The sequence below is a fragment of the Syngnathus leptorhynchus genome, chromosome 1 (genome assembly GCF_054491065.1).
Source record: "Syngnathus leptorhynchus isolate UIUO chromosome 1, UIUO_Slep, whole genome shotgun sequence".
NCBI lineage: Eukaryota > Metazoa > Chordata > Actinopteri > Syngnathiformes > Syngnathidae > Syngnathus > Syngnathus leptorhynchus.
In genome coordinates, this window is record NC_141195.1 from 7816691 (window position 1) to 8084233 (window position 267543).

The following is a 267543-nucleotide window of genomic DNA, read 5'->3' on the forward strand; positions in this document are numbered from 1 at the left end:
CTCAGTTTCTGCTTATGTTCGAGGCTACACACGAGGATTGGAGCCTGTGCTGCATTTGCTTCAGTATCAAATGAAAGTCCAATACTGTACTATAAGCACGGTGCGCCTCAGCTGCCTGAGAGTCGAATAGCTCAGGCAGTCGGCATGTGAGAGGGAAATATTGAAGCTGAGACCGCCCACTTGAACCAGCCCAACAATTTTTCTGCCAACGCAACCCTGACGACCTCTGCTAAAGTTTCTTGTTGGACCGGAATCAACTTTTTGAGATCATGACTGACTTTTTAAACTTCAAGCGTGGTAAGGGTTCCAAGGTTTGAAGAAAAGGTTGTTTTTTTTCCCCCCCAAAATTAAAAAGGCTCTTAAAACTTTTTTCTGATTTTTTTTGGGCATTTATTTAGATGTGTAAATGGCTGATTATCTTTAAGGTTAGACTGACAACAAAAATATGACTTTTCACGGTGGGTTAATTTCACGAAGACTTGACATGGTGTGAGACAGTAGTGAGTAAATTGGTCTAAGATATTTAACACAACTAGTAATCTCGAGTACCCACATGACACCATTTCAACATTCATAACTGTGACGTCATGCAAGCTTTATCATTGCTGAGCCCCAACTCTACAACATTTGGAGCAGAATGTCGTTTGATGGCGGTTGATCACATTTTTGATGGCGCATGTGGTTGTAAATTGTGTCATCTGAATATTCGTGTGGGATCTGGTCATAAACATTCTAAAGTCACTTGTTTGAAACAATAGATAACTTTTTTAATAATAGATCTAAATGACATTCAAATAGCGTTCACTCAACATTCATTTCAAATACGGCTCATTCTAAAAATTACAAGGCTGCTTGTTGTATTCAAGAAAAACGCTGATCTAATCATACATGTTATTTTTCCTTAACAATGAGAAAGAAAGAAAGAAAGAAAGAAAGAAAGAAAGAAAGAAAGAAAGAAAGAAAGAAAGAAAGAAAGAAAGAAAGAAAGAAAGAAAGAAAGAAAGAAAGGCAGAATGGGCATTATCTTTTGCTGTTGATTTTGATTTCAGTAAGGATTGGAATGGGCGAATCAAAACAAGTGAACAAAATTGCTGGTGCCTGACTTTCATTACTACATTGTCATTTATTATCATTTTTGTCTCAAGTTTTTTCAGTAACCAGTGTGGGTTTTAGAAACTTAGATCATGTGTAGCCGCTTTTGTAATTAACATTTAAAAAAAACAAAAACAAACAAACATCAGGCTTCCGGATCAATATTACATATCAAAAATGTTTGCTCAGTTACTGTGGTACAAATACCGCTTGAGCTTTTTGAAGAAAAGTTGCTCCTCGATTGCAATTGCTTCAGTCATGTTCAGAGCAACAACAGTTTTTTTTTAAGCTTGACCATCAGTAGGTGCCTTGGCGTTAGCCATCTCTAACCTTGGCAGCAAGTGCAGAATTCTCTTGTCGAATAGCCTTGTAGTCTTCTAGGATCTTCTCCAGATTAGCCACCAATTTGTTAGTATTTTCTGTGTCAATCTGTGGACAAATGATAAAACGAATTGTCAATCACTGTTATAAAAAAAAAAAAAAAAAGATTTATACTGCTGGATGCACATTATAAAGACTTTGAAATATGAAAATGTTCGATTGGACATAATATTAAAACGCTACATGATGTCTTAGATTGAGTCCAACATCTAAAATCCTACCTGCTCTTCTAGATCGCGTATCTCTCTCAGGATCGTACCAGTGTCCTCAATGGTTTGGATTAGTTGATTGCAGTTCTACACAAAACAGTGAAACAGTAAATTATATATTGCAAAGGGTAGGGAGGGAAATAAATGCAGTAGAGGATGTTTGTACTTCATGTAGAGCAGCCAGATACTTGTAGGACTTGCGTACCGACTCGTCTTTTTTGGCATCCTAGCAGTGATAACAAAAATATGAAACACTGCATTTTACAATTGCAAGTGACACTGGAGTTTGGTCATTTGTTTTGAATCATAAATAGAATGATGAGACAGTTACTAAAGAAAGCACTTGTGTTTTAAAGACCTTAAAGACAAGCTCATCTGTCACAGCAAAAGTCCTGTCCAGTTTTCCTGTGAGGCTGTTGATCTCTTTTTGCAGTTCTTTTGTGTCAGACAAAATCTGTTGTAAGAAGCAAAAAAAAAAGAAATAAAAAGGTGGGTAAATGAATTCACAGAGAAAGCAAGAATCATTGTGTTGATTAAATTGAAGACAGGAGACGTTTGATCAACAAAATATTATTGAATCAATAAATAAAATCTTTTTTTTTTTTTTTTAAATCTGGTTTGTCAAAACTGGACCAAGAATGTTTTCAGAGTGCGGACATCCATTAAAAGCATCTAGGACATGGGAAGCTAGCAAGTAATTGATGGATCTGAATTTTGCTTAGCGTTCCATCTTACCTTGGTGATTTCCTCCTTCTGTTTCTTGATATTGCTCACAATCTCAAGTATCCTCTGTGTGTACGCTGCTCGAGACACATCCTTGGGAAGACTTTCTAACTCCGTTACCTAGAACGAGAAATGGCAGAATCCTAAGGAAAAAAAGCATATATACTCTGTAATGCAAATGGGCTTGAGAGTTGTTTTACTGTAGATTATAATTTCTCTTATACCAGCTGTTTGTATATTTCCTCCTTCTTCTTGGCCTCCTCTGTTGATAAACGGATTTTGTCATGTAGAATCTTGATTTGAGACAGCTTTTTGGATGATTCCATCTGAATAAAAATGCATGGAATTAACGACTGTACATCAAATCATTTTAAATGGAATGATGATTAGTTTTCTGTGCATGCTTACATCCTGATTACTGCAGATCGCTTTAAGCCGGCGGTGTTCCTCAATGAGAGGTGCACGGTGTTTCTCCCACTGAGAGGCCAGGTTCACCACCCGCTGGGCACTGGCCTCCACCTGAGCCTGCAGGAGAAGGCTGAGATGAACTTGAAGACCCCGCCGCATTTGAACAGATCGATTTGGACTCATCTCGCTTACCTGAAGCTTCACTATGTTGTTATCAGCGTCCGGTAAAAGATCAATAGTTTTCTTTTTCAGCTGGATCTTTTCCTCCAGCTCATTGTTCTGCCTCTCCCGTTGTTTGATCTCATCAAGTGCCTACAAAGATGGACGTAGGATATAAGGTAAAAGAGTTTATATAGTGATAGGAAAATGAAGCTTCAAATTTGCTTCATGAACCAATTGTTATATTTCATCACTCCTCTAGATGCCACTGTGGGTTTCAAGAAAGGTCTGTGTGCTTTCAGTCAAATGTTGCTATCTAGAGGTATAAAAATATATCACTGGTTCATAAAGCAAATTTGAAGCTTTATTTTCTCATCACCACTCGTATAACAAATTAGATGATGCTCTGACAGACAAAGAAAAAAAACCAATCGTATTGTTTACGAGGCACGGATTTTCTGTCATTACAGGTAGGATGATGTCGTTACAAGATGAATAAAAAAAATGATTGCGTGTCAGATACTGAACCGGTCGCCGCTACCTGAGCATGAGTGACACTCAGGTGCTTCAGTTCCGTAGTTAGTTGGTCTACGTCACTGCACAGCTGCTGAAATTGTTGCTGCAAAGACGCTAGCTCCTCCTGCTGACTGCAATGGTTATCATTTGTCTGCCGCACAGGGGATGGCGCTGCTTCTATCTCCTGATCAAATGCACGCAAACAAAGGCAGACAGGACTGAAGAATTATACACTATTTGTTGTTTTGATTTTGCAATCTGCAACACCATGCACCTGCGTAAAAGTGAACTTCTGGGAATGGGTGAAGTGAGAGCCCTTGGTCAGGTTGTGGTCAGAAGAAGAGGACCCCCTGAAGGATTGAAGTATTTCAGACAAATCCGAGGTAGCGCCAAGAGCGCCAAAGGCACTTTCTGCAGGGGGAAGGGCAGCAGAGCGCAACTGCTCCTCAATACGTTTACGCAGACGCGTCAGTTTTCGGGCCCTGTAGTCCTGTGTGAAAGAAAACAATTGTTAAGCATTTACGACCACTCTTGAGAGTGTACAGAAATGTTTAAATAAACAACCTTTTCACCGTGATGTCATACATACTTGTCTATTGTTTAGATTAGTGGCGCAGGCATAGTTTATTGACAGTGGAATGAACATACAGTGTTAGCCGCCTATTTATTATGTTTATCATGGACATTTTTTTTCATGTTCATACCTGAGAGAAAATGCTTTCCATAAACCCAATGAAGGATGTTTAGTTTCCAATCTGCCCATTTAGAAGTGCCAACATCTTAACTGTGCAACTACTTGATTTATCCTACTCCTAACACACTAGTATTCTTGAATAATAAAATTTCCACAAAACAACAATGACAGATCATTTTGAAGAGAAGTCTAGATATCCCGACATAAAATTTTCCTTGAAATTAATTTCTCATCGTAAAACGGCCACCAAAGGGTGGACGATACTAAACCACTGTAACGAGTATCAATACCTTGAAATAAGGCTGATATCGGCACCAGTATTTTTGCTACAACTTGCCCATCCATATTTAAAAACATTCTGTTTTAGTCTGTATAAAGGACGCAGCAGCCCTGAGGTAAGGCATTTACAGTCATGTTTATTGCAGGAGCAAGTAAAAAAGATATTTACTTGTGGAGTAAGGCGAGACAGGAGACCCTGGCTGTTCCACTCATTGTCCCATTCCTGAGATGCACTAAGCTCAACTGTGTGCTGCTCCAGTAAGGACGCTGCCACAGTGGCATTACCAGTGAGCTGAGCAGTCACAGGAGGAAGAAAATCTCGCTGGTAGTCTTTCATCTCTGAAATTATGGCACACACTTCAGTTCAATTGCAATAAATGGTGAACTCAAAATATCAAATAGAGCACAGGTCAGCATCATAGAAATATAGACAGACTTGTTAGGTAAGGCATTATTTTAACTAAATTAGTGATGGCAGAAGTGTGTTATTTAATCAAACAAAATCTGTAAATTTGCTGGTCGCATGTGCGAATAGATCACAAAATTACTTGCAGTCTTAAATTTTAGGGGCAAAATGCCACCCTTTAGAAGCAGTCTGGATACATACAAGCAAAAAAAAACAACATTGTTATTCTCACTTTAATATGAAAAGCATTTTGTGTCAACTAGTGAATTTTCATTTTTCTATAGGAGATGGTCCAAATGTCTCCTGAGTATTTAAAGATTCTCAACCCCTGATGTAGACTTTATAGAAATAGATGACTAATCATCAATCACTAGTAACATTTTGTTCCTACCTTTCAGTGATGCCTTCCCTGGATCTTTGATACAGTAAGGTAAACTGAGAGGCTGCACATGGAAGCTGTGCATTGCACCTAAACTCTATGGACAGAAAAGCACACATTAGGGGACAATAGAATATGCCTATGAGTTCTTAAAGGTATGCCTAAAAAAAAAAGGGTTGACCCGACCATATTTCAACGACAAACCTGACATTAAAGTACAATTTTTAAGAGTTACTTGTGTTTCACCATGCAGTGGTAGCCTGCAGTTTGGAGGGAGCCAAGGTGCTACCAGCTGGGCTTTAATAGCAGCAGCAATAGCTCTCTGACGAATGGTTGATTTGCCTGTAAGAGGGGAGAAGGGGGGGAAAACAAAACTCATTGTTGGACTCCTCAAAATGTCAACACACTTGACTGTAGTTGCTTGGAAACACAACCACGTTGTCTCTTTAAAATAAGCCTCTGTTACTGTCTGGACTAGACTAAAACAACACATTGACTCAATAAGGAAGAAATTAGTATGCTTCTGTGAAGAAACTCACATCCAGCATGAATAATAGTTTCTCTCTGCCTACGTTGGTCAACACAAAATCTAGTTAAGGTCAAAGTAGACTATTCTATTCTATTGAAGAGGCTTATATAGATTAGGTTATTTTTATACTTGTAAGCTAGTATTGCAAAGGTTTAACGATGGCAGTGATCCTGTACCTGATGGTTGATCGGAGGCCTCAGCACTTTCCCTGGGCAGTTTCTCCACAAGGAACATGAGCAGGGAGCGAATCTCTGTCTCACTGCTGTATAAGAAGGTTTGATAACCTATTTCGCCTTTATAACCAATGTCCTGCAAACAAGTTTGCCACTTCATTATTCGGTTAAGTATTCTAACAACTTGTCAACTAGTACTCTTGTCTAACTTTAGCGGCCATAGTTACGTTATTCAGCAATATCAGTTATTTGGGGGTTTTCGCTCCAAATAATCTAGCTCAATTATAACAGAAGTGCTTCACAAGACAATCTTTTTTTTTTTTTTTTTTTTTTTTACCTGACATGCCTGTGCCAGGCTCATCCCCACCCTGAAGCGAGCAGACATTCCAGGCGGGAGGGAGGTTGGCAGTGCCTTGCCCAAGCCGGGATCGATCACCCGGATGCATCTCACCACCGCCTCCACTATCAGCTCACTGGTGAAGTCTTTGACATTACAAACCTCCTCACTCAGCTCGCTACAAGAAGCAAAACAAATGTATTGGAATGTTTTTTCTTCCAACACCAAGCTGACAGTCATACGCCCACGTGTTTGATCATATGATGGCCATTACGTACTGACAAGAGTCTGTCTGGATGATGAACAATTATCAAAGTAAATGTCTTATCAGATTTATTTACTATCAGATTCTCATGTCACCAAGCGCCTGCTTATTGTAGACCTTATTATACATTAGATTCTTGTGTTATTTTCTTTTTTGAAAATCTGTATAGATGCCATGATGTTTTACATTTGTCTTGTTTTTTAAAACTACATGTCTGCTTTGCCTCGTATTGTTTTCATTGTAGGGATTACTGGGACATTAAATTTACCTTATGGATAAATAAGATAGTATATATCTATCCATCCATCGATCAGTCTGTCATTGGCACCATAATGACAGCAAATACTTACGTGCCGACTTGTTTTAGGGCGAGGATCAAGATTTTGTCAACTTCCTCCATGTTTGAATCAACGCGCAGGATTCAAGAAGTGCATCTAAAACGTGCAGCTTGTAGACCAACCAGTCAATGGGTGAAGTGTGGAATGTGGCTTTTCCATAGTAGCCAAACAGTAGAACAAGCCACAGTCGGCTAGCATATAGCTACTTGTTTGCAGGCGGAAGCTCGTCTCTCACTGAGTCCATTCTGCTCAATCGAGGCGTATTATTCATCCTTAACAAATATGCTCCTGACGGACTGAAATTAACGTCATGCGACTGCAAATCAAGATAATTTTGACAAGTGAACGCCTCCTTTAGTTGAAAAGTAAAGATAATAGAGAGCTAATAAAGGGGGGGGGGGAGGGGGGACAAGATGGGTTTCTTGGAGATGAAGTCTTTTTGCACGAATGAGTATGAAAGCAAATAGCAAAAGGACTTTATTTCCCAGCGTGCATCAAAATTTCGGTCTCGTGACAAAAGTTGCGGAATGGTTTTTGCATAGAATTATTGGAACACGTTTAGGGGATTAGAATGCTGATTGATGTTTGAAGAAAATTGTCTCTCGTCAAAGTAATGTTGAAAATAGATTAAATCTAACCCTTCTTCATTTTCGAAAAAGTTCGATAAGCGTTTGGAAAAATTACAACTGTATAGAAAATCACCAACAGATGGCAGTATTGCAATGTGCAGATCTTTTATGGAAAAAAACCCCGAGGAAGACCACCAGCGGTGCCACTCGGCTAACCTGATCATGTTATTGATCATTATATAGCTGTAGATGGGAGAAGGAGCATTTTGATTTTGATTTTGAGCCACTTTGATCCAAAACGGAACTGTAAAAATGGCAAGCGACGAGGAGAGAGGGGTGGTTCGAGTCAAAGTCAAGGTATGTCGGGCATTTAGGACCAATCTTTCTACTCTCTGTGTAAAAATGTTTTCTTTTTTTGCGGGGGGGGGGGGGGGGGGGGTAAATGTTGTATTTTCCACATATCGTGGGACTACATGTAAACTGTACTTAATCATTTCAATTACATGTCAGAGTCAAGTCGTGTCTTGCATCCGGCAAAACTGTTCGTGATTTTTAACGATCACCATTGTTGTTGAAATCGCCAAAGTGATTTGAGATCATGTTATTTTGACCATATTACCACCTTAACGTGCCCGACAGGACCTGTCCAATGTACCTAAACGTGCAGCAAGAATGATTTAAACTACTTCAGCTCAAACGTCAAAGCAGACCAGGATGACGTCATCTAGTAATGCACAACAACAAGCGTGTGCACGCGAGCTGTGCATGCGTCTCTTGTCAAAATAATGAAGAAACTGCTGCAGTAATAATATTGTGGTCAGTGAATAAAGGCGTATGAGTCAGTTTTCGATTCGTCTGTAAATGTGTTTCGTTCTGAAATGTGACAACCTGTTTTTTGTGCCATTATCACCGCAGCATATTCTAAACTTGTTTTTCCAGTCATTACCTACTTATAATGTATCTCTTTAATAAAAACACTATTTGAGATAACAAATAGATATTGTGGGTCAAGACAAATATTATTCTAGACCAGTTAGTTGTACAATGTAAAAGAAGTCTTTACGAAACACATTGCCTGCTTTTTATTTATCCAAATGACGTACTTTTTTCAGCTCTTCAGTACTAAATTTAAAGCCCCACAAACCTTAATGTTGTTGTTAAAAAAAAAAAAAAAAAAGACTGTACTTTTGTGCTAATGTATTGCAGGATATGTACATGCCTGTGATCGTTTGGTTACGCATTTGTGATGTACTTTAATTTCAGAAATGTGATGGAGCACTTCCTGTGGAGTTTCGCTCCTTTGCTGTTGATCCTCAAATTACATCATTGGAAGTGTTGCAACATATTCTAATCAAAGCTTTTGATTTGAATGGGTAAGTCTGGTCCCCATGACTAAAGTTATTTTGACTTGAACAGTATCAAGTGAATCTGTTTGCAAAATGTTGTATGTGTTCTTAAACTAGGAGGCGAAATTTTGAGATCAGTTACATGTCTCGAGGTGTAAGCGTTGCAGAGATGTACCTGTCTCTGACGTCTGACGGGGATTTGGATGTTGCATTTGCCAGTGCAGCCAAACCATATCTACAACTCAAGATGGATGTGAAACCTTCCGAAGACAGTAAGAACACAAATAACATCCTTCCGCACACACCAATTAATAATAAATTCATTTTTAGGTCCTGTGATGGAGGACTGGGACATCATTAGCCCCAAAGATGTGATTGGCTCTGAGCAGCTTCTTGCAGAGAGGACCAAGTCTTTGGCATCTGCAGCACTTCCTTTTACCCAGTCTTTAATGTCCCAGGTACATTTGAACCTAGCTCAAACTCTCCTCTAACTTACATTTGCCTCTGTTCTCATGTGGTTCTCACATATATTTCTCTTTAGGTTGGTCGGACACTGACACGAGTCCAGCAGGCATTTAGCTGGTCTTATGGGGAGGAGATCAAACCTTTCAAACCGCCTCTGAGTGACACCGAGTTTCACAGTTACCTCAATAGTCAAGGACAATTGACACGACCAGAGGAGCTAAGGCTGCGGATTTACCATGGCGGTGTTGAACCTTCACTGCGCAAGGTGCAGGTCCATTCATCTGTTGAAACACATTAGCAAAGATTTCCCAGTGGAAAGAATTTTGGAGAATTCTTACTGGGCTCTTTACTTTTTAGAGCCTCCTCAGCCTTAATGACACGGCACTCTGATTTTTCGAAAATGATCGTTATGTTTTCTTGCCTCTTTCAGGTTGTTTGGCGATATCTCCTTAATGTCTACCCAGACGGACTAAGTGGCCAGGAACGAATGGACTACATGAAGCGAAAGACGAGAGAGTACGACCAGTTGAAGAAAGAATGGACGGCGCACGTCAGTCACGAGGATCTCGAATTCATCCGGGGAAATGTACTGAAAGACGTTTTAAGGACGGACCGTGCTCATCCCTACTACGCAGGCTCAGAAGACAGTCCACATTTGACCGCTCTCACAGATTTGCTTACTACCTTCGCCATCACACACCCACAGGTGATTATTTATAGCAATGTTGCTTTCTATTGATTGTCTATTTTCAATTCTATAAATAAGAAAATCTCATGTAATATTTGAAATGGATGCATGAACTTTGTGTGTTTCTTGCCTTTCAGATCTCGTACTGTCAAGGAATGAGTGATATTGCGTCCCCTATACTCGCTGTGATGGATAATGAAGCACATGCCTTCATTTGCTTTTGCGGCATTATGAAACGCTTGGATGGGAATTTCCGGCCCGATGGACAACTTATGTCTATCAAGTTCCATCACCTAAAACTGCTCTTGCAGTACTCCGATTATGAATTCTACTCTTATCTGGTTTCCCGTGGAGCTGATGACCTTTTCTTTTGTTACCGCTGGTTACTTCTGGAGCTGAAGCGAGAGTTTGCCTTTGATGACGCGCTAAGGATGCTTGAGGTGACTTGGAGTTCCCTACCCCCGGATCCTCCTGAAACTGAAGTGGAGCTACTCGGACCACCGTTGCAAACGGATAAAACACGTTTCGCTGACAGTCGCCCCGGACGTGACTGGGAAACAAAAGAGAAGCAACGTAGACAACATATGCTTCGACCATCAAGAGAACAACCCGATGTCGCTTGGAATGCTGTCACGGAAGAATGTCCGAAAGTTGGACCCGGGAGTACGTCTCAAGCGGTTGTGGGCAAGGCAGATTTTGTGACTCCTATTGAGGAGACCTTTGGGGAGTTTAAGTATTATACTGCCCAGAATGAAGATGGCGTTGTTATGAAGGCTTCTAAGCAGCAACAAGTTCTGACTGATTCGCAGTCACGCATTCCGAGACGTCAGTCCACCATCGATAGCGAGGAGGATCTTGGTGAAAGAACGGCGCTTATAAAATGCTACAGCAATGGCTTTTCACCAGGATCATCCCCACCGCCAATCTGCAACAGTGACGCTGCGTCTCAATCATCTTCAAGCATACCTTCCAGTTGGTCAGTTGCTACTCCCGACTCCACCCCACAAACGACATTTGGTTTTGCAACCAGCGGAAGAGAGGCCTTATCTAGAACAGTCCCAAAAGTCATCACATCTTCTGCACAACTGCTCAGGAGTACAGGGTTGAACTTGACGAACCCTTCGGTAAAAACGTGCGCCACATCTCATGGCCCTGCTCCAAATCGCTCTTTTCTCTCATCACCGATTTTGCCTTTTGGAAGAGGTTCTTCGCAGCCCGGCCCCAGATCATCCTCCAACAACCCTTCTTCTCCTAGCATCAAGCCCTCAAGCACGGACAGTTCCCCCAAACTGGAGAGCAGCATCAAGCCATGTTCTCTGCCACCTCCCCAAGAGTTTGGAAAAGGTAATCCCTTCATGCTTTTTTTGTGCTTGTCCATCTTGCTGGAACATCGGGACCACATCATCAAAAACAGCCTGGATTACAACGAGCTCGCCATGCACTTTGATCGCCTCGTGCGCCGCCACAACCTGAGCAGGATCCTGCAGCGAGCCAAGGCCTTATTTGCAGACTACTTGCAAAGTGAAGTTTGGGACTCGGAAGAGGGGGATGAGGTGAGCTCGGACTCTCCGATGTCAGCCACCGCTGCTCAGTACTCCCCACCTTTATCCATCTCTGCTCGTCCCTTTTATAGTCCCTTATCGTCTCCTCAGTCTTCATCTCGGAACTCCACCTACAACCTGGCGAGCACCATTCCCTCACCAACAGCTCAAGTGTCATGATTTGCACAAGTATTCCAGACTTGACATTTTCACAAACTTCTCACCAGTGGTGTGGACCATTTTAAACAGGCCTCAACTATATGAATGATTCCAGTTACTGATCATAAACATGTTACATGTTGCCGCTGATTAGAGGTATGAAGGAAGTGAAAAGAGCTTTTCCTGCATCCTTCAAATTTGATAATGCATGCACAGTCTCTTTTATTTTTTATTTTGTTTACTGTGGCTGAATAATCCATTTGAGCTATGAAAAGCAAATCACCCATTTAAGCCTCTTTATTCGATTGTATTTTAATTCAAGTGATGCCTAGACCAAGAACAAAGGAAGAAAAACACCAAAGTCATTTAAACTAATTCAACTAACCATTAGACTAAAAAAAACATAAGTGACACTGCTCAGAGGCAACAGCTGCCCCTACAATCGCTGTTTTAAAAATGACTGTCAGGCTAATTTTTCAGGAATGGTAAACTCCACTTTGTCTTCTGGCTGTCCTATTGCCTGAGTCTAGCCTGTTTTAAACTCATTCCCCCTTTGATTTATTATTTCTATTTTTAGTCAGTGGGCTTTGACGTTGATGTTTGAAGTGCTCATGCATATGAATGTGCATACAAAATGGTGTCCATGAGTTCTTGTTTTCTTCCCCTGAGCTACAGAGATGGCAAAGCCTGAGTGGGCCTATGTCAACAATTTTTAAGTGGCTATTTTATATCACAAGTATGTTGCCTTTATAAATTTACAAAGACAGAGAAAATCGTGCTTTTTAATATAAAATCCTTCAACAAATGGTCTGAAACGGGCTGTAAACCTGATGAGATTTTTTTTTTAACATTCAAAACAAACTGTAATGATATTTCCAGTCAACCTCCAGGGAATTATGACATTATCACAATATTTATGAATAATTGACAACTATGTAATAATATGGTCTGGTAAATATTTCAAGAGATGAAACAATTTTGCACTTTTGCTGTTTAGTTGGCTTGAACAAAAGAACCTCTTTTATGTGTCTCTATGTGTTGATGTACTGTATAATTTCTGATGTCACATTTTGACAGCTGCTTGACAGAGTCGCTGTTGTTTGCTTCTGCGAGATTATGGTTTGAACTGTAAAAAGCATTTGATGCTGCATTATTAGAGAAGTGCCTCATTCTTGAGCGTCGGAAACCTTCAAATATGTTTTCATCTGTGCTAAAAATATCTCTTGCTATGATGTAGAAACTGCTTCCCTTCTGATTGATGTAATAAATAACACATGCTGTGTTTCAGCAGCATTCCGGTGAACTGGTTAGGTTACACGAACAAATTAAGCCCGCCAAAAACTTTGTGAACTGCTGATCAAAAAGAAACAACACAATTTATTTTATTTCTGGATTATTATATTCCATTGCGATCAACTTGACTTGTATATGTCAATGTATACACAGCTTCAACAAAGAAGGACGTATTATGCGCTGTTTTATCCCGGGGCTATAATATGACTTGCTTTTTCTCATCAAGATATACAGTACAATACAACTTTATTGATATATGTATGAATATGTTGAGCTAACCCTGTTGGATACATTTATACACATAAAATGGAAAAGTCTCTTAGTGACATGTTACGCGTCACCTCGAATCCTGTTGATCGTCTTGCCAGTTATTTCCACTTTTGTTTGGTTTTGGAACGTAGAGCACATGACACTGTAATGCCAAAAAGTTTGGGCTGTATGAATACACTTTTAAACTGTATTGAATTTGAAAATATGTACACGATGTTGAGGTCTAAAGGGCCTTTTTACAACCAGTAAGCTACTTGAATTAATGCATATTTCAGAAGTGTGATTTTTTTTTTCAATATTTTTGTTTTGAGAGGCCTTTGTTTTGTCTAATTTGATATATATATTTTTTTTGTTATTGTTACTACGCCAACATTTGCGCTTGCCTTCCAACCCTTCATGTATGATTATCATGTTTAATATTTCAAAGAGTTCCTGACTTGGCTGTGAGTCAGAGATTTGTGCATTTGTTAAAGCAATTAGAGTACAGAATTACAAAACAGGTATCCATTTTAATTATACATACAAATTATGGCAAAATTGGTGCAAATAAATACTGCAACTCATGTGAAAATGTTTTACATTAATGCATAGTTCAATAAAAGCATATGTTTTACGAGACTAAAGACTGCATATATTTTGACGATCCAATTTGGGGGAAAACTGCTCAATTAAATAACAAATCTACCAGGAAAAAGTAAGACGCAATGGGCGTGTAAATCCAGAGGGTGGCAGTAATGCAACATCAATGAATGTGAGCAGCTGGCTATTCACTGTTCCGTCAACAAAGAAGTGAGCTGAGGGACACGACCGTTGTTTCCCGTTCCGGGGCAACCAGGTCTCTCACAAACAAGGCAAAAATGTTAGGCCCACTGTCACGGCTTGGGACAGCTTTCCCCCGGTTAAGTTCTCGTGTACCCGTTCGATGCGTGTCCCAGTCGAAACCGAGTGGTGCAGCCGGTGCGACTGCCGTGACCGAGCTGCAGCAGGCTGCACCGATTGGCAGCCATGGTGAGGTCAGCCCCTTTGTCAAGGTGAGTTGTAATTTTGCACGCTTCTAATACACTTGACATTACATTGCGCTTAGTGGAACTAACCACACGATTCCTCTAAGTTATTACTTGTTGGCTGTGTTTTTATTATTATTATTATTATTATTACGAATGACACAAATGAGGCCGCAGTAAATATAAACAGTATTCCACATTCAGCTTGATGTCACTTTTCTGTCTGATTAACCACCGAAATACAGTTGTCTAATAGTGTGTAAAATATGGTGCATGACCTCGGCTCCATCCCCACATAGACTTAAATCAGACATTCATTTTGATTACTGTACATGGTGAATGACTAGTAAAAGCATACCATTGCAGTTCTCAATACTTATCCTATTGATCAGTGAATTACACAACCATTTTCCCTCTGGGTCTGACTAAAAAAAAGAAAAGAAAAGGTAATACTTATAGAGCTATGGAACTTGTATTACATATTAGAGTTTGAGGATTAGAATATTTATTGTCATTACACAGTGTTGTAATATTGTAGTATTGGATTCAATTTGGGCAATACTTAGTCTGACAGTCATGAAAAATGGGACATGACATTTGGATTCTCTGCATCATGTCACCCCCACCCCCTCCACAGAATCCAGATTACCATGGTTTCTCCACTGACCCGGTGGTTGATCAATGGAATATGAGAGTGGGCTTCTTCTTTGGCATCTCCGTGTGTCTTGTCATTGGTGGAACATTCCTTCACTATTTACCAGACCATGGGTAGGTTTGTTTGTATTTTAACTCCTTCTGCATTATCATGTTCACCACAACATAAAATCATTGATTGCAGTTTTATTCCGACCCTGATCAAAATATTGCGTTGTAGTACAAGCACTTGGTATCTCAGCATGGACCTGTCCTCCTTAACATCCAGCTGGTTTCTTCTGCATTTGCATTCCAGGATGCGTCAGTGGGCCAGAAGGGAAGCTGAACGTGTGATCCTGCAGAAAGAGATGGAGGGTTTGCCTCTGATAGATGAAAACTACTACGACCCCAGCAAAATTATTCTGCCCAGTGCTGAGGAAGAGTAGAGTGCATAACAACCCACTTAATGTATTTCATGAATATTGTATTCCACTAAAATAGAATAAAAAATAATTGTTGGATTCTTTAAAAATGTGTGGTGTGACTTTTTTTTAATGATTCTGATGAACTGAATTGATTCAAACAAATATATATTTTTTATAATTTCAGCCAATTTTCAGGATTTGTCACTTCCATTCCAGGCCTACACTGATGTCATCTCGTTGAAGAAAACAGGTCACTACGTCACACAATTAAGTATACCACACCGAAAAACACGACTCTGTAATGATTTTATAATGTACATTAATGTGGTTGAAAAGACAACAATTTTCAAATAGATTAAATACTGTGCAATCGATAACGTTAATTGGATTTTGTTGGAAATTACGATGCGTAAGAGCAGTCTGCGTAAGACCCAGTAGATGGCGGTATGTACCAAAGAGTCGTAATCTGCCATTCAACTAAGAGAAGAACAAGAAAGCTTGAGGCGGAAGTAGTCGTTGGCGGCAAATAAGTACACTGACAGTCACTCTCTGGCAATAATGCATGTTATTTCATCTCTCTCTGTACTCCAATGTCCAGGGAGTTGATTACCTTATTTTGCGACCCCTTTTAACAGTAGACATTTCTTGTAACATTTCGAGACCAAACATGCCTTCATTAACTTTGGACGGAGTGAGAGTGGAGTTTCCTTTCACCCCGTATGAATGTCAGAAGGACTACATGATGAAAGTTATTGAATGTCTAAAGAACGTGAGTGTTAACATTCGAGAAGCAGGCGAGACTAAAGCTCGTTTGCCAATATTACTTGGTCTGTCCTGTTGTCTTTCCTTGAATCCCTTGATAACTGCTTTAGTCCATGTAATCACAATTCCCTTTCTCTTCACAACACGGCACTATACATTTAAGTTCATTTCCATTTGTTTTTCTTGCTATTCTTAAGTGTTTGTAATACAGGAAAACTGTGCACGCATGAACAGTGCACTGTACACATATTTATTTATTTATTTTTTGCAGGGGATTAATGGAGTCCTGGAGAGTCCCACAGGCACAGGGAAAACCTTATGTCTACTATGTGCCACCTTGGCATGGAGGGAGCACTTCAAAGATGGCATCTTGGAACGTATAATAGCAGAAAGGTTGAAGGAGAAAAATACCTCAGTTGATAATTTTCCAGAATCTTGGGGGCCATCTTCAGAAGATGGTTCAACGCCAAGTATGTACATCCCACAATATTGCCAAAATCAGTTCCTTGTTGTTTTAGTTACAAACTAACAATGTTATAACGTTTTTTTTGGGTGTGGTGTGTGTGAGATGTAATATTTTTGTGTTTCTACATATATGAGAGAGTTTTTCAGGGAGTAAATTCATTTATTGTTGTTTTTTTTTAGCCTCCTGCACTGATGTCCCCAAGATCATCTATGCATCACGGACACACTCGCAGCTAACCCAAGTTGTCAATGAGTTAAAGAACACATCATACAAGTAAGATATCTTATTTCAATAGCAGTTGATTTCAGTAATCAAATAGTTAGCCTAAAGTTGATTCCATTGAATCATTAACAAAAATACAGTCGCACATTCATTGAGGAGAAGCAAGTTTATCGTCAGTTTCACATCTAAACTGTCTGTATCTCCTCAAATGACTTCCTTGAAACTTTACTGAGTTTATGAAAAATTAATTAAACATTTGTGAAAGTATTGTGTTTTGTCTTTGATTCAGACCTAAGGTGTCTGTGTTGGGATCAAGAGAGCAGCTGTGTATCAATCCAGAAGTGATGCGACAGGAAAGCAACCATCTCAAGGTATGTTTTTTGTGTGCTGTAATAATAATAAAAAAAAAAGCATGACTGGCTTGAAAGGTTATAATAAATGTTTATTTCTATGCAACTACCTGTTTTTATTTCTTAAGGTCCATTTGTGTCGAGCAAAAGTCTCCACGAGGTCGTGTGTCTTCTACAACAACGTTGAAGGTAATAGTTTCATGACAATATATTTAGGTGGTTTGAATCTGTTTTCGTAATTCACTCAACACTTAATTAACTTCTGGCAACGTCTTTTCTTCAGAGAAAAGCACTGACAAAGGATTGGTGGAGCAAATTGTGGATGTGGAAGACCTGGTCAAATTTGGCAACAAACATAGGTATGACATTCATGTTGTCATGCTTACTCAAACTAGGACTGATCTATTTGTCTATGTTAAAGATGATTAAAATTTTATTTACAAGGGATCCCCCCCCCCAATTCGTTATTTCAAAGCGTGTCCCTGCTTATTAGCGACTTAGTGTTACAAAGTTAGGGATTTTGGTCATGATTTAGCAGAGCCATTCTCACATTGTTTTCTGTATGACAAGAAAGGAGCGTGAAAACATTCACCAAACATTGGCAATTGGTGCATTATATATTACAAATGTTTGATTCATCCAATTTAGACACTTTTGATGCTATTAGCATTGCAGCAAACATCTTTGGGATCACTACTGGAACATCACAATCCAACAGATCCACTTTTAGAAAGTATTTTGGGGTCAAAAATGTCAATTGCAGTTTTTGTCTGGTTTTTTTTTCTACAGGGCTTGTCCATATTATCTCTCACGTTCTTTAAAACAGCAGGCTGATATCATTTTCATGCCTTATAACTACCTGCTGGATCCCAAGGTAAGCAGTAACTTTGATAGATAGTAGCCTGTACTGAAATGTAGAAAAATCTGTGATGCTATACAACATAACACATTGAACGTTTGTCTGATTAGGAAAATAAGGTCCTTAGACAGAAGTGGGCAATAGTGTTTTTATTTTCTTTGGTAACCAAATACAATACAATATTGTTGTTTTTCTGCTTCTTATTGTCCCACAGAGCCGCAGAGCTCAGAGCATCGACTTGGCTGGATCTGTTGTCATCTTTGATGAGGCTCATAATGTAGTAAGACTGGCCTCAGCAATATTACTGTGAATTCATAGGATAGATGAGGTTGCTTCCTACGCAATTTGCTAATCCGTGTGAGGGATTAGACATTTTTCTGTCTGGAGGGGCAAATGTTAGCAATGAAGCTTTTTATCTGATGCAAGTCGCTCACCAGTTATATTTCCTCAATTGCAGGAAAGAACGTGTGAAGAGTCAACATCATTTGACATGACGCCATATGATCTAGCCTCAGCCATTAATGCGCTTACCAGATTGTTAAATGACCATGTTCAAGAAGCAAGTTTTGCGGACACTTCGTCTCAAGGTTTGGGATGTAGAATGCCTCAATTCTTGACAAAATAGCTGTCTCTTGTGTTGTTGATTTCCTTGGATTATTGTTCCATTCCACAATAGCTGTGACGTTTTCACACATAATGAATAATACAACAAAAAATATATATAAAGCTAATCTATTTGTACTATAGTTGCCCTTCAATTACAGAAGCTTTAAATTTTTTTTTGCCATTTCAGGTTTAAAAACAGACATACAAGTTGTTGCCAAACTCAAAGGTTAGTGTTCCAATGTATTAATCCCTATTTACTTGTCATAATGGTGTTTAATGTATTATTCTAGTACTAAAACTATTGTTGTCATTATTTCCAGAGGCTGTGTTGAAACTGGAGGCAGCTATTGATTCCTTTGAGGTTTCGGACGACAAAGGCATAACAAGACCTGGAATGTAAGTGACACCTCAATTTTCATTCAAGATTTTTAGAAGTGTTGTGCACAATAGATGGTCCCTTAATAACACTTCAAAATAGATTCTTTTTTGTAATACTTGTGATGTACTTCACAGTTTCATATATGAACTGCTAGAGAAAGCCCACTTGACATACGACACCAAAGAGGCTATGTCTGAAGCTCTGGAGCAGATCATTGGATATCTAGCAGGACGTAAGTATTGCTCGAGTCCTTTTCCCGCTGTCTATTTTGAACACGTTGTATTTTATAACCTATAACATCAGTTCCCTAAATATTGTTGATGAATAACATTTCAGTCGGCATCACATCTAAATCACTTTCTTAGCCAGATAGACCTAAACCTGAATTGCTGAAAATATTCTTGCCATTATTGTAAATGTGTGACATGTATTTCACAGAGCCAGGGATATTCCTCAATACGAGTGGCTTGCAGAAGCTCTTGGATATCATACAGGTAGTATGTCAAAGTAGTTGAAAGTTTGGTAAATTGGTACATTTAGAGAAGCCACGCATACACTATGCATCGGATTGTAATTTCACAGTTAATATTAGAAGCAACAAATGTTGTACTTAAAGAGCGTACATACATCTACACACACACACCTTCTAATCTTCTGTTACAACTATTGTCATGGATTTAATAAGATTACTCATTGATTATGTAAGACAGTGGAGAAAGTTGGTATCTTCCTGGAACACAGTCACTCTATTGACGTACTGTATACACACAGAAAATTAATAGAGGCACCAGTTAAATATACAAGAGAAGCCCTTTGCTAAGAAAATGATTCCTGGCAGTGTATAGAGCCCTTGTGTTACAGGTGGTTTTTTTCCTCTTATAGTTGGTGTTCTGTGGTAAAGAATTAGCACAGAAAGACCGGCAAATGGTCATGGAAACCAATACTGCTCATTTTAAGGTGAGTTGTTTTTCCACATAAATACAATTTATTTTCGTCAAGATTTTGCTATATATTTACATACCGTGCATAATTTTAAGTTCTAAACCAGTGCCCCTGGAATTTGTGTGCTACACCCACACGTTGTTTTTCTTCATTCATTCTTCCTTTGTTCATGTTTTGTTCTGGATTTTCCGCCATTTTCATGTTGCAGCTTTTCATCTCCCTCCCATGGCCCCCAGAGTAGTAATCATTTTAGCTATCTTATTTTCTCTGTTGGCCGCAGGTTCACATCCACAAAGACACTCAGAAGAAACAAAAAAATGGCGACCCATGGGCTTCATCAACAAAGAAACCAGGTATCGTACATCGATTGAATATTCAGTGCTTAAGAGGATAAAAAGCAAATTCAGTGCTATGAAGCATAATTTATTAGCCTTGAGTATGTGTTTATTCCTTTGTTATGTGTCATCTAGGAAACATTCTGAGTTATTGGTGTTTCTCTCCGGGCTTCAGCATGCAGGACTTGAAGAGTCAAGGTGTTCGCTGTATCATTCTGACCAGCGGTACCCTTTCTCCCCTGAGCTCCTTTGCGTCAGAGATGAGGATGTACGTATATTCGAGTCTAGCCCATCAGCGCTTCACAGAACGCATCATTGACAAAAATAGTTCACTACACGACACGTATGTTAAAAATAGATGGTGGCCTTTCGAATGTCAACTGTATAAAAAGTGTTTCTGTTGACCCATGTGCTTTTTCTCTTTCTTCATGCGCAGACCCTTTTCTGTGTTTTTGGAAAACAGCCATGTGATTGAGCGGGATCAGATCTTTGTTAGTGTCATTGGCCAGGGCCCAGATAAAGTACCATTGAGTTCAGCATTTGATAGAAGGTCAGTATATACAGTATATTCATTGTAACACGTGTGTCTAGCTTCAGCCAACTCTCTGTAAAATGTGTTGTTTCAATTGAAGTGACGTGACTCTGCTGTCACATACAAAATGTTACTTTCTTACCTATGGGTAACAGTAACTTAATGCTGCTAATGTTGAATATTTCTTTTTTTAAAGATTTAATCCTGAAAACTTGTCATCTTTAGGTAACACTGTGGGTAAGTACAAACTGCATAATTTATTTTGACTCATTTACCCTCACAGTGTTATTCTATAAAAACATGAGCTTAAAGTATGTTTTAAGTTTTGCTGTCTCCTCAGTAAACCTGACCCGGATTGTACCCAATGGTCTCCTTTTGTTTTTTCCCTCCTTCTACTTGATGGATAAAACTTTGGAGTTCTGGAGAGTGAGTGAAGATCAAATCAATTCAATACTACTTTTTAAATTGTAAATATTTCTGTGGAAACATTTACGATCATCTTCATCAGGACAAAGGACACGCAAATCAGATTGAAAGTGTAAAGCCAATATTTGTGGAACCAAAAGGGAAGGGAGCTTTTGCTGAGGTAAATGTGTTTTCCATTTGTATGAAGCCTAGATACAAAGACTTAATGAATTATCTGCCACAAAATGTTTTGCAAAAATATTGACTATTAACGGAGCTATTTTGTGAAAGGTTTTGCTCTTGTCTATGTTTTTAGGCCATCGAGGGTTATTACACCAAAGTGAATGACTTTCAATCAAGAGGCGCCATCTTTGCTGCAGTGTGTCGAGGGAAGGTGAATGTTCATAGATAAGAGGATTTGCATGGTGCTTGTACTAAAAATGTTAATTTCATTATTTTTCTGTCTTTGCTGTTTTCCATAAATGTAGAATGTTTACATATATCCAGTACATTCCATATCAAGTGTCTCGTAGCCCCATAGGACAAAACGATTTTTTTCCTCCACAGAGCATATGTAGACTAACCAGTTAATTAACCCAATTAGGTGTCCAATGTTCTGCCACTTATTTTGGTCATGATTACATGAATATTTTTTTAAAAATTGATCACAACATTGTTTTGATCTTTTTTTGTATGTCCCAGAAGCTCTTAACATTTGTTTTTTCTTTAGGCTAGCGAAGGTCTGGATTTTACAAATACCTTTGGTCGTGGTGTTGTAATCACCGGACTCCCATTTCCACCGAAGATGGACCCGAGAATCATTTTGAAGATGCAGTTCTTAGACGAGATGAACCGAAAGCAATTAGCGGTACCCGGCCAGAAGGTGATTTTTATTATATTCATGTTTTGCTTCTATTGTGACGATACCATATCAAGTCAGATTTCTGTATATTGTATATGGTATGATTGAACAATTGACTAATTGAAATTACTTGCCGTATGCAATTACTCTAACTTGGAGTTTGACATTCCGAGAGCATTCTGGAACAACTCCTGTTTGGTAAAATGACAACTGGATTTGGATGTTAGTCTTGATTTGACAGGTTTTGTGTCTGGGGTGTGGGTGTGCTTTTGTAGCTCCTTACAGGGCAGGAGTGGTACAGAGAGCAGGCTTTCAGAGCTGTCAATCAGGCTATCGGCAGAGTCATTCGTCACAAAGATGACTATGGAGCCATCTTCCTCTGCGATCAGAGGTCAGATACAGTGCTTACCATACACACTAATCCAGTCTGATGATAATAAAGTAATAGACATGTATAAAATGTCATATACCCCTTTTTTTAGGAGCACTAGTTTGTCACATTGAAAGCTAGGAAAAAAAAAAAGTGCTATTTCAAGAGAGGTAATAAAAACCTGTCGTGTTTTTGTTTTTCTTTAAACAGATTTAAAAGCAGAGATGCCCAATCTCAGCTTCCATCATGGGTGAGGCCCTATGTGCGGTCTTATGACAACTTTGGGAACATTGTTCGTGATGTCTGCCAGTTCTTCAGGGTTGCGCAGAAAATGGTACGCCAGTTCTTGACTCTTGCTACTGCTACCGTTGTACAGTATGTGAAATATTGTTAACATAAAAAGAGACAAATGTTATCATTTGTGATAGACTGATAATGATATTATTATTTATCATTGAATGCGATAAAGATCACAACTGTATCGGGGTTCTCTTGTGATGACTGTTTCCTAATTGCCTCCCAATTTCTTTATTTTATGTTATTGCTAAATAATAAGCTACGTATATACACACACATCAGACTTTATTCTACATACTACATATATGTAGAATGTAGAATATGTATGTAGAATATAGTATACTTAAGTAGTCTTTGTACTTATAATGAAATGAATGGTTGAATATTTCAAATATTCGTTTTACTACTTCATATAATGGCTACAACAGTACATGAACCTGTTTTGTTGAAATGTCTAACCAGAGGCCTGTTTTGGAGAAGAATCCTGCGCCCGGTCCCCCTGTGTTTCCTTCAGGCAGTTGTCAGTCATCAGTTCCTCAGTGCTCCACTGCGACTTCTTACGCACCCTGCCAGATGCCGTCCATTCAAAAGGCCAAAATGCTAGACATACACACTTCCACTCTAAAAAGGAGGAGAATTGGTGAGTGTTTCTTTTGCGCTTGAGCTGGACCATTTCAATACATTTTCATTTTGTCTTCTATTCCTCTCCCCTGTTAGATGAAGATACCGGATATGCTAGTATTTTCAAACAGTATGGGGTTCAGACTCAAAAGAGTCAAATCAAACCAACCAACCTGTTTGAGGCCCTTGAGCGAGTAGAGCTCCAAAGAGAATGTAGAGGTGCTTTTGGACAAGAGATGGTAGGTTGATTTATTTCTATTTAATATTTGATTTGTCTAGAGAGAAAATGATGAAAAGGTGTTTCCCATATATTGTGCATGGGAATATGCCAAAAGCAACAGTTTCTTTATATGATTGTAAAGTGTCCGTTTTGTTAAAGAGGAGGCTGATTTTTGACATTGTGGGCCAAACCAAGCATCTCATGCCATACTAGAAAACAGACAAAACAGGTCCTGGGTAAACCGACCAGTCCAGGGTTTAAAGTCTAAAGTCAGCTGGGTTAGGTGGGCTGCAGCTCACATGCGAACCCAATGCGAATAAGCAGTATAGAAAATTGATAAACACGTTTTAAATTTTCATTACGTACATTTCTTTTCTAGCAAAGCAATTTGTCCACACTTTCGCTTCAAAACGACAAGAGAATGGAAGAGATGATGCGTGGAGGCAAACGCAAAATCAATTTGGTCCAAGAACAGGTAGCGTGCAGTATTTGACATTTCCAGTGAAACAACTACTTGATTATTTCAGTCAGGATTTATTGTCGTTTTTTTTTTTGTTTTTTTTATCTTTAGCAAGAGTCAAACATACATTGTTTTGGGGCAAATTAAAACGGTTTTAAATAAAAACAATTGAAACTTGGTCCACAGCTGTGACTAAATTTGTGAAGCTTCATTGACCACCCCATCACTTTTCTAAATTCATTAACAGCAGAAAATGTCTAACAAAGCTGAAAAAGCCATGAGGCTTCAGTACGTGCAACACACTGAGGAAAAAAACGTGTTTAGTCATCCCAATTATTGCATTAACGCATCAGTATTAGCGGAGTTGATCGATAAAACTACTGCATGGAGATCTGCGTCAAAGTTGTGTACAGTCCCATATTGAGAATAATTAATGTCGTTCACCACATCCCAAAAGGGCGTTGTTCTTTTCCACCATAGCCATGGGTGTGTGGAAATTCCGTATGATTTGAATGACGCCCCGTCCATATTTCTGCATTCAACTAATTACAATTCAACCCCATCAAGAACCTTCGTTACTGACACTAAACAAGCAAGCTTTGTCCACTCTAGCTCATGTATCTGTCTCTATGTGTTATTATCACATTTTAATTAAGATTTTTTTTTTAATGATCTTTATTCTCTTTAACAAAGCCAAGTGTTTCTGGCTTGGCTCCTGGAAATACAAAGAACAGCATCGCGAGGTGCTTTCTGGTAGACATGAAATCATCGTTGAGCGAGGTCAGCTTTGAGCAAATTCGCCAGGCTCTGCACTCCTACAAGCAGAATGACAATCTGGACAATCTACTGTCCGGCACATCGCTGCTAATCCACGACCCTCATACTTACAGACTTTTCCGGGGTAAGTCGTTCGAACCAAAAATGTAACTCCCGAATTCGTAATTGATATAAACATCATCAAATTTGTCACAGGTTTATACCCCTTTGTGCGACCACATCACAGAAAGGCATTTGACGAGAAATGCCGGGAGCTGACTGGTACTAGTTGTGGCTACGAAGAGAAACACTCGATACGCAAAGACGAAAAGAGCTCAGGGGCGTCACATAGTGGTAGGTCAACATTACCATGTAAGATTGAGTCTTTAATTTCTTCAGTCCTTCTGTTAGTTAGATGACTGATAGACTACGGCACGTTAGACGTCTCACCAGAAAGTAGCTGTACATTCAAAGTCGCAATCGTCTGCTTTATTCTGCCGTCCGGCAGGTGACGAACCCAGTGATGCGCAGCTGGATGAAGAGCAACCCAAACTGGAAGGAGATAAAGAAACTGAGACCAGTAGGTCATACCAAATGCTCATTTTAAATCAAGTTCCAACTCTAAATTGTAAAACCCCTGCTTTAGCTCTTTTTTTTTTTTCTTAAGGCGGAAGAGTTTATGGATGGTTTAAAAAAACAGACAGAAAGATGGCTTCTCCAGAAGACAGTGATTTCAGAATTACAATACCAAATTGATATTGAATTTTTATGTATTTTTAGCAGAAGATGAACTACAAAGGAGAAACCGGACTGTATTTCTGGCAGATATGAGAAGAGCACTCGGTCCAGATGGATCAGTTAAACTCTATCGAGCTATTCACGCCTACAAGACGACGGACAACTATGAAGATTTGGTGACTACAGCCGTAGCCTTATTCACAGAGAAAGATAAAGACTTCAACCTTCTAATCAGTAAGTGCACTCTCATCACATTGAAATTTGTCTGTTTTTTTTTTTAAATCTTTATTTCATTTTTTAAATTCACTTATCAAATTTCTTTCTCTCATCTGAAGAATTTACCAATGTCATTCGCCCTCACCATAAGAAGCAGTACAAAGCGATGTTGAAGGAGTTGATGGGTCTGTCTGCTAACACTGATCCTGATTCAAGAGAGCAGACAGAAACCGAAAACAGCCAATCAACTGGATGATTTTACTTACAATAAGTTACTGTTGCTCCCTTTCCAAAAGATCTCAGTTTCCTTGGAAAGCCTTTTTATTATATACTGTACAGTGTGTTCAGTAATGTGTTATGGTTGCAAAACTATTGTGGGGGGGTTTTTTTTCAATAAAGGGAACGTTTATAAATATTAGACAGTTGTTTCTTGGTGGATTATCTGAACAGTTCTCACACCCTAAAAACAAAACCTGTTTATAGCCAACAAAAACAAAAAATGAGCCATGTTCATACACAGTAAATTAGTAGAGGGGGTCACATCGGGACATTCTCCCAAAATCTTTATATTAAATTCAATTAATATTACCCTTTATATAAAAAGTCGCAATAACTTGGTGGTCCCCTCCACTTCCATTCTTACCGACATTGAAAATTCCTACATCCTGTCACACCGCGAACGCAGCATTAGGAATCCCCTTTCCGCCGATGTGATCTCGCGATACTTTGTGGAATAATTTTCCATCATGGCAGGCAGTAAGTTGGTACTTGAGGGTACAGTAAGTATCAAGAGCTTTCTTCTAGGTCTCAGCGTTGTCATAATACCATTGATTAGAACCTGCTTTGGTCACCTTGACTGGGTCTTTGATTATCTGACGGAAACTCCGGGGAAAATAGCCATTTGTCTTCATATTGCTGTTATCAATGGCCTCCTGTTGGTAATATGCAGGGGACCTCTTTACAAGGTAAGCGTCAACGCAACAATCTAGCGAACTTTTAACTTTCCTTCTAGTGATGTCTTGTGTGATGACTGATGAATTAAATCAAGTATTGTCCAATAGGAGTTTGTGTTACGTGCCACACTTTCCACTGGTTGGTAATCCTATTAGCTAAAGTAGGACGAGACAACAGCATCGTCTGCATTGACCTACAAACATGACTTTTTTATTTGAATTTGAAGCCCTTGGTAAATGTCTCACACTCTTTCAAATGTTGAATTTAGTCGCGTACGTGCTCTTCTCATCTAGATATTGAAATAGGAAATTGCATCTTGAGGAAGTAAGAGCATGTGATTGTTTCCGTTTACGGGATGTTAATCATCTCTCAAACGATTTGTACTCTAAGACTCCTTGGGTATGTGTTTGTTTTAGGTTGCTGTAAGAGCCTGCTTTTTGGGAGTCATTTTTGGGTGTGGTCTAATCATAAGCTGCACCGAAACCACTTGGACACATTTTGGCTGGTATGTAAATGAATAGAACGTCATCTGTATTGATGTCTTTATTCTGAAAACTTTGTTGGAAAATGTCACATATGTAATACTGTCTGTCACCTCTCTGCAGGTATATGTGCTCTCTGGCGTTCTTCCATTACTCTGAGTACTTGGTGACGGCCATCATTAACCCTCAAAGCTTGTCACTGGACTCATTCCTGCTTAACCACAGTCTGGAATACACGCTGGCGGCTGTCTCTTCATGGGTCGAGTTCACCCTGGAAAAGTTAACATTTCCAGGTCAGTGGGCGAGTTTTTTTTTTTTTTTTTATATTATGAAACATTATAATTCTTCAAATACTGTTTGATGTTTTAAATTCTAGTTTGACATGCCTCGTCTTATCTTTCAGAGCTGAAGCAGCTGAGGTGGTTGAGCTTGATGGGTCTGCTCATGGTGCTTTGCGGCGAGGCCCTCCGCAAGGCGGCCATGTTGACAGCCGGCTCCAACTTCAACCACATTGTCCAGAATGAGAAAGCGTACAGTCACGTGCTGGTCACCAGTGGTGTTTATGCTTTCTTTCGACACCCCTCTTATGTGGGCTGGTTCTACTGGAGCATAGGAACACAGGTCTGAAATTTGTTATTAATACTGCAAATTATACCTTGTCGGGTTAAATGTAAACTAATGTTTCCACTCTAGGTGGTGCTGTGCAACCCAGTATGCATACTGGGCTACACCATCGCCAGCTGGAGGTTTTTTCGAGAGCGGATCGAGGAAGAGGAAATTTCCCTCATCAATTTCTTTGCTGAGGAGTACGTGGAGTACAAGAAGCGGGTTCACACCGGGCTGCCCTTCATCTCAGGCATCCGGGTCAACTAGTAGCGCACAACGCTTGAGGGATCCTACTTGACTCAAAGCAGATCGGACGGTGGCGACGGCGCGATCGCAGAGAATTCTGCGAGCTGACCCACTAGCTAGCACAGACCAGCAAGCAAGTGGACTGCTTTTACTTGACCAAACTCTACAAGCCAATTAGAGAGACCAAAACTTTTCACCGTCGTCGCGTGTACTCTAGTAGCACTTGTTTGCAGTTTTGTTTGCATGCGAGCTGTTGAACAGCAACCACGTGTCGGTAGAGAGCGGATGGTGGCTCTATAGAGACGCAGCAGCTCCGGATGAATTTTTAGGGACATCCAAATATAACCCTAGTTGGCTGGTAAAAAAAAACAAAAAAAAAAAGGGATTTCATACACACGTCACCCCCCAGCATGTCAAGTCAGATTGCTATTACATGTTCCTGACTTGCTGTTGTCATTTTATTTCCACTGTAACAGTCGTCTGGTTTCCACAGAACTGTATCGGATGCTGTTACAACCTCTGTAGCTGGCGTCTATCACCCACTCTGTTTTACTTGTTTTCTGCACAGTTGACGCCATTTATAAAGTTGTGACATTTCCAGCCTGAAATGGCTGTAGGGCTACATCGGAAGATGACACTTCAGTCTAACGTGCACAGCCTTCATGTTGAGACAACTAAAAGGCATCAAAGCATCAGGTCCAAACCTCCAACCTCATCATGCTCTGTGGAGCTGATGCTAAGCACTGCCCTCTTTCTTTGGATGTTTTTTTTTTTTTAAATGGACCTCACATATGTAGCAACATTGAAAAACAAATCATCGTAGAGGACAACTTTAATTTTTTTACTGAATGCCTGTGCCCATTCTGTGAAATCATACCATCCAGAGAAATGTTGGGCTGTTGAAATAAATGGTGGTGGTGGTGCTGCATTCAGAATAGTCACATGTTCAGAGACTAAATTGACTGTAATGTTGAGTCAAACACTGTTCTGTACGTGTAATCCATCGTATGACCTTCACTCAGGCTAAAAACCAGCCCGAAGTTATCTTAGGTTTTTGACGAGTAGGCCTCGTACCTACTAAGGTTCTTTTGTATAGTTTAATTGCTGTATAATATACTGTATCATTAAATTATTTGAGATTTCAGTAATTTCCGCCATTTTTTTTTTAGAGCTTCCAATACTGAAATTATACTATATAAGCATAGTTATATTTCATGCTTGGTGTGCAAGTATTCATATATCCACGTTGGTTTATTAGTATTCTAGTTTGTGAATTGTTTCAAAATTTGTTCTCGGTTTTTTGAAGATGTATTGATCGATATTTGAGATTAGAAGTTACCACTTTTTAAATGATTTAAATACAATTTTATTATCTGATGACTATATCCACTCTGGTGTGATTGCTCTCCCTGCACGTTTACACATTTCTGGTAGTTTCAAAACAGTAAATCCTAGATACATTAAGAATAGGGTTAAGTGGTACACAAAAATAATGTCGCCGGATGCGATGGTCGAATCGATGATTCGACGATTGACTTGTCAGTGATTGTTACGCATGCGCACTCCACGCTCGCTCTCTTTGCGAGCTTCTTCGCCATGGCGCCCATTGTAAGTAGAATCGCGTGTCAACAAGATGTTTAAACTGTTGCTTGTCCTGCCTAAAAGTGAATAACGACGACTAGGCCTCTGCCTTTGTTATCTAGTAATGTTCACTGTCCAAACAGAGGCTTGGAGGCGGCCTGTTAAATGATTTTATAAAATAGTGCAGGTTTTTTTTGCGGCCTATAGCTAACGTTAGCTTCCGTTTGCTAAACTCACCACGTTTTTCCACTCTCGTGGCTTGTATTTGTTTCCAAACACAAGCAACCGGATTAACAAAACGCCTCTTTTCAATCGCTCCAATGATTGGCAGTGATTTTATCTAACTGTTAAAAATTCTTTACTTTATTACACCAAATCGAATGGGGTGCTGGACTACAACGTGAAGCTTACGTCGGCTACCATTAATCGAGTAATTAGATTTTTCAGGAATACACCGCCGTCGCTTTTCCCAAATTGAGTGGTATCGCTATGAGTGTTAAATCTTCAACCAAAAAGACCAAATTATACTTATTTGAAGCATTGTAAAGGCTGTTAGAATGAAAATGATAGTTTCAGTTATGAACATATGAGGAACGACATGTCCTCGATCAGTGGTTGTCAGCAGTGACGGGCAAAATGAATCCTCCTGAATCACTATTGCTTCAGCTAAAGGTTCATTAGTCGATGGTTTATTCCTACTAGCTCTCTCCCGACATCTGCTGCTCAGAAATAAATCATCTTTAAATGCTTATTGGCTTCTTCAAGACGTAAGCTATACATCAAATGAAAAGATTGTAGGCATGGACTAAGTATCAGTGTCTCAGTTTTAGCAGTTGGTGTATGGTGGAGATTTAGTAATATGGTGTGCTCAAAAATTGATATGCCAATAAAAAGTTGTGGGCCTTATTTTAATATGCAAATGTAATTGTCTAGCTACTCCATCATTAATTTCAAATATAAATTCACAGAGAATTGTTTGAATCAATTGCTGTTGTTGGATTAAACAATATAAATTTAGCCTAGAAGAAAACTGGTGTCGACCGATTAGGTGCATACAGTTGGTGAGGTCAGACACTTTTTTTTTTTATTATTAAATTCATTTTCTTGTAGGCTTTGTGTTGATGTACAAATGTGACAAAAAGGTGTGCAACTTGAAGGTCCCCAAAGAACACGTCTGTGATAAAGTTGTGTTGTCATTAAAGCAGAAGAAGCACAACACTGGGAAAGGTGGGAAGAAAAAGAAGCAGGTCCTCAAGTTCACACTGGACTGCACCCATCCTGTTGAAGATGGTATCATGGACGCCGCCAACTTTGTAAGTCACTCGCCTACCAATATTTTGAGCATACCCTTACAAACCAGATTTATTTTTGGAGAGTAAATTCAGCTTGACTATGTACTAATTTAGTAACTTCCGAAAAAGATTGCTAGATTGTTGTTGAATAATTGTTTTGTGACTAATAAAATAAAGTAAAATATTTTAATCTTATTAAATATTTGCTTTATTAATTTTTGTAACCAACACAAATATAGTGACAAACAATTCTACATGTGCATACAAATACTTTTTTCTTCAATTAAAAGCCAATTTCAAACGTTTGTGTGTGTTTGCAGGAGCAGTTCCTGCAAGAACGCATCAAAGTTAACGGCAAAGCGGGCAACCTCGGCGGTGGTGTGGTGTCCATCGAGAGGAGCAAGAGTAAGATTTCCATCTCCTCAGAGGTGCCCTTCTCCAAAAGGTAAACTTTCACCACAGCATTAGCTTCTGTTACGAGAACACATTTAAAAAAAAAAAAAAATAATAAATCCAAGTGTGGTTTTGTTAGTGGCTGGCGACATTCAGTCACATGTGGCAAAGGTGGAGGTCAGAAAGAGCTTAGTGAAATGGGTGGTGAGGTCAAATCAAGGAATGAAAAGGGTTTTTCCTCCCAGGGTAAAAACAAAGAAAAGCAATCAGTTACTCATTAAGTAAAATGTATGAAGCAAAAGTAAACTTAATACAAATACACGACTGTTTGGAAAATTTCCATCAGGTTTCAAAACACTGTTATTAATGGAAACAATTGAAGCATTCTTTTAAGATGCTGTGGCATTGTATTGTAACTAATTCAATCAATTAAACATGATCCTTTGATGTTTTCTCGTGGTAACATACAGCTACTAAAATGGGACATATGTCAATTGCTACTCCTGACATTGACATTCTCAATTTGGCTGTCGTATAGGTTTAAATGAAACCACAGCTTAAAAACCAGATTCGGCACTCACACAAACGTGTATTCATCGTGACAACATGGGGAGCAAATTACATGATCAAATGATCATTATTTTGTTTACTCAAATGGTTAATATCAGTTGTGGTTTTGCAGTGTAGGTGGATTTCCGGGCTACTTGCTTAGATGGGAATAAACAAATTTGTTTGTGATGTCTTTTAGATATCTAAAGTATCTGACCAAGAAGTATCTGAAAAAGAACAATCTTCGTGACTGGTTGCGTGTGGTGGCCAACTCCAAGGAGAGCTATGAACTGCGCTACTTCCAGATCAACCAGGATGAAGAGGAGGAAGAAGACGAAGATTAAATTCCAGCTGATTTTGTACAATAAATAACTGTTTTCAGTGACAGGTGCTCTTTTTTTCTTTTGCACGCTCGGTGCGAGCATGTCGGAGTCGTGCTTGCCTACAACTACACATAAAACTTGCATCCATTTACACCATTTTTATTTATTGGAATGAAAATGTAATCAGAACAATGCACACTATTAAGATCAGTGAAAGGTGGTAGTAAAAACACCTTATCCTGATTAAAACAACAAACTTCAAAAATAATAAGTCCCACCTTCCCCAGCTCAAATACTTTTGAACGTACAGCATTGGCCCCAATTGCGATCGTTAAAGACGATAGTCTCAACATTGATCTAATGTGAAAAATAACTGAAGGAATGTTACCAAGTTGAGACCACGCAAGACAACTTCCATACAGGGCCGTGGAAAATGTAGGCACTCGTATGGAGCATCTGTCCCTGCAGAGGTGAGGGGTCATGCTGTAGCACCCGTAAATTGGACATATTTCTCAAACATACGACAATGAAACAAATGAGTGAGCGTGTAACAAAAGGGGAAAGGAAGCACGTCTTGGGGAAAGAAGAGGCAGAAGTGCTTGACGTAAACTAGGTTTCACTCAACAAGTGACATGGTCTCAACAGTTCCTTGTGATCAGAACTTCCAGATTGTAGGAACGTACGCCCCGTGAAGAGAAATGTGCAAAGCTGACACATCTCCTTTGGCCAACCTCTTGCTCAAAAACTCGTCAGATTGTTCGAGGGTTGTACTCGGGGAGCTTTTGCAGTCTCTCCTCCTCAGCCGGCGTGTCCTGCCTGGCGATGATCATGGAGTGAGCGTAACCCATCACCACCTGGGAACGCAGATGAACGCAATCTCACTCCTTGGCGGTGCTTTTCCGAGGCGCAAACATGCAATATCTGAGCGTACGGCTCGAGGAAAGCTGGCGCTCCGACGCTTTGCTCGCCGAGGTCCCGCCAATCGTGTGCATTGTCTGCGTGCGTTGGACCTTTAACTCAAAATCTGGCGACAACAATACCCGTACGAAGCCAGCCGTTCAGTGCACCTGTTCAACGTAAATGCCATCCAGAGTCTTGACTTCCTGGGCGGTGGTGGAGGATTTCGGTTTATTGTCCCCATAGCCCTACGCAAATCAAACATGATGGCCACATTTTGCAACAATTGTGCCTCACAAGTCATGATGATGAAGATGATGTGAAGCACTTTCTCTTACCAGCTCCCCAAAAGTGGGTGAAGGACCCCAGCTGATGGTGCTCTCATTTGCAGCGATGATGATGCTGCTCTTCCTGTTTCACACACACACACATTCAAGTCACTCCTCAAGCATATCGCAGAACTTCCCAATGAGGCGTCGTCAACCAAGGACCTACCCGCAGGCCAGACTGCGGATTTCCCAGCCGCACAGATCCTGCACAGCTTTGGGGTACATGGTGGACTCTCTGGAAGTGTTGGTCACCCCCCAGAAGAACAGACTCCCTGCATTACCATTTGGATGATTCAGTTTGCTTCTTACCCGAGTTTAGTATTACTGGGTTTGAAAAGTGAGGCGCGTTTTACCGCTCTCGCTGATGGCAAAGGAGCACTGGTAGCCAGTATGGATGTGACTGGCTCCTCGACCGGGGAAGTCAAAGAGTTTCACCAGGCGGGGAACAAGCTCGTCTTTCTGCTCGGTGTGTCCCAAACGCCCGTAACCTCCGAACCCCCAGCTGAAGACTCGCTTCTGGGAGTCCAACACCAGCTGAACACACAACGTGGACTTCAAAACTCAAATGGAAACCACAAATAAATCGATAAGAGATTCATCCATCCTGACTTCTCACCGTATGGTTGGCTCCGCAGGCCACGTCTCGAACTACCACGTTGGGCACGGGCGTGACCTGGCCATCTTTGGACTTCTCGATGAAGATAGCAACGCGGCGAGGGATGAGTTCGCAGTCAAACTCGATGCGCTGCGCACGAGCTATGAACTTGCCGTCGCTGTTGTGGCCTGCGGTGGGACCGGAGAAGAGGCTAAATGGCACAAAAATCGACTTGGCAGTGGAAACCGGCACCACCCAAAAGTGGCACCGTGCGGATTTCAACTTAACACGATTGGCGGTTTGCTTCCGTCTTACCGAGCTGTCCGTACTCAGGGCAGCCAAAAGAATAGAGGTTCCCTTTGCAGTCTACCACCATGCTGAACTCGGCCCCGCACGACACCTTCACTAAGGGCTGGCCGTTGTAGGAAATCTGGGCAGCCCAAAGAACACAACGTCGGTCTTTCCTGCACCGTCCTGTGATTAGTAGTTGCCACTTACGGGTGCCGGGCTGAGAATGGCGTCTGTCTGGCTGCCTTGGCCGAGTTGACCAAGCTTGTTTTCACCAAAGGCGTGCACAACGCCATCCTCTAAAGCAAAGAAGCGTCAACAAGAGCCTTTGGTACAGTTCGTATGCTATGATTAATAGTGCTTGACAAGATACTTTTGGATCAAGTCGTCCAAATTAAGGCTCCTCGCGTACCCGTGAGCGCCAAGGTGTGATTACGGCCACAGGCCGCCGCCACGACCGTGACGTCTGCCAGGCCCTCGATCAATTTTGGAGCGTCCAGACGTTTGGTGTCTCCGTGGCCCAGTTGACCTTTGTCATTGCGACCTGCCCAAATATTGATTGAGTCACAGATTTGCAGCATGTTCAGCTTGATTTAAAAAAAAAAAAAAAAAAGAGAAAAAAACAGAAAAGTACTTTGGATTGGATTTTGGGACTTACCCCAGCTCCACAGTTTGCCCTCAGTGGTGATGAGAAGGCTGTGAGCCGCACATGGGCCGGAAATCACACAGCTAACCACCACGTTGTTCAGGCAGCCATAACGGTGCGGACTCCACAAATTCTGGCCCAGGTTGCGGAACGCCGCTGGAAGAAGGGGGGAGGGGGGGGGGGGGGGGGGGGCAACTTCATTGACCTTAATTGTATACATTTTCAGATCTGGAATGAGTACACTAAAGTTGAATGAAGGCAACAACTAGACCTTTTTAGGACTTTATAAAACCAGATATGACGTACCACTTTTTACTCAGATGAACTGTGAAAATGATGGTTTGTAAACAACAAAATTGACTGCACAAAAAGCCATAATTTGACACATTTGTGCAGCAGGTGCAGCATATGAATCCTCTCGACATGCTCTTTGTTCAAACAGACATCTGCTGCAAATAAAGCTTTTGACCCCCGCCCCCCCCAGCAATCAGAAATCCCTTTGCAACAAAGCACATTTATCAGCGTGTGCCTGCAATTGCATCAATAAGACCTCTGCAGGGGAGAGGGGAGGGAGGGGTGCACCCTATGCATACATATGAATAGACATTAGTGTCGCAAGCATTTCATGGCCACTCAATGGCTCGGCACTCGCTCTATGTTCCATTCCTTAACGACTGTCGTCTCAATCAAAATTCGGACAAACGCCAGTCCACACACTTTTGCGTTGTGCTGAGAAATGCGCCATCTCTGATATTTTGTATGAATGCAGGGCTCAAGATTTTTGTGGAGTCTTGCCTTGCCAGAATAAATATTGTTGTCTGCTGTTATTTTTTATTTGTATTGGGACCAATACATTTTCCAAACAAAATAGAACCAGGTAAGTAACGTACGACATTAACATTTCACAAAAAAATGGTACCTTGTTGTTTGGGGACCTCTTTCCTTCCAATCAAATCCCAGTTAGTTGCTCCAAATATGACTAGTTGACCTTTAACCTTTGGACATTCAAGTTTCTGACGGGAGGAAATGCCAATAGGGAGTCAGTCGGTCGGATCATCAAGTTGCTTACATTTTTGTTTTGTTTTTCAATAAAATGACTGCAGACTCACAATTTTCTCTTTCACATCATCCGCCACAGTGACGGGCTGCAGGCTGGACTTGAGGGAGGGCTTCCCCGGCTTTTTGTTGTTCTCCTGTTCGTAGTCAAACTCGTCATCACTGCTGAAGTCTCTCTCTTTCCTTTTGCCGCTGGCTTTCTTCTTTTTTGTGGATCCATTTCCAGAGACATCTGTCACCTTCTTGCGTGGCATTTTTAGTCAAAAGAGCTGTGAGGGGAAAGAAGTCAGGAGTGACATTTCTGTCATTCACAAACTGGAGACACCGTTTGTTGTCTTTGTGTCTTCGACAGTAACGCTTTGTGCTAAAAGAACGCCACGTTCCTACGTGGGTTACGTCACCACATGTAACGGTACTTCAATCGTAAAACAAAAACAGCTGTTTGGTACGTTCCTGTTACTTCCTCCCCAGGTTGGAGGCCAGGCTAGATGAGAATGACCCAACATAATCTGAAGTGGGAACCGTTTGTTTTTGTTTTTCTGGAGATGTTAATATTAGTCAGCTGTGGGCTTGTGAAGCTCTTTAAGACTTTTAATGATTAAGTGCTATGCAAATAAATTCCTTTAAGCGACTCATGAGAGGATAAAGCGGTTCGGATAATGGACGGACGGAAGCTTATGCCACAGTAGTAATGTAAGAGCCTGAACACAAACCTAAGTCAAGGCTGAAAATTCATTATCAATTGTAGCTGAGCTTCAAACTTTGGTTTTGACACTTCTCAAGTGTGATAGTCACTGACGTGGGCAAAAAGTCAAGAACATTTCATGGAGTTTTAGAAGACAAACAATTGGAAACTCGGCTAGAACGTTTCACCATTTTGGCAGATATAAGTAGAGGAGTGACATAAGTAAGAGAAGTGTCCGACAGAGTTGACACTTTCACCGACTTTACTTTGTGGTAGTCTCGTCCATAGATTACATAACCAGCAACATTTTTTAAACGCTCACGTGATTAACAAGGCCAATAAAGTCGGTTTTGTAATACGTACCACATAAAAGCACACCGCCACAAAACGAAACAAAGCAAAAGCGCGTGTGTCCGTGTAGCCGCTAGCTGCACGAAGCTAAGCACCGACGGACGCTCTTTGTTTGCTTGGAGATTGGCTAGCAAGCTAACCGAGCCGCCAATTCGTCAACTTTTATCCCGAGCATCCACATAAGGCTAAAGTTTGTGCCTCCTAAAAACTAAACAACTTCTGTCTGTCATCTCGCAGGAATATGCATGCACATTTCGGAATAATTAAGCTAACGTAACCGCCGCGTTAAGCTAACGCATACTTAATAAAGACATGTACGTAAAACAATACCGCGACAAGCGGAGGAAGTGAAAAAAAAAACTTTACAAACATTTTCAAAACGACATCGTTTGTTGGGGTGCAGAACAATTATATATGCGGTTTCTCAAAAAAGGTGACTTGTAATTTTCAGAGTGAATTATAAATCATGTACCAACGATTTCCTGATTCAGCAGCTCTCCGTCCGTGTCCGCTTTGATTGATGTGAACAAAAGAAGCTGGAGCCTGCTTCCGCATCACGTGATCGTTTGCCAGTATACACACTGTACACTTCTGTCTATCGGCATCAGCTGTTTAGTCCGCACGCGTTCACATCTATCTATCTATCTATCTATCTATCTATCTATCTATCTATCTATCTATCTATCTATCTATCTGGAGCCTATCCATCCATCCATCCATCCATCTTTTTAGTGTCATCATCTGCAGCCTATTTTGATGTAGTTACCAGAAAATTAGCCATTACAATACAGATACCTGGAAAAAAAGACTAGTTACCTCTTATCGATTTTTTTTTGTGGTTCTTCAAAAGTTAATGACACCAAAAGATTCAATAGACTGCAAACAAAGTGTTAAATCAGGGGTCATTTATTTGCATTTGTCCATGTGAAAGCATTTTACAAAACATCCACATGTCACAATATGCCCCCCAAATGCTCAAACTCATCGCAGCAAGTGACACTAAACCAAAGGTCAAGACACTTCATTGACTTTTCAAAAATCCAGCTTGGAAGTTAGATGCTAGTTTATGAGGAAGTCAGTCGCATCGAAGAGTAACAAACAGTGATGCTTCCGAAATGTCAAAACAGTCGGTTTGTAGTTGTACCCGGCAAAGAGATGGGGAAGGCAGCTTCAAGTGATATGAGTTTGGGGCATTTCACATACTCAAATGTATCAGTGCAATTTTTTTTTTATATTTCATCCCTCACACAAAATAATATCCTTATTTACATTTTTACCTTATTAACAATCATTGTGGAAGACCTGCAGAATATGTACACTTGGTGCTATAAACACAGTTTGAGTAACAAATATACACAGATGAAATTAAAACTCTGTAATACACGCAGCAATATTAGGTCATGTGACTGAAACGAGCATGTGACTATCTGAGTATCCCCCTTTTCTCCGTCGTCATGATTAATCCATCCAATAATGTTCTAGGCAGCTTTGAGCTGCAGCCTTTATCAGCTGACTCTCAAAATGATAGTTACGTACACCCTAGAGTGGCCGCCGGTCAATCGCAGAGTGGGTTAACCATCTTCACTTAAGGGGGCTTCCGAAACCCTCCTCATCTCTATTTGATCACGACTCGAGCAATAAGCAGTCCTCATTGTTACTGGCAGGTAGCATGAGCTGCTGCTCATAGTATAGACTCTTAGCGTAGTTGATTTCTTGGGAGATTTTGAGAGCCAGAGTTTCACTCTTTACATGGACCTGTGGAGTGAGTACAGAGAGAATTAGAGCATAAGAACAGAAACCTTATATCTGGAACTCGTGAATTTTGCACGGCTAAATGAGGTGACCAGAACAGAATCACTTCTAAGATGTTGGCGGGGAGATTTTTTAATAAAGCATGCGCCTTTCATGACATAAGCTGCAGTCAAGTCAGGTGGTTCACGTAGCTAGTTCACTAGTTTGTTTGCTCCGTGCGGTGAGATTTTGCAGATGCATTTTTGACTGTCCCATTCCAAAAAACATCTGAAAGTGTCATTCTCTGTAGTGTCACGGCACAAAGTCTTACCATGGGCTTTTGGTGGGAGGGGCCAGGAATGGCCACACCACTGCTGGTGCTTTCAGCCTTTTTGGTGAGCTGCACATAGACTTTGCCATGATCCTTAGACACCAGACTGTGATAGAGGTCATCATACTTGATCTCTAAGAAAATAGCTTCACGGTCCACATGGTCTCCAGGCTTCAGGAAGTAGACCACTTTGGAGGAAATGAGCACGCTGTAGCTGTCGATGGGCTCTACTGCGATGAAGCTGCCAAAAGAAAAGTGGATGACACGATGGGACAATGTGCTAAAGCTGTGCGTACGAAACCAGTCAACTCACGTACAATTCAGATTGGATGTTATCTGTGAGGTGGAAGAGTTGCTCTTGGCCGTCAGCTTGCAAGCCCGAGTAGCGAGGCAGAAGACCCTGAGGACCTTTGCAGCAGCGAGGTTTCCTGACACGGGACACGCTTAGCCTGCACAATACGAATCGCGGTTGGATAGAATGACGACAAAACACATTTGATTCTATCGTCCCCAAATTGTTATAACTCCTTCCATAAGCAAGCTGCGGCACGATAAAAGTCAAATGAATTGGAATGAACGTAAGGTAACGCAGGGTTAGCGATTCTACCCACCTGTGGTTACTGAGACTCGCCATGTCTCGGACCGTCTGTGCCGTCTCTGAAGCAAAGTCCAGCGCTCCGGCCACCGGTTTGGTCACAGTGCCGACAAGACCTTTGCCCAGGCCGGAGAAAAAGCCACTGACACCACCTTCCGTCTTGACCCCTTCCACAGTTGACGTTATGATACTCGTCATGCCACCGATGATACCTGAGAGAACAGAGAAAATCACTGCAACGCCTTTCTTTTGCATCACTGTTAAGCTTTTTAAATTCCTCAACATGAACAAAATCCATTTAGAGGTGAAAGAGTTCATATGGATTGCTAGTAAGCAACATGCTAACTTGATAACAAGCTAGCATGTTGCTTAACACTTCAGAATTCAGACGACAGCATGACTCAAATGTAACAGAGGTATACCATGAGCGAGTCCATGGATGCCCGCGACCAGGTGCTCGCCACTGGTGGCTCCGTGATATCTAATGTACTCTCGCTCCGTCTGGTGCCGGTTGTCCATAGTTTTTCCCAGCCCATCAGATAAAGTTCCTGCAAACTGCAATTTCATCCATTGTTTAATTTCTTTGGGTTTTTTTCAGCTTTGCGATTCCGGTATGAGCTCAACATCTAAAAGTGAAAAAAGCCAAGAGTTGCCCAAACTAAACAGCTGAGTGAATTTGTACTGTACCTTAGCAGCGGAGTTGGATACGCCGTGTGTCACGTTTCGTATAAGGCCGCCCACGTTGCCATACTTGATGAGCTCCGATACGCCTTCAGAAACATCATTGAGAAGTCCGATTGGATTTCCGAGGAAGTCCACGGAGCCCAGGATCTGGGCCGCCTGGCTGATCAGCTCCTTTATATAAAAAAAATATTCATTACACCGACAGGTCAAAAAGTTAGCATACTTTGCACATCTCTTACCTCTCTGAAATGCTTGAGAACATCATTGATGATGATCTCCTGGGTCTCATAAGGGTGCACTCGAGTGAACGGGTACATGTTGACAACAGCATCTTCGAAGCGAACCAATGGGAAGCCCAAGGTACCTTTTAAAGCCTGCCGCAAAAAAGTGCAGAACAGACTCAATTTTTGCAAAAGCAAATGAGTTACAGTAGTATATAAATGTGTCCATCATCAAATGCAGTTGGAATAAAGACAACTCTCACAGTTTTGCTCAAGTCAGCAAAGAAGTCAGACAAACAACAGACAAAAACAATATTTTGCATCATTTAGTAGCAGCTGAGAAGATTTTAAAAAATGGAAAATTACCTTCAGATCAGCAGGCAGCTTGTGAGAGGTGAGGACACTGAGCTTGACCTGAGGCAGGCTGATCTTCAGGTTCTCAAAGTAGTAGCGTTTGGGTGGTCCAGCATCCTGATTGGGCCTCTCATGAAGGTTTTCATCCAATTTCTCCAGTTCTACATCAATTACATGGATCATTTTACCAGTCGATATACACACACAAACATTTTACTGTAGTCACTTTTCCAAGTGATGGCACCAAATGCAAGTAGTGCTTTGCCCGTATTAATGCACAATCCGTTCGTGATTATTGGAGGTGGGCAGTTCATCTTAGAGTCTCATTTTCAATCATTAATGTATCAAGATCAATTTGTGAAAGAGACAGTTGACCAACCTGCTTCTGTCTGCCCGTAACCAAAAAAGCTGAGCAGTTTGAGCAACAACTTTTCTTCAATGATGACTGTGAATCGTCCAGCTGTAACCATGAGATGCTGCAGACACAAAGTTACATCATCATAAAAGAAAGGCTGCAGAGAGAATTACGATATTTTTGCCCATCTATGAAATGCGACACATTTTTTTTTTATGCAGAGAGTCAAGATAGTGTTTTTGCTACTGACCTTGAAGATATCAGTCAGCAGCAGACTGCTCGTAACTTTGACCGAGTTCACCTGCAAGGACGGACCGCTCTCGCTCACAATACCATCTGCGGAGCTCGGGGTCACACACAGCACCACTGGCTGTGTGGTTCCTAGAAGCTGGTTGTCCACCTGATAACCAAAAGAATACCAACACTCAAACAATCTGTCGCGGCCTGCCTGATTTCACACACTTCCTGACACAAATCTCTTTCGACTGTGAGCGAACTGGATCTTACCTGAATGTTGTGAATGCTCAATTCCAACACCTCATTGGCAGCGGTACGTGTGAAGTGGACATCGATACCGGACAGTGTGGCGAACACGAGCTCTTCTGGAACTTTGTTGACCAGAGATACGCCGATACCTTCCTCCAAATTGACTATCACCTAGTATGAATGATGTCACGGGACGTCAGGTTCATATTTATAAGTACATACGAGTGAGACACGATAGTATGCGATAATGACAGCCCTTCGATCTTGATGATCTGAGGTTGCATGCGTGTCTGTCAATGTTCTTACCTCAAGCTCCTGTTCTATTTCTTTCTTTTTTAAATCCTCTTTGTTCTTGTCCGGCTCAGCACTTGGTGACTTGTGGATCAGTCTCCTTTGGTTGAAGTCACTTATCTATTGATGAAAAGAGAAAGAAGGTGAAACAGCGTGGTGTGAACAGAAAGCTAGAATATAGTTACAATCAAAACACACAAGCAGGTCTGGTTCTCACCTGTAGAACACGTGTGGGTCCGTCTGGCAAAACCTGAACAGACAATACGCCGGAACCAGGCCTCATCTTTTGGTTGATAAACTGCTGTTCAGGACCAGGCTCTAGAAGTCCAGAATCTGGTCCCAACACCACCTCTGCTCCATCGTACAGGCCTCCAATACCACCCCTTACCTGAAAGGGGGAAAACAAATCGTCAATAACTGGCTATCATTTTGCAATTACACTTAAAAAGATTGCTGATGGCCTATTTAGCAAATTGATCTTTTTCTGGGGTTGTTGGCTCCCCTACATTTTTCCTGCGGAGTTCCTCAAGGTTCAGTCTTGGAGCCCATCATTTTCATGCTTGACATGCTCTCACTCAGAGAATAGTTTGTTTTTCATGATAAAATTGATAAATATATATATTCAATACATACAAGATAATATATGTAATGAAATTTGAACATAAATGCTTGGTTAAAAAAAGAGAGGGAAAGAAGGTTGATGTTTTTACCTGTACTACTAGCCGGGGAAGGCCACAGGTCAGCATGCATGAGCTGAAATACCATGTTTGGGTTGTGCTGCGACGAGGGTCAGGTCTCCTTAACATCAATGGCTCAAAACTGTTTTAAGACAGAAACAATTAAGAATGACATCTCTTCATACACATCTTCAACTAGCGCTAACCTGTTGTCAGTAACAGCCGCAAGTCCAGCAATGTCCAAAACCAAAGAGGAGTCCATTGGACGTGGTTGGGCGGGTTTGCTCTGAGGTGGTGAGGAGCCTTCATGACACAGCATACCAGTACCTGTCATCCTCCACAACTGGGAGCGCTTCCCAGGTTCCTGCCAAGGAAAAATTCACGTGTCCTTTTTGACTTTTATATATCATACAGGAGCTCAGTTAAGGAAGCATCGCTGCAATCCACATAAATACGTTTTGTGGAATTATGTTAATATACGATAATTACTTTTTACTCGACTCAAAATTAATACCTTCTTTTTCAAGATGACCCTCTGTGTCTTTGTGTCCACATCAAGCACCAGCTCAGCACGGGTTACCAGATGCTTCTTACCAACAGGCCTCCTAACCCCGCTCCTTCATCAAAGAATAACAATTACTTCTTATGTCTTTAACTTTTGATAGATAAAAGAAAAATACTTTATGTAAGGAGTCAGTACTGTGAGAAGGTGTGCGTGGCAGCGATGTAGATGAAATTCTCATAGTAGAGCTTGTTGTATTCTCGGAAGAAGTTCATGTCAGCTGTGACCTCTGAGGATCCGGCTCCCTTCACAGTCAGAGTCAGGTATGGCGGCAGTGTTTGCTCGTCACAGGCGTAGTCCAGTTCGGAGTCGGCCTTGACCTCAGTGTGCAGCTTGATGTCAACCACCCCATGCTGCCAGAATTGGATGGGAACCTGAAGAAACCCAAATTTGAGAGGATGAAGATCCATGTCAAACCATATTTGAAAATCCGATTTGGTATATATCTGAAACACCATCATGTTGACACTGATCAACATTTTAAGGCTGTCAAATGTTCTCCTTGAAGTTGATGTTATTTATGTGACGTAACACTCAATTGTTCACCTTGCTTCTATCGTACTTGCTCATACAAAAAGCTATGGAACAAAGCAAGAGCTTACCTCAGAGATGTTGTGGATACGGAAAGGAGGTGGCAGCTGATCAGTGTCAGTAAAGGAGATCTGGTAGGTTGCTCCCTTGATGGTGATCTCGGTCCGCAAGAAGAAGCAATTCCCCATGGTGTCCCTTTAAAAAACAAAATTCAAATAAAACACTTTATATCTGCATACACAAATTGAATACACTGTTTCCAGAGAAATTTCAGGATGAACCTAAAGTGTATTATAATGTTTGAGCTGTAAACCAAAATATTTCTCACCTCATGTTGACGTGGAAGGACTTGGGTTTGTTGACCTCAAAGCCTCCTGACCAGGTACATGTCGGGCTGTCCATTAGGCGCACACACAACAGTTGGTCATAGTCATTTCGGGGCCAATGAAAGACAACGCTGGAGCCTGGTAGAGTGGAGATGTAACCCTCTGGGTTGGCTGTACCCTGGGAATAAGGACAATAAAAAAAGGACTATTTATAATACAGTAGTACATTGGCCAACAAGCTGAATTCCTAACATAACAAACCTATGTTTATTTACTGAAACTAACTGAAACGCCATTAATCCATTCCTACACTTCAAAAAAAATTTCCTTGAAAGCTTGTTTTTCATAAAGTAAAACACCCAAAAGTCTGTAAGTGCTCCAAAGGTTTAAATGAAATCTCCAAGGACTGGAGATGTCTGTTTTATATAGGAATAACAGAAAGGCAAAAACGTCAGGAAATTCTTTACCTTTCCTCGAGCAAACTCTCTCTGGGCAAAGGCAAGTTTGTGTGAGGAGCTGTTATCCAACAAGTAGCGTGGGGCAAAAGTCACAATGTGAGTGTCTCTGTAGCGTCCTTTTCCATTGCGCACACTGATACCTATGTTGCAAAGAGAAACAATAAATTCATGATAAATTAGTATTCATAGTTTTTTTTAATGCATGTTTCCTAGGGACATCAGATTCAAAACCGGAGTATTGAAACATATGTATTTACCATCAATGTGTTTAATTATATTTAAGACAGAGTTACAACTGTAATTGATAAAGTGGGTCTACAACAACTTGCCAATATTGTAGATGAGTCCAGGTCTGTTACCCTGTTGGATAACTTTCACTGCCCTTACTCCACTCCCTCCATCCAAGGAGAAACCCTGGCACCAGCCTGGAACTCCATCTGGATGGATCCCCTTCCCAACACGCATAGTGCACCTGGGTTTAGGCGAAAGAAGGAAAATAATAATCAATGTGATAACTATGGTAGTAAAATATTTTGATGATTGATTGTTGTTCAAATGCGTCTTGAAATAACTGAAGCTTTTTGTCTCTTGTGACAAAGCAGTTAATGATGTTGAAATTATTTTTTCCCACAATTATTTATTATGAAGACATATGTGCACAATCCATACTTTAAAAGTATTTTGGGTGCATTTGATGTTTTAAAAAAAAAAAAAGACTCAATGAGCGGCAATTAAATAATGACGCTTGCTACTAAAACTGCATTTGTGTTTGTGTTATATTCATACATAAGCTGGTGTTTTGAAACAAACTTACATGGCGGGCTGTTCTTTGTCAGTGTAGCAGAAAAGTAAAGGACTGAGGCTTCGCGCCAATTCATGCTCATCAAACTGGCCTGCTGCATCCACTTTGCCATTGTCTTGTCTGAAAATTAATGGCAAACCTGAAAAAGGAAAAGAACTTGAGGAAATAAGCAAGTTTGCACATGACTGACTTTCTGGATGAATTAAAATCTTAACCTGTCTTGTTAACGAGCCAGTAGGGAGCAGAAATCAGGATTTTCAGAGCCCCGTGCGCCCGGAGGATGATTCGGATTGTCAGACAAAGAAGGCGCTTATTTGTGTCGTATAGTCTCATCCTAACAACGTAATTCTGAGTTCCGGGAGGAATGAGCAGCTCTTTGCACACAGGGAAGTTCTCTAACAGAACACCTAGAATACAGACAGCACGGGTATGAGAAAATAGACGACAGTAAATTGTTTTTCATCTCCTCTCTGACCTAGCTCCATGTTCTGTGAGGTGTCCACAGCATGAAGCACAGCTTCTTTTCCTGGTTTCAGTGTGCCTTTGATGGCTGTCCCCTTCACGTAGTAGTTGAGGTCACTGGGGAGCAGGTTGGCCAGCACCATGGTGGGCAACAGATAGATGATGTGACCTGGCTGTCGATAGATCTGATTTGTATTGGAGACCTTTTTGGCAGGTTGCTGGTCTGGGTAGTTTTCCTTTTTTATAACCACACAAAACCTTAAGAGGTGGAAAGAAATTAGTTGACATGAGTAAACCAAGAATAAGATAAAAAAACACAAAAGAAAAAGGTATGAGTCAATCAATCTACCTGAAGTTACGTTTGACAGTGTCATCAAAGTCTGCAGACTGGCAATCCCTCTTGCTGCTGCTGATCTCTCCAGGACGCTCCACAGTGGTCCAATGGATTGGAACTTTACAAAAAAATAAGCCCAATCCCTTAGGCCGTGCCTGGAGCCGCCATGACGTCAGGTGCAGGGGAACTGCCAAGGCCTGACCGGGCAAAATTGGAGGCAATACCACTGGTTCTGTTGACGAAGAAATAAGAGAATGAAGGACAATAAACAGAATACTTTAGAAAATGTAGTATGGTAAATGAAAAACGGAGCAGCGGTTGCATACTGTCAGGAGCAGAGGGGCTGTCAAGTCTGATCTCCATGGGAACATCAAGACGATTCTTCAAAATGAGAGCTGAGCGCACAGTTATAACCTTCCTGGCACTTCCCTCCATCGTGATGGAGAAGACCACTCGGACTGGAGGAAGTGCTGAGAACTGAGCAGAAGTAGAGATTTTCACAACATGTGAGAGCACACATAGGTATGGCCATAAAATTTGAACAAATACAATACAATGACCACTCGTCAATATAAAAATAGACATTCAAAGCAATGTCAATCACAAACAATAACTAAAGCAGCAGTCAGTTAGTGATACACAAAGTTACTCAGTGACCAAACATTGCACTTACGTAGACATGTGGATGAATAATGTTAGTCCTGCTGATAGGACTGCCAACCTGTGGAAGTGCATGGGGGTGGGGCAGGAGTTAGGGTTTTCAATTTAAGAAGAAAATGTTCCAGCTAGACTTGATTCCGAGGCAATAATGTTTGCTTACAATGTTGGAGGCGTTGTTCCTGTCCGGACCTGCGTACCGGAAGAAGATTCCCACTTTGTCCACAGACACAGGCTTGACTTGTTCCCATCCACACACTCGGACAAGCAGTTGGTGCAGCTTCAGCTCATGAGTGTGCCTGCATAAAGAAATAATGACAACCTGTAAATGAAATGGACACCCACGTGGCAGGGGCTGAAAACTGCTAACGATTGCAGCCAAACGTTTTCATGACTATATTAATAGCGTGTCAATATTAACTACCGACTATATTCAAGGTGTCAATCTACTACGACTGGCTTTCAATTTTAAGGATATCTGACTTTGTGTTTCCTTTGTATTTAGTATTTACACTGCCTGCCTATCCTCCCCCTCCACCTAAAATCAGCAGGTTAATTGATTTTGGGGTATTTTATGATTTTTTTTCTGTAATTATTTTCTACATTCGCCCCCACCCATTACAGCAGTGTATTAAAAAAAAAATCATTCATGTTCAGATATTTTATGTGGAAATTACATTTTTTTTGTTTGTACTTTAATTTACATTTTAAGATAAATGTATCAGTAATAAAAAAAATTGCAGTAAATAGAAGGTTCAAATATTGCCTGAAATGTACCTATGGCGAAGTTTCTCTCGTGCTTCAAACTCAAACGGAATCTCTTCACCGGGGAACACCTCTCGCCACTGACTGACATTGTGGCTATCATCATTGCCAGGACCGTGGATGTCTCCAATAGAGTCAGCACTACTGCTGTGAGACAGTGCCACTCTGAAAGAAACGCATCAAGAACTTCAGCTGGGGATTAGTCTTCTCTCCGTGGCAGTTCTGGGACATACTGGAGCTCAAATTACAGCCTCCAAAAACAAATTGAGTCACATTTCATTGTTTCATTCACTTGGAGTAGTTCCACCAACCTTGTAGGGGTTGTAGTCAGCGTGGCAAACCAGATAGTGCATCCTGTATGGTTGCGCAGAGCATATGGCACAAATGGCTGCCTCTTCTTGGAAAGTTTTACGACTGTTGTAAACAAAAATGGCATTTGCATTACATGAAGGGAAAATGTGTACATTCAAGTATTGTTTGTAGTGATCTGGGTCACTAAACTGTCAAGTGTACCATTGGAGTCAGTTTGCTGATCAAAGCTGGTCAACCTGGCGGTGCTACGAGTTCTAAGGTGGGAAAGGGGAGCACCTAGGAAAAGACAGACAGGTGAGATGATCAAAGATAAACATCATCCATCCATTTTCTTCATTGCTTATCTTCATTGGGGTTAGGTTATATCCTAGGGACAATTTGGAGCATTCCGTGAAGAATTCTTGGGAGAATGCGGGAGGAAATACACTAATAAAACCTACACAAGCAAGATTTAAAAAAAAAAAGAAAAAAAAATGTTTTGTCCTTTTAATTTAATTGCATTTGAACTCACTTGGTCCAAAGCTGGGCGGGTCAACTGAGGAGCCTATCCAGGACAAGGTGGGTGAAGACTGACTACTTTGTTCTTCCTTGTTACAGTAGTCTGCTATCCAGGAGGTCTTGGTTGTGTTGTACTGTTCTGTATCAACCAAATAAATAAAACAAATTACAACATGGTTGTGCAAGTCAAATAATCCGTTTTAATTATCAGTAAGCTATTGCTTTGACTCACCCAAGAGAACAGAGGTGATGTTGACATCGAGTCGCTGCTTGGCTTTAACAGCCATCTTGAGACGGAGAGGATGCAATCGGCTTGCTTCTTGCTTTTGCCAGGACAGGAAGCAGGGCCAGGGCTCAATGAAGGGCTCCCAGCCTGTCACACACAACAGATGAGCCATTTGATGTTAGCCCACAATTCATATTTAAATAGTCCATAGAACATACAGCTGCACTGTAACTCTAAAATGTTGACTAAAATAACTTTCATTCAGACTTGTTAGAATATTTTTCAAAGATTTGGTCAAAAATTTATTCAATCTGAAATTCTTCTTGTGTGTTTGCTTTGAAAAAAAACAAAAAACGATCCAATGTAATTACCTGACAGTTCTCTGTTGTAATAGTCTCCTGAAAGACTAAAGCTGGCAGTGCCTTCCTGGGAGGAACCAATGCGCTGCAAAACGTTAAGCCCTGTAATATCAAACGGCATTCAGGTGACAATTTGCACTTGAAGCCTTTTCATTATTCCATTGCTTTTCAAAATTGTATGTGATGTGCAACATACACTTAATGATTTTTTTATTATCCTAAAATATCAATCTGTCCATTTTATGTAGCAGATGTGATTTATGGCCTATCCCACCTGAATTTGGATTACGGGCAGTCACCAGTCAATCTGGATTTAGATCTAATTAAATTGAATGTTCTTATAATGGACGCTTAAGCACCTGGAGAAAAATTGCAAACTCCACATGACTGCAAGACAGACACGCTACTACTCAACAATCTCGTATCTTAAGACTTACTGGAGAAGGTGAGCTCAGCAAGTGGTATGTCACAATCCAAACAGTCATCAATGAAACAAATGCAGATGCTCTCTGCCTTTACTTCTACACCAGACAGAGCAGCAGCCTGGCTGGAAGAACCAGAGTCAGTTCTGGAACGATCTTTGGACCGGCCTGCAATATTGTCAGCATTCTCTAGCAGCCAAGTTGCAGCAAGATCCAGGTGACCTAGAAGACACAAAATCTATTTTTTAGCCTAAACACTGCTGGAGCAAGTTTAGCGAATGTCTCAGAGGTTAAATTCACCTTTACAAAGGAGAAGGGCCTTTTTACAATCTTCTTTCCTGAACCCAAGATCTTGTAAATGAATCAGCTGTCCTTCTGTGGAAACAAAACACATTTTCAAAATGACATACAGAAATTTGTTCGCAGTTTAAACATTCCACCAACCGATTAATTACAAATTGAGCGAACCATATTCACACCAATAATTATATTATTATAATTATTGTAGCAGTTTAAAAAAAGGTGAACTGAAACGCTATTTTGCATACCTATGTGGGCAACATTTTTCTTCTTGTGAGAGTCTTTAGGTGTATCAAGAGGCACTGTGTCACAAGCTGGTGGAGGATTTACAGTAGGGATGGATTTGGCTATGGCCAAGAACAGCTGAATGTCATTGTAAGATAGTCGGATGTCCAGAACAGGAAACTGGATCTGCGAGATCACAAACCAATTGTTATGCCAACAGAACTAAATCGTTAGATTCTGCAAAGTTGAAACTTAATTCCTGACCTCCAGCAAGGGAGGGATGTCCTCCACGCTGAAGGCATCAAGTAGACCTGAGCTACTTTGGTACGTGGGGCTGCCACACAGCTCTACCTGAACGTTGACTGGATCAACTATGGACAATGCAGTCTCCTGTTCATTGCCAAGACGGCATGAGAACACCTGAAAGTAGAGCTCAGAATAAACAAACTCTCTAAACATGGAAAAAAAAAAAATCATGTTGTACACTTTCAACTATTCAAAGGAGGGATTACCTCTATGCCGGCAAGGCTTCCAGAGAAGGGCCTGTCCAACAGACGAGGTTTGTAGGTGAGAACAGTGGTACCCTTAAGAATGATGGCGTTGGTATCCAGGCAGCTTGAGTCCTCTACGATGACAAATTCAGTGCCTGGAGAGAGAGAGAGAGAGAGAGAGAGAGGGAGAGAGAGAGAGAGAGAGAGAGCGAGAGAGAGAGAGAGACAGAAAGAGAGGGATTTTTGTTTTCCCCAAATCAATGACTATACAATATGAGGATGAATATAATTTTGGTGCCCAGGATCATGCAATTGTATTTTGCTGAAATGCAGATTTGGGCTCCATCTTTCATCAAGTAGTAAATATTACCACGTCAATGACTGACCTGTAACATTGACCTTAACCTCCAGGCAGCGATTGTTGGTAACGGGCACTGTGGACCTTTTGGTAACCACGCCACTCTTGACCCTCTTTGGTATGACAGCTCCAGTTGCGAGGGAATTAATATTTGTTTCCAGGTCAACGTTGACGTTATTTGGACACTGAGGATTCTCAGCACCGACTGTCGACTTTTTTACTGGCAACTGCAGGAATTCCTGCACAAGTCGCAGCCAGGCAAAGATGAGGAAGACTCTTAGGTTGTTCAAGACAACTGTGAAACAGGACGACTCTCGTGTTGATCTGTAACAACATGACATGTTAGAACACCAAAAAAACATGTCTTCAGTTCAGATTTATTTAGATTAGCGTAATGTACCTGTAATGAAGTTCGAGTTGCAGAGAAGCTTGGTTTGTGCCAGTTTTAGAAGGCTGGAGAATGCAGTCGAATACATTGTGTCTGGTCCCGTCGGGACCACCAGTGCTCTCGTATTGCCCAGTGCTCCGAGTGTCATATGCAAGTAGTGAGTGAGAGACCAGATTGACTGATTTGGAGTCATTGGAGAACTTTTCAAAAAGCAGCTTGGATTTCATGAAGTTAAATCTGAAATAATTAACAAAGGCAACCAAATATGGCTTTAAAAAAAGGGAGGGGGTTGCTTCAACGACTTCCAAAGCCTAAAAGGTGGTCATTAATAAGAAATTAGCATTATTTACATAGCTAAATTGAAGATTTGCATGCATTCATAACAGTTGTACAGCACCAAAGCTCTGAAAAATTAAGTAGGTCAATAATTCAAAACGAGCAATAAATAGAACTGTAAAGAATAACCTTGCTAGTGAGCGTTGGTGCGATTTGTCTATGAGCTCCAGACTGACATCCATCATATCCACCAGGATTGACAAGTTGGTGAAGACATCTCCACTTAACACCGTCTGAGGAGAAACACCATCTATGATTAGTTCCGTCATGTTCATTCTGCATTAAGATAACCTTTATTATGTGACAAAATAGTAAATAAATAGTCATCTGACAAAAAGTTCCCTTGGACACTGACAGTTTGTTGACACTTCAGGTATGTCATCATGAAAAAATACTTTTGTGCATATGAACCTTGTTGATTGGTGTGGATGTGTGTCTGCTGTCTTACATATGTACTGGGGTCCTGCAGGTTGAAAGGTCGCAGAAATTCTTCAACGGGCTCGCCGAGATTGTTTTCCAGCAGCCCTCGAATCAGCTGGTAGTGTTCTGGATCTAGTGAGCACTGTACTGATGACAGGCTACCGTAGATAGTCATATCGGGAACTGCGTGGCTCAGCTCACTTCAAATAACAAGTAACCCAAGCACGGGTTCAAAATATTAGTTATCGTTCAGGATTTGGTCAAACCTTTACAACGGTTTGCTAAGTGGCAATCACCTGTCCAGGTTGCGTTCAACTTTAAGCTGGAGGCGACAGCAGTCTTTCAGCAGATTTCCTCCCATCCGACGTACACAGTAGGATGGGAAAATAACATCTGAGATTTCAGAGGCATTACAACCTCGGTCACATGTTTGGCAGAGCAGATGCTCGGCAGCAAAAATATCCATCTGCTGCAGGTCCAGAGCAATGCAATCCAAAAGACACACATGGGCTTCTGAAGACAAAAAAAAAAAACATTTCAAGTTTTGTCTGATTTGTCCTGAGAAAGGCAATAACGCCAAAACTAACTAAATTAAAGTGCTTTCTTCCAAACTAACCAGGGATGCTTACCTGAAGCGATGGGGCTACTACCCTTCTCCTCAGCTCCTTCAGGCTGTGCGGTGCCATGAGTCCAGGTGGTGGCACTGCTGGGGGAGCTTTGTTGTCCTTTTTGCTCATAAGACCATGCAGCCGCATTTTGTGTAGGCTCCTTTTTCAAAATGAAACAACAGTCATGGTGAAAACTGAGTTATAAAGTTGTGCGTCAATAACTTAAAGTAGGTCAAATCCAAAACCCAAATGGAAAATTGATATTGAAATTTAGTTCAAATAAAACTATAGTAGTCCCCAAAGAGTGGACATTTTTGCTTTCATGACACACTTGTTAATTTGAAAGACACACGCGCGCTCAAACGGGATGCAGATAAAGATGTCAGATTTATTATTGAAACAACCATATGTAGGGGTCAGTCAAGAGTTAGAATTGCTTGGATAAACGATTGAGGACTAACTCACCAGAGACGGGAAAAAGGCATGTGCCATGGTCAGTTTCTCTACCTTGTCTCGGGCGGAGAAAGTGCCATGGGCCCCAGCGGGTAAGAAGCAGTTCTGCAGCCTCAGCTGGCCAAGATTTGCTACAATGACCCTTTTTGAAGTCGAGCTTTCTGGGATGATTATAACTGGGGCGCCAGCTTCGATATCTAGCAGAACTCTGGATGCCCGTTGTGGACGGTCCCGTATCTGCAAGAGATGTAAGATATGAAAGACAAGAGTCAGAAAGTTTTCAGTGTTTTTACTTCATCCACAGTAATCCGATTGATTGATCACAAAGAATTGGTGGGATGGATGACGGGTGATATACTTACAGCTTGGCCTTCCATCGCTGCCCTCTGTCTGCCGAGCACATCCTGTAACTGTGTGAAATGTTGTATGAAGGCCACCACCTCAGCCTGGAAGCGCTGCGTGTGGACATATTGCACTGAAGCCATCAGCAAAGAGACCTTGATGTCATATTCACGTTCCAGGTAAGGATCTGGCATACCATATCTGAAATAGAATTCAATGGTGATCAAACCCATCCAAGACAAATGAATTTAAGAACTGTATAAAGAAATGGTGCTACTGTGATATGTACTTTACCTGTGGATATTGAATATTAGAGCCTCCCCTCCATATGTGGTGAAACGTTCTCGGTAAAGTTCGCCATGTGGGGTCAGATCACTCAGGGACAAACTTCCCAAACTGCCTGTTAAAACCAGGTTACTCTCTAAAATGTAGAGGATATAAATACAATTCAATTATAATAATCAACCCACTAAAACAGGATTGGGAGTCTTTCAGTGAGTGAATCGTTAAAGGTTTTTCATACCCAACATTTCCAGATGTGCCGATAATTTGATCACACTGGCTCGCGCAAGCTCGTTGCCTTCTTTGTTCAATACAACAGACAAGGAATAAACCTGCAAATTCAAATGCATACTGTTAAGACATTTGAGTTGTGGGGGGGGTCTGCCCAGTCCAGTAGTATTAACAAACAGTGCTTTGGGGTAAGTAAAACGAAAAACAAAAAAACTAAAACTACATGTATAAATTCTTGCAGTGACTGATTCAAAAATGTTGATCCAATAAGTCTCAAAGGATGAAAATGTACACAAAAAAAAGAGGACAATTTAAAACAATTACTGTAGTTCAGTTTTTTCTCCCCCCCAAACGTGGCTGTGAACAGAAAGTGCCACCTCCTTTAACTAATAATTTGTTTCGCCTCATTTTGATTATATTTATTATATCACTCTTTTGTCTCACGTAATTTGTATATGAAGGTCAATTACGTGTACATAATTTCTATCGGCATACCTTAAGGTCCAATTTGGTGTTGACAACTTCGTTTGGGTCCTGCTCAATGATGTCTGACTCATCGAGAGGATGTCCTGGCACACACTGAGGGGAACTCGGAGGCACCTTCATTGCATGATTATTGGCCGTGGAACCGATTCCAAAAAAATCCAGGATGACCACCCAGGTCTGCAATGTGATTAACACGTCCAAGCAGTTAAAGTCGATATCGATGCTTCGCCCTACGCTGCCGTAGCGGCTTTTGAACTCTGGGTGATTTTGGTCAACCAGCAACACGTTGATGTGAACTAATGACTCATCAAATTCAGAGGTCGGCTGTGGGGAGGATGCGCGATGACTCGGGGAGGGTGGTGGAGTGCTGGGACAGTCTGGATCTTTCTTTGATTTGCGATGACCTGCTGAAGGAGTACCGGCATGCCTTTGGTAAAGTTGGAAGACATTCTGGGCCTCTTCCATGTGGGATGGAAGAGAGCGAGGCATAACTGGGTATAAGGCATTAGACGCAGATGGACAACTTTGAGAGAGGTACTCTTTTGTACTGAATGTCAAAGGCTTTGGCGCTCCACGGGACACCATGAGATGTTTATGCTCAGGGTTCTGCTCCAGGAGGTCCTCCATGAGCACTGAACGCAGGATTAGTTGGACTTCTAACAAATGTGGATGCTCTTTTGTGAAGTCGCCCACCAGGTCACGGAACTGGAGACTGATTAAGCCTTGGGAGCCCTGGGTAAGATCAGCGCTAAGCTGGACCTGCAATTCTGCGACGTGAACAGTTATTTTCAGCTGAGTAAATGCAGGAGAGTCAGAACTTGGCTTTTGAGACTGTAGGGGCAGTGGAGAGGAGAGGATTGAGTGTGATAAGCTGATGTAGGGAGGATCCTTTGCAAAGAGTCCTCCATGGGGGTCGGGAAAGCGGTGAGGTCTGGTGGAGGAAGGAGTTGGTGGCGGGGGTGTTGGTGGCTGACTGGGGTTGACATGTTGCTCCTCGATGAGAAATAAATTATCCAGTGTCTGGAGGACCTGTTCGTACACTGCCTTGCAAAGGAATACCTACAAGCAAAGAATCAAATAGAGATAATAAATGGAAGATATTTCATCAAAAGCAAAATTCTGTATTATTATCATTCTATATTTTCAAGGTGACCCATTCGCAACGGAATTCATCTAATAATATCAATAAAGCATTTGGATGATAATTAGTTCATACAATATATATTACCCATTTTATATTACACAAATAATTGATTTATAGACACTAAAATAAGATGATTCGTGAGATCCCTAACAGGTACAATATTTGATATAATAAATCATTGAGTATTTGAAGAGTGATTTATTGTTTCTAATGGATTAATATTCGACTGGTTAGACTGCTCACTCAAAACATGTAGTTCTCGATTTACAACTTGCAACCAAGCAATGGCGGAGCTAGAAGGGGGGCTGCGGGGGTATTGCCCCTCCGTGAAATACAAAAATTGACTTTTGGGGAAATTTGCAATTTTTTTCAGGATTTTTTTTTTCTTCCCACATTTACCCCAGTCCGCCATAGGGAACATATTTTGATTGATTGTCAGAATTTATTTATCAGGTGAAAACTCAATGCGTCTCAACTTACAATCAATCTGACTTCCAAACATTCTCTCAGAACCGATTGTGTTCGGAAGTTGACAACTCCCTTACGCATAAGATTGTCTGTCCAGTTAAGAAGTTTAATGACAATTCATTCCGAATGAACTACAATGGGACTGAGCACTATGTGAAACAAATCAAAGCTAGACCAGGCTTGCAGAACGGAATGTTGTCGAACTTCGACATACCACTGTTCTTTCTTTTCAAGAAGTATGTACCTGAACAGGTTTGACAAATTTTCCTTCAACTCTCAGCAATGCGGTGCTCTTGCATGGTTCTTTGGAGTTGAGCAAAGTATATATATCATCATTGATGGAGGCCTTCTCCAGCGTGAACTGTATGGTGGTGTCTTTCAATATATGGAAGGCTAGTAGGGGGAAAAAAATGATTAGTAAGATTACATTGAAGTTTTTCGTTTTAAAACTGTTACCTTTTCCTTGGCTGAGGTATTCAAAAAAGTCATGACGTGTGAACTGCGGTTCATCATGACTTCTAGTATGGGATGGTGAAATGCTGCCATTTTTCCCCGCTCTTTGCATCTTCTTCAAAACCAAAGGACTTGTGTTTAGTGAGTATAGCCGAATGTCCTTGACAAGAACTTGGAGTCTCTCCCCGTCAGAATGTTGGCCAGTGTTGAAATTCTGGATAGTTATGCTACCCAAGTGCCCTACCAGAAGTTCAGGGTGTCCAGGTTTGCGAGGAATGGACACGACTGGCGATTCAATGTTTACATTTAGGGTCAACTTGACAAAGAAAGTGTCTATGGTGGGTTCAGTTTCCTCCATGGAAATATCCTCTTCATCCTCCAATGGAAAAGACCAACTCTGTGTTCGACTTCTTCTCGAGGGAGTCTCAAAGAGTGAAAACATGCCACTGTACTCTGCTGTCTTGGTGGCAAGAACTGTTGACACTTTGGTTGCGGCACTTTTCAACATCGAGCGGAAATTGTCTTCCACCTCGTTAGCAGAAAGACTCAGCTCCGTCAAGAACTTGGCTGAGTGGTTGTAATGCAAAGATGCCATATGCAGATTTAAAGTGCAGTCCCCTTGGAAATTCTCTAGAAGGTGAAAATTCAGAGCTTCTGAAGGAGAAAGTTCTTTGTCAGCAAGCAAAGTTAGAACTTCATCAGTCGAGACGTCTTCTGCATTGCCGATGCTTACGACAAACTGGCTTCGACCTCCTTCCTGGGTCAAGTCTACTAACTGAATAGCTCCAAGTGACCCGTTAATGTCCATTCGACTGCCTAAGGAAACATTAACTTTGGTGCCGGTGATGCTGGCAGTGGCAATCTTCAAACCTTTCTTCTCAGCACCCAAGACGGCGCCCGTGGAGACAGTTCGAAGAAGAAGGAGGTTAAGTCGATGAATTTCAACAGTAAGCTCCTTGTTCTGGTCATATGTTGATTGAAAAGTTCCATCTTCTTCCTCAAGGTAGGGTTGTGTTGCAGGTTGCTGTGATGATGTCCAAGCGTTTTCTTCCTTTGGGAAAGATTTCTGAAGGAACTTAAGGAGTTCCACCATGGTCTCAGGGTTCAGAATGATGTCCAAGTTATTGACCTGCATACTTATCACCTGAAGGGAGCTATCCAAGTTCATGGAAGGGCAGTCTGAGCTCACAAACTGGTACTCGAGTTTAATTAGGGCCTCTTGATCCTTGAGAAAGGAACTGAGGGCTGCGATTTTATCTGTGCGCATACATGACTCAGTGAGGTGACTCGGTTGCTCTGAAGATCTGCTCTCATAGGACATCGGGGAAGATGGTTGGCTCTCTTGAAGACTGCCAGTGGGGATATCAAAACTGAGATTTTTATGAGATGACACTAGCAGGTCAAAGTCTGAGCCGTAGGTTTGTAGAGTGTCCACAAGAAGAAGACCATGGACAGTAAGCGAGACCTCTGCATCATAAGGACGCTTAACAAAATGGGCATTGGTGCCAAAGACCTTGAGAACAGATATGTAGCGACCATCGCTCTCCACCCCAAGCTGCATATAGTTTATTTTGAATTCAGCCAACAGTAGACGGGATTCTACCAAGACTTCCCTTGTGTGCTGCTCTAAAGTCATGACGCTTTGCGTCAAGTTCTTGGCTGAACCTTGGATCTTCCAAGAGCTGTCCTCTCTCTGAAAGATTTTCTCATGGCGAAGAGTAAGCGGGTCGGGAGACTTTGACGCCTTTTCTTGGCCTTCGTCGGAATTCCCATCTGGAGTGCTTAGTCTCGCCAGACAACTCCTCAAAGCTGTCATCTTCTCTAGGTTAATATGAACTTTCAGATCTGGGAGGGTTCCTGACAGCACAGCCCCTGGGAGCTGGGGATCTGACGTGTAGCGCAATCTCTGCTCTAGTTGTAACAACACATTAAATTTCTCCACCACGTGAGTCGGCCCTACTTCGCTCTCTTGAAGATTTTTCCAATTGTCCTTGTAGCGACCGACCATGATCTGCAGATCCTTGAAGGACAATGAATATCTTTCGTAAAGCTTTCTGCTATAGGCGTTTGTACTCTCAGGAGATCTGAGGCTGGGAAGTTCAGGACATTTTAGCCAGTCTTTCAAGGGCATGTCCATCTCAGGGGGAGACTCTGGTGGAGTGGCCAAGGGTGTTTGGTACTCCTCATCACTCAGATCTTCCCTTTCAGGTTGGGTAATTTTGCAGTCTTTGGAGTCATCTTCAAAGAACAGATATGCAAAAATGAAACTATTTAGAAATGAAATCAGAAGCAAGTTTAACAATGATATAGCGTAAAATAATTGATGGATTTACCTTGAGAGTTAGTAAGCAAAATCCTGCCTAAATCAACAATAACTAACATTGGATCTCCTGATTGGAAATCATCTGGGAAAATGACCTGCGGTGCGCAAATGTCCAGTTTCATAGTCCAACGTTTACTGTTTTCCTAGACAACATAAGGACAACAACTTTGAAATAATCTGTTTGTCTTTTGAGTCACAACCCTCGGCAGTGTTGCCAGACTTACAATAAATTCTCCAACAAGAAGCTGATCAATAGTTTGTCGGATTTCTGCCTTGGTCTGTCTTTTTAACTTGTCATATTGCCTCCTGGCAGCCTCTGCCACTTTCAGCTCTAACTCTGACTGATAGCCAAAACCTCGGGGGGTAAAACAAAATTGATTATTACATTATTCAATCACCATCATAAAAAAAAAAAAAAAAGAAGAAAGTATACATGTTGACATGTAGGTATCGCTGACTTACCAGAGGAATGAACTCGTCCTTTGTAGAAGAATTCAGTCACTTTTTTGATTGCTTGTGGGTTGTAGATTATGTTTAGTGGGCTCGTGTTCACTTCCAATCTTCTCTCAAACTTAGACCTTACAGGGTTACGCTCATAAAGCATTTCAAACACTGGAGAGGAAAAGCTCTCTGCATTTGAACTCCCTGGAAAGAAACACCCCCAAAAAAAACATTGAACTCACAATATAGAGTAAATAAATACTAAATGAGATGAAACCTAGGCTTTACCTGAATTGCTGCTGGGCTGCCCAGATGTCTGGTTAACAGAAATGACAACCTTGTCCTGCAAGACACAAAATCATGTCATGCACAAACATTGTACATTTTGAAACCCACCCAAATTGTTTTTCGGCCAAGTTTTCTCCATTAGCTTTTTTTTTTTTCACCGTTTTTGGAGACACCAGTACAGGGAAGACTGTGTCATGGGTGGTCAAGTCTCTGAGGAATAAACCACCCAGCTTTACAGACAGTAGAGAAGACTCCGAGCGAGGCAAAGACTCCACAACCACCTTCACCTCTGTGAAACAGTCATGACAGCACAGAGGTGATTATTTAATTGCTGTAGTTGCTCTAAGTTAGCACAAACCCGGCACAGAATAATTGGGGTCGCCACTTTACGTTTACATTTTTCTCTTACCTGAAACCTCCAGCTGGATGACTCCGCTTTCATGTGGTATTTTGTCTTTAGTGTCCTGATGGAAGAGTGTAATTCCACCTTTTTCCAGTAAAAACTCCAGCCGAGCAAACAGGTAATCTCTCCTGGTAAATGTGTTCAAAGTGTGGGAGTCCTCGAGTGGATCAAACAAGTCATCTGTTTCTGCTGGAGAACATAGAAGATCGGAATCAGCAGTCATGTTCAGTTTGCGATCACTTCTACGAGTGACGGATGCCGATGATCGTCATTCCCTTTATCAGTGGACATGGCCACAATGGCAGGTATAAAAAGCTCATGTCTCACCCAGAATATCCCAGGAGGATGGGCTTGGGAGAAGCGCCTCAGGGCATCTGTCAGGGTCCAGAGAATCTCCATACCAGCCCCCCCAGCCCGGAAACCACGACTGCAGGTACTGGATCATACCAGAGCTCCCACTCTTGGGGATGGATGGAGTGGGCGAACAGGGCAGGGGTTCACTAGTCGTCTCTCGTACATTCTGTGTGTAAAGAAAAAAAAATATAGAAAAAAAAAACGTCACGTATATTGTTATATTTGTGAATTCTTGTGTCAGTCGTATCATCTTAGTTTTACCTCAACAATCTCTTCCTGTTTTCGAAACCAGTCGTGGACGATTTCTCTGAGACTCTGGAGCTCTTCTAAGGTCTGCTCTTCTTCTACTCGCTCAATCTCACTCTAATTGATGACGACAGGTACATACAGAAAATATAAAGCACAGCTGAGTCACATCTTTCTAAAGTACAACACTCTCTTACAGTAGAATGCTAAATATTTACACTAATCAGACATTTTAGAGGACTGTCGGTTAAGGTGTAGTACCTCTTCTTGGGGGCTTAGTGGGACTCCTTTGAGTTTTCTGAAGTACAGGCTGGTGTAAGTCTGGGCATCTCGTGCCCGCTGGAGGGCAAAGGTCCAACTTCCCCGACGGCGCTGTTCCCTGATCTCACTTAGGTTTGCCTCAATGGCAAACAACCACCATTGTCTGCAGCTAGAAGAAAAAGTTAAATGTGTAAAGAAATCAGAATCTACTGTATATATTTGCACAGCTCCTTTTGTGCCAACGCTTTCTCGCACAGAGCCTCTGAGTCTTACTTTCCAGAAACGGAGCAGTTAGGCCTCCATTTTCTGTAAAGCATTTCCCTTTCCCGGCGGTATAGCTCTTTGAGGAATGCCATGACCTGTTGGTATTGAACCTGAGAAGACACACATTCAGATCATCACGTTTATGCTGACATTGCATTTTATATTTGTAGCACTATAACATTGAGAATATTTCAAAAACTAGTGTGCTGCAAATTGGGATTTTTGTAGATGTTCGCGTAAAGAGAGTACACCACATACAGCAGGGTAACGTAATGATGCCGACCTGAGATAAGTGTAGAGACATAGTCTCCAGCTGAACGTGGCCTTGAATCCGTGGAGTGTGTCGGAACCTCAGAGGCTCCTTGGAGGCATTTCTTCTGAGCAATACGGAGGCACACACTGGTTCGAAGATATACTGGTGCTCCCACGTCTTCATACATTGGGTCATAGCTTCCTGCACATTCCCAAAACATAAATTGTCACGTGGGGGGGAAGCGTATTCCATATGTGACTACGTATTATATCATTGCGAAAACTTCAAAACGATTTTCTTTCCTGCGTGGTTAAAGAGAACGCACAGATCTAAACACTCCAAACAGATACGTACGAGACAGTGTAAAGCTGCTTAGTAAATAAACGTTAATCCCTGGCATGGTGCCAAGCTAAATCAACGTCTGACAATTTCTAACCCTTTGCAATACCAAAACGTTTGTTGTGGATTCAAATAAAATCAGCGCAGTATATACACAAAATGTGTGTTTTGGTTTGAATCTGACCTGGATCTGATTCACCGGAAGATTTGCCAGCATTTCACATTCTGTATCCCAGTAGACTCTAAAATCTTCAATCTCCAGCTGCTTTTGTCGAAACGGAGTCCATGCCTATGAAAAAAAAGGGGGAGAGCCATTTACAAAACGTTGGAAAAGCAGTATAACGGCCGGATTGATAGCAAGCTTTGAAGTCAAACACTACTTGCCTTATCTTTGGAGGGATTCTGAGCAGAAATATTGTTGACACATACTCCAAAGGAGAAGGGCTTCTCTGGATTGCACGTGTCATCCTCAAATCTCAGGTGCACATCTTGGATGTTCAGCTAAACAAATAATCAGAAAAACAGAGTGGCCCAATTTAAAAAAAAAAAGAAACTCTCATTGTATATAATTTCTGCTGAAGTGCCAACAGCAGCTTGTGCCAGAAGTTTTTTTCTTTTTGTACAGATAACACTCAACACTGACATTTTTCACCACTGATCTCTATGCCAAAACCCATGAGGTTTTTTTTTTAATAAGTACATTTAAACTATAATGTATTACAAGTATCAAGTTTGATTTTGTATTGGTTTACTGTACCTCAATGTTTTCCACAATCCTTGTCACCACTGATGCAGTCACAGAGTACCAGTAAGACTCTCCTTTTTGTTCACACTCGCTCTAAAGGAAGAACAGAAAAAAATATACAGTAGATATATTCAACTAAATTAAGATACATTTCCGAATTTCTGAATATTCTCTACATTAAAAAAAAGGTTTGGAGAGAAAAAAAAATTAAACGAAAATCATCAAAATCTTTAATACTTTGAATTTGTCTTCAAGAGTCTTGAGGAGATATTTCTTGCGTTCCCTCTGCTCCTCTTTCTCCTTCTCATCGTCATACTCCCGCAAATGGGCAGGACCAATAATGAGGTTTAGCTGGGACATCGAGATGACCCAAGGGTCACTGTGAGGCCGATAGAAAGGGATCTGAAGCGTGATCTTTCCAATGAAGCCTAAAAGACAAGAAAGGTCACAGACAAGGAAAATATAAACTACACGTTTTTTCTTTAACATAAATGTCTATTGTATATTAATTACAGGTGATCGTGGAGCCCTCAAAAGCAACCCAAAAGAAAACACTATAATCCTCACCTGTTTTAACCTCAAAGGGCAGGTCAAACTCTTTGAGGGCATCTTTCCTCAGAGGTAAATTCTCCAATTCAACTGCACCTAAGAAGCGGGAATAAGCATCGTTCACATTTGCCATTTGGTTGAATACAAACTGCGATAGGCCTACACAGTACAGAGTAATTACCTTTGAGCAAGGCTATAGATAGTTGATCTGTGTTTAAGTTGCTGACATATTTCCCCAAATATGTGTTTAGCACCCAGGCGACAAGGCCTTCCAACATCCTGTTGATTCAGGGATGCCGCTCCTCCCAAAAACGTCGATGTAGACAAAATGACAGCTCTCAGGGGGAAGGGGCAAGATGTCTGACAAACGGAAAGATAAAGACATCAATATCAAATATGATCATGACTATTTGATTGAAAATACATTTATGACTGTTCAAACTACTGTAGCAGAACATAAGACAACATGTCCATAATGTTCGAGTTTCTTTGTTCAGCCAATAACACAAAGGACACACCAGAAGAACATACTTGTAGCGATGTATTGTTTGATTGCGATGAACTACTTTTCTGCTGCTTCATGAGGACCTTACGTTAAAACCCTGCAATCACAGCCTTTTTATTACAATCTTTTTTTAATATATATATATAGAATGTGGTCTTTACACCCTGAAGATGTCACCAGCCATTTACAAGAAATGGAACGTCCTAGTGTGACCTTGCACGGGGAACAACCCGAGGAAACATGTTGAAAAAGCCGCCAAAAAAACGAGTTCTTCGAGTTAGTTCTTATTTGCTCCGAGTCTTTAGTTAGCTCACTGTGACGCCGCATCGTAGCCTGTTCTGCTTACACCTTTCATTGGTAACAGGTAATGATGAATTAAATTAAAACGGTATTACGAACTCACCCCTGAGTGAATTTGTTACTTTCCATCAATTGCTCCTTCGCTGGTCCATATTGATGAATGCCAGTGTCAAGGAGCTGACAGAATTGTCGCTCACACAAGGGAGCACTAAAGTGACAAATAACACAACATGAAGACAAACAGATAACGACAAAGGAGGACAGGTTAAAAAATCAAAAAGCCGAGACAAACCAAACGCACAGAGATAAAAGGTAACTCCAAAGCCAAGGTGGCTGAGGGAAGGGCAAGGTTGCAGTCTGCACGTCAAAGCTAACTACCAAGCTAAAAGTAGCTTAAGAAGATAGTGTCCACCCTCAAATCATCTAACCATTGAGGCGGAAAAGTAAAACACTAAATATTACAAAACCAATACGTTTTCATAGAAAACACAGTTATTCTACACCAAATAAACACAGATCACATTATTTGAGGTTTGCGTCGCACCATTTATAACCATTGGACTTCCAACTTGTACTTCCTGTCACGTGATCAAAACAAACCTTCGTCGTTGTCTTCTTCTATGATGGAGTATGACTGACTTCTCACGCGTTTCAGTGAGCCTCAAATAAAATATATCAATTATACATATAAAAGTATACATACATTTAATGAATACCTTAACAGTGTATATAATATACTGTGGTAGAAGGGAGGAACTCCACAAAACAGTACACACATATATTTTTCTCTTGCACACATTAGTAACTTTTTGTCACATTTGAATTTAAGAACTGTTCGTTGTCATCAATATTTCGGAGCCATTTTCCTACATTCCAGCATAGTGTTAGTTAAAACTATGATTAAGGTTACAGTGGCTTCCAATAATATACTTTTTATGTAAATAATATAAAACCCACAAACATGACATGGTGATAATTATTTGACCTTTTCTGACAACTAGACAACAAGAGCATGACTCATTTTATGATTCACTCCAAAAGGCTGGCACCGGTTAGCACGTCCACCTCACAGTTAGTTGGGTGCCGGCTCGATTCCACCAAAGGCCTTCCGTATGGGGGTCGCCTTTTCCCCCCGTACCCACGTGGGTTTTCCCCGGACACTCCGGTTTCCTCCCACATCCCAAAAACATACTTGGTTGCCCCTACGTGCGAGTGCGAGAGCGGATGGTTGTTCATCTCTGTGTGCCCTGCGATTGGCTGGCAACCGGTTCAGGGTGTCCCCTGCCCGATGACGGCTGGGATAGGCTCCAGCACGCCCGTGACCCCCGTGGGGACAAGCACTATAGATAATGGATGGATGGATGGATGGATGGATGGATGGATGGATGGATGGATGGATGGATGGATGGATGGATGGATGGATGGATGGATGGATGGATGGATGGATGGATGGATGGATGGATCAATCGATCCCAAAAGGCTTGAGCCAGCTAGAGTCATAGGTATTCATTCCGGAGTCAACTGATGATCACTTCTACATAGTTTTTTATTTCTATCGTTATGTCAGATACTTATTAAATATATTACCTGACTTCATATCCGATCAGTGACCACTGACCTGTCCTCCTTCCCAGTAGACCACCTCAGAGAAACGAGAGGATTTGACTGTGTGGCAGCCTCCTTACAGATTATGATGTCACTGTAGGGTTTTAATGACCATTAAGGGATCACAGTCAAGATTAGTTCCATGGAAGTGGAGGTTGTGTAAAAAAGGTACAACTAAAGCACAGCCTCATTATTCAATTCAACACTCCTGCAGGACTCACCCTTACTGTACAGGAGTTATAATGGATTTTTCTTCTATAAAAATGATCAAGCAAGAATATTAAGATGATTACAAATGAAGCCTGCTTTTCCGACCTATGGTAAGCTTTATCTTTTCTAATTGAGGTCAAATATCCGACTTAATGTAATTAAGTGTTATTGTGGTTTTTTTTCCAACAGCATTGAATCTCTGCCCACATATTGTCCTATATTTTGCCACATAAAGCTTAAATCAGCAAGATGAAGGTAAGATGGACCATGTTGGGCATGGTTGTCTTCTTCCTACTCTCTGTGGTTATGACCTTCTGCTTCATATGGCAATACAGGATACCAAAGTTGAAGACAGGTAACATAGCTATACGGTAGAGTTTTGGATCACTTTAGTCTAGTTACTCAATTAATAATAATAATAATAATAATTAATTATTATTATTATTATTATTATAATGAGAGGACAAGCGGTAAAGATAATGGATGGATAATAATAATAATACATTTTATTTGTAACACACTTTACTTTCCATAACTCTCAAAGAGCTAGATCTTTACAAAAGGCTGGTACAGGATTATAAACTTCTGAGGGAGGGGGGGAATAGGGGGAAGGTTTTGTGATGCAGACAATGAATTTATATTATAAGCAGACTTGGGGCTGCTTTGGCTTCATACATCAACACAGTACATTTTATGAGACATCTGTCCATCCATAAATGGATGTATTCCTTGTTCAAATCGGGGGTCACAAACGAAAAGGGGTCTATAACAGCTGACATTCTGGGAGACAGGTCATACCCTGAAATGGTCACCACAGGGCACATACTGATAAACAGCCATTCACACACATCTATGGACAATTTAGAATCTCCAGTCTTCCTAACATGCATGTTTTGGAGGAACATGGGAGGATGGTGTTGAATCTGATTCTGGACTAACCACATGCAAAAATATCTGAGAATGTTCCTTTGCACAATGCAAACAAGACTGACTCAAAGATGAATTTCTCTTCACCCAGAAGTGGTTATAAAAGAATCGGCAGCAGAGGAGATGTGCCCACGGTATCCCGAGCCTGTGCCCCTCAAACATCCGATCACATCTCTAAGAGTGGCTTTAGAAAAGGTAACATTTCTTTCTTTATCATTCTGCATATCATTAGCATTATTCTGCTTCTCCCACCAGGTTGACCTACTCCTGAGGAGCAGTGTTGACAGAATCAAGCTTCCAGCAATATCTGCCATTATGGTTTTAAATGACTCTGTTCTTTGGATTGGTAATTTTGGCAAAAAGAACATTAGTGACCCAACATCTCCTCCACCTGACGAGTACACAGTCTACAGGTAACCTCACGTACATTGAGAGGATCTATCCATTTGTCTGTTTGGATAGTCCCAACACTTTGTGGAGCAGCAAAAAGTCTGGCCAAGGCCAGACAGCTTTCACACGGCTGCATTAGTCAGAGTACAAAAATAGAATGGTAGGAGATAAAAGCAGTTCCTTGCTGGCTTAGGCTATTTCTATCAACGCTAGTCTTATAATATTCAAACCAGCAGGAATATGAGAGTGGCAGCGAATTTTTTGCATTGTCTTACTAATTGTGAAAAAGCATTAGTAATATGTACAGTACTGGAAACGGTATGTTCAGGTTTCAGCATGCCCTGTTAAAAAAAAATCTTGTCTTTGCCGATACATAATACCGATAGGTTTACTGTATCACATTGATTTGAATGATTGCATTTGCAGAATTGCAAGCCTTTCCAAGATATTTCCCTCCCTGATGTTGTACAAGCTGTGGGAAGATGGCCTTGTGGACTCAATAGATGACTCAGTGGAGAAGTACATCGACAATTTTACCATCAAGAACCCACTGGGAACCGAAAGGGAAGCGGCATCCACCACACGCAGGACCTTCAACAGATCTGCCATTACCTTACGTAGAATGGCCAGCCACCTTTCTGGTAAGACTAAACCATCATTCACTTACTTAGTGAACATGTTCTGGAAAGATAGCACCATATTATAGCTACATAGTTAACTGTAGTATTTAAAAACAGATTAGAAAATCAACCTGGTGCCAAAATATAAATGGAGCCCATACAATGGGGTTTTACAGGATTACCCCGCAGATTAAGGTCAACTAATCTTCTTTGGGATGGGGACACAGAATCAGCCCTTCATGAGTTGCAGGATGATGTCCTTGTTGCTGATCCAGGAACAAAGTAAGGTTTTCCCTGCTTTGTTCAAATTTAATGACAGTTAGTAAATGAGCACATCGCTATGGGTGCAAGCTAAGATAATGTTATCAAGGTGCCTTTGCTGTCTTTATCTACAGATGCCACTACAGCAATGTTGCCTTTGCTCTAATGGCCAACGTCTTGGCTGAGAAAGTGACTGGAATGGGCTACGAAAAGTGGGTATCCCGCAATATTTTGGATCGGCTCAGCATGAAGAACACCGGCTTCAACATGACTCCTATGATCCAGAGACAGATGGCAATGGGTGTCTACGGCAACGGTCAGCCGGCTCCCCTCTACAACTTGGGCTGGTATCGACCAGCGGGTCAGATGTATTCCACGACAGCCGACATGGCAAAACTTGTGATGACTCTCCTGGGATCATACAGAAGGACACTCCTCCGAAAAGACACCCTTAACACAATGCTGGCCCCACTTTTCCAATGCCAGAACGGCTACTTTGCTAGCTACACTGGCACACCATGGGAGATCAACCAGCAACTGGGCTACGACGTCGTGAGAAAGGAGGGTGACTTGGACGGCTTTGCGGCCTCTCTGTCACTGGTGCCACGTCTCAAATTAGGAATGGTGGTCCTGATGGCTGGGGTACGACCCACAGGGCAGGATTTAGTGAGGCAGATATACAGCCACCTCATTCTTGCGGTGCAAAGTGCTTACAGGGATGCTGAACTGACACCCAGACCGCCGCCTGACCCAGCTCCATACGTAGGCTTTTTTACTTATAGGAATATAACTTTCTATGAGATTAAAGTAGGGTCACATGGGGCCTTGCTCATGCAACAGTTTGGACCACAGGTGGATAGCAAAATCCCAGACAATTACCAAACCATCCATCTTCAGTATCTTCAGGATAGGGTGTTCAGAGTGGTGTTCAAGAGCCCATACCCTTGTAAGTTGAAGGTCAACAGTGCCTCCGTCTCTTTGGAGACTCAAGACAGACAGCTCTTTAACTTTTACCTCTTCAACAAAAAAGGTGTGTCACCAGGTTTTGATTCGCCAGGACTCAATACTTACAAAGTCATGAGGATAGCCGGCAAACCGTATTTTACAACATGAAAAGTGAATGCAAACATATTTTGTACTGGTTTGCTCCCTCCTAAAAAAATACACGATTCATTTATGTATTTGATTTAGGGCAAAAGGAAGATTACATCCTATACAAGGGATGTCCAATTTTTTCCCTTCCTTTTTCTAAACATTTGCTCTTAAGTCACTCTTAACGCACCCTCCCCTTATACCATAATGTAAAAACTTCATCTTATTTATGTTAATTATGTACACTTTGTAACACTATGATTAAATATACAATGCAACAATTTAACTAAAAATAAAATGAAAGCTGAGAAAAAATATATATCTATTTCACTTCACCGTAGTCACAGCATGAATCCACCTTGTAGTGACAAAAGTGAACCTGAATCAAGTATTTTTCATAGGTTTGACAGAATACTGAAAGAACACCATAATTGGTTACGGCAGTGAAAGAAAAAGCTGAGTGAACACAACTCATTTACAATAAACCGGACAAAAAAAACACATCAAATCTGAGACACTTGACTTGCTCTCATTCAGTGGCGCTTCACATTAAAATTGGGATAGCATGCATTTACTACATTAATTTGTAATTTGTGCTTGAACATGCTAAAACCACTTTAGAAATATACATTTATTCTAAAAAAGTGTTTTGTTTTAAACCAAATTCTAATGATATATAAAACAAAGAACGCATGTCCAAATTTATGTTTGAATGCCAGCAATGTTTGAAAACTTTTCAAGAAAGAAACAAATATGTAAAATGTTCCAAATATTGTACAGCGAGCTGCATTGTTTTTTCAGTCATACCAGCTCCTCATCAGAACAAGTATTTTCTGCACGAGTCTGCTCCACACCGACACTCCACTCGCATCCTCTTCTTTGGCGAACTGGGGACACCAGCTAAGGTGAAACTGCAATCCATCTTAGAGCTTTCTGTGTCGACTGGATCGACTGGAAGCATACGGAGAGTAAATAAAACGCCTTTTTTGTTGTGACGTCACCCATATTAAAACTCGTGACTTTAAGTGACTTTAAACTCTTTAAGTGACAGACTTAATCTTGATTTCCAGACAACGAGATCAACATGATTAAAGGGTCGGCACTCACTTTGCATTTTGTAGTCAAAGGTGAGCTCCTCTCCTGACCGGATGGCCCGTGTTGAGAATAAAGCAATTCTCGGGAGCCTCTCATCAATGTTGTCAACAAACACATTGAATACTTGCATGTTTGGGTCACACTAGAAAAACAACAAAAGATGTAAATGTGACACAAATGATTGTATGTCCACTCCACCACCATCAAAACGCAGTGCATCGCTTCAGAGCAAAAAGAGAAAGCCATCTCTTATGTTACCCACACTGTGGTTGACGAAGTGAGAGATGTTGCCTTGGTTAGCGGCATCCACTGTGTATACATCCTCCACATAGTCCAGGTCAAAAAGGTACGTGGAGCCTTCGCCGTCATATATGTGACCTCGTTTCTCGGCTTCATCGGAGGTGATGATCTGACCGAAACGACACAAAAGTCAAAGAAACATGACTTCACTTTTTCAATCTCCATTTGTTAGGCAGTCGTGGTCATTGCAGAGGAAACTTCCGCTACAAAGGACTCTTAAAGGGGGGGGGACATATTTATAATTGCTTGTATACAATACAAATACTGGTTGGTCTCTGGATAATCTTAGTACTGGGTGGAGTTGACCCAGTGAGGGTGGGAGCTATTAGATGACGCGCCAAATTCTTGGATTTGCTAGATCAAAAGATGTAGCAATGTAGCGCTGAGTAGATGAGAGAACATGATGCAATCCATGCGGTTTCTGTGGAGCGTCGCATATGCTTTGCATTCCAGACCTGGTGCTGAACATTCTGACGGTACCAAAATTGGTCCATCGAAATGGTACACGATTGCATTACAAAACCGCTTGCTCAAAAAGGGGTGATTTGTCAAGCGCCTCCTTCGACTTCAACGAGGATGACACCGAAGACGAACCCTTACCTCTCCCACGTACTCCATGACAAACGAGTTCTTCTTTATATGTTGCAGCGTGCGGACTCCCCATCCTCGACCGTTGTCCGTCTTAAAGATAGCCAGGTCAAACTGAATGCCTTTTTGCACTACCCTGTTGGCGCAGTCTGGGCTGCAGAGGCACTGACAATTACACTCGTATATGGGTTGTCCTGGCCTTACACGGACCTGGCCGTGTTCATTGTAAGCAACCCGATGCAATGACGCGCCAGGACAGCAGCCGTTCACCGGCTCCTCGAAACAATTCTTGCACTCACAGCCCACAGCCATTTCAGTAAAAACGATGCCCGGGCCTGCCTTGTAGCTGTTGATATAAGTGAAGTTCTTTGGTGGACCCTCAAAGTCGACATCGTTCATGACAAGGATGCGACCGGGGTGGTTGCAGGTTAGGTTCAACTGAGTCTCCCAGCTCTGCAGTTTCTGACGGAGTTTGGCTTTTCGAACTATAAATGTTGAGATTTCCTTATCCAGCCTTTTGGGGATGGAAAGTATTTTCAGGCGACTCAGTTCTTGATCTAGGTCCTGGTGGAATTGCTTCATTAGTTTGGAGCATTTGAGGTGCCTCTTGGGCTCCCAGCTGTTGACTGACTCTGGAAAGCCTCTCCATTTCACCAAGTAAAATTCTCCCACCTAGAACAAAAATCCAAATTTATTTTAGAACTCAAAAACCCAAGTCATTCTAACTTCCACCAATCAGAAAAAAGGCTGGAGCTTATTTGTGCATCTACTCTTCGACATCATGTAATAATAACATATGAACATTTTCAGTACATTTTAGAGACATCTATTGTCTGGAAACTCTGGATGAAGCCAGCAGGAAATTTAAAAAGGTACCTTACCTTAGTCTTTTTGTAGTCACAGAGGAACTCCACCTCATACTCATTGACGTTGGCTTTGGTTATCCCTAAATCTTTACAGTGAAGCCCCTCTAGGCGACACAATGCTTCAAGCGCATCCCATGCCATCTTACTGGGCACACTGCATTCTGAAAAAGCAGAAAATTGGCTTCTTGGTCATACATTATGTGCAAGTTTATAGAAAAATCTCATAGTGGGGAACCGTACAGCTAACATTTTTTGATCTGTCAAAATAATAAGCGAAAAGTTTTTGTCGAAACCAATGTTTCCCTAAATCTATCTACTCAAATCGTATATTAGTATTATTCATTAATTTTCAATAATACTATATTAAAGATAATTTAAGTGTCAACGGGCAGGTCATCACTCTACATATTTCAATGTACAATTCTGCACCAGTGGACTAAGTTTACATTTTATACTATCTTCTTTATCCATTAATTTATGCTATCCAATTTATGATTTACACCCTTATTAAATGATGAATAGCCACCCCGTAAAGTTCTCGGACTAAGTTTGAACGATTTGCAACAACAGTTCCAATTTCTAAGCAACCGTTTGAGCTACAATACAAATACTTCATTTAGCAAGAACATCGAAATATGTACGTGAAACTATTATGTATCTTGCAAAATCAATGAACTCTAACAAATTTGGTAAACAAAAATAGTGTCCGGTTGTATCACTCTGAAGTACACCTCACGAGACATGAGTTTCGTTTACCTGCACAACTTTAACAACCAAAATACGACATAAACCGATCAACTGCGCCAGTCATTGTTAACTAACGTGGACATTAGATCGCACTGAGTATTTTGACAAACATGTCTGATTTTGCGCTGTTATTTTACACCAGGTCGCAGGTAAATGTCGTGGAGACAAAATTCGGGTGTGCATAAAATACGTTTTTAAAAGCAGCAAATACGAATGTAAACAGTTGGAAATTCAAAAACTGCCTTTCCCCGTTTACCTTTCGAAAATTCCGCCATGATACACTCACAGCCGCCAAAACTACATGGCCGGAAGACCCCAGAGCAGAAGCAACTGTCACGGCTGCTAATTGGTTGAACAACTTTGTATCAGCCGTCTCATTGGTCCATTTGTTATTTTCTCCGCCTCCTCCACCACTTCTTCTTCGTTGTCTTTCTTTTCGATTGTATTGTTTTGGAGGGGGTGGGGCGCAACCTAACCGACGGAGGAAAAACATGTGAAGTGCAGTAAACTCCGCAACGAAACTATTCTTATTAGGAAGACCAAACCAACAAAAACAACCATAGCATAGAGATTTTTTAAATAGCTACACAAATCGTAAATGTGTTTGGAGAGGACAATCTTGAATGTTGGAGTAGAGCTCCGATCCAGTAGTTAGCGCTGTGTAGTTCTAAGGAAACTTCTACAAAATTAAAATGCATCTTGGCGCTTGCTCCAAATGTTGCAGTTGTTTTCGTAATCCATCGTAGTCGTAGTAACGAAAAAAAACGGGGTTTTAAGGATTCCTCCATCATAATATTTTTTGGTCTGCTCCTTGTGAATAAATTTGACGCAAGGTAAAGGTGTGCATGTGCAAACAAGTTCGGAATGTTATTGACTCTTTTTTTTTTTACGCTACTGCAAATGAAATAACACAAAATGATTCCAGGGTCTAAAGAGTGCAGTCCTGACATGAGTTAAAGATCAACTTTTTGTACTGTAGAAGAACCTGCAGTTTTTGACAATGTAAGTATAACAACGAGAGTAACACAAGATGCCAAAAGACAACTTTTATTATTACAGAATAAATCAAGAAAAGACTCCAGCATAGGCAAGATAAAACGTGTGACAAAAAAAACTCATAAATTACAATTTTGGTAAAAAAAAAAAAGCACCTTTTTTTTTTACATGGACTTCAAAGAACATTAACAGTATGTTATTTTGTCTTGCCTGCCATTGAGCAGTTTTTGTGTTGCCTCTTTTGTTTCTAATTGTGCATTACGTAAACCGTAATCCAGCAAAGCAATCACGTAACAACATCAGATGTATTTCACGGCAATCTGTTTGTGCAGTTTCAACATGGACATGTTCGACAGGCTCTTGGTGTTGATAGAGCTGGCTGAAAGTTGTGGAGTCAGCACACTCCAGCAGGGCTTTGAACAAATCTGGAGGCTTCTGCTCATTTGTCTTCTCAGTAGGCTGCTGTTCAAGTTGGGTATGCATCACCCCACTTCCCCGATTAATTACAATTGCCAATTAAGAAGTTAGCCTTAGAAACAACAAACCAATGTCCACATGAATTGTAATCCTAAATGCTTTCCTTTGTATCTTTCTCAGGAGGTGTGTCCTCTGTGAATCATGTTGTGTCGATGTTTGCGGGGATCTTCAGTCTTTTCCTCTTTTTTAACCTGCAAATGCTGTGGGTGCTGCTACTCAGTCTACTTTGCTACCTCATTCTTCTTCTTGTTCGACACTCCAGCAACAAAGGCCTCTTCCTCTCCGCTGCCATTCTCATTTACCTCCTCGTTGGGTAAGAAAACAATTTGGACATGCGAAAACTAATATGTACTAAACTGCGGTTGCTGTTTCTGATAGTATGATTTCCTTATTTAGGTTAGACCAAAGAGTGGATGTGATGCAGTACGCTTCCGTCACAATTAACACTGTTAAATTAGGATATCTCAGAAAGCATCCAGATATTGCTGCTTGAATTGAATATAGGTTGAAAAGTATTTGCAAATCATTGTTGTTTGTTTTTATCTGTGTTATGCAACATCCCAAGATCATTGGAATTTCGGCTATTTCTTTCTTGGTTCTGAAGCTTTGTTTGGTTTTGTTATGCAGTAGATTTAAAAGTAGCATTGTTTTTCTTTTTTCAGAGAGTTGCATTTAATTGACACGGTAACCTGGCATAAGATCAGAGGTAAATGTTTGACTCTCCATACCGCCGCCAAATGCTGATGTTTTGGATTATGTGTTTGTTATTCAACTATGCAAAAATGTCTTAAAAGAGTTCAATTTTTGTGGAGGTTGTGGCATGTCTCAAAATAGAGACCCCTAAATATGTTTAAATAATCCTTATGGGAAGATTCACGGGGAATAGTAGTAGTTACTTAGTAACTTAGAATTTAGTTGTTTTATACAAAAAGTTTTTTTTTTTAAGCTTTAAATGTCTTCCATCTTGATTAATTTGTGATTTTGTGTTTGTTTGAGAGGGAGTCAGATGGTGGTGGCCATGAAAGCCATTTCTCTGGCCTTTGACCTGGACAGAGGAGCAGTCAGCACTTTGCCCACACCAACTGAGTTTCTTGGCTATGTTCTCTTTGTGGGCAACGTAGTCTTCGGGCCTTGGATCAGTTTTTCAACATACAATACTGCTATTGTTGGCAGGCAACTGGTGAGAAGTTTTTAGTGGTTCTTATTTAAGCCTGTGATTATTTGTTGTCCCTACAAGTTTTTAAAACATTCCTTTCCTCAGAGCTGGTTATGGCTGCGCTGTTCCTTCCTCAGCCTCTTAAAGAGTCAAATATGTCTGCTGGTGTCCTCTTGCATTGCACCATACCTGTTCCTTTTCTTCATCCCCATCAGTGGAAATGCAGTCATTCACAAGTGAGGACATTTGTTGTTCATATTTTTTTTAAATATTTACCCACGACAGAAAACATGCACTATCTGTATTAGTATTGAATGATACTATACAAGTCAATTTAGGTCTCTATAGTCCATATATAGTACAAAAAGGACATCAGCCATAGTTTGTTGCTTGGAAAAGTAGAAATGATCCGATAAAGTGTTTTCGAGTCTTGGGAAGCTTCTAAGAACATTTGTGAGTTTCTTTTTCAGTAAACTATTTTGTGTTATGTAGGTGGCAAAGTGCCTATGAGAATGCATTGTCATTCCACTTCAGTAACTACTTTGTGGGCCACCTCAGCGAAAGCACCAGCACGCTGGCAGGAGCTGGCCACGTTGAGGAAAAAGACAACATCAGGTGGTGAGTAAGGCTGTTGAAATGAAAGCAGTTTTAGAGAAAGGATTCATTTTGTGGAGAAAGTGCATAACATGGTGTGGATGAGATGTAGAAATGTTAAAAACCTGTTCAAATTTGTCTTTGTAATTGTGCGCTACTTACACAGGGAAATGGAAGTGGTCAAACCCCTGAATGTGGAAATGCCTCGCTCCATGGTTATGGTAGTGACTTCCTGGAATATTCCCATGTCACAGTGGCTTAAAATTTGTAAGTCTGCTCCTTTAACGCGGGTGTGTCATTCAAATTGTCAAAAACCTATCGCTTGTAACTTGTGTCAACGTTCAACAGGGCATGAGCACCCAACATCACAATAATCGATATTCAAAGCCTTCATATAAATATACAGTAAGATGGTTTAGTCCACATATAGCATCATTTTGTGTTCAGATGTCTTCAAAAATGCCATGAAACTTGGTACTTTTCCCGCCATCTTGGTCACATACACAGCCAGCGCTCTACTACATGTGAGTACAATTCACTTGAAATAATGATTGGGTGGTTTAACATTTTATGGAAAAAGTCATGCTTCTATTGACTGTTATTATTTTTTCAAAAATTACAATAAGGTAGAATGCAACTTCTCTTATTTCAAAATTAGGGGTGTCAATCTAATATCAATATTAAGAAAATATTTTGAAGTGTTTTGAAACAAATTGGACTTGAAAGCCATCGCTGTATCTTTTCTTTCGATCTTCTTCAATTTTTTGTCTGTCTTGTCATCGTGAAAAGCAACTGAACTCATTTCCAGAGCTAAACATGCAGTTTGTGTGTCCTCAGGGTTTGAGTTTCCACCTAGGAGCCGTGCTGCTCTCTTTAGGCTTCATCACATATGTTGAACACGGTATGAGTATTGTCTTATCTGTTGCAATGTTCTAATACAAACTTTATTTTCATGTATTGCCTTCGAACAAATACTGCAAATATCAGTCTCGGAGACTTAGAGCGCCCACTTGTGGCCGTTCTACTATTAGCAAGTAAATAGCATGCATGGCTAACAGAACATTTATATCTGTGAATTACACACTTGATATAAACAAACACTTGCATGTCCAAGCACAGATGACATACACGGTGACACGGTTTATGTTCTGCCAAAATCTGCATGTATATTTCTTTCTTCATCTCACTCAGTCCTGAGAAACAGGCTCGCTGCCATCTTCAGTGCCTGTGTCCTGTCCAGACCTTGCCCCTCTGAGTGCAGCCATCAACATAAGAAGGTATAGTGCCTTTGTAACTTTCACATATAGTGTATACACAGTATTGAAGGGGATTCACACAAAATACATTTTTGTTCATTTGGTTGTCGATGTGCAGCGCTTACCAAAATTCATGACAAGAATAATGATGTTTGTTTTGTCTAATTCGGTGCTCATTCCTCATTTTATTTTGCAGGGGTATTGGGTGATGCTGCTCAACCTAGTTTTCAGTTTCTTGGCTATCTTCCACCTCACCTACTTGGGCTCCATGTTTGATCCGGGCGTTGAAGAGGAAGTGGAAGAGGTAAAAAATAACTCAGCGATAAAGCATGATATATATTTTACAAGCCTCGTATTAAGGTGACAAATTGGTGTCCCACAATTTCAAATTGTTTTTGGGTGTCTTTGACATCATCCAAATACTCAAAGAATCCAAAATTGTAGACATTAGGTTTCGTCATGTGACGTTTGCAAGCCCTATGCACTGTGATGTCATTTTCAGTCGACAGCAAGTCATTTTTTGGATGCGAGTTGGCTCTAAAGACAGTGAAAAGCATTTTTTACTCGTACTGACTGACTTATTTATTTAGTTTTGTTTTTGGACCAAATGTACCATTTGGAATTATTGTGTTTTTACAATCTCAATACTGTTTGTTGCATCTCTGCAGGGTTACGCAGCCATCCACACCATTCAGAGGTGGTCGGAACTTAACTGGGCAAGCCACTGGGTTGTATTTGTCTCCTGGATTTTTTACCGTTTAATCCTGTGATTTTTGTCAGTTGCTGGCAGATATATGTATTCTCTGTCTAGGATCACGGATTAGCCGTGATGTAGATGATGTAGACTGTGTTGAGTCTATACCTTTTGCCAAGATGAGATGGAAATCCGAGAAGATGCAGTCAAGGAACTAATGTTTCCATACATATTTGGAATTATGGTTGTTAGCACACACTACATGTCCTGATTATTTTGAATCAAATATTCATTTCAAAATACAATGAAAATAACTATTATTAATACTGTGTTGAATGTGGATCTGCTCTCTTGTAAGGAAATGTTTGTCTTTATTTATTCATATGTGATATATTCAAATGTTATATTGTGTCCATGTTGAAGTTACTTGGATTTCAGTTCCATGTGAAAAAGGTAACCTTAACATTATTTGTTTTTATCACTGCTTTTCCTATTTCTACTACTTTTCAATTTATGCATATTGATAAACGTCTGTTTTAAAAAAAAAAAAAAAAAAAAAAAGATCACTGGCTTTTCTATTTCTACTATTAAAGCTATGCATATTAATGAACGTCTGTTTTTTTTCTCTCTCAACCAAACTATTCTGAGACAATCATTCTAATGTGGAGCAGTTATCACCCTCCTTGTTCTTAAAATTTGTCAGCCAAAATTCACATTTTCCTATTGTCGTTAATTTGTGATGCATTTACGGATGAACATGAAAATGATTACATGTCAGTCGCGCAAAACAAAAACAATTTTTGTGATTTTTATCAAATGACAAATCGTTTTTGCTACAAATACATCCAGTCATCTTTAATTTTCAAAACCACTTATTTTGTAAACGTAGTAGTAGCTGTCAACGGGATTTAAATGGATTCCATGTGTTTGGGCCGCAGTTCCCTTTCGCTCGCAGGGGGGCGTTGCAGACAAATATCTGTCCATGGTGCTGAAGGTTGAACTCGAACTGTCCACCCAAGTGTTTTCTGTCCAAGGTACTGAGTTGGTCCGAGCGATCGGGTCTTTACTTGCCGGACTGGCTGAAAGATGGAGGCCAAGTTGTAAAGATACGCTCGAGGGCTTTATTAAACATCGCTACACGAAGCTGGCGATGTCGACGAGGAGGGGGAGGGGAGGGCATTAGTCTCAACCTAAGGTAAGGCTTTATTTCTCTCTCTGACAAAGACCAAGCACGGAGCGCACTATTTGGCTGCGTTTCCGAAGGCCCGGTTCGGCTTCCCAGCGGTTCTTTTACATTAAGCGTGGACGACAAACGTGGTGTCGGTCGACCCACTTTTCAACGCGACTGGCGAATCATGAGCGTTAGGGTCGCGCAATGATGCTTTTCAAACGACATTTCTTGCCGCTGATGGTTATGCAGCGGCAACAATGGCGACTACGTGCCAAAAGCCAGTCGAGTTAATAGTTTTTCACGGAAAAAAACGTAGGTCCGCAATGATTTGGGGCTTTTTTTTTTTTTTTTTCCCTGACGTAAATAACAACAGGAAATAGCTCGTTTAGGAGACGGGCCTGTTTGTAGCTGAGCAACCAATTTTTGTCGGCCAAAGTCAAATTTGGATTGTGACTTTTGAGTGGAAAATCGGAGGAATGCTCGAAAAGGATGCAGCCCCCCTTCACTGCTATTCACTTTCAAGCTGGAAGGCACTTTTTAAGCCCTTGACCCTGTTTAAAAAATGTCTGATTCTCATGAGTGCTGTGCGCACATTCAGATGATCAAAAAGCACTCCGCATGTAATTCAATCTTATCGCATAACGGTGTGAATGTAGAGTGAGTCAAGCACGATTGCAATTTGACATAATACTTGATGGATGATCCGAGATGAACAGTCTGTAAAAACTACAAATGTGTATTTGACACCTTTTAAGTGCTTTAAGAGGTGAAGCTATCCGCGGAAAAGTGTGGGGGACGTTTGTCCGGTTCGAGTTGAGCAAATGTGTGGGTGTTGAATCCTTTCACTAGGAAAAGTGTGTATTGAACCACCCACAACCCCCGTGGGTGCAACGCCTCTGTGTGCGCAGTAAAGCTGTGCAAAAGTTCGTAGATCGTCGAGCTTGTGAGCAATCACTTGTGTCGACCTTAACACTTAGCGGTTCTGAAATCCATCCATCCATTTTCTGTAGCGCTTCTTGATCAGGGTCAGGGAAAGCTGGAACATATCCCAGCGGACTTAAGGCAAAATGCACACTGTAGCGCTTTCACATTTGCAACATCACTGAGTTGGAATTGAACGAGCAGTGAATGCATAAAAGTCGGGCAATTCACCATCGGTGACTTCATTGCTTCTGAAATATGTATGTCATTTCCACAAATAATGACTATTACAAAATGTGTAAAAATTAATCCACGCTGGTTTTGGCCTTCAATGAAGAAAAACAACGTAATGTCACTAAAAACATCATTTTTATTTTTTATTTTTTTAAAGGGACAGTTACCCAATAATGACAGGGTGGACTGGAATTTGAATGACCCACATTAAATGTTCAATATGATGATGCAAATAGAATATACATGTTTTAAGTTACTTGTTTTGGCAATTAACTAGTTATGGACAGTTAAAAATTTCAATATCGGGAGCAACCAGGGTTGTCAGTATCTTGTTTAGGAAACTTTGACATGATCACAATGGCTCAGGATCGAAATCTGTCGTGTGTGTGTGTGTGTGTGTGTGTGTGTGTGTGTGTGTGTGTGTGTACAGCAATTTGTTTGGAACAATTGATAAGCATTTGTTGGAGTTGTTACATTGTAATTACATTAGCGTTCATTGAATTTGAAGTTTATGTAGAATGTGGTAAAGGATGCAACACTTGTGTACCACTAATGTCCTTCTCTTGTCCAGATGAGCCAAGACACTACAGAGACACGAACACGAACCCGCTCCAAAGGCATTCGAGGTCAGTACATAACCTTTATTACTTTTGGCAGTGTCGACCAAATTAACGTTTTTTCCCCCTCAGTTTTGTCAGAACTCTCAGGACATGACATGAAGCATGAGCTGACGTGAGTGATTTGTTTTTTTTCCCCCCTCTACATTTTCATTGACGTGAATACTTGTTGACATGCTACGGTTTCGTTGTTTGTCAGTAGCAGTTGCCCCACCCCTGGGTGTGATGGCAAAGGTCATGTCAGTGGACGATACTCAAGACATAGAAGGTAAGAGTGGATAGCCACTATGAAGTCATACAGAGCCCAAGGCAGATAAGAGTCATTTTGAGACATTATGTAATGTCGTAGTGCACTGGGATGTCCGACGGTGAAGAAGAGAAAGCTGGAGGAGGCAGAGGCTGAGGAGAACCAGTCTTCTCCCAAGAAGAAGGGTCAATCCACATTAATGGAGGCAGAAGACGACTTATCCATAAACAACGACGAGGACGAGGAAGAGAAGGACCAGAAAAATGAGAAAGAAGAGGATGACCTCAAAGAGGAGAAAGATTCAAGCAGCAGACAAGAGTCAAAAAGTGAGTCAAAGTGTCGGCTCAATTTCTTTGATTTTGTTCCCATGAAGTCCCAAAGTTCAGCTTTTATTTCATGCAACTCACCTTTTTTTTCTGTTGTGAGTTGTTTAAAACATTAAATATAAATGCCTTGAAACAGAAGCTGGACGTCAGAAGGTTTGTCTCTTTGGATCTGAAACCCAATTCTCTACAACACAAGAACCTTGCCGTTCTTATACTTTTGAAGACTGTATGAGCTGCTATACGTATATATATTACATGACAGAACGACATTTTTTTGATTCACAGAAAACGACTGCCCTTTAATAAAAGACACTGTGGTCGCAGAAACAGTTGTTTGTGCTACAACCAAGGATGAGGAGAACATCACCTGGGAGGTTGACAATGAAGTCGTGGCTGAGGAAACCGACAGGGATGAGAAATCGCCAACTGAACAACAATCGTCTGATGACGAAGCGGCGAAACCGGATACTACGACGGAAAATGAAGACAAGCGAGAGACAGCAGGGGACCCTCATAGAGACTTTGAGAGAACTGCGGTTGAGCATACAAAAGAGGAGGAAGAGGAGGAGGAAGCAGAAGAGCAGATTGAAAAACCAACTGGATTTGTAGCGGATAGGGAAGTGGAAAGACAGACCATAAGCCAGGAAAATTCGGATCACCAGTACTCCACTGGACATTACATCAATCAGGCCAACGAGTCAACACAGGACCAGGGAAAGAGCGAGGAGAAAGAGGAGGAGGAGGAGGAAGAAGAAGAAGAGGAGAGGATCCAAGAGGGTGATACGCCTTACTCAGCAAGTCCACGCAGTCAAGGATCTCAGGAGTCTCTTGAGGAAGAAAAAGTCTGCACACCCACGAGTGAGGAAGAGCCTGACGAGACGCAGCAGGAGAACCAAGCGGCCAAGCCTCAAGATGAAGGAGCCAAAGTGGAAGAGGTGGAGGAAGAAGAAGAGGAAGAGGAGGAGGAAGAAGAGGACGACGGGGTTGAAGAACAATGCTCGAGCAAAGCCTCTCCGACCACAGTGGTGATCGAGGTGCGCTCTGAAGAGGACGAGGACGAAGAAGACGAGGACGAGGACGACCGCGACTGCGTCTCAGATGGCTCGGGGATCACCGACGATTCTGAAAACTGGGATATGACTCGAGGGAACCTGGGGCTGCTGGAGCAGGCCATCGCCTTGAAAGCTGGGGAGGGCAAGGAGGGTCAGGAGGCCCAAAGCTCCCAAGACTACCAGTCATACAACAGCCCCGGCAAAAGCGGAGAAGCAGCGATACGACGCAACGCCCACTACAGCAAAGGTAGCCCGTGTTTCTCTTTCACGGGATTTGTATGAATATTAATTCAAATGTGCAAATGAATCCCTCCTTCCTGTATTCAGAGAAAAAGGAAGTGAAGTGTCCAACCCCGGGGTGTGATGGGACAGGTCACGTGACTGGACTGTATCCTCACCATCGGAGTCTCTCCGGATGTCCTCACAAGGATCGAATTCCTCCAGAGGGTAAGAACACACGCTCGTTTTTAATCTGTTGCTACAACACTGACGTTCCGGTTAGCAAACTGTTGTTTGTCATCGAAGAGTATTCACTACTACTGAAACTAATACACTACTAACTTTGTTAAGTATGCCACTAGCTGTCTGTTGTGTGTGTTTCTACTCAATTTGAATGAACAGTTTTGGATCCATTGTGTGTCTGTAGTCCTGGCCATGTATGAGAACGTCTTGAAGTGTCCCACTCCGGGCTGCACGGGTCAAGGCCATGTCAACAGTAACCGCAACACACACCGCAGGTTATTCATATTTTGATGGTTATATCCAGGATTAATGAGTATTTTATTGACATCGTGGTACTTCAATTTAATATTAAATTACTAACACATACTCACAGTCTTTAGACTCTTAGGCTCTTTTACAATGCATGCTACAGCTTCAAGAAGATAATCAATTTTTTTGTGGTTGTGTTTGTGGTTTTAAGCATAAACTGCTGAACTGATGACCATCCAGGATTTCGCTAAGGAAAATAAATCTCGGCAATATTTTCTATGTGGCCAGTCGAGTTTAATTATGTATTCTGATTCACGTTATGTTTGTAAAATATGATTTTAGCAGAGAAATGCAGCCATTTGAATCAAGTTAAAGAATTTGTATTGTCAGATTTGCAGAATGTTATTGTCATCTCGGGATTTGACAATTTCCATTTTAATTAGAAGTTTTAGGAATTGCATGCGAGTTCTCTCGTGAAAACCTGCCATTTATTCTGTATTAGTTCATTCTTTTTTATATTTATTTCAATGGTCTAAACGTGGGGATGTGTCAATTTTGTCAGTCTGTCCGGCTGCCCTCTTGCTGCAGCAGCTAAGCTGAACAAGAACCAGGACAAGCAGGTCCATCTACAAACTTCAGTCAGTGAACCCACATCTAACTCGGACAGGGTGCTCAGGTCAGGCATCTTTATTATTATTATATTATTATTACCCAATAATATTTGCTAAAGTGCGATGATTAGTCACTCCTATTTTTTCTTTCTAGGCCCATGTGTTTTGTGAAACAGCTGGAGATCCCTCAGTATGGCAATTACGGGCCCAATGCGGTTACCACCACACCACGAGCAAACCTGGCCAAAGAGTTGGAGAAATATTCCAAGGTGTCTTTTGACTATGCAAGCTTTGATGTCCAAGTGTTTGGAAAGCGTATGCTTGTTCCAAAGACAACCACTACTGAAACATCACCCAAAGCCTTCAAATGTAAGTGAAACATCCTAAAGCACGCAATAGCACTGCTACTCAATTCCAAGTGAATGAGGTCCATTTTAGGAAAACAGTTTCTTGATTGTGATTCATATAAGATCTGACCACGTGGCGATGACATCATACAAAGCTTTTACAAAGCAGCTAATCAGATTGCTCTGATCTCTCAGTCACTCTCACATAGTGTCTCTGTCTGAAGATCATTGTGATGTGCTGTGATGTGTGTTACAGTACATTATTTACTGATACGTAGTTGGAAGAAATGTTGAAGCTAACCTCGGCTCTGCCTCTTCCCCACACAGCAAAATCCTTCCCTAAGGCCTCTTCCCCAAGCGGGACAGGCTCAGGAGGCATTTCTAACAGCACTTTGTCCTCCAATGAGTATGACTGCAGTCAAGACGCCGAGGCGGCTCACATGGCAGCGACGGCCATCCTCAACCTGTCCACTCGCTGTTGGGAACGACCGGAGAGCCTTAGCGCCAATCCCAGGGAGCCCTGCGCCGAGGTTCGACAGATTCCACACCCATTACAGCCGACGGGGCCGTTGATGTTCTTTGACAAACTTCTCTTTTGTTCGTGTAGGAGCCTGACATCGAAGTGGATGAGAACGGCACCTTGGACCTCAGCATAAAAAAAAACAAGCGAGAGAGCATGCAGTCTCCGGAGCCTTCGTCGTCCTCGTCCTCCTCTTCTCAACACACAATAGGTGTGTTATCTCAGGGCCACGCTCAGCCTGAGTGGGAGGGGCCACTCGACTTTACGAAATCAAGTGGAGTAAAGGAGGAAGGCCACGATGAGGTACAGCCACTCAAAGTACTCACTGAGCACGCTGGCTAGAAGAAATCATGTACGGAAACTGTACGCTGGAGAATTTTGTCTTATCAACTTGTCATCAGGTAGATTATACAGCCACCTCATACACATCTTCTGATGCTGAGGACGAGGACCAGGAGAACCCGGAGAACCTTGAGGAGAGGAAGTATCCTGGGGAAGTTACTACCAGCAGCTTCAAAGTCAAGTTTCAGCCTAAAGACAGCAAAAAGGAGATCCTTGTGTAAGTTGCTTGCAAATGACTGTCCGCTCCACTTTTTTGCCATCACTGGAGCTTCCCCCAATTTATCACCCAAATTTGCCCAAACAATGTTTTTGCAACTGGAACTACCAGAAGGGGAACTACTTCCTGCTTTCGTATCTTAAAATCATGGAAAATGTAGTCAGAATGAACATCATTTTTCACGTTTTACAATTTTACAATGTGTCATGCCAATGAAAAACATAAGACTGGGACTGAGCAAAAAATATAACTGGAAAATGACTTGTTTAGCGCTGTTGAACCGTCAAGGTAATAATAACACTACCAAGGGTCAACAAATACACTACAGCAATTAAATTCGAATCACAATATTGAATTTTTTAAAATTGCTCACTCTTATTTAGGTCAAGAAAAATAATGAAGTTGTTAGTTCAAAATAAATACATTTTATAAGACTAAATTTGAACTTCAAATCAAAATGACTACTCCCTATACCTTTTTGAGTTGATTATAACTTTCAGGGATATTTCCTCAAAGATTTTTTTTTTCATTGCATAGTCAAGCGAATACAACACATTCTTTATGACATGGGCTCATCACGCACGCACACACACACACACACACACACACACACACACATTGAGGTCAGGTGTAGCAAACTTACTATCAAAGCTAACACTTCTCATTTGGGGAATGTTTTATCTGTAGTTGTGACACTGACCTGTTTCCTCCCTCCTTGACATTGCAGATGTCCAACTCCAGGCTGTGATGGCAGCGGACACATCACTGGCAACTACGCATCCCATCGAAGGTAAGCCAGAACGATAGCGGCCTGAGAATGCAAATCGGTACGGTATTCTCAGTATTCTCAGATATCCTGGTGTCATGCTACGTAAAACTCAGTCCGCAGTCTTGCTAAAACTTATGACATCATTATTGACTCGGTTTTGCATGCTTGTAACTGTGACGACAACAAGTGCTGCTGGAAAAGGGATGAGATAGAAAAGAGACAAGTGTGTTTCTCTCTGTCTTGTCTGGCTGTCTAGTTTAATTCAGGCTGTGCTTCATTCAGTCTTCCGTTCCAAAAAGCCTACTCTTGGCCTGTTTTCTGATAGATTCTCTCTAATCTTCCAGTCTGTCAGGCTGTCCTCTTGCAGATAAATCACTACGGACACTCATGGCTGCCCACACAGCTGAACTTAAGTATGTGTGCTGTCTTTTGCCTCTCAACTTCATCATGTTCTCCTAGGGGCATATTCTCCTATGTGCTTAAGTCAAGAAAAAGAAAAAAAAGGTGCGCTGCTGCGTACTTTGTGAGTGTGAATGCCACTTAACTTACCTTCATGAAATGTCCGCACTGGTGATTCCTTGGTGAATCTATTTCCAATCTATTCTAATCTCCCATAGAAGTCAACCCCAAAATTTTCTTTGTAATATGTTCTGTGCAACCCAACTAGTCAAAACACAGTGTTTTGAGTCATGTTTTGTTTGTGGAATAGGAATTAAACAGGATAAAAATCCACTTGTTTTGATTTATCTCAAGGGGCGGCCATTTTGCCACTTGCTGTCGATGGAAAATGACATCACAGTTGGCAGGTGTCATGTCACAACCAATCACGGCTCAACGGTTTTCTGAAGCTGACCTATCATTAGTTGTGTGACCTGGCAACTGTGATGTCATTTTCAGTCGACACCAAGTAACAAAATGGATGTCCCGCCCCCTGAGAGGGGAAAAGGGGTACAATTTGCTGCTTAACTCATATTCCACAAACAAAATATGAATCAGAATGCCGTGTTTAAACTAGTGGGGGTACATTTGACATAATATTGCAAAGAACATTTTTGGGGTTGACTTAATCTTTTCTCTTGCGCGCTCTGGAGGCTGTAGTAAGCGTCATAGTGCATGTTTTGGTTGATTTTGTAGTCGCTGACGATGGGTTGATGACTGTCACAAGGTGATTTGTGCTGACACGTGGATGTGGCTTCATGGGGTGGTGGGGCACAGCCTTACTGACTATCCAATATGTGTGAGGATATATGATGATCACAAAATGATAGTCATTGTAATCATGTAGGGAAAGGCAAGTACTGATACCAGATAACGAAGCGAATGAGGCAGATACCAGTTTCTTATGGCTGCTCAGAATCTTGAAAGCAGAAATTAGAATAATAGACGCTATATTGCTGGAATTCACATGGTGGGTGTGTCCGAAGCCAAGACGGGGAGAATCGCTGCAGCTTGAATGTGTGCAAGAAAAGCGTGTGAAAAAAAAAAAAGACTCAAGCGTGAATGGGAGAATATGCCTCTTATCGCTTAGTTAACGTTATGATTATTTTCCCATTTTCTATATCCCATCCAATTTGATGGCTTCTTCAGTTTAATGATAATTTGGAGGACAAATAGGTTGTGTCAAAAGATCATGAAAGCGTATAACTTAAGTCAGACGGTCGCTGAACATCCTAGGTGTCCCACTCCCGGCTGTGATGGATCAGGCCATATCACAGGAAACTATGCCTCACATAGAAGGTATGAAATGGTCTTCATCTGTGTTCTTCTGGATCTTTCATCTGCTAATGCCTTGTGGTCCTCTCTATTAGTCTGTCTGGATGCCCCCGAGCCAAGAAAGGTGGAGTCAAATCAAACCCAACAAAGGATGACAAAGAAGACTCAGAGTTGTTAAGGTGAGGGAACCAACGCAAACCCAGCCACGATTGAAGCTGATTGGCATTGAGTAGTTATTGATTATTGATCATGTGTGGAAGCCTGGATGATTTTGTTGTCCTTTACATTACTGTGGTATTGTTTTAAAGGTGTCCCGTCCCTGGCTGCGACAGTCTTGGGCACATCAGCGGCAAGTATGCCACCCACCGCAGCGCTTACGGCTGTCCCCTGGCAGCGCGCCGGCAGAAGGAGGGTCTTCTCAACGGTGCTCCCTTCTCCTGGAAGACTTTCAAGAGCGAGGGCCCCACTTGTCCGACACCTGGCTGTGATGGCTCTGGTCATGCGAATGGGAGTTTCCTGACACACCGCAGGTATCGCAAAGTTTTCGAAAGCGGGCATATTTTTGTATGCATGTTACGTAAGATTAGTTCAAATGAACTATTGATGCCATAAAATTGAAAGAAAATGAAATTTATTTGCTTTTTCCTAGTTTGTCTGGTTGTCCCAGGGCAATTGCCAGTAAGAAGAAAGCCAAGTTTCCTGGAGATGAGTATATCACTGCCAAATTCAGAGCTAGTGATGGTAAGACTTTAAAAAATCATTTTTAAAAAACAAAGTTATTATGTACTGACGTGTCATTTTATGGATTAAGTTCTGGATAATGATGAAGATATCAAGCAACTCAATGAGGAGATCAACGATCTGAACGAGTCGAATTCGGAGATGGAGGCCGACATGGTGAACCTGCACACTCAGGTGAGTGCTTTTGGTGGTCTTGGGAAAAATGAGAAAAGATTTCCATCAAACTCATTTAGAAAAAATGTTTCGTATTGATGACTTTTGATAGTGTGTTATGAAATATGGTTTGTGGATTGATGGAATAGAAGATCAACATTTACCAAAATGATGTGAAGGATCAAGTTTTGAGAAAATCTGATTTGGTCCTGATTCCAAGCTCTGTAAAAAATTTACTTGACTTGTTCTGATCTGGACCAGATCTTTCGCTGGCTTACAGATGTCTTCTCTGTTGTAGATTTCTTCCATGGAGAAGAACCTGAAGAGCATGGAGGAAGAGAACAAGCAAATTGAAGAGAAAAACGAGGCCTTGTTTCTGGAGTTGTCAGGCCTGAGCCAGGCTCTGATCCATAGCCTGGCCAGCATCCGACTGCCAACCATGGTGAGCGTCACAAAGATGAACTGAATGGATGGATGGGAGTTAAGAACTTGAAAAGAACCAACTGTTATACTGTCTGTATTCAGCAGGAGCCGTTGTCGGAGCAAAACTTTGACAGCTACGTGGAGACCCTCACACATATGTTCACCAATAAGGACTGCTACCAGAACCCTGAGAACAGGGCTTTGCTCGAGTCCATCAACCAGGCAGTCAAGGGAATCGAGGTGTGAGAGATCCCAGAAAGTCCTCCAGAGATAGCGTTAGTGAAGGAATCTTCTCATTGCCATCTGTTCTTTGTATATTTCTTTGTTCTTGTGTATACTTCTCCTGTTTGCATGTTGCTTTAGGACAATGAGAGTGGGAACACACGAGAGGATGATGACACACTGCAGTCAAACTGCGAGGTGAGGACACTGAAGTGTGTAGCAGAACATATCCGACGTCCGCTCGATAATGTTAGTAGTATTCTGTAAGATCATAGTGACCTTCCACCTGCTGGACTAGTCTTTTCTATATTGATTGGTACTATTGCTGTGTAAGTATTTGTCATTTGCAATTGTTGGGTTCATTATGGAATATTTATTCATGTTGCGCGTATTATCATGTTTGTCTATTATTTATTAAAGTCCCCGTAAAGTGAAACTAATGTCAGAAATTTGACAGCTTAAAAACCTGTTGAATTTTAATGGAAAAAAAAAAAAAAAAAAAGTCAAATCATGAACAACCCAGCCCTTTTCAGGTCTCAGATGTGGTTGTATCCATGTTAGTTGTCGCTGAAATATATTTTTACATCCTCCATGGTTTCAATGCCTACACGTTTGACGCCTAAAAATACATTTTCGCTTAGAGGCTGGAAATTTATCCCACCTGGTCATCACGAAGCTTTTCCATGCTACACCGTGGGCCTTGGTATAGAAACACTTAAGAAACTTCAGGGAAAGTTAGTAGTTTATCAAATACAGCTAGCTAATTGCAGGCTGTAGTGGTAGAAATAAATCAAGCAACTAGTAATTGGGAAAAGTAGCAAAGGCATGACGTTTTTATGTATATAAGTGTCGGAGGGTCAACTCCAGCTGGACGTCCAAGTGTCCCCCCCCCCCCCCAAAAAAAAGCTCTGTACAACTTTTTGCAAAGTACTACAGTTGAGTTTTGCACATTATTATTATTTACTTCAAGCAAGTATCATGTATTTAGAAACAAATGGCTAATTTCACTTTACAGGGTCTTTAACTATTTATTCACTATTTTTAACGTGTTACTTGAGAAGATTTGAAACCAGGAGACTAAACTCAAGTAAACATGATAGGAAACACTTTTCTCTGCACTGATGAACAAAGGAAATATTTTAAGATATCCTATGAATTGTTTTATAAAGTTATTTATTTAAAACTGCAATCTTTTTACAGGAAATGCGAACATTTTGTATATGAAAGTTTGGAAATAATTTACTGATGACTTTTATTTATTAATTTATTTATTGGTGCTTGTTTTTATGATTTTGACAACTATACATGTGTTGAGTATTTTGCAATTCACTGAGAATATTGAAGTGCACAGATATGTCGATGAACAAAGTGATGTGTGAAACAAAGTGACGGTGAATATTTATTTAGTTTTGTCAATGTGTGACGATGACTGTGTGGATTCTCTTTGCTAGTTCTTCAAATAAACGTTGAGCAACATTTTGGACGGTGTCTCTCAAACGTAATATTTTTAGCTGGTTACATATTACGGGGGAATTTCATTTTTAATTGATGGTACAAATTGTTGAGTGTCTGGGGAGCCTGCCCAACTATCAAACACAACATGGATAGTTTTTTTCATGTTGGGTTAGGGTTCTGTATCAGTTCCTCGCCGCACCCCACCACTGGTATGATCGTTGTAATGCGCATCACTGCCCCCTACCGGACAAGAGTAGAACACTGAGGCAAGAGTCAGATGGATTTAGCGTTCAGCATTGTAGAGGTTCGTCAGGCATTATATAGTATAGACAACTTGAAATGATGATAACATAATACTGTTGTTTACTCCTTTAATGGTTAAAAAAATATTTCTTTGCGCAGACAACATGAAACAAAAAACAATGGCCACCTAATAATGACTGGTGGAACGAGATGAGGTAAATGTTTTTGAGGCGTGATAACCGAAACGTTAGCAAATAACCATGCCTCAAAATAATAGGAGTCAATAAAAAGAATATCAATAATATATAATTACAGCTAAAGAGGGAAATCTGAAAATGTGCAACAAAAACAAACAGCCCAGTTATAATTTACAAGGCAAGTCTTTGCCTGTCTGTCCACTCCTGTGTGGATTTTGACCTGGTAACGGCAGCTCTTCAACATATTATCTCACCACCAAACAAGACACACAGAGCTTGGAGGGCCCAATGCAATCATCGTGGCAGAAGGCCCCACAGCCTTGGCACATGATCATGGCTTTGAGGCGACAGGAGCACTTAAGCGACACCTCCTCGGCCGTACTGTCAGTAAAGGTCTGGATGCTGAGCGTGGCTTGGCTGGTGGCCAAACGAGGCCGCAGCTGCAGCACGCCGTCAGTCATGTTACGGGAAAAGCTGCTATTGTCCATCACGGATACGTTGGCGGTGTAGCTGACGCCACCGAGACCCCCGCCTTGCTTGGAGATTTTCCCGTAGAGCTGGAAGGGGAGGGAGGAGGACGACGAGTGATAACTGGAGTACGGAGCTTTGCTGAGCTCGTTTTTGGCCATCCGAGACAAATTCATTTCCATATTAATGAGTCCCTCCATCGCTCCTCCACTGGGGTATCCATCCATTGAACTCACCGGCTCTTTCTTGGTGACAACAACGGATGCTTTGGCAATTGCCTGGCAAGAGGGCTTTGAACCAACTTCAGTCTTTACATTGGGAGCAGGGGCTGGCTCTTGTTGGTTGGCAAGGGGAATCTGGGACTGAGGAGATCGCCAATTGATTTTGAGACTAGGCACAACTTCCGTGGGACAAGGGTCTGCGTGAGTTGGCGACGGGCCATTCAGTACGGTCCTGTGAGCAGACCGACTCCTGTCTGGTATAGCTCCTTGCGAGGGCTGGTGGACAGTAGACTCTTTAATAACTACCGTCCCAACACTATGATTAGAGCTGGACGTGGTGAATGGCGGCGAGGTGATGACCGGGATAGCCCCGGATGCCGGATGAGGTTGATACTGTGGTGTAGTTGGGGTCTCCATTAAACACGATACAGGGTAGCTCTTCTGGGACTTGACTTGAGGAGCTACGCTTCCTTCCGAGTTAGGTAATTGGACTGCCGCCTCGGCCCTGTTGTAGGGTCTTCGCTGGGGTCCTGCGGGTCGGCTGATTTCCAGCCTGTCGGCACAGTGTGGGGGTAAGACTTTATCAAGGGGAAGGCTACCCTGTAGAAGCTGTGTCACGAGAGGGTTGTTGGCTTCCACACTGGACAGTGGTCTAGTGGAAGTGGACACTTTCTTGGAGATTCCAGAAAGACTCGAAGGATAGGTAGAGGGCTTACTACGTCCATTATACTCTTCTTCTGTAGAGCACTGTCTGGTGTTCCGGCAATCATCCACAGGTTCGACTTTGACGACGACGTTGTTGTTGTTGTGAGACCGTCGATCTTGAGAAAAGGTCCGGCTCTGTGGAGCACGAGTCACACCGTTGGGAAAGCAAGGCTGAATGACCGTTTGACCGTGGCAAGCGGACTCGTGCGCTTGGATGACCGGCTGGTGGTTCAGAGAAGGGCTACAAACGACCTCCTGCATCTTTCTGTAGCCTCTCAACTGGGAGCACCAATCTTGGTCGGTCTGCTGCTCATCCAGGTGGCTCTCATTCTCACAGTCTGAAGCGGTTTCTGTGGAATCACTATGCATCCCAGCGTCATCATCCCTGCCAGACGAGTCCACACGAGGAGATGACGCTTCTGCTTGGTGTGTTATGGCCGAGTCAGTGTCAGTGTCCTGGGAATCTTCGTGAAGGGAACCGTGTTGAATTACACCGCCAAGGCCTCTCTCTTTCTCGTGCTCAACCTCCACGGGAGTCACGGATTTGACCAACTTCTGAACAACCACACCCTGTGCCCCAAACCTGGGAAGGGAATCAGGGATGGAGGTTGGCGCGAGTGGCCTAATTTCCCTCACTGGTTCAAGCCTCTCCGAAGGGGAAGTAGCAGACACTGTAATCTTGTTTTGCCTTTCGCGAGATGATGTTACGTAATTTGCCGCCGTGTCAGTCTCGTCAGTTGCTTGGCCCGCAGGTCTGTCGGAAGGGGTTTGAATACTGGACGATTTTGGAATAAATCCTTCCTCGGCCACAGGGAGCCTTCCCACCCCTTTTTGAGAGGGGCTCGTTGTCTGCGGGTGCTCCGAGAACACAGTGGTTGAGGTAGCAGGCGGGGATGGCGAAGGCTGGGCTTTGCCTTCTACATTGGGATGCTGTAGCTGTGCTCCAGATGGATTCGTTTCACAAGTCTTTCCTTGTTCCTGTGTCCCGCCACCTCCCCTTCCACTTCCTCCTCCTGGCTCAATTGGTCCTGGATGTTCCTGTGCTCTCTGTCCACTGTTGCTATCCGGTAACCCAGCAGCAGGCCGCAGCCGGACCCTGTTCGGCCCTGGCCCGTCGGCAGAGGCTGCAACAGCAGCAGCGGCTTCCCGCTGGGCGCGGGCTTGCTGGGCGCGGGCTTTGATGTCTGCGAGCGTCCGCGCGCCCCCCGTCCCCGACCTCCGCGAGGCCTCTCCAGGGGGCACGATGCGGGGGCAGATCTGGTAGGTGGGGTGCCCTTTGATCCAGGGCGGTTTGATTCTGGACAGTTGAATCTGTGGCAAAGAAAAAAAATCCAAGTAAGTATGACGTTGCACATATGGTTACGGGTTTTATCGACTATAGAGCAGGCCCTTACCCTGATTGGAGGCACCTTGGGTTCCTCTGTTGTCGGCTGCGGTTTCTCTGAATGGACCCGGTCAATTGTGGTACGAAAGGACTGCTGGTCATTCAACCGTGGCCTCTTTTCGGGGAAGCTGGAGAAGGCTCGCGTCTCATCGGGCCTTCGTTTCTGTTCCTTGTGCTGAGCGCTGGGTGCAGGTGTGGCTGCCGGGCTATCAGAGGGGCTGCTTTCACGGCTGCTGGTGGCGGTTCCCCCCGTGACTGAGGTGACCGCGGACGCCGTGTCATCCAGGTGATCCGTAGTGACTGCGGCACCAGATGACACTGAGGAGGATGACGAAGAGTCCAAGCCAGTGGTAAATGCTCCCTGTTGATCAGAAGCTGAGGAAGGTGAGGACGAAGGTGACGAATCAGAGGAGGAAGAGGATGAAGACGGGGATGAGGTGGAAGCTAATACCGGTGCAACCTCTTCGGGCAGCAGACAGTCTGAAATGCTTGGTTCTTTGTCATCACTGGTGGACTCTGGGCTGGGAATTGGAGTTGGAGTGTGAGCCGGCAGTAGGACTGGTTCAGGTGTGGGGCTCTTTGGCTCAATGGAGACGTGGTCCGGTGGAAGCTCCTCGTCGCATTCAGCCTGCAGCACCACCTCACCTTGAATAACCGTGCTTTCTGTCATGGGAGAACCAATGGAGACAGTGGAGGTTTCCAGAGAAGCAACGTCTTCAGCAGCTTCAGCAGACTGCAGCACTGGAGAGCTGGTTTTGCAGAGGGTCCGACGGGCCCGACGACGCAGATCGGCCCGAGTGCGTCTCCTCATCCGACCGTCTCTCCTTCGCCGACCCACACTGCGTCTCTTAGGGGCACCGGTTGACACCACAGAGACGCTGTCACTGTCCAGGACACTTGTTGCCACTTCGCTCGCATCACCCATCGTGAGCTTCAGGGATTCCTCTCTTGTCAAGCCAGACCTGCAGGTACACATCCAGCATTATAGTATGAAAACAGATTTATTTGATGTCAAAATTAGGCCCAGTGTGGACCCAAAAGGGGAACATCTCCACATCAGCTGACTTGGTTTGCCTTTGTGTAAATTCATCGTGATAGTGAACGAGACGGCATTGAAGATTTTGCCTACTTTACCCCTATTTACAAGATGAGTGACCCCACAAACAGGTACTTATGCGCGGTGCCCTAGTTCATTATCATAAAGTCGCGATTTTCACTGTCAGTCGTCGATTATTTATTCCTACAAACAATAAATTGCTAAATCAATTTTATCCCACCACCCCTAATCAGGAAGGATCTGGTTCTTACTTCTGTCCATGGTATTCCTCAAAAAACTTTTCCTTCCACGCCTCCACCTTCTTCTCCTTCTCCATTTCCTGCCTGAATCGCACCTGCATCTCATGAGTGAACTCTCCTAAAACGACGAAGCACAAACACGTTCAAATTGTACAACAAATGACACTGCACCAACGTCAATCGGCAGCACTTTATACGAGGACCATTTTCATAACCGGTGCTGTTAACCATTCAAATTCATTATTTTGACAACTCTATTCTTTGTAGAAAATCAAATGTTCGCCGAGTCATTGCAAGACATAAAGCAATTGCTTTCCCTTGAGGAGGCAACACTTACCTTCAGCTAACCTCTCTTTCCAGCTTTGGGAGGCATGTGTAAAGAACTCGTTGTTGAGGGCTGAACTACTGAGTCTGGCCATTCCATCTGGTCCAACCTGAATTGAAGGCAGACAAAATGAAGCACTAGTGTAAAAAAATCAAATCAAATAAGGGACATATCAGCACGGGTAACCCAGCCATGAAATAAGAATAACACTAGGGTGTTAATTTAAATTGTTGTCCATACAAACTTCTCATTATCAATAGCCTTTGACTTCACAGGAAACAAGATACCCGACTGAGATCAGGCATAATGGGAACTAATGTGCTGGTTTTGTTCTCGACTAATATAAACAGGCCAATGTGTGGTCAGTGTTCTTTAAGAATTTCAAATTTGTTTGACGGCGCATTCCTACATTTGGAAATATTGTAGTCTTAAGGAAGAAATTGCTTACTTGGCGGTCCACTTCTGGAAGAAGCTGCAGTAGCTGCTGCTGGGACTGGGCCGGGAATGCCGAGAAGGTTCTCACATTAATGAGAGCCCTGATGTTGGTGTTGACAAGGATAGAACCTGGTGTTTCAAAGTCCACATCCACCCCTCCCCGGCTCCTCTTCATTGGTCCTAAACAATGGCAAAACCAAAACACAGTCTCAATGTACACTATAAAACGTGATGGTTGAAAGAAAGAGCACCTGTGCCAGATTGTTGGCATCAAAGTGCACACAGTCATTTACATCTAATAATCTGCCTGATGAGTAATCTGACAGTTCTCACAAGTGCTGCTAGCCTCCAGCTAAATGCTGCTTTTAAGTTGTTCTTCAGCGCCCTTAATCAGCGATTGGATGTTATTTCAGGACGTTCTTATGTTGTTAAGCCTGGTAGCAAGCAGCAACATTTTGTGGCTTACCTGAAGGCACGTGCTCTCCATTGACTTTAAGTGGAGTGAGGACAACACGTGGCATCATGACTGCTTTCTTCCGCTGACGCCCCGACTGTGGCAGCGATGATGATGATGATGATGATAACGACGATGGATTGGAAATAAGAAGTGAAAAATTCCACATTGAAAATGCTTTGCATCTTTCTGACCATCTGACATTCCAAGTCCACACAAGTGGACAGACGAAATTGATATCATAGCCACTTTAAAATGGGCAAATTCTCTCTGACCTGTCGGGACCGGCTCAGTCTGGTCTGGGTGTGTGGAACATGTTGGACCGGCTGACTGTCAGTCCGTCCTTGCAACCCTGCCGCTCTGCTGAGACGGGTCTGGGGCTGGCTGGTAGATTGCAGCTCTGTGGGTCCGGTAACACTGGAGGATGTTTCGTCCGCTAAGGCTGTCAAGTCAGGTAAAGAGAAGACTGAGTGCCAGCACATACCGTATTTCTTGCTGCTATCTGTAGACTCACTTAATCCAATTGTCTAAACTTGTGATTCCTAAACTTATTATGTGTAATGTTACCCAAATTGGAGGCAGTGGTCTCAGTTGAGTTGCAGCTCTCCTGCTCAGTTGTCTCAGTGGGGCCGACGGCTGCGCCCTCTGTGGGAGTGTTGGTGCTGGAGGTTGGGGTAGCGGCGCTGCTTCCCAGCTCAGATTGTCTTTCTGACTCTGAAGTCTTTGTCCACTGAAGTGCATTCTTCTACAGATCAGATAGGGGGGTGGGGGGAGAAAAGGAATAGTGAATCACCTGCTCTCTGAAGCTAAAAGACATCACAAGTATAGACACGACATTGATCATTTTAGTGTTTAAAATGTGAGTAAATCTCAAATCCATGGAATACATGTATTTTCATAACATTGGTAATTCGGCACATTCTATTCCAAATCAAAACAACATTTTAAAATCAAACTTGATAATCATTCATACGTCATAGCTATATCAGATCGAGATTAAGATCTTAAAATTGGGTTGTCGCTCTAGATTGTTCATCATGTGGGAACCTCCAAGACATGGCCATTTTATTTTCAGCATCGAAGCAATAATACACAATGATTTATTTATGTTTTGAATTTTGGAATAGAATGAGCCAGGTCTGTAAACAAACAACATTAGAGAGATTTAGAGAGTTACTCACTTTTAAAACTCAATTCGATTGTACAGAAGACAACATTGGGCAGTATCACAGTAACACAAGTATGAAATCAGTCTTTTACATGGCAGCAGCTTAATGCACTTAGGGATGTAGGTCAATCTGAAAGTGGATAAGTTAAAAAAGGTGATTTGTGTGGCTGAATGTGGCATGAACTTGTTAGTGCCAGACGGGCGTCTGGGCGTCTTAGAAACTGTTGATTTACTGGGATTTTCGCACTCAACCACTTTTAGGGTTACGGAATATCGAATAGTCCGCAAGATAGAAAATAACCAGTAAATAGCAGTCTTCAAGTGGCTGAGGTCTGAGGGAATGGCCAGACGGGTTCAAGCTGATAGAAAATCTCACAAATGACCACCTGTTACAACCGAGGCAGTACGCCCGAACGCATAACACATCAGCAGACGACCACATCGAGTGCCACTCCTGTCAACGAAGAACATCAACATTGAGGCCACAATTTGCACTGGCTTGATAAAACTAGATTTCTGGTCCGAAAGCTTTTATCTTGGGGTGCGAAACCTGGAGGGTACACATCCTGCTGGATGCCATAAAAAAAAAAAAAAAAATCATCATCATCTGTGTAAATAAGAAAAAGGAGAGCGATAATACGCTCGTCTTCAGATTTTGGAAAATTAATCATAGATGATAGACTCTCCGAGCTCTAATTGAATATTTACAAGTTGCAGCACCACCCAAACTATGAACTTAATTGTAAGTTATCGTCTGAAAAATACTATACAAACCTTTAGAGTGAATAGGCTCATCCGTCCGGGCAACTTAAAGAAGATGCTGTTTTTGACCCGATCTCCCCTCACCTGGGAGTGAAGCATTGTCACCAGGCAGGCCAAAGGTGCTGTACCACTGTGTGGAAACATTCAAACCATATACATTGAGTATTGGCGCATACAAAGAGCAAAATTACACCTACTTAACCTTAATGTGCTATACACTTTATGAGCCCCGTGCTTTGGTCAGAACTGCGATCACATTTGGTGAGCTTTTTGGGTCCAACGCAAAGAGAAGAAATAAACGTGAAGACCAAACAATTTGTAATTTCAAAACATTTCCGGGAGAAGTGGCGCATTATCTGACAAAAGCACGATTTTTGGCCATGACTGTGTGCCCTGCCATCTACTTTCTGAGGTGACAGCAATGACGATAAATAAATTGCTGCAGGCCTAGGAAAAGAAATGAAACATTGTCTCTTCATAGAATCTCTTATTATTTGAGAATAGAAGGCGGATGCCTTTTATTGATGACATAAACAGCTTTAAAACAGGGATGCAAATTTTGTTTTGTTTCTCAGCAGAGAACTTTCTAAGGTTTAGTGTGATGTCTTTGCGTCACCAATTGGTATTGAAATGATGACTGAATGTCTTTTACAGCACGAACAATTATGGAATGTAAACTTTGCTGAAACATACCTTCTGTACAGTGCATCAGCAGGTGAAAGAGTCCATAGACATGAAAAAGAAAAAAAATGACTTAAAAAAACAACAACACAGGACATGTATAATAATTAATTCATTTTTGTAAAATATTATTTTAAGTAAAAATATTCCTGGGTAAAATTTTACTTGTCAGGTGACGTGACAAAATTGTAGTGTGTGTGTGTGTATGTATGTGCGTTTGTGTGTATGTGCGTTTGTCTGACCGCATTTCCTTCAGCCCCTTGGTCTGGATGACATGAAGAATTTGTTTTGGAGTCATTGGAGCATCGGAGAAGTTCTCCAGCACCTGCCAAAAAAGGCCATACATAATCACACTCTGAAAACTATGGTACACACACACACAAGAATGGTGGATGACCAGGCACTAGCGCCAAATAGTGGAAAAACACATTACTGCAAACACCCAAAACGCTTCTAATGGTTTTAACGATACCACAAATTATAATTTCCCAATTTCTCACGACTTCAAATTTGCCTCACATTAACCTTAAAGGAAACATTTTAGATTAAGTGATTAAAATAATAATAATGCAGACAAAGTACGCTTGGGATTTGCAACCACCACAAATAATAAATGGGATCACTGTCATTTCTTAACTTGAGCTTTCAATAGCCACTCAGCACAACAATTCAAAACATACAAAGATCTTCAAGTCTTCAATACTTCAACCTACTTCCTTGTGGCCAATTATCAGACAGCATCTGACTTTGAGTGTTATAGAAAGAGCAAAACAGTGATAATGGGTGAGATTTATGGCAAATAGGATTGTGAATAGTGACCAGGTAGTAGGCAAGTGGAAAACGCATAGTGAATGTCTATCAACTTTTTTAAAAGAAATTTGGCAGTTTCTAAATATTTTCCCTCTTTAATGCATTTCAATGGGCATCAACGGTCTATACGTACGTGTAGTGTTGCATGTTGTTAGTTACGAGTAAACGTTTGTCTTTAAAACTTTCACACTGTTTTTTTTTTATATTATTAAAGAACATTCATTGAATTGAACAAAACTACATGTCAAATATCTGCAATCAGTAAAAGGATTGATTTGAGTATTATTATTTTTTGTTCCTTGCTTTAACACCAGCAAACACGATTTATCAGGCTGTACAGCACATAATGTTCAACATAAATGATTGCACCACACAAAGGATTTGTTAGAAAACCTTCCTTTCAGAATAATTCTCTGGCATCCCATGCGACAAAAATAGTGCCACAAATGTGGGTCATTGGTTCTCTCACACACGCGCCTGCAACACAATGTGTAAATGAAACGAATTTGACTACAGGTAAAGCTAATCAGATACAAAATTCTTAAAATTTTACTCGTGATCGCTGAGAAATTGATTAAACCTTTTCACATGGGGGTGTAATCGTTTATGTTCTGCAGTATACATTTGAGAGCTCGCTCCATTATGTGTTGCTACACAACGCATCCCGTTATTCGTTGGCTTTGAACACGACGCTCTGCAATATAGTAAAACAAAGGGAGGGGTGTTTTTAATAATACAGACACCGTTCCTTAATTTCCTTAGTCTTTAATGCTCTCGTGCGTACGTCTTCATACCAACTCAGGTTGTTAAGAAGATGCTAAGTGGCTAATATGCAGCCTAGCAAACAAAGAGCTCGAAAACATAACAGGCAACATTTGGCATCTTGGCTATCGTTAGCACGGTGGGTAGAATTCCATTTTGTTTTCGTGGCCTTCGATCTATACAATCAATGTAAAGAAGAGTCCAATAATGTATATTTAACCAGATAGCGATACGCGTTAGCAATGCTAAACCAACGCCTAGCTTCAATGTATGTCCTGCTTGTGTAGTCGGGTAAATCCAAAGACAACCGCGACGCAATCACCTCAAACAAATCCTGACACAACTCCCACCAAGCCATCAAAGTTCTTAAAATAAACAACGTACCATGCGAGCCGCCTCAGCCCAGGTCCGCTCCTTCTTTCTCTTTTGTTTGTCCTTCATTTCCTCCGCACTGGCCTGCCGTGCCTACAAAGCGCCCTGAAGAAGACGGTGGCGGTTTAGCTAGCAGCTAACACGGCTACGAAGATCTCTGTTGGCCGTGTGTGTGGAGCCTCAAAACGCGTGCTTTTTGTGCTGTCGGCCCTTTACGACGCCTACCACGTCCGGATGTATGTCGCTAATGAGGAAAATACGTCGGCGGCTGTTCCTATAGAAGCGCAACACACATTGTAGCTATGCAGCATGAAGGCAGCGCGATTGTGAGGAAAGAAGGCTGTCCGTGGAGTGCTGCGGCACAACAAGCCTTGCAGGAACGCTACAACCAGGTCAAAGGTCAGGAGCGCCCAAGGCAGGCAACAACAACAACAAAACAAAAACACTTCATATACTGGACTAGTTTTTGATGTATTCCTGGTATGGCTATTCATACTGAATTTGTTGGGTTACTAGGTTACCCCCCACCCCTCTTAATTTGAGGTACAAGCAACTGATGTGTGTGTGTCAGGGAATTAAGGTATTTGAATGCATGTTGTCAAGGAGAGGCACCGGTTATAATTTGACTGAGCAGGACAAACAGCCAAAGACAAATATAAAAATAGAACAGTCTTGAGGACCTACTGTAGGTCACAGGTCATGGTCAGACGCTCACTCCAAACTACTTGGCCAATCAGACTTCCGCTCATGCTATTACTCACACGACCACACCCCTTAAAGGCACACATTCTACAGTACATTCATTCATTTTTGCGATAAATAAACAATTTATCATTAAAATATACAATATCCCGTCACATTGAGATTTGTGCAACTCTGACTTTCGCCAATGTATCATACAGATATGAAGTGTAAATGCACACCCACTATGGTAAGTGGCAGTAGTGCTCTCATTTTTTTAATTTTAGGCAAATTGATGGACTTAAAATATTTTCTGACAGAATGAGAAAAATTGTTAATGTTTTCCTTTTTTTGTAAATTGAGCTTTCCATCTATTTTCTTTTTGTTTTCTTTAATATTAATAATAATAAAATAGTTTACAAAAAGGTAGTCATAACATTATTTTATTAACTACTATTATATTTATGGCAGGGCAGTCGGAGGGTTGCTTTCTTCCCTTTTGGATGGGTAAAATAGGAAAATAAGTGCTTCATCATCATATGTGATTTTTATTAACTACTGTTAGAGATTTCTCACAATAATTAGGCACATAGATTTGAATGTAACACTTTTTTTTCAGTTTGCACATTTTCAAATTATCACGTATTCAACATTTCTATAAAATGACATTGCTCCATCACTGGTGAGATTATTTTTGGGACAGGCCTTCGGACCACATAAGGCTCTTCCTACAAGAATTTAACCACATTTCAGTAAACAAACAAAAGTGAAATCACAGAGCTCCATTGTCAGCACTGACACAAGAAAGAAAAAGTTAGTCGTGAGTCGTGCTTCGAAGTTCCAGAAGTAGTACTTCCTGCTGGCGCTGCAGTGGGCCCGGGGTGTGACGTCACGCTCCCAGAATGCACGGCTTCCAGCGCGGCGCCAGCGGCCAGGCCCAGACTCGAATAAACATCTTTTAAAGCCTTCATCTGTCCAAAATGTCCACGTGGAGGCCAAATGGAGCGCGGGGGAAGATCGCGGCGTTGTGCCAGGCGGTAAGAAACGTCCACTGTGTAAATGTTGACTTGAGTAGGACTTTTTAGCGCTTTTGCTAAAGTAATATAGAGAGTTAGCTCCCGCAACACAAACTCCGACACAACTTGGTGAAGCGCACGTCTATTGTTTTTAATTCGTCATTCTCTCACGGTTAAACTTTAAACATTTAGCCACAGCCTTGTTTGCACAAAGGTAACTCGATGTGGTGTTTTTCACGTCAACCAGAAGTGCGAACCTAACTCACATCCGCCACCGAGATTCACGAAGACAAGTTCGGTTAGCAGACAAATTTAGCCCAGGTCCGGTAAGTTGTGGTCACACATTCGCTGAAACTTTGGACTTTGCCCCTTCCGGTCAAGGACTAGTCAGCTATAATGACACATACATTTATTAAAAAAATCATACCCGATATACTCTATAATATTTGCTGATCGTTTTAACACAAGTTGCATACTTTTGACGGAGGCGAGTAAAGTGAACACGAACGTTGCTGCTTGTCTCCACAGGATGGCGCTGTAGATTGATTTCTTGCTCAGAGATCGTTCACTTTTCTGCTTGTAATTCTTGTAAAAAGTTAAAAGTATTGCGGCCAGGCTGCCATTATTAGAGATGCATAAATCATGCATTTGAGATCAAGGCTAAGATAAATTCCTGTCGAGTAAACATTGTCAACCTGTTGGTTGAGACTTATGGAATGCAATCCATCATGTTTGTGTTTTAGTTAAAGACCAAATTCAATGTTTGCTTTACAGTACACTTGGGACAAAGGTGGAGCGTGAACTGTGACGAAACCTGTGTTGTGAGCAACTTTTGTCCAAACATTTACAGACATTTAAAGTGGCGGGATGGGATGCATCTGGGATTTTCTAGACACTATCGTGTTGTGAACTCAGGCAGAACGGCAAGTTCATAGAATGACCTTAACAAAAGATTTCATTACAAGGTTCCAAGGACATGGTATAAAATTATGTATAATAATGAATGAGATCAGTGTCAACTGCTGCAAATGGTGCAGTACATTAATGCCAAAATTGGATAATGATTTTGGTCAATGTTTGAAGAGCCAATTAGTTATCACAATTATTGGCATATTATCATAATATGTCTGCAACATATTACCGGTGTGTGCAAAATTATAAAATCTGTTTTCCATGAACGTAAAGAACATCCGATACATGACATTTTATGCAATTTCCCGTTTAATTGACTTCCTTTGAGGACAGTGATGTATTTTGACTGTCTCAAAAATAGTTAATTGAAGCATTATAATTAGTCTGTATTAAATGTAATTGCAAGTTATTGCCAAAGTATTATTTTTTTAAATGAAATCGATTTTGGTGTATGAACTTACGTAAAGTGGCATGCGAAGCACTGTTCCTGCACCATGTTCCTGATGACTGTTAATCTGCATTCTTCTTACTGTGTCACCACACCCTACTTCAGACATGTGATTTCCTCGATATGGGGATGTATATTTTTTTTATATTTCAGGTCTTTTAAGATGTTGAGCTTCTTCTGCTGAACACCAACCGACTCTTGAGTCACCGGCAGAAATTATCCAAATTGCAGCCCACTAGGGTTGCTATGGCAGGTGCTGTCACCGAAACCAAGCGCTGGACACAGGCCTGTCCCATCAAGACAGGACAGACCACACGTCATTGTCACAAGAGATCATTAAGTAGTCAACAAAGTGCACTTAGTATTATTGCAAGCACACGGAGATAACCCAACAGCCTGAGATCAGAGAGTTGATGGCCAGCGACCTGTAGAATCCTCATGAGTGTTGCTTGCATCTGGTCCTACACGCTCAGTTTTTCAACGCAACCGGCATCGTCCCCTTGGGACAATGTTCCACCAGCAAGAACAACTAAAGGGTCAGCTGCAGGATAGCCACATAGCCAATAGGCAGCTTGGATTTCACTGCCAGGAGTGTGGGAAGCAATACAACACTCAGCTGGGTTACAGGCGCCACCTGGTGGAGGCTCACAGTGCCGTCGCGGGCCTGCCCTGCTCGGAAGGGGCACCGTCGCTGCTGGAGCACCTGGGTGCCGGCCATATTGATCGGCCACCTCCAGCAGAAGGCAACAGTAATGCGGTCGTGGCGGTGAGAGAGAGGAAATATTCCTGTGAGCGATGCGACCGACGTTTTTACACCCGCAAGGACGTACGTCGCCATGCCGTGGTGCACACGGGACGGCGCGATTTCTTGTGTCCTCGCTGTGCTCAGCGCTTCGGCCGCAGAGACCACTTGACCCGTCACTTGAAGAAGAGCCACGCGCACGACGCGGGATTGATACCGCTGGTTACAGCCAGTACTCCCGTGGCGACATCCACCACAACCACCCAGTGTCCCATAAAGGAAGCCAGCCCTTTAGCCTCGGATAGAAGCTCGTCCGCCTCCAAGGAACCCGTGGAGAACTTCACCAGGGACATGTTCAACTCCTACCCCATTAGCAACCCTGTCCCCGGGATGAGTCATCCGCACGGCCTCATGCAGGTGTCTTTGTCCTCAAGCATGAGCGTCGGTCGCCATATGCCTCCGCCGTCTCCTCACAACCACCATCATCACTTGCAGCCTCTGTCGGCGCCGCAGCAGCAGTCGTACGGCAGCATGCCCAGGTACCAGCAAGGATCTACCTCATATCCTCGCACTGACGTGGACAGTTTCCTGCTGGATCTGCAGGGTGCCCCTCACCTCAGCTCAGTCAACTCTTCTACCTCGACGTCCACCTCTCCTCAAAGGGAGATGCTCGCTGAAGGGATGCCTGTCGGCAGTGATCCCCACCTAGTGCCCAGGAATGCTCCTATCTCCTCAGCTGAGCTTTCCTGCACCACTAACATGGAACTCGGGCCACTGTTGGGCTTCTTGCCTTTCAGCCTGCCACCTTACAGCTCTCATGTAGGAATGGGTGGGCTGATGATGGGTTATCCCCCTGCTACCACCGCCACCTCCTCACCAACCTCTTCCACCGGGTTGTCCTCCCAGGCTTCAGGGCCTTTTACATTCTTCCAGCCTCCTCAGGCTCATGTGCCCCAGGGCCCCGTGGCCCACAACCATAGCCAACTACCTCAGGCATACAGCACTTCTGCTGTTAGCACTTCTAGCTCCTTACCTCATTACTACCAGGCATTTCAGCAATAAGCAGTTTTGTGTCCACAAACTACTCTTCACCTGCGTGTCTTTTTCCTGTCAAAGGTCAAATTATATCATTACCTCATTCACTGCCGTTGACGGCTATAGACGTCAAAGTTCCATTTTAACTGGGCTGGCAGTGAATGAGTTAACTCTTCAACATTTATGTGTCTTCTCCTTTTGTTGCTCTGATAGATTATTGGTGAACACAACAAATCACCTCATCAGTATTACCTCATTATTTAAAAAAGAAAAAGTAGCTTGAATGCACAAATGTTGTCTTTCTCACTACAATCAACAGAGTAGTTCATTCAAATCTACAAACAACAGTTAATGCACTTGATCCAGTTCTCACATATGCTATGTGGTGGCAACCTGCTTGAACATAACATATATCCAGTATAGCGCACACTCAGACATGTCACACATGTAAAGTCAGCTTGAAGCACTGCGTTCAAAGAGCCCACATCAGCATGGTGACACAAATTCCACTGAAATGCTTTTACCTTTTGTACCGGTTTGTTTCTGTAATCACAAATATAGAATGCACTTAAGTTTAGTCTTCACCATGACATACCTTTTCTTTTTAAATGGCTAATTCGCGTTAGTGATGGCATAGCGTTGTTTTTTTTTTTTTGTTCGATTCTCTGCAGACTAAAACGTTTGACCATGTTGTTTTGTGACAAATTTTCATTTAGTTACAATGGTTACTCCTTGACACCAAATATCTTTGAATATAAACTGACCAGCCGAAACATAATTGTTTGCACAGCAATGAATATCCGATACTAGAGCTGTATGCTCCTCTTCCAAGGGCGATGCTAATGAACAGTTGCACTGCGTCATAATGAGAGTTGTGACTGAATTGAACTTTATATTGGTTATGGCAGAATATTTGGTACAGTACTTGTTTTGGATAACATATTGTGCAAACAGTCATAATGTTATGATTACCTTAAAGTGGCGGTCCGTGTATTTAATTTCTTTAAAGAGGAGGTCAACTCCAACATTTTCGTTAAAATAATGTGTATGCCCTCATGGCATTGTGATTAATATTGCATTTATGGAATATGAATTAAATAGGCAAAATCCAACTGCTCTTATTCATCCCAGGGAGCGGCCATTTTGTCACTTGCTGTCGATAAAAAATGACTTCACAGTTGTTCTCGGGTCACAACCAATCACGGCTCATCTTAAAAAAAAATGGTGAGCCGTGATTGGTTGTGACCTGAGCACAACTGTGATGTCATTTTCAGTCGACAGCAAGTGGCAAAAAGGCTGCCCCCTGAAATGGATAAAAACTGGTAGTTTTCTTGTTTAAGTCATATTCCACCGTCAAAACATTCATCAGAACACCTTGTTTTGACTATTTGGGTTGGACAGAACAATTTATTACATAGACAACTTTGAGTTGACTTTCACTTTAAAGCTTCTGTTCTATGCCTTTCCATCTCTGACCATGCAGGCCTTCAGAGAGCTTGCAATCAGCAACTGTGGCCGTAGCGTGGCTATACACTTCTGTCTATAATGCCTAAATGTCTTATAGGGAACGTAGTTGGTCACTGTGCAAATAAGGAAGGTCCCCTCATGAGCTTGAGTGATACTTAAAATAAAATGCGTGGTTTCTTTCTTGGGGTGACGCTAATCCTATCATTCATCCAACTACAATTGCCATGGGGTCATTTACAGAAATCCAAAGTTTAAAGAACAAATTTTGATTTCATAGGAATTGTACTTTAAGAAACGTAGATATTTGGAAGTGTCCAAACAATATCTGCCTCACAAACCCACTGGGATGTTTTTCTTCTAAAGTGCCAAGATTTGAAGCAAAAACTTATAGTACATTCTGATCTGTTTGCCATTTGTATATGTTTTGAGGCAAAAATTGGGCGCTTAAACTGATTTGAGGTGAGCTGGAAGATTTTTTTTTAAAAAGTGTAATTTAGGTCCTCTTGGTGTGAGCAAGTATGATCATTGCTGTTTGGGCATAGCACAGCAAAACTATTCTAGACTTATGTGTAGCATTCATGACATTGTCGGCCATTTTTCCTTCAGCATATTGCTGGCTCTCCGGAGCTTTGAATGAAATTGGGACTTAAACCCACCTCCATATTGAAGACAATAGCCAATCCATTCTTTTTATAAGCTAGTCACACGGTCGAGATGAACGGATCCCAAGCGGGATTCCAGTAGTGGGAACTCCCTTCACGAACATTGCCGCAAGTCAAAACGACTGTTGTCATACCAGAATGAAGGCATGCAAAGAGAGAATTCTTATTTATCTCTTAAATCCGTTAACTCTGCTGATTTGACTGTTCCACTAGCATTGTCACTAGCCTCGGTGTTGCACCAATGTCAAATTGCTACTGCTGTGTGTCTCTCTCAGAGAGTGTCTAATCTCATGACAGGGTTAAAGCACTTATGACATTTCTTATATATAAAATTTTGTTTTATACCTCAAACACAGAAATAAGGGTTTCAGATTTTTCTTGATTTAGTTCTAGTCGTTTGGGCGCTTTTTCCATTTAGTTTTAAACTTTTGATGGTAGCGTTTATGAGTTAACTTTAATATAGTGGCAGACATTATTATTATATAATAAACATTCTACCTCTATCTTGTCATATCGTTCTGCAATATCATAAAGTGTTTAAAGCTGTAACAGACATTTTTACCACCGAAATTGATTTTGTTGAAATTGAACTTTGAAGGACAGGATACACACTCTGATCAGAGGTGTAGTCCACTGAATCAAGCATTGTTCTGTGTACTTGCCTTTAATGATATATCTACTTATTTACTACCTCAGAAGTGACAGGCAACTGCTTATCTGACTGCGGAGAAAATGTCTAGGGTTTAAAGTTTTGTTTGCTGTACAGTAGCTCCATAGATTAATGAGAAGTACCTCTTAGCGTAATATCACGTACAGGCTGTTTTCTTCTCATCTGACGTTTGTACCGCATCAACCTGTAATTGTTACACGTAGTAAAGCGGGGAGAATTCGGATACTTTGGATTCGCGGTGGGCGACGCCGGAGATGAACATGACTGCCACTTGTGTTACACATCTTTTAACTGAATCATGTTTTAGTATTTTTGTGTCAGCTAAAGGAACAGAATATTTTCAGATGTGAAAACAATGACAAATGCAGTACCCTTTTAATAGGGTTTTGTTGTATTTAGCATTTTAACAAGGCATACAACTAAATCGTTTTGCTGTCCTGAATGTACACACTGAAAGCTAAAAACAAACTGTTGAAAAAAAAAAAAAAACTTATCATGCAGTCCTTGCAGAAAGTCATTTCAATATGAACATTGTACACTTACTGTACACCAATATGCTACAAACGTAGGAAATGAATGTCAACCAGGCTTTGGTTTGAGGTACTGTACTTGGTAAGTTGCAAGGATTTCAAGTATTATGTAATGCCAACATGTAACACTGAGCTGTCTGCATTGTGTATAAGAAAACATACTGTGGTGCATGGTCAAATGTGTGTAAACAACTGATCTCATGTTTACTTTCTCCTGACTATGTAAAAACACGAGCCAGATTTCATTTTCCATCTGTGATTGTGAAATACAGTTATTAGTTTTTGGAATACTAAAAGGTTGGCTGTGAACAAAGCATTCTCATTTTTCTTAGTTGTTTGCATTATCACTTCATAGCAATTTAGACCAAGGAAGGAAGGTTAATTGTTTTTTTCTTGTCTAAGCAAAACAAAATAAATATGTAGAATTACACCAAGTTGCTGTGTTTTTAAATTGGAGCAGTGTGGGCCAACGAGTTTGCAAAAGACGATTGGGGTGAAAGGGGACAACATACTTGAAAAATAACTCTTGAGTGTACGCACTGCAATTGTGTGGGCACTCCCTGCTGACGTGTGGGCAACTTTCGTGGCATAATTCCCCAAATTATACATTTTATTTTGAATATTTTGGGGGGGACGGGGGGGGGGGGACGATGCGATGTAGTGAAACCGCAAGAAACGGACCACGATGTAGCGAGGGATTACTGTATACCGCAGAAACTACTCCGGAACAGCAGGTGGCAGCATTTGTAATGGGTGCATAATAGAGAACGAACCCATCCCGGAAAAGGCCGAGGGGGCGTCCGTGTAAGTGCGGCACAAGTGACACAAGTGGCGTTATCATTCACTTTCAGGGCATCGTATTAGAACACCGGCTCCTACCAACTTATTTTTGAGTGGATCCGATAGCACTGTGCATTGAGCGACAAGAATAGCTTTGTGTCCGTTTCGCTTATACCCGGACGTGCGTGCTAACGCTACTTCTAAATTGGCAGGCGTTTATCCATCGTAGTCACCGCTAAGTAAAGAGACTAGGATGCAAGTGGATTATTCGTAAAGAGCGAGCCCTATCTACGGTAAGTCGGCCGGGATGGCAATAGTATTCATTTCCGTTTGACGCAAATCAAGTTGCTGCTAGTTGCGGTTTGCCCTCTAAATATTCACCCCATTGACATGCTGGTTGGGCCTCAGAAAGTAATCGCAAATTACGCCACGATAATATTTATCTCTTGATTGATTTCAACTAAAACGTCAGATCTTGTTATACATTTTCATTTTTACTGTGGCTGCACGACCAGCTTCTCTCTCATTGTCTAAATGTATGGCGTTTGGTTTATTCAAATTAATCTACGTCACGGTAAATTTATTTGTGACGCTGCATAACTTTATTCAAAGTAGCAATTGTTCCTGATTCACGTGGGCAAATATTTTTCAAAATCTGTGTGTCTGTATGTTCAGTGTTATTTCACAGGCATTCTATTTGACAGGTCCAGAATGTTCTGATTGTAACTTGGCCAATAAAAACTCTTGGAATGTCAAGTGCTCAGACTTAACACTTCCTCAGGTTTTGCCCGTTTTTCAATGACAGCTTACAAATGATTCCTACAAGTTTGTTTCACTTGCTTTTCCTCCATCCAGTGCCATGTCTCTGGTTTTCCCACGACCCAACACCAACGCAGTCCACGGCAAGAAGGATAAGAGACTAATGGCGGAGGTGAACGCGTCGCCACTCAAGCATTTTGTCACCGCAAAGAAGAAGATAAATGGGATCTTTGAACAGTTAGGGGCCTATATTAAGGAGAGTTCATCATTTCTCGATGGTAACTTTGATTCTTTTGTAATTTGGGCATTATGATTGCTTCGTTGAGTATCACGAAATGTCAGACAACCTGTATAGTTTTGCAAATGTTTTAGTTGTGCATAACATGATTTATTGTCCACTCTACTAGATGTTCACAAAAATGAAGAGCTGGATCCAGTCACTACGGAAGAACAGGTGCAGGAGGTTCGAAGTTACCTTACCAAGGTGGCAGGGATTGGAGAAGTGCTCGCTCGGAGACATATGAAGGTGGTGTTCTTTGGAAGGTATGTATCTCTTTTCACAAACTCACATCACAACTTGTTTCATGTGTTCTAAGAACAATGGATTTTCAAGTGTTATGACATTTTACTAGGCATCTCATTGTATTTGACAATTTCCTGGCATGCAAGACCTTTTCTTTACTTACAGTTTAATTTTTGTTTTCTAGGACCAGTAATGGAAAAAGTTCGGTCATCAATGCCATGCTGTGTGACAAGGTTTTGCCTTCTGGTATTGGACACACCACAAACTGTTTCTTGAGGGTGGAGGGAACGGATGGGAACGAAGCTTTTATTCTGACCGAAGGCTCTGAGGAGAAGAAGAGCATTAAGGTTGGGAGAACTGAGTTATTTATTTATCTAGCTATCTTTTAATGGAAGTGGGTATCACAACCCAACTTTGCTTGTGTTAACATTTCCAGACAGTGAACCAACTGGCACACGCTCTCCACCAGGATGAGGACCTGGATGCAGGCAGCTTGGTCTGTGTCATGTGGCCTAAAGCCAAGTGTGCGTTGCTCAGGGATGATCTGGTCTTGTTGGACAGGTCAGGCATATCTTATATTGTAGACATGCATCACTTGGTATGCCATTTTAATGTTTCTTTTAATTCATATACATTCAGTCCAGGTATTGACGTGACCACAGAACTTGACAGCTGGATCGACAAGTTCTGCTTGGATGCAGATGTGTTTGTACTTGTGGCAAACTCCGAGTCAACACTGATGCAGACGGTGAGATAAGACAAGATCTATTCGGTCATCAATCCTTGCCTCCTGCCGTCCCTTCTTTCCTTTCCTTTCTGCCTTGGTCATACCTTTCAGCATCAACTATGTCTCTGCAGGAGAAGTCATTTTTCCACAAAGTCAACGAACGACTTTCCAGTCCGAACGTCTTTATCCTTAATAACCGTTGGGATGCCTCAGCCTCTGAACCTGAATACATGGATGAGGTTAGTCAGATGTACTTGTGTTACTATCACATCACTGTATAAACAATATGGCTTCTCAAGTGTGCGCAGCTCCTAAATCTTTTTTTTTTTTTTTTTTATTGCCAGGTGCGGAGACAACATATGGACCGCTGTACCAATTTCCTTGTGCACGAGCTTGGTGTTGTGGATCAAGCTCAGGCCAGTGACCGCATCTTCTTCGTGTCTGCCAAGGAGGTTCTCCAGGCACGTGTGCAGAAAGCTCAAGGAATGCCTGAAACTGGTGAGATTGGACAATCACGCGCTAATCTCCAGGTTCTAATTATTTCAATTAACCGTTTAAAGGTCAGTGGGGATTTCCCTACTTTAACTGTGACTTGAGGACACGTCATTTAAAGGCAAACACAATGCTACAAGACTTTCAGTTTGTCCTTATTACACTCAATACAGCCAGTTTATTTCTCTCTATTCTTCTTTATGTATTTGCACAATATGGTGTCATTTTTCTTGATTATTTTCTTTACGGTGATTATGTCACAAATAGTGGTTTTTGGGGTGCTGGATTGGATGATTTGCAATTCAATGGGGAAAATTTATTTGATATACAAGTAAAGAGCTTGCTCAAGGAACACGTTAAACTCATAAATCACTACTGCTGTAGTTTATTGTCAAGTCTTTGTAACCTTGAAACATCAGAAGAACTGAGAATTGTATGTATAACCTAAAAGTGTATTGTGCCTTTTTTTTTTCTTCAATTATTTTACTGTACAGCATAGTGATCAATTTGAAATAATTTTCCTCAAAAGCCTTTCCCAGACCCAAATTGTCTATTAAATGGAATTTTGTTGTCCTGTTTCAGGTGGCGCTCTTGCTGATGGATTTCAAGCTCGAATGTTTGAGTTTCAGAACTTTGAGAGACGATTTGAGGTAAGGCTAAAATTTGTAACCACGTAAAAGCATTTCTTAAGGGGAAACCTTCATGAGCCTTGTTATAAAATGTTTGCGTCAAATATTTCAAACAATGTAGGTGTCTAATCCAAGCAATTTTAATCACATTTGTTTATTTCTTTTTGACTCCTCAGCCAATTTAGATCAAATTATTTTGAACACCATAGTGACACAATTCATATCGTAGTCTCTTTTAAACCACATTTATGTGACGTAAACTTCAACTGCATCTTTAATAGTATGCTGTCGTGACTATTGTGTGTAGGAGTGCATCTCTCAGTCAGCGGTGAAGACAAAGTTTGAGCAGCATACAGTGCGGGCCAAGCAGATCTCGGAAGCTTTGCGGCACATCATGGACGCCGTGCACATTGCTGCACAAGAGCAGAGGTCCGTGTGGCATTTTAGTCTCTCACCTGTAAACGTAGATTTGACATCAGTTAATTCTTTGACCTTTGTTCCATTGTAAAAACGTAGTATTGGTTGCATAACAATCGGTTGTATTTTCAGGACGTCTTTGGTGTCCTTCCTTTATGGAAATGAATATTTATATGCACGCAAATCTCTTTGGAACACAATAAATAACGCTTTTGCTCCAAATTGTGTATGATTATAGGGTCTACTGTCTTGAGACCAAAGATGACCGTCAGGACCGACTGGAGTTTATAGACAAGCAGTTGGATCTTCTGACTATGGACTGTAAGTCCAGGATCAAGAAAATCACGGAAGAGGTGGAGAGACAGGTGAGCACCTACATACTTCTAACACTTAAATGGAAACTTTAAGTAAACCGTGTTTGTATATGTTTACATTGAAGTAATGTAATACATATAAGCCAAATTCCCTGTTTATCTCCAGGTTTCCAATTGCATGGCAGAAGAAATCAGGAAGCTTCACGTGCTGGTGGATGATTTTCACATGGACTTCCACCCGTCACAAGTTGTTCTCAAAGTCTACAAGAAAGTGCGTTTCAGCATGGTTCTTTCCTAAGATTTATGAAACGTGAACAAGTTTGGATACTCCGATCCACACCGTCAAATGTATTATATTCTGAATCTTATATTTTGCTAGGAGCTCCACCGGCACATAGAAGAGTGTCTGGGCAAGAAAATGTCAGACAGATGCTCCACCACAATTAGCACAGCTCTTCAGACCACACAGGCAGAAATGATAGGTAAAGTGTCATACCATAGTATCAAATGCGAGAATGACAGACTATAGCAGTGGAATGATTTGCAAGTGTAACGCAGCCTAAATTTGATATTGTTTGTGCATTCATCACATCAGTGAAATATTTATATCCTCCATGTGTCATGCAGAGGGTCTGAAGCCTCTTCTACCTAACCCAGCCAGAGAGCAGGTGGACAAGCTGGTTCCTCGCCAGTGTTTCAGTCTAAGTTATGACCTGGCTTGTGATAAGCTTTGCAGCGACTTCCAGGAGGACATCAGCTTTCACTTCTCTTTGGGCTGGACCATGTTGGTCAACCGCTTTTTAGGGCCCAAAAACACTCGACGGGCCCTCATGGGCTACAGTGATCAGGTAACTCCCGACAGTAACACACATTTGATAATGTACACAAAACAATTGCTGCCTTTATGTGTAAGGTATAATTAAGGAAAAATGTACAAACTTTTAATAGTTTGCAATGAATCGGGGGAAAAAAAAACAGGTTTAATTGCACAACTTGGCCGGCAGGGGGAACACTTTACAAAGTATCATCTGACACTATTTGAAGTCGGGTCTCCTTTTTTTAATTCCCACTTGATGGCAGTAAAGACTTATCTTTTTCTTTTTGACATTTTCTGGCGTTCTCCCAGGTGTAAAAAGTCATGGCAGAATGAAAGATGGATGTCATTTACTTTCTATTCTAATAATGAGTTTGGACACATTCTACATTCTCCTCATTTGAGGAATGAAGACAAGGCTTTCCAGTGGTGGTGACACCATACACTCGTTACTGTATGACAATTCTGGCCTCTTGAATAGTCCGTTATGGTCTAAATCAGACTGCTGGAAGAACTAATTGGGAAAGAACTACAGGTCGGAATTTGGAAAATCCTGTGCTTTTATTTTTGTACACAGGTGGGGCATAAATTTCAGTTTCAAGCACTCAGCTGACCGCATTTGCAAATGCTGTGGTTTATTTAGTTTTATTCCCAATGAAGGCTGCTTAAATATTGCCAAGTTAAGACTCATGGCAGTAGTGATGTTAAAGCGTAGTATTTGTTAATTAAAGTGGATACTTTTTAATATTGTATATTTGTTTCCACAGCTTTTTTTTTCTGTAATTTTTTTGTTTTGTTTTTTTGCGTGGATTTAAACATTTTGAACATTACATTTATATTCAAACTATTAAGCACATTCCAATTTGTAACCTTGTCTGGACAAAATGAAAGTGGAAATAACAAAAGACACAATGGTCTTTAGTTTGGTCACAAACTAAGAAAGTCAGCTTGTTTTTGAAAGTAAAATTGTCCTTCTGTTTGGAAATATATGGAAAGCAGAACAAAAGTCCAGAAAAATGGAGCTAGCCCCATTCATCCCTCGTTTTTGCCATTAATTAACTATTTGCAACCATGTCATTAAATGCTCCTCTTCCAGATCCCTCGAACTTTGGCACTCACTCCTGTCAGCGCCAGCATGCCTCCATTCCCACAAAACTCCATGACTCAGGAGGAGCTGATGGTTTCCATGGTGACCGGACTTGCCTCCCTCACTTCCCGGACCTCCATGGGTGTCCTTGTCGTTGGTGGTGTGGTGAGGAAACAAACTCTCAAAACTAATTTGAATGATTAATGGCAAACATTGAACAACTGCCCCGCCCATGAAAAAAAAGCGATTATAATAACCTCTGTTAATGCTTATACAATATTATTAAAGTCTTATCAAGTTTGTTTGTGTGGGGTCAAATCCGGGCTCTGTCCTTCCTCTAAGTTTTTATGATCTCTCTGTTCCTGCTTGAGGCCTCCCACAGTCCAAAAATAGAATGTTTATTGATTACTCCATTGCTTGTTTATATTTGCCCCTGCGATTGGCTAGCAAGCGGTCACGGTTCAGCTCAACCGTGACCCCAACCAACAGGATAGAAAATGGATGGCTGGATTGACATTTGGCTGAGTCTTCTTGCGTCAAAATCGTTTTGTTGGTGTGTGCAGATCTGGAAGGCCGTGGGCTGGCGTCTGATCGCTCTGTCTGTGGGTCTCTACGGGCTCCTCTTCGTCTACGAGCGCCTCACCTGGACGACAAAGGCCAAAGAGCGTGCGTTCAAGAGACAGTTTGTTGACTACGCCAGTGAGAAGTTGCAGCTCATTGTCAGCTACACCGGATCCAACTGCAGTCACCAAGTCCAGCAGTGAGCGTTCAAACACTTTTTAGTCATGTGGTTTGAGTCGTGATTGTTTTTTAACCATTCTTTGTGGATGTGTTTGTTTGCGCGCTGCGTGCGGACATCAAGAGAGTTGGCCGGGGTGTTTGCACAGCTCTGCCAGCAGGTAGACGTGACTCGGCAGAATCTTGAAGATGAGATCACTGACATGAATGGCAAGATTGAGCTGTTGGATACCATGCAGAGCAAAGCTAAGCTGCTACGGTAAGAAGCACGAATGAAACACGCGTGGAGGTCAGCTGGGCAAATGATCAAGTCATTAAGAGATTTGGGAACTGTTTGAATTCCTCCATGTAATAGCAATGCTGCTTATGCATTTTTTTGATTTTTTTTTTTTTTCTTCTACCCTTTACTTCCCTTTGACTAGCCAAAACTGTGTCCACAGTTTGCAAATTCAATCCATGTTAAGTATTCAAATCAGTATTTAGATCTGCTACGCTTGCGTGAGCATACTCATCATTGCTTTCAGTGCAAACTTCAAGTCGAAGGCCATCGAATCCTAATGTTCTGGACTTTTTTTTTTTTTTTTTTTGCAGTGGCACTCACACGAATTCGGTCTCTTTGATACCGTGTGTGCTGTTTATTCTTACAGCAATTTTGGCGGTTTCAATTTTCCTTTCTTCTGCCTTCCTGAACTTGAAGTGGTCAGTTCATCGAGTAGCTAACAGTTCTCCAATTTAGAAGCAAACTGTTGTTGCTTCAAGCTGTTTGTCACTTCCGGCAGAGGTTCTGTACAACTGACATACATTAACCAAAAGCCATCACATATTTTGATCACCATTTGTCAGGGTGGGTGCTGCTTGTACTGTAAACTGCTTCAGTCAAGCAAATTTCACAGCATGTTTTGGATGACTCAGTTCAAACTAAGTCACTGCATCATTCCCACTGTGTGTGTGTGTATTTGTTTTTTTGTTAGGAACAAGGCGGGCTGGCTGGACAGCGAGCTCAATATGTTCACCCAGCAGTACCTTCACCAAAGCAAGTAAAGCTGACACAGGAGCCACCTGAAAACAATCGAACAATACACTCCTGAATCTTTGGGCGTATCTACTAAAATGTTTGCCTCTTATTTGTTCCAAGAAAGGGTGCCCATTTGATTATTTATTGATGACACTTTAGTGACTATGATATATGAGTTTCAATGTAGTTGGCAAATGTGATGCTGCTAAAAGTTATTTAAGCAATTGGGACTAGCTTGGAATGCAACTTGTTAAAAATGTAAATGATGAGACACAGAAAGGGAAAGAGGACATGTCAAATTCTGTGGGAATAGAAAGGGAATCCGGTGTCATTGTACATTAACCACATGAGGTACAAGAAGAAAAAGCAGCAGGTATATATCAATAACTCGAGAAAAAGGTGCATCCATTTAATAATCGTCACTATTAAAGGACAACGTAGAACAATTTTGAATGATCATGTACTCTGCTGTGCTTACTTTGTGGTCTGTATGTTTTATGTTCAAATCAGTGCAGTGCTTAACAATTTTTTTTAGACCATTATTGTTATTTGTCTCAGAGAGCACATAAAAGTGCTTTAATCTAGACTTTTTTTTTTTTTTTTTTTTAACATTCAATGAACTTTTTATGTTCTAACCGGAGTTTGGAATTAATCACAATCTAGGCTTCACCGAGAAATTTGAATTGAGTAAGCATAACATTCGACCGCAACTGAAGAATTCAAACAAATAGACCGACTTTGGTTAATGAGCTTTTCCTGTGCATTAACATTACCGAAGCATAAAAATGATTTAGGTGATTACCATTACTGTCCATTTATGACAGCTATGGGGGGAAAGAAATTCGCAATGGGTGGTCAAATAAATTTGTTAAGCACTGTAGATATTTCCCCTGAGTGTCTCCTTAACCTGTTGAGCCTCTTTCACACCCTTTCCCACCTTTCACCTGCCTGTTGTCTGTATTTATGCAAAGTTTCTTGGACAGTGGACAGACATGTTTATCTTCTCCTTGCGTATTGTCTTCCCCACTGGATTCTTAGATGAGATTTCAACCATTGTTTTGGTTTTGTATATAGATGTAGAAATATTTAAAAATACAGGACTTGTATGTCAACATGAAATGATATGGCACATATCTAAAGGATTTTGATCACAATTAAAATGCCACTCTGAAACAATTGTAATAGTGCCGTTTTTTTGGAGGTAGCCAATAATTGTGTCTAAAGCAAAGTGAAATCACGTTATCCTATTTTATGACTTGCGTTGGTGTTTTGTCTAAACATGAGACGAAACTCTTTTCAGGTATTTCTGTCACGATGCACGTTCTGTTGCTTTCCTTTGGCGATAACATTGGTCAAGCTCTCAGCGCAGCTTCAATGAGTTTTTACAAGTCTTTGCCATTTCTTTCTATTCATATCCCAACAAAGAACCCCATTCACATACGCACGCACACATACAAAGGCACAAGTGACCCTATCATCTCCAATAGAAGCCTTGACGACAAGTACTTTTTGTCTGCTTTTAATCTCACCTCACAGTTGGCCGAGTGAAAGTAAATTGTGGAGTACTTGATAATACTGGTCACTGGAAATAATTATTTTTTCTCTGGCACTTTTACATGCTTGTGGATTTTTTTTATATATACTAGGATCAATACCTTTTCTTTATTTTAGCTTTATTTGAACGCATGCGTTCAAATCTGATGGTCATTATCTTGTCGCATCACTCTCCTACCACTGCCAAGAAAGTAAACTACATTATTCTATGATCACATATCATTTGCTTGCATTCCTGAAGAGAAATTATGTTTTAGTGGTTGAAGGTTATGCTTGAGTTAAGAAAGCTCCAGTCAATCAGCTCAAATTTGGGTATATCAATTCAGTTTGATTTTTTATTTCCTCCTGTGTAAAACATTGGGAATTAATTGAAAATTATGGAGGGTATCAAATTAATGATGCCAGATTATTTAATGACGGGTAGTCTAATACATCTGTATATTTACATCAGTATGTTCACACTCTGTAAGTTTGTAAAATATTGGGAATTTATTGAAAATTAAAGTGGGCATCTAATAATTTAATGATGCCAGATTATCATTTCATGATAGGTGGTCTAATACATCTATATATTTACATCAGTATGTTTGTACTTGCACTTGAAAGCTGTTAAAAGTAAAAGGAAGGAGGGGTTGTCAGGATTTACTTATTCATTTTATTTTTTGACTTCAAACAAGTTTGGGATTAATTGCGGAAAACGTTAACGGCTAATTTCCATCAGCGGAAATGTAAGCATTTAATATGTGCCTGGTCTCCAAGATGTAATATGTGGCCTAAATATCCCGTGGCACAAACTTCTATTTATTAGCTTTGCTTTTTTTGTATTTTTATCTTTTGGAAGCAGTTGTATCAGTTCATTTTTCTGTTGTGGCGTCCACATTAGCCTTGTAATGATATGCTTTGTAGCTTCATAAAAGGCAAAGTCAAAGTATCTTTGATGTTTAAAATTATATTTGACATTACAAAAAAAGAAAAAAAAACTGTCCAAAAGAAGTCATATAATACAAACATTGTACCAAATGCACCAAATGTATCTCGTGCAGACTTGCCATTCAACAAATCAGCAGCCTGATCGTCATCATGCTATCCACTAATACTCCTGTGAAAAATTGCTGGATGAATAGATGCTTCACACATCTATTTAGCAAACAAAATGCATCTTGCATGGTGGACATGGGTTACCCGATCAACAAAATGGCAACATTGATCGTGGAGGTGGCCCTCAGCCTCATGAAGGTCCCATGGTCTGCTGGCCTTGTGAGACTTTCTTGTTCCCGCTGTAATCGCCTGTGAAAAACAAGTTAGCGATGCTCTACACAGCCTCCCAACACAGTAGGAAAAGAAAAAAAAAAGGAATTAAACCATGGGAAATTAGACATGTTTCCACAGGATTGCCTACAAATCTTGGCTATCTTTATTTTTGTGATTCGCTTTGGCTTCAGAATGATTTGTTGAGCAATGCTAAATCGAGGCGCATCACAAAGGGATAAGACTTATCTTCTTTTGACCAATGTAGCACATGTTCTGCCTAATTAATTTCCCCCTTTAACCTCTATGGCTCACACGCAATTTGGGGCCAGGATGCAAAACAATTTGACTCCCAATTGCTCGGCACGCACATTGGATTTTGTTCAATAAAGTGGCGAAAGGCCTCTGCAAAGCTAAGCACTGTGTTTGTCTAGCAAAATAGCCAATAATCTTAATTACTGAGATTTGTCTATGGTGGGCAAAACTGTCAATGACACCCCACAATTTGTAAATGAAGTTTGAAATGATATGGGGTGGGTTAAAAAATGACCTCCATTTAAAATTGTATTAGTGTTTGAGCTAATGTTTGTCTTTCACTGATTGAGCAATCTCCATGCTTTGCAATATGCAATATGGACCACCCCATGAAACCCAGGCAAAAGACTGAGGCGGCAGAATAAAACATCTTCATTGAAGAAATGGTGTGTGAGATCCCAGAATATTTGAGGAAAGAAACAAGCAGGCGAGAACAAGATAAGAACAAGCTGTTTCTATGTACTCTGAACGGAGTAATTCTTAGACAGTGGTTGAGGGCCCAAAAAGTGAGTCACGGGCCATTTTGTGGACAGCTAATAAGATGTAAAAAGAATTCCAGGTTGTTTCCTTGGCATTTAATGGTTTCAAAAGTTGTACATCATAGTTTGGTGGTTTGGGTCACGCTGCAAAACCATTAGATTTTTTTTTTTCCCCCCATTTGTGCGTTTTCAGTATTTACTGTAATTAGCATAAGTTAGCGTGTTCCCACTTACCTACAAAAACAGATTGGAGGCAAGAAAACAATGACTACTTTTAAATTCAAATATTGAATATCTTGGGGACGATCAGGCCTCCGAGTTTCAACTCTGAAAATTTTAGGTAAGGGACAAGAAAAGTACTACCTTGCATTGCAGCCACTCAATTTACTCTGCAAACAAAAACAGTGCAGCTTAGCCTCTGCCTCTTCTTTTCTTTTTTTTTTTTTTTAATGTTCACTTTAAGCAATACGTTTGACACGTAACCAGGGTAGCGAGTGACATAAATTGAGATGAAAGAAATCTTGTTGTATTATATTGTGTCGAATCCCGCATTTGAAAATTTAACTGACACTCTGTTGTGTATTTGTCTTGCACACCACACTGTGAATCTGATCACAAACATGCTGCTCCTCTTGAGCTAAGATTAGTGGCAAATATTCCTTGCTCCAGGGCACCTCGACAGTAGCCAGGAAGCAGACTAGCATCTCTCCAAGATTTAGTGAGTCTCGAAACTTGAGCCATTGTCAAAGCCCAAAACCTTATAGAGGAGCTATTGTCCAAGATTCTAAAATGGCTGCTTTCCCTTAGACAAGTGTTGGACCCTGAATTTTACACCTTGGACTGGATGCTCGCCAATCACAGACCACAATTAAACAACCAACCACAGCTATGGATGATTTTAGAGTCTTCAATGAACCTAACATTCATGTACAATGTAGGAGAACGCCTAGGAGAGGACATGAAAACTTCACAAGGAAGGCCTTGGTCGATGTTTGAATGTGGTGCGAGGCCCAAAATAAAATGTTGTTGTGATGCGGATAGATTAAAAGATAACAGTCTGGGACACTCGGGTTTTGATGACAGTTTTGAATAAATTGAAAATTGAGCCTTGGGGGATACCGCAAATTAACTGAGCTATTGAGAAAGATGTTCCATTCCCATTGATGTGGTTCACTTTTTCAAAAGCACATTCAATAGCAAAGGTGAAGATCTCCAAACCCCAGACAGCAAGGTGCTGTTGTGGTTATTGTGATGTGTTGTCTCAGGTCTAATGAAGATCACTTTTAGGATTGAGACCCACTTTTTCATGCCTTGGCCACTATTTAAGTGTTACCAATCCAAATTGTCACGGTATAAAGGGGCCTCCTGCTTTCATGTGGTTCAAACAGACTATTTTCTTTTTGACATTGGTCAAGGCAACCCTGATCTAACTGATTATGAGAACAAGCCTATCACATGATGTGGATGACAATGTGTAGCACTTGAGGACATGGTTGACTGTTGACTGCTGCCATTTTCATCTTGTTTATTACCACTGGAAAAACACATTAACCTGGCAGCTGAGTTATTCACATGTGCATCTTAAATAATATTTTCTATTTTAACCAGCATGCAAAGTAGATCAAGTACTGACAGAGGGATGCATTTGTTTCCATTTTTGCGACTGAGCAATGTATGAGAAGCAATTTTTTCACATACGGTACTCTCTTGTTGCTAAGAATTGTCACAATGAGGTCCATTTTTGCCAAAACATTGCTGTCAAAGATGAATATGATACAGGCGCTCAACGTTTCAGGTGCTTTTACGTTTGAACTCATGAGGTGTGCATCTCTTCTCTAAAATATGTGATGTGTGTGTGCCCGTGCGTAAATGTGTATATATTGAATTTATTGAATTGAAAATAATTTGTTTCAAACATGTAAACTATACATCAATCAAATGAAGAGAAATAAAAAGCAAAAACAAGGTAAAAATCATTTAAATTATGACTATAAATACCAACTACAAACGGAATACAGTCTACTATGAGCTGAGTTTACGTGTCTGAAAAGGAGTGGGAAGAAGTAAGACTTAATATATGTAGATAATATCAAAGTTGACTGCATGGAAACATTCTGCGGTAACTGCTGCGATAAACAGCGGCCACGCGTTCCGATTTACAAACAACGTCGTAAACTGAGGACCCCCTGCATTGTGAATGTGAGAGAGACGAGAGAGCTCCGCTTCCATCCCATTGGCTGCGTGAACTTGTTGGAGCTTCTGTTTAAATACAAGAGGCTCTGAGGAACCTATCACTGGTCCCGACCTACCCCCCCCCTTTGCACTTTTCCGCCTGAGCGCCAAAGTCGTGCTTTCTTGACACATGACGCAGTCCACGTGGGCCCAAGCCACTCCACAAGGCAACTTTCCTCGCCCTTGAAATTAATGCCGCCGCATGCATCCTGCTTTCTTCAAAACGCTGGACCTCTCAAAGTGGCTGCCACCTTTTGTTTGGGGGGGGATCCAAGTTGTTTTTCAGATTCGCTTCTCGTGCGTTTTCCTTGCCTATTAAACAAGTGACAGACAATGACAGCCTTACCCGGAACCGTGCCGCGGATGATGCGCCCGGCCTCTGGGCAGAACTACCCAAGGACCTGCTTCCCTCTGGAAGGTATTTCTTTTTGAAATAACGAGCTTTATTAATTTATACAAAGGGAGATGAATTCTGACCAAAAAAAAAGAACATTGTCAAGTGTAACTTTGTTTTTTTTTATCATTATAAAACACACTCAACGTGATATTTCGCCTTAACTTAAGTTGCATATATAATGCACATTAATATGTTAGATGAACATTGTTGCAGTGCAGAAGAGCACTGCGTGTATGCAGCATGCAAATTGGCGATTACAGTCTCACGACAATTATAGGCAATATCTACATATAAAAAAGAAAATGTTTATATATATAAAAAAGGCGCCGCTTGCGCGTCATTTGGTCCGTCTGACTGGTTTGCAATCTTCAATCCTTTAACTACCTTCTCAATAATTAACAAATCACGAATATAACACATAATCAATTTTAAACACCTTAGATACCAGCTCACAATTGGGTGAACGATTAAAAAGAATCGACTTGACATTTATTACACGTTTTATTTTAGGAATGAAATGAATTGTGCTGCATGTTAAACGCCTCACAGATGAGATTAAGAAAAATATGGATCATATTTTTCCGCAATATTTTCATGCATTCGAAATGAGCAATAAAATAATACAATCCCAAAACGCAGAGAATTTAATTTCTATCAACGTTGTATACCTAAATCGCCTATATATGTGTTTCCACATTTTTTTGTGGCTCCTATTTTAGAATCTGTTGATGAGAATTAAAAATACGTTTTTCTGAATTGATTTTAAAAGGCTACAACGAAAGGAAAATGAAAGTGTAAGAAAACCGATTTTGTAAATAATGACCCGAGGTTAAAAGGAAAAATAAAATCGTTACATAATGTGGGATATAGGCCTATACCCAGATTGAAGTAGGCCAAACAATAAAAAAAACGTGAAATGATCAAAACTAACTGTAAACCTGCGATTGTATCATTTGAATAAAAACGAATGATTTCCTGCCACCGTGTCGGTGGCCCATGCAGTGTCTACACCTTTAGGCCAGGGTCGGGTCAATCAATTAGGGGGCGTCTTCATCAACGGCCGACCCCTGCCCAACCACATCCGCCACAAGATAGTCGAGATGGCCCACCACGGCATCCGACCGTGCGTCATCTCCCGCCAGCTGCGGGTATCCCACGGCTGCGTGTCCAAGATCCTGTGCCGCTACCAGGAGACCGGCTCCATTCGGCCTGGGGCGATCGGAGGCAGCAAACCCAGGGTGAGCATTTCAACAAGAAACATTGCGCAATTAATACAAGGAAAAGAATGCGAACCCTTTTGTTGAACGTCGCTTAAATGAAATTGTGTTGAGTAGTACGGGAAATTGTATCTTTTGGAACGGGAAAATTATTTCTGCATGTCCAGAATGAGGAGATTTTTTTTTTTTTTTAAGTTGGAATGGTTAGAATGCAGGTGTTGCTGATAAATATGTCAAATATCGCCTATACCTATCGAGTGGTTTTGGGAAAAATGTGGAATTTGAGAGATGGTGAAAAATAATTCTCAAAACGTTCCGAATAGAGATAAAAAAAATTGTCGAATGTCTCACTTAAATTCTGTGTGAGGATAGTGTGGAAAATGGGAAATTTTGTAAATTGGAATGGATTTTCTTTTAATATCTTCAGCATTCACACAATCAGAGATGTGCAACATGCATGCGGCTGCATGTGCGTGTATGTATTTATAAATAGGGTGCATACATAAAATATTATTAAATAAATAAATAAATAAATAAATAAATAAATAAATGAAAGTCAGTACGAGTGACGTGGCTGTGTCATCCGGGGCCCAATGCAGCAGGTCGCGACGCCCGACGTAGAGAAGAGAATCGAGCAATACAAGAACGACAGCCCGGGAATATTCAGCTGGGAGATCCGAGATAAACTGCTCAAGGACGGCGTGTGCGACAGGAGCAGCGTCCCTTCAGGTGAGACACTCGCTGGTAAGATGCTTCCACTTCTTTCTTTCGTTTGCTGCCATTCAGCGTTGTATGGCCACAGAATTTGCACATTTCCACTATTACATGTCCGTCCCTCCGTCCGTCCATCCGTCCGTCTGTCCATCCGTCCGTCCATCCGTCCATCCATCCATCCATCCATCCATCCATCCATCCATCCATCCATCCATCCATCCATCCATCCATCCATCCATCCATCCATCCATCCATCCATCCATCCATCCACACAACCTTCTAACCAAAACGCTATGTAAAGTAGTTGTTGGTGTTTTTAAGAGTTTTTAGAGTCCAGCAGTAAACGTATTATTAATTTTTGCATTTAACTTTTTTCTGTTTTACATTTTAATGACCAATAATCCTTTGCGAAGCATTATGATTTATACACACACTCGCACACACACACACACACACACACACACACACACACACACACACACACACACACACACACACACACACACACACACACACACACACACACACAATACGTATGATAATGGTCATGATAATATCATGAAAATATAACTTGGCAATGAAATATCATCACAATAGTCCAATAATGCTGATGTATTTTTTATTAATAGTGAGTTCCATCAGTCGAATACTGAGAGCTCGTTTCGGCAAGAAGGACGACGAGGACGACGACGAAGACGAGGAGTGCTTTAAAAAAGACGAAGAGGAAGACAAGAAAGCCAAGCACAGCATCGATGGCATCTTAAGAGACAAAGGTAGGCCACAGGGATTTCCCAACAAATTGGGCCTGAGCGGGTCGTTTTGTAGCTCGGCTCCCCCCCAGAGGACCCCCTCATTATTTCTCATGTGTTATTGATGCAATGTCAGGCCCACGGGGAGCAGCTTCCATGCTTACTGGGAAGAGGAGCGATGTGCCAGTCGATATCAATTAGACATGGTGTCTTTCTGGACGTGGCTTGGAACAATATGTAATGTTACTTTATAATAGTCATTAAAAAAAAAAAACATTTTAACCAACGAAATAAGAGAAATATAACTCACATCTGTCTTTTTTGGAGTTTTTTTTTTTTTCACACACACAAAAGCAAGCAAGGACAGAGTACACTATTTAACCTTTGTATTTGATTTTTATTCAACATAGTTCACACATATGTTGAGCAGTTTTTAGGGCTGAGTAAAATAAATGAAATGAGCTGCACTGCTCCTGAATAATCTTCAGCCCTCCTCGTTTCAAAAGATGAGCCCAGTGTGTGTCTCTGTCATCTCCTAATCATCGCAAGATTTATAGGACTACGGCTGCTAATGAAACTGTTGTCTGTTGAATAGGCGTCTGTGTTGGAGAGGGATGTAATAGCTCAGAGGCATAGTAAGAAATATATTTATCCCCTATCAGCCCTCACTCTTACACTTCCAGGCACATGCGCTCCCTTGCAGGGCCCCAAAGCAGATTAAATTGAGCTTTTATTTCTTTTCACTTTCATCTTTTTGGGCAGCTCACTTCATGGTGCCGAGCCTGCGGCGAAAAATTCATGAGGTTTAAAGGTAGCCTTCCGTGTGCTTTGGATTGCATTTTCAAATATTAATTCCATTTATTTCTCGGGTTTGCTCTTGTGGGAGTTGGGGGGGGGGGGTGCGTTTTAATGGCACGGATGTTGTTTACATATGGAAAATTATGATTCTATAGTTTTGCCTATCAATTCGCCCCCCCCCCCAAAACCCAAACAAATCCCAAATGATGGCGTTTAAAAATAGAAAATAATACGTATCATTCGAACCTCCCAAAAGAAAGTGACATTTTTAACATTCCAAACTGTCACATAAGGATACAAATAATTGAACTACTGATAATGTATTAAAAAAAATATTGTAACTGTCACAGAGTTGCACTTGCATTTTGGGAGTCACAGCTTCTTTCAAGTAGCTTTCTGTGTTTTGTCTTTCTCTTCTCACATTTTGTTTGGCCTCCCTGGGAAATTCAGCATCTGAGTGTTTTTTTTTTTAACGGAACTCTTGTGAGGGGTGCGAAGGTGCATGATGTCGCCGTCAACGGATGGTGGTTCGGCTGTTGAACGCTGTAGGTTTGAATCTTGGCTCTAAGCTGGTGTTTGCATGTTCTCCCCATGCTTTCTCCCACATTCTAAAAATAGGTACAGTAATCCCTCCTACTTCGCGGCTTCAACTATCGCGGCTTCGCTGTATCGCGGGTTTTCAAAAATGCGTAAATTAATTATTTTATCGCAGAAATTTCATCATTTCACGAGGTTTCGCGGCCACTTGAGTTTCTTCATTTTCCTTTAATAATGATAGCTTACGTTTAAAAGTCGTTTTCTTGTTTTGAAATGAATAAATTAAAGAGTCAGTACAGTATACTTTATCGTCACATGTGACTTCAGGGGGTTCTCTCTGTTGTATATTTTGGACTAACTCATGTTCCGTAGTGGGAAAACCCCGGATGTGGGAGGGGGAGCTTCGGGGACGTTCAGTGTTGCGATGTACGGCCAGTGAACTGACTGTGATGAAAGGAATAAAGCAGTATCCATCACGTCGTTGTCCGAACCATGCTTGCTACATCAGAACCTGGAAAATAGTAAAGATATAACACTCTCCACCGGCGGTGGCCTTCATCTGGACATAGCAATACACTGTTAGTCTCGTCGCTAAGGCATGAATGCGGAGCGCACAGTCCATTGATATGAAAGTCCCCTAGCAGCGAGCTGGTTGATGTCAGCGATAAAAATAGAATATCTTCCAAGAATAGCTCAAAAAAATCTAGTTTCTATTTCGCGGAAATTCCCATTTCGCGGGTGGGTCTGGAACGTAACCCCCGCGAAGTAGGAGGGATTACTGTATAGTAGTCCCACCACACACCGAGCAACACAGCAAATCAAGGGGGGAGGTCACCAACGTGGTGCCCTCAAGGACCTATTGAATAGCCTGCAGGCGTGTTCTAAAAATAGCTGGCCAATAATGGGACATTGTGATTTCCTGAGAATGTTGTATAAGTGATGATTTTAAAATGTAACCAGATATTTATTGAAATTTTATTTGCATATTTCCTAATTACAGTTATAAATCATTAACATAATCTGTGTCTTTACATAAACGGTTGTCAGCAATTGTTGACCATAAGTCCATAATATGAGAAAAAGCATTTGTTGGTTCAAAAGTGTGTAAATTGGGAATGTTGGTCTTGGATGCCATTAGGTGTACCTCGTGTTGTGAATGTTATGTCAGTGAGTTTTGGATTTGAGCGCACAGCTACTTGAGATCAGCAAATGCGGCGGCCGTCTACAGTGAGAGTCTAAGGCCCGTTGTATTGCAGCTATTGATAGCACGTTTCCCCGGGCATCTGCGTTTCCTCCACTCCTCATGCACCCTCTCGCAGCAATTCTTTTGGAGTGGAATTGTGGGGGAACCCAAATGTTGGCTGGAGATAACACAATCGTCACAGGCTCCATCCTGGGCTGTGCGTCAGTGTATTGAACTAGGATTAACCTCCTCTTTCCCCCCTTGCTGTCTCACACCAAAGAATCAGGGACATTTAAATAAACACACACATGCACACACACACACACACACACGTTTTTTTTTGCTTTTACAATTTTAAAGTGTAGTGTTTAGATCTTTCACCGAGCCATTCCACATTAATTATACCACATCTTTGTTGATCAAATTCCATTTAAAATGCTCTTTTTACGATTTCTCATTATTTTCTGCGCATTTGTAACATGTGGAAAAAAGGAATTGGTCTTAGCTTGATTTGTTGGCCTTGCTAAACACTCAGCAACACTTCCAGTTTCATTCAACAGCGTAGTTCCTAATAATAAAAATGATAAAGCTGCATTCAAATATAATCAAAATCCATCCAAATCATACATTCGATAATGCGACCATACGTACAAACCTTTATTGGTGGATGTGACCTTGGTTGTCTTTTCAGTGCCTGGCCTATTTCAAAAATGACAACAGACAACTGGACTCTGAGCATTTATTATTATTTTTTTTTTAGCAGGACAAAATATTGCTATTATCTCACAATATCTCATAATCATCAACATCATCAAAAGAAATATATGGATATATTTTCTAGACATATACTGATGTTTTTTCCCTCAAATATGGCTATATTGTGAACCCATCAATATTGTTGAAAATATCATATCGGGTTACTTTGTTATACCGCCATTGGGCATGTGATGAAAATGCGTTGCATTTTTTGAAAATAATTTTTCCTCTGTGTACAAAAACTACTGTAGGCAATTACTGAATTGGGTACAAATCAACGCTGATCAGCATTTGGCTGAACCACTTGTTGACACCCTTTCACTATTGTCTTGATGTGGACTTATCTGGGATGTCTTTTAGAAAACAAATATTTAGAAACGGGAGCCGCTGCGCTTGGGGGTAGAGGGGGCGTATCGGAGAATCCACTCCTGCAATAGGCCGTTCACAAGCCATCCCGTAATCCTCCTTTCATTTGGCCGACAAATGCCATGAATCTTGTCCGGCGACCCGATGGGAGGCTGATCGGGCAACAAAAGGGGAGCGTTGAACAAAGAGCAAACAGGCAAAGTGGACTTGAGGGGTGTCACCAGCCCGGGGGATCCCATTAACAGCCCGCCGCACAATGGCAATGAGAGAAAACACTCAACAATATCGCAAGACAAAGTGGATGAAAAGTTAACACTTCGCTGGGTCATTAATTGAGCCCTCCACGAGTCTTGCATTGAACTCCCCCAGTGCAGAGCTCGTCGCAGCTCTCGTTAAATGCCCGTCTTCAAATATTTGTTGCACTCCTACAAGACATTGTTTTACAACTCTGGAAATAGTTCCTCGTTGCTGCAAGTTAAATACTATCCTCGGTTATTTAAAGGTGTTTTAATAGTGAAGACTTCAAAGAGGTGACTTGACTTGAATATCCAGCTTCAAATGCAGCAGGGAAGAATTCTTTCATCCGCTGAAATTACCTTCAGTGAGCCCGCTGGACAATATTCAAGGATGTTTCTGCTTCTTCTCGTCTACTCTTTTGCAGTAGCTGCAGGATAGTAGATGTAAAATAGACTTCGTGGTGAACATTTCATTTCAGTCTTTTCATCAATGTCCGCGTTTTTTTTTCTTTTTTTAAAGGTTGCCATGCCGTTTCTTTAGTTAGCAATGCAAAAGATCACCACTACTAGCTTTGTTGTTTTCATGCCTTTTTTCCACAGGAGTCATGTTGATGTACTCAAACAAGAAATAGGAGGAGGACTCGTACCATAAAATGCCCTTCCCCCAAAATCACCATTTAAAAGCAGTTTTTTTTTACTCTGTACTTGTGTATGACACCCTCCGATTTGCTCATACCAATTAATATCAAAATGAAGAATAATGAATGAATAAAGATGACAAACATAGCAATACACTGAAATTGCTTTTAAAGCCAGGTTCAAAATTATGCTGTTTCCCCATAGCTAGCGTTCAAAATCAAAATTTTTCAAATCACGTTCTTGCACGGTAATCACAAATTTTAGTCAACTTGTTTTTTATTTCTCTACCTTGCTTTTGAATCTCTTTAACTCTGAAACTGGTTTTAAATGTTGTACTTTAAATTACACTATGGGAAGCATATTGTGTTATGTTGTGTATGAAATAATCAGTGATTTTTTTTTTTTTTTTTTTTTACAACCCTGATGTCTATTAGCATCTATCTGATTTAGGACCTTAAAAAAAGTGTTGTTCACTGGATTTTATACAGTGGCCTAACTGTTAATGGGGTTCCACTCAACATCCCAAATTTTGAGAAGAGCTAAAAAAAGGTAAAGGTGCGGATAAATGGATTTATAGTTACTGTGTTCATCATCTGTCATCTTTTCTTATTTGAATGAAGACCAGAATTTCAAAAGAGCTAACAAATGTTGTTTTTTTTACATCAGTCACGTTCATCAACTTTTTGGAAGATTTAGAATTAATTAATGAATTTAATTTACGACTCATCAGTGCTCCATCGCAAACCTTAAAACTGAAGCAATAGCACTTACAAATCTAAATGGGCCTACTGTATATATGATTGTTCATATGAAGGACACCTCTTTGACAAGTGTGGGAAGGGAAGCGAGAGTTGAACCATCAACCGAGAGGACATATATTGTGACCATCCCAACATTTTGCGAGTTCTATTTTGTGTGTGCTTCAGCCGTCGGGAAAGGGAGGGAGGGGGGGGGGGTTGATTCAAGAAAAGGAAACAATGCGAAGCAAATACTTGAGGCACGCAGGCTGACAGTTTATAAAATGGCAAGCATTGTGGCCCGAAGGCAGATGCATGAATACCTCTGAAAAGACTCCCTCACATTGACACGATTGAAGTAGACAACAGCAAAACGCTGAAAGGAAAGCTTAGACTGTGCGCTGCCAAGCTGATCAGCATTTCTAATGCTCCCACTTGGAATTAATGTACATCTGCAGTGGGAGGGCTCGCTGTGTCCACTCACTACACTTTGCATTGTTTGCCTGCAAGTACACACATCTCGGGCTTGCCTTGCCACTTCAAGCAGCTCGTGGCTTGACACAGTTCGAAGAAAAGTAGAGACCACAATCTGAGTTCAACTCGGATTCACCAAATGAGTAATCCAAATCAGTCTGACAATGACTCTCCTGCGAAATAATAGAATAATAATAATAATGATCCATCCACCCATCCATTTTCTGGACCGCTTTGTCCCCACGGGGGTCGCGGGCGTGCTGGAGCCTATCCCAGCCGTCATCGGGCAGTAGGCGGGGGACACCCTGAACCGGTTGCCAACCAATGGCAGGGCACACAGAGACGAACAACTATCCGCACTCGCACTCACACCTAGGGGCAATTTGGGGTGCTCAATCGGCCTACCAAGCATGTTTTTGGGGATGTGGGAGGAAACCGGAGTGCCTGGAGAAAACCCACGCGGGCACAGGGAGAACATGCAAACTCCACACAGGGAGGCTTGGAGGTGGAATTGAACGGGCACCCTCCTAACTGTGAGGCGAATGTGCTAACCAGTGCGCCACCGAGCCGCCCTAATAATAATAATAATAATAGCCAGCCAGCACGTCCGCCTCACTGTTCAGAGGGTGGGGGCTCGATTCCACCTCCAGCTTTCCCTGTGTGGAGTTTGCATGTTCTTCCCGTGCCTGCGTGGGCTTTCTCAGGGCACTCCGGTTTTCTCCAACATCACAAAAAAAAAACATACGCTCCAAATTGCCCATAGGTGTGACTGCAAGTGCGATTGGCTGACAACCTGTTCAGGGTGTCCCCCACCTACTGCTGGAATAGGCTCCGGCATGCCCTCGACAATCCTCTTTGCTAACAATGATTAGAATTCAAATGACTGTAGCTTAATGAGTCAGTTGAGAAACTGTTGTTAGTGTGTCTCTGTCTGTATTGTGCTGCTTGTGAGTGGCCAAGGTGCAGAGGAGCAGCATAATGTTTATTGTATCGAGGCAAAATTGTGACATTTATTTGCCGTTTTATTTGCCATTTTTATGTTTTCGTATCATCCTATTTTTTTAATGATAGTATTTCCATTCAATTTTGACGGAGGATGATATTGATGAGGCCGCCTTCCGAATTCCTCTATGTATCATTGAGCGCACCCCAAAGCGTTTTCTCCAGCAGGCACATATCAGTGAATTCTTGATCTCTCCCAATGAAATAATGTTATTTCTCTTAAACACATTCCGCTATTGCTTTTTTTTTAAAGCCGCGGGCTGTGTCAAGCATATCTTGGGATGGCCTCTTATCATATTTGCGCACAGCTCTAATACATATAGCTGTTTATTAATAGTCTGCATTTTTTTTTTTTTTTGTTTACGGCTATTTTTTTTTTTTTATCTACTAAATAAAGACGTGAGCATGCAAGAGTCCAAGGAGGAAAGGAGATCAAGACTTTGCATTTACTAGCAGTTTGCTAAGACATAATGCCCACAACAAGCCAGCATCTTTGAGTGGGCCGGATTTAGTTCAATGCCACTTAAATATATCATACACTATATCCTTTAGTGCACGTAGTTTGCCTTAACACACATCTTTGAAGTAAACTAGACGTGTTGTTGTGTGAGTGAAACCACAAAAGTTGTGATTTTCCCAAATATTTTTCTACCCCAACATAATTCAGCTCAAAGTTCCTAAATCTGTTGGCACGTATTAACTCATCACTGTAAATCTGCATAGTGCTGCTTACGGTACACTTTTGCTTCATGTGTTGGGTCTAAATCGAGGCGCGGTGACACAAAGACAGGAACAATGATGAAGTGAAACAATGAGAGCGTTGTGGCGCAGGTTTTGTTGATGAAGAGACTTTTGGTGCCAAGTGGAGGTTTGCTTTGTCTGAATAAATTAGAACACTTGGGCCTCATTTGAAAGCTTGGAAAATTTGTAAGTCAAATATCAGTATTGTGCAGTTGGAAAAATCAAAGTTAAAAAAGTAAATATACAAAAAGAAGATGTAATAATGACATCATGAGGGTTTCATTCTTTTTAAAGAGCAAGGAACCACAGCATGCATGTTCTTCTTGAGATTAATGTTTTTTCCAGGTATTCCTCTCACATTCCCAAAACATACAGAACATGTTAAGTTAATAAATAAATGTCCCTTGTGTCTAAGCGTAGCGTAAAGTTTTCTTTCTTTGGGAAATATTGTAAATCGGCGGAGTTAGAAACGTGCGTTACGCCGTTGTGGGTGTGAACACAGCCGGACGGGTTACTGGCCAATCAAAGCGGCCCCCCTCATTATCTAAAAGTCACCACCAATTTGTTAGGCACGCCTTGGACGTTTAACAGAAAACCTCCTCGTTCCACCGGAACACCAAGACAGGCATAAAACACACCAAAAGCAGTAAAATGACTGATCTCAATTGAAATCATATAAAATAAATGTTCACTTTTAATTTCATGTAATTCATTGTCATCACCTGACCCCATTCTTCTTAAAGATGCCCCCGGGCACCATTGAGTCAGTAGTCAAGACTTTGTCGAGGTCCTGCTTGCTTGTGGTCTTTGTGCATAACGACCCCCTGTGGTGTGTCTGCTATTTAAACCGAAAGCTTGGGGGACACTCACGGCTTTCTTTTTAAGCAGAGCTATGGCAAGTGACCCCCGAGAGACATCCAAAGAGTCTCCAGGACCGTGACAGCTCGGCTCCACTTTATTATATCCACATCTATTCACTGGACTCTGAACCACTCTTGTCCTGGATCTTCAAACAGAACCCTTGAGGGTTAAAATGACGCTGACGTTTCCCAATTTCGCAAAAGCAGGTGCATGTGATCTTTTCCTTGCAATTTGGGCTTTTCCAGAATTTCTGTGTTTGTGTTTGTATACAGCTGTGGTTGTTTTAAAGTGTTGCTATAATGTAACAACATTTTCAGCCACAACGTTTTGACCACCAATTTCAGTTTTAAATGAGAAACATGAATCAATCATAAAAACATTTTCTTATAATGCCTAAAAGCGACATCGTTGGTCTAGCTTAAAGAACAAACACAACATTATTTCTTTGTTAAATATTGAACTTTTTTTTCCAATTGCAAGACAGCATTTTTCATCCTTCCCGTATAAGCAAAGATTAACCAAAAAGCTGCTGCCAACTTGCCACAGAGGAACAGAGCGCTCGATTCATTCTGCTACTCAATTACATAACTCCAAATTAATTTGGTGATGTTAACTCTCACAGAAAAATTGAATTAATGTTATCATCATTAGGTAATAAGAGTGGGCCTTTTTTTTTTTTTTCAGAAAAAAACCCAACAATGAAGAAACAGCTTTGTCTTGAATTTGCAGCCCTAAATGAATTAGATGTGCTCCTTTTTTTTCTATGGCAAGTTTTTGTCTCTACACACAATGGCAGGGATTTGAATAAAATGAGCGCCATACTAATCATATTCTCTCTGCGACAAATCAGCGCGGTTGTTCGTACTGTTGTTCTTCTGCTGCAGCATATTTGCAACATGTGTGTGAATCTTCCTATTAAGACCAATCGCTGGTTGAACCTTTCTATCGGCTCTGAGCGTCATTCTTGCTATAATCTCTGCTTCCTATTATAATTTGAAAAGAGGACCTCCATCCCCTTCTCCTACCCCCATCCACTAGGCTGTCAAACTTTATGCTAAGGATCCAAAGCTTTTCTACTCCAAGTGACAATGGAGTGGCAAATGATACATAAAGGATGGTCTCGATGTTGTCAGGACTTTTCATGTGTGTCATGGCAGAGAACAATCGTGCAGTATGAATGATTAGTATTCTTCTTTATTTATTATTATTGTTATATCAACAGTGATTATGATTATTGAAATTATTTTTCACCAGGCAGTATGAAAGCACTACTCCGTGGAGAATGAAGATGTTTATTTAGATACCTTAATTTCACAATTCAATTACAATGCCCCTGAAATGTTTATTTACACGCTACATTTTATTTTCTAACCTTTCGGTAAAAGTCAGATGATCAAAAAAGGGCTGAGGATAGAGCCTTGAGGAACACCAGTTGAAAGTGGGTATTTCTGGGCTTTAAAGGAATGTATCTGAGATTCCAATAGGTCTCTCAATGAGAACAATATCGAAAGCTGCTCTTAAATCATTTGCAGTAGTTTTAGCAACATGATAAATGAAGACATGACGGCACAAAGTAACCCCAAGTGTCAATTATTCAAACAGGCTGTCGAATGGATGAAGTGTCAGATGTGGAGTCGGAGCCCGATCTCCCCCTCAAAAGGAAGCAACGCAGGAGTCGCACTACCTTTACGGCCGAGCAGCTAGAAGAACTGGAGAAGGCTTTTGAGAGAACCCACTACCCCGATATTTACACCAGAGAAGAGCTGGCCCAGATGACTAAACTCACTGAGGCGCGAGTGCAGGTAATACACACACGTCAACATGTTTGAAAGTCCTGGTCCAAGCAAGATCTCCATGTACATGATACTGCTAATTAATGATTACATCTTATTGAAGACTCATCCCACGAGAAAATGACCCTGTTTGGTTCATGCATATTCTGCCACAGGTTTGGTTCAGCAATCGCAGGGCCAGGTGGCGAAAGCAAGCAGGAGCCAATCAGCTAGCGGCTTTCAACCATCTGTTGCCTGGTGGATTTCCCCCGACAGGGATGCCAACACTTCCTACATACCAACTGGCAGACTCCGGCTACCCAAGCAATATTTTGTCCCAAGGTAGAGCAGCACATTTGATCTTCTATGAATATACAGCTGGTAAATTGGAGTGAATGCTGACAATGTTCCAAGAAAAGAATTAATGGGACGGTTTGAGAGTTCTTAGGTTCCTGGAACATATTTTGTCCAATTTTTCATTTCCTACAAATGTACAGGCTGTGATTTATCTCTTTAGATGGCGGAGGTACCGTTCACCGGCCCCAACCGCTACCTCCCTCCACTATTCACCAGAGCGGTCTATCAGGCAACGACAGCGCTTCCACCTATGGTCTAGCTTCCAATCGCCACAGCTTTTCCGGCTACACCGACACCTTCATGACATCTGCACCCAGCGGCCACGTTAACCCGGTGAGCACTGGGCTTTCTCCGCAGGTAAATCTTTTTTTTTTTTTTTGCTGTACTTGTGAGGACTTTGGTGTGCTTGCGGGATCGCTTAATACCATTTCATTGATGTTGGGCTTGACAGCATATGTCAGGGGTCTGCGTGCCAATGGAAATACTTGCAGCAGATCAGAATAGCTGATCAAAAACCTTCAATGGGATGCACTAATTCAGGTTTCCTGTTACAGCAGAGTTACTCAAATATCAAGATGAGGTGCATGTCAATCCATTTATTTCCTCCTTGGGCTGGAATTGGGTGAAAAACTGACCAAATCCATGTGGAATGAGATTCGTAGGTCTTATGCTGTTGCAAATTCCACAACACTAAAAAATTTGCTTCTCAAATAAAGTCATTGATGCACAAAACTGCTCCTCTAAGTAAAAAAAAAACCCAATAATAATATTTCGAGCCTCGCAAACACGGCTGCAATTATAATGCTAATCCCACAGTGCAAATGAGAAACCTGACCACCACAAGTTCCAGCAATTACCTTAACCATCCGTTTATTTGATTTTTAATTTTTTTCTTGTTTTCCCCAAAGCTGCCCTACTCCCATCCGTCCAATTTTCATTGACAAGACAGGCGAGGATTTCTGACAAGAAAGGGATTTGCTGTTGTTGCGTGGAGTTGGGGATAACAGAGGTGTCTCTACAGCACGTGTTTAATCGTTTTGTAGGGGCTTAATACTACAAAAAGAACAGCGCATGTATATCAAGAGACATGGCTTCCTTCATTTAGTAAAATCTCTATCCCTAAAGAACGCTGCCTTGGTTTACACCACGGATTACCGTACGGAGGGCTGCATATTGTTATGGTTATTGGTTTACTTGCGAATAGCTTTGACTGCTTGCATTACACTTGGCTATTAGGCTCCTTAGAAAATAAAATACTATTATTTCTGTTTGACAATGCACCAGGGAAGGATGATTAGAACTGATGTCAAGGGATTTGACCATTATAGGAATTTTAAAACCTAGGGTCGAGATTCAAATTTATATTTATCCGAATTGGCTTTGGTGTTGATCATCAAGCAACAACACCATTTCCGGCAAAGGGTGTTTTTAAATCCATATTTTTTTGGAATAAATTCACCTCTTTTGTGTTGTTTATCTTTAGTCAAGGTTTACTACACAAAGTATTACATCAGGCAACTGCATTTCTAATTTGGGAGATGAGGTCTTGGTTAAAAAGATTAATTACATTGCCTCAGCTAGCAAAAGCATTAACAAACATCTATGCGAGGCTTCGTAGAAATTATTTAGAACGCTTAGCTTAAAATGTAGTAGCGCTCTGCTTTACTCAATAATTAAAAAATAAAAAAGCCATTGAGTGTTGTCAGTATTTTCTACTGTCCGTATGTAATTTCAAAGGCTGCATTACGCTGCTCACATCATGAGCATACTTGGAAGCTTACTGCTTGTGAATGAGTTTGAACATACAAGTCTCATGTGGGAGAAATCAATAAGACTCATTCATTTCCATTCCCTGACTACAGTTGAGTTTACAATGTTCTTCCTTCTTTTATGGCATTCTTAAGCATTTACATGAGATAGTGGCACAGCACTTATTCCTTTTCTGAATAGCACATGCACAACACCTGACATGCGGTAAACACAATTTGAAGCAGTCATATTATATTTAAAATATACGTCACACTCCACATTTGAGGGGGCGGAGGGTTTGTGTATGTGTGTGGGGGGGGGGGGGGGTGAATGTTTGCTTTTATGTGGAGACTGCTGCCAATTCAAAACACTGTGGAAAGAAAAACGAAGCGATCCTCAGTGAGGAAAAATTTCATTAAACCATCACAATATTATGATTGCTTTCCTTTTTTATATATATATATATATATATATATATATATATATATATATATATATATATATATATATATATATATATATATAAAAAAGTAGCTCACATGAATTGGATGTACAGTTTTCAAATCAGGTCACTGAAGGTGACATGATCACTTTCTACACAGTGACCCCAAAATGTCAATGCATACACACACAAAAAAAGAAGCGCGCTTTTTCTTTCCAGTTTGCTATGAGAAAAAAGATTTAGTCGCCTGAACTGCACTGGATTGGGAAAGCGAGAGAGAGCGAGAGAGAGCCAGAGCGAGAGAGAGGGAGAAAGAGAGAGAGAGAGAGAAGGGCGAGTAAGGCTAGAATAGAGTTGGTTTCAGTGTTGGGGGATCAGAGCTGCTTTGGTTCTGTGGCTGTGTGTCTTTGATCCATATCCCCAGGCCTGCCTGCCTCGCTAGCTCAGGCCTCTGCTCATGTTTCCAGACAACTGTCGGCCTGAGATAAGGTGGGCTGGTGGGGTGCGGGGTTGCCTCTTCACACATATTACACCCCCCCCCCCCCCCCCCCCCCACACACACACACCGCCCTCGCGTTCACTCTCTTATATAGTGCATGTAAAATGCCCAAGCCTTGTGTGATTTAATAGGTATTCATAATGTAAAAAAAGAAAGCAGGCTTTAAATATTTTCCCAATTAAAAATATATGGAAGTGAACACAATTTTGATCTAGTGTGGGATTTAGACAATCAGAATTTAAAATTGCAATAAGAAATTATGTTTAATACTATAGGAGCCAGAAATGGCCCAAAATTCACTCAATCGTGAATTGATTGACTCAATCAATAACTCAAATAAAATAAAAAGCCTAACTCAATGCAAACCTTAAGCCCTTATCCCATAGACCGGTGAACAACTGCGAATATTTTCGGATGCAGCAAATGCTGCGTTCTCATCAGGGTTGGTTCAAGGTCGCAAAAGTTCCCCAATAGGTCGGCTTGAACAAATAATAAGCAACACCTTATTAAGTTTTGCTGTATTGCACGAGCATAACACACAAGCAACAAAATGACTATTATTATAGGAACAGCAGAGCATTGTTGCAAAGGTGACGTGCGTATTGCTAAATAATTTTGTACTTTTTGTACATAATCCTAACCAAAAAAAAGGGATGCTGTAATAAAATCAAAAGATCATATTATACGGTCATATTGTACCGTCTGTGTTTACTGTCCATTTCGGATGCATTTCACGTTTTGGTCTGAGGGTATACAAACAAAACCAAATCAACCAAAAGACAATTTCCATTCGTACACAGTTTTACATTGTGTGTTGGCAAGCTGAATGTCAATATTAGTCTCAGCTGCTATTAAAATTTGTGGCATTAAGCCCTTTGACTGGGCATACTGTCAAGTGGCAGACTCCAATGTCAACCAATCAAAAAGGATGAGCGTATATATTTAGACCATCATACAGGGAGGTTGGGAGATGTCAGCTGAAAAACGCACTCTGCTTCGCCGTGGATAGAAGCTTAACCGCCACCAAATAAAATAATCAGACCTGCAGCTCCAAACATAGAAGAAACACTGAGGAATTAAATTTGAGGGAAGTGATCACGGATCAACATTTTTTTTCCAGACACATTTTCATAAGCAACATGCATGTTGCATTCTCTAAATATTCTGTGATTGTGAATGCTTATTTGTTTGGATGCGCCCTGCGATTGGCAGGTGACCAGTCCAGGGTGTTCCCCACCTCTTTCCAACAGTAAGCAATGATAGATTTTATGGTTTGAGGTATGCACGGTGAAGAGTGCAGGAAGCAGAGGATACCGATACTCGCAGACAATACCGATACTCGCAGAGGATACCGATACGCAGAGGTTCCTCGATTTCAGTTAGCGGGTGGAATGTCTTCGACGCTCAATCCCGCCACCTAAATACACAGTTGAGAAACAGCGGCATGAATACAATTGCCGGCCTTGTTCGATGTTTTGCGTTCACACGAATTTATTACTTGCCTTTCTGGCAACGCAATTCAATCTCAGTCATTGGAGTTCGTGTGTGCGTTTGGGGTGTGGGAACGTAAAAACGCTTGCTTGCATTAAATGGTGGCAAAATTGTAGTCGTCACCAGGCGAAATCCTTCCCCCTCCAATGTGCGCGTCCAGCTGTCGAAGCGTCACGCTCACCACGTGTTTGGTGTAGCATGGGAACGTTGCGATTACGAGATTTGAGATGAGCCCTTTTGATGCACTAATCACATCCCTGCTTCTGTTTGTTTGCAGGTGATGAGCATTCTGAGTAACCCGAGTGGCGTTTCCTCCCAATCCCAACACGATTTCTCGGTGTCGCCGCTCCACAGCATGTTGGAAGCCCCTCCACCTTCGGCTGAGGCCTCCATTAAGACGGCGGACGGCCTTCCGTCCTCGCAGTCGTACTGTCCCCCCACGTATAGCACCACCAACTACAGCGTGGATCCGGCTGTGGCTGCAGTGGGCTACCAGTACACCCAGTATGGCCAGAGTAAGTCTTGCTGGTGTCCTGGATTAGCGTGACACTTGTCGCTTACTGCTCCCGGTAAAGCGAGTGTTTGCTGACAGGACCTCAAAGAGCATTATACCTGAGCCCTCTATCATGGATGTGGTGATTGTTGGTCAAATGCAGAGTAGCGCAAGCTACTAGAAAGTCTTGTTGCTTAAGCTTCTTTCCCCCTCACTCCTCTTTTGCTCCCATGTAGTGCTGTATACGTCTTTATTTATTTTGTCATTGTCAACTCGTCCTTCTGACATGGTCTGTGCTTGTGATAAATCTGCAAATTGCTCTACTCAACACATTTTAGCCGAAATTTTTAATCAGATGTAGATGATTTGATTCCAAACCTGCCCTTGTTCTTTTATCTCCACCGCATCGGGTAATAATAATAATAATAATAATAATAATAATAATATTAACATTAAATGTGAAATAGTAAAATATTTGTAATACTTGTGTAAGCATTAGGTTCAGCAACAGGTGAAATGTTTTTTTTCCTGAAACGTCAAAGCTATGATAACAAATGGTAACATCTGTATTGCGCAAGTTTTTATAGGTCAAACTGCCATCACAACTGTCATTGGCTTGACAGGACAGACAGACAGACAGAACATAAGGCTGCAGGAACAGCTCACACTGTCATCTAGTGGAGGAATAAGAAACTGGATTGAAAAAAATGCATAGGCGGTGACATTACCCTATTTGGTTGGGTGGATCCATTTTCAGTCCGTTTCAATGTATTGATCTATATGGGGTGTCATACTCACATAACGTCACACGCTTGGTGCGCAAGCAACATGGTGCATTCAGGGGACGCTTACAATGTTGGGAACGTGCATACACACCACGCCGTTTTGCGCATAAATCATTTTTCTTTGCTTCTAATGTTTTTAATATCACAATTTATATTAATTACATTCTCTTTAATTGCCCATCATCGGTTAATTCATTAATCACTTGATTTTGCTTTACATTTTTTGCTGGATTCACCAGGCGCGCCTTTAAAGTGGTGCGTCTTGGAGTTAAGCTCAACACGATCCTCTCGGGGCTGCATAGATTTTGGTTGAGGCCTTCCATCGACCCCCACTTTATTCTTCCTTCAAATCTAACTTTACTTCAGGCATTTCACTCTTGCTCTAATTCAAAAAGCACCTGACGGATTAAAGAACATAGTCTACTGTCAAAATAGCGGCGGTGTGCACGCGCGCGCACGCGCGCGCATGTTTGTGTGTCGCTCGATAGGCTCCACCTTGGACACAGACGAGTCTCAATGTGACTGCTCAGCGGGGGTTTAAGGTGTAAATCTGTCTGATGGGGGAAAGGAAAGCTTCACACGGAAGGCCTCACTAAATCTTCGAGGTTCCCAAAGTGCTCCTGGATGACAGACTTGCCCGCCCATAGATGCTCTTCTTCCTCCTTGTGTGATATTCTGCTTTTTTTTTTTTTGGTGTGTGTACTCCACGCGCTCCTTATCCGCACACAAACACACCACGTCATGTCACATTGCTGTCGACATGCCTCTCCTTTTCGTCATTTCAAAAAAAAAAAGAGAAGCCATCAGCAACTCGACATGGGAGGAGATCTATGCGAGAAATGTGCTGAGCATTAGTGCCAGCTTTCGGAAACCTTTGGTTATTATTATGGGCCTTTTGTCTGTCTGTCTGTCTATCTGTCTGACTTGCTGTCTTCTTATCGACGACTTTGAATAAACAAAACAAAATGTGGATATTGCTCGTCTAAATGTTTGCAGCCACCCAAGTTGACATTACAACACAACCAAGCTAATTAGTTTATGTTGGTCTGTTTCACTCACTTTGTTGGTCTCTCACCGAAAAAAAAAAAAAATGCATTCCTGCTTCGATTACATTGATCAAATTTTGTAATGAACAAACAAAAGGTATAATACTGTAGAAATGTGTGACTTATGTAAATTGGAGTGTAATATGTGTGTCAGTCCACAATTGGAGGTCAATTTAGGCGCCAACGGTTTTGAAGAATTTGGGTTGTTTTTATTCGGCCATTTTTACATTTTAAAGAAAAGGAAGCATTCAACCAGTTAATACTTTGATTTGTCCAGCTCAACCATCAATGGCACACTTTTTATGAGTAAATTCTTCATAATTAAAAGTGCTAAATACTATTTTACTGTTTATTTTATTTTCATATCAGTCCATTTTTTTTACACAAAAAGGGTAACGTTTTTTCCTGAAGAGAATATGCTAGCTGTGTTAGCGGCTAATTCATCAAGAACAAACTACTCAATCCTCAAAATAATTGTATGTAAAGTAATGTAACATCAAATGTGTTCCTGAATGAAGTGGAATTTTCAATCGGTGTGAACAACAGTATGGAAATGCGTACGAGATAACGCTTTCTCTTGTCCTCTCCAGCTGCAATGAATTGTCTGGCCAAGAACGTGGGCCTGTCCAGCCAGCGCAGGGTGAAGCTCTCCGACCACTCGGGTGTTTTGGGACTACTGCAGGTGGAAACTGGTCAGGCGTACTAGTCCTCTCTCGTATGACCTCATCAACACAACGGATCACCTGGAGAACAATCACCTCAATACCCGCAGTTCCGTTTTGTCAAAGAGACCAAATGTACGCTAAACTTGTAATTGTTTAGTTTGATATGACGATATTTCGGTTCATAACTGCAGGTTCCAGCTTATGTCATTTCCAATTACATCCGAGCATTCCGATTCGGTGTATTTTCAACATGTTTTAAGTTGCTCCATGTAGCTGCGTTTTAAATGGATGTGGAGTGGACAAAAACAATTGGAAAACTTTGGGTGAACAAAATAATTCACTGAGTTACAGTCAATGGGATGGTTAGTTGGTGTCCTTCAATCTGAAACTGGAATTGTCAAATAACTGCAAACTAATTGCAATGATAAGAGTATTAAAAATATTTGGGGACTTTGACTTACATGGACATATTTTGTTTTACTTGTCATTTTAATAATCACCTTTAGGTAGCTAAATACGCAATCATTTTACTGTAAAAAATGTATATCTTTGTAATATATTATCTTATTAAGAAATGTCAGGTCCAAATAATTTTTTTGTGTTTTTACGTGAGATTCAATGTATAATAACTGTCAGTACGACGCCACAGATTTTCCATTTATGACGTTATTATATTCTCACAAAATAAAACAAAAAGGCAGGTATTATTATCATTATTATTATGGTGGTGAAAACCACAGTGGATTGTCGCAAGTGAGTCCTTTTTTTTGTAATTCATCCTCAAGTTGTTTCTTCACTGTCGACATTGACACATCTGTGTGGATCAGACATCAGTTGCCTTCTGTAACTATGCCCGCCTTTGATTTATTTAATAAAAGCGGAATTTGATTAAATATGTCAATGCTTTGTTTGTCCCAAGTGGGCTTGGGATAGGCTTCATTCCACCAGTGACCTCATTTTGCACTTTGACCCAAATACTTTAGGAACCCAGCGATTGGAATGCAACCATATGTTCCTTTTGAAAACAGGTTGGAAACAAATTCTCAACCCTTATACCATCCTATGTAAAGCATAGAGCTAGAATTCTTTATCCATTGACTGTACATGGTTTTCCAATGATTTTTAATGGGAAGGTAATCACGTTCACTTCCATCATATACTGTTCTTAAGACAAAAACAATTTATTATGACACATTAAAGGGACAGTGTGTGGAATGTTTTGACATTTCAGTGAAAAATAAAAACCACCATTATTTTCAATAATATGCGGAAACAAAAAGTTCCATCACATCAACGTACATTTTCAAAAAATAGATGAAGATAATCGTAGATCTAGTCGTAGCAAAGTATGGCTCGCGCCTCACCATACAGGAAGCTGACATGTTTGCAACAATTAATCAATCACAAATTGCATAACAAATACAATGCACTTCATCACTTGAATACTAGAAGTGGTTTGTGACAACATTATGCTGCTGAGGAAATTGGTGGTAGGCTTGCGAAGAGTGGTCTCTTTGAGGCACTATAACGCGCATGCTTCAAAATGCACACGCTTCCAACTTATGTGGCTGCATTCTATCAATTCTTCACTAGATGGCAAAAACAAAATCAACACACTGTCCCTTTAAGGGAATATCGTCCAACTTCAGTTGAAATTTACTGAAAAGACATAACGGGATAATGTATCGTGTTAAAACGGTATTTTTTTGGGTTCCACATTCGACATAACAAAATGAAGCACTTAATTTGGTTCAGGTCAAAGGAAGAAAAAAAAAAATTCAAACACTTGATCCTCTTATTACTTTGAAAACAGTAGTTACGTAGCCCAGTTCAGGGTGTCCCCCGCCTACTGTCCAATGACTGCTGGGATAGGCACACCCGCGACCCCCGTGGGGACAAGCAGAATAGAAAATGGATGGATAGTTATGTAGCTAGAAATTTTGATTTATAAAACACAATAAGAATTCCACCAACGACTTGAACCAGAGGTGATTGCTTGGATTTGTTACAATAAATTGTGGAAGCCAAAGTGTATCATGTTTTAACTTTTGTTATCTGAAACTTATATTAAAACATAAAAATTAGTATTACAACATGATGTTGAATCTTTTTTTTTTTTTTTTACTGGCATGGCAGCAATATGCTTCTGTAGAAACAAAATCCGAAATACCTTTGCAATAATCAGTCCCAGGCTGTTAGTATAAAATGTTCTTAGACACACGCAAGCTCACGCACACACACACACACATACACGTCTCAAACAAACTGTGTGGCTACTAAAGCCGGTGCTTTACAGAACATACTGAACACTTTCGAAATGGGTTAATACAACAAATCTGACCTGAAAAAATAAATTATCTGAAGAGAGAAAAAAAAAAAAAAAGTCGGTACATCCGAGGAGTAAGTTGACGCCATAGAGGATTTCATTTGTCGTTGTTATCAAAATCAGAGTAAATAAAACCAAACATTTTCTCACTTGAAGAAAATAAACAGATTCATTTCCCAATGAATGTCAATCTGTATGCGAGACTTACTTCTTTTGGCTGGCCCCGTCCCCACTGCCCCTTGCATGCTATACGTTGGGGGTACCGACTATCCTCGGCGCATTGCGCGAAATGAATCTGTGGGATCGCTGGAATTCCAGACACATACACATATTCCAAACACGCGTATCACATGTGCAACATCCTTTACATCTCTTTCAATTCCCCACGGAGAGGCACAGTTGTAGTCCTTCTGCAAGCTTGAGCTCATTGTCTAAGACACGCAGTCTTTGATACCTCCGGGAGGATCTCCGCTCGTCACCAAATTACAAAGAAGTCTGCGACGGCCCGCCTGATAATCCTCCTCGTCGACGTTGACCAACAGTTTGATGGCCTCGTGGCCCACGGCCTGCTTGAGAGAATCTGTGATGAAAACTCCTTTCAGGGCCTCCAGCAAGGAGCCGTTGATGTAGTCTCTCCAGAATGCATCCAGGTAGGTGAGCTCAGAGAACTTGATGTCACAGATGATGGAGCCTAAGTCTCGTGATTTGAGGATAGTGTTGGCCTGGTTGAAGCGTTCAAACTGGCGCTCCACCACCTCTTGCTTGTTCGAGAAGATGTTGCCCTGGAGAGCCGAGTCGTGCTGACAATACTCAGCGCGGACGCGCAGGCGAATATCTAGGGAGCCCACAACAAGGATGGTCAAAAGAATGCCCCACTTTCATTTTCACCAAAGTTGTGCTTTTATTTTTACACTAGATTGTTCAAATGAAATGTTATTCACGCTACTTCATTCATACCACAAGTTTGCTTCTCTCTGAAGTCGGACAAGGAATGGCTTCTCTTCCACACGCCGTTCGCTCCAGAAGAGGATGCTTTCATTCGGGATGCTCCGACATAGGGTCCTGTTGGGTCGGGCCATAGAGACAAAGGTTTTATTTCCCACTTTGTCTTACGAAACAAAACTGGCTGGCACAGACTCACCCGTCATTCTGTGAGGCGCACTTTCCCTGCTCTTTGTGGCTCCTCTCGGTGAAATGTAGCGCACCGACGTCTCTTCCAGGTATTTGTCAACGGGGTCTGGACACACTGAGGAAGATGGCTAAGGCTGAGAAGATATATCTATTACTGCGCCCATCACATTTGAACGAATGGGCCACGTTATAAAGATGGAAGACTAAAGTAAAATCCCCACCAATACTGCACCATCATGCCAAGCCAAATTGAAGTTACCCATTGGAACTGGTTAAACCAGTGTGACAGCTAAATAAAAAGACCAACCTTTCAACAAGTTTAACAAGTTGATCCAAAATTAACACGTGATTACTAAGTTGGCCATTAAATACAATCTTATTTGGAAAAACATGATTTGGAAATGACTTACCGGCCTGTCGTTTCTTAAGTGTGACATAAGGCAAGAGGTCATGACGGGTGATAATCCTCAGAAGCTGGAGCACGTGTTGAAAGTTGGTCTCGTCGCAACGACCTTGGCGCTCCAGCGCCAGCAAGAAATCCCTTCCACTCCTGATGCCGCCACGCTCGTACTCGTCAATCACATCGACGAACAAAAACGACAGGACTCGAACATCCCGGTGAGTCAGCTGGGCTCCGATGATATCAAACATGCGGTGGAGCGAGTTCAACCCATGTGACTTGTCCACTGCCTCCTCAGGCCAGGGCTCAAAACTCCTCGATCCTTTGGATACGCTGGAGTTGACCAAACAGGCCGAGACTCCGCTAGTTGCCAAAGTGGAGCCTCTGGCCCGGTGTGCGAGAGCTCTGTTATCCAGACGGCCGGAGGTGGTGCCGCTCGCATTTGAGTCAAGGTGATGGGCCTGAATATGAGCTTGTTGAACCGAGTCATTGTGGGCAACCTGGTGATGAATCGCCCCGCCGTGGAGTTGAGGCTGCTGTGATGTCATCGCAGGGTCCAAATGTACAAGGTTGACAACTGCAAATCCTTTGCTGTCTTCCTCTGTGGCTAATGAGCTATAAAAAGGAAGAACACATACATTCATTGTACTATAACAAGAGGCATGTAATCTTTTGCTGGAGCTACTTAAAACAATCATTTTAGCTGGAATAGAAAGCGGGTTCAAATTTCAAACTCTATGTATAGAAGTACTAAAAGTCATCTTAAACATAGAAACAATAGTCAATAAATAAATTTGGAATGGCCGATTAAAACAGTCACATGCAGAATAGTTTAGTCTTTTGAGAAGGCTTAGTGATTTATTTAACTAGAGAGGCTGACAGGAACTCCTGTTAAAAGGGGCTGGAAAAAGAAGACTTGTTGCACCCTCTCCTCTTTTTAATTGGAATGTTGTGTTTTCATCGAAACATATCTACTTTTTTTCATGTAGGCAATGAAATACAGAAAACACTGAGAGCTACTTTTTAAGAGTCAAACATCCATGTTGTGAGAGGAAGTCTGAGCACCTGCCCTCTAAACAAAATGTTTTTGTTTGTATTGATGCTAGAGAAACAGTTACGTGAGACCACTATCTGGGGCCAAAACTATTCGTGCAAATAGTTTCAGACAGAAGACATAAACAGACTAAGACAATAACATTGAACTGTGCATCCATATTATTACCATATTATTAGCTTTTATCTTTTTCTTTTTTTTAAATCACGGCTTTCGTTCAAGGTATGATAGCAAGTGTGCTTTGACATTTTAAAATTATGCAGAAATCAGCCAACCTATGAGTATAATATGGCAAAGTGGCCGTGGATCATCTGGACTTGCATACGACAGAGCACAGAGGATGCCATTAACCTTTGAAGTGCGTCGAAGCTTCATAAAATCAGCAACTAACTTGTACCTCAAACTTAAATGGGTCGCTCTACATTATAAGTGTCCCACTTGCCATTATAGTCATAAGGTATGACGTGATAATGAACAGAAACGTGCGTGCAATTGAGTTGAGGGGGGAAAAAAACCCGCTAATCTGAGGACGCTAACAGTCTACAAATCTTGGATAATGACCTGGCAAAACAAAACATTTTCAATTGAACACAAAACAAAATTTGTGCGGATCATCGTGACATACGTCTTATTGCTGCGGACTCAAGCTAACTTGAACCGCTCCTCCGTCAGCGCCGACGTAAAAACAATAAAATAAATGAAAATAACAAAGACTAACCAACAGTCATTTCAAGTCAAAGTGATGCCCGGTATTCGTTGTGTTTGACGGGGTGACCACGCATAGAGTTCCTTTGCTAATGGAGAGGAGGTATAACGCCGTAAATACACGGCGTGAGCTAATGCTAAACTAGCTTGACGCGTCATCTGGCAAGGCTTCTTCGTGGACAAATAAATTTGTGTTGCTTATTCATACAATGATGCTGAACTATATGGGTTTCAAAACTCTTACTTTGTAGTAGGACGGCGCTTATCGGCCAGTAATAAGACGCGGTCTGTTGTTTTTCGGCACTAAAACACATACCAATTGGACTTTGGGATAAAATGAAAGTACTTCCTGTTTACAGTACTGTTCGTTTCCTCCCGAGCCACATTCTTCTTCTTCCTCTGCTTTGAATATTTAAACTTTATTGAACGTCACAAAAACTGAAAACAATTATTAGTACAAACACAATGTAAATGCAAACCTTCATTGTATATAATGAAGATATATTGTCGTTTTTTATTTCAATGAATAGTTGTAAGAGTTTAATTGTTTCAAAATGTGACGAGGTTTGAGGCTTCGGGATTTCAAGTTATTCAATTGTAAATGCGTATCGGTCCATTTCGTGTAATTTCGTTTCTTTTGCAATTGAAAAAAAATACATTAAATCCCTTCCCTTTCTCATCTAGATTTGATTCAATCGGGGGTCAGCAACCTATTCAAAAGTGAATTACTGCCATCTACTGGACGTTGATTTGCAAGAGTTTAATTGTTTCAAAATGTGACGAGGTTTGAGGCTTCGGGATTTCAAGTTATTCAATTGTAAATGCGTATCGGTCCATTTCGTGTAATTTCGTTTCTTTTGCAATTGAAAAAAAATACATTAAATCCCTTCCCTTTCTCATCTAGATTTGATTCAATCGGGGGTCAGCAACCTATTCAAAAGTGAATTACTGCCATCTACTGGACGTTGATTTGCAAGAATTTATCTATACATGACGAAAACTTATATATATATATTTTTTTTTTTGCTTAAACAGGCAGCGATAACTATTGACTGAATGTACAACTTCTCCCTTAGCAATAACAAATAAACTGTGTTTTGAAATGCATTCACTTTGTATATAAAAGAAAAGACAATGAGTAGGAAGAAACACACACATCTCACTGTGAATTCCCCCAGTTTCAGTATCTACATGTCTTAAAAACAAAAAATGTTCTTTTCACATCGACTTTTACATATCATTTGCACACGTACGTGTTTTTTACAATTTGTAGTATCAGTGTAGTATCACAGATAAAAAGGAAAACATGGGGGATGTCTTTTCTTGCCACTTAGTGAAAGAAAGATAAACTACATATTTTTCTTCAAATGGAATAGGTTCACATTTTTAAAAAGCAATTTGTTATCCACTACTATTACTTGAGATGGTGAGAAAAATTCAATGACACACCTATGTTCCTGTTCCTGCCACACCACGTGGGTGAGACATAAGGCCAGAGCCATAATAAAAATCATGACTTTCCTTTCATTGAAACAGGGCTAAATTTAGCTACTTGACCGGTGACCTTTAAATTTGTTCAGCATTTACGACAGATTTTCTGCTGTTTGTCCCCTGTAGACAAGAGACCCCCGTCACCTCCACCACTGTTAGAGGACTACTATTTACAGTCAAGGACATGGCACCCTTAAAATAGCTCTCTATCTGTGGATCTATTTTCATGAAGGCATCTGAACAAAGAAATACAACGTAGGACATCACAACTAACAATATCATGTTATTTTTGTTACTATAATTCACTTGGGGTGCCCCTGAAGGAGGCACTTATAGTTGCCCCGAATGCCCCCCAGGCAATGGAAACGCTGTTCACCGCTAAACTCATGGCGATGTCTAAAGTGTTTAAGAGAAACCATTTGTACAATTTGCACCTCATCTAGCACATGTAAGAATGTTCTTTTTGTATATACAAAACATATGTGCAGTCTGTTTATATTCGGGCACAAATGTCAAAGAAATAAGTCAGCCATCAGTTAAACGACTGGGCAAAAAAAAAAAAAAAAAAAACGCTGAACCTTTTTATATTAAAATATTAACACCCAAAGGTGCTCAAGGCAGTAAAGGTCAGCATTATTTACACGTTCTAAATGTTTTTATTTATGTGCTTCACATAAGACTGCTGACAACAATTTATCAAAACAAATCAATAAAAAATAATATATTAATAATAAGTATTGCTAAGTTTTTATTTTGTACTGCACACATGAAGTTGTTTTAGAGTAGTTCACTCTAGTTGTCTGCTCTCTGGATGGTGGCTTCAAATTTCTATTGGATTTGTTTTTTTAAATAGTCCAACAGTCATGAAGTTGGAATCTTAACTCATCCTCATTTGAAAGATACCCAGATACAACTTTATTTTCTCTCTGCATATAAACAAGACCTATCTAAACATCTCTTAAGTCCACCCAGCGCTTCCGTATCCTACTTTTGATAGGTGGCTTCTTTTGTTTCCTATTTATAGGCCTCTTATTCTCTGCTTCTGTCAATCTGCTACCCCCCTCCCCATCACTCTTCAATTTGGTGGGCCGGGTCATAAGCTTTTTTTAATGCCATAGTCCCTGAGCACTCTGAAGGCTGAACCAGTCTCACATTTTGTCAAAGCCGACAAAAGGCCAGCAGCGATGGATGACGTCTACAAAGCAGCGGTAAGTACAAATAAGGCTGAGTGCATTTATTCTGTCTTTTTGTCTGCTAATATATCAGGTCAAGATGAATATCTGATTCTAAATTCTATATATATTAATCTCAGAACATTGTAAATCAACATATAATGAGAGACATGTCATTATGTGCATATAGCTGAGAAGCCATAGTGACCGTTGGCCCCTTTCAATGTCAAGTCAGTGAATCGTCATACAATATATTGAGAGACTTTAGTGTCATGATTTAAAGTGTAAAGATTCAGGATTAGGATTGAGTGCAGTTAACAAATAACAATTATGATTCATTCTACATATACGATATGGAGTCTTACTTTTCGGACACTCCTTAGTGCCTTTAGTTTTGACACGACTATAATTAGAACATTGAGAAACAGTTAACAACATTGATGACATTTGTGTTTCTAGTCCCCCTTTTCTGTTCAACATATTAGCAATATCAGCATGTTCCGCCATATTGTGTTGGACATTTTTTTAAATTTTAAAAGCAACTATGGTAAACCCCTATGTGTAACAATAGATAAAGAAAAGAAAAAAAAAACAGCTGGACATAAAAGGAACAGCTGATAGTGCGCTGACTCCCCACACACATATGCACACATACATAACTCCATGACAATCAATCTAGTAGACGCTTTCCAACAACCAGAATAGTAGGTGTAGACAGCGACGTGATATATCTCTCATAACGTCGAGTCGGGAACAGAGGAGCAGTACAGTTGATGCTTGTTCTGTCCCGCTTTTGTCTCTAGGTTGAGAACTTGACTGAGGAGCAAAAAAATGGTAAGCAAAGAAAAACTTGATATTACCGAGCCTACCGCTATGCATCAATAAAATGTCAAAATTTGCCTATCAATATGAACGTGAGCGTGAATGATGTGCCCTCGTTGTCTGACAACAGGTGATGATGTCATCAGTCATATATCGAATTGTCCGTCTGTGTGTCCCACAGAGTTCAAGGCTGCCTTTGACATCTTCATCCAAGATGCTGAGGATGGCTGCATCAGTACTAAGGAGCTGGGGAAGGTGATGAGGATGCTGGGGCAAAATCCCACGCCAGAAGAACTGCAGGAGATGATTGACGAGGTGGATGAAGATGGTAAGTCAGAGCCATTTTCTTGGTGCTAAGTATATATTGTGGACTTTTCCAAGATGATCCATTTTTCTTCTAATTCAAGGAAAAATTGTATCCCTCAACAGGCAGTGGCACAGTTGACTTTGATGAGTTCTTGGTTATGATGGTCCGCTGTATGAAGGAGGAGAGCAAAGGAAAACCAGAAGAAGAACTGGCAGAACTTTTCCGCATGTTTGACAAGTACGGCCGTGATTGTGATTGTCACTCATTCTGAAAACATTTCTGAAAAACTCTTTATGCTGTGTTAAGGAATGGCGATGGTTACATAGATCTGGAGGAACTAAAGTCTATGTTGGAGACCACTGGAGAATCCATCACAGAAGATGACATTGAAGAGTTGATGAAGGACGGAGACAAAAACAATGACGGCAAAATTGATTATGACGGTGCGTATTATTAAAAATACACCTATCATGAGTTTAGAAGATGCTCATCACTGTAGAATGCCAAATTTTGAATAAGAGCTTAGAATATAATACATTTTCTTATAGCCACAGAGTAAAACAGTTTTTTTTTGTTTGGGGGAAAAAAAACCCCACAACCCTGATCGAAGATTGTCAGGCTTGTGTTTATTTTCATGTGTTCTCTCCAACAGAGTTCCTGGAGTTCATGAAAGGTGTTGAATAAAGGATTGCAATGGAGGCCTGCACATGACATCCGTTTCTTTTCTTCCGCCTGCTGCAGTGATTCTTTCAGATAGGCCGTGTGTCTATTCGCTGTGTGCCTGAAGCAACACGTGCGTGTCTTCAGCAGGCATCAAAACTCCCTGTCATTGTTTTTGAAAATAACTTCAGCAAAGCTCCAAGATTGTTTTACAAATCCCCAGTCACGCAAAGAAAATTTTAAATAAAACTATTTTCAGAATTACGCCTTTTGCTTGGAGTCATCTGTGATGAAAGAGCATCAAAGGTTTTCCTTCCACTTTCCATTTTATTTTATCTTCATTCTTCATTCTGCACTGATCGCGAGGCAATCACAAGTATAATGACTGCAAAGCGTTGGTGTCCAAACTATGGCTCGAGGGCCATTTGCAGCCCCCTATCTGTCTTCTATTGGTACAAAGAATATCTTTAAAAAAAAAAAAAAAACCCACACAGACTGCAACCCTATTGGGTGTTGAATTGGGCAGGGGCGGATCTATCCCAGTACGACCCAGGTTACGAACCACTCCAAATGAATGAAAAATCCCAAACTGTTATCTTTTTTTCACCGCTAAAATAACTATATATAATTGATTGGTGGATTGGTTTTAACATATAAAATCGGTCAATGCCAAAGTGGCCCTTGCATCCTTTGATTATTTTTTTTTTTTGTGTATGTGACCATCTGAGGCACCCCTGCCTTAAAAACACTGAACGAGTCCTTATTAGATAAAGATGTAGCTTCTTTTTTTTGAATAACATAAAAGCTAAAAGTCAACGTGACAAAAAAAAAAAAAAAAGAGTGGAACGTGGGAGTTGGGAGATGTGTCATTTCCACCCTCGCTAACACCATTGAGGCTATTTCTGTCCTCACCACAGTATTGACTGTGAAGGAAACAGGGACGCATGACTATGTGGGTGTTTTATTTCAGAAGTTAAATGGAATAAAAAGTAATGCAGAAAAAGAACCCAAAACAATGTACCACAAGAACAGATGGCTTCTCTCAAGCTTGCAAAGCCCCGCATTTCCTGTCCTTTTGTGATACGCACGCCTACAGCACAATGAAACAGGAAAAGACATCAGAAAAGTTCATTGACACATTGAGAGCATCAAAGTGCATTTTTGATTGTAGCTTGACTGCAAGTGAAGAAGTGAAGAAGAGCAGGTAACATTTACCTTCAAAATGCTTTTGATATTATGTATTGATGTGGGAATTCAGATTCTACAGAACATACATTTTTTTTAATGATAATTTTGTACAGTAGTGTCAAACGTGTTTAGTTCAGAGCAAGTTTCAATAATTATTTTTTTGATTTTTTCCCCCGATTTTTTGGGGGTGATGTACTGTAAATACTTTTGGAAAATATTCAGATTAATGGATTATAATCTTGTTCCAAGTCTTGATTTAAATTATGAGTAATCTGAAATTTCTTAACAAAAATGAGCACAATTTGAACATTATGATTCAGTGTTGAAGTACTATATGTATTGTTTTTAAAACAATATAATTGTAATTGTAATATATTTATATTCTAGGAATCATTTTTAAATTCCATAAATTTCCACATCCATCCGGAAAGGCTGACAAACTCAACAACGCCGTTTGTTTTATGGTCATTTGTTCTTTTAGCAGGTCAATCAGCAATGAGCAACCAAACAGCAGCAGAATGTCAAGTCCCTCCAGCAGAGTATCAGGTCTACTTGTTCCCAGCCGTCTACATCTTCGCTCTGGTGTTCGGTCTCCCGGGAAACCTGGCTGCCATCTACGTGTTCACCTTCAGGGTCAACCCCCGGACGGCCTTCAGCGTGTATATGAGCAACTTGGCCTTGGCAGATGTGGTCATCCTGTGTACGCTTCCCTTCCGACTCCATTATCACCTCAATGGGAATGACTGGGTGTTTGGTGACGTGGCATGCCAAATCACGGGAATCCTTTTCTACGCTAACATCTACACCAGTATTTGCTTCATGACGTGCATCTGCGTGGACCGCTACGTGGCCACTGTACATCTACACGCTTACTTGAAGCTGAGGAGGCCTCTGTACTCGCTGCTCATCAGCGCCGCCCTCTGGGCTATCGCAGGAGTGGCTGTCATGGTCTTCATCCTCATGGGACCTCTGGAGACAAACGGTACCAAATCAGGGCATCACAGCTGCTTTGAGAACTTTGCTGCCCATGAGTGGAGCTTCCGTCTGTTGCCCTACAGCATCTTGAGCCTCATCTTCTGCTCCCTGCTGCCCTCCGCCATCATCCTAGTGTGCTACCCGCTGGCCGCTAGGCGCATTTCCAGGTTCCACACAAAGACGGCCCGCAGAGCCTTGAGGGTCATCTACACCATCCTGGCCATCATGTTGATTTGCTTCTTGCCCTATCACGTGGTGTATTTGCTGCACCTGCTTCGCCGCATGGGGGTCATCCCTAAGTGCTCCTTGGCCAACGCCATCTACAACGCCAGGCGGGTCACCATGGCTCTGGTCACTCTCAACACATGCCTGGACCCTTTGCTCTACTATGTCACCACAAGACATTTCACATGCGAGGGCCTGAAGACGACTTGGTTTCGAGTCCGTAGGCGTCGAGGTGTTTACTCCATCACTGATGGTCAGTAGAGACTCGCACGCTCATCACCACATTACTTTCCTTAAAGCCAGAAAAATATGAGTAATATGAACATGATTTCACTTTTCTATTTTTAGATGAGGAGAATGACGAATTTATGACGAGTAAAGTTGTTTGAATTGGCACATTTCCGGTCTGGGGCACAGATATCTTTACTTGAGGCTCTCCTTAAAAGTTCAACATGTGTTGTAGCTCCTCTAGAAAGCAAGTGATAGGACCAAGGTGGGGAGCTACAATCCAACACCATTACTTCTAAATATCACGGGTGCTCAGTCTTCATAAATATCTGTACATAGACTATACTGTATAAAGCTTATTGAGGTCGACATGCTATATATCTAGCCTCTTTCGCTATGCACACAGGACTTCTGCATTCTGTGTTAATGTGTATGTACATTTCCTTTTTAGTTTGGTTAGAATGATGTATATGCATATATATGACTGCTGTAATGTTGTTCATAATTTAAGACATGTCCACCCACAGACTTCTCACTTCCTGTTGGTGGTCCAAAACACCATGAATGTTTATTCTGGAATCATACACAAGAAACAAAGTCATTAAAAATTATTTTTTATTTTTTTTACTCTGTATAGCAAATATGCATTTGACCTAATTTGTGTACATTAAAAAGTGCCACTATAATAATACATTTTATTGCAGTGTACTTTACATAAAAAGAAGCAATAAACAAGTTGATACAGTTATGCAGTAAGTACAACACAGGTAAGTAAAAAAACGACGGTTGAATTCGCTGCAAAGAGGTTTTGCAATTTGTCAGTGTGGCTGAGGCACTGTGCTTAAAAAAAAAAAGCTTGTCAATTTCTTACCAACAAATGATTCCGTTTTGGATTCATGTGTATAAATAAACATCATGAAATCGGGCAGTTGCCACCTCTCAATACATTTACATATACAAAGTAATTGAGGGGGATATATTCCACCAAGAAAGCTAGCAAAGTAAAGTTAGGTTTAGGTTTTGCAAAGTTGTCAAATCGCATCATTATCTGTACACGACTTAACTTAGAGGTTTCGGCTGCACCGAGACAACAAAACAAAAGCCATACTCGTTATTAGTCCTTTACTCAAAGTCCAGATGGGAGCCCTTTTTTCAGCAGAGATGAAAGGAAGCTCCCAAGGTCTTCATCCTGATAGCAAAGAAATTCTAAGTTAGAAACAGCACAGCAAAGAGATGGTTAAGGATTTGATCAAACTACTAAATCGCTGTCATATTAAACTCAGAATCTGTATTGCCTGTTATACACTAAGGGCAGTGAGCCGGTGAAAAATTCAAAAAAAGAGCGGCTTAAATGGCCAATTGAAAGGCGTTACTGTCAAAGCCGTGCTGGTTTTTGTCAGTCTTGCCACTTTCAAGGCACTTTACCTGATAACTCCAGGAAAGCAGAATGACCTTCGTATTAGCTTCCTCTGATGAAGATGACACTTTGATGACGATGGACTCCACCATGACGGTTCCATCGGGAAGGTGTTGGATGGTGTACCCCTTCAAGACACTGCAGCGAGGTAAAAAAAAAAAAAAAGTGGTGCTCGCGGTTAGACTGACACACACAAAAATCGTCTCTGTTATTTTGTCTTAGAGCAGCCTGGACCAGTTGGAGTAAAGAATTGGAGGACCTGACCTCTTGAGGTGCATGTATATTTTCCGAAGCGTGTCAGGGTCACTGTGCGGGTCGTGGAGCTGCACGCGACACGTGAATCGCAGCTGATGTTCGTTGAGTCCAAGCTCTTTAAGGGCTTGTTCCGAGGACACCAGCTTGAGACTCTGCGTCCGGTCAAAAGATTACATTTTCACACAAAGGACCACTTTCTCATCATAACGACATTTTTACACCAGTGAATTGAACAAACAATAATAAACAATGAACATGTCTCTGCTTTTATCTTTCCACAAGCATAATATATGACTTATATTGGGTTTTAGGATTTTGTAGAAGTGATAGTGTTGCGAGTGGTCTCTCTTCAAACTTACATTATCTTTCATGATGAGAGTTCCGTGCATGATGCGAGGTTTTTTGGGATCGGGTAAAGGCCCTGAAATGTACGGTGATGTATTTAGTAAATGTGCACACATGCAGTATTCCACTTGCATAGTTTTTTTTAAAGCTTTCCGGCACAAATCTTTGGTTAGACTTACCTCCGAGTGCCATTTCTCTCTTGAGAAGGTTGAGAGACATATCAACGGGAACTTTGGGATTTGTAGTCACTGTAGTTGTCTCGCCGTTTGCCGGCATGTAGCAGTCGATACCTGCGGGACGAGAGATTTCACGTGAGGCCCGAAGGCTAGCAAACACGTCGAGCGTTCGATATCCATCCACTCACTGAACTCCTGTTCGATCTTGCCCTTGAGGAACTCCATCTTGACCGCCTCACCGTGCACGAGGAGCATGTTGCGAGGTTCGGCCATACGGATGAGCTGCATGATGCCCTTGGCGTCGGCGTGGGCGCTGAAGGACATGTACTCCACCTGCAGCTTGACGTCCAACTAAGAGCATCACAGTGTGGTGTTTGCATGTGCCATGGACTGATTTGGACCACAGAAATCAAATAACAGGTGTAAAAGCAAATTTACTGTCGCTCTGCCCTCCATCTCCAGTTTCCTCTGTCCATTCAGGATCTTGTGTCCGATTGTTCCTTGTACGCAGTAACCTGGCATGATGACCTGTCAGATGATGTTTTTGTACATCAACTGTTGTTGCTTCGCCGAATTTCTTTTTTGAAAGACACTCACCATATTCTTCTCACTGCCGGCCCATTTCTTGAAGATCTGCAACGACTGTCCGGCGTGTAGCATTCCTGGTGTCGCAAATACCACCTGTCGAGGTGTTTATTATTTTCATGACAGCTCTTGAAAGTAAATGGAAAAAAAACAACAACTCACCATTGGTCCCGGGTTGTCGGCGTACGAGCGATCAAAGGGTTTGATGTGCTTGAATTCAAACATGTTCCTCTGCACAAATGTTTTCCTGATCTTCTGGTTGGTCCAGGTGATGAACAGCTTGTAATAATGATTGGCTTTCTCGGTCAGCCCCGTGGAGAAGTAGATAGGAGCCTTCAAGTTCATTCTCTCCCTGTCAAAGAAAGCTAATTAACATATAAACAGAAAATGATCTACGCCCTCCTCCTTCCCAGAAGTACTTCTTCTCTTAGTACAATTTACCAAAATGTTTCCAAAAGGATGCAGAGTTCCTGGGCTCTTCCAAGGGCAAACACTGGGATAAGAACCTGAACAAAATAATAATGGGTCTGTAAAAGCTTGTGAAGAATGACAAAACCTCCATGTGAGGGTTAAGCAATACTTTTCCGCCTCGTTCGATGGATTCGTGCACTTTCTTCAGAAAGTCTCTCTCTCGGCATCTCTTTGAGTCTCGTATGGTGGTGGCATATGTTGACTCGGAGATGAGAAGGTCTGGACGGCACTTGTCGATCCAAGCGGCACTGCAAACATGCAAGGCAACAGCGGAGGAGTTAACACCAAGTTATCTCAAACCACCCGCAGTGGGTTTACAAATTGTTGGTTCAAAGTTGTAATAGTAAGAGGTTAAGTTGTGTGTGACAATTTAAAAAGAATTACCCCAAATGTCTGTCTGGTGTCATGTTGTAGTCACCCTAAATGAGACAAGACAGTGGCGGTTATGTTGACCCGGATGCTTCATATTAGGCTTTCAAGCCAGGGTTTCAAATTCCATTTGATGCTATAAAACCAATAAAACATTCAATCTTAACTTCAACGTCAAATTTGAATTTGCTATTATACAGGCTTATTAAAAAAGTTCAGACTCACTGTGTAGACCACCGACTCTGAGCCCACTTTGATGTGCACCATGGCAGCGCCGAGAACATGGCCGGCGTAGTATGCCTTGATCTCCAGTTCGTCATCCACCTGCACAAACACATGCAGAGACACACACCTCAATTAAAAGATGATAGATGACACGTCATGGTTCGAATTGGTCGGACAATAAGAGCCCACCTGGACAGTCTGGTGCAAGTTGAGTGGGATGACTTTCTTCATGCAATCCTTGATCATTTGCGAGGTAAAGAAGTTGGTCTCTCCCTTTTTGTCCACGGTGATCTTGCGGAAGTCCTCTAGCAGGATGGGGCAGATGGCCTTGGTGGGATGCGTCATGTAGATGGGCCCGTCATATCCCACCATCTCGCTCATGTAGGGCAGAGCGCCACAGTGGTCCAAGTGGAAATGGCTGACAAGAGCAGAAAGTTCTGGACAAGCTGTCTACGAGTTCTGAAAGTATTTGAGTTGTCGAAACCAACCTGATGATCACGCAATCCAAATAGTCTGTCAAGCGCCCATTCTGAATGATGTACGAGAAGTCTGGGAAGCGTCTCTGGAATGACAAGATTTATTTTCTACCAAGTATATAAAATAAAAAATCTCAACGAGTAAATAAACACAAAAAGGACTTGTTATAGGGAATTTACTTGACTTAATAAATTTGTGATCAGACAAGTCCTTAACTTTCATGTTTGAGGAATGAGAGAACTACAAGATGTGGTCAATTGTATTTTGTTGTCTGTTGAACACACATAATGACAAATGATTTTAGTGGTACCATGTTTATCATGTATTGCATGTAGAGTATATGCGATCTAAATGAAAAGAGAAGCCCCTGTTTTGGGCAAAGTAATCTCACATCGTCATTGTATCCCATGTGCATGCCGCAGTCCAGCATGATGTTTTTGCCACCGATGGAGACGATGATGCAGCTGCGTCCAACATCCTGTCCAGCACCTTGAATAAACAAAATACCAGGAGAACGTCAGAACAAAAACAAATGCAAATCATGATTGCTTTTGACTTGTTAGCATTCCGGCTAAAAACCTCTCCCGCACTTCCAAACGTCCAAATTTTTGAGAATACAATCGCAGACAAAGCTCAGCCTTATTTGTACTGAAACTAATACATAATTATTATGTTGAATTTCTATATTCGTAACTTTGATGTAGTCTGTGCTGATGTTAGCTAGTAAGTGAACTCACCCAGCGGTGTTACTTTTATTTCCGGCATTTTATTGCCCGTTTAATTTCAGCAATATTACGAAAGCGCTCCGAAAGTATGATTATGGACACATCGTCATTCAATGTGAATTGTTTATTGTCTTAAATATTGTAAAAATGCGCAACTGTGTGGATTTCGCTCTTGAGGAGTCAAGCCAACCAGAAACGTGAACACGGTTTCAGATTCCGGCCTTGATTTCAAAACAAAGCATGTTATAATTTTAGATCACGTTTGAATGTTGCAATGACTGCACAGAATACGACAATTAAAGGACTGGAGGAAGTAAGGATGAGTCTAAAAAAAAACATAATAAATGTTTAGAATTCACAAAATATGTCTTCCATGTTCCGTTCTACTTTGAGTTTCTACTTTTTTACTTTTGTTTTGAAAACATCATATTTCCGTTGCATTCTGAACACTGTTGGAGTTCGTCCCGGAAATAAGCTTCAAATTGGATTGGCAGGTAATGTTTTACTTCATTGTGTCGTGATGTATATACGAATGAACACAGCATTTCCATAATTTATCATGTTCATATATGATAGATAACTCTTGATGTAGCGTCAGTAACGTATTGCACATGTGATCGGGATGATATACGAATGGAATTTTGTTTACGTAGAATTCTCCGGCCTACTGCTGCCAGACCTTATTATTGCCTTGTTTTTGACTGGTAGACGCACTTGACATTCTGTTTCTTGGTTCTGTGGAGCGATCAATTGCGCTCATCTGTGTGCGCAATTGTCACAGTGGTGCCTCGTGAGCGATCAATGAAATGAAAGTTAATTTCACGTCATTTGTCTGAAAATTCCAACTTGCTGTTTGCTTCAATTAGTGCCTCTACCATTAGATGAGAAAAATTACAATAAACCTGTTGCTATCTTTACAAAACTCATGTACCCTGTGAGTATATCAAGTTTGTGTCACTTCTGCAGGCCCATATTTCTCGCGTCAATTAGTGAGAATATAAAGATGAAATGCTTATTTGTACTTGTAGTGACAATTTTGTTTGTTGGATTATCATAAAATTTCCCCACTTTAAATGGATGTCTTGTCTCAATAAAGTTTGGCAAACCCTGGACGAGACAGCCTCTCACAATGGCTGATTCTGTGACGTTAGATGATCCTAAATTCTGCTTTGAGGAGGTCCTGAGCACTTTCAAGGTGTGTTTGTCTGAAGACAAAGCTGTCATTCTAGAAAACTACGTGTCTGGCTGGCGAGGTCTTATAAAGTAAGTACATTTGGATGTTTAAAAAAAAAAAAAAAAATCCAGTATTGTTTTTTGGTCATGTGTACAAAGTAATCTTTAACCTCTCAAATTCAAGTTTATTTTCATACTTTGCAGGTATTCTCAGTACCACCTTTTTCATGTGTTGCCAATGAAACATTGTACTATGAGCATTGGGAGCTTCCTCTTCAATTAAAATGTTAGTCTTGTTCTTGTATCCCCTTTGCCAGGTTTTTGAACTGCTTGGGGTCCGTCTTTGGATTCATTTCCAAAGATGCCACCAATAAGATCCAGATCTTGGTAAATTTGCTCAAAGGAGATACAAACTCTCACTACGCGACCGTGCAGTCCATGGTACGATACGAGCTGGACAACGGACTGGTGGACATCGACAAGCGAGGCAGTCATCCCGAATCGGGCACTCGTACTCTCCTGAGGCTGCATCGTGCGCTCAGGTGGCTGGAACTCTTCCTGGAGCGGCTGAGGATCAGCACCGAAGACAGCAAGACGTCCATTATGTGCGCCGAAGCCTACAACGAGTCCCTGGCGCATTACCACCCGTGGGTGGTGCGCAAGGCGGCAGGTGTGGCCTTCTGCATGCTACCAGGGCGCCCCGCCTTCTTTGAGGTGATGAACGTGGGACCCCCGGAGAAAGTAGCGGCTGTCTTGGGGGAAGCCGTGCCTCTCATATCCGAAGTGTATCGGATCACAGAGGAACTTTATGCGAAGAACAACCTGCTCAACCTGCCATAGAAACACGTTAGCACGACTAATGGTGACTGTTGCTGGAGATTGTGCAATAGCTGCATGGTGGAACACCATTTTTATTTCTTGTTTAATCATTTTGTCAGAGCAATTCCGATCATGTCTGGTGGAAAAGGGAAGCCTTTTTTGTCATCCAAGCTAAAAGCTACTCATGTTTACCATAACTGCAAATGTTTTCAACTTGACATGTGAAACGGGGGATTGTTTATATATATCTAATATGCTGGTTTAGCGAAATTGCAGGAAATATACTGGAAGGTTTAACACTAAAAGTTGTTTAACATACACAAGCACATTTAGAAATATTGATTGCAGACACATCAAGTACATTTAATGTAAGTACGTTTCTGCATCAACCATTGAATGTGGAAGGCAAGTTTGACCAAATGTATGTCATGTTTTATGTGGTTGCTGTAATTATACAACCTTTTGAAAAATGAACAGCATGAATTCTCATGTTAGATTATTTAAATTACTGTACTGTTTTGAATCATTCCATCCAATAAAAAACAAAATGCTCACAGTATGTCTCTTAATAGTCAATTATCACGGTCTATTTATTTTTTTTACCAATGCATATCCCCTTAATGTTTGACAATGGTTATAATAATGATAAAATATAATTGTAGTGCACGTTAGACAAAATAGCTGTTTTTTTTAATACAGCAAATTACTAAGGGCTAGATTTTTCATATTCACGTCATGCACCACTCTAACAATTAAGCATTTATAGTTTGACAATTAGGAATAATTATCCCTTGATTTTCATTTGTCACAAGCCAAACATTGAGTTGAGTTTTTTTTGTTTTTGTTTCTTCATATTCCCCCTCGAGGGTGCAGTTACGTGATATGAACAGCAGAGGCTGTAAAGCCACTGGTTGTCCCGACAACCCGGCTGCTATAGCAACACCAGTGACATTCGAACTAAAAGCGCTTCCTGTCGAAAGTTGAAAGAAAGCTTGGGCTCGAATCCTTCGTGCGAACATGGATAATTGCGCAGGTTAACACTTTGACAACAGAAGCAGAGAAACAAACAGCATCACTGAAGTTAACTGGATGGATTTAACGAGGTCAAAGTCTAAAAGTGGGGCAAGTCGTGACATGGGTGCCGTCCGTGGGCAACCGGGGTCTAGTAGGCCAACCAGGGACCTCCGCTCCCGACGCGATCCTGCCAATCTTCACGGCAACTTAAACGCGCCGAACTTTCCTGATCTCAACAAGTACAAGGTCCTCCCCGCCATCGCGAAGGCACGCTCAGGAAATGGGAGCCGATCGTCCTCAGATGGGGGAGGGTCACGTGGTTGCAGCCGTGAGCCCGGGGCGATCAGCACTTTGCTGCTGGCTATCCGGGCGCCGTGCGGCGGGAGGTTCGAGAGGCACTTTGATCCCGCAGATCCACTGCGGACTGTGAGGGACTGCGCAGAGGCCAGGTTCGGGACCCGGTACGGAGAGGTTTCCATAGCAACCATGGATGTGCCACGCAGGAGCTTCACAGACTTGGACTTGACTCTGGTTCAGTGTGGCATCCAAGACAGATCACTACTGTGCATCACATCACTTTAAGTGGACAGGAGGAGGAATAAAAAGAGCCTAATTGATGTGCTCATTTTATTGATCCTTATTTAGATTCTTTGATTTTTGAGATGTAAAAGGTATAGTACGTATGCAACAGTGATTTGCCAGATTTGACAACGTGCCATTGATGCCTTCACACTTTAATGCAGCAGTTAAACCATTGTATAGTGAACCTCTGGATATTAATTTTGAACTGGACATATTCATGATATTCTAATCTTTGGAGATGTAATTGCAACTCTTTTTATAAGGCATACTGACGTGTTGCATGATGGCAGTTCAAGTTTACTGTGACTTCAGAGGTATATTAATGCCAAAAATAAATCTCCATGGCCCATTTGCTGGGAAGGTGGTGTGAAAGTGACTCTTGTGAATATAGAATGTTTGATTCATGGTAACAGAATATTTTATTCGAGACTGCAGATACTCATCATCCTATGATTGAAATAGTTTGGACATAAGGAACCACAACAGAGTTTAAAGGCAACATGTTTGATATATTTATCAAACTAGATTTATCAATACACTAGAATATTCAAAATGGCATGCAAACATTCAAACAACAAATAAAATAAAACACAGCAAACAAAAAAAGAACAAAATAAAGCACACTCGGCTCGAAAAGCCCGGCGTAGCGGTTTGCTACTCTGAATGAATCAAAAGTGCAGTTCAAACAAAACTTTCTGCATAGTCAACACCTTGTAAACAATAAAGCTGCAGCTGGCAGATCAGTCGCTGGGACGTAACAACAGCAGTTAAGTGTTCAGTTCAACTGCTTTTCTATTTCCTCAACATTCCGTGTGTCAAGTTTGAGGATTTTCCTGTCTGAAAGATAAAGAGAAACAAATGTCAACATCCTCATGTTTACATTCTTTAAATTGGAGGCGTGTGTGGTGAAAGATACCAAAATGCATCTCAATTTGTCTGATGACATCCATGCTGGATTTACTGTCCACCATGTTGATGGCGACGCCGCGCCTCCCAAAACGTCCCGTGCGGCCAATCCGGTGAAGGTACGTCTCGTTATCTGCGTTTCCGGCCATGTCCACGGGGAGGTCAAAGTTGACCACCAAAGAGACCTGTTCCACATCAATGCCTAGGGACAAAAGAATTTGTGATACATTATCAAACAGTATTTTCATTGCATTGCAGTATTAGCCAGTTAAAAGTTGTTAGCTGCTGTTGGCAACAAAACAAAAATGACACTAAATGCAGTTTGGCACCGGACTTCTGCCTCTTACCCCTGGAACAAACGTTTGTGGTGACAAGAACCTTCTCTTTGCCATCTCGAAAGCGTTCAATGATGCTCGCTCGCTGCATCACGGTTAATTCTCCACTCAGCAGCGCCACACTGTGGCCTTCATTGGTTAGTTTTGCAGACAGCCAAGACGCCGTTTTACGAGTCTGCGTAGAAGAATTCACTTTTAATGTTTCATGGAGATACAAACACTAAAGTAGTGTGTCTTAACCTTTACTGAACCAATTTCAATTACCCCATAATTTTATCAGTTCAAAAAATATCACCATTCAAGGGACTTTATGATTTTTTTGTAGAGATGATCAATTGAAACACATTGCAAAAGAATTACAGAAATAATTTCTTGCAGTGATAGTTTCCTAAATATTGTGGGAAACCATTAGCAGGATCAGTCTTAAAAAAACAAATTGATATCCCTAATAACAATATAGCCATACACTGCGCTTGACTACTTACGTGGCAGAAGATCATGGCCTGCGCCACAGTCATAGTTGCATAGAGGTCACACAGAATTGTGAATTTGTCCTCCTTGTTCCCGCAGAGGACATAAAACTGCTTGATGGTGTCTAGAGTTTCCTCCTGACGTCGCAGTCGAATGATGTTGGGCTCGGGAACGATCAATTCGGCAAACCTCCACACCTCCTCCTCAAACGTCGCAGAGAAGAAGAGCATCTGGCAGTCTTTTGGTAGCTGCCTAAATTAGCACAAGGAGGGAGGAATAACGTTACATCATTTCAATAACTTGAGGTGCCTTATGATCAAGAATCATTGGCACATTTCCCCAGGTTCAATCCGAGCAGTAATATCACTTGTGGTAAAACCTATCTTCACAAACAAAGCCACTGTCCAATGGAATCCATCCATCCATCCATCCATCCATCCATCCATCCATCCATCCATCCATCCATCCATCCATCCATCCATCCATCCATCCATCCATCCATCCATCCATCCATCCATCCATCCATCCATCCATCCATCCATCCATCCATCCATCCATCCATCTTTCAAAATGTCTGGACAGAAAACATGTCTGGCATGCCAAAGAGTTCAATCTTTGTGTCATCAGACCAGACGGATGATAGAGGTCACTGACCTCATTTGGATCTTCCATGTGGCAGATTTTTTGCTGTACCCTTTTCGAGATCTGTACTTTGAGACTACTCTGTCTGGTTGCCTTGCAGACAATTACTTTGATTTCATGCTCAGTCTGACCCAATGGCGTGCGCTGTCAACTCTGAGATATTTATTAGTCCCCCCCCACCCCCCTTCAATCATGTCCAATTAGCTGGCTTCACTGAATGTGGACTCCAATGAAGCATGCATTAGTGATGATCGAGGAAAAGGATGGTCCCAAAGTCTCATTTGAGCATGGCGAAGGCTGTGACTAATGACAAGATTTATTTATTTCTAAATTTGAAATGGCATTTAAAATTTATCAATGAATAAATAAAACAAAAAATCCATTGTCATTGTAGAGAAGATTGTGTGGAATATCTGAGTGCCAATCTATTCAAGCATCCATTTGTCAAGCCCTCTATTCATGCGGCTGTGCTGGTCCTAACCTGTGGACGCGGATGCTCTGGTCACGATGACCTTGAGTGGCGATCATGACGTCTGCCTCATCCAGCACAAACATGGTTATTTTTTGAGGTTCAATGACTTTATACTTGTTGCACCAATCCAGGATGGTGCCCGGCGTTCCCACGACAATCTGCTCCTGCAACTGCCTGCCTCGCTCCGCTGGGCAAAAACAAAGCGATAAAGCCAACTGTTCAATTTGAGACGCGCAGTGAGTAGAGCGACTGCGACTTCACCTCAATTTTCTTACCTTTGCAGCCTCTAATGGCGTAAGCCAGTTTGATGTCAGGGCAGAATTTGCCCATCTGCTCCATCACCTGACCGATCTGCAGGGCAAGCTCATATGTGGGCGCGATACAAAGAACCTGGGAGGGGGACAAAAACAACAAACAAACCAAAAAACAAACAAACAAAAACCTTATTTGGCAACCACAGCCTAAAACAAATAATCTATCAGCAAGTCACATGGTTTACCTGAGTCCAGTTTTGGTCAACCTTCACGTGGCTGAGCATGGCCAGAGAAAAGGCTGCAGTTTTGCCTGTGCCTGACTGCGACTGGGCAATCAGATTCTGAGGTCTTAAAGTCAAGAAAGGAAAACATTCCATTTTCAAATGTTAAAAGAAAATAGCTCAGGCTTTCTGTCCAAATACAAGATGAGTTTAAAGTCTTTTAAAAACACTTGGGTAAACTCCTGCCCAGATAGAGATTTTCCAAGGGTCAATAACTAACATTATCTCACAAAAGTGGTATTGGACATTTTAAAAATAAAATTCATTACAAAATTTGTCAATTGCACACTTCATTCTTTAAAAATGTAAAAATTGACTCACGGCTGTGCCAGCATCATAGGTAGCGCCTTCTCCTGGATCATGGAAGGCCTGTTGAACCCCATGCTGTAGACCCCCTTCAACAGCGCAGGTTGCCTATTCATGCAAGAAAAAAAAAAAAAAACAATCTCCCAGGAAAGAAGTGGTAGTGGTGTGTTGAATGAAGGTTTTGCATATGCAAATTAGATTTTTTTTTATGGGTAACCTATCAGTTGGCTGAAAAATATTTTTCGCCTTCAAGCAAAAATCACCTTTGGCGCTATCTGGTGGCATCTTTGTTTCAAGAAAAACGTTAAAAAGATGTTTGATTCAGACACAAATCGTGCTGTCACCATTATGTGACATCTATAGGTAATTACAAACCATTTAACAAAGAGTGTCAATTCGCAGATTTTTTTTTCCTGTTCGTGGGAGGACAGGCCCACCTCCTACAACTAGACAAATGTGTCCTTCAGCTTTTCTGTGATTTGTAGATTTCTCAGCATTTGTCCTCCACAAGGGTAGCGGCTTGCCTTGAGTCTATCCCAGCTGACTTTGACACATCCTCAACTGGTCGCAATGACAGCATAACAAAAGAGCTTTTTTTTGGGGGCAAATTAAATTAAAGATTGAAAGTGACTTTGGAGTGAGGTTGTGTTGATGTGAAAACATTGAACGTTTGCAAGATGTAGCAATACCTACTTAAACGATGCAGTGTTTGATTACTAAAATGTTGTTGGTGCTTTGACAAAAATTTCTTCATGTAAAATGCAGTCAGTGCCTTGGCTCTGAAGAGGATGACAGAAATTGACTTCTGTGCTTGACATTAGTATCGATCAATTACTTGAAATTAATTTGTTCAGATATGTGATGGGCTGAAATGAAATTTGGGTTCTATTATTTAAAAAAAAGAAAACACCTATGCTAGACTCACAGGCGCAGCTCCTCGAAGGTCTTGACGGAGAAAAGCGGGGAAGTGGGGTCTCGCTGCAGGACCTCCACCTCATGTCTGCTCCGAACTAGATTTCGGCGGATAATTTTGTTGAGCAGGGACACTTCAGCTTGATCCACTTTATCACCTTCCCAATTTTCACTCATGTTCATCTGGAGGTTTCCTGTGCAGCCGCCAAAATAGTCGTTAGCCGACGAAAAAAATGGATGGAAAAATGGATATTTAGTTACCGTTTACATCTCTGGCAATAGGTTGGCCCATCTTCATTGTGGGTTCAAACTGTTGACAAAAGGGAGTGAAATAGTTATGAAAGTGCTATTCAAACTTTAGCTAGCTTTGAGCCATTACGCATTTAGCCATCATTCACCTGAACGCGCGGGGAATTCGCCTCCTGAATATCTGCCTCGAGTGCCCATGAGTCCTTGAACATTTTACAATATTTAACTCAAGATTTTATGATGCGACAAGACAAAACTTTTCAGCAAAAGTTCGGAGGTTGTTGTGGCCTGTGGTCAAATGCAGCGAGGTGACAAACAATTAGTGCCGACCAGAAAGGACCACAACGTGCCAGGCCAAACACTGACTAGTGGTGATTATAGTCGTGATGCCTTCACTGACACCCGGGATTTACAGTAATACTGACCATGTGGAACGCGAGTGGGGACCATTAAATACGGAGGAGCAACAGTGCCAAAACTATGACTAATTCAATAATTAAATCTGTTGTGGAATTCTCATGTATTTATAAATACCTAGAGATATTTATTTATTTCAGAATGAATTAATCACTATATATATATATATGTGTGTGTGTATTTATTTATATCAATGTATCAAAGCATCAGTCTGCTTTATTGTCAATTTCTTCACATGTCAAGACATGTCATTATGTATTTCAAACTATTTACGTATTAGTATTGAACTATTTTACTATTTGTGTAATTTTGGCACTTTTGTCTCCAGTGTGTCCCTGTGGTGTGCGCTTTGGGCTGTTTTGTCCTTGTACATGTCAGAGATTGTGTTGGAATAATTTAGGTGAAGCCTTGGCCTGCCAGACCTGGGGGCCTCATCTTTTACGAGTTGAATTCCTTTTTCTTATGTAGTTCCAGGGATGTCCTGTGACCCCAATCAGTTTTATGTATCCTTCCTGTCCTTATCTTTCTGTAAGAGGTCTTCACTAGCAATGAGCAGAGCTCCTTTGCACTGGCAAAATGTTCTTTATAAGTTAAGCATTTTTAAGCGTATAAGTTATCCCAGATTTACTCAATGTTTGTTGAAGGAACTGCATACAAGTTACCTCACATTTACTTAATGTGTGTTGAAGTGTTTAGGACTAGTTACTCATTATTATTGTGTGTTGTGTTAGTTTACCAAGAAGATAAACTTGGCAAAGGTTTAGTTGCATTGTTCCACAAGAAAGCGGCATTCAACGGGCTTCAAGTTATGATCACAGTCGAGGACGAGTCAGCCAACCATGGAGAAGACAGTCGGTGGAGGAAACAGGACAGACTCTGCAAATCCAGTGCTGGGGTCACGGGCTGACAATTAAATGCTGAATCACACCACATTACATTCCTTAGATAGGCAGCGTTGCTATAGGTCCAAACCCCCTCCCTTTAGTGTAGCAACGCCTCTGTAACCAGGGCAACCAAAACATTAAAAAGAGGAGTGAGTATGCAGAGTAAGGACTCAGAATTGATGGAGATTGTAACTGAGTTTTTTTTTCTCTATCGTTCTCCTCGTGAGTAAGCCTATCCTGATTGTCTTCTCCTCTTTGTTCCACCGTGTGATTTAATATCTGATCGTACTTAGACCCGACAGTTTGGTCCTATTAGAATTGGACTTTGCCAAGGCCGCCCTTTGTCACTGATTCTGTTCATAACCTTTCTGAAGAGAATGTCTAGGCACAGCCAAGGTGATGAGGGTGTTGGGTTTGGTGGCCACATTAAAATAACATTATTTTATGCACAATAAATTCAATATCGAGAATGTTCCATTGGTGACCAGTCTAGGGAGTTTATTGCTGGGATAAATGCTAGCTCACCTGTGACCCAAACAGCGGGGAAAAATAGGGATGTGTGACTCTTTGTCAGAGTGCACAAGAAGAAAAAGAAGTGTGTGTGCGTGTGTGTGTGTTTATTTATGATCAGTGACGGTGTGAGGAACACACACACACAAACACACGCACGCACACACACACGCACACACATGAGAAAATACGTGTGTAAATGCACTCTTATTGCCATGGTAGCTTTGCAAGAAAACAGAAGGATCAAACGATGTGATAACAAAACACAAAGACAGCCAAACGCCCACTCAAGATTTGAAACACTAAAACCTTCCTCAGAGAATAGCAAAGGGTCCTTAGAGGTGATGTTGGGATGTTACCCATCTGGCCTAGTCTTTTTTTCCGTACTTTCCTTTAAGAGTAATTAACAGCATTTTCATAACTTTAAATCAGCCTATTTTAGTGGCTGCTACAAGTGTAGCGCAAAGTTCTAACGATATTTTTCTTCTTTTCTCATTTTTGCAGACCGTTGCTGTTAGAGATGTCTTGTCATAGGACTGAGCAAAGTCAACTTGATTCTCTGCCAATTAAAGCAGCTCTCCTCATTCCCTGTAAATGTCTTACAACAACATTTCTTAGTTGTGAAAAGAGTGCACGTTGCAGAATGGCCTGCTAGCAGTCCAGACCTGACCTGTATGGAGCATTATAAAGCGTAAAGTATGACAATGGAAACCCCGGACTGTTGAGCAAATTCTGCAGTGTGAACATCGACTAATTCCCCCCATCCCCAACAAGGATTATAATAGCTTCTCATTAATATGAGGGGAAACTGAATGAGTGTCTTATGGATGCTGAGAGCATAAAGAGACGGATGCTTTGCAGGTTTGGTCCCCCGCCTCTCTCTCTCTCTCTCTCTCTCTCTCTCTCTCTCTCTCTCTCCCTCTCTCCCCATCAGCATCACTGTGAGGAGGAGGGGAGCATCAAGGAAGCATTTTTTAACCACATGTTGCTGTGCTTGATGTGCTGCAGCAGCCTTCCTTTCTTGTCACAAGCTGGCTCACTTCTGCCACCACCTGTAGCAACACTCTCACTCCTGCTCGTTGGTTGTGGAACAAAACGCAGAACTGAGAGAGCGTGGTCGGCAAGGAGGGAAGATATCTTTGATCATAAGTGGACTTGTGAGTCACAGAGCTCCTCAGTGCACGCTCATTGACACAGATAAAAGGTAAGACCTCATTTGGCTTTGAATGAACAAATCTCTCTCTCTCTCTCTCTCTCTCTCTCTCTTTCCCTCGCTCAATTGTGTAGAATGATGTCGAAAGCTCAGGGAGATGATTAAAGGCAGTCCGTCGTGTGTCTTGATGCTGCAGCCATCAACCAAGCCAGACGCTTTTCAACAGGTGGTTACCACAGCAGCGGCGCACTGCTTTGACTGTAATGAGTTCAGAGCGCTGTGACGATTCTGATTTAAAACCCTGAGAGTTGAGGGGTCTTGGGGAAAGACGAGTGAGTCATGTGAGAAAGACACCAATAGCACTAAAGCCCATAAAGTGTGAAAACTGCAAAGAGCCATCCTGCAGGGGCATCGATAAATACACTGGTCAATAGCTTGTTAGCTTTTGTGATGTTTTTATGCATGGAAGTTATTTATTGGCAGTCGGGATATCTTTGCTGCTCATGATGCTGCTTGAGGTCATTATTATGTTGCTTCTGCAGATCGACAAAAACAGTACATAACACATCATTAGGCCACTTGCACAATCTATTGAGGTCCAATCCAATAGGTGGTGTATGATCAAGTATCTCTCACCTGTACAAAGATAAAAAATTCTCAGATGGTGCACGGACTGAATTGAAGGCCGTCGTGGTCTTTGAGAAAATAAAAGATCGTTTGTCTATTGAATGAAGCAAAATTTGATGTCCTGCTGTATACAAGATCTCAACATTGATTCCAAAAATCTTTTGAAGAGTGGAGCGTCTCTAGAAGAAAGACACTTCGAAAGACCTGGATTGAAAGTTTTTTAGAGCGATAAGAATTTCTACATTATTGTCCAATATGCAGTTTGTTATTATGATCATCTAAAAATCTAGCTCCCTCCCCTGATCACCCAAATTTTATTAACCTGAGAGGTAGAAAATATTTAGGACCGCTTTAAATATTTGCAGTCATTTCTAAACCTGTAGAGAATTTCTACACCTACAATAATAATACTACAGATATTTATCATTAGCCGACAAAGGAGTTGGCTCATCTGCGCAGATGTCCTCTGTTGTGGCTCTAAAGACCAGAGGCTGCTGGCTCACTTTTGGTCAGCCTGCGGGCTAGCAAGCGGAGCCGTCTCTATGGAAATGGCTTTCGTCATAATTTCCCATCAAGCGTCGTGATGGAGCTCTATTGTGTGCACGCCCCAGACTGGAGGTGCAGGATGCGACATGAGCAATGATGCGGCATGCACAAGAGCCATGTGGGATTTTATTGATTCATTATCATAATTGGCAATGCTGCATTTTGCACACGTCATTTTGCCTCTTCCTCACAAGAAACAGGCTGTTGGCTTGTTCTGCCTTTTCTTATGTTATGTTTATTGTAAGCATTTATTCTTATCCCCTTTGATTATCAGTCTGTATGTAGTAAATAAACCAGACACACTCACTTGACATATAGGGAACTACTTTTGTGCCTGTGTAAAAATGGGCTCATCTTTATTTTCGTACAGGAGAAAAGTTTACTTTATTGTCTTTCGGAAATTAGAAGACCAAAGCGTGCTTCGCGGGGCATTCTGGCAGATTGAGTTTTTTTTCTTTTCCATGCCTCTGGCACACTTGACAATAAGGTGACTGGACTTTTAACCGGGTGAAACCGCACCTAAGTTGAGGCGCAGGTGATGTCATGAAATTTTGGTGGATTTTATTGAGGAGCAGGCAGTGGACGTGCTTTAGTAGATGCAGTCATAAAATGTATGTCACATTTAATACGACAGCAGCGTACATTGAAGCCTCTGAATCATTGTCGAAATCAACTCATTGAATGCATGACGATGATGACGATTAGAAGTGGCTATGTAATGACTTTTTCTCTCGATCATGTAAATCCTTCTAACAGCAGTGCCATGCCTGGACTCATCAACAAGGAGAATCGTAGCGCTCTACCTCTCAGTGTCTCTGACATCACTTCCTGTGTCAGGGGCTACACTCAGGCCGTGACCGCTGCCATGACATATGAAAATATTGAAGATCATGCCATTGAAGGTAGGTTGATTTTAAATCAAAATTCTCAGAATAGGGAACATGAACTGATCTAATTATTCTATCTCTTTTCCGGTGGCCTTTGCAGGTATCTTTATCTATCCACTGGAGGAAAAAAACATTGTTGTGGGCTTTGAGGCGATGATCTCCAGTCAGATTATCACGCTGCAAATCAAGGACAAAGCCAAGATTGATGACTGTTATCACAATTCATGCAGCACACCAAATGGAGCACCGCCCAGTGGCGTCGGTGAGATGACTATCTTCTTACATCCATCATCTCTTATTTTAAGCTTCTGCCCATACATAGCTCGGAATTGATTGGTACTTTACATAGATCCCCCTCATGTGAGGACTATCTTATCTCTCTTATCTTCTTCTGCATTTAACTCTGCAGCACCAATACTAGAGGCACATTATGCGCACAGGTGTCAAACTCAAGGCCTGGGGGCCGGCCATATTCATCATCAAGGCAAATAATGTTGTGCACATCTGCTTCATGTTTCTTGCTAAAACATCCAAATTACCAATTGTCTTCACTTTTATTAATGTTGATATATTACAAGTATATATATATTTTTTTTACAATCTCCCATTTAAAATACAATACTAATTGACAAAAAATATATTTTTTACTCGCGTCTGATTTCATAACAAGCTCTCCATCAATTTGTTGCGTATACCGTTTTTAGTGATATGGGGTGAATCACCTCATAATTATCTCTGGTGATTATACATTTATATAAGTTCACCGTCACAATAGCCTTCTGAAGTGAAACATAATTACAATGTGGCCACTGGCGAAGCTAGGATTTTTTTTCTTGGAGATGGGGTGAAATCCATAAAACACATTTTATTTTTGCGTTGAGCTAGTTTTGCACTTGAGCCTCGCTAGATGTACGTGCGCCATGAAATTGGCACTTGGAAACCATTACCACGCCCCTCATCGTTTATCTGGCCTCAAACAGGGCTGTGGTATGATTTCAAAAATTCAATCCAATGAAATGGAGGGTTTGAGGCTTTCTCTTCATATATTTATCAATCAAGTGCACCACGTTAGATAAATTGTCTACTCTGTGCCAGTGTTAGAAGTGGTCCGACCAAGCGTAAGTTTACATCAAGTCAGTTGCAGTGGCCTTTCCAAATTTGCAAACACACAACTTGCGCTGATGTGAAAAATCACGATACGCCAGCGCTCGCTCCACAGCGCAGGTGAAATGTTTACGAAAATAGAACCCTGTACGTCAAGTCGACTTGAATAGAATTAATGCAAGTTGATCTTCCAGGGCATATACTTCTGGATGAGGATTTGGAGAGGACAGTGCTAGTAGTAAACCTGGGGACCATCCCTCCCTTGGAGACAGTCCAAATTCTGGTCAGTACCTCCTGTGAGCTCTCCACTCTGCCCAGCGGGGGCATCAGTGTGACCACGCCGCCAGTGTGCACACCCCGCGTACAAAGGAGCATCAACGAGGAGCAGGGCTTATCCCCAAACTTCTCCAGAATGTAAGAAATACACAGATAGGTTTAACTGGAAAAGCACTTTTTTTTTTTTTCAAAGTCCAGTCGAGAACAAATGTTTTCTGTAGGGTGTTTGGACTTCACCTGGGAATATAGTTCAGTCATAAATTCCTGTTTCCAGTACAAAAGTAACTGTGTGGTCATGAATTTTTCATTTCCAGTCAATATTTTTGCTTTTAGGAGAGATAAACATCACTGTGGCTCCAGCCCACACGATCGTGCTCCTTCCTCAGCTCACTTTTGTTTGTCTGCTCTACTGGCGGATGAGGCCATCAACTCCATGGACTACCAGTTTAATTTCCAGCTGGAAATACGAGCACCCTATCTCCTTGCAGGTCAGAAGTTGAGCATTAATCCTGGTCCAAATTTGCTTTTTTTGTGGACCGAGCATGTTAAGTCATAGTTGAGTAGTGGTCATTGTGTTTTTCCTACTTGGAGGTAACAACTAGTCTTACTCACGATGACATGTTCAAGAGACACATGGAGGTTATGTGACTGTTGATATTTGTGTAGGTGTGGAGAGCCCGTCTCACGCCATCCGAGCCGACGCTGACCCTTCGGCCCGCTCAGCCACCAGTGTGGTCATCACTCTGGCAGACAAGTACACTTACGACTGTCCTGTTACGATCCTCATCTATCCGAGTGGTGCGTCTACAAGGTCACACTCAAGATGGTTTAGTGCTCGCTCCAAGCGTCCTCCAGGCCACTAATGATGCATTTGTGTGTTGAATGCATGAGGGCCCATGACAATGTCCTTGTATTTTAGTTTAGCTGAGTACGCCACTGTGTGGGTGAGATGCTCCAGGTCTGGTCTTTGGTTTTTTTTTTTTTTCTCCTCTAGTCTCGTCTTGTAATGAAATATTTGTAGGCTGCTTGTCTCCCAGAGGCAACAAGCTTCTCTGCTGATCCGCTATGGTTTTATGAAGGCTTTTTTTTTTTTTTTTGATAAACACAGTCAGTGGTGAGCAATTTAGACAGATTTAGGGATTGGATGGATAACAATGGTCAACAGCAAATTTGAATCAGAAATGACTATGTGTCCCTAAATGCCTTTTTGATGCTCATTTCGAAAACATCTTTAACCTTTTGTAGCACGTCAGTGTCAGATGTTTTCTTTTTTTTAAGTTTGACCTATGGAAGCTTGCGCAATACATATTTCACCATGTGTTGCTATTTATAGCCATGACATTTACATACATTTTAAAATTTCACCTGCTGTTGAACCTAAGCCTTAATTTCTAAATAATACATTACATATTCTTTTATAATAATAATAAATTAAATAGAAAAGCCAATTTTTTATTGCTCAAATATTTTGCCAAATTCTATCAGAACCACTCTAACACTTGTGACTTGGCCCGGCCCAATTTGGTTTTCCTGCAGAACCTCATGTGCCTCACGTGCTCATAGAGAGCGGAGACATGACGCAGGATGAGTATGATGAATTCATCCATGGCCGCAGCGACTTCATCAAAGCCACCAAGAAGGACTCCAGCAATGAGAGGAAGGTAAGAGTGTCCTCCAGCTGCTGAGCCGAGTTTCTGAGCTGATGAGATGCACATCCTGAAGGGATGTGGTGCGATCCACAACACAAAGTGGTGATCACAGGTTCACAAAACTGGTATTTGAATTCCAAATTGTATGTTTGACTTAAAAAAAATCACTGTATAAGAATGTAATTGATTATAATCATTATTGTCCTTCCGATACAATACTATGTATGTGATGTACCGTGCTTTGACTACTAATTTACGTGCGAGATAAAATAGCCTATCAACTTTATTTGTCTCACAATAACTACATTTGGAAAATTACAGATAAAAATCATCTTGTCAATTATTTTTTTTACAAAAGCCATCACAAAGCCTCCCGATTGTTCTTGAAAGCCTTCATTCATGCCGTCATTTGTCCCTTCACACTTCCGTGCAATCAGCTTTAGCATCAAATTTAATTTCCGTGGAAAATTACCAATGGATCCACACTCGACCTGGATTTTTGCTGTTATGTCCGCCAACTGCCGTTGGAGCTCATCACTCATGTTCCATAGGTGGAGGCCATCCACAGACGGCTGCACAAGGACATCCTCCACAACCCCGTGGTCATGCTCAACATCTGCCCCAACCTTAAACCTCTCAGCTCCGACCTGAGGAAAGTGCACGGAGAATTCATCTTTCTCATCGACCGCAGCGGCAGCATGAGCGGTGTCAACATTAACCGCGTGAAGGTACTTTCGCCCTGGAATTAATAAACGGCATCCATGTTGTGACATCCATGAGGGGGAGATGAGGCCATTTGGACTATTTCATTTTGAGGTCTTTCAAATTCAATTGAATATATGACAACATACTGTTACCAAGACAACATTTTCTTTACCATGTCATCCCTGTGGTGCACAGGAACCTGCAGAATGCACTGGAACAGTTTGCCATCCATCGTGGTCGTTTTTTTTGTCAGCACAAGAGTTTAGTTTCGTCTGAGCTTCTTTTCACACAAAATATGTGTTACATTCTGCCCCAGGATGCAATGGTGGTGATTCTCAAGAGTCTGGTCCCAGGCTGCCTGTTCAACGTAATAAGCTTCGGCTCCACTTTCAAATCTCTTTTTCCCAGCAGTCAGAACTACGAAGAGGTAAAACGGAGAACTTCCTTTGTTTCATGTCACATTTTAATGTTTATTTTTTTAAGAGTGCCTATGCCTGATATAATTTTAGATAGATACACTGTAAAAAATATTTGTTTTTTTTTTTACAGCATTTGATTGACAACTAGCAGTTGAGTAGTGTTTAGTTTCAGTGCATTCAGCAATATTTGAGAGCAAAGAGAATGACTTAATTCTTCATCATTTTGAAGCCTCACCTTATATACTTATGTAGGTTTATTACTTTTTATAAATTTATTCAATTATTCAAATTTGGCAGAGTTGTGAACAACAATCATCTTTCTTTGTTTACGCTTGTGAAACAGTCCTTTTGGCCCACCAGCCAAAAATTAGCCAACAGACAAAACAGCAACATTGTTGATCAAGTTCCAAGTGGAGCAAATTTTGCAAATTTTCACGCAGACAGATGACAGCGCATGAAAGCTGTTCATTTTTTTTTACTCCGTAGAGTAAACATATATTGAATGTTTGGGGCCGCATAGACTCTGTAAGTGGTCCTGACTTTCAAGACACATTTCTCATCCACTTAATCTGTCTTTGTTGTGGCTTTTACAATATCACCTCAGCTTCATATTTCAGATCAGTCTGCTTCAGCAATGAGGCCAATGGGGAGCTTTTTAAGATTGTTATTGGACTGAAACAAGAGCAGGCAGACATATTACTCAGGATCTGAAATTGCTGTCAAGCGAAATGACAAATAAAAAATGAGATTGTCTTTTATTATTCCCTTGGTAGCCTATTTAGTTTTTTTCAGTGATCATGTGTGTTTGTGAATAGTAAAGAATATTTAAGCGTCAGAGAATGCAACATACAGGTTTAGCGACAGCCACTACATTTTTGTTGTCAATGAATATAATACATAACAATTTTGCTATGCTTTTCAAATCAGAGCTGATCGATTGGTGCTCATATTTTTTTTATCTGACTGGAATATACCGTATACCAGAGAACAAAACATTACAGTAATGTAGGGCAAGATGGCCAAACTATGGCATGTGGGCCATTTGTGGCCCGCTGTCCATTATTCAGCTATTAGCAATGCCTGTAAAAAAATAAAATAAATAAATAAATAAATAAATGAGTAGGACATTACACAACAGTGCCAGACAAATAAAACAATGTGTTGCATCCACAATCCGACCCGGTAAAAGGTTTTACTTGAATTATTCTTTTCAATGGCGCGCCCTGGTAGCATGACTTTTGTGTGACAGCAAGCTACTGCATTTGTAATACCTCTTACTCATTTCAATTCTTCATCAATCACTTCATGTAAAAAATAACAACGACAAATATCGTTACATACTATTGCGTTTGCCCGTCCTGATCTTGCAATCATCGATTTGGACTGCAACTTCCAAACAAATTTGCAGGACTGACTTTCCACTGGGTTGTGAAGCCACACAAACACAAGGAGAGCTGCCAAATTCCAAATGTATGGTCCAGGACTTCCTAGATGTACTTTGCTGCTTGTGTAAATTGAAATTTGAATTCCCTCCATTGGGACAATAAAATTATGCTTTTTGTTTCCTTCAACGTGATCCAGGAAGCACTTGCCCTGGCTTGCGAGTACGTTCGCAAGATCAGAGCCGACATGGGAGGCACAAACATCTTGACACCCCTCAAATGGATTCTGAGACAGTCAATGTTTCCTGGACACCCCCGTTTGCTTTTTTTACTGACTGATGGGGCGGTGAGCAACACAGGCAAAGTCATCGAGCTAGTGCGCAGTCATGCACGCTACATCAGGTAGTAATTCAACCACGTATGTTTCCGCTTGTTTTGTACGCAACACATGCTTACGATGCTCACTGATTGTGGAGTCTTTGAGGGATTGGCAAGGATTCATTGCCGTATCTACTCATTGATGGAGCTTTGATCCCAATGAAATGCAATCTGTGAGCATGCAGATGAAATACCATCCCGACTAATAAGACAAAATAGATTCACAGCACTGTGGGAAATCATCTTGCTTTCCTGAAAGTCTTTAAATCCTTCTCTGGAGTCACCATGGAAATGGAGTAGGCCTACTTGTCTACTCACGGTTATTGAACAACTGCCCTGGAACGGTCATGCACACACACTTTGCCAGTTCAGACTTCGATCAGTTTTTCTTTCCAGCTGGTGACATTTCTGCTTTATTGGACGGCTCTGTTTTTAACTCATCTCTTGTAGATTATGTTTGTGGCTTTGTTTGTCACCAGCTAGAAAGTCAATAAACCTTTGCATATGTATTATTAATCGGCCAGTACATACATATTTTTCATTCTGCTCAAAAGCTGTGCAATTGTTGATCAAATCCTTCCATCCATCCGTGCATCTGTCCGTTGACCCATCCATCCATCCATCCATCCATCCATCCATCCATCCATCCATCCATCCATCCATCCATCCATCCATCCATCCATCCATCCATCCATCCATCCATCCATCCATCCATCCATCCATCCATCCATCCATCCATCCATCCATCCATCCATCCATCCATTCATCTAGCTGACATTGGCCCAAGAGGTCGGCCACACCATGCAACGGTTGCCATTCCAAAAAACTCACCTACACTGCACACAGCCACAAGTTTGAGAATTCAATTTAGGGTTTGTTAATATATGCAATGCTTGGCAACAGCATCTCTCAGTATTGATACGTAAATTCTGTTTGCACAGATGCTTTACATTTGGCATTGGGCAGCATGCTTGCCGAAGAATGGTTCATGAACTAGCAGCAGTGTCCAGAGGAACAGCCGAGTTCCTGGCTGAAGGCGAGAGGCTCCAACCAAGGGTGGGTCCTTTTAAAAATGATCCAGCCAAGTCACCCATCCATTTTGATGGGGACGGTTAACAGATAAAATAAATGCATCAAGTAGATGTTCCGGCGTCTTGTGATTTTCTACCTTTACATTCTTGTGAAAGAAATTTGGTTTCATTTGTCATACACTTTGGCTCTCATACAGTACAACTGGGAGAAAGGCAGCGGTCTTCTAAACCCAACAATGGACACATTTTTGTTTTTGCAGATGATAAAGTCTCTGAAGAAGACCATGTGTCCTGTCCTCAGTGACATTTCCATTGATTGGCTCTTCCCTGAGACAAAGGAGGTGCTGCTTTCACCAGTGGGCAACACTTTCCTGTATCCTGGGGACAGTCTCATTGGATACGCCGTCGTTTGCGACGCCACCCGCTACCACGCCAACCCCAAACCTGTAAGTACGATGTTTTGGGTCATAGAAAGGATAGGAGTGAAGAGGATTGTTTTGCCGTCAGTTTTTGCTGGTCTAAATCTTCTAAATGATTCCTCAACACACGTGTCACGGTCAACAGGACAAAAGACGACGATACAGTATGATGCGCTCCGTCGGCTCTGGTAGCTCCGTATTCTTTCACTCCCAAGACGAGGACTTGCTGAAGACCTCTGCTGATGATCAAGCATCCTACAAAGAAACAACCAGTGATGCTCTCTACGACTCTATGACAGTTTCCAGCTCTGTGGCTATGGAAAATGAAAGTGGTAAGAACCTCACAAAGTTCTACTGACTAATTCAATACATGTCTTCACTCGACCGTTTTCTGTCAGCGTCGGAGGGTCAGGCGTCAGCAAGAAGGCGAGCATACAGCACCAACCAGATAACCGAGCACTTTCCTGTGAAGAAATACACATCCAGTGATCCTAGCTCCGTCATGCCAAAGAATCCTCTTCGGCGTGCCAAAATTCAGGAGCTGATTGGACAAATGAGCCCGGAGCATGACGTCCAGTGGGAGAGAGACTACCAGGTGTGGCACGCTTAACACATAAATAGACTGTGAAGAGAATATCAAGTAAGCCAGCACTTAGATACCAGAACGCTTTGGGAAACTTTTTATTTTATGACAAACTTTAACTCTGTTGATTCATTTTCTGAAAATTTCCTATTTGTGTTATTTTCAGCCTCAGCTGGTGAGTCTGTGTGCTGCATCTTCCAAAGAGCATTCAGCAGGTGTTCCGCTTCCACTCCAGCATCACACGTCAGGAGAGGCCGGCTCGGAAATGCCGACTTCAGCTCCAGTCCGTAACGCTGCTGGAGAGGATGGCTCAAGATCGTCGACGGATAGTCCATCTTCGGGAAGTGTGGGAGATGCAGGTGAGGACCTTTGCTCTACAGATTACATGGGATAGGGTGGCGTCATTGCACATAGACCTTGACACCCAAATAAATCAATTAGCCATTTATTAGATGAAATAAATAAAATATGGTAAAAAAGTGCAAGTAAACACATTTTGAAAAAAAAAATCATGAGCTGCTCATAGACCTCTGAAGCAATTTGGGTGGGGTGGGATTAAACCGGTCTTAACACACCTCACACTACAAAATAATCTTTCAAATAATCAGACTTTAAATCTGACTTTAGTCAGATTTGCGTCATCAAGCTATCTTATCTTCATGTAGCACTCTTTCTCCTTTGTTGCAGAAGGATACAGCCACCAACTGTGTCAGGCTGAAACGCCACAGGACAACCGCAACGCAGACGTGGGCTCAACGGGCCAGCAGCGAGAGGAGTGCAAGGCCGTGGTGTCGGGTCTGCTCTGCGGGAAGGCTGTCCAGTGGCAAGTGCTCTTTGACATCGAGCCCTTCTTGAAGGGTCGCGAACGCGAGGAGAAGGTTCATGAGGAGCTGTGGAATGAGACCTTGCACCATCTGGCTGCGTGCTCCATCATCCGCGACTTTGAGCATATGGCAGAGCGGGAATGCGACATTGAGCATGGTGAGTTTGAAAATTCACTTCATGGCTGTGAATAGTAGAAAGGTAGAGGTGAAATCCACTTGATACGGACTGGTCGAAATTAAAAATGAGCAACCTTACAGGCTCTGGCAGAAAGTACCACAGTTACGCCATTCATACCAGCAAAGCCTGCAACATCCTGAGCAAATACACCGCCTTCGTTCCCGTCGATCTGGACACAAATGAATATCTACAGACATGTATTGAATACGTCAACCTTGGTAAGTTGCAGCTTTCATTGTTTGCCAGCTGGTTTATATGTATAAATCCTTTCCAATGTGTCTGAGCAAAGACGATGTGCTCTCTCGCTCTGTGATATAACAATTTAAACATCCTAATCATTGTAACCACCAAGTTCCAGAGAAAAAGATCCACTTTCAAGTAGTGGTGGTACCTAGCTGGTGTCACCAGCTACCAGCAGGGAAACAAAATCATGTTGGTGGTACTTGCTGGGTGGCTCAGTTGGTAGAGCAGAGGCTCTAGTGACGATACCGATACCAACTACTGATACCATAATACTTTTATAAATAACACCTCCTTAAACAAAATAATGACAGATCATTTTAAAGACAGATATAGCCTACCGTAATTTCTGGACTATAAGCCGCACCTGAATATGAACTGCACCAGAAATCCCCCAAATTAGGGGAAAATCCTGTTTTGTTCATATATAAGATGCATTGGACTATAAGATGCATGTGTTTTAATGTTTAATTTCCATATGTAAGTAAATATGCACAAATTATACAATATCATAAAAACCATGAGAAATCCATAGATAAGCCGCATTGGAGGATAAGCCGCAGGTTTAACGCAGTTGTGCACAAGCACAGCAAAAAATAGTGGCTTATATGTCCCAATATAGCATTTTTCTTATAATTTCATGAAATTAACTGCAGTTTCTCATTCATGATCACAAAGCAGCCTAAAGAGGGTGGGCAGTACTATACCATAGCATACCTTGAAATAAGGCTGACATCCGTACTGATCCCGAATAATAATTGGTCATTTTCATTAGATTTTTGTCTTTTTCAGGGCGAGCCTCCATTAACAAGCTGCCTCTGGTTTCTTTCTCACATTTAGGTGACGGTTTAAAAAGAAGCTCACGCTCCAGTTCAGGAAGCAGGAAGAGCCAAGCTTACTCCATTGGACTGGGCCGCTCTCAGTCTGGCGGTGTGTCGGAAGAAGTCGAAGACATGTTGTCTAACAGTATGCTGTTTTAATTTCAAGTAGCCACAAGGCGCCTTTAATTAATTACATGTCACTAGATAACAGTTATTATTGGAAGGATGCATATTTTGAGAGTAATTAAGTAGTTTTTCTCTTTTGATAAAGTTGACATTTTTTTCTTTTTGATTAAAGGTCATGCTGACCCTATTGTCAAAACCTAATCATTTTGCTTTTATGCTATGGATAAAAAAAACAACAGGGGGGGACAAATTTGGGGTTTTTCTTGTGTCAGGTGTAGAAGATGGCACATCTCCCTGCGGCACTCCGTCCTCATCCAGCTGGGAGAAATGGAACTTTATGGAAGGTACATATAGACATTTAACATTATTCAAGTCAAAGAGAGATTTTCTCTGAGCTTCCTCAAACACAGTGAACAATGAAGGCAAACATACTGTTTATAGATTTTTGGCATAAATTGTTTTACAAGTTATGCGATTTATTGCCGATCAATTGTCCTTTGTGCGACTGATTTTTTCTCGACCTCTTCCATCTCCAACTCTTAGGGACTCAAAGAAGTCCGTCAGTGACTTCAGACCAGTCTCAGAAGTCTGTGGAGAGTCTTTTTTCTGCCAGGTGGGTATCTGAAGTTTGAGCATGTGAAGCATTATTATGAAACTCCTCAAGATCTCATCTGGAGTGAATTGGCACAAATTCAAATAACATTGACTTGTGGTCCCCTGTCTTTCTTTGGCCAGGCTGGCACTCAGCAGGACTCGTCTCCTGACAAAAGCCGCCAAAGGGTTCATGAGTAGGTCCCACAGCAAGTCGGGGGATTCCATGGGAGAGAGCGACAATGAGAACAAGGACTACATTCCTCTGGTGGGTTCTTGATCTCCGCAACCTGATCTTGCCTAGTCCCAATAGTGGGTGGGCCTGGAATGTGTAACGAGAAGTTGCTGTACTTATATTTGGTTTCCCACAGGTGTTGCTGCAACTGGCGTGCGGCGCTTTCCCGCTTGACCCCGCCCTTTGCGACACCATCAACGTACCCATGGACAAGCTCAAGTGGACGTCCCCCTTCAGCAGCCACCGCACCAGCCTCGGACACCTGACCCACTCGAGCAGCCGGCGCACCGAAGATGATACAGGATCATCAGGTGACCCACAAATCTGTCCGAAAGATCTTCTCGGACCAGGTGTTCCGGATACGCCCTCTCTCGGCAGTATGCAAAAGAGAATGCTGGACCCGGAGAGCCTGGTGTGGGCGACGGCGGTCGCCCTGGCCTGGCTGGAGCACAGCTCCGCTAGCTACTTCATCGAGTGGGAGTTGGTGGCCGCCAAAGCCAGCATGTGGCTGAGTGGCCAGGACATCCCGGAAGGCCGGGATGTGGAGTCAGTCAAGGCGGCGGCCAACCAGCTCTTCATCATCCTCAGACACTGGGATGACAACCTGCAGTTGAACATGCTCTGTTATAACCCCAACAGTGTGTGACGCTAATGCACCTGTCTTCGCTTGTGTCTCTCTGGAGTCTGTCAATATTGTGTGCAAATGTGCATGCTCTTTCGTGTGTGTGCGTGTGTGTATACTCCAAACATATCAAAGTCAGTACGTTTACATGCACAGTATAACTCCACTGAGACATTTAATTCAACTGCTTGCAAACTAAGTATAAGTAAAGTATACATATAAAGTATACATGCAGAATGCGCGGAACAAAATGACTGTCAGCTACCATTGGAAGCGCTTTGCCTTCTTATTGTGCCCTATTGAATCATTTGTTGAGCTACTATACCGCCTAAAAGTATATTTTTCCCGCCTTTACAATTCTTGAGTGTACACCTCTGCTGCAAGACATACTTGTGTACATTTACACAACATGGATGTTTCTTTTAAGTCGCAAAAAGAGTGCCACTGGTGGTGTACAATTGCCTGACTCAGTTGCCACTTAGTACCCGTGTGAGTGAATGGTTGTCTTTCTCTATATGTGCCCTGTGACTGACTGGTGACCAGTCCAGGGTGTCGTCTGAAAGAATTCCATTTGCTCAGACCAGCAAAAATGATAAACAGAATGTAATATGCATGCCATACCATTAGTTGGTGACACAACACGCATGATCACCAACCACTTGTTTTGTAAAAGTGTTTTGTACGCAGATAATGTGAGTCACCTGTTTGTGGTGTGTGGTAAACGTGCGCTTGGATGGAGACGCATAAACACACCGACAGTACTGAAGTCGACTGTTGCTAATTTACCTGTCAATGACTTCATCGTGAACGTGTGCATGTTATCATCACACATTTGAAATGATAGCGTTTTCACTCCACAAAAAACAATCTGTTTTCAGATTTTGTCTTACCCATTACGTTTTTTTTTCCCCGGAATGGTCTGTTTCTTACCATACGGATAACGCTAGTCAACAAATGTTTACGGAATTTTGATAATCAGAGATGCAAGTAATGTTTTCCGGATTATTTTTATTAGTGCCGATTTCAAATCTGACCTCATTTCTTTTTGTAGCACATCAGGTTTTAATAATGACAAAAAAATAATAAAACTTAGTATTATATTTAGTATTTATGAATAAAAGGGTTAGGTTCAGCAACAGTTGAAAATGTTTTTTAGAAACGTCATAGCGATAAATTACAATTCATGATAAAATCCATATTACACAAGATTTAATAGGTCAAATTAAAAAACAACAAATACAAATATCTCAAAACGTTGATGTGTAGGAAAAAAGAAAAGACGTCATTTTCTTTTTTTAATGAGTGTCAAAAAAACATTAAGTGACACATAAAGCTATTGTTGTTTGAAATTTGCTGTTGACCAGTGTCATTTTGCTTGGGTAACTTGATTTTTTACAGTTTTCAGTCAAGCTTACGCGCATCTTAAAAGTCTAGTTCCAAAGGTCTATTCTTCTTTTACAAGCAAAAATCTGTGTTATAATTGTAAACTTTAAATGTTAACAATTACGCATGTAGCAAAACAAGCCAAGTTAAAGAAGAAAGTGAATTGTTAGCAGCTATTTTTACTCTTAAGAAAATCAAATGGCATCAACAACAACATTTAAAAAAAAAATCTGCAGTTTTCTTTCTTTTAAATATGTACATAGAAAGGAACTCTGTAGGATGTACTCCATGTAGGAATAATAACATGAACCTTAGTCTGTTTTTTCCCTCATAATCCCCCAAACAAACAAGAGTTAACAAACTAACCAACTATTGTTGTTATAGTTGCCGAATCCCATCTCCACATTCAGAACTAAAACATAAGCAAACTGTAGTGAGCTGACACTTTTTGAAAGTTAGTTGAGAACGACTTATGACGTCATTTGGACCTTGACACAGCAGAATGCAGAAGAAATACTTTTAAAGCATAATATTCTCGATGTTTACATATGAATTATTCTTCATAATAATTATATTAATAGCAACAAAATATCCATACAACTCTAAACGCAATCAGAAAAATACTTGCTGGTGTAAATGGCCATAGGACAATATTTTGTCAGTTTTCTTAAAATTTTTAACGGGAAAATAAAGTGTTAATGAATCTAAAATGTCTTCTGCAACTAAATGCTGCCACAATTTTGTAATTTATAGATTATGGCTTTATTAAAAATGTACTTTGCTAGTGTCTCAAAAATAAATTTTAATTGATTATGTTGTGGAGAAATGAGATAGCAGTTGAAAATATGTGCAGCATTGATTTATCAATACACAGTTTTACCACAAGTGCCTGTATTGCAAGTATAATTGTGCCGACGAAGTGTATTTTTCTCCTCCCTAAAATTCCTGATTCCTCTGGGGTACTCAGGGGCATCTTTCACCATTAATTTTGTTCCCTCTGTGTCACTGTGCTGCTTTACTCAGGTATCCATTCACCTTGTCTGTGGCTGATGACATCACTTCTCTTGCATGAGCATGGGCGGCTAATTTGCGGCCCTGGTGATGTTATATTCAAAGTGTTTTATGACAAGTATTGTATGGTGTTAATACGGTGTCATGTATTTTGTGGTGCAGTGGCAGTAACATGTGGCGCTGTCATGTTGACAAGGTATATTTTTAAGTGAACTTGCTGTGTGTGCCTTTGAAAATTATGAATGTTGACAGTTGTACTGATGCTCAGACTGGCTCAACGTGCATGTAATCAATCATTTAACAGTAAATATTTGTACGTATTGTATATTGTATTTATTATTGGTGAACAATTAATCCATGATATTCAGACTTTTTTTCCCTTTGTCAGAACATAAATACATGGTAATCTGACGTGGAGATTAAAATGGGTAAAAAAAAACCATATATATATATATATATATATATAAGTAAGTATATATATATATATATATATATATATATATATATATATATATATATATATATATATATATATATATATATATATATATATATTTACTTTTATATATATATATATATATATATATATATATATATATATATATACACAAATAAATGAAACACTCTTAGTTTCCTCATTCCTCCTTCTGCTTCCAAGGGCGCTAAATTTGAGTTGTTTCTGCAGCCGAGCTTCTGATATACCTTGCAAGTGCGTCTTTACATATAACAGGCAAACGGCACAAAAACACAGAAAGCTAAAATAAATTACGTCTCCTGACTTTCGACACAAAACATGACAACAATTAAAAACATCGTTCAAGTGTCTGTCACTGAAGCAAGAACGTGTCGCAAACTAAGACGTGAGCAGGAAGTTTAGAGTCACCAAAACAGAAAGTAGTTGAAAACGAGCTCTGCTCTTCAAAATAAAGGTACAAACCGTAAAATTCAAAAAGACCATATTATCTTCCCTCAAACAAAATTGCTGCAAATTGCAATAAGCTCACACTCCAAGAGCTCATTAGTGAGAATAAAAAGGATTAATTGTGTTGCAGTTAGCGGGTTTGGCCACAGGGTGGAAGCAATGTACCAGAAACTGTAGGAAGCTGCGGAGAATGGGATTTTTTTTTTTTTTTTACATGTGGACAAAAATAAAATAAAATAAAAAAGTAAATTGTAATTCATCTGGAACACACCTTTAGAGATTAAAAGCCCAGACCTACACCATATTTCCTGTCGTGGCTTGGAGGCATTAAGACACTTGCAGATTTGTGTGCGCGTGTGTTTATGTGTGCGTGCGTGCTTACCGGTCCGGTACATTACAATTAAAATTGCAACTGTATTTAAAAGCGGTCTTATTGACATCTCTTGACACAAATGACCTCTGGTACCATACTGTCTCGCATTGATTGACAGACGTGATAGTTGACAGAGAAATTGCAATTGTTAGTGGAGGTATCACGCATGTGGGACGCGACATAGAAAACGTGGTTTTCTGGTGTATGCATGGAATTTTGCCCACTTTTGATAACCTTGATTCATTAAAAAACAACAACAACAACATCCATTCATTTGCAAATACACACTTAATTTGGAAAAAAAGACACATACTCCGCTCGCTGTTCAGCCATGTTTACTACAGTAATTGTTTCCAATCTACATTTATCAGCACAGCTTGTTGAGTTCTTTTTTTTTTCATTTATTTATAACACCATCAAGAAAGTTTCACTCTGAAGAATATGTTGCGGCGTGTTCAGCCTGCCTCCACACACAGTACACACAACACACGCACGCACACATCCTAGTTTTTTTTATTTACATATCGACGGAATGAGTAAAAAAATCTAATTTAACATCTTAATGTAAGAGTCATACCAAAGATATGGCCACCCAGTGATTAAACAATAGGAAATATATATAAAACAAATACAAAAATAAACATAAATAGTCAAACTTGCATCAATTAATAGAATATGATTGATTTTTGTTCTTTTACATTTCAAGTTAATCATAAATAATCACCACAGCAAAAACAAAAGGATTGGTTCATTAGAGAACGAAGCCCCGCCCTCAACAACCGGCAACTTCTGTACATTAGCTTATCATGTTTGACATGATGGAAGGGGGGGGGGGCGGCGAGGCTGAGTTGTCTTTTGCAGCACCATTAACGTCGCGTCAACATCCACGAGTTGTGTTATCATGACAACAACACTGATTTGATCTTTGCGCTCATCGCTGGTCGGGGGACAAGCTCGTCTTGACGCATGACCTCGTTGTGCTGTCATTATGTACATTCTCTAAAAGAAGAAGACACGTGAGCAAAGAGCAGTAGAAAATAAAAGATGAAATTTTGGAGTCTGTCATGGACGGTTAGTGTGAAAATAAAATGTGAGAATGTATTTTGTGTTTTCTTTTAAATCCTGACATTAAATTCATCCCATGCTCATCTGAGAATGAATCTTTTGGACTGATTCCAAATATCCCCTCTTTTCTTTCTAGCACCATATCAATAACGCCAATAATAATAATAATAATACAAAATTATTTCTTGATTATATAAGGGTTGGGTTCAGCAAGAGCTGGATTTTTTTTTTTTATGTCATAGCTCTTAATTACAACTCAAGGTAAAATAGTTGTAGTTGTTGCAGTTCCACTTTAGTCCTGTTGGTGTCAATCCTTTGCCTTTTTCAAATTATTGGTGACTGTTTAAAAAATATCAAACCTTTCCACCACTCTTGGAGAAGGAAGGCTAATAAGAAAATATCAAGAAATTCAAAGAAAGTCCCCTGAAATTGATTTGAAATTAGTTTACCTTTTTGTATTTTTTTATTTTTACTATAATTCAGCTACATACATAAGTGTCAAAAAGAGAATGCAGGTTCTGGATACTGCCTGAATGTACTGTATTGCAAACATATTATACTGGGGGAAAAAAGCAGCAGTCTTCGTCATTTTGGCACTTTTTGATTCAACATGGATGCGTGATAAGCACCTAGTGAGTACAAGGGTCCGAAAGGAAGGGAGCAGTTTGATATGTTGATAACTTCAGCAATGATCAATCTTTTACTGAGGTGTTTTTTTTTTTTTTCTTCCTGGCATCTCAGCATACTAGCACATTGTATTTCATATCAACAGGAGGGAGTACTTTTTGAGTTTTGGCTACAAAACACACACAAAAATCTGTAGTCATATTTGTATTGCAACATTATGACTGGGTTTATATCTTTCCAAAATAATTTTTGAAGTGTTAAGTTGTGTAAAAAAAATCCAGCACCCCAATCAGGCTGATATTATCCCGATGCAAATAGTCCCTTCTCCGACGAGTCAGAATTAATACAAACACCCAAAACACAGTTATGTCAATAAAAAGTATCTCACGTACACCCGCATACAGTACTGTACAGCCATCATTAGCTTTGCTGTTTTAAAAGTGTTGACACGGGTTATTTTTATCTTCTGACAATGATATCAATCGCACCATTTCATCATCAGAGTCACTATGGCACGCCGTCTGTTCATCGTCCTCCATGAAGCAGGAAGTAGTCTCTCTACTGACCAAAAGATGGACAAACTAACACAAATATTATAGGACAACACCATATTATTCAGACTTTAGTGAATAGCTCAGCCATGTTGGGCTGCACAAAAAAAAAAAATCTAATGTAGACTCTTCACGGTACCCTATGTTTTTACTTTTCCTATACTACATCTAAATCACAAAAAAAAATTGTCTCAAGGAAAATTGAAATTGTCTGTGAAAATATTAAAATTTGTGAGGGGGGAAAAAAAGTAATAAATTCCTAGCCTGTGAGAAGTGCCTGAACTTACAGTTCCTTAAAAAAACATATTCATACTCCTTGTACTTTTTTTGGTGTTGTATTTTTGTGACCATACAATCACAAATTTGAGTGTATTTTTATTGAGATTAAATGTGAAAGACCAACACAAAGTAGCACATACTTGTGAAGGCAAACGGGAAGGAAAATTGCTTTTCAACATTTTACGTGAATGTGTATCCCAGAAAAATGTGGTGTCTCCAAATCAATCATTTCCATTTAAAGATGAGCAAAGCTGGTAGAGAGATTCCCCAAAATACTTAACTCATCATACTGAATACAAATGCACAGCACGTTTTTCAAATTTCAATTCTCTTCAAATTTGTTCCAATTCAGTTATTTACTGCTTTGTGTTGGGCAATCACATAAAATCTCCATAACAAATATTGACATTTGTTATTGTAAGGTGGAAAAATGTGAAAATGTTCAAGGTGTAAGAATACTTTTTCAAGGCACTTAGCTTCGACACAAGTGCTTGTGCTAACGTCACCATTTGATGTTTAAAATCAATGATGCTCTTTCTTTCTTTTACCTGTGAGTGTAGCTTATCTGTGAATAAAAGGCTGGTATGCGGTTTCCTTTTGTAAAAGACATTGCCCTTCAAAAACCAGTTCGCTCTTTAGCTTGACATGCTAACTTGTTAGCCTGGCGAAATTTTCTTTTGGGGGTTTTACCGTTGTGAACTTAATGTTGTATTTCCAAATGACAATTACACCACCCCTCGATAACGCTCATCCTTAGTCGCTTGACAGACAATTCAAACTTACTTTCCCAATAAAAAGTGAAAAAGACTGTAGAAGAACTATGAGCCCCACTATGAATCTTTAGCTAAAAGTCAACTTGAATTAACATTTAGACTCTGTCGAGTCACTGGTCACCTACAGTAACTACGTGTTTTACTAGCTTATATCTGACATTAGTATTTACTTGACTGTACAACAGTGTGAGGTGGCTCTCTAGTCCCGCCAGTCCTTAATCATGTGATGTAAACACTTTATCCCATCATGTGGACCTAGAAGGACTTGTGATGCTTTCCGAGGTCAGAAGAAGGACATGCAATCGACTGGAAGTTGTGATTATGTTTTCACTTGGCGAGACAACGGTCAAAATGTTTTGTACTCTCAACATTAAGTTAGAACTCTGCTCAATCGGCTGACGACGTGCCGATGTTAAATTGATATCTTTTTCGCTTTTGTTTTCACACTAAATGTCTTTTTTCAGTCTAGTTTTGATTAATGGTAACATTTAAATTACGGATGGAATGCTTTTGTCAGCATGTGATTTTGCTCTTCAAGAATTCCAGGTCCCAGTCTTTGAATTATCACGCCCCCCCTCTTTTTTTTTAGCACATAGTAGGGGGTGAGGGCTCTCCACAGTCTTGAGCTCATGTTCATTCATGCATCATCTCATTAATCTCATTCTGACATGAAGGATGAAATCTAATACTGCACTTCTCTGTTCCACCATGAGAGATTAAATTTCTCACCTCCCAGCGTTTCAATTAGACAACGATTATCCGATTCCTACTCCCTCATCGGCTGACCGATGGAGCTTCAACCTGGACCTGGTCAAGTGGAGAGAGTGCCTTGGCTAGAGATTGCACTTCACATTTTACAATCAAGTATAGACACCCGTCTTTTGTGAAAAACAAAACAAAACTGTCCATGTTCAATGTCTGAGTGTCTCCTGGCAGAGCGAGCCCTGGGATGAGAACTGGTCTCTGGCTGAGCCTTGACCAAAGACTGCATTTCTACGGTTTAAGAAGCCCGCGTTGTCTAAACAGTGGTCTCATACTCCAGCACCTCTTTGCTGCCCATCATGCTACTCCGGTATTGTATCCTGGGGCTGGATGCTGACGTGGTCTCCAGAAGTAAGATGGTCTTGCGAAGGCGACGGTCAATGAAGTGGGCATCCCAGGCCGGATACCTCTTCCTTGGGAGGTCGATCCGGATCACAGGGCCCTCTTGTGAGGAGGAGGTCCTGTGGAGGAGCGCCGGGGAGGACGAAGGGGACGGACGCACCTGGAAAACCGGCAGGCAACTGTCCCGATCCCTGTCCCTATCCGGATCCCCGGGAACCGTGTCTCCCGTGTCTTTAGTCCTGGGAAGAGTCCTGGGAGGACTGGTGATGACCATGTCTGTTTGCGAGCCTTGGGATGGAGTGAGACAAGCGTCGATCACACCCACCACGCCGCTTGCGCTCACTATCCCCTCATCCACGCACCCTCCCCAATTTGTGCCCAGCACTGGCCCGTCAGGATGCAGCCAGCAGTAGTAGACCAACATGAAGAAAGTACCCAAGGCGAAGCTGCAGGCCACCAGGCACACCACCACCAGAGCGTACGAGTCGGAGGTGTGAGGGCCACGGTATGTGTACCAGGCGGCCGTCAGGGCGACGTTTTCCGCCAGCGTTACCGTGTAGTAGACAGTCATGCGGAGGCGACTGGGCCCCTCCTTGACGTTGAACCAGCAGAAGATGTAGATGATGCCCACCACCATGTTGTAGATGATCTCCTCCCACTTGGACATACAGAAGTCAGTCTCACCTTGGATTATCCAGAATGTCATTACACACCTGAAAGACAAAAGCATATAAAGTAAAAGAGCAACAAATCCCAACATTGCTGAGCATGTGATTTCCTCCAATGTCTGTCATTGCACATTTCCTGGATTAACACTTTCAAGGCGGGTTCGCTGTGTTGTGTGGCACACCAGTGACTGACGATGAATATTCCAAAATAGAGTTGGAAGACGGAGGCAAAGAGGGCAAAGGCTACGGTCCTGGCCCCGATGGTGAACAGGTGCCAGAGGATCTGGGCGATGACGGCCTTGTAGGACATGGGCAGCTTGTCATCACGCGAATCCCTCAGAACCTTCTGGTAGGATGCAATCATCCAGGCCAGCGACACCAGAGAGGCCGAGGCCGATAGACCTGCACACAGACAACAGGCCACCAATTCATAGAACTTTCTAAAAAGAATTTTCTATCGCCGTCGCTTCTTGATGACTCTCGTGAGTCAAGAACCACCTGCGTTTCCCTCACCTTGCAGCGGGAGGACGGCGTTTCCATGGATCATGATGCTTAGCTGAAGGACAAGCTGCGGCGCCGACTTGAGGAATGCCTCCAGGAGACGAAGCATGGTTATGTCGGCGCTCTCAAACATTAGCCGCCAGTGGAAACGGTTGTGGGAACCGTCACCGTGCCAGCGACTCTGAGCGCCCAAGAAGAGCGCGTGGATATACCTGAAGAAGAGGGAAGGGCTATGGGTAATTGCTCCGTTGCAAAAACGTTTGAAGATCCTGTGATGTATAACTTTTTTTTTTTTTAGCATCCTGCTGTGGCTTTTTGTGAGCCCGACTAAATGAAGGTGAAGAATTACCTTGTACGTGTGCTCTGTTTTTTTGTGATTCACTTTGATTGGCACATGGATATTTTTCTGTCTCTGCATGTCAGAGAGCCAGGGAGAGTGAGCGAGAAAGAAGAATACACAAGTGCGCCGAGTTAGGACTTGAAGTACAAAATTAGGATGAGAGATTGAGGAGGAAAATCAGAACAGCGCCGGAAGAGAGGAGGAAGAAACAGTAAAGTAGAGGAGACAAAACAAGACTAGGAAAGGTGAGGGAGACAGAAGAATGAAGAAAAATGGATGAGAAATTGATGTGGATGGGAGCAAGAGAAACAACATAACAAAACAACAGCAGAAGGAATGAAGATGTAGCTGAGGAAGAGAGGGAAGGGGATCAGGGAATTGCTGAAGAGAGAGCAAACAGGAGAAGTGGGAGGAGAAGGCCAACAGAAGATATGAGAAAAACAATTCATGAATGAAAAATAGACCAAACAAAATTGGAAGTCAGGAAACAGAAAGAGAAGAGAAGCAGGACCAGGGTAAAAAAATGAGGTGGAAGAGAGGAAATGGGAGCAGGAGAGGAAATAATACTAAGATAACAAAAACATGAAACAAAAATAATACGGTAAACTAAGAAAGGAGACGTGGAAATGAGAACATGAGGGGAGAAAGAGAAGTAAGTCAGGACAGGAGGAGAAATAATAGGGATTTGCTACCATGACAACAGTATGTATGCACTTCTCTTTCTGTGTCATTTGCAAAAAAGTAATCCTTCTGTTCCTTTGATGACCTTTCCTGTGACAGACACAAAGCCCACCATCTATCTACTGTGAGCTTGAGCTAGCTAGCTTTCTTGCTAGCTAAATAACCATTCACGCATTACATTCACACCATAGGGACAGTTTAGTTTTCCAATAAAGCCAACGTGGATGTTTTGGGGAATGTGGGAGATCGGAATATTTGGGAAAGGACGAAATGGGGAGGAAATAGACATGAAGGAATGAAAGTAGGAAGGGGAAGACGGCTCAGCTGACACTGATCCATCACAGTTTATGAAGCACTTCTAGGTGAGGATGAATGGATGGATGGAAGAAGGATAGAAATGAATGATAATGGGCTCATAAAAGTGACGAATGGCGGGAGTCGTATCCTTTTTCTCTTTCTACTTTTCAGCACTTTCCTTGCTTCCATTCCTCCACGTGCCAGGGACATCTGATGATTTAAGGAAACAATTCCGTCTCCATTTGAAGGAAGGAACCTTAGGCTTGTAATACCATTTGAGTCCATGCGAGGCATTGGCGAGTCAAATTATCAGACGTCGACACTTTCAATCAGGGTTGATGCGGATTAGTCCATATGTTCTCACGCAAGAACCCTTTTCTATACCACTCGTTCAGGGTTGCACTAGCCCAGTAAACTTCAGCTTTGCTCAATTGTAAACATTTTATATTTCTGCTTTTGAGCTTGATAAACCTTTGAATTTTAGGCCAAGCACTACATTTACCAGACCCGCTGCAATAAAATTTGTGGGTCAACACTTTCAGGATATTTCATCACAGCAGCACAGCAAAGCACAATGCCCGGCTTGTCTTCCTTCATCTAGGCGGCACAAAAGATTCCAGATGTCATTCCCGACATTGTTTTTCTCTGGACTATTGTATGCTTCCAACTTGGGAGTAGTTTGGGGAAGGCCCTGTTGATCTTTCAATTCGATAAGGATTTTGATTTCCTTTTGGTGTCTAGCCGTTTCTCAATGACTCGCACACTATTGAGGATCCGGATTTTTTAAATGAATAAATTATTAAATTCACAATAATAGTTTCTTCAAACTTCAAGGATCCAAGCACAATAAGCTGTTTGCCAGTGGCAGGGAAGATTTTTTTATTTTTTATTGGCACAACCCGCATACTCTTTACAAACGTGGCCCTATTTAAAAGGGAAATTAACAGGCTTTCCACCAGAATAAGACTTTTTTTTTTTTTGCCAAGAATCATAATCCTAACTGATGTACTAAGTAATATTACATTAAAATATTTTATTAATATGCACACGCTGCACATCCTTTTCAACACGTTCATTATACACAAGTGCACATTTGTATTTTTGGCCCCTGAGGTTGACAACCCAGCCAAAACAAAATCAATTAAATCATCCTGTGTGTCTGTGTGTGTGTGTGTTTGTGCATGGTGTGGGGACCCACTGTCCGACACGGTCTAGCTTTTCCCAACATATCGCTGCCATGGTTACGCGGCGGCATGAACCACCGCCAAAATAGTTGTATGAGTATCCACACTGCTGATCTGTCTCTATCTTTCATGCACACACATGCACACACACACACACACACACACACACACACACACACACACACACACACACACACACACACACACACACACACACACACACACACACGCACGCATACTATAAATATCCATGTGCCACTCAAAGTGAATCAGTTGTCTATCCCCAAGCTGCTGTCCCACATAGCCACTCAAGTGAGCTGTTGTGTGTGTGCGTGCACGCGCATCTTTGCCAGTGAGTGCTATTTTGAGCCAAGTGTTTGAAATCCAGGGAGAAGCAAGTGCTGTGTATGTGTGTGTTGTTTTTGCAGTATAAACACGGCGTCCCCTGCTAGTGATGCAGGCATCCCTCAGGCCAATCAGAGCAGGGAAAACAAATGCAGTGCCACCCCTCAGGCTAGTCACTGAAGAAAGTTTCAATTGTGGAGTTTGAAAGGATGTGAATCAAAATAAGGACAGTTATGGTGGCATCCTGTTATGGAATGTGCAACAATGCCAAAGATGATAACGAAACTGCGGAATGTATAATGTTGAACGGCCAATGTGAAATTGTGGCAAACGTTACGCAAAATCTCTGCCCATATTTAAACCTGACATGACCAGAGAGCTTTTTGAGAGCTCAGTTCATTAAAGAATTGGCTTTACTTCTGTTTTTCGCTTCCAGTCAATTGTAGGCTAGCTTAGCAATTAGCATGACTTATACATCTTTCTTTGTGGTCCTCTCAAGAGAATACTTATATAAGATAAGACAAGATAAAAGATACTTATCAAAAGTGCAGATTTTTAACCACCATGGAGGTGATGATTCCTGACTTAATAGCAACTTTGCAACGTGTTTAGCCTCACTAGTTAGCCAGATAAATCCTGTTGCTAGCTAGACTAACTAAATAACACCAATCTTGCAAGAACCCAAATGGTACCAACGCAGTGGAATGACTCACATATTTTTTTCATTATTTTTTTTTTTTTAATGGTAAAAGCGAAACAATTATTTGCCTGCATTTACATCCAATTTTCTACTGTTCACATGAATCTTCACACTAGCATCGTCTGTGCTGCTGCTGAAAAGTGGCCAAATCACAGCGGGAACTAAACAGTCTCCCCATTAAAGTACAGAATGAGATTTTCACCCACAGATAAAAGGAAGGTTGGAGACAGGATGGGAGCAGGAAGCGGAGGATGTGCTGTTTCTAATTTGGGAGGTGAAATGAAAAACATTGGATCATTTGGACAAACAGGTAAAGACAAAAAAAAAAAAAAAAACGACAACGTGAAAAGAGGAATCTAAAGCGGAAAGATGGTTGATGATGATTGCGGGAAGCGCTGGAAAATGGGCTCGGATTTTATTTCATTTGTTGCCACTTCAACACAAGAGTGTGCACGAGTCTGCAGCTGTTGCTCCATTAATGTCTTTATGGCAACTGTGAATGATTTTAATGAGGAATTGACATTAAGATATCAGTGTGTGTGTGTGTGTGTGTGTGTGTGTGTGTGTGTGTGTGTGTGTGTGTGTGTGTGTGTGTGTGTGTGTGTATTTCGGTAAACTACATGAGGCAAAATAGAGGCAAGTTGATGAAGACGATCACAGGAGACCAGAATGTAGCACAATTAACTGTGCAAGAAGTACATTTTATATTTGGAAAATAAAACTCCAAGTACTTAATGACTTAAAGGTCCGGATTGTTCATCGACCATTGAAGTTTATTTAAAGCTTTACACTTAAAGACGGTCCATTAAACATCATTTCAATAAAGGCTTGCACTGTGCCCTGCTAGCCACTGCGCCATCAAGCACAGGGGTGGCCAAACAGTCGGTGGCTAAGAGCCGCCATTTTTACTGTTACTGCAAAAAGCCACTTCATATGGGCAGACATAAACTGCTCTCATCCTTTAAGTCTAGAAAGACTTATAAAAACAACTATCATCTATGTTACTTAAATAATGAACAGGCTTAATTATGTTATTGGCTTGGTCATTTTCTGACCAGTTTGGGGAAGAAAGAAAAATAATAATAAAAAAAAAAAAAAATCACACTTAACATACCCTAAAAATTACTCAAGATCTTTCAGAGACATCTGATAATTGGCTAAGCTGACTTTGGACAGGAAAGGTAAAGAGGACTCCAGATTGTTATGCGTGTAAGCTGGTGGCAGTTCAAGGTACTTATCTTCCAGGGTGCAGGGAAAAACTAATGCTGACTCCGCACACGTTATGCTGATAATAGCGTTCTTAACACCCAGACTGAGTTCTACGCTTGTTCGCATCAAGAAAAACTTGCACCTGGATGACGACATTCTGCAAAGACTTGAGGAGTAGGAAGAAGAACGTTGACATAAGAGCATGATGCAAAGACAGGAAAAAGCAGCGAGCTAATGCAGAAGAGTTGTCAGTACGACAAAGCAGGTAGATCCACCATAGCAGGAGTTTTAGCGTTTCCTGAGACGTTTTCCAAAAAAATGGGAACAGGTGACAAGGGTGGTTTGATGATGTAAATGTCAGAGTGAGCAATTGGGGCAGAGGCTCAGATCAGAGAACTTTCCCAGGGTGACTCTTGGGCTTTCATCATCACAATATTCTCTGGGAATGAGGCGTGATGTCCCTTTTGTGCAACCTGTGCAGTACATTTAAGATTCAATGCCTGAGCGTATAATCTTCTGAACGCGTGGTGTTATGAGTTGAAGACAGTCAAGACGGGTTCTTTTGTAATCATTCGTACTCGCCGTCTATTCAAGTTGTCACAGATTTTCCTTCCAGGTTGTTGGTAGACGATGAATGTTTTTCTTTCTTTATATTTCGTCATATTTACTAAATTGCAAGCTTATTGTTGACAATGTTTTCATTTAGTGTTCAACATAACTAAGATTGTCGACCTTCAGCAACTCCAGAATGATGAATGGGCAAAATTTGAAATTTGTTGAAAGGAGTTCAGGGCACTTTCAGAACATTTGGAAAAGTACGCAAAGAAAAATGAGCCAAAATATTCATCTGAAAAATGAAAACTGCCATTATTTGTCATAGACATTCATTTTCATAACTTCAAAAAAGATGCGACCTTGGCCTTTAGACTGCCGTTGGTTGCCCTTAGTTACAGGCTGCAGGTTGCTCGCTCTTCACACTTACTGCTTCACGTCCTTCTTTCCGTAAAGGATTTGGGGGAAATTCATTATTTCCGCTTCAATTATCTCGTTATCGCTTCAACTTTTCCGCCCTTGTTTCCTTGTCCCGCCAGCCATCTTTTCCTCGAATTCCCTTCTTCATCCTGAATCTAAAATGACTCATTTTAAATGTTTCTCATTTCCACTTTCCTTCTCTTCTGCTCCCCCCCCCCCCCCCCACGCCCCCCCACCCCGCCTTGCTATCTTAATTGCGCTGCATGCTGGAGAAGATGGCGTGGCCGGACTGCCTGCTGCTTGTATTCTCAGCGTTCATTCTTATTTGTGACGAGCAGAAGAGAGAACAAGAAAGTCTTTTGTTTCGCTTTGACAGAACAGAAAGGAAGTAAAAAAAAAAAAAAAAAAACGTTTTTCATTCCCCCCGCTTTCATTGGTGCAGTGACGCATTCTTCCACATTGGGTTGATTATTAGAGACAAAACGTAATGGCGTTTTACAACAAAGCCTGTCAAATAAAAGGCTAGCGCTTCATATCATACTTCATGGAACCAGGCCGGCGTTGAACTCGCTTGGAGTTGTTGCCAATGTATTTAGAATGGTGAGGTGGGACTCATAGGTAACAAACTACTACAACAGAGCACATAAAATAACATGTATGTTTTTTGGAAAATCTATGAAAACTCCACAATGGAGGCCGGAATGCAAACCTGGGAACAATTAATTTGAGTTCAATGTATTTGTGTAACAAACAAAATCATAACTAACTTTTTAAATCGAGGTCAAACGCTACTTGTTCACCAATAACCCTAACCCTAGTTTGAAACCCTAACTTTATTTTGAAACCCTATCTTGAAACCCTAACACCTAACCCTAGTTTGAAGCCCTAACTTTAGGTTGAAACACTCCTTAGAAACCTTAAAGCTCGTTTAAAACCATAACCCTAGATTGAAAAGCTAACTTTAGTTTGAACAGTACTGTGATATTTAACCAATAACCCTACCTCAACACTTAACACTAAAAACCCTAACTCAACCCTAACCCTAGTTTGAAACCCTAACTTTATCCACAAAATTATAGTGAACTGGATAAAGTTGATGTTTCATGGTTGAAAAGGTGAACCTGTGTAATAAGATTTCCATTTCAAAATAAATCTAAGACTGTGTCATGATGCTTTATGAGTGGATCTACAGTGAGGATAACGCAATGTGTTTATAAAATGTGTAGGAGTGGGTAACGCCACGAAAACATTCAATGAAGTGTGATGGATAAAAGAGTGCCCTTTAAAGTTTAGCTTGCGGCAAACAGCCTCGGCGAGCCGAGCGAAAGCAAAAGCTCAACAAGCTTGGTGATTGATTGTTCAGGCCCGGTGCTCGTAGAATTTCATCTGTCACCAGGATCGGGGGCGGGCTCGGTCCAATATGAACATCCATCAAACAGAAACATCAAAATGGCTGAAATAAATGCACCAAAACAAGACAAATATTCCTGCATTGTCCACTTGTGTAACTTGGCACTCTAAAAAATGGCCGTAGATGGCACTGGGGACGGGGGAGGACACGTCCCCCTAAATTTCAAAAAGACCACGATCCACCGCCCCCCCCCCCCCCCCTCCATCATGTAAGGCGACAAAAATGTTCTTCCTCCATTGGTATGATCCGTCCGTCCATCCATCCATATTCAACGTTTTCTGTCTGTATTTGACATGTTAGAACAAGCATCACAGGTCATGCGTTAACACTATTAAAATATTGGTGAATATTTCAATAAAACCACTTGAATATTAACACATTCATTTACACATGCAGAATATTAATGTGTGTATTTATAATGCTCAAACAGTGCACATTTACAGCTGTGTGTATGTATGCGCTAGAGTGTGTGTGTGTGTGTGTGCGCTACATTTTGTGTAGTTCTCAGCATGTTTTTTGAAATTTATTTACACAAGCTGCATCAAGGTCACATGGGGTTTGTAACCAAAAAAAAATAATAATCTTTGTCCCTGTAGGATGTTGTTCAAAATCAATGAGGAGCTAACACTGATAAAGATTAATGCAGCGGAATGAGTAATGTTGATCACTGGCGAGGCTGTGCACTTCCGACCATGCAGGATATGTGTGTTATGTCATGCATGATATCACCCCAGTGTACGTTTATTTGAAATTTATTCCACATTTAAAACGGTAAGACGCCAGCAACACACGTTCCATCCATTGTCTGAAGTTTAATTTTCCATTTCGGTCTCAATGTTCAATATTGTTTTCTGACAATGAAAAAGAAATTGGCCAATTTTGGCCTCCTCTTAAGCATCAACTCACTGCGTTAACATTTGATAGAGCAAACAAGGTGAGAAGGTAAAAGTCTTTTTTTCATCTCTTAAAACAGCGTTAGGGGTTGAAGTAGTAGCTTAGAGGCATCACAGAGCTTTTCGGATTGTGTGGGTTAAGAACGGTTCATCTCATAAAAGCTGCAGAGAATTACAGCTGATTTCCTTCACTCTGCCTTTAATGGGCTCCAAAAACCATTACAGTCCATTCAACAGCAAAATAGTTTAAGAGCAGTTTGCCTCTCAAACTGCATCAGCGGATTAAGATTTCATTTACACGCTAACTTGGAGCAATTCTGACAGAGCGCTTCATTTGGGGCAAAAAAGGCTGTAAAACGTGTTGAACTTTGAGCTCCCTGAGGAGTAGCAGGCAACTTATTCCGGATGCATCCAAAGCTTCAAATAGACACGACCGTTTGGTGGAGATGACCTCGGCGTTTGGTTTGGGCTCCACTGAGCTACATTTTAGCTTTGAATGCTTTACTCTATACGATGGTGGCTGGGGTTCTGAATCAAAAAAATGTCATGTTCCTCCAATTTTTACTCTCGCAGACATGAATATCATGAAGGCTGAGCTAGGATTCGCTGGTGCAATAAAAGCGTTCTCTTCAGGAGCAGTGGTTACTCCAGATATTGAAATGTTGTTTTCTATGAATGAATTTTATTGTCAAAGTTGCGCTTCAGACATGAGTATGTCTTGCCATACGCTGTCATCCACTAGTCAGCTGCTTTTCCAAGTGCACAAAAAAAAAAAAAGAAATAAAGTCAAAGTGCAATGCAACAGTGCGCATGGCTGGAGTTTTCTTTTTTTGGCCTATTTTGATAGACAGGTAGAATTGGGGGGGTAATGGTGCGTTTGCACCTTTTGTGGGCCGGGAGCACTTTTTTTTCCCAGCCAATCCTAGCTGGAGACAAAATACGCGTATGTGGCGCTTGACATTGCAGAAACAGAAATAGACTCGTTGGGGTTAACATGAATTTCAGTTGTCTTAACGGGAGCTCACTTTATTCCCCAGACACTGAGTTCTGCTTCAGCAAGAAGACAGGCATGGAAGGCTTTACGCTCTTCTCCGAGATCCAGCCAAGTGTTACACACGCGCACTCGCCAGCGAGATTCAGCCCGATGTTAAGCATCGATTTGCTGGTGAGATGACAGAGGCAGAGGTTCTGCTCAGGTAAGAAATGCCGGACTTGCCGAGCACAATATAAGAAAGGGACAGAGGCTGGCTTCTCTTAGCTAACGTGTAAAGCACAATTATACATTTCATTCTATGTGATTTCTTCTCAAATCCAAAATTGACCCATGCTTGGATTTAGGCGTGGAGAACCTAAAACAGTGAGACCTACAAGTAGCATGTTCAACACACAAACATTTGATTGACAGCTCCCAAGAGGGCTGCTGTGAATTATTCAGTAGCGGCTGACAGACAAACATCAGACAGGCAGGTGGCTGCGGACCAGCAACACTTTCCCCGCAGGCATATTTTTATTCATAATCAATAACTCTATTGAGTCTCCGTGAATTCGCCCACCGCCATTACAAGGTTCAAGAAAGAAACCCCCTTTAAAGACACACTGTTGCTTGTACTCCTTCTGCTTTAGGAGCTCATTAGTATCAACTGCAGGAATCTCTCAAGGGTTAAAATGGCAACAGTAAATCCCAGAAGGCCAAGTTGCTATGAGACGACGTGGCACGGCAGTTAACTTATAAAACTGATTCGTCAACTACAACGAACTGAAGTGATCACAAATTAGGGAGCTTGAATTCAATTAATTATGCCGTCATGTTGCTAGCATCGGGTGGCTAGTAGCGAGCTGCTAAGCACACTTACAGGCTGGGAAGAGCCATGGGACTTTTTTTCATGGAGTATAATAGGCAAAAATGGCTCATCTTTGCTGACAGCCTGACACAGTTGCAGTTCCAACTGATGATGATTGTTTTTAAACAAACCAGGCTTACTCAGAACGGATATTTTTGCTGGCAAAATTGCTACTGTGGTTCTGACGTCACTTTTCAGAGACAATAATCTCACTTACTAATGTTTCTAGAGAAGAAAATACTGTTTACTGCTTTGCTAAATGAAAAAATGAAAACTAGTTAGTTGTTCATTTTAAAATGTAATGTGATTTTCCCTCTTGTATTCATAATTGTTCTTAAACCCAGCAAAAATATATATATATATATTTTATTTTTATCCTAATATAAACCAGAATTATCAGTCAGTTATCCGAAAACTAAAATATTTGAAAAGACGCGGCCCAAAATGTAACTTTGATAACAAGTGATGATGTTCACGGTGATGCTGCAGGCATTTTAATGATAGTCCGATTATTTCACATGACTTACATCATACGGGACTCGTGCCAGATGTGTTTGAATCACTAAGTTTTCTTTTTACTTGAACTGCGCTTCACTTCGGTCAACTTGTCAACAAATTGCCGCTGTCGGATTTATTATAACTTAAACTGTATGGGCCCAAGAGCAAAATTTTAATTTGACCAGAAGTCTGATTATTAATAATTGCAAAAACTGAGGTGGTCTGCCTGCAGGCTTTTTTTTGGAGACAACCGCTACACCGCTAGACAAGCTAGGGCATTGTGGTGTCATACAATTGGTGAGACTGAAATGGAAATATCTCATTCACTAAAGGCAAAATGAGGTGTGACCACTTAGCATGCAAGGATGTTACTGCCATAATTAACCGCTGTCGACGGGCGAGACGAAAGTTAAGCAGAATACTCCAGGCTCAATTACATTTGCTGCACTGAAAAACCCCCACAAAAGAATAACAACAAATGTCAAAACCACCAGCTAAGCCATCTTATTTCACAAGTCCAAGACACTTTTTATTTTAACAAAAAAAAGTGTCTTAAATTCATCAAAACCGAAGATACCACTTCTGCTACTTGCTTATTCATTTAATGGCATCAAGTTCTTGTTGCCAGTGGCAGCCACTTTTAACAGCATCCAATTTACAGGCTGGTAAAATTCAAATTAAATGCAAGGGCAATAACACACACGCACACAAACGCACAATCAAGCTGGCAGTGTTCCACTCAAAGCCATTGGTCCGCTTGGAATGGGTCCAGACAGTTCAACGCTCTCTGGGATCGATTGATTTGGTTTGGAGCAGAGAGGAACTGATCGAATTGTCTGAAAATTTACATCATGAACAATCACGAGGGCCTCATTTATCTTAATTTGTCATCGTCCTTGGCCATGATTCCCTCGGTATGATTTGCTATGGTCACAATGTATCCCCCTTCAGTGATAGTCTGCATTCTCTTCTGCACAAGTGTAGAGTTCAAATGCAAGAGCAGACATCTCAATTTTTTGTTGATATCGATGCTGTGACAGGCTGGTTGACTCTTGAACGGCAGAGCCAGGGCCAGAGTGGGACTCATTCTCAGCCCGGGAGTTTCAGAGCTCAAACTGGCCCACTTTTGTTCACATAAAGAAGATGAAGCTACACAATTTTACACTTATTAGTGTATCAATATAAAAACACACTTCCCTCCGATGAGCTTCATTTTGCATTTGAGCAAAAATCAAATTTATAAATGAATGTGCATAAAAGATCATGGTCAGTGTTTATTTGAGCAAGTATAAGAGCATAAATAGTTGAAAAAGGATATAAAGGGACTAATTGGCAATTATATGAGACAAGACATTTTCCACTTAACTTGTTAAGTGGAAAATGTCTTCACCAAGCTCTGTCAAGCCAGCAATATTACGGAAGCTAACACGTCACTTCCTGTTCGTGCCCCTACTTTGAAACCTTTTCACAAGAAATATCAGAACATACCCAAAAGTGAAGTCAAATTTCCCATCTCTGGTGTAATTTGCCAGAAATAGCATATTACCAAATGGCACAATTTTAATCGAAATGGCACGTAAACACTTAAAATTGACATAAGCTTGTCAAGTTGCCAGTTAGTACAGATTGGAAGACAATTATTCAAGAGGAAATCATCAATTTTGATTGACACTGTCAGGTGGAAATTCATATAACCTTGGTTGAACTTTGCAGAGGTGCACAACAAACAGCATCATCTCACTCATATTTTGGCTAACGGAGCACGTTGTTTAAGCACAAGATTGTCATCAGCCGCTTTATTCTTAATGTGCATCTCTCAGCATGTTAGTGTGGATTATTAATGCACTTTATTACCGTCTCTGCATGTAATTATGTAAAATCCCACATGCTCTCTTTCAAAATTAGCTGGCGTAAAGTGAATCGCAAAGTTTAATACTGCGGTGCGGCCACTCATCTCTCACCTCATTTTATTCAGTACACAAATATTTCTGTTGAAAAATCATTTGTATTTGACACAGTATAAAACTATTAAGTTGAATGTGTAGTCATTTATTTTCATAGCTTTATAGTCCCTGGCAGCAGAACATCTTGCCTCCACTAGAACAATATTAATGACGGCATACCTGGAATATTTTTTGACAGGTGACTCGGGAAGATTTGAAAAAATCATTTTATTTACTGCTTCAAGACAACAATACCTGCTAAGCCACCGCCCGCCCCTCCCATCCGACTAATTGTCTGCATACTCACACGGAACAGAGCCACATTTTCTGTCGCGTTGTGCTACTTTAAATTGGGATTATTTCTCAAAAGCTTGTTAAGAGCTCTTGTTTTGAATCTCTGCCACTATTTTCGTGCACGTACACATGGGTGGAGTTTTCTTTCTTTTGGTATATTCATAGATGGGCTCAGATAAGTCGCCTGTGATCCTTCTGTATTCGAGTTTGCATATTTACTTTGTGTAAAAGGCATTGTGTGTATGAATTTTAGGTTTACTGAAGACTCATGTGAACAGTTGTTTGTCTTTGTATCCTTGGTTGAGGTCTCCCCTTAGCTGAGTATGGCATCAATGTTAATTACTGTGATTTGATTCTTTGTACTACTACTACTTTGGTGCCCCCGAGCTACTTTGCATGAACCTGCACTGATTGCAAATGTCAACTTCTGGCAGTATGTGGAGACTAAATGATAATAACGGTGGCACTGTGTTGTTTATATACTGAATTTATCTTCCACTACCTTTGCGAGTGGTTTTGCTAAATATTTGCACCAGTAAATTATTTTACTGTTAATTGTGTCAATGGGGGACAGTCTGTTGCACTGGCAGCTTGGAAATTTAAGAGTGTGTTTATACGACAATGGTCTAGTAAAATAGGGGACTGTTTTTACAGACTACAATGTTGTAAAAACAATACACATTCCCACGGAGCTGCAAACACTGACAAAACAACAATAATACACCTGCTGGGCCAGTAGTTGGCGACGTCACCTTGTAAAGAAACACAACACACTTGCACACCAATTGTGATCGGACCTAAAACGGTCGAAAGTGGGCTAGGTAACCGTTTACAAATAATCGAGCCAAATTTTGTATATATTATATAAATGGGCTGAAGTGTGGCGCTGAAGTTTTGACAGCAACAGATAATATTCATTCATTCATCTTCTCATTCATCCTCAAGTGCTTATCCTCACGAGGGTGGCGGGCATGCTGGAGCCGATTCCAGCAGTTTTAGGGCAGAAGGCAGGGTACACACTGAAATGGTTGCCTGCCAATCACAGGGCAGAAAAATAATGCCACTATTTCGGGAGCAGTTTGGAGCCCTGATTGCGGGCAATTAATTCATTTGAATTGGGAATTTGTTGAGCATGATTACAGAATGACTTAAGTTCGTAAGTCAAGGTATAACTGTGCATGTATATGACACACGCACGCGAACGCATCATAGGTGTGCGAAAGCAGACTGCAGACACGTGTGTGCATGAAATGACATTTATCTAAGCGCGCACACACAAACGCACGCTCACGAAAGCATGCACGCATGTCCTACCTCCACACTTGTCCCAGCTGTAAGGCGTGGAGCACCGTTTGAAAGACCCACATGCAGACCGTGCAACATCTCCGTGGTCGCCCACCCCTCTCGGTCGCTGCGGAGGCGCAGGAGGGCGCGGGGACGGGGGTCGCGTTCGCCGCGTTGCTTGCCGCCGCACCCGCGCCGCGCTGGTCGCTGTCCTTGGTTCTGACAGCGGCGTCGCTGGTTGCTTCGCTCGTCGTTCCCGCCGCTGCATCCGCGCCGCTCAGCTCGGAGTAGTCGTAGACGAACCACCTGAAACTGAGGACCTGCACGACGGCGGACGGCACCACGACGAAGACTAGCGTCAGGCCGAACCACCAGTAGTCGTCTCGCAGGTAGTAGTCGGCGGCCAGCCACAGGTCGGTGGCGCCGTCGGAGAAGAAGACGAGAAGGGCGCACAGTACCCAGCAGCAGTCCAGCAGCGTGTACGCCTGACCGCCCGCGGGGGCGCACCGGGGCCGGGCGGCGGCCGCGGTGGAGGCGGCGGGGGTGGCTTGGCCTGGTTCCGAGAGGCTCCTGGGCGGGTTGTCATCTTCCACAGCCACCGCTGCTCCATCAGACTTAGCGGCCATGTTGCTTGGGGTAGGAGAGAAAGACGGAAGAGGTGATGGAGGTGGGGAGGAGGAGGGAGAGGAGGGGTGACGTCATAAATAGCCTCATCAGCAGCCAATTAAGCGCCAAGCAGCATTTGGAACGTTCGTTAAAAGCCTGAGCGGCTTTCTGGATATTTGTCTCCAAAAATCAACGCAAAGCACATGCATGTGGCAGCAGATTCATTCTCGACGTCGTGGAGAATACAGGAGGGGATAGCAATGTCGCGGGACGCACGTGTATCTGAAAAGAAAAAGCACAAACCAAAATGATCAAGTCAAGAAATTGCATGCACGAACATGTTCAACAAAATGAAATATTACAACAAAGGTCAAACGCCGCCTACTGGACATGATGGTGTTAGAACAGCGTTTCCCAACATTTACTTATGTTCCTTATGATTATTCCGAGGCCGTTTAACTCTTTCGCCACGTTTCAAGATTCCCTCATGACCTTTCAAAGACCAATATTTTTTTTTCAAAATACCCAAACTTGCGTTTGGCTTATGAAAATAGAGCACATCATTTTATAATAGTTTAACAATTTACCATTATGAATCAACATGAATTAGAACAATGTTTTTTTTTAACATATTGAAAAAGGCTAGTTCTTACTGGTGTTACTTGTAGAAGTGTTTTCAGACTTTCTGAGATGTAATTGTAGAGTATTTAATTTACCAATGTAATCAAAGAAAGAACAGCTAACGGCTTCAAATTTTAGACCAATTAGGTAAAATTGGTTAATTTCACACTTAATGTTCTTACAGTAAACAAGTGTGCTGCTCTCATCTCTGTCAGGAAATGCTATTCGTGATTGTGAGTTTACACCTTAGTTGTGCGAATTAGTCACGTGTTTCTGCAAATAATGGCAAAGAAATGAAAGCGTAGCTTCCTTCAAACCCACAAATGACGACAGGTGTCCAAACATCCAACCACACTGCGAGCTCCATCATTGAGTGCAATATTGTGGTGCATGCCGTGATGTTTTTAATTGGACAAGCTCCAGTAGCTGTGTGACACAAGTATGATGAGGCCAATCAGGGGGGTCTCCAGATTTTCTATAATTGTTAACCTCCCTTCATTCCCTCGTCCAAGTTTAAGCCCAGCAACAATGCAATGTGCCAACTAAGCTGCACGGTTATATCTGGCAGTAAAGACTTGACCCGAATTAAATGATCTGTTTTATCAATGCCATAATGAGCATATTACGGGGGGATGCTTCTTTTTCTCCCTTAATGAATAAAAAAATCATAATTTATTCACACAGCAAATTGTAAAGGCTTCCTCCCATGCACGTCCTGCCATTTCCTGTTTGTTTTTCTCAAGAGTGGCAGTAAAAAAGCCGCACAGCTCCTAATAAATGAGCCACGATGAGTTTGAGAGAACAGGAAGCTCATTAAAAGGTCTCAGATCAGTGCGTAATCATACACACTGAATCCCAAGGATTTTGCATGTATCCGCAGTGCTCCACCCCTTCTTTAAATATTGATTTTATGTCTAGAAATCCATATTTGAAATCTCTTCAAGTATAAAGGAAGCATAAGAAACATGAAATGCAAACACATTTCTATCATTACCACATTGTTCAATGTTGAGACGTTGGCACCCAATATCAATGTTTCCGAGGTTAAAAAAAAAAGAAAATCAAGAAACAGGTGCAGTTTTGCCTCCATGTACATTCAACTGTGCATAAATGAAAAATGAGAACATGTTGTATTGTCTTGTGTTTTTAATGATTGTTCTGCCACAAGCCCTTCGGTTCCTTTTGTCACAGCAGAGAGTGAATAGACAACATTCTCAAAACTAAAGCTAACGGCCCTAACTTATCTATGTTGATCTACTGGCAACCTTGGATGAACTTTATATAGAAAATACAATATAAAGCAATTCATTAGCATGGACATTTCATGTCTGTCAATAACACAAGCAAAGGGCATGATGTACTGTGTGAAATAAAAGGAAGTAGGCTGAACACTGAACCCTGGGGATTGCCACATGACATGCCGCATTACCTAGTTTTATGGATCCAATCTTGCCAGAGAGTTATGCAGACCACTTTTGGTGGTGTCATATTTCCCCAAAATATTGTTCAAGTTAAAGGTGGTACTGTAACTGAGAGGAGTGTAATTTCTCCCATACATATCTGAGGAAAAGAAAAATTCCCTACCTGTCCAAGGAAATCCTTGAAATCACTTTGTTGTACTTACAGTAGATGTTTAGTTTTGACATTTCCAGATGTTCTGTTCTTTGGTTTTTATCCAGGTCTTCCTGATGATTTGCTAAACTGATTGGAGCCAAGTTAATTCAGTAAAAGCTGCAGGAAAAAACCCCAAGATAATAAAGAACATGAATTTACGAGTTGGAAAAGCCTGATGTGGCTGAGTTGAAGGCCAGCTACTTAGCATGTGAAGCAGCCTTTTTGAGCTTTGGTCATTCCAAAGTTGATGAACTCATCCAGACATTTTCAGTTGTCCTCTAAAGTGACTTACTTGCTAATCTTTATCAAATGTAGCTAAATATGCCGTAATCTCAGTCCACACATCATTAACACTTGTTAATAGCAAACTTGAGCAAAAGCAATATAAGGGCTTGTTTCTTTCCTCCTGGGGGCTCCAGTCATTAAAGAAACAAACTCATTAAATTGTGTTTTGGCCTCACCAAGTGATCACTGGTTAGACTAAAGAACATCTGTTGTGAGCATGTTTGATTCCCAAGTGCTTTTTAGTATACCATACTTCTATTTTATGTACTTGAGTTCAACTCAGTTGATGTTGTTACTCTCACTAAATCCAATGCCTGGAAGTAAACACTACCCAGAGTGTCAAATAAATCCATCACTCAGTCTGAAAGGTGATTGATGTTTCCTTCTTTGGGTGTCGTTGATTGAGAGCCACTGGAGGCTGGTGGCACTGATCCCATAATAAAGCGCAAACGACTTCTTTCCCTTACTGCGTACCATAAATAAAACTACTCTTGCCTTTATTAACAGCTCGATGCGTTAAGAAATGAGACATACGCAAAGAATTTGACAATGAAGCGAGCCTGAAGGTAATTTGTACCAGAATCTTCAGATTTTGCTGCAAACGTGCTAACCACCATGCTACCTCCCAGCAAAAATGATTTACAAAGAAATATACGATGGTCATTAGACAGCTCAGAGTGTATCAACCCCGAAGCCCCATTTCTATTTTCACAGGAGGAATAAAAACTGTTTTACAGCTGAGTGCAATACTTCATAAAAACACACAACGGCTGTAAGACAGATTTAGCACCAGATGTGGTAAATTTCTCTTTTCACGTTGAATGCAAGAATGGTACATCCTGCCAATAGTACAAACTTCAAGTAAACGTCAATTGGAATTATGAGGTCATCAAACAGTCATGATGTTCTGTATGCTTTTTTTTTTTTTGAATGACATTTAACACATTTTTCTAAATATACATGAAACCATATGAATTCCCAACATTAGCCGCTGGCCTTTTCCTAGAATGTCACTATGGTGGTTTCAATTATTTAGCCTCAGCAGTGAGGGATGAATTACTCGTGTCCAAAAATGGTACTCGTCTCATCATGATATAAATGAGCTCTCGACGAGAGAAGATGGATGTCTATGAAAGACTATTTCTAACCTCGCACATGCTAAAATATTCATTTTTTATGACTCTTTTTTTTCGCTCAATTAGAGAAATTCATATTTTCCATTTTGTTTACTATAAATGTGTCGATTATCAGAATGTGCAGTAACCCTTGGAACCATTGTCTCATTTTTCTTGTAGGATCTATTATCACGAATATGGAGGCACAATTTTTACCCACCGATGTTACAAAACATGAGAAACACAGTATGATGCTTCCGAAATGTATATAAATATAATAATAATATATAAATGTATATGTAAATATTATGTATTTTATGTGCCCTCTTTGCATCCATTGCAGCCTGGTGATCCTGACAGGGGGATCCTTCCATCTGTGGTCCCTTTCTCATTTTTCCCCTGGTAGTTTTTTTTTTTTTTTTTAGTTTTTCCTTGCCCTTTTGGGAGCTCGAGATCAGGGGATGCTTTGAGAATAATTGTCAATTGTTTGTCTATGTGAAGCCCTTTGAGACTGCATGTGATTTCGGGCGGTACAAATAAACTTGACTTGACTTGAAATGTGCACTTGTGAAAAACTATAAAAAGAAACATACACACGGTACTTTGAAATGAATACTTTTCAGAGAGTGTTGATAAAAAAAAAGAACATTATTATCTCTGTTAGGGTTTTAAAGATTAACTTGGGATATCATTGAAATGGTTATTCTCAAATGGTGACCACTGACTGATTGATATTGAGAAAAAGGAGTTAGTGGGAATTAACTGACAAATGTTCATTTCATTAAATGAGATTATGCTTCCCCACATCCATCTTCTAAAGTGCTTGTGCTTATTAGAGCCTGTTCATAGCAAGAAAGGCAAGGTGCACCCTGGAATGGTCTCAGAGCACATACAGACAAATAAATATTCATGCTCACGTTCACGCCACCACCTACGGACAAATTTAGCTTTCTGTGAATCTAACCTGCACGTGTTTGGAATGTGGGACAAGTAGGACTGTACCTGAAGGGGGAGGGATTACGCAAACTTCAAAATTTGAATCTTGAACACAGGCTGAAGCAAACAGTGACGACTCTCGACCATGCTGCTGCATGTATTTATCATGTGTGACTGTCAGCTGCCGCCATCTGTTGGTCAAAAGGGAGAAGTACACAGCCACAAAGGCAGAGCACTCCTGCAAGCTCTCTCTGTGGGGAAAGGGGCATATTTATTCACGTGACCCCACAGAAGTGAAAATATGTACAAATGAAGTCATCATAGGAATTTGTGGGACACTGATGACCTTTCCAGCTATCTTCTTTATGTTTGCCGTGTGCCCTGTTTTTGTCACTCTAGCACTGCCACAAGAGGCAATAAAAGCTGAAGCAAGAACAGACTGAAATAAGGAGATCAGTTTCCGGTTCAAAATGACTTCCTTAGGAAGTAGCGACTTGCAATCACGTCTTGCAGTTGGCTTTGCAGTTTGCCTCAAATCTTCATCTTGATTATTGTTCTCAGATAGTTAAATTGCTAAGCATTTTTTTTTTAATGTGGTTCCCTTTTATATAACTCTGTGTGGGTGGGCAAGATGTCCTGAAATCAATTATCAAATCTATTGTTTTAGTTGTACTTAATAAGAGGAAAGGATCATCACACCAGTATTTCACCCACCACTGGTCCATGCTGAGATTTGTTCAGGTAGTGAAGATCAGCGTGGTCACCAGTTTCCTGAAGCTGAGCTGTGATTGTTCAGTCGACAGCAAGTGGCAAAATGGCTGCCCCCTGAGATGGATAAAAATGGGTGCTGCTTAACTCATATTCCACACATGAAATATTATTCCGAGCACTGTGTTTTGACGATCTTGTGAATTACAAAGAAAGACTGGGGTTGACGTCTTCTTTAAATAATAAAAAAAATATTTTGGGAAAATTAATCAATCAAATTAATCAACTCAGAATGTGCTCGCAGGCCACATGTGGCTCACAGGCCGCCAGTTGCCCAACCCTGGTAGATACCACTTCATCCTACCGCACTGAAAAAAAAAAAAAATTGGACCAAAATGGCATTGATTTGTTACAGCAAAATGTATTTTTTTGTCCCAAATTATAGTACTATTGAACCACTGAAAACTAGAGTGGGCAAACTTTCTTTTTTTTTCATCATTTTGCATTTTAAACGATCTAAAGTTTTAAGGGCACTAAAATCGGGCAGATTTATATCAGTGATGGCAATGATTACTTCTTCTGAATGCTTGTACTTAATAAAATCGGGGTTTTCCTCAGATTTACTTCATTCCAAACATCTGTGGAATCTATCAATATTTCATGAAAGATGATGAAAACATTCACTTATAGTGACATGCAGATGCGCTGGCACCCAAGTAGAAGCACAACTTACTTTCTGAGTCTTTCAGAACCATATTTTCTGGGACGCTTTTACAAGTGTGGTTTCATGGGTACAGCCATTTTGGAAATGGATGATGTCAGTCGTTGCACTAATAGACAACCCAAAAAAATGGAACATTAGACTTTGGAAACAGGCCGTTTTTTTTCTATATTAATTTTGCACTTGGCTTAAATATGACAAGGTAGAAGCTCAGTAATGTGTCAAAAATTGGAGCGACCCAGAAATTGGGTCAATTTGACCCAACTTTGCGTTGTTTTGAACCCCACCCCCACACACACAATTTTCAGGGTGCTTGTATAGAAGAAATGTGTTGTTTTGTGCATTTTTGTGCTCATATTTTTGCAATTTGAACCCAAATAGTTTTTTTTAAACCAGCATTTTAAAGGTGTACCAGGAATGAGCAAACAAAACTCATTCACCCACTTGCTGTAGAACCGACATTTTGAAAGCGCAAAAATAAGAGAGAAAAAAAAAAAGATTGGGTCACATGGTCACAACTCACGAGGCATAATAACTTTTAAGTTCAATTTAAAAACGCGATTTAACTCAAATTATTGTTTTGGATACAGTTTGAGCAAAGTCTGGTTTCAGTCAAAGTGAAAACAGCCACATGGAGGGAAATGATCTGTGGTCAGCACTTGTAAAATAATGAAGTTAGTTAAGTTAATTTGCAAACTGTGTTTAATTTTTACCTCATGTCCGGCAAATTTGTGCAATAACTGTGTCAATGATTCACAGGTGTTGCTTCCTTCTGAAGTGAGTCACTGGACTCACACTCTGATGTTTACTGTTATGTTTAACGTGTGAGGGATAGCCAAACACCTGCTCCTGTGTCAGAGGGGTTTCCTCCAAGAGGATGTTTACTGTCGGGGTTTCCTCCATTTCCCGTGACTTTTCCCTCCCTGACTCTCATATCTCCCCCCCATCCCGTCAGCCGCATCTGAGCTACAGGCAGAAGAATCTCAGCATTGTTGTAACATTTCACCTAAAAATGGAATAAATCGTTAAGTATGACAACAGTCAATACAATAAAACCCAAATGTTCAGATTACATAAACCATATGTAGTAGTTTATACTTTGTGCTCATGGCTTGGCAAATGCAACATATATGGAGCACGGTTAAAAAAAAAAAAAGCTCAGTATTTGGGAATTAGTCATCCTGGGAGCCATTCTTCCTTTTCTTGCCCAATTATTCAGTTTAGCATTTTGTACTGATGTTATAAATATAATTTCATCAATGATAATAAAATACATTTTTTGTTTATGTTTAAACCCTCTAAAATGTGAATCCTTATGAATAATAATACTAATAAATAATAATAATAATGATAATTATAGTTTCTACAGAAACCATAGAAACCTCGCCCCTTTTTGAATTTTGAGCACAAGCCCCTGGTCATGACTGTACATTTTACATTGTTTTTTTTCTTGAGCTGTATTTTCATTTTACACCTCTTGTTACACTGTCACAAAAAAAACAACAAGCCGAACTAAAACATGCAGTCAGTCGTTTGATGCTCGCTGAACTGCGCTCTCTCGAGGCTCGCTCAGCTCTTGCGTGTCAATAAGGAGTGACGGCCGTTCAGGCTACACATTTTTGTGTGAATTTTCTTCCCCAAAAATGTTGGTCAAATTCCAAATAATGCAACCTTAGGGCATTAGACTTTGGCGTTTCCAGTGGGACGTGATGGGAATAATCAGGTCGGATATGAAGCACTAATGTATGAGTTGCGGTGGACTAAATCCTTTACACATGGTGGTCACATGACCTGTACCGGCAGCCAAATGACAGAGAGAGAAAGCCAGCAACAGACTATGAGAGCGAGCGAGGTGCCCCTCAGTCCCTGAACACACCAAGCGGCTAACCACACACTCCATCTCGTGGCTCCAGACGCACACGCTTTCGCACACACATACATAGACGCCGCCGATGATATGTTGGGAATAGCTTGTACGGGGAAACCTAAGATGGGAAAAGTGAGGACAAACAAAAACAATGGCGCCCGACTTTTTGTATGAGTAGCATTTTTTTTTTTGCTCCAGTGTCCCTGGATTCTGCAAAATGACCACAGAGACTGTTAACATCCATTAAAGTTTGCAACTCATGTGATTATTTTTGGCATATGAAACATATTCTGTCTTCAAAAACGTGTGTTCAAAAACTACATCAAGTAAGCAGCTGTACGACTTCAAAGTCAAAAGTCTAAGTCTGCTTTATTGTCAACTTCTTCACATGTCAAGACACACAAAGTTAAGCTACACATTTTTGTTGACACTGGTTTTCTTTTTATTTGATTGAAAACAACCTATTCATCTGTGGTTCATTTAACCAACTGAACAATTCCTAGTCCAGACATTGAGTATATCAATACACAACATAAAGAGCGTATTTTTAGTCTGACTCCTCTCTGGGATATTTTTTCCTCTTCTGTTCTTTTTTCAGTTTCCCACACTTTCTCTTTGCGTCTGCTGGCAGTTGTGCACGCTCACCGCGGCGTCACGCTGGGTCGCCACGCCGCACACCCTCCCACGTGGCGTCAGGGCCTCTTATAGTGACAAAACCAGCGACGCACAAATATAGAAAGACGGGCTGAAATTCCATTTAATTTTAGCCATATTTCCACATCGCTGCAGTGCTCACAAAGCCAGTGTTTAGACCCACGCATGACGATTTAGGGAAACCGATCCAGCCAGAAAGATAAATATTCTGAACTATAACAGAAAGTTTGGACACGCAAATAGCAAGAACGCTTAAGTTGAGGGTTTCCAAATAGACGCTCTGGATCACAAAGAGCCTTCATTGCTAAAAATGTCTCACAGTATGTTATCTCTCACTTTTATCCTACTTTTTGTCCGCCTTTGGACATCTCAAACTAATTGATTAGAGCAGAGACAACACGACACACAAGTTAAAAAATATACACACACACAAACAGTCAGGAAATCTAGAAGTCAAAAAGTGTTTGATACAAAGCCACACCGATCCACTGAGACAGATTAGGATTGTACAATGGAGCCATATTTTGCATTGTTGCATGGTTATAATATCCTGAGTTTAAGATAGCCCCTAATGTAATCCCCCTACACCCCCACCAAAAAATAAACTTGTCTATGGTCTATATGGTTCTTTGATTTGGTAGTATCCTTTATCAAAGTGAATATTATTCCCTTAAAACTGCTAGGTCGATATAGGAAGTTGGGTCAATATGACCCAACTTTGGGTTATTCTTGCAAAAACCAAACAACCCAACACATTGGCTTGTTTTGTACGAAACATGTTGTTTCATCAAATTTACCCAACTTCCTAGTTGTTTTCAATCCAGCATTTTTAAGGGTATATGAATGAATAAAGTGTAAATGCTTTTTAATCCAGGTTGAATGTTATTTCTAAATTGTTGAAGAAAATACTTTCTGGGCCTTTGAAGTAAAACCAAAATCTATTTGAAAATAGATTAGAATTAGCAAACACAAAATATACTGTCATTTTGAAAGACAATCCCTTATTTACCAAACAGTAATAAATCAAAGTGTAGGAAAACCAAAAGATGGAAACTAACATTAAGCACTTCTGTGTCAGAAGCCAAAAATAGTTTATATTTATAAGTTCTGAAATGATATACAATCTAATGTATTTCACCAAGCATCTGGCCAAGCGATAAAACGCACCCTTGACTCGCTACTTGTTCAACAAGACCAGAAATAAACTTTATGCTGACTCAGATTCTGGCCGGCTGCTCGGCTGGCTGTTAGCACGGTGATAGATGGCCTCCACTAGTCAGTGGCTTCTTGCGGCTCGGGATCTCAACCCGCAGCCCACGAGACCTTGGGAGCCAAGGCCACCAAACCACCCACACCTTGGCTCAGTGCGAAAAGAGAGCTATGAAGGGAAAAGCCATACGAGTGATCTGGTCATTAGGATCAGTGCAGTTCATTTGTCAAATGTGAACCAAACAATGTTTGTCAATAAAATAACTAAAGACAAAGTTGAAAGGGAAAAACAGATGACAACGTGACATTTTCATGTCTGTCTAGACAAGGGGGGGGTAAACTTTTTGTGCTCAATGACTACATTTCATTTTTAAACAGAAAAGATGGGCCAAGATATTTGGGGATAAAGAATGAAAAATATGTGTGTGCATGTGCGTGTGTGGGTACCACTCCAAAAATGGGCCTCCAGATAGGAAGGACACATAAAGCCATCTTTGAATAAAACAGTGTCGGTTGACTAGTGTTATTTATTGAAATAAGTATCAAAAAGAATACAAAAGAATACAAAAAATTTAAACAAGCTGTTCAAGGGAATTATGGCCAACTTGATACAAGTGATATTATAGGTCGACTTTAGGATTGTAACTCTCGTAATGCTCAGTGAAGGAGAATAAAGAACAATGCGGACAATACTTTTTCCAGCGCCGCTTTAGATTGTCCGAGCTTTCTGAGCGCTCTCAGTTTTTCTCCCATGCTTGAAATAAAAATGTGCAGATTTTAAAAAATGTGCAGTGACCTCATTCCTCATACCAAATTTACTCACGTCCCGTGAACTCCCCCACTGACAGGAAGTGAGTGCAGAGCTACTTCCTGCAGGGACAGGAAACAGGAAGTGCTGGGGATTGGAAGAAGGGAAAAGCCGAGCGGAACGCCCTCGTGACAACATCCAGTCCGGGCAGAGTTCACATGCTGGTTCATGCATGATGTGGAGTTAAAATTTGGCAGATTTGTGTCCAAAAATAGTTCATGTTAGTTGGTAATGAGGATTTTAGTAAAAGGAAACTCTTAAGGCAGAAAAGGTCCGAACCTTTTTCTTTTGGCATTTGTTCTCTTAAGCCAAAATCTCCATTCATGAAACATGTGTTTTACTCTTTTTTGGTAACCAGTTCAGGGTGACTCCTACTCAAGGATAGTTAGGATCAGCTCACCCGTTTTCTCATTTTGGTGATGTGATGTTCGCAAGCTGAGCCTTTTGTCTAAAGGTCATTTGGATTTTGCTGCTTAATTTATATTGCACAAACGGAATGGTAGTCAGAAGTGTAGTAAAGGAATTTTCTTGATTTGAATTCCCCTTTAATAATCGACTGTCCATTTAGTAGCACTGTAACTAGTGCTAACACAAAATGAGGTATCCAAGCTGGGCCTTTGAATTTACCATTACTGTGTACTGAAGCAATCCCACTTTGCAGTAGGCGCCTTGACAACTTTGGCTGCAGGACACACACACACACACACACACACACACACACACACACACACACACACACACACACACACACACACACACACACACACACACACACACACACACGTCCAAATAAAAAACATGGGAAAACCCCTCCAACTCTCTGATATTGTCACTAACCCTTCATCTGTCTCGCTCTCTCTCAAACACATGGACATCAAAACCTCTGTGGAATTCCTACCCCCAAACTTTCTGGGCTATTTTCCTTGCCATCACATGCACCATACAGGCCACTCCCCCACCAGAAAACTGTGATGAGTTCATCAAGTCGATGTCGCACCCTTTGAACGGCTTTTATGACACCACAATGCTTTTTAACTGCGTAAACACACAAGATTGCGCAACATGTGCACTCAACACATTATACGCCACAGCCTTAATGAAAAACATCAATCCGTTTTGTTTTTGATAGCGCTTATCGTATTCAACCTGGGTTGATCGCTGGTCAGTCACGGGGCACGTACAAGGACAGACAACCAAATTTACTCGGCCGTTTAGTGGGAAATGAATTCATTCTGCAGGCACTAAATTTAGGCAAATGTACCACTTCACCCTTAGTGACGAATGAAAACCATTATCTAACCCAAACCAAAAAGGCGCAGCACAATTGTAGCTTTCAGGGAACATTGAAGATCATCTCAGAGGTTCTTCCAATAAAATCAAAGCAAGGACACGTGTCGTTGGTCTCACAATAATTCAGACTGTTACTGTCACACTTGTCGCCATTGTTCAATTCCTAAAAATTCAACAAACCATAGATGCTGCTCTTTCCTCAAAAGAAAATATTTCAACTGTTGGTGATTCATTTTAAATCATTGAAAATGTTCTTGTTTGCTTTTGCAAGCACTTATTTAGCATTTTGTTCCCTCACTACCAAACCGAACTGCAGATATGTATGTACTGAACCTCGATTGTTGATGTGAATTTAGATTCTACTGACATGTGGTTTTACTCTTGTAATGACCCAAATGATCACAAATCCTAACATTTGAACAGCAGTGTGTTTATCATACATATCCAAAGTATATCATATGATGTGTCTTGGAAAGGGAAACATGCCCGGACACATATATTCGGTTGTGTTGTTCATCCAGGCGGAACAAGGTGTGAACTTGTACATTCAGCGTTCCGTGCAATTTATTGGATGACTTGCAATGAAACATCAAGGGGACTATGAAATTTGTGTTCTTCATAGAGAACCTCAAATGATTTGGATGCAGGATTTGGATACGTTCTCGCCCGGACCACAGTTCCCCTGACACTTGGTGTTGTGATGTGGTTTCCTGTAAGAACTTGCGGTTTTGCAACTCAGCTTCTTCGAGGTCGTCCGCCATCCAACACCACAAAATTGGATGTGAAACTTCTCCTAAGTGGCCCTTAAGATCATCCGACAAGATTGTGTGGCTGAGAATTGGCGATCTCGTTGTTATCACCTGCAGATCATCCTGAAAACCCAAAAGAAATGTTTTTGTGTTTGTTCGTCGGTTTTATGAATTTAGCCGATTTGTAACTTTGCTGGAGAAAAATAGCTCATTAAATTCCCAAATGTACTCTGGCATCTTAAACTGATGTACTTTAACATTCATCGTATTTTTCTTGTTAAACATGTTGGAAGTCTGATAAGAGGATCGATTTGCTTGCTCATCTGCGATCCATACGAGCTAACATGAGTGGCCAAAAATGTGGCTTCAATAGAGAAGGTTCCACAGAATTTGAGACAACTGAGAACCAGCCGAAGCAGATTTGTTTCGATTCATGTTTGACCAAATATTTTCTGGAAAAGAAGCACCAAATGTAGGAGAGGTGTAAAGCTAGAGTCGTAAAGATAAAGTCGTCAAGAAAAGACAATATTAACAGGAGGTCACATCAAGTCATATTTCAAGGCTCATTAATGCGTGTGTTTAAATGGTAAGTCAAGTTTAACCTTTTCTTTACAACTATACATAATCTTCAAGTATGTTCTATGTGCACCCACCAATCTAAACATGGCATTCTGATATTAGTTAAGAAGCAAAATTCTATGTTTTTTTTTTATCTATGGGGGGGGGGGGGGGGGCGGCCATTTTGTCATGTTTGGTCATGTGACATTCACAAGCTGAGCTGTGATTGGTTGTTACCTGAGCAACTGTGAGGTCATTTTCAGTCGACAGCAAGTGGCAAAATGGACGCTCCCTTAGATGGATCAAAACAAGTAGATTTTGATTCTTATTTCTCAAGACAATGTTAGTCAGAATGCCGTGTTTTGCCTATGGGGCCACATGTACAAATTATGAAGATTTTTTTTTTTTTTTACTTGACTTAGCACAAGCATGTTCTTTTTTTTTCAATTATACTGTTTACAGCGTCAATAAAAGTTTTGCGATGGTGACACGTTGACCCTGCTGTGTTAGAACAACTCATTTGGCACGTTGAGCGTGTGTGACTCAAGCTCGACTTGATTGACTATCCATGTATTTTTTGACCAGTGTTCCAGAACAAATGCTGCAATTAAATTATACCGCTAATAAAATTAATTTGAAATTGGAGACATCAAGCCATGGACTTGGTTTGAATCCTGGTCACGTTTGTTTCAACAAATGAAGGACGACAACTGATTTACATTGACGCTTTGAATTTTTTGAATCTAAAACCAGGCTGCTGTGTTTATGAAGTGTTTATTTTGTAAAATTCCATCATGAAATAGTATAGAAGCACATTACAGACCACCCAAACATTCAGTAAAAGAAAACAACAATAGACAAACAAAAGAACTACGTCGACAAATGTCCCTGCCAAACAGATTGTGAATGGCTGGGAAAAATCCTTCTCATAATTTATTTATGCTGCTTCAGAAAATGTCCTTTGTATCAATCCTCAAATGTTATGTGTCCTTTTTGTCCCGCCACCCAGACCTCACTGCAAATAATTACAACCAAAAGCCTCAGAGATATTGCATGACTGCAAAGAAATGCCCCTCTGATGTTCTCTGTGTGTCACAACTAATTAAAGTGGGAACAAAATGCTGGCAAAGAAGAACAAGGCCTTTTTCAGAATGTTGCTTCTCCAAGTGAACTTCAACCCTCCGAGGACACACTTGGAAATACGAATTCGGCCACAAGGAACAGTGTGGTAAATATTGTACAACATACTTGATATTCTTCTACTGTGTCATGTTTAAAATGTATTGTGTGTGGCTTTAATGCACAACAGATGTAGGGAAAGATCACATTCCCCATTGCTGCTTGCAACAAAACTACATGTTGTATAAACATCTACAAAAAAAGGCTTGGTTTGTCATTTTTCCCAGCACACACAAAACCACAAATTCCCGTTACACTCCGCAGTAAAACGGTGAATTTGGCTGGAAGGGAAACTGTTTCTTACGTTGAGTGAAGGAGAACTTGTATCAGATCTGTCGGGTTCTTTTCCAATTAGGTCACAAACGCAAAAAGATTATGAGACATTTTCACACAGATCAAATTGCTCATTCGCTTATCTTAGCATAAAGCTGGAATCAAATGAACAGAATCAGTTGAGATTCAACATGCCTTGGGGGCAACATTTCCTACGGCAAAATTAATCATTATACATGCGTACGCATTAGCAAATTAGCATTTGCATTCCCGAACATAAAAAGTCAGCACAACGGCAGTGGACTTCATTATTTCAGTGGACTTGTAACTCAATAAATAAATACATATCCAACATGAACATAATTTTGTTTGCATAGAACATGTGGCTATTTCACATATTCAGCTTTAACATAAACTGTTTGGAATATTCTGTACATTACTTTAAATGCACTTTTGATGTGCGGAGATTTACAAAAAAAAAAAAGAAAAAGCATCACAGCTTAGAGGCGTAGCTTGCCTGAGGCAAATTAAGCAAATACATCCTCAACCCTTTATTTAAAATAAAAATCTTTTTTTTGTACAAAACACTTAAAAAGTAAGGACATTTTGATTTGAAATTCTATACAGCAAACACATTAAACCCAGTGCAAAGAGAACAATTCATACTTTAATTTCTCCTTCACAGAATGACACACACACTATGTATTATACACAATTGAAGTTTACATCAAATCAGGTGTTCCAAACATGCTAGCAAGCCAATCAATTAAAAAAAAGAGAGCTTTAGCTCTCATATTTTCCTTTTGTAGGATGTAATGTGAAGAAATGAGGCTCATGCTGGGATATAACGTTGCATACTGATCTTCCATATTGTGTTAGCATGAGCACTGTGCCAATGTGAACAGACCATGTGGTTTACAGACCATGAACAAAACATGGCAATAATCACTGGCCTTGTATGATCTGTATTTCCATGTTTTTGTTGTACTTCTTTCACATTGTGGCCAAGTCTGGCTTGTACTCCCCAAGAAAAAGACTAATCCCAGAGCTGATTGAGATCTTGGAATTTGAAAGTTTCCATGATCTACAGAGCTCCATCTTTTTGCATACAGCTAAACAAGAGAGATGTTTTGAGACGACTACTGATTAAAAGGAAAAACTTCCTAATCCGCGCAAGGGTCAGATTTGCCAAAAGACATACTGGCACAGAGCGAGGAAATAAGAAATATATTACAAATCCCGCGCAGGAACAACCCTAAAGCCTTCTTGTAAAACATCCGAATAGTTTGTGGGAGACCTCGGTGGTCCATCCCGGCTTTGTGGCTGAGGCTTTCCCGGAAACACGCACATTGATGTTGGATCGAGTTCTCCTATTAGCTGTCTTTTTCTCCTGAGTTTGGCCTTCAAGCGGCCATTAAATAAGCGCCTTTGATTCATCTAAACCTCATGACCACGAGGTATTTGCCTTTGACCTTGCTAGATGTCCTCCAGTTTAAAAGGGAAGTCTTCCAGTTAATTAGTAATACACTTCAGTGTCGGGTTGGCGCAGCACTTGAATTATTCATTTGTACATATCGTCGGTGTCGGGCGGAAGCCGTGAAGTTTCAAACTGACAACTTCACAGGAACTTGAAAAAACGCCAGCTTGTTTTGCGTTCCGAGGCAATTTAATTCAAGTTGAATTAAAGCTTCTTATTGCTATTGCACACTTACACTACCTAAAAAATGTAATATACTAAAATAAAAATAAAAACCCGCTGACATTGATTAAAAACTGTAAAAAACACCTTTGAAAACTTCACAAAAGCAAACGACTCCTGGGCTGCACTCTTTGCTGGGCCACCTTCCATGCGCTCCCTCCTTTTCTGGCGAAGGCGCGCCCCGAGCGAGTATCCCGGCCGAGGCAACGGGCTCCCCGGCTGAAGCTTAGTAATTAAGTTGCGTTCAAGAGCAGCAGTGTTTGGCTGTGATCATATGTTTCCAAGTTATTTTCATTGCTTTAAATTGACTAAAATTGCATAAGATTTACAGACAAGGATTGATTTGTGAAAAAAATAATAATTTGACCATATTTGGACATGAGGTTTCCGCTGGACAGCGACGATATATTTTTGGGATTTTAAAAGGTTTGGGTGTTGTAATCCCTTATTCAAAGAGATGAACAATTGCATTGCATCACAAATGCTAATATAAGAACATTCTAGGCTACCCTGTTGTCAACTAGAAACATCCTAGCACATTGTAGCCCAGGATTCCATGATGAGCCACTACTTTACCAGGAGCTTTTTCTTTTTTTATCAACTGCCACTTTTTTTCATGTTCCTTTGTGATCAGGAATGTATAAGCAAGGTTAAGAGTTGACCCAACGTGCGAGTTCAACACAAGCCATTAACTTTTGAGATGAACGAAACCAGACTCAGGTCCTTCCACACACACATTTTGGCGTTAGCCAGTGATACATGCACTGTAATAGACAGCACTGCTAGCATCAGAAAGAGCAGATATAAGAGGGCTGACTCCCTCTTCGCTGCCGCCATCTCTGTCAGCGCTGCTAACGCCACCGCTACCACGCCAGATCAGGACTTTGGACCCAACCCCACCTTGTCCATAGGCTTCCTCTCGGTTTCTCGCAGTATTCACGTACTGGTCCAATTCATGCCTGTCCACCTCCGACCAGAATTCAGCGGAAGAAGTAGGCCCCATGTGAGGAGCTGAGTCCGCATTGGATGGGTCTGTTATATGCACAGGGGGAAGGAAGGATGAGCAGGAAGTTGGGGAGGGCTCAGGAGGAGGTGAAAGCTGGCCCAGGTGAGTCGGGGGGAAAGTAGAGGCTGCGCTGCTGTACATTTGGCCGTAGTAGCTGACAGGAAGGGAGCCTTGGTGGGGTTTGATTGTCTCGTGGAGGCTGATTGAGGGCTGGGGATAGGAGACGGAGTCATGGGGAGGTGGTCCGCATTTCATGGGACTCCTCAAGGCGATATGGCGGCCCGGGGTTTGCGCTGGGTTCATCCGCGAACCACTTGAAGGAACCGGGCTCATACTGGAAGCCATGTTTGATTCCAGCGAGGCCATTCTGGGATTCCGACCTGCACTCAATGGGTTCGCTCCCACGTTCATTCCTGGACTCGGACTCTGTGCGGGCGCACCGTGCATGGAGTTGAGGTGGTTGCCATAGTGATGGCTGTAATGTGGATTATGGTGATGAGGATGGTGGTAGCTGTTCCAGCCTCCCATTCCTGCATCCTCCTGTGCATGCTGGGGGAAGAAGACTGGTTCACTTGCTCCGTTTTCCAGAACATCCAGAGGGGACATCTCCGGGGTGGGCAGGCCGTAACTTTCCAGTTCCTGGTGCCCCGGTGCCTGGAGGTCCCTGAAGTGGCCCAGAGAAGGTAGCAGGTGGTGGGAGTGGTGGTTGTGGTGAGACACGTGTCCGTACGGAGAGTTTCCAGAGATGCCTTCTCCACCCAGGGGGACCATGGGATGACCCACGCCATGGCTCTGAGCCAAACTGTGAAGCAGGAGCCCAGGTTCGACACGCTTGAGCTTCTTTGTGGTTTTCTTGCGCCGAGGCCGGTACTTGTAGTTTGGATGATCCTGGAGATGCTGAAGGCGCAGACGTTCCGCTTCCTCTACAAAGGGACGCTTCTCTGTGGAATTGAGCGCCTTCCACGATTGGCCTGATAGACAGGGAGAGTGGAGAGTTAAAATTGATCGCATGATTGATATGCAGAGTGACAAGCGGTCGGTTAGGCTGAGAGACTAGAGCACTAGTTAAGGTTTCGGGGAAGACGGTGGCTTGGCTTTTGCAAAAAATGCTCTCTGGCAAAATAAAAAGAAAAGAAAAAGCAGATTATCTCAGCGGGATGTGTGGATTGAACTGTGATCTCCTTGGCAAAATCAGCTGTTTTGTTGACCCACTCATCCGCTCTCTTGCCATCGACCTATCTGTCATCTGATTTCCTCCTTGGCATGCTCACAAAATGACTGAGACCTGCTTTAACCCTCACAAAGTACTCACACTCCAATCGCCAGTGTTAAACCGATGAACTGACTTATTACAGCTAGAATAATAAACCAAGATAATTAAATTGCTTAAATTGACGGTTGGTAATCATTACTTTTATAGTTTGACACTATATCACCTACACTGAGTAACCAAGAAATGGGAAAAGGCTATACAGTAAATACATATTTATTTCCATTGAGAATACTCAATGCAAAATGTATCGTAGTGTGAAAAGGAAAACTAAATAATAAAATAAAAATGTATACTGACAATTTTTTCGCTTTATTTGGGCGGTTTTAAAAAGTTATATGAAGAGAAGTCATACGGTATGTATAAATGAAAGCCCTGTATACTGTCAGAGAGGATTCCTTCATTCATATGTTTGCTCTAAACAATTTCATTGAAAGCTGTGCCCTGCCACAAAGGTGACACCCAACAGTGCACCATATTTTATATGGCGTCCCGACGCCCGGCGAGATCCAATTTGCAGCGGTTTTGTGGTCAAGCCTTTGACTAAACGCTGACATTTATGACATAATGAGCACATGGACGCTGCGCAAAGTTAATTGATGCTCTGCTGCGACGTTTTAAGATAAAGAACCTACACAAAATCTTTTTAATGATAGCTGATTATGCTACTTGTCCCCTTCAAAACAATAAAAAATGATGTATGCTATATATCTATATATATCTATATCGATAGATATACATCGACATTTTTAAACTTGACACAAAAATATATCTAGTGTATTGTCAATTGAATTGCTAAGATTTGTAATGTCATCTAAACATGCATAAAAAAATCTGTATCTTTTTTTTGTTGATCGTTAAATCTGAGATGCAGCAAACTGCCTGTAAACATACGGGATACTACTCTGCAAAAGCTTAAGGTGACTCTAAAACTTCTTTTATATTAGAAATGCTATAATGATTACATATAACTTTTTTTTAATTGCTTGATTAGAATAAAATTAGAAAGCACGAATGAACGGGAATGGAATAAATGTTTCCAATCAAACAGTACCCTAAAGCATGCCGTAAAAGTGTAATTCAAGTATGAATGTTTTGGGGGTCATTTCTTATTATTTTACACTTGCAGTTATGCTGTCCCGAGTTCCTTAATAAGGTGCTTTAAAAAACACTTTTCATTTCATAAAAGTAAAGGTTACCAGGTGAAATGAGACCATTAAACTGCATTTATTTACGAGTATGGAGTTTAAAAAAAAAAAAAAAGTAAAAAAACAATTTACAGTTTTATGAATTGTCTGAACTGAAAAGGATTTACAGCATTGGACGTTATCAGTCAAATTTGAAACGTGAACATTCCAAGCAAACATTTCAGAGACGATCGTTGTCTTACCGAGCATCTTGCTGAGCACAGCGTTGTGCAGGTCCGGGTTCTGCAACGCGAGTCGTTTCCTCTCATCTTTAGCCCACACCATGAAGGCATTCATGGGCCTCCGGATCCTCTGCTCGGCCCCCACACCTTTGCCATTGCCCGAGACCCCCGCCAGATCTGGACTCTGGCCCCTTTCTGTGAGAAGGCCCCTGGGCTCTGCTCTCCTGCTGCCTCCGTGGTCGCTGGGAGAGCTGCAGTCTCCAGAGATGTTCTGCTCAAAACCCATTTCAAGATCAGAAGCAGGACTTGGGGTCCTTGAGGCCCACGCTGGGTTCACAAGGGACACCTGGCCGGGATGCTGCAGAGCCCCCCGAGACAAGCTGGGCTTGGTTAAATTCATTCCAGAACAGGAATACTTGCTGTCTACTTTGATTTTAGTCCAAGTTGAATTCTGCAAATGTCTGTCTCAGTTTGTTGGCTTGCAAAGATTTGGGGATAAGCGCGCTCGCGTTCAGATGAAGGGGAGACGGATTGGGAGAGTGTGATGGATTTGGACCACAAATCCCAAGTACAAACATGGAGATCCGATAGGGGCGGGGCAATGGGACGGAAAGCAAAATATTCCTCAGAAGATATTCCACCAAGTTTCTGCTTTTCCCACTGCCTTTGCTTTGAAGCGACTGCTTTGCTGGTTCTGAACTGTCTGACTCACTTGCTCGCATCTGTCCTTCCCGTGAGGAACTTTGAGAACTTGTGGCTGGAGTTCGCCGACCCACGCTGAGCATATTTTTATATGTATATATATATATATATATATATACACACACACAGTTGCACGCACGCACGCGCACACACCAAAGGCCAATGACACGCACTCATAGATGTGAATTTAACCAATGAGATGCCCGGAAGGCCCCTGGAAGGGGAGTGGACAAGTGTGTGCTAGCGTGTGTATGTATGTGTGTGTGTGTGTGCTTGAGGAAACGGTGGCAGTCGCAGAGGAGGAAAGAGGGGGAGGCAAACTTTTTAGGACCACCAGAACTCTTCCAAGCAACCGCCCCCCCCCCCCCCCCCCACGCCCTGCTTTCCTCCATCCTTCACACACACACACACACACACACACACACACACACACACACACACACACACACACACACACACACACACACACACACACTGCCCACTGTTCAGGGGAGATGTAATCAGAGAGGTTCCATTGTTCCTGCCCAACCGAGAATTGACAGTCTCACACACCTCAGTACACACATTCAAGACACACACATTACAAATCAAAGTGCACGCACACACACACACACACACACACACACACACACACACACACACACACACACACGGATGTACAGTATGTGCTTGCAGTGGAACCTGTCAAATGTCTTTGAAGTAGCATGATTTAAAATTTGACCAACACTCCAGCCATTGAAATGTCCATAAAAAGCCAGAACACATTTTTGTCACAGTCTGCATTGTTGTTCAGGTTTCTCTCAGAGGGCCGTGACTGCGAAACCTCAATGTTTAAGCACCCCATCATATCATCTAAATTGATGTATGACTAGTTGAAGTCTAGGATGATAGTTGATTTGTACAAGTTAGTTTAAAAATGGATTTTGTCAAATAAAAAAAAATGCAATATATATTATTCATTCACTTTAGATAGGTTTAAGGGCCACTTGAACCTGTACTGGACTCAAATATACGGAATAAAAAGAATTGCGGTAAATACTCGACATGCCTTCCGTGTACTAGCATGAATCGACAGTGCGTGTGATTAGTGACTGAGGCTTCGACGCAACAACAACAGGCGTTATTATGGTTGCAATTTGTAGATGGCATTATCACTTATGTTGCTTCCCACGTGTCTGTCACTGACTCGCAACCTCACAAAAATATACTGATGATGACAGCCTTTGCATAAGTCTGCTGACAATGTTAAGGCGCAATGTCTGTTGCTGGCGGTGCTCGCGTAGGTTCCTCAGATGTCATTGGGGGTCAAGTGCACGGTACAACAGCGATGGAGGCCAAGAAAGGCTTTGCTGCTACAAATCTAGCCAGATGAAGGTATCAAAGCACCTGTTCTGCAAGCGTAAACAAGTCGGTATTTCCGACATGAGTCTTCCACAGCCAGTCAGATTAAACAAAAGCTACCCGGATAAAGTTCAGCCTCACTCTGACCCGAATCGTCCGACGTGTCAGATTTTTGGACACGTAGAAACAAAGATGGCAGGACGTCATTTCTAAACCGGATCGGGATGGAGGACAGAAGTTTATACAGCTACAGTTTAAGAACATGAAAGTGAAAAACGACTTGAAATGTAAAGCAAAATACTTTGATAAGATTTATTATTTCCTTTTCTGTGATTCTATAAATGTATAATATTATGAGCATTGGCTGTTCTAGCAAGAATGACTTTGTGGGCCGCTAGTAAAAAAAAAAAAATTAACTGGGCACTAAACTTTTGACATTTCCATTTCCTTCGTGCACTCGAGAATGAACACGTTCGCATAGCATGCTCACACCAACTTCAGAACATCCACACGGTACTAAATTAATAACCTCAGTTTGCTGTTTTAGAACAATAAGAAATATATTCTATAATTTAACGTCACAAATGAAAGTACGTTCATTTGTAAGGAATTAAAGTTGGGGATGATTTTGAAAATACAATTCTACAAATGTGGGGGACTTGAGTCGTCTTATGTTGCTATTTTATGACTTGCAATTTGCTTGGCGAAAAGAAAACAAAAGACTCAATTTAGCTCAATCAATCCGTCAGTCTTTGTTTGTTGATGACACCACGGCATCAATAACTGGCACTCTGATGAATTACAACCAATTGAGCTTAATTCTGGAACAAATTTAAAAGTCCACTTTAGAAAGGATGTTTTAAGTTGACTGGACACTATTTTGGACACTGAAAATCTCAAAATATTGCTTTCAAGTCATCAAGAGACCACTCAAGTTGAATATGGCAGGATATGTGTGTGTGTCTGCCATGGACACTCCCTCAGCCTTCTCCACAGTGAAATGGCAAACGCACGGTAACACACACACACATATGGCTCCGGGGGGTGTTGCAGTGGCGTCTCGCAGCCTACTGGCTTGACCACCAGGAAGTACCCCTCCTAACAGACGCTGTGTGTGTGTGTTCAGAAAAAAAGTCTCAGCATTTCACTTTTTTTTTTGTGTGCATTTTTTTCCCTTTTCAATTAAATCTGCACAGTCATCTCTAAATAAGAACTTTCCAACTGAATATAAGTATGCTACAGTATTGTACAGGTGTCAAACTCAAGGCCAGGAGCATTTTGGATAATGCTGAGCAAACATTTGAAAAATGATTGATAGTTGAACAAACTATTCTCCTTTAACTTTTGGCTTCCGAACTAGCCATCCATCAATTATAATAATATAATGAGACATTTACATCGTTTTCACCATCCTAAGATTGGCAACAGTAACGCCACCACAAATATTAGTTTGACCCTTTGTCTTTATCGGATGTCCTTGCGAACAGATATGTTTTTTACATCAAGTTAAGACAGACTTTGTAACATATTGTGTTGAAACAAACATAAGTGTGCGTGTGTCTGGAACCACACCTTTGGGTTCAAGGAAATTTGGCATCAACTGTAGACTTGGTGGCTAGAGAGGAGACGGAATCAAGGAGGGAGGACGAAGCAAAAAGCCAGTAAGTGCTGATACACTCGAACCACACGCACACACACATAGAAGCACATTAACACGCACGCACACGGACGTGGGGACACAATGGCATCGTCAAGCGGGCGTGTTTACTTGTGTGAGTGTGAACGTGTTTATGTGTGGGAGAGGTCATGTTCACACACACGTCTATTTTTGAATGCACTGAGTGAGGGAAGTGTGTGTGATGATGGATTGAGACACACATACACACTTCCAGCGCAGGTCGCCACGGGAATCCCCCCACCCCACCGACACTATCACCCACTGACACATGCGCATTGTTCTGCAGTGGAACCTCCTACAAGCGTATAAACAAGTTCACCGCTGTTTGACGAAACTAAAGTGTAAAAATGTTTGCACTTGGGAGTTGGAAGACATTTGCGTCACGATAGTATCACCTACTGGTGTTTTTTAGGTACTGATGCGTGCCGCATGCGTCTTTTGGTTTGTGGTTGACTTGTTTGATACTCGAGGTTAGTTATGAAACAGGAAAAAAAAAACATCTACTAACTCACCAATCTGATTTTTATTTTGTTATTTAAAAAAAGCCTATGACTGGTAAATTGTATTGTATTGCTCATTGCATACTGCTCATAAGTTTGTTTTATACGGTTATTATCATAGTGCTTGATAGAGACACGGCTGGTACCTTTTGGTGAGGACAAGAATTGTGAGAACTTTTGTCCAGAAAATGTCGATTTCCAATTTTCACCTTTGACTTTGTGGTTGCAGTCAAACAGCGCATCAATATTGGTCAGGAGGCAGGCCGCAAACATTCAATATAGTTTAATTCATTTGTTAAACACTGCAGAATCCTTAATTACCTCCATTTTTTTTTTCCTGTTCATGTTAGCAAGAAATGTTGTAAATTCTGTAAAGATAATGTCAACTAGTTTTAGAGAATTGATTATGATTAATGGTTAGGAATCACATCTTTAGATGATATTCTACTACTAAATTAACATCGCAACTGTTGTATTGGCAAATTTTGTCACATTGTGTCAACGTCTTATCTTATTTTAATTTCTGAGAGGAAATACGTGGTGAGTCTTTTGTATTGAACACAGATGTGGATGGAGTTGCTCACGTAGGCATCGAAAGGACGGCGGCAGGCGTGTAATGTTTCACGTATTCGCTCTTTGTTTCTCAGGCAAACTGTAGCCTGTTTAGTCTGCACATGTCCACTTATCGTTCATTTCACCAACTTTCTACTCTGGACTCGACTTTCTGTAAACTCCCTACATTTCTCACTCCTGTTTAGTTTCCGCCGCCACGCGAATATCTGTGGCCCATCGAGCGAGCGTTTCCGAACAAGAAGAGAAAGCGAGATTGGAGCGAGGAGGAGGAGACGTTGGATTGTTTGCTACTACGAAGGCAGCGGGCCCGGAGGTGAAGTGTTGTTTCTTTTTTCTCTTTGTGGTGTGCCAGTCACGTCTATTTTTTTTCTTTTGTGGCCAGCCTGTGGGAACTGCTGAATGAGATGGAGTGATTCCTCAAGTCAATGCTATCAGGCTGAGACACACTCAAACAGTGGTGTGGGGTGCAGAGGACACCGGAGAGCAGGATGGGCTGACTTTGGGATCGGCAAGCTGCAAAGGAACGTCATCTTGATAACAGCCTAAAGCAACAATCAGACAATCTAGCCTTTACTGACTGACTCGACTTTTTATTTTTTTTACACAAGAACCTATAACTTCTTTTCTAGTTATACAAATAGAATTAATATGTTCCAGAGGTAAACTGTTATCAGCATTAAACGTTTATTAAATGTACAGCCAGTTTGAAGTTTGATAAGAATGAAAAAAACATCAACTGTTAAAGGACCCAGATAAGAGATTGACAAGGGAGCTTTATTGAGAATGAGCGATAACCGTGTATTTCTATTGTGTATCAATATTTCCATCATGTCACTGTCTTAATTCACTGTATTGTGAAGACTTCAAACAAGACTAGGGATGATATGAAGAATCAAAACAGTATTAAAAATCAGGATGATATTGTCTGTCCATTGGTCAGGTAGCCTGCTAAATTGATCATATCGATCATTGTTTGATAAATGGGGCTGACATAAGTGGCAGAGTTTTGAGTTACTCGTGGGTGTTCAGTTTTTCAATCTGAGTTTGTTCAGTTGGGAGTTTAATGGAACTTACTTTACTGCGTCTATGTCCTATGAGTCATCTGGAAATAAATAAAAAAGGATTTTCCTTGCGGCCGAATAAAGATTCTACAGTACGTAGCTATTTAACTAAATAGGCTGACAAACCTATACAAATGCAAGACTCAACTTCTAAACCGCATGTTTTTTTTTGGGATTGTTGTCCTGCTCAGACCTAAAGTTGTGTACCAGATGACCGAGCGTGAGACGTCAAGATTTAGTGTTCAGTGTCTTTCATTGGATGAAGGCGAGATGGGAAAAATCCCGAGAATTTTTCTTTAATTGTTTCGTCATGTCACATGTAGCTAGCTAGCTCGGTGGTCTCGCAAGATATTCCAGTGAGTTCTTTACATGCTGCGGCTAATTTAACGCATTATGACTTATGGCCTACCACTTCCCAAATCATATACTTTTTTTTTTTTTTTTTTTTTCAGTTTCCTCCTTCAAAAGTATCTTGCGGTTAGATTCACTTAGAATAATCCATTATGTTTTGGTCACATTTACAGTATAATTTCGGTTAGAGCAGTAAATAATAACGCCATGTTACAAACCAGATGGCAGAATGTTCGTTAGAACACATGAAAGAATTTGCCTCCAATCGCAAATTGCTTGTGACATTTGGACAAAAAGACAAAATGTTCCAGCTCCACGAACGCCGCCGGTAGTGTCAACGTATTGACAACATAACCACAGCAGCATGAGGACTTCCAAAACATGAAATCAGTCAAACAAGTGAATGAAGCATGATAGTTTCACTTCAAGTTTGGATATGTTTACATTCCAACAAGAAATATTTACCGTTGTTGTAGTTCTACGATGATTTCATCGTGAAACAATTTACAACATATATATTTAAAACTGTTTACTAAAACACACACAATGACAAATAAAGAAAAGTTTTAGGACTGCAGCAAACAGTGAAAGCCTTCCAGGAGGTATCTGGCCTACAAAAAATTACCCCAAGAGTACAGCGAAGATTAATCCAGATGAACACATCTTCTCAGAAAAAGAACATCAGTAAGCAACATGCTGGGGCTGTTTTGTTCCTTCGGGACCTGGACAACTTGTTGTGGTTGATAGAGCCATGAATTCTACTCTCTTCCATAAAATCAGTTCCTAAACTCAAGCCGAAGCTCACTTGAATTCTTCAGCAGAATAACAATCAAAAACACACCAAGCAAGTCAACCTATGAATAGCTTTAAAAAGATCAAAACATAACTTGAACTTTAGAGTGGCCTAGTCAAAGTATGGACTTGAATCCAAGTGAAATGCTAAAAAGGCCGTGCATACTTGAAAGCCCTCCAGTTTTGTGCCAAAAATATCACCATATTGATGTGAAAGATTCATTGCCAGTTATAAAAAAAATGGTTGAGTTCATTTGTTGCTGCTGACCCAATCAGTTATCAAGTTTGGGGGCAAGTACTTTAAATAAAATCCGTTCGAAAACTGCATTTTGAGTTATGCTGTTGTAATATTTACAGTTGTTTCATGGCCTTAAACTTTTTTTTAACTTTACTATAATCCATTTGAGTTTTGGCTCAAGTTAAATCTTTTTTGTTTTTAAAGACTTTTAGAATGAGAAGACAAATTATGTGAAGACCAATTATCAATTTAGTTGCCCTTTGTTTTTGTTTTACTATTACCAGTTGTTTATTTATATTTCTTCCGCAGCAGACTACGGTCTAAGTCTATCCTAGTTGACTTTGGGCAAGTGGTGGGAAACACTGTGGACTGGGCGCCACTTAGTCGCAGTGAGTCAACTTATATTAGTTGTCATATTAATACAATTGAGAAGGAACACATCTTCTCATCGTTGAAGGATGACTTCCCAATCAGCTTTCAGCTTTGGGGAAAGCAGAGTTGACTGAGGACAACAAACAAGTGACAGCGAACTCAGAGGCTCCGCTTCAGTCACCACACACTTGGCACACAAGTGTTCTTGTGGTTGCTGCAACTATGCAGACAATGTCAAAAATTGCATGTGTGTGTGTGTGTGTGTGTGTGTGTGTGTGTGTGTGTGTGTGTGTGTGTGTGAGGTCTATAAGACTTGCATGCAAGTTTGTTTGTGACCCCACACGGAGTCTATAATGCTTATGTTGATGTCAGTGGTTTTGTATCACTCTGTGTACAAAATACAGGAAAAAAATCTGGACTGCTTGTCAAATGGTCCAAACATACATACACAATATTTTGCACAAAAATCCGGTTTTGGGAATGTAGAACGAAGGTGGATGGATGAATAGACTTTCTAAATTATATATCTTGAAAAATTAAACGGAGGAGGATCCTTTAAAAACAGTTGACATGAGCATTGTGTCTAAAAAACAAAACAAAAAAAAAACACACGCAAACACACATGGCCACACACATACAGTACATACAAGTACATCTCTTAAGTGTGTTTGAGTGAAAGAGTGTGTGCGTGCTATGGCCAATTACACACATTTTCTGCATCCCACTATTGTCCTGCCGCACTTTGTTCACGCAGTGTAAATACACTTACAAGCTGGCACACGTAAAACGTGTTTATACAAACCTATAGAGTGTGTGCATGTGTGTTTGCGCTCGTGTGCCTGTGCACGTTTTGTAGAAGAAAGGCAGTTTCTGGGAATTGTGCTGCTGCCGCACTGACGGCTAACTGCAGAGAGCAGGTTTTTTTTTGTTTTTTTTTTACAAGGAGAGAGATTAGAGCAGGTTTTCAACACCGCATGTCCCTCAAATCACACCCCCTCATTTGACCTATATGCACCGTTTCTTGCTAACATACACACTCGAACACGATAATGAGGGCAGGCATGCTGAAAAGGGACAAAGCCTGTTACTTCAAGACGAACCTGATTGAAAGTGACAAAAACTTACCAGAGCTACCGCATGGCGCATGGCAAAATGTGCAGTGCAACCTCCAAGGTCAAACGCAATTTATTCCGGGATGTTGGTCACCTTTCGATTTGTTCATACCTCAAAATAATTTTCCCATAGAAACTAATATGTGTGGTGTAATCTAGTATGATGTTATGCTTGAATGCATACTGCTACGCTGTTCCATGTTTTTTTTGCTGAAGCTAGAGAAAACAGTCGACAGAAAGTGTGCAACAACCCTTTTTTTTTTTTTTTAACTGGCTCATACGCAAAATACAGTGACTGTATTTCCATCTGGAAAATGCAAATCTTTCCTTCCTGCAATGCTGTTCGTGTAGCATGGTACGTAGTCGCTCGTCAACACGTTGAAAATGTGACATGGTGCATAAATGATGTCCCACCCTCAGACAGGAAAAAGCTAAAGTCTCCTTCTATGTTCAAGCTGTAAATAACAGTCGTCAATTTTAAAAACTACAACATCTTACCCAAGTCAGGGATTGATCTTGAGACGTCCGTGCTTTGTGTTACCTGCAACGACGTGAAGAGAAGTCTGGGCAACAAACTGGTCATGTGACATCCAGACTGAAATTGCTGGACACATTTGCAATCATTGAGGAAGAATGCAGCCCACAATAGCTATAAAGGCTCCATCCATCCTCCAGAGAGGACACTTCCTGTCTGACATCATGAACACAATCCGCTGAATAGACTGGGGGGGCAGGCGGCGGCAGGTCGGTTTGGGTGGAGGACAATTCCTGGTGCCCAGGTTATGGTCCGGCGGCGGCACATTAAAGACAGCAGACACTTCCTGCTTGGTTGACTCAATTGCAGAGACTCCATAGATCTCGTTGAAGTAGAGAAGCACTTCCTGGCGTCAGAGGTGACTTTGAATGACTCCATAGATCACAGGGAAAGTCCACTTCCTGAATTGTGCCACTGATAACTGGAATAAACACTTCCTGCTCCAGGTGGCTCCAATGTGCTATTACATTGTTCTGGTTCGGTACAAATCAAATGATATAAGCATGTGTATGTTTAATACAGAGAAAAATCAACTCGCTTGTCACGACAAAAATGTATGTGTAAAAATATGACCAATTAAAAATAAATGAATAAGGTTTACTTTGTCATATGTGGTTTCTGGCAGGGCCAACCATGGTTGACTGGTGAAGAATGTGGCCTGCAATTAATCAAGAGGCCCCAAATGTGATTCCCCTATTGTAGCTCATCCTAGGGAGCCCAGCTAAAATTTTAGATGAATTCCCTGGGGGAAAAAAAAGGAAATTAACTATATGTACTTGTAAATAGACAATCAACATTGTTTTTGAAATTTATGCATTTCACCAAATGCTGTGGCTCCACTCCTGCAGTATTCATTTTAGTAGTAGTTTGTGATGTGAGGCTCCCTTAGTCCAAAAACAAATGCAATGTTTCTATCAACAATATTCACCTTTCAGTAGTGTGTCACTCTCTAAAAGCATGTACAGTGACCATTTTTGTAGGTGATTACTGTATCCCCCAAAAAATCAAGAAAAGAAATGTTATCTTAACCAAAAAGAAAACAACACAATTTATTCCTCTGCATTTTGGAAAATAAAAGACAAGAAATTTATCCGTATAATTTTTCTTTTATAATTTTGCATTTCATTCAACAAGAATCATAGTAAATTTGTTTTTATTATTTTAATGTTTTGTATCGTAAATTTGTCTGTTAAGTACCAATCATGCGGTTTATAATTCATTATGACCACATCACCATAATCACCATTCATTATAAATTCATTATGAGCGAAATAAAATACAATTTCTTCGTACGTCTAAGGTTTATTTTTTACCTTCAACAAAGTCAGCATGTGAAATATGATCAGAAAGCAGGAAACACTGACATCTAGCGGATATAGTGAATACATGCGCATCTCAAATACTCGTTGCCAAATTTAGGCAACACTGACATCTAGCGGACATATGTGCACATCTCAATCGTATTCGTTGCTGGCTTCACGATTCATCCCAAATAACGCAACTTCAAACTTTTAACAGTAATAACAATATTGATACTCACACCGGTATTAATGTCAATTTATCACTTTACAGGTGTCGAAAAACCCCCGCCACTAAGCAGGATATAAACTACAAGTCCCAGCATGCACCTGCGGTTTAGACGACAATGCCGCAGCTGGGCGCGACTCGCGGGGCACACGGCCAGCCAAAAAGGAGTCACCGTGGACACTTGTCTTCCACATTCATGAAACATCTGAACGCCCAGACTTGACAGTCCACTCGACATGTGCACAAACGGAGAAGTGGCACGCATCGGCAGAAAACTTGACAAGATGGTCCACAAGAACAACACGGTGAGTATCCGTCTCTCAAATATAAAAAAGCTGACATCAGCAATAAGGGATGCAGAGTACAAAATCACTTGCACGTGTAATCAATGTTCACCCAAAATACAATTTATAGGTGGAAAAAACAAAAAAATAGATATTAAAAAAAAAACAAGCCAACAGATAAATCTGTGTCCCAACCTTTGGGACTAAAGCACATTGCAGTCCATATGCAGAAAATGTATTTCTTAGATTAATATTTTTAGTTCTGTTATAAATTCATCAATAAAATTGCTATATTCATGCTACAATTTGTTTCTCAGCTCAAGTGTCTCATTGAAGCTGAAATGACTGATTAAAACAGTAAAACCGCTGTCTGAATATTATGTGATTTGTCCCAAAATGTAACGTTCAAATGTCTTTAAAGGGGACTGTGAGATGTGATCTGAGACCAACAATGGACCGGAACAGTTTTACATCAGACGTAGCAAATTCCAAGTGGAATATTTTCCATATTCCAACAGTCTGAGATGCAAGCCAGGTTGATAACACATGGAATTCAGTGTCAAAAATGTCTTGCAGGATGGCGCTCTGGAACTGCTGAAGGAATTGAAGAACATGACAATGTCTCTGGAAACCCTGCAGGTTGATTTTAATTTAATGATCAATTATTCACTGGCGGCAGCATGTTTTACGAGTGGGTTTAGTGTGGTAATCTCTGCTCTGACCTTTCGATGTTGACTTTGCATGTTCTATCAGTCAAGAACTTAACAAAGCTCGGATGTATGAAGATGTTTTTGAATGTTTAAACCTGGCTGAAAACTTGTGAAACACACCAGGTCTGGCATAAACATTCATAAAATGTTCATATAAAATTCATGTAATGTCATTTGTCCAGTCTACCAGAGTTGGAATGTCGGTGAATGTTGTAAGAAAACTAAGTTCAGACGAGGAAGTACAGGATCTGGCCAAAGTGCTCATCAAGTCCTGGAAGAAATTAATAGGTGTGTGTTTTTGCAGTGGAACCTCTAGAGTCAAAATGACTTGCAATCCTTTATGTAAATCTAAAGGCCAGTAAGGAGAAGGAGCCAGATGGATGGTGTTTGTATGTGCTTTATGTATACAGCTCACATAATAACTATTTTTGATGATCTTATTTTCATCTTGTCAGGGAATGACCTAGCCAATTGTAATATTTAAAAAAAAAAATAATAATAACTGCGTCACATGAGCCCTGCTCCAAAATGCAAGGCATTCAACTTTGGAGGTTCCCCTATATTTACAAAGATTATAAATCTTCCTGTATTTAAAAGATGGAGAAGGATAAATTGTTTTCATGTGGTTGTCAGATGGCTCTAAGGGGAAGTCAGAAAAGAAGAATGACGCCTCTCCCGTGAGGACAACTTCCACATCCAAGGACTCGAGCAGCAGTGAGAATAGGTGCGTCGTATAATCGTAATGTCTCGTTGTTATTATGTCACATTATACAAGTTGTTGGATGCAAATACGAAACAAAATTAGCATTAGCCGCTAGGGATTTGTCAACACTAAAGGTTGCTGGTTATAAATTTCACTGACGACAACATCACTGGAGAACCTTGGAGCTTTGTCACACTGATTTCATAGTTGAGAGTGGTTCTGCTTCCCTTTGTGTTTTTTTTTTTTTTTTAACCATAAAAACAAGGTTTGTGCTTTCATGTCATGGTACTGTGTGACATAACTGGAGAACTTTGGAGCTTTGTCACACTAACTTCATGGTTGAGAGTGGTTCTTCTTCCCTTTGTGTTTTTTTTTTAACCATAAAAACAAGGTTTGTGCTTTTATGTCATGGTACTGTGTGACAAGCTGTTAGGTGCTAATTTGTGATCATTTTTTAAAAAATACAGCAGCAAGAAGTACTCGATAATCGGTACATCATTCCCGGCCATTCCCCTCACCACAGACACTGTTCGGATTAAATCTCGAGAATTGTTGGTGGCGGCGCTACAAACTGCTGGTGAGGGCTAATTTTCTTTGCCAATATTTCACCCATCCATCAAATTATTTGAATTGTATTATTTGAATTTTATTAGAGAAAACTAATTATCCTGCATGATTTGTAATTCACAAATTTGCATTTAGGAGTCAATTTTAAAAGAGGTCTAAAAATACAAAATCTTTTTTTTTCTCAGATGACTACAAGAGCTTTGGAGTAGATTGCAGCCTACTTGCCGCGCAAATTGAGGAACATATCCTTCTTTTTGACTCCATTGTTAGGAGAAAGTTACAATGGTGTTGCATGAGATAAATACAAAATATATCAAATGTATATTTGGCACTGCAATCAATAATCGCCACTGTTCCTAAGCTTGGAACGTGAGGGATTTGATGTCCTTGACAGCCGGGGCGCTCACAGATCTTCGAGGATTTCAAGTCGGTAGACATGAAGTACAAAGCCCGTCTACGGAGTAGAATCTCCAACCTGAAAGACCAGAAGAACCCGGACCTGCGGCGTAACGTTCTGTGTGGAAACATCTCCACTCAGCGCATTGCCTCCATGACGTCGGAGGTCCGATTGCCTAGCGACCACTGCTTGGACATGCCGTGTGGGTTTTGCACATGTATGTCTGCGCGTGTTTCTGCTGGAGCAGGAGATGGCGAGCGCAGAGCTGAAGAAGATCAGAGAGACTTTGACCAAAGAGTCCATTCGGGAGCATCAGCTGTCCAAAGTGGGCGGGAGCAAGACTGACATGTTTGTGTGCAAAAAGTGTCAGGGCAAGGACTGCACATATACACAGGTAAGAAGTACACACACACACACACACACACGCACGCACTGTAAATCTGCACATCTGTCTGTTTTGTGCTCCAATCATTGCTATGCATGGATGTGTGCTTTTTTTTTTTTTAAGGTGCAAACTCGCAGTGCTGACGAGCCAATGACAACTTTTGTCGTGTGTAACAACTGTGGCAACCGATGGAAGGTAAACGCATCATAGTCATGTTTCCCCACATCAGTGAGATTTTTACTTGACTGTAGAAAAACCAAGCGATTGAACATATAAACAAACCAAAGTCAAAGGTTTGGAAGGAAAAAAAGGTCATAGGTCAATGCAGTTTAAACAGTTACAAGGTCTTATCTCGTGCCATCACCTTAATTGTATTCTATTATATTTCACATAAATAACATAAATGACATTAGCAGTTTATTTATACCAAAGCAATAGCAGACGGAACTAAAAACACCTTTCTATTAACAAAATAGCCGTACCTTGTATACTAAATAAACCAATATAAGTTGATGTATCATAATTAAGCATATTTTTTGTGTATTATTTATCCGATTTTTTTTTTTTTTCCAAAAATATTTATGAGGCTCTTTTTGAACACAAGAGTAATGAATTAATGAACCCTCTGTATTGCAAATACGACGATAAGCGGTTCGCAAAATGGATGGATTGGTCATAATAATAAAATACCAGCTTCCCCATCAGGTGGCAGCAGAGTCCAAACATTCATGTCTTTTTTTTCTTTTTTTGCTTCCTATATGCTGCCACTCTTAACTTTCATCCATTAATTTCCTATACTGCTTGGATTATATCCGTGTATCCTACTAAAATAAATCCGCCACTTTATAGAGCAGCAATAGATTCACATCTCCACATTAAAAACAAAATAATCTGATGATCTTGATATTAGAAATGGAGCCAGCAATCAAGACTCATGCTATTTGCTGCTGTAATTGAATCCTTTGTATTCACCCAGGGCATCATGAATAGTAATTAAGTTACAATTTTAGTAATATGTGGTTGATGGAAAACAAGTATTGAGAGACGAGAACTCATTTTCTACTCTTTTCTTATTTCTTCTATCTGACAAAGATTTATATTTTTTGTGTTTTTTTTTGTCTTTCAGTTCTTCTAAGGAAATTTAGTGAACTGTGCCATCATGATGTCAAACAAGCAGCTGAATTTTTGGTTTGAAGGATCGCTTTACTTTTTCTAACATTTCTAAAAGAAAAGTAAATGTACAGCATGTATAATATATTTAAGAAACTAAAGATGGGATACCTGGAGGAAAAAAGTACAAGTTTGTATTTGTTGGTATTTTTGTTTTAATATGAAGTAGCACGATGATCGAAATCAAATCTCCTCCAGTTGTTAAGCTATGAGGGTTTTGTGGACTCTCAGAATGTGTTCTCGTTTATTTTGCACACAATGTTGACCAATATTGTGCCCAATAAAGTTGAATTACTGCAAAATCCGGATGCTGATTCAATTATAAGTCCATTCATACCAGTATTTGTATTTCTACTTATGTACAAAGTGCGCTAATTTTTGGCATCCGGCAGCATTATTTGGAGTACACCTTGCCTAGGTCAGGAAGCTTCAGTGGAAAACTAGTCACTCACTAGTGGATGAGAGCGGGTGACACTTGTCTGTTTGTTGTGGAAACACGGCTGAGCTTCTTTCCATACATGAGCGTGGGGAAGAGGCGGGTACCTGGCTGGGGTCCTGTGTGATGTCAGGGAGGCATCTTGGAACTAAACACTTGGAGGTCGCACGGTTCTGACGGAACCCAGGGGCTGAGCTGGGGGCATAAAAAAATACTACAAGGTAGTAGCTGTCAATAAAGTGGCAGTGTGTTTATAAAAGTAAGAAAAGGTGAATGGCCACATTTGGAACAGTACATAACTAGTCATACTAAAATAACATGTAAGTGAAGTTTCTATAAAAACACAAACATTTCCTCTACCAGTCAAGCTGATCAACCTTTATTACTCAAACTGCTAATCTAGCCCAGGATCTCGAGTTTTCTAGAGTCAAAGTCAAGGCGTCTTATCCATTAGGCTACATAGCCATGTGGAAAACCGCAACAAGTGAGAACAGGGCAATGATTGAATGGAAAAACTCTTGTTGGACACCTTAGCCCTAGTTGCAAACCCTAGCTATAGTTGAAGCACTAAGAATAATGATTCAGAGTGGTCAGCTCACAAAACGTACATATATTCCCGAATTCTTAAACAGGCCTCCGTAGTTTAACATTGTTTTAGTGAGCAACACATCTACAATAGAGAAAACTCACTTGGTTTTTGTCACTTTGTTGCATTGAAAACTGACGTCGAGAGAAGTCAGCGCAATAAAAACCAAATCAAAAGCCAAACACTTTACCGATAGTGTTCAAGAGTTGGTTCAGACCGAATCGCCGCTGCGTGCGGGTTTTACACGAGGGATTCCTCACAAGCAGATCAGGTTACAATAGACTGCAGAAAAAAACTCAGTCTGAACTATAAATTGACTGCGTGTTTAGTAAGTTGGTGTGTGAGTGTTATGTCAACAATGAGCATTTCCTTAAGTCATGTTCACTTTGGACCCCAAACAACTGAGAGCTTCAACACCTGGGACGGCAAAAGAACACATCTCAAGCATGCATTCATACTTTGAATATTTTTTTCCTAGCTTGACAAGTCAGTGGAAAATATACAGTCCCCACCAAACATATTTGAATGGTAAGGTCAATTCAGACCAAAAGTTGAAAACACCTCTTGATGTAAATAGCATGAAATAAAAACTAGAATTTTGAACTTTTGATTTGATTTCCAAAGTGTAATTTACACTTACACTGGGACTGTACGTAGTGGTAGTAACCTGTCGATGAAATGGTACAATTGCGTCATTGATGTCGTTTGTGCTCCAATCGTGATGCATTAAATCACATTTCAAAGAAATAATCCCAAAACAAACACAGAAGGCAGCTTGTTGGATATTCAAGACTTTCTCTTTATATATGTACAATTAAAATCACAGTCTTTCAACCAAATATAAAATAAATAACAAGAATAATACCAAGATAAATGCATTGAGTGACCAGTTTCGTTAAAAATGGGCTTTTTTTCATATTTGCCAAAACGTCCTCCATAGACTAACTCCGAGTAAATTTCCCACAAGGCATCACTAACCAACCATAGCATTTGGACCAATGGCGCAACATAATCAATTTGAATACAATTGCTGTATTACAAAGTTGCTTTGTAAAGATAACAATGCTCAAAGCGAGCTATGTCTCAATGAGCAAACCAAAATAATGCTCTTTTGGTGATGATACAGTTCTTCACTACTGAAAACTAAAAACAAATGCATCACCATTCAGTTGCTACATGAAAACGTCCATGACAGTGTAAAGAAAAAAATGAGCATTGTGATCTTTGTAAAAGCACATTTGGATGAGTTCTCCTATTACGCAAGTGTCCCTAATATTGTGACTGGTTTTGCACTTGTGAATGTTTCTCCCGCCTCCTTCCTGAATCCACCAACCACAGTTGTGCCCAGAGGCCGCCGGCACCCAATCAGTGGGCCGGGGGCAAACAGTGGTGAGGTCAAAAGGTGAGAAGTCACAGAGGCAGGGGTCAGCAGCAGCAGCAGCAACCAGGTAGGCCACCCTGGTGTGTGCGTGCGTATTTGCATCACTATACTTACAAACAAAACAATTTTGCCTTCGGGCTGCTGAGAAACAATTGAGCTATTGTGTATGACATCTCAAGACACTTTTGAACACGTAACAGTGAGACATTGGTGGGGTTTCGACACAAATATGGAACCTCTAAAGTCGAACATCCCATGGGTTGCGCAATTCCAGAATTTGAGCCCATATTTGGGCGAAAACATGTTTCAAACTGCCGTAATATTGCTCGACTTGATTTCCCTTTTATTAATCTCAATTCAATAAACATCAAAGAATTAACTGTGTGTATTGTTCGTTTGGCTTTTTCCTGAACTTTTATTTTATAAGCAGAAGTTTAAAATAATATATGTACTATACACTGTAAGTTATGTTAATCAGTGGCCTAACATTCATGCCAGTCAGATTCCAGTTTCACACGGTTTGCAGATGGAAAGTTAAGGCAGACATTGTTTTTACTCATTTTAACATTTCTATTTACACTTATTTGTGGGTTATTGGTGAAAATAAACATTTTTACATGTAATAAAACTTTGGCATTGGTCAATTTTTTGCATTTGATTAAAGTGGTGCCATAGTATATGTACGAGTCGACTTGTGAATTTTTCGAAATACGAGCTGTCATTGGCCGATTTTTTTTCTTTTTTAATAAAAGCTTTCTGTACGAGTATGTTTGGTGGCAGTGAACTTAGTTTGGAATTGGAGGTTGACTGGCATCCCACAACAAGATTGTGTTCGACCAAAGAGGTTCCAGTGTACTTATAAATAAATAAATATGCCTATGTCGAATCTCCGAAGTAATGATATAAATACATTGCTTGTGTATCTGCATCACCCTACTTCTGGTTTTTGAGAGAAAAAAAAATAGTAATAAAAAAAGAAATAGATATATATTATTTGAACATTGGCTGTTAAGAAAAGTTGAAACACATTCAGTTTCACAGAATAACATATCGTCTGAAGTATGGTGATATAAATACTGTGTGTGTGTGTGTGTGTGTGTGTGTGTGTGTGTGTGTGTGTGTGTGTGTGTGTGTGTGTGTGTGTGTGTGAACTCCAGTTTTTTTTATTGCAGTTTGAGAGTGTTGCATCATCAAATCCCAGAGTGTGAAAAGTGAGAGACACAAGGAAATAAATTCATGCCATTGCTGCAATTTGTAGGGGGGGGTAAGAGCATCTCTTGTTTGAGTTTGTAAATCAGTAGTCAGCATCCATCATGAGTCTATCACAGCAGTGAGAAGAAAACTGTTTGGAGAAATGGTCCTGTGCTTTCCAGTTGGCAAAGGGGAAGAAAGAGAAACCCTGAAAGAAGGCAAACAAGGCATGTAGGTGGGCGGAGTCAAGGTCACCCTCCACTCAGTGAATCTTAAAGGTGATTGGCTGGTTAACTAGCTTTGGGAGTTGAACTTCTGCAGTCTTTTGGGCCGCCCGAAATATCAGGTGAGTTGGAAAAAGACAAGGAGGGAATGGAAATGAGACTATATAGACAGAAAGAATTGTGTGCTGAAATTAAATGTAGACATGGAACCTAAATACTGCTTGAGATATAAATGAGTTTATGTTCACATATTCCAAACACACATCCGTCCCTCTACTCTCTCAGGGCCGCCTTTGCAAAGCGTAAATTGACATGCTGTCCAAAAGACACGACAATTTGGGAGGAAGTAATTAAGTTTTTTTTTTGTTTTAATTAAATATGTTGGATGATAAATATTGAAAAAAGAAAAAAGTGATTTCATGGAAAATTGGACTCAAATGTGGCTAGGAGATTTTTTTTTTTATCCCTTTTAGCCACATTAGCTAAAAAGTTCCATGACCCAGTGCCAACCCTGACATACAAAGTTACTTTTATTTATTGCAACGCTCATGTCTCATACATCTTAAGAATGAGTTTGTTTAGATGACATAGAAGAGGCGTTGTTTGGGCAATGGTGTACGAGAGCGAGTACAATACAACTCGAATGAAGCAACGTAACTCAAGCAAGCTGGCATTTTTTTTAATTCTTGAAACGTCATGATTTTGACAGTACAAGGACGCCCGCCTGACAACAACGTCCTGTACTTTTATTGAATGAAAAGGTTGAATTGATCGAAACGATAGTTGATGTGTACTAACTTTAGCCAAAATATGAGTTAAAGTACGATTATTTATTAATTAGTCAATCAAATTATATCCAATCAAGTTAGTATTCTTATTGTTGTGCTAACAGGAGCAGTAGTGGGCTAGTATTTGCATAGTCGATAATAACAGATAGTATTGTAATCATAACAGTAGTAGTTTTTAAATATTTGTATTTGATCCAAATCTCTAGATTGCCCTTCGCACTGCAGTAACTCTGCCTGTTTCAGTCTTTTGACAAGCAAAGCTCGATAAGACGTCTCCGCTCATCGAGCGCTTAAGTGGCTCGGCGATCAGAAGCATAAATCATGACATTGCACAACACAATGAGCTCATTCATGACCTGGCATCCAAAAACTGTTAAAGGCACACGTGCATATTCACTTTAGATTTTCTTAGTTATTTTTCATTTATATTTATTCAAGTCGGGTTGAATTGATTTGATTCCAGCTATGAAGTGTTTATTGTTGAACAGAAACATTTAGAAGCGGAAGGAGAATACATTCTCGCTTAGGGCCCCGGTTTTAGTCCGGAACGGCCCTTCCTCATTCAAGTCCAAGTTGATTTTGGCTGAGAGGTGGCGTACGCCCTTGATTGGTCGCCAGCCAATTGACAAAAAGACAAACATGCAGTCACACTGCCATTCACACCTATGAACCATTTTGAGTCGTCAATGAACCTAACGTGTATGTTTTGGAATGTAGGAGGAAACAGACTAAGTATGTGGAGAAAATGTGCTAATGACTTACCCATGGCCCATATTGAATAATGCTATACTCTAAATTTAAATATGTTACCGCTAATATTATTCAGTAGTCGGTGCTGGTACTTTAGGCTCCACTACTGTTCACATGGTAGGGACATTCATTTTAGCCTCAGCCGGTTTGTAATCGAGCTTAATTCCTCTATCAAAAGTGTCTCAGATGACAAAACATCATCACTAATAAGCAGTGGCTAGTTCGAAAAAAATAAGCAGAGGCAAAGTTACGTGGTTAGACTGAATGTGCTCTGATCGAATGTTTTGTATATTAAAAGAAGGAAAAGGCAGACGAAAGAAGAAGGTGGAGAGAAAAGGGCGGTTGGCACAAAAAATGCACCGGAGGGCTCTTGGCCACTGGCAACTCTTGGCAGTCATGATTTGGGGTGAGGGCGGGTGTCACCTGTCGGGATATGAAATGGTCGGAGGAGGGGAGGCGTGTCGACGGTGCTGGACTAGGACTCGGAGGAACTGCGTGAGTTGCCGTGAAGGAGTGACTTGTAGATGCTGGAGGAAAGGAATCGTGGGTAGGAGTCCCTGTGCATCAATGTGTAGATCTGCAGCTGGGCGTCCTCAAAAGTGTGAGGCGTCGGGTCCTGCATCTTCTTGTTGATCACCTCTCGTACGCGAGCGTCCAGGCTCACCTGGACGGAAAAAGCAAAAAACTCGCTCTAGAAAATCACTTATACGGGGTCCAAACATCTAACAAAACCGGATTTACCCTCCCAATTCTTCGACTGAATGGGACCACCGGCAAATAGAACCATCTCCATCCAAAGCGTACATGAAGCATGAATGCATCCATATACCTAGAGGCACTGCCGTCTTCTGGTTAAGAGATATTTATAGCACAAGCTTTATGTTATGCTCTTAAGTTTGCTCTTTGCTCTTATTTAGCAAAGAGATGAACACACACACACAAACACGTGCACGCTCACACAGTCAATAAAGCAAGAAGGTCAGGCGTGCAGACAGAAACCAGGCAGGCTTCGATACTGCCGAGTGTGTGAATGTGTTTATAAAAAGACTCTGATGCCAGAGGGCCATGACAGCAACTATTTACTACTTCCTGTGGCTGTACGCACATGCGCACACACACATGCATTCATGCAAACGCTCATACACAAAATTTAAGATTGAAAGAAAATTCCCCAACAAATATGCTGGTGAAAAGAATTTTGTTTAAGGGACTATAGGAGCTCTGGCATATCTAGGGGCAGCTGCCATCCTCATCAAATGTCTTGGTTGCGGAAAATTAATCTCTCGGTAACAAAGGACTAAATTCGAAATTCAAAAGGTTGTGATATTTTTCACATAAACATTTTAAGCACTGTTTATAATTCACGCTGACCATCCCAGCGTGACCGCCTACGCTAGCAGTCGAGCAAGCCATAATCCATTTGACTTATTAATTTTGAATTCATTTAACTTGAAAATCTCCTCCAAAAGTATTGGAACGCCAAGACAGCAATAAAGACTTTGAACCTTTGATTCTGTACATGCCACACTACACTCATCAACAAAAAGAACAACATCAAAAAGGCCAAATCGGATTTTGTAAAGTGCAGATATGAGTCACAAAAGTATCGGAATAAAGTTTTATGGACTGATGAGACCAAAATATAATGGCCAAAGTATGGAGAAAGGAAGAATAGTATTTTGAAAAATACATTACAAATGGTTGTCAGAATCACGTTTGTCCGACTTTCCTACCTCTTTTGGCGACAGTATGGAAATATAGTCCTCGTAGATGGAGCGCACCTTCTCCTCCATGCTTTTCTTGTTCATTTCCTGTTTGAGGTCTTCACAGGCCAACCAAAAGAGCATGTTCTCCTCACTGTACTCCGTGCGTAAAAATTCCCGAAAAACATTGCGTCCCGCCGGGTTCCTCATCAGCTTGTCGAAGGACTGGGACCAGAGTTGCATTTCCTCAACTGCAGGTTTGGTGCTGATGAAAAAAAACAACAACAATAGATAGAATACCACTGAATGGTTTGGGAAAGATAATGAACAGGCAGACATTGCTGGGATCCAAAATGTAACCGCCTCTTCCTCGGCCATCAACAAAGGTACTTGGAAACTGCTCCATGTTCAGTGTGGACTTACCAAGCTTCACAGTTTGGTATTGATTCCATCTTGTTGTCTTGTGATATCCTCTTCCTCCGACGCCTCCTCTCATCTTCATTCCTGATGGTAAGACTGACATGATAAGATGGCTTTCAGACAGGAAACACGCACACACACACACGCACGCACGCACACGGGCATACTCATGCGCACACACGAGAACTTGTAACACACAACCACACACGGATGTTACTACACCATCCACTAACAACACCCAGCACAGTTGTGTTAGCAGCAGGGTGTGTGCGTGAGAGAAATTTCCGCAGGAAAAAAAAAAAAAAAAAAAAAAAAACACAGCTCAGTAAAGACAATGCACTGCACAGGTGTCCACATTCTTCATTCTTATCGAAAATGTCAAATCAGTTTAGATAGAATTTTTCTTGTACATTGTTTACATCAAAGCACAACCTTCTCTCTCCATGTACTATTTTAAAAATGTCTTTTTTTTTTCATTAATTTCATATTTTTTTTACCTATATATATTTTTTGATCTATATTCATATTTTCTTTGACCTGTAAAAGCTTATTTTGATTTTTCTTGATTATTATAAAACCTGATGTGCTAGAGAAAATCATTTCAAATCAATCAAAACATTTAACTTGAATCACTGATTTGACAAAAAACTGTTGATCAATGTCCAATTTAGAAAAAAAAGGATGAATTAAAATAATATCAAAATAATCACTTCAAAACAAACTCAACGATTGACTGCAAATGCATTGAACTCAAGTTAATTACTAACAAATGGAACTAAAGCTGTGATTAGTACATGGCCCACAAGGGGGCGCTAGCATTGCCGTTCTTTAAGAGTCAAGAAAAGAATGACTTGCTCACTTTAAAGACCTCATCATCAATGTCTGATCGGTCATCGCAAAATTGTATCAATTTTTTGTTTTTTTGGGTGTGTCTTACCATGAGCAGCTGCAACAGCAGCACCAGCAGAAGCAGCAGGTGCTCGGGCGCTGGGAATTCTGGGTCGTGTTCAGGCCTTGCACCGCCGGCCCGCTCAGTGGCGCCGTGTCGCTCCGACCCACACCCATGGCCAGCTCACCCTCTTGCTCGGCCGGGATCGGACCTGTGTACTATAGAAACAGAAAGCTTGTCATACATTTTGGACTTTTCTCGAACATCCAGTTATGTACTATTTTTATATGCCTGGCAGAATAAAGATGATTTTGATTCTGATGTTGGTTCAAATATTAGAAATATTAATAGTGGAAGTCAAGAAGAAATGTTGAGGAATAAGGAGACATGTTGAGAAGAGGAAGTGAGAGAAAGTCAGTGTGATGCATCATGTGATTGAGCTGTGATCACGCCCAAGCGACCACGCGCATACAAACACACACACACACACACACACACACACACACACACACACACACACACACACACACACACACACACACACACACACACACACACACACACACACACACACACACACACACACACACACACACACACACACACACACAAATGTTGAAGGATTTTTCTGATCATGTTTGACTTGTGTGTGTGTGTGTGTGTGTGTGTGTGTGTGTGTGTGTGTGTGTGTGTGTGTGTGTGTGTGTGTGTGTGTGATTACGTGCGAGTCTTTGCGGGTAGCAGTCCATTTCGAGTGATAACGACTAGAATGTGGACTTAATCAGATCCATTTCCCAAAGTTAAAAGCGAAAGAACTCAAACTTAAAGAGCTTTCAGTGAAGAAAGAACGGCACTAGAATTAGATCACCAAAAATGATTCCCGAGCGCGGCGCCGCTGCTGCTCACTGCTCCCCTCTCCCCCAGGGGATGGATCAAAATCACATGGGGATGGGTTAAATGCAGAGGACAGAGCCCTTTGAGACTGCTTGTGATTTAGGGCTATATAAACTTGACTTGATTGATTGATTGATTGACTACTTTATTAGTGTGATTACATCAGAAAAGACTCAGTAATCATACACTTTTGTTCACAAAAGGAAAATTGTCAGTTCAACTCCATCACTGTCAATATTGCTTTTAAGCTCAATGACACACCTACATGGATGCACACCAGTTACTGGCGTGTGATCGTCTTAATATCATAGATAACTCCTCAAATTGACACTACTTTTTATTCTCCATGCAACATAAAAAAAAAAAAAAAAGAATTTGCCGAACAATTGGCGACACAGTGGGGTCGCCGACCTTTTTGAAATTGAGATCTACCATCTTGGGAACTGATTAAGTATGTTTGATACCACTTTTTATCATACCGATGTTTTAAAAAAAAATATTTTATGAGCACATTCAAATTTATGATTTTAATTTCCATTAAATGCCCGGGAAATTTTTTTATTTAACTTTGACATGAACCAGCATCCTTGAATAGATTGTGGTCAACCATCAAAGCTCCACAAAAAAATATAAGATAACATTTAATGACACGTGCATTTAAAGTCATATTTCATTCATTGCTAGTACTTTGAGCGGGTTGCCATTTAGGCCCGGCTAGTGAATGAATGAATAGATAGATACATGGTTGCCCATTTGTGGCCTGTGAAGTTCAATATTGAGTGTTTCCTAACTTCTCAAATGGTTTTGTCCTTCTTTCCTCAGTTGGACACACACAAACTGCAAACACATTAAGTAGATCTTAAGTAATGAAGCATCGATATCTAATATAAATCCGATTTATTAGGGGTGGTTAATTGCAACACTTGCCTGCATCTGTGTACAAGTGTCAACCTCAATGAATGGGAGGGACAGAGGTCGTCACATTGCCACATCAAGACAAAATAGGAAGGAAACACATTTGCGTCATATTTCATTGTCATTACTAAAGACATGTATGTCAGTCGCGATGTGATCAATGAAAATGACGAAAAAAAACATCCCATCAGAGGGTAAAATACAACATACTGGCTGGAATTTGTGGTTTAACTTAAGTTTAAGTTAGGTAGACAAATTTAGAAATGTTTATTTGAAATACCAACTGCAGTTTTAGACTTAATCTTGAGCCGGAGAAAGTAGAAGCTTACGAATTAAGTGTCCTATATTGACCTATGTAAAATATTTATATTGTGATAAACTTTTGAACCATATCGCCTGGCCCCAACTCAAGCACATTTCAATGTTTTTCTTGGTATTCACTCAAACCCTGCACAGGTGTTTTCCAGAAGTTCAGACAGCAGCAGCTTTAGTGGAGGACCATATGCAAAAACCTGCCCAAACATGTTGGACACTTTAAGTTCTGCTTTATCTCCCCCCCCCCCACACACACACACACACACACACACACACCGTTCTCCTCTTTAAAAGCTTTGTGTGCACACAAAAACACACTAAAAATACTCTCTCGTCAGCAATACTAATTAATATGTATTACATGTAAGCAGAACTACAACCTCAACTAAAACATCCCACTCGTACAGCTATAGTAGACTTCTAGAATCTTTACAAATATTTTCTTTTACGTACAGTCGGCATTGTTGTCAAAAAAGTTTCAGTCACACAGACGTAGAAACGTTTATGTATAAGAGGCTAGTAGTTGCCAATGTCAGCTAAACAAACAGTACACACATGTACGTACACTAACTGCTGAGCATGCCAGTTGGTTTCATATCCAGTACGGCTCTCCTTGAGATCTCTTTTGTCTTTTGTAAATGGCCCTTTTAAGACCGCAACCCTCCACGAAGTAAGTAAGGTTTCAAAAGCTAACAAAAGTAAAATAATAATATAAAAAAAAAAAAAAAAAATCCTTCTGTTAACATATAACTGAAACTGCATCTTTATGTTTGACTACATACTGGAGAGTTGTAAGAAAAATGTCAATTCTTGTCAATATCATACATGAAGAGAAGAAAATCAAAACGGAAAGCTTTCAACAACAGTCGATAGGAAAAACTTTTAAGTGCACCTGTGTCAGCACGAAGAGTAAGCCTTCGAGTCAAGTCATAAGTTCATGCCTACAGTTATACAAGTAATAATCAAGAGAGCTCACCAAAGAGAAAATGAATCAACGTGGACGGATGGAACCAAAACAAAACGACCTCTTTGCAGTTGTCGCCAAACTACCGAGACTTCCAACATGTCTTCATTAAGTGAAGGAGGAAGGGAGCGTGTAAAAAGCGTTGAGAGATGGCAGACAGGAAATCGTGTCTGGGGGTGGGAGGTGTGCAGAGGATGGCGTTGATTGTGACACTTCTTGGTTTCGCTGCGAAACTTGATGAATCAGGCAAGGCATCTGCACCCCGACAACTCGCTCGAGCTGCTTCCAGTCTCGACTTGTTCCGCGCTCTTTTGAAATATCTCAAAGCCAAATTTGACAAACCCACGCTACAGATGTCAGGATGAGGGGGTTAAAAAGATCAAGGTAAAAACTGTTTAACACGATAATTCAGCATGGTACAAATGAGCTTCTTTTTTCCCCCTCCCCCTGCTGCGATTAGCAAAAAACTGAGCAATTGATGCACCAAATGTTACTGTCTCAAAACATTTCATATTTTTTTGCATTTGATTAAAAAAAATAAAAAAAAGACGTACAGACGCATGTTGCGAAGGCTCTCCATAACTTTCACTGACAACCCAGGCTAAACTTAGCCCCTCCCCGACACAAAAAGTAAAGATGTATCATTTCGACATTAATTACTACTCTCAGGGCTTTGGTGACATCTTGTGGCACGTTAAGAGCATTATAGAAGGAGCAAAAAAAATGGAAATAGTAGTTTATTTTTAGCAACTAGCACATATATCTTTCTTCATCTCTCTATGTCAGTGACATATAATGACAAGCACAAATCTTAAATGATCTTCCATTCGTACAATAAACCCGTTTATCCATTTGCTGCCATTTATAGAACAGAACAAGTCATGGCTTCTTTATTTCAGTATCTCTACTTTTTAGGATGTTTTTGTTTGGTGGTGTTATGAAATTTTGGGTTCCTTGACTCAACAAAGCTTGGGAAACACTGACAATACTTGGCTTGTCTGCCTTTGGTACTTCAGGGTTGGCACTTGGTTCTTCTGTAAAAGTGGTGCAAAAAAAGTAATGCAGTACACAAACAGTAACCAGACTTGGCTGAGGGGTTGTGATTGGTGCACGTAGAAACTCCAAATGAGCGCATGACTTTAAACAGTACAGTTCCTGAACGTCCACATTCTCAGTAAGGCCCATTTTTCGCCTAAAGGCGTTTTTGTTCCAAACCGTCTTACTGGCTCGAACCACATCCTTATCTAATTATTTCACCTCATTACAAGCACTCAAAAGTGCCATCTATGTTGAGTCATTCCATATACAGCAGCATCGTTGAGAACATTTCTGTGTGCTGTGTATTGTCTTGTGACATAAACTGCCATGAACTGAGAGCTTAAAATAAGAAGCAAGGCAGTCAATGCTTTCTCTGTTTTAGTGGTAGGGCTCAGGGACCATCAATCTATTGATTAAGGGTTAGCTGAAAGGTGTAATCAGCATTGTGACATTATATTTCTATGTATTAGGGCTTTTATATATTATACGTATATATATATATATATATATATATATATATATATATATATATATAAATATCCCTTTATTTTGCAGCCATACTGCTAAAGTTAACTTGTCACGATGATCTTTGATAATCTAATGTTGAAGAGATAAAGATAAATATAAACCAGTACAATGGCCTCCTATTTAATAAGTGTAATGCGATGTGATGTAGTTTGCTGGAGTGCCGTTGCGCAATATCGTCGCATATTTTCCATTTCGCTCTGAGGCACATTACAAATGTCTTGCAGTACCACCTTTTGCCACAAGATGGGAGTGTTTCACCCATTAGCATTTTTTTTATTTTTTTTTTTTAATATTCCTACAGTGCAGACTGACACTGCACAGTCTTTAGAACATGGCTACGGCTGTATAAACAGCCAGACAAGCAATCAGGAAATACTTCAGATTTTTTTTTTCTTTTTAAGCAAATAAGTCGTGCCAACAATTGCAAATCTACGTTGTTATACGCATGTCTATCCTAATGGTTGTATGGCACGTTTACCTTTTCTTTGTGAAAATCAAGCCACTGAAAAAAATGGAAAATGTTTACCAGCATGTCCGTCATGTCGTGAGGGCAGCCGTTGGGGCAGCGTGCAAGTCGTCAGCGATGTTAGCAGACCAGGCTCATGCATGTCATCCCCCTTTTGGTCTGGAACCTCTTCTTTAGAAATTCACACCCATTCACACCACACACAGAAACATAAGAAGTTAAAAGCATGGAAATGTAAATGTATTATAAATACAGGTCAAGCCATGTTAAAACTGGATTAAAACAAACAAATATACATTGTCTCATAGTAACTGTGACAAGTGACAAGCTGAATCATCAATCTTTTTTTTTTTTCTTCACCTTCAACTGCTAAATTTCCCTCGACTTGAGGCAAACAGTATTTTTAATTGAACAACCACACAGGAGTTTAGCTTTAGCAGTTCCACAGAATATAGAAGAATTTTGTACATCATTTTTATTGGGCACATGCGGCACTGCTAAAACAAACTCAAAAGACCCTTTTGTTAGATCAAATCACAATCTTCAACAATTGTGCCTTGAGACAGATTATATTGCGTCACGGACAGAGACCTATAAATTTAACTTAATCACTATGGTTGTAATCTGTACATCATACCAACAGATTATTTTGGGGACATTATTAGCATCATAATAGCATCTTTTCTGTGGTGATACCCTTCACTTTTCTCAGAATTCGCCTTCAAGTGATTACCTCGACTTCCAAGCAGAGAGCATGAGATCGGGGTTAGCGGAATTTTTGTTACTCATTAAGTCTGTTAGTCAACATAAAAAAAACAAAAAAATGCAATGCTGGAACAGCTTGTTACAGGAAACCTGGCGTGGCCAATTGTAACTAGATATCAAAGAAACGTCGGCCTGTTTGGTAGAGATGTCGACAACTTCTCAAACTGTCACTATTTGTTTCCTGCTTTGTCAATGAGCACAAAAATTCAAATATTTACCTCCTGGAACAGACAATTAGCCTACATGTGAGGACATCAACGTGAACTTAAAAAATAAAAAATACACAGATGTGTCATTGTTTTCAATGCCACAAATGATTTGCTAGTTTACCAACAGTGGTCACGCTTAGTCGATAAAGCGCATAAATTGTGACACATTGTATTTATATTTACCATCATAAATGTCGATAATGTAATGTCATATAATTATGATCATACATTCTCATATTTCTTCTTTTTTTTTTTTTTACTAAACCCCATTCTTCGGGTCTCTGGGATTAACCCGCAAAAATTGCTCCTCAAAATTAGTCAATTGCTCCTCAAATAAACTAATTGATGAGAAAAATTGATCCTTAAATGAAATAAGTTATTTGGAGCCTTGCTTGATGATTGGGCGATTTGGATGAGGACACCAAATCACTTGATAGTGAAATTCACCCGAGAGGTGCCACTTTTCCATCTGTGCCTTTCAGACAAAACTTGTCAGAGCAGGAAAAAGTTGTGATGATGTTTCTCCTCTGTTATGCCTCGGATTGCAAGTCCAAAGTGTCAAATTTGCTGATTAACTTTACTTCCAACTTGAATCTCTAAACTGCAACACGCCAAATAAATATTGTATAAACACACACCAAGATGTTGTCAGACAGACACAAGGAATACAAAAGTCAAGTGGAAAAAGGCAGAGACAGATGTCGCAAGAGCCGGAAGGAAGGGACGACTACAACGTGAGAAAAAGAGGAAGCAGTGAGTGACCTGCACAATAAAGAAAGATTCAGGAAGAAAAAGTATGTGCCAACAGAAACAGGAAAACTACTAAGTGTTAATTGTGCTTCCAATTTTAGTTCACAAGTCCAGATCTGAGGTGATGGATCGGAGAAGCTGGCGCTACAAAAAAAAAACATCGTAGTAAAACTGGATTTTAGTTGCCAGATTCATAATAATTAGTGCAACTTGAATTCCAATGAGCAGGAAGTTTGGTAATGAGCATCATTAGCCAACTAGCTTTTTAGCCGCCGCAATTCAGTCAAGACAATGATAGAGTGTATTCTGAGTCATGCGTGGAGCTATTTCAGCTCCATAAACGGCCCAAGTTGTGGCAACACAACAAACCTTGTGAAAAGCCCAAGTTTAGACCACAACAGAGAATGTGAGGCATTCAACATAAGGCGGACATAGTGTCAGGTGCGAAACCTCAAGCAAAAAAAAAAAAAAAGATGGCACAGATCTCCTTCTGTGCTGTAGGCAGACTATCCAAATCACTTTAAGTGATGCTTGAAGAGTGAAAATGGACACAATCCTTTTTTTGGACTTGATAAATTACAGGTGCTAAACTCAAGGTGTGGGGGTCAGATCCGGGCCATGAAATCTTTTTATGTGGCCCGTGATAGCCAACTTCATGTTGTTTGAAGAATTCATTTATCCATGATTTTCTTGCGTACATGTGATTATACATGATAAAGATTAAACATTTCTATGGGTTCACAGTCATAACGGCCCTCCGAGGAAAATCAGAGCAACAATATGGCCCGTGACAAAAACGTGTTTGACACCCTTGTGATAAATGGTGCATGTTTTTTTTTTTTAACACATGTCAACGTTCATTTGCAGTGCTTCGTTCCCTCTCCTGTCAGTCATCTTGCTTACTTTTTGGACTTCTGTACAAAAAGCAGGCCACCGCTGTGAGCCTCAGTGTCAGTTTATATATAAACATGTCATCAACTACCAAGATGGTTCCTATAAAGTCAAAAACTACACTTAAACAGTGCTTTTAAAAAAGTTGTTTGTATGTTATGAAAAGTAAAAATGATTCTCTTTCTTACGTGTTTTAATGAGTGTTAAGTTGGACTTGCAAACTGCAATGCAAAACCCATTAGTAGTCTTTTTACACTTTCTGTAAAATGGAAAACATTGCACGTGGATAATAAATGTACCAATGGGACATTTAAAATGTTTACCGCTAAGAAATGTATCCATTAATTATCTTTCTACATCACTCTTGCCCTTCCGCAGAGTAGAAGACTTCAAACTTAGAGATATTTTATTCCCCCCCAATAAACTTTGAAAGTGAGTCTTCACATTTCCACTATCAGAGCAAAAACATGGTGATAGTGGAATTTCAATAATATTGTCATAAAATGTTGATAGTACAGCATCCATCTTATGTCACTGTATGTTTAGATAAGTAAATGAATTTGGGATTACATTTCAGGATCTGCCAACTATTTCTCTCTCCAATGCAACCAGAGGTATTTACCAGCCGCAAATTAAGATATTCTTTTGGATACTTTTAGTATGCGGTGTTAATCGAATTTTAGTGTTGTATGCTCAGAAAAGGAAGGCCTGGTCAAACTTGAGGCTTCAATCTAACTTCCACATTCAATTTGACAAGTGTACAAGAATAAATTCATGATTCTTGTACAGAAATGAGCTTGTCAAAACATGAAAGCAGTCCGGTGACAATCAGAACAAAAGATGATAATAAATGAGATCTGCAAGTTGCTTATTATTATTAATTTGTAGTCCTTTGCTATTTCTGTTTGTTTTTGGCCCTATTTGTCCCTCTTAACCACATAATGCCTTAAGACATTCCAAAAGAGTTTGAACACTACATGAAAAGTACGCCAGACTGGTCTGTCATACAACAAAAGTGTTGTCACAATATGACATACAGACCACCTGTAGTGCAAGTTGCTGAACAGCACAGGTAAAAACAACCCATTACTCATCAAGTCTAAACGCTGTTAACCTCAGATGTCAACATGAGTGCTGTCATTTTTACAGTGAAGGCAGTTCCCGCAAATATTTTTTGCCTCACCTGTTGGAATTTTGGGTTGTGTAGTAGATATATTGAAGGTCTTAAGATTAGTACATAGCGCAGTTGTGGCTTGGCGTAAAAACGGATATGTCTTCTTTCCCCCCCCCCCCCCCCCCCCCCCCATTTAGCATGGTAGCGATTTGGCAGACTGGGCCATGCTGGGCATTCCGGTGGAGGGCGGGAAGACATTTTCTTTTTACACGTGCCCCTGGCAATTTGGAGACTGAAAAATAAACTTCATAATCATCAAAATTAGGTCTAAGTTTTGGCTGTTTGTTTTTTCAATTTTGGTGCAGGCGGACAGAGTTTGAGCAGCATGGATATGGGGGGGGGGGGGTCATTTCATTCATAAATCTGACAGCAACATGCATCAAACCTTCTCATTGATTGTAGAAATAAAGCCTATATCAGCCTTTTTTTAATATATTGAGCTCTCACAAACAACAGCTAGTCACTGGTGACACCTTTGTAAAGTTTCCCCAGCACTGCAAGCAAGCACCTCATTTACTAATTTCCTCATTCTATGATTGTGATAATTAACAAATTGTCCAGTTCCTTTGCTGACGTCACACCAGAGATGGGGTATGAGAAAAAGGGGCATTTCAAGATTAGTTGGTCATGAATTGATTTTCTCAAAACCACATGCGATTGACTGAAAATACAATCCAGTTTTACTTTTCCCGATCATCCTTTCCTTCCACACCTCAATACCTTTTGCTAACTACTGCACGAGTTTGTACCTGTGCAGTAATCTTCTTCCTGTAAATATCAGAATCAGGTGTCAGCAAAGACGTCAGAGATTCCAAGTGAAGTTGGGCACAACATTGAGAAATCCTTCATGCTAGTTTGACTGGAACATCTGCATGAACGTCACCGGCCCCGCCACTTAACCAGCGTGTCAACTTAAGAAGCCTTTCTTTCCCTTGTGTGCTGTTTGTCCATGCAACATCAACATATTCAATGACAACACCTGGAGAAGGACGGAAAAAGTCCACAAAGCTGGTTTGGGTCGCCATTGCGCCCCCCTTTCTCGAAAATAATCAAGGAAGCAAAAAGTGGGCGAGGAATCACTTGAACGCGCGACCTTTATATCCACGCGCCACACACCGCAGCATTATTACACGAAACCATCGCGCCCCCCTCCCCGGCTGGGGGCCCGTTCCGGCCCCCACTGCTCGCTCCATGAATGGCCACCCCGCACCGCTCGCTTGCCTCTCTACCGATCACATACTTACAATCTTGGCATTAAGGAGGTCCGGAGGGCGGCATCCGCGGCGCGTTCGGAGGCACATCCGCCTGTTTCGCGTTCTCTTCCGCAGCGCGAGTGGACTTTTATTCCTTTCCCTTTTCCTTAATATCTGGCTGCAAATTGTTCAGTTGCCGTGCCGGAACCGGCAGAAGGAGTACTCCTTTTCCTCGCTACCGGTTCTCCTTCTGCTCGGGTTTTTTTCCCAACCAAAGAAAGAGAGACAGTGTACGCGTGTGCGTGTGACAGAGAGAGAGAGAGAGAAAGAGAGAGCGAGAGAGAGAGAGAGAGAGAGAGAGAGAGAGAGAGAGAGAGAGAGAGAGAGAGAGAGAGAGAGAGAGAGAGAGAGAGAGAGAGAGAGAGACAGAGCGAGAAAGCGAGAGAGAGAGAGAGAGAGAGAGAGAGAGAGAGAGAGAGAGAGAGAGAGAGAGAGAGAGACCTTCAAGTAGACTGGATAGCCAGGGAATAATTCGAGCGCATGCGCACCAAGTCTCGTCTTGTCGCTTCAAGCACAAGGGCCCCAAATTCGCACAACTTCTTACCTACTATATTTAAATTCTAAATGTTTGTCAGACTTTGCAACAATGCATTGAGAAGTAACTGCTGTTATCAAGCCTCTGAACTTTAAACACAAAATTATGTTGTACAATCATTCGGTTTGACAATATTTTACAACAACCACAGTCATAATAATAATAATAATAATAATAATAATAATAATAATAATAATAATAATAATAATAATCTCTACTCTAATAATACTCTATCAAGTAGCTGATGGTGTTGGGGTACACTTGCCTGATTTATGTGCGCGCAGCGTGGGATCCATTCCCGCTCAGTGCGCGTGTGCATGTGGGTGTGACTATCTATATACATTAATTAAGATCCACCTATCCAAATGTCCATTAATTATGGTCACTAATTTTTTACATGCACGCACGCGTATGTAAAATATATTACTGTACTCCATTTGTGTTGACAAATAAAGAAATCTTTTATACAGTTTATCCAGACTATTAACTACCAAATCAAGTGCTTTTCAGTTTCCGTTTGCTGATACATTTGAAAACACTAAGTCAGTCAGAGAGAGTGAGAGAGAGAGAGAGAGAGAGAGAGAGAGAGAGCGAGCGAGCGAGCGACAGACAGACAGACAGACAGACAGACAGACAGACAGACAGACAGAGAGAAAGGTAAAGAGCATCAGGGGGCGCCACACGTCAAGGAGAGTGAAAGTAAAAATGGAGCTTGGGACGTAACCACAAAACATTACTTCCTGTAAACACACGCTCACACGCATGCACGCGCGCAAACACGCGTACGCAAACACACACACACGCACGCACGCACACAGGCACACACACGCATAAACACGCACACGCGCGTCTTTCGCCATCGCTCTCGAGCGCCCCCCGTTGGAGAACTCAAGCGGAACTCTATCAGCACTCAAAATGTGAAACAATGGTTTGTATGACGCAGTTCTGGGTTTCTGAGTTTAAATCTCACAATCCTGTGGCATCATGCTGCTTCTTAAAGGTCAGTCATGTTACTCTTGGTTTGAGGGAAGAGATTGGCGATGACGATGGGAGACCGTGTGCAGGGAGGCACCTGTTGAACGCTTATGCAATTCCACCTATCGCCGCTTGGAGGCACAAAAGGTACGTACAGTTATTTAGGAATCTGTTACACTGTGTCGCATCATACTTTAAAGCAATTTACCATTTTTTTCTAAATTGTCAAAGTACCCATCAGCTTGTTAAACACTGTTTGCTTGTCATGTAAATCAACATAGTATTAAAACGAATTGGTATGGAATTGGTATTGAGAGCTTTAATAGAAAATTGCTAAGACAATAAAGCAGTCTCATAAAAACATATTCATTTTGTTTAATTTCACAGTTGATGGGCGTGTAGGAACCAAACTATTTGAATACACACAACACAAAGCCAATTTTTCCACAATACATATTTGTTTTAAATACCCGGATACGTCCAAGAACATCACCTTTTGCAACCTACATACACGTCCCTCATGTTCTGGCAATTCAAATCCATCAATTCCTCCATCTTCTATACCACTTCTCGGATACAAGGGTTCGAGCCCTTCAAAACCCATCGACAGAACTGACAAAAGTATTTTGTCCTGTTGGTTATGCGTCCTTACTGCTGCAGTTTGTGTGCACAGGAGGCGTTTGAAATGGGTAATCCAGAAAGGATGAACATTACAGCTGAGGAAATGAAATGACCTGCAGATGTAAATCCCCTCGGAATGGTGCTCACCAAAATATGGTGGTCAGTAATGTGGAGGTGATGTACGTGCTGCTGTGAGGTGATGCTGCAAAATGGTCTTAAAACAAATGGCCAACACACACACACACACACACACACACACACACGATAAGAATTTTTATTTTGCGTGTATTTTATCATTGCACTGGGACAAAAGGCTGGTGGCCACCTGCAGTGTGGGTAACATCATTGGACGCGGGGCTGAGCACATGGCTGGGAACCTGATCACGTCGGCGTGGCGTTCATCTTGACAATGATGATGTCCCGCAAGTCTCCTCTGGTGCGCAGCAAGCCTCTTTCTTGTTACCACGCTCAATGGTGTGACAAGACCTGGCAACATCTGTGTGAGCTTCAATTTTGGGCGACCGCAACAATTGTATGAGTTGTTGATTCAGCTTTGATATGTTGTTATCACGAAGAAAGGTAATGTGTATGATTTAAAAAGAAACATTCGTAAACACTTGAAACAACAGGTGTGCACACACAACCAAAACAAACAGTTGGTAAAAAAGCTCGCCACCACACCATGCACACTAAATCTGCCGCCATAGTCTGTCACGAGTGACTAACAGCATATGCGCCTGCACAAGCTCTTCTGATCAATTCGTCAATGTCATGGCTGTCATTTCTAAATGGGCTGGAAATTGTCTTAATAATGGCTTAGCCATTCATTGTGCTGTTGTTTGTGTTCAAATGGGCATGAATGGCTATTACACGGGCCATAAAGGCTTCTGCTGGGGGTGTTGCGCAACATGAGCGTGGACAACATGTGGACTGAATGTCTGCAGAGAAATGGGAATTCAATGAGAATCCATTAGAGTTGCATATGATGACATATTTTGTCCTCATATTGTTCACTGATAGAGGTGTGACTGTTTATATGTTTTCTGTTGTATTGATGTATTGTTATCTTTTCTGTGTAAAGTGATTTGTTACAGCAAGAGCTATTGTGAAAGCGCTTTACAAATAAAGAGGTATTGAATCGTATCGTATCATATCGATGTTGAGCCAAGTTGGAAAAGCAACATTTTAACATTGTACTAAATTTGAGGAAGTCATACAGTAACATTGGTGCCTTTATACAGGCGTGAGATTTGTGCTTGCTGAAAACAGGTAGTTGCAGTAAACTTGTAGAATTCATAGAATTCAAATCAATTAAATGTTTGCAATTAATAGTCTGAAAAGTCTGTAGTTCAACAAAGACATAGGTCATTATGAGGATATCCGCTTGAAAAGGTTGGATTTATTATCACACATTAGTCCACAACTCATTTCCTTGACATTTAGCTTCAGTGACATCATCTCTTAGCATTCTCTCAGAAGAAATTGGTATTTCTAGTTTGAGAAAAGGGCAACCTGTTAATAAAATTGCTTTTCCTGATATGCCGCAAAACTTAAAATTGTAAGTTTGGGCAAATCATACCTCTGTTGAAAAGCTCAGCGAGAACTTCTGCCAGTCCATTCCACTTCCTAACCATGCTAACTATCATAGGACTGTATATTGTCAGTTGATTGAGTACGTGGTGCATTTTTTTTCCTGCCATATGCGGGAGGTCTGATCTATTCCAAATGGTTGTTTTAATCAGGGCTGACGTCTGCCGGCCGGTTGCTTGGATGGTTGTCCGACCAAATTCTTATTGGTAGAGCAATAGCTGATGTCAGTTCGGGAGGTTTAATCTGTCAATCAAAACTGAACATATTA

General features: G+C 41.1%; 28 protein-coding genes across 54 annotated transcripts; 17 read left to right on the forward strand and 11 right to left on the reverse strand.

Annotated features, from left to right (window-relative positions):
• Positions 1–357: 357 nt before the first annotated feature.
• ccdc22 (CCC complex scaffolding subunit CCDC22) lies at positions 358–7269 on the reverse strand. The gene is made up of 16 exons (XM_085918678.1): positions 6901–7269; positions 6286–6463; positions 5952–6084; positions 5482–5588; positions 5259–5343; positions 4631–4800; positions 3763–3978; positions 3514–3672; positions 3006–3125; positions 2814–2930; positions 2630–2731; positions 2418–2525; positions 2041–2136; positions 1849–1908; positions 1695–1769; positions 358–1521 (listed from the first exon to the last, which is right to left on the reverse strand). The coding sequence occupies exons 1-16, from the start codon at positions 6948–6950 to the stop codon at positions 1408–1410; spliced, it is 1890 nt and encodes a 629-aa protein (XP_085774804.1). The 5' UTR covers positions 6951–7269; the 3' UTR covers positions 358–1407.
• A 53-nt stretch (positions 7270–7322) lies between these two features.
• tbc1d25 (TBC1 domain family, member 25) lies at positions 7323–13828 on the forward strand. The gene is made up of 7 exons (XM_085918664.1): positions 7323–7814; positions 8721–8830; positions 8921–9075; positions 9134–9261; positions 9345–9533; positions 9699–9974; positions 10094–13828. The coding sequence occupies exons 1-7, from the start codon at positions 7770–7772 to the stop codon at positions 11675–11677; spliced, it is 2487 nt and encodes an 828-aa protein (XP_085774790.1). The 5' UTR covers positions 7323–7769; the 3' UTR covers positions 11678–13828.
• A 145-nt stretch (positions 13829–13973) lies between these two features.
• Positions 13974–15388, forward strand: ndufb11 (NADH:ubiquinone oxidoreductase subunit B11). The gene is made up of 3 exons (XM_085915851.1): positions 13974–14250; positions 14861–14991; positions 15173–15388. The coding sequence occupies exons 1-3, from the start codon at positions 14077–14079 to the stop codon at positions 15300–15302; spliced, it is 435 nt and encodes a 144-aa protein (XP_085771977.1). The 5' UTR covers positions 13974–14076; the 3' UTR covers positions 15303–15388.
• Positions 15389–15741: 353 nt separating this feature from the next.
• Positions 15742–26093, forward strand: rtel1 (regulator of telomere elongation helicase 1). Of its 4 annotated transcripts, none has more exons than XM_085925066.1 (32): positions 15742–16050; positions 16315–16513; positions 16689–16782; positions 17021–17102; positions 17210–17270; positions 17365–17440; positions 17871–17955; positions 18155–18220; positions 18398–18527; positions 18734–18772; positions 18867–18942; positions 19060–19157; positions 19364–19419; positions 19808–19882; positions 20148–20220; positions 20338–20545; positions 20639–20752; positions 20931–20971; positions 21075–21160; positions 21243–21320; positions 21456–21533; positions 21870–22022; positions 22277–22392; positions 22582–22705; positions 23131–23308; positions 23386–23528; positions 23889–23984; positions 24663–24870; positions 24942–25079; positions 25234–25305; positions 25509–25697; positions 25799–26093. In XM_085925066.1, exons 1-32 carry the CDS (start codon positions 15844–15846, stop codon positions 25933–25935), a joined length of 3576 nt encoding a protein of 1191 aa, XP_085781192.1. In that variant the 5' UTR covers positions 15742–15843; the 3' UTR covers positions 25936–26093. The 4 variants fall into 4 exon arrangements, with proteins under 4 accessions (XP_085781192.1, XP_085781209.1, XP_085781188.1 ...); XM_085925083.1 differs by having other exon boundaries at positions 20338–20470; XM_085925062.1 differs by having other exon boundaries at positions 15743–16050; positions 25506–25697.
• A 320-nt stretch (positions 26094–26413) lies between these two features.
• icmt (isoprenylcysteine carboxyl methyltransferase) lies at positions 26414–29111 on the forward strand. The gene is made up of 5 exons (XM_085908967.1): positions 26414–26644; positions 27050–27138; positions 27239–27408; positions 27519–27736; positions 27809–29111. The coding sequence occupies exons 1-5, from the start codon at positions 26426–26428 to the stop codon at positions 27986–27988; spliced, it is 876 nt and encodes a 291-aa protein (XP_085765093.1). The 5' UTR covers positions 26414–26425; the 3' UTR covers positions 27989–29111.
• A 314-nt stretch (positions 29112–29425) lies between these two features.
• On the forward strand, positions 29426–32167 carry LOC147061715 (large ribosomal subunit protein eL22). 2 transcript variants are annotated; one of them, XM_085908976.1, is made up of 4 exons: positions 29426–29575; positions 30751–30861; positions 31161–31285; positions 31982–32167. In XM_085908976.1, the coding sequence occupies exons 1-4, from the start codon at positions 29564–29566 to the stop codon at positions 32124–32126; spliced, it is 393 nt and encodes a 130-aa protein (XP_085765102.1). In that variant the 5' UTR covers positions 29426–29563; the 3' UTR covers positions 32127–32167. The 2 variants fall into 2 exon arrangements, with proteins under 2 accessions (XP_085765102.1, XP_085765110.1); XM_085908984.1 differs by having other exon boundaries at positions 29485–29575; positions 30754–30861.
• An 81-nt stretch (positions 32168–32248) lies between these two features.
• On the reverse strand, positions 32249–37570 carry rcc2 (regulator of chromosome condensation 2). 3 transcript variants are annotated; one of them, XM_085908947.1, is made up of 13 exons: positions 37425–37570; positions 35970–36185; positions 35780–35873; positions 34873–35016; positions 34627–34758; positions 34425–34513; positions 34242–34356; positions 33948–34114; positions 33685–33865; positions 33498–33603; positions 33341–33413; positions 33173–33250; positions 32249–32959 (listed from the first exon to the last, which is right to left on the reverse strand). In XM_085908947.1, the coding sequence occupies exons 2-13, from the start codon at positions 36168–36170 to the stop codon at positions 32855–32857; spliced, it is 1485 nt and encodes a 494-aa protein (XP_085765073.1). In that variant the 5' UTR covers positions 36171–36185; positions 37425–37570; the 3' UTR covers positions 32249–32854. The 3 variants fall into 3 exon arrangements, with proteins under 3 accessions (XP_085765073.1, XP_085765078.1, XP_085765082.1); XM_085908952.1 differs by having other exon boundaries at positions 37323–37471; XM_085908956.1 differs by lacking the exon at positions 37425–37570 and adding an exon at positions 36965–37215.
• Positions 37571–37842: 272 nt separating this feature from the next.
• vps13d (vacuolar protein sorting 13 homolog D) lies at positions 37843–64266 on the reverse strand. 3 transcript variants are annotated; one of them, XM_085929052.1, is made up of 71 exons: positions 64248–64266; positions 63751–63855; positions 63024–63202; positions 62861–62938; positions 62531–62721; positions 62306–62386; positions 61933–62049; positions 61733–61837; positions 61240–61410; positions 60966–61066; positions 60693–60861; positions 60447–60548; positions 60159–60351; positions 59838–60020; positions 59587–59717; positions 59429–59483; positions 59162–59344; positions 58924–59054; positions 58710–58842; positions 56380–58614; positions 56168–56316; positions 54321–55370; positions 53836–53926; positions 53607–53733; positions 53333–53513; positions 52983–53207; positions 52539–52677; positions 52206–52422; positions 51938–52109; positions 51619–51722; positions 51166–51390; positions 50794–51089; positions 50429–50562; positions 50181–50336; positions 49940–50102; positions 49692–49766; positions 49407–49613; positions 48982–49071; positions 48617–48757; positions 48398–48523; positions 48088–48162; positions 47886–47988; positions 47587–47739; positions 46973–47108; positions 46826–46873; positions 46479–46629; positions 46168–46384; positions 45832–46076; positions 45572–45763; positions 45369–45495; positions 44884–45026; positions 44564–44694; positions 44099–44274; positions 43842–43965; positions 43378–43613; positions 43192–43294; positions 42884–43041; positions 42711–42819; positions 42218–42388; positions 42016–42120; positions 41731–41880; positions 41474–41623; positions 41248–41344; positions 40881–41029; positions 40533–40667; positions 40297–40464; positions 40032–40164; positions 39626–39821; positions 39332–39463; positions 39015–39255; positions 37843–38707 (listed from the first exon to the last, which is right to left on the reverse strand). In XM_085929052.1, the coding sequence occupies exons 3-71, from the start codon at positions 63118–63120 to the stop codon at positions 38576–38578; spliced, it is 13110 nt and encodes a 4369-aa protein (XP_085785178.1). In that variant the 5' UTR covers positions 63121–63202; positions 63751–63855; positions 64248–64266; the 3' UTR covers positions 37843–38575. The 3 variants fall into 3 exon arrangements, with proteins under 3 accessions (XP_085785178.1, XP_085785188.1, XP_085785168.1); XM_085929062.1 differs by lacking the exon at positions 64248–64266 and adding an exon at positions 63949–64216 and having other exon boundaries at positions 53025–53207; XM_085929042.1 differs by lacking the exon at positions 64248–64266 and adding an exon at positions 63949–64216.
• Positions 64267–65708: 1442 nt separating this feature from the next.
• On the forward strand, positions 65709–68846 carry lactbl1a (lactamase, beta-like 1a). The gene is made up of 6 exons (XM_085929112.1): positions 65709–65817; positions 66481–66584; positions 66645–66802; positions 67206–67420; positions 67576–67681; positions 67795–68846. Exons 1-6 carry the CDS (start codon positions 65712–65714, stop codon positions 68771–68773), a joined length of 1668 nt encoding a protein of 555 aa, XP_085785238.1. The 5' UTR covers positions 65709–65711; the 3' UTR covers positions 68774–68846.
• On the reverse strand, positions 65938–72720 carry suv39h1a (SUV39H1 histone lysine methyltransferase a). Its single transcript, XM_085929098.1, has 6 exons — positions 72605–72720; positions 71617–71762; positions 70748–71407; positions 70110–70256; positions 69860–69989; positions 65938–69703 (listed from the first exon to the last, which is right to left on the reverse strand). The coding sequence occupies exons 1-6, from the start codon at positions 72621–72623 to the stop codon at positions 69570–69572; spliced, it is 1236 nt and encodes a 411-aa protein (XP_085785224.1). The 5' UTR covers positions 72624–72720; the 3' UTR covers positions 65938–69569.
• A 79-nt stretch (positions 72721–72799) lies between these two features.
• LOC147061720 (protein-serine O-palmitoleoyltransferase porcupine-like) lies at positions 72800–78086 on the forward strand. Of its 2 annotated transcripts, none has more exons than XM_085929074.1 (14): positions 72800–73181; positions 73274–73350; positions 73677–73819; positions 73942–74134; positions 74484–74527; positions 74820–75001; positions 75083–75213; positions 75470–75595; positions 75738–75838; positions 76019–76095; positions 76409–76472; positions 76763–76848; positions 77024–77131; positions 77496–78086. In XM_085929074.1, the coding sequence occupies exons 3-14, from the start codon at positions 73684–73686 to the stop codon at positions 77595–77597; spliced, it is 1350 nt and encodes a 449-aa protein (XP_085785200.1). In that variant the 5' UTR covers positions 72800–73181; positions 73274–73350; positions 73677–73683; the 3' UTR covers positions 77598–78086. The 2 variants fall into 2 exon arrangements, with proteins under 2 accessions (XP_085785200.1, XP_085785211.1); XM_085929085.1 differs by having other exon boundaries at positions 73701–73819.
• Positions 78087–78551: 465 nt separating this feature from the next.
• LOC147061721 (myelin transcription factor 1-like) lies at positions 78552–90367 on the forward strand. The gene is made up of 22 exons (XM_085904134.1): positions 78552–78716; positions 80419–80473; positions 80537–80579; positions 80667–80732; positions 80814–81037; positions 81323–82336; positions 82417–82536; positions 82736–82826; positions 83363–83476; positions 83566–83780; positions 84086–84288; positions 84366–84581; positions 84680–84837; positions 85565–85627; positions 85951–86019; positions 87281–87343; positions 87415–87498; positions 87628–87849; positions 87969–88060; positions 88131–88234; positions 88512–88655; positions 88739–90367. Exons 2-22 carry the CDS (start codon positions 80419–80421, stop codon positions 88880–88882), a joined length of 3504 nt encoding a protein of 1167 aa, XP_085760260.1. The 5' UTR covers positions 78552–78716; the 3' UTR covers positions 88883–90367.
• Positions 90368–90654: 287 nt separating this feature from the next.
• asxl1 (ASXL transcriptional regulator 1) lies at positions 90655–100988 on the reverse strand. The gene is made up of 12 exons (XM_085904015.1): positions 100609–100988; positions 98895–98977; positions 98665–98667; positions 97984–98101; positions 96609–96786; positions 96317–96483; positions 96054–96138; positions 95601–95767; positions 95165–95261; positions 94840–94945; positions 93542–94493; positions 90655–93458 (listed from the first exon to the last, which is right to left on the reverse strand). The coding sequence occupies exons 1-12, from the start codon at positions 100663–100665 to the stop codon at positions 90999–91001; spliced, it is 4473 nt and encodes a 1490-aa protein (XP_085760141.1). The 5' UTR covers positions 100666–100988; the 3' UTR covers positions 90655–90998.
• A 1176-nt stretch (positions 100989–102164) lies between these two features.
• mfn2 (mitofusin 2) lies at positions 102165–118222 on the forward strand. Of its 3 annotated transcripts, none has more exons than XM_085909695.1 (18): positions 102165–102314; positions 110395–110576; positions 110706–110841; positions 111006–111168; positions 111258–111382; positions 111461–111569; positions 111680–111787; positions 111893–112046; positions 112623–112690; positions 112977–113098; positions 113325–113451; positions 113567–113671; positions 113780–113882; positions 114028–114248; positions 115311–115466; positions 115865–116061; positions 116164–116298; positions 117011–118222. In XM_085909695.1, exons 1-18 carry the CDS (start codon positions 102277–102279, stop codon positions 117078–117080), a joined length of 2319 nt encoding a protein of 772 aa, XP_085765821.1. In that variant the 5' UTR covers positions 102165–102276; the 3' UTR covers positions 117081–118222. The 3 variants fall into 3 exon arrangements, with proteins under 3 accessions (XP_085765821.1, XP_085765830.1, XP_085765839.1); XM_085909704.1 differs by lacking the exon at positions 102165–102314 and adding an exon at positions 106714–106752; XM_085909713.1 differs by lacking the exon at positions 102165–102314 and adding an exon at positions 109531–109832.
• Positions 102167–106601, forward strand: LOC147061724 (zinc finger protein PLAGL2-like). Its single transcript, XM_085909726.1, has 2 exons — positions 102167–102314; positions 103807–106601. Exon 2 carries the CDS (start codon positions 104162–104164, stop codon positions 105455–105457), a length of 1296 nt encoding a protein of 431 aa, XP_085765852.1. The 5' UTR covers positions 102167–102314; positions 103807–104161; the 3' UTR covers positions 105458–106601.
• A 4930-nt stretch (positions 118223–123152) lies between the features above and the next one.
• Positions 123153–143969, forward strand: LOC147061725 (paired box protein Pax-7-like). 2 transcript variants are annotated; one of them, XM_085913255.1, is made up of 9 exons: positions 123153–123300; positions 124282–124517; positions 125096–125240; positions 125840–125983; positions 135892–136091; positions 136238–136403; positions 136579–136775; positions 140877–141114; positions 143514–143969. In XM_085913255.1, exons 1-9 carry the CDS (start codon positions 123216–123218, stop codon positions 143627–143629), a joined length of 1527 nt encoding a protein of 508 aa, XP_085769381.1. In that variant the 5' UTR covers positions 123153–123215; the 3' UTR covers positions 143630–143969. The 2 variants fall into 2 exon arrangements, with proteins under 2 accessions (XP_085769381.1, XP_085769382.1); XM_085913256.1 differs by having other exon boundaries at positions 125096–125225.
• A 713-nt stretch (positions 143970–144682) lies between these two features.
• On the reverse strand, positions 144683–149596 carry dedd (death effector domain containing). Of its 4 annotated transcripts, none has more exons than XM_085926829.1 (5): positions 149449–149596; positions 147456–148060; positions 147056–147160; positions 146872–146976; positions 144683–146749 (listed from the first exon to the last, which is right to left on the reverse strand). In XM_085926829.1, the coding sequence occupies exons 2-5, from the start codon at positions 147991–147993 to the stop codon at positions 146346–146348; spliced, it is 1152 nt and encodes a 383-aa protein (XP_085782955.1). In that variant the 5' UTR covers positions 147994–148060; positions 149449–149596; the 3' UTR covers positions 144683–146345. The 4 variants fall into 4 exon arrangements, with proteins under 4 accessions (XP_085782955.1, XP_085782974.1, XP_085782964.1 ...); XM_085926848.1 differs by lacking the exon at positions 149449–149596 and adding an exon at positions 149218–149437; XM_085926838.1 differs by lacking the exon at positions 149449–149596 and adding an exon at positions 149125–149437.
• Positions 149597–151783: 2187 nt separating this feature from the next.
• Positions 151784–153920, forward strand: LOC147061727 (troponin C, slow skeletal and cardiac muscles-like). Its single transcript, XM_085908696.1, has 6 exons — positions 151784–151903; positions 152671–152701; positions 152871–153017; positions 153119–153233; positions 153303–153439; positions 153649–153920. Exons 1-6 carry the CDS (start codon positions 151880–151882, stop codon positions 153678–153680), a joined length of 486 nt encoding a protein of 161 aa, XP_085764822.1. The 5' UTR covers positions 151784–151879; the 3' UTR covers positions 153681–153920.
• An 874-nt stretch (positions 153921–154794) lies between these two features.
• LOC147061728 (uracil nucleotide/cysteinyl leukotriene receptor) lies at positions 154795–156945 on the forward strand. Its single transcript, XM_085927609.1, has 2 exons — positions 154795–154860; positions 155326–156945. The coding sequence occupies exon 2, from the start codon at positions 155340–155342 to the stop codon at positions 156303–156305; it is 966 nt and encodes a 321-aa protein (XP_085783735.1). The 5' UTR covers positions 154795–154860; positions 155326–155339; the 3' UTR covers positions 156306–156945.
• On the reverse strand, positions 156876–161524 carry ints11 (integrator complex subunit 11). The gene is made up of 17 exons (XM_085927596.1): positions 161330–161524; positions 160984–161081; positions 160604–160677; positions 160305–160533; positions 160116–160214; positions 159906–159940; positions 159631–159769; positions 159492–159556; positions 159213–159402; positions 159063–159146; positions 158904–158993; positions 158654–158816; positions 158469–158579; positions 158304–158365; positions 157954–158096; positions 157698–157827; positions 156876–157461 (listed from the first exon to the last, which is right to left on the reverse strand). Exons 1-17 carry the CDS (start codon positions 161355–161357, stop codon positions 157399–157401), a joined length of 1803 nt encoding a protein of 600 aa, XP_085783722.1. The 5' UTR covers positions 161358–161524; the 3' UTR covers positions 156876–157398.
• Positions 161525–161764: 240 nt separating this feature from the next.
• cptp (ceramide-1-phosphate transfer protein) lies at positions 161765–163863 on the forward strand. Of its 2 annotated transcripts, none has more exons than XM_085915526.1 (3): positions 161765–161811; positions 162414–162580; positions 162808–163863. In XM_085915526.1, exons 2-3 carry the CDS (start codon positions 162447–162449, stop codon positions 163328–163330), a joined length of 657 nt encoding a protein of 218 aa, XP_085771652.1. In that variant the 5' UTR covers positions 161765–161811; positions 162414–162446; the 3' UTR covers positions 163331–163863. The 2 variants fall into 2 exon arrangements, with proteins under 2 accessions (XP_085771652.1, XP_085771651.1); XM_085915525.1 differs by lacking the exon at positions 161765–161811 and adding an exon at positions 161818–162251.
• A 412-nt stretch (positions 163864–164275) lies between these two features.
• On the forward strand, positions 164276–165275 carry ubxn10 (UBX domain protein 10). The gene has a single exon (XM_085920805.1). The coding sequence runs from the start codon at positions 164399–164401 to the stop codon at positions 164903–164905; it is 507 nt and encodes a 168-aa protein (XP_085776931.1). The 5' UTR covers positions 164276–164398; the 3' UTR covers positions 164906–165275.
• A 25-nt stretch (positions 165276–165300) lies between these two features.
• On the reverse strand, positions 165301–170146 carry ddx19a (DEAD-box helicase 19a). 2 transcript variants are annotated; one of them, XM_085920791.1, is made up of 11 exons: positions 169883–170146; positions 169753–169794; positions 169498–169678; positions 168588–168680; positions 168231–168333; positions 168007–168121; positions 167741–167918; positions 166632–166869; positions 166159–166321; positions 165822–166013; positions 165301–165742 (listed from the first exon to the last, which is right to left on the reverse strand). In XM_085920791.1, exons 3-11 carry the CDS (start codon positions 169665–169667, stop codon positions 165681–165683), a joined length of 1314 nt encoding a protein of 437 aa, XP_085776917.1. In that variant the 5' UTR covers positions 169668–169678; positions 169753–169794; positions 169883–170146; the 3' UTR covers positions 165301–165680. The 2 variants fall into 2 exon arrangements, with proteins under 2 accessions (XP_085776917.1, XP_085776908.1); XM_085920782.1 differs by having other exon boundaries at positions 169746–169794.
• Positions 170147–174633: 4487 nt separating this feature from the next.
• Positions 174634–186364, forward strand: vwa5b1 (von Willebrand factor A domain containing 5B1). Of its 2 annotated transcripts, none has more exons than XM_085919639.1 (21): positions 174634–174772; positions 174858–175019; positions 176056–176275; positions 176471–176625; positions 176804–176935; positions 177674–177798; positions 178338–178514; positions 178808–178918; positions 180492–180694; positions 181612–181726; positions 181962–182147; positions 182266–182452; positions 182519–182715; positions 182870–183062; positions 183391–183684; positions 183786–183923; positions 184786–184911; positions 185165–185236; positions 185436–185505; positions 185628–185751; positions 185855–186364. In XM_085919639.1, the coding sequence occupies exons 1-21, from the start codon at positions 174634–174636 to the stop codon at positions 186362–186364; spliced, it is 3636 nt and encodes a 1211-aa protein (XP_085775765.1). The 2 variants fall into 2 exon arrangements, with proteins under 2 accessions (XP_085775765.1, XP_085775764.1); XM_085919638.1 differs by having other exon boundaries at positions 182266–182449; positions 183391–183688; positions 183775–183923.
• A 7978-nt stretch (positions 186365–194342) lies between these two features.
• On the reverse strand, positions 194343–210261 carry LOC147061734 (XK-related protein 7-like). Of its 3 annotated transcripts, XM_085915054.1 has the most exons (5): positions 209520–210261; positions 195610–195809; positions 195279–195498; positions 194789–195141; positions 194343–194716 (listed from the first exon to the last, which is right to left on the reverse strand). In XM_085915054.1, the coding sequence occupies exons 1-5, from the start codon at positions 210113–210115 to the stop codon at positions 194343–194345; spliced, it is 1743 nt and encodes a 580-aa protein (XP_085771180.1). In that variant the 5' UTR covers positions 210116–210261. The 3 variants fall into 3 exon arrangements, with proteins under 3 accessions (XP_085771180.1, XP_085771177.1, XP_085771169.1); XM_085915051.1 differs by having other exon boundaries at positions 194343–195141; XM_085915043.1 differs by having other exon boundaries at positions 194343–195141; positions 195592–195809.
• A 16250-nt stretch (positions 210262–226511) lies between these two features.
• Positions 226512–239656, reverse strand: sox18 (SRY-box transcription factor 18). Of its 2 annotated transcripts, XM_085913051.1 has the most exons (3): positions 239288–239656; positions 230048–230297; positions 226512–228358 (listed from the first exon to the last, which is right to left on the reverse strand). In XM_085913051.1, the coding sequence occupies exons 1-3, from the start codon at positions 239327–239329 to the stop codon at positions 227127–227129; spliced, it is 1524 nt and encodes a 507-aa protein (XP_085769177.1). In that variant the 5' UTR covers positions 239330–239656; the 3' UTR covers positions 226512–227126. The 2 variants fall into 2 exon arrangements, with proteins under 2 accessions (XP_085769177.1, XP_085769169.1); XM_085913043.1 differs by lacking the exon at positions 239288–239656 and having other exon boundaries at positions 230048–230426.
• Positions 239657–240926: 1270 nt separating this feature from the next.
• Positions 240927–245326, forward strand: tcea2 (transcription elongation factor A (SII), 2). Of its 2 annotated transcripts, none has more exons than XM_085912869.1 (10): positions 240927–241113; positions 241669–241731; positions 241985–242090; positions 242436–242526; positions 242973–243082; positions 243258–243312; positions 243478–243634; positions 243717–243863; positions 243978–244049; positions 244981–245326. In XM_085912869.1, exons 1-10 carry the CDS (start codon positions 241045–241047, stop codon positions 244987–244989), a joined length of 879 nt encoding a protein of 292 aa, XP_085768995.1. In that variant the 5' UTR covers positions 240927–241044; the 3' UTR covers positions 244990–245326. The 2 variants fall into 2 exon arrangements, with proteins under 2 accessions (XP_085768995.1, XP_085769005.1); XM_085912879.1 differs by having other exon boundaries at positions 242976–243082.
• Positions 245327–248491: 3165 nt separating this feature from the next.
• Positions 248492–263799, reverse strand: rgs19 (regulator of G protein signaling 19). Of its 5 annotated transcripts, XR_015066705.1 has the most exons (7): positions 263546–263799; positions 258573–258683; positions 253441–253610; positions 252507–252587; positions 252114–252348; positions 250804–251044; positions 248492–248826 (listed from the first exon to the last, which is right to left on the reverse strand). XR_015066705.1 is itself a non-coding variant. In XM_085916501.1 (6 exons), the coding sequence occupies exons 2-6, from the start codon at positions 258585–258587 to the stop codon at positions 250856–250858; spliced, it is 690 nt and encodes a 229-aa protein (XP_085772627.1). In that variant the 5' UTR covers positions 258588–258680; positions 263546–263799; the 3' UTR covers positions 248492–250855. The 5 variants fall into 5 exon arrangements, 4 of the variants coding, with proteins under 4 accessions (XP_085772627.1, XP_085772619.1, XP_085772635.1 ...); XM_085916501.1 differs by having other exon boundaries at positions 248492–251044; positions 258573–258680; XM_085916493.1 differs by having other exon boundaries at positions 248492–251044.
• Between the last annotated feature and the right edge of the window lie 3744 nt (positions 263800–267543).

What these genes read in the sequence shown, in the direction of transcription:
- ccdc22 (XM_085918678.1), bottom strand. Translation starts at nt 6,950, where the DNA reads ATGGAGGAAGTTGACAAAATCTTGATCCTCGCCCTAAAACAAGTCGGC. An exon ending in AGGAAATATACAAACAGCTG is followed by an intron (nt 2,526 to 2,629) that starts GTATAAGAGAAA and finishes TTCTCGTTCTAG; the next exon opens with GTAACGGAGTTAGAAAGTCT. An exon ending in AGAAGGAGGAAATCACCAAG is followed by an intron (nt 2,137 to 2,417) that starts GTAAGATGGAAC and finishes TTCTTACAACAG; the next exon opens with ATTTTGTCTGACACAAAAGA.
- tbc1d25 (XM_085918664.1), top strand. Translation starts at nt 7,770, where the DNA reads ATGGCAAGCGACGAGGAGAGAGGGGTGGTTCGAGTCAAAGTCAAG. An exon ending in TGGTTCGAGTCAAAGTCAAG is followed by an intron (nt 7,815 to 8,720) that starts GTATGTCGGGCA and finishes CTTTAATTTCAG; the next exon opens with AAATGTGATGGAGCACTTCC. An exon ending in TGTGAAACCTTCCGAAGACA is followed by an intron (nt 9,076 to 9,133) that starts GTAAGAACACAA and finishes ATTCATTTTTAG; the next exon opens with GTCCTGTGATGGAGGACTGG.
- ndufb11 (XM_085915851.1), top strand. Translation starts at nt 14,077, where the DNA reads ATGTTAGGCCCACTGTCACGGCTTGGGACAGCTTTCCCCCGGTTAAGT. An exon ending in AGGTCAGCCCCTTTGTCAAG is followed by an intron (nt 14,251 to 14,860) that starts GTGAGTTGTAAT and finishes CCCCCTCCACAG; the next exon opens with AATCCAGATTACCATGGTTT. An exon ending in CACTATTTACCAGACCATGG is followed by an intron (nt 14,992 to 15,172) that starts GTAGGTTTGTTT and finishes TTTGCATTCCAG; the next exon opens with GATGCGTCAGTGGGCCAGAA.
- rtel1 (XM_085925062.1), top strand. Translation starts at nt 15,844, where the DNA reads ATGTTATTTCATCTCTCTCTGTACTCCAATGTCCAGGGAGTTGATTAC. An exon ending in TTGATGAGGCTCATAATGTA is followed by an intron (nt 18,221 to 18,397) that starts GTAAGACTGGCC and finishes CCTCAATTGCAG; the next exon opens with GAAAGAACGTGTGAAGAGTC. An exon ending in AGACTTCAACCTTCTAATCA is followed by an intron (nt 25,698 to 25,798) that starts GTAAGTGCACTC and finishes TCTCATCTGAAG; the next exon opens with AATTTACCAATGTCATTCGC.
- icmt (XM_085908967.1), top strand. Translation starts at nt 26,426, where the DNA reads ATGGCAGGCAGTAAGTTGGTACTTGAGGGTACAGTAAGTATCAAGAGC. An exon ending in GCAGGGGACCTCTTTACAAG is followed by an intron (nt 26,645 to 27,049) that starts GTAAGCGTCAAC and finishes TGTTTGTTTTAG; the next exon opens with GTTGCTGTAAGAGCCTGCTT. An exon ending in ACTTGGACACATTTTGGCTG is followed by an intron (nt 27,139 to 27,238) that starts GTATGTAAATGA and finishes ACCTCTCTGCAG; the next exon opens with GTATATGTGCTCTCTGGCGT.
- LOC147061715 (XM_085908976.1), top strand. An exon ending in TCATGGACGCCGCCAACTTT is followed by an intron (nt 30,862 to 31,160) that starts GTAAGTCACTCG and finishes GTGTGTTTGCAG; the next exon opens with GAGCAGTTCCTGCAAGAACG. An exon ending in GAGGTGCCCTTCTCCAAAAG is followed by an intron (nt 31,286 to 31,981) that starts GTAAACTTTCAC and finishes GATGTCTTTTAG; the next exon opens with ATATCTAAAGTATCTGACCA.
- rcc2 (XM_085908947.1), bottom strand. Translation starts at nt 36,170, where the DNA reads ATGCCACGCAAGAAGGTGACAGATGTCTCTGGAAATGGATCCACAAAA. An exon ending in ATGATGTGAAAGAGAAAATT is followed by an intron (nt 35,874 to 35,969) that starts GTGAGTCTGCAG and finishes TCCTCCCGTCAG; the next exon opens with AAACTTGAATGTCCAAAGGT. An exon ending in CTTTGCCATCAGCGAGAGCG is followed by an intron (nt 33,604 to 33,684) that starts GTAAAACGCGCC and finishes ATGGTAATGCAG; the next exon opens with GGAGTCTGTTCTTCTGGGGG.
- vps13d (XM_085929052.1), bottom strand. Translation starts at nt 63,120, where the DNA reads ATGTTGGAAGGCCTTGTCGCCTGGGTGCTAAACACATATTTGGGGAAA. An exon ending in GGCACATCTGGAAATGTTGG is followed by an intron (nt 53,734 to 53,835) that starts GTATGAAAAACC and finishes TCTACATTTTAG; the next exon opens with AGAGTAACCTGGTTTTAACA. An exon ending in GGGTCATCTTGAAAAAGAAG is followed by an intron (nt 43,042 to 43,191) that starts GTATTAATTTTG and finishes TTTCCTTGGCAG; the next exon opens with GAACCTGGGAAGCGCTCCCA.
- lactbl1a (XM_085929112.1), top strand. Translation starts at nt 65,712, where the DNA reads ATGAAGGTAAGATGGACCATGTTGGGCATGGTTGTCTTCTTCCTACTC. An exon ending in GATACCAAAGTTGAAGACAG is followed by an intron (nt 65,818 to 66,480) that starts GTAACATAGCTA and finishes CTCTTCACCCAG; the next exon opens with AAGTGGTTATAAAAGAATCG. An exon ending in GTTGCTGATCCAGGAACAAA is followed by an intron (nt 67,682 to 67,794) that starts GTAAGGTTTTCC and finishes CTTTATCTACAG; the next exon opens with ATGCCACTACAGCAATGTTG.
- suv39h1a (XM_085929098.1), bottom strand. An exon ending in TCATGGAGTACGTGGGAGAG is followed by an intron (nt 70,257 to 70,747) that starts GTAAGGGTTCGT and finishes CGTTTCGGTCAG; the next exon opens with ATCATCACCTCCGATGAAGC. An exon ending in CTTTGACTACAAAATGCAAA is followed by an intron (nt 69,704 to 69,859) that starts GTGAGTGCCGAC and finishes GTATGCTTCCAG; the next exon opens with TCGATCCAGTCGACACAGAA.
- LOC147061720 (XM_085929074.1), top strand. Translation starts at nt 73,684, where the DNA reads ATGGACATGTTCGACAGGCTCTTGGTGTTGATAGAGCTGGCTGAAAGT. An exon ending in GGAAATGCAGTCATTCACAA is followed by an intron (nt 75,214 to 75,469) that starts GTGAGGACATTT and finishes TGTGTTATGTAG; the next exon opens with GTGGCAAAGTGCCTATGAGA. An exon ending in GCAGCCATCAACATAAGAAG is followed by an intron (nt 76,849 to 77,023) that starts GTATAGTGCCTT and finishes TTTATTTTGCAG; the next exon opens with GGGTATTGGGTGATGCTGCT.
- LOC147061721 (XM_085904134.1), top strand. Translation starts at nt 80,419, where the DNA reads ATGAGCCAAGACACTACAGAGACACGAACACGAACCCGCTCCAAAGGC. An exon ending in ATCACCCAAAGCCTTCAAAT is followed by an intron (nt 83,781 to 84,085) that starts GTAAGTGAAACA and finishes TTCCCCACACAG; the next exon opens with CAAAATCCTTCCCTAAGGCC. An exon ending in AACTACGCATCCCATCGAAG is followed by an intron (nt 85,628 to 85,950) that starts GTAAGCCAGAAC and finishes CTAATCTTCCAG; the next exon opens with TCTGTCAGGCTGTCCTCTTG.
- asxl1 (XM_085904015.1), bottom strand. Translation starts at nt 100,665, where the DNA reads ATGAAGGACAAACAAAAGAGAAAGAAGGAGCGGACCTGGGCTGAGGCG. An exon ending in GGGCTGAGGCGGCTCGCATG is followed by an intron (nt 98,978 to 100,608) that starts GTACGTTGTTTA and finishes CTTTTTTGGCAG; the next exon opens with GTGCTGGAGAACTTCTCCGA. An exon ending in GACCACTGCCTCCAATTTGG is followed by an intron (nt 96,484 to 96,608) that starts GTAACATTACAC and finishes CTGACTTGACAG; the next exon opens with CCTTAGCGGACGAAACATCC.
- mfn2 (XM_085909695.1), top strand. Translation starts at nt 102,277, where the DNA reads ATGGAGCGCGGGGGAAGATCGCGGCGTTGTGCCAGGCG. An exon ending in CACACAGGCAGAAATGATAG is followed by an intron (nt 113,883 to 114,027) that starts GTAAAGTGTCAT and finishes TGTGTCATGCAG; the next exon opens with AGGGTCTGAAGCCTCTTCTA. An exon ending in TCATGGGCTACAGTGATCAG is followed by an intron (nt 114,249 to 115,310) that starts GTAACTCCCGAC and finishes CTCCTCTTCCAG; the next exon opens with ATCCCTCGAACTTTGGCACT.
- LOC147061724 (XM_085909726.1), top strand. Translation starts at nt 104,162, where the DNA reads ATGTTCCACCAGCAAGAACAACTAAAGGGTCAGCTGCAGGATAGCCAC.
- LOC147061725 (XM_085913255.1), top strand. Translation starts at nt 123,216, where the DNA reads ATGACAGCCTTACCCGGAACCGTGCCGCGGATGATGCGCCCGGCCTCT. An exon ending in TCGGAGGCAGCAAACCCAGG is followed by an intron (nt 124,518 to 125,095) that starts GTGAGCATTTCA and finishes GGCCCAATGCAG; the next exon opens with CAGGTCGCGACGCCCGACGT. An exon ending in TGGCATCTTAAGAGACAAAG is followed by an intron (nt 125,984 to 135,891) that starts GTAGGCCACAGG and finishes TTATTCAAACAG; the next exon opens with GCTGTCGAATGGATGAAGTG.
- dedd (XM_085926829.1), bottom strand. Translation starts at nt 147,993, where the DNA reads ATGACATCACAGCAGCCTCAACTCCACGGCGGGGCGATTCATCACCAG. An exon ending in TGCGCCTCACAGAATGACGG is followed by an intron (nt 146,977 to 147,055) that starts GTGAGTCTGTGC and finishes CCGACCCAACAG; the next exon opens with GACCCTATGTCGGAGCATCC. An exon ending in CAGAGAGAAGCAAACTTGTG is followed by an intron (nt 146,750 to 146,871) that starts GTATGAATGAAG and finishes TGGGCTCCCTAG; the next exon opens with ATATTCGCCTGCGCGTCCGC.
- LOC147061727 (XM_085908696.1), top strand. Translation starts at nt 151,880, where the DNA reads ATGGATGACGTCTACAAAGCAGCG. An exon ending in TGACGAGGTGGATGAAGATG is followed by an intron (nt 153,018 to 153,118) that starts GTAAGTCAGAGC and finishes ATCCCTCAACAG; the next exon opens with GCAGTGGCACAGTTGACTTT. An exon ending in CGGCAAAATTGATTATGACG is followed by an intron (nt 153,440 to 153,648) that starts GTGCGTATTATT and finishes TCTCTCCAACAG; the next exon opens with AGTTCCTGGAGTTCATGAAA.
- LOC147061728 (XM_085927609.1), top strand. Translation starts at nt 155,340, where the DNA reads ATGAGCAACCAAACAGCAGCAGAATGTCAAGTCCCTCCAGCAGAGTAT.
- ints11 (XM_085927596.1), bottom strand. Translation starts at nt 161,357, where the DNA reads ATGCCGGAAATAAAAGTAACACCGCTGG. An exon ending in ACATGGGATACAATGACGAT is followed by an intron (nt 160,678 to 160,983) that starts GTGAGATTACTT and finishes TTGTCATTCCAG; the next exon opens with AGACGCTTCCCAGACTTCTC. An exon ending in ACTTGCACCAGACTGTCCAG is followed by an intron (nt 160,215 to 160,304) that starts GTGGGCTCTTAT and finishes GTGTTTGTGCAG; the next exon opens with GTGGATGACGAACTGGAGAT.
- cptp (XM_085915525.1), top strand. An exon ending in GGCTGGCGAGGTCTTATAAA is followed by an intron (nt 162,581 to 162,807) that starts GTAAGTACATTT and finishes CCCCTTTGCCAG; the next exon opens with GTTTTTGAACTGCTTGGGGT.
- ubxn10 (XM_085920805.1), top strand. Translation starts at nt 164,399, where the DNA reads ATGGATTTAACGAGGTCAAAGTCTAAAAGTGGGGCAAGTCGTGACATG.
- ddx19a (XM_085920782.1), bottom strand. Translation starts at nt 169,945, where the DNA reads ATGTTCAAGGACTCATGGGCACTCGAGGCAGATATTCAGGAGGCGAAT. An exon ending in TTGACCAAAACTGGACTCAG is followed by an intron (nt 168,122 to 168,230) that starts GTAAACCATGTG and finishes TCCCCCTCCCAG; the next exon opens with GTTCTTTGTATCGCGCCCAC. An exon ending in CACAAACGTTTGTTCCAGGG is followed by an intron (nt 166,014 to 166,158) that starts GTAAGAGGCAGA and finishes TTTTGTCCCTAG; the next exon opens with GCATTGATGTGGAACAGGTC.
- vwa5b1 (XM_085919638.1), top strand. Translation starts at nt 174,634, where the DNA reads ATGCCTGGACTCATCAACAAGGAGAATCGTAGCGCTCTACCTCTCAGT. An exon ending in AGTGGGAGAGAGACTACCAG is followed by an intron (nt 182,716 to 182,869) that starts GTGTGGCACGCT and finishes TGTTATTTTCAG; the next exon opens with CCTCAGCTGGTGAGTCTGTG. An exon ending in GAGAGTCTTTTTTCTGCCAG is followed by an intron (nt 185,506 to 185,627) that starts GTGGGTATCTGA and finishes TTCTTTGGCCAG; the next exon opens with GCTGGCACTCAGCAGGACTC.
- LOC147061734 (XM_085915043.1), bottom strand. Translation starts at nt 210,115, where the DNA reads ATGGCCGCTAAGTCTGATGGAGCAGCGGTGGCTGTGGAAGATGACAAC. An exon ending in CAGCTGGGACAAGTGTGGAG is followed by an intron (nt 195,810 to 209,519) that starts GTAGGACATGCG and finishes CCTCTTCTTCAG; the next exon opens with GTATATCCACGCGCTCTTCT. An exon ending in ATATTCATCGTCAGTCACTG is followed by an intron (nt 195,142 to 195,278) that starts GTGTGCCACACA and finishes TTTGTCTTTCAG; the next exon opens with GTGTGTAATGACATTCTGGA.
- sox18 (XM_085913043.1), bottom strand. Translation starts at nt 230,426, where the DNA reads ATGAATTTAACCAAGCCCAGCTTGTCTCGGGGGGCTCTGCAGCATCCC. An exon ending in TGTGCTCAGCAAGATGCTCG is followed by an intron (nt 228,359 to 230,047) that starts GTAAGACAACGA and finishes CCTGTCTATCAG; the next exon opens with GCCAATCGTGGAAGGCGCTC.
- tcea2 (XM_085912869.1), top strand. Translation starts at nt 241,045, where the DNA reads ATGTGCACAAACGGAGAAGTGGCACGCATCGGCAGAAAACTTGACAAG. An exon ending in GTCCTGGAAGAAATTAATAG is followed by an intron (nt 242,091 to 242,435) that starts GTGTGTGTTTTT and finishes TGTGGTTGTCAG; the next exon opens with ATGGCTCTAAGGGGAAGTCA. An exon ending in AGGACTGCACATATACACAG is followed by an intron (nt 243,864 to 243,977) that starts GTAAGAAGTACA and finishes TTTTTTTTTAAG; the next exon opens with GTGCAAACTCGCAGTGCTGA.
- rgs19 (XM_085916501.1), bottom strand. An exon ending in ATACCAAACTGTGAAGCTTG is followed by an intron (nt 252,349 to 252,506) that starts GTAAGTCCACAC and finishes TTTTTTCATCAG; the next exon opens with CACCAAACCTGCAGTTGAGG. An exon ending in CCATACTGTCGCCAAAAGAG is followed by an intron (nt 251,045 to 252,113) that starts GTAGGAAAGTCG and finishes TTTTCCGTCCAG; the next exon opens with GTGAGCCTGGACGCTCGCGT.